Source organism: Zosterops lateralis, assembly GCF_965231275.1.
Source record: "Zosterops lateralis genome assembly, chromosome: 19".
NCBI lineage: Eukaryota > Metazoa > Chordata > Aves > Passeriformes > Zosteropidae > Zosterops > Zosterops lateralis.
Genome location: NC_139779.1, coordinates 2,971,931 through 3,253,719, shown reverse-complemented (window position 1 = coordinate 3,253,719; position 281,789 = coordinate 2,971,931). Strand labels below are relative to the sequence as shown.

The 281,789-nt window shown below is 46.3% G+C and overlaps 12 protein-coding genes across 17 annotated transcripts in view; 9 read left to right on the top strand and 3 right to left on the bottom strand.

The window, feature by feature from the left end:
- Positions 1-1,829, top strand: part of VPS53 (VPS53 subunit of GARP complex) — a 64,210-nt gene extending 62,381 nt beyond the window's left edge. Inside the window, exon 22 of the mRNA XM_083875065.1 lies at positions 1-1,829. This exon is cut by the window's left edge and continues 677 nt beyond it. The gene's annotated coding sequence lies outside the window, so the exon portion shown is untranslated.
- Positions 1,830-4,890: 3,061 nt separating this feature from the next.
- Positions 4,891-12,485, top strand: RFLNB (refilin B; the record flags this gene model as incomplete). Its single annotated transcript, XM_083875368.1, has 3 exons — positions 4,891-5,118; positions 6,432-6,541; positions 9,815-12,485. 3 exons carry the CDS (start codon positions 4,891-4,893, stop codon positions 10,146-10,148), a joined length of 672 nt encoding a protein of 223 aa, XP_083731494.1. The 3' UTR covers positions 10,149-12,485.
- Positions 12,486-20,667: 8,182 nt separating this feature from the next.
- RPH3AL (rabphilin 3A like (without C2 domains)) lies at positions 20,668-60,571 on the top strand. Of its 4 annotated transcripts, XM_083875258.1 has the most exons (10): positions 20,691-20,732; positions 26,553-26,958; positions 28,878-28,981; positions 31,260-31,403; positions 32,920-33,049; positions 37,340-37,426; positions 44,871-45,063; positions 51,358-51,471; positions 52,170-52,340; positions 58,295-60,571. In XM_083875258.1, exons 3-10 carry the CDS (start codon positions 28,905-28,907, stop codon positions 58,327-58,329), a joined length of 951 nt encoding a protein of 316 aa, XP_083731384.1. In that variant the 5' UTR covers positions 20,691-20,732; positions 26,553-26,958; positions 28,878-28,904; the 3' UTR covers positions 58,330-60,571. The 4 variants fall into 4 exon arrangements, with proteins under 4 accessions (XP_083731383.1, XP_083731386.1, XP_083731384.1 ...); XM_083875257.1 differs by lacking the exon at positions 26,553-26,958 and having other exon boundaries at positions 20,668-20,732; XM_083875259.1 differs by lacking the exons at positions 20,691-20,732; positions 26,553-26,958 and adding an exon at positions 24,163-24,256.
- Positions 60,572-77,901: 17,330 nt separating this feature from the next.
- Positions 77,902-108,412, top strand: DOC2B (double C2 domain beta). Of its 2 annotated transcripts, none has more exons than XR_014591428.1 (9): positions 77,902-78,311; positions 88,110-88,189; positions 94,248-94,322; positions 96,469-96,578; positions 102,592-102,718; positions 103,455-103,612; positions 106,419-106,504; positions 106,693-106,786; positions 107,432-107,461. XR_014591428.1 is itself a non-coding variant. In XM_083875427.1 (9 exons), exons 1-9 carry the CDS (start codon positions 77,978-77,980, stop codon positions 107,566-107,568), a joined length of 1,200 nt encoding a protein of 399 aa, XP_083731553.1. In that variant the 5' UTR covers positions 77,902-77,977; the 3' UTR covers positions 107,569-108,412. The 2 variants fall into 2 exon arrangements, 1 of the variants encoding a protein (XP_083731553.1); XM_083875427.1 differs by having other exon boundaries at positions 106,419-106,500; positions 106,690-106,786; positions 107,432-108,412.
- A 1,762-nt stretch (positions 108,413-110,174) lies between these two features.
- LOC310917159 (pinopsin) lies at positions 110,175-114,901 on the top strand (the record flags this gene model as incomplete). Its single annotated transcript, XM_083875194.1, has 5 exons — positions 110,175-110,514; positions 111,765-111,947; positions 112,378-112,523; positions 113,196-113,435; positions 113,884-114,901. The coding sequence occupies 5 exons, from the start codon at positions 110,175-110,177 to the stop codon at positions 114,019-114,021; spliced, it is 1,047 nt and encodes a 348-aa protein (XP_083731320.1). The 3' UTR covers positions 114,022-114,901.
- Positions 114,902-119,005: 4,104 nt separating this feature from the next.
- On the bottom strand, positions 119,006-150,167 carry TEX14 (testis expressed 14, intercellular bridge forming factor; the record flags this gene model as incomplete). Its single annotated transcript, XM_083875301.1, has 30 exons — positions 150,144-150,167; positions 149,630-149,773; positions 143,309-143,423; positions 142,886-143,051; positions 142,067-142,203; positions 140,871-140,952; positions 140,359-140,489; positions 139,165-139,278; positions 138,073-138,196; positions 136,963-137,141; positions 136,361-136,512; positions 135,514-135,704; positions 135,166-135,319; positions 134,449-134,722; positions 133,815-134,394; positions 133,052-133,155; positions 132,030-132,109; positions 131,235-131,492; positions 130,583-130,683; positions 130,110-130,278; positions 129,865-129,901; positions 127,159-127,221; positions 125,476-125,600; positions 124,577-124,767; positions 123,217-123,268; positions 122,652-122,723; positions 121,673-121,750; positions 119,991-120,108; positions 119,753-119,842; positions 119,006-119,132 (listed from the first exon to the last, which is right to left on the bottom strand). The coding sequence occupies exons 2-30, from the start codon at positions 149,763-149,765 to the stop codon at positions 119,006-119,008; spliced, it is 4,200 nt and encodes a 1,399-aa protein (XP_083731427.1). The 5' UTR covers positions 149,766-149,773; positions 150,144-150,167.
- A 717-nt stretch (positions 150,168-150,884) lies between these two features.
- RAD51C (RAD51 paralog C) lies at positions 150,885-167,402 on the top strand (the record flags this gene model as incomplete). 2 transcript variants are annotated; one of them, XM_083875351.1, is made up of 9 exons in its annotated part: positions 150,885-151,002; positions 151,680-151,938; positions 152,461-152,627; positions 153,626-153,759; positions 156,147-156,278; positions 158,376-158,442; positions 161,136-161,196; positions 163,620-163,680; positions 167,133-167,402. In XM_083875351.1, 9 exons carry the CDS (start codon positions 150,885-150,887, stop codon positions 167,238-167,240), a joined length of 1,107 nt encoding a protein of 368 aa, XP_083731477.1. In that variant the 3' UTR covers positions 167,241-167,402. The 2 variants fall into 2 exon arrangements, with proteins under 2 accessions (XP_083731477.1, XP_083731478.1); XM_083875352.1 differs by having other exon boundaries at positions 167,021-167,244.
- Positions 167,403-176,058: 8,656 nt separating this feature from the next.
- PPM1E (protein phosphatase, Mg2+/Mn2+ dependent 1E) lies at positions 176,059-238,575 on the top strand (the record flags this gene model as incomplete). Its single annotated transcript, XM_083874998.1, has 7 exons — positions 176,059-176,474; positions 226,107-226,225; positions 230,529-230,728; positions 232,116-232,304; positions 232,718-232,861; positions 233,108-233,201; positions 233,472-238,575. 7 exons carry the CDS (start codon positions 176,059-176,061, stop codon positions 234,524-234,526), a joined length of 2,217 nt encoding a protein of 738 aa, XP_083731124.1. The 3' UTR covers positions 234,527-238,575.
- Positions 238,576-239,347: 772 nt separating this feature from the next.
- On the bottom strand, positions 239,348-260,708 carry TRIM37 (tripartite motif containing 37). The gene is made up of 25 exons (XM_083875228.1): positions 260,307-260,708; positions 258,998-259,099; positions 257,673-257,713; positions 256,978-257,094; positions 256,605-256,692; positions 255,664-255,786; positions 254,479-254,602; positions 253,702-253,769; positions 253,099-253,223; positions 252,351-252,401; positions 252,014-252,095; positions 250,569-250,645; positions 250,006-250,185; positions 249,336-249,450; positions 249,001-249,213; positions 248,478-248,614; positions 247,685-247,782; positions 246,514-246,714; positions 244,528-244,839; positions 243,801-243,929; positions 243,173-243,356; positions 242,370-242,488; positions 240,778-240,930; positions 240,168-240,246; positions 239,348-239,903 (listed from the first exon to the last, which is right to left on the bottom strand). Exons 1-25 carry the CDS (start codon positions 260,517-260,519, stop codon positions 239,900-239,902), a joined length of 3,135 nt encoding a protein of 1,044 aa, XP_083731354.1. The 5' UTR covers positions 260,520-260,708; the 3' UTR covers positions 239,348-239,899.
- A 1,025-nt stretch (positions 260,709-261,733) lies between these two features.
- SKA2 (spindle and kinetochore associated complex subunit 2) lies at positions 261,734-270,972 on the bottom strand. The gene is made up of 7 exons (XM_083875191.1): positions 270,920-270,972; positions 266,539-266,628; positions 265,735-265,911; positions 264,496-264,582; positions 263,426-263,462; positions 262,667-262,799; positions 261,734-262,216 (listed from the first exon to the last, which is right to left on the bottom strand). Exons 1-7 carry the CDS (start codon positions 270,950-270,952, stop codon positions 262,090-262,092), a joined length of 684 nt encoding a protein of 227 aa, XP_083731317.1. The 5' UTR covers positions 270,953-270,972; the 3' UTR covers positions 261,734-262,089.
- Positions 270,973-271,607: 635 nt separating this feature from the next.
- Positions 271,608-276,083, top strand: PRR11 (proline rich 11). Its single transcript, XM_083875513.1, has 10 exons — positions 271,608-271,706; positions 272,342-272,453; positions 272,861-273,008; positions 273,232-273,354; positions 273,599-273,835; positions 273,977-274,075; positions 274,674-274,783; positions 274,903-274,962; positions 275,058-275,154; positions 275,499-276,083. Exons 2-10 carry the CDS (start codon positions 272,344-272,346, stop codon positions 275,562-275,564), a joined length of 1,050 nt encoding a protein of 349 aa, XP_083731639.1. The 5' UTR covers positions 271,608-271,706; positions 272,342-272,343; the 3' UTR covers positions 275,565-276,083.
- Positions 276,084-276,752: 669 nt separating this feature from the next.
- On the top strand, positions 276,753-281,501 carry SMG8 (SMG8 nonsense mediated mRNA decay factor; the record flags this gene model as incomplete). Its single annotated transcript, XM_083875494.1, has 4 exons — positions 276,753-278,397; positions 279,102-279,247; positions 279,628-280,503; positions 281,054-281,501. 4 exons carry the CDS (start codon positions 276,753-276,755, stop codon positions 281,249-281,251), a joined length of 2,865 nt encoding a protein of 954 aa, XP_083731620.1. The 3' UTR covers positions 281,252-281,501.
- Positions 281,502-281,789: the final 288 nt, after the last annotated feature.

Genomic DNA, 281,789 nt, shown 5'->3' with positions numbered 1-281,789 from the left:
ATGCCCAGGAGGGAACCCAAGGCAGACTTCTCCCCTGCTCCCAGGACAGGCATGCATAAAGCACCGTGAAACAGCAAGGCAAATCCTTTTCAGAACAGGAGGAAAAGGCTGAATTAATGCCTTCTGCACCTTGGCAAAGCTCCTGCCAACCAGCTGGCAGACTTGGCTGCTGTTAGAGCTTAAAGGCCAAGCAGGACATGTGTGGAGCCCTCTCCAGCTGCTTGGTATTTCCCTGGCGTGTGCTGGGCTCACCCGCTGTCCCCAGTGGGAGTTCCCATCCTTCCTGGCCAGCATCTCTCCCTCTCTCCACAAAGAGCCCTTCATGGAGCAAGTGTCAGACTGCTCCAGCCCCTCATTCTCACTCCAGCTGGCGTGTCCAGAGCAGGGATGTGTCACCTTGGCACCTCTGCTGCTCTGCAAGGAGAGGTGCTGGAAATGTTGGCTCTATCAGGGAGCCAAGGCCATTCAAGCTTTGAGGCCCTCCTCCTCCTCCTGCTGCTCCTCTGAGTTTCAGCTTTGCAGCAGTGCAGAGGGGAGGAGAACCAGCAGTGAAATATTTTGGATAACCCAGGCCCCTCTTCCCCATGGCCCAGCTCCTGGCTCCCAGACAGAGCAGAGTTGGGATCAGTGGATGCTTCCCCAAGGAGTCTCCATGCAGGGAGGCCTCACCTTGTCATTGGCACTGCTGGATTTCTTCCCAAACTCCTCTGTGCCCTTTTCTGGGAGGCTTTGAAGGCATCTGTCCAACCATGAGTGAACCCCACATGGGCTTAGGGCAGGTCAACCAGGTGCCTGTGTTATTTAACTCAAGCTTCACTTGCATGAACAGGAAAGAGAAGTTCTGTACCATGAGGCAGGTACAGTGAGGAAGAACCATTCTGTCAGATGCCTTCCTGGGAGGGTTGTGCTCCCCACCAGGGCAAGTTTGGGCCTTAGGACTGTATTTATTTAGGAGCTGTACTCACAGGGATTGTAAAAACCACTGCTGCACCTCAGGGAGGAGGAGATCAGACTCCAGGAACGTGAGCTCCATCCACCCAAACCCAGAGCTTCAGTGGGATGGGGAGTGAGGAGCAGCAGTAACAGCCCCTGTGGGGAGGGACAGCAGCTTCTCATCACTCCAGTTTTCCAAATCTGCTGTTGCCTCCTTTACTTCCTCTCCTGATTCCCTGTTAGGTGACAAGGGATGGTTGAAGGCACATTGGGATTCTGAGCAGCTGTTCCACAAGGACAGATCATGTCAAGGTGCATGTGCAGGATGCCTCAGGAGTTACCACACTGCAGAGCTGGAGAGGAGGGAAACACGGGTTTGCAGAGATTCATTATTCCCTTGAGGGGATGAATAATTTATTTTAGATGAATTTTTCTTTGCTTTGTCTAAGGCTAAAGTCTCTCACTAAATTATGAATAGCTGAAAACGATGTTGGAGTTATCATTGTGTGTCTTACCCAAAGGCTTCCCCCATTTCATTCTCTGCATTTCATTCCGTAGATAAGAGGAAATAAAGAGAGAAATGAATTTTTCCTTTCAGCCTTTGAAGAACGCTGCAGGGCTGGGTGTTTTTTTTTGGAGTTCCACTTTCGGAGAGCAAATCCACAGTTTTCTACTTCTGCTGTAAGAGTTTTGTGCCCCTGGCTCTTGGGTGTTTATTAGATTTGGCAGGTCTCTATTTGTGCATTAGCTCCTTGGAGTTTACAGCTTTGGGGAATAAAGGATGATTATGTGTTTTCTGTACAAAATTCCACTTTTTATGGTTTCAGGCCGGGGTGTAATTCTGGCTGTACGTGGGGTGTGACACTAAAATGAATTAAATGCTTCACTGATGCTCATTGCTGGGTGTTTTCTGTACGGCTGCAAATCCCAGTGGCTGGGATGGACCTCACCCAAAATGTGCTTGGACCCAGCACTCCCTGCTGTCCATCTGCTCCTGCAGCTCCTTTCCCACCTTCCCTGGCAGCATCTGAATTCACAGCAGCTCCTCTCACCTCGTGGGTGGCTCAGCACTCCCGACCTTGTGCCCCTAAATAATCACATCATTTCTGCTGTCTGCCACTGTGGGAGCGATGTCTGAGAGATCCTCATTTTTTCCTTAGAAATTAATTAAAGGGTAGTGCCTTTCTTTCCACGCTCTGCATGACGCCGGAGCAGCTCCTTTTTCGCTGGGGAGATTTTAATGACTCATTTGCTTTTTCTCCTGGCGGTCCTGCCCTCTCCACCCTTGGGCAGCGCCGGGCGCTGGGTGTTCCTTTCTTTCCCCGGATTTACAGCCAGGACTCTGAGCATCCAAGTGACGATGTCCAAACCTCCACGAGCCTTTGCTTGGCTCCACCAGGGCGGTGGCAGCAGGGCTGTAAAAGCTGATGAAACCTCAGCAGCTTCAGTCAATGCTCATCCCTTGCCATCAATCCCAGTGTTGGGTGAGCAGAGCTCCTCTGTGACACAGCCCTGGCATTCCCCAGCTCCCCTGGCATTCCCCATCCTCTGGAAATAACTTTCCATCGTTTTCAAATGACACAGGATCTTTTTGGTTTGCTTCTCCCAGTGAAAGTCTCTGCCTGTGGTTCAGTTGCTGATTAAGCTGTGTACACCCAGCCTGGTGGAAAGTCCTTTATTATGGAAGGAGGATCCTGATAAGAGACTTGTGTCTGCCCTGTCCTGCCTGTGTGTGGGCAGTTAAAGAGTAAATAACGTGGGCAAACAGGCCAGGGAAAAAAAAAAAAGATTTCCAATGCCATCAGGGATGGCACTGCTTGGTACAGTTTGAGGGACTTTAAAGCAGTCAGACTTTCCGAGAGGGCAGAGTACACGGCCTGGAAGGCAGAGCCCCTGTACACAGTGACTCAATGGTGTTGGAGTTATTGAGCAGTTAAAATTCTGCTTAAACAGTTCCTTTTCATCCTCGCAGGGAGATTGGTAGGTCTGGATGCAGGAGACCCTCGGGTGGGCTACAAAGCCCAGAAATGAAAACCTGGAAGGGCATAAAAAAACTACCCTTTGTGTCAAGCCATGCCAGAACAGGAATTGGGTTTTTTTGCTAGAAGATAAGGAGCAGAAAGATTTCCAGGAGCTCTGCTTATCCCAGGCACTGAGATCCATCTCCCTTGGACCCTGATCCCCATGGGAGTGGCTGTGGGAGCACCCCCAGCTCTCAGAGGTGACTGCTGGGACGTGCCATAAGTTCCCCCTCTTAAATTCCATTTTAGTGGGTTGTTGCAGTGTGGGTTTTCACCCAGGAGCTGCACAGCAGCTCTGAAATGATGATTGTGTTCATCTGGAAACTGCTCCAGTGCCTTCCAAGGCATCTGATTTCATAAAGGGCTTTTATGGGAGATTTTGGAGTGAGGAGTGATCAGTTTTCCTATTGCTTGCAGAGACCGGCATCCCTTTTCTTTTTTTTTGAGGGGGATACACTTAAACTAAAAGGAAGAAAACACCTGTCCAGCACATTTGCTCAGACCCCAAAGATTTCAGTCAAAATCCTTCATGTCCCTTTTCTTTCCATCTGCATTTTTCAGCGAAGACAAACAGCCTCATAGTATTTCTTCAAAGGAATGTAAATTCCTTGAGGAAGTCTCCGGAGTTCCCAGCACCGCATAGCTGCAAACCACAGACGCCTACGGCTGAAACTTCTGCTCTGCTTTTAATTTTGGGGCAAGGAAGGAATTTTTTTTTATTATTTTTATTTTTTTTATTTTTTTTTCAGAGGTTTGGGTTCACTTGTGCTGGGCCCAGACTGCTGCTCTCTGTGCAGGGAGTGTTGACTTTGGCCGCCTGCAGGGTTGCTCTCCCTCCACCACAGTATTCCCCCACCGAATCTGATGACATGGCGCAATTATTTCATTAGGATTTTCCAAAAAAAAAAAAAAAAAAAAAAAAGGTTCCCCTCGGTCTCCTGTAGTGCTAGAAAGACCTTTTTTCCTTCTGTTCTCTTGTTTCGGCTTGGGCAGCTTTGCCTGAAAAACGCAATTAGGGGAGGCTGTTTGAATGCTGGGGAGTGGGGAGGAGAGAGAGCGGGATGGGGACACCGGGGGGACGGGGATGGGGACACCGGGGGGACAGGGATGGGGACACCAGGGGGACGGGGATGGGGACACCAGGGGGACAGGGATGGGACACCGGGGGGACAGGGACACCGGGGGGACGGGGATGGGGACACCGGGGGGACAGGGATGGGGACACCGGGGGGACAGGGATGGGACACCAGGGGGACGGGGATGGGGACACCGGGGGGACAGGGATGGGGACACCGGGGGGACAGGGATGGGGACACCAGGGGGACAGGGATGGGACACTATGGGGACAGGGATGGGACACTGGGGGGACAGGGATGGGACACCGGGGGGACAGGGATGGGACACCAGGGGGACAGGGATGGGGGCACCGGGGGGACAGGGATGGGGACACCAGGGGGACGGGGACAGCGGGGAGGGCGAGGATGGGGAGAGCCCGGGACACGGGGACACCGCTGGGATACAGGGACAGAAATAGGACAGCGGTGGGATGGGGACACCGGTGGGATACAGGGACAGAGATGGGACTTGGGGACAGAGGTGGGACACAGAGACAGGGCTGGGACACGGGGACAGAAGTGGGACACGGGCGGGTTACAAGAACACCACCGGGACGCGGGCACGGGGGTGGGACAGCGGGGGACACGGGGGTGGGACAGCGGTGGGACGCGGGGGTGGGACAGCGGGGGACACGGGCACGGGGTGGGACAGCGGGGGACACGGGCCGGACCCGCCCCCCGCCCCGGTGGCCCCTCCCCGGCCCGGCCCCGCCCGCCCGTTGCCGCCGCCGCCGCCGGGGCTGAGCCGAGCCGGGAGCGCCGCGGGGCCGGGCAGGGCAGGGCAGGACAGGACAGCACAGCACAGCACCCCCGGCCCGGCCATGGTGGGGCGGCTCAGCCTGCGGGAGGTGCCCGACCTCCCGGACATGAGGAAACGGGGCGACTCCGGCCTGGACAGCCCCGACTCCGGGCTGCCCCCCAGCCCCGGGCCGGCCCCGCCGCCCTGGCTGCTCCCCTCGGGCAGCCCCGACCGCGCCTCCGCCGCCTCCTGCTGCTCCTGCTCCTCCGGCGGCCTCCCGGAGCCCGAACCGCCCTCTGCCTCTGCTGCGGTGAGTACCGGCCCCTCCGCGCCTGCCGGGCACTGCGGGCACCCCGGACACCCCGGACACTCCGGACACTCCTCCGGGCACCCCGGGCACTGCGGGCACCCCGGACACTCCTCCGGGCACTCCGGACACTCCTCCGGGCACTGCGGGCACCCCGGGCACTCCGGACACTCCGGACACTCCGGACACTCGAAAGCCGGGTCTGGCGCTCTGGGAATGGGATAGAAGAGTCTCCCCGCCGTTTCTCTCCGTTCTAACCGAGCTCTCTGTGCTGTCCCGGAGTGTCTGCCCCGCCGGGGACTGGGGTGTTCATAAAGCTCTGACTGCAAGGGAAACTCCTCTGCCCCCGCTCCGGGCTGGGAAAGGCTTTGGAAATCCCTGTGAGAAGTGAATTCCTGTTATTCCTGAGTGACCTGGAGCAGTAACTTTATTGTGAATAAACTATAATTTTAGTTAATTCGGTTTTTCACCAAATAGCTTTTGGATGTTGAGCTGCTGGTACAAATACTTTGGGGACTGCAGGTTTGGAGGGAAAACATGATTTTACTCCAGGGGTGCTGCTGTGAAATTGGGAAAGGCCACAGGGAGGGGAAGATGCTCCCACTCCCCGAACCCCTCATAGTAAACACACAGAGGTGTGTGCAAAAACAGAGGTGGCTGCAAAAACACACTGAAGGCTTGGGTTCCATCCCTCCAGGATGGGTTCCATCCCTTCCCTGCATCCCTCTGCTCTCCCCGGGCTGTGGGATTGGTGTCAGGAGAGGGGCACAGGCTCAGGCAATGAATCACCAGTCAAGGGGAAGGAGTTTCTCCTTCCTGGCACTCTGGGTGTGAATTAGGTTGGATTTAATGCCTTCAAACTGCAGCCAGGGTGTAGCTCATGTGGAGCTCACGGTGGGATAATTTTCTGGGATAATTTTCTGTCCCTGGGTGTGTGGGGTGGATTCAGCAAGGAGAGAACTCTCACACACCCCTATAAAATGTTGGTTACAACTTGAGCATGGGTCAATAGAGGGAACAGACTGCTCTGCATTCCTCTCTCATTTCCCAGAGTGGCTCCTCTGAATTAAGCTCCTGAAGTTAGAAATTTATCTTCAAAAAATGCTCCTGGTCATCTCTAGGATGCTTTAGAGGCCTAAAGGATGCACCTGCAGCATGTCTTGGTCTAGCAGATCCTCCTGTAAATGTGAACATCAACAAGGGATAAATAAATAAATCTGTTTTCCTGAGAACATATTGCATTGTAACATAAAAAGTTACAACAATAAGGTAAAGTGAAACATTTTGCAATTTTTTTGTTTGTTTGTTTTTTGCAGAGTTCCGTGTTCTCTCCCAGCCCCGTTCTCTCCAGCTGCCCGCCAAGGTTGTGTCCTTTATCCTTTGGAGAAGGAGTTGAGTTTGACCCTTTACCGCCAAAGGAAATAAGGTAAATATTGTGCTACAGTCATCTCCTTTGGAGGGAGTTAGAGCAGTTTGCCTGTGCAGGAGCAGTTAGGCCTTATCAGTGCCTGTGAGTCAGGTTAATTTATTTGCAGAGCCATTGTTCACTGCAACTCTACATTCCTGGACCTGGACATTTGTACAGGCCAAAGGAGTGTTCAGCCTCTTTGAATCCCACCCATGTGGTTGTTTTGTTGGTTATTTTTCCAGGAAGACTTTCTTATATTTTACTCTCCTGCTTTTCCTTCCTTGCACTGCTCCAGAATGTTCCCCTTCAACTGATTAACCAGGAGGTAATTGTGAGGGAAGAGCTTCAAAGATCTTTCTAGGATGGTTTCATTAAGGGAAAGAAATTTTGCTCTTGCAACCTCATGGTTTTATAATAAGCCCTTTCTCTCTTAACAGCTGTGTGAGCTAAAGGAAATGGTAACATTCAGAGGAGTGCATAATTCTTTTTTTTTTTTTTAATGCACTGCATCACTTCACAGCCTGTGAATTATTCCTTTGAACACCATGATTTGCAGTAATGAGAAAAGAAGGCTCCCGGGTGATGACTGTGCAATTAGAGGGAGGCTGATAAAATCAAATGGAACCTTAATGCAGGGGAGGATAGGGAGAAGTATGTCCTGGTGTGGGGAAAAAAGGCTGTGCTGTGGCTGGAATTGGAGGCTGTTAACTCCTTGCTTGGTGGAAAAGCCAACACAGAGTTGTCCCAGGGTGGAAAAGCCAACACAGAGTTGTCTCAGCACTGAGATGAAAACTTCCCTTTGCCTGTGCAATCCGGAGTGTTTTCCTGCCCAGCTGAATCTTCAGCAGTTTATCTTTGGAGGGTGCCCCGTGCCAGGGGTGATAGCAGAGCTCTCCTGTGTGATCCCTGGCAGGGAAAAGCTGAGGAGATAACGTGTGCTCGGAGGAGTTGGGATGTTTATGTGCCCAGCCTGAATGTGGATCAAGAGCCTCTGGGTTTAGGGGTTTGCAGGAGGTTTGTGCAGAGCTCAGGGCTGAGAAGAAGTTCTGGTGGTGCTGTCAGCTGGGCTAAGCAGTGATAATCCTGGGAATGCTGCTAACATAAGGCTCTTGTCTCATCCTGTGGATGTGTAAGACACCAGCAGGTGGTTCTGCGTGAGGTGGGATGAGGAACCCGACAGCTCCTCTTCCCCACGAGCAGAGCTCACAAATCCCCTGCAGCAACCCACCCTCAGCCCTGCTTCGTCCACCTCAGTGTCCCATGTTTTGCAGGGATGCCAGAATCCATCCATGCAAATATGAAACTTTGGCCTTTTATTGACTCAGGTTATTTACTAAACATAAAGAATCATCGGCCTGAGACTACACAGAGTTATTCCTGTGCACGAGGTCAACACAATGTTTTAAGAGTGTGTTTCCGTGACTTGTGGAGCTTGTCTGCACAGAAATGCTCTCCTGGCTACAAGGTACAATTGGCACTGCTGTAGTTAAACCTTGTGGCATATGGGTAAAACCTGACAAAAGAAATCATGTAAAATCATGGTTCAGGCCCTGGGTACAGCTAACAACACCCAGCCTGGTGAGTTCCCGTGAGAAAGGAATTGTGACAGTGAGAATCAGCTTGCAAATCAATCTATTCCTGTGGGAACCAGTTTGTACCTTGGGAGGAGAAAGATTCTTTCTACCTGTGTGAAACATCTTCTTCCCAGGAGAAGAGAACGTAAACACATCTAGAGAGGAAAGTTTTTGATGGACACGTACACCGGCCATTACTAAGCAATGAACTGAGTTGCAATAAGCTACTAACCAATTAGAACCATGTCTTCTGATAAATGTGAAGAATAAAGATTCTTCATAAAGAAAATGAGATAGATAAAGTTAAAGAAAATGTGAAGAATAAAGAAACAGGTGATCTTTTCTGTCTCTACTACAACAAAACCCCTGTAGTTACATCAGAATTCTCCAGGCAGCAACAGACAGAATGAGAGGACACAGTCTCAACCTGCACCAAGGGAAATATAGGTTGGATATTAGTAAAAATAATGGAAAAAGTGATAAAATACTGGAATGGTCTGCCTGGGGAGGTGGTGGAGTCAGATCCCTGGTTGTGTTTATAAAAAACCTGGATGTGGCACTCGGTGCTGTGGTTTAGTTGAGGTGTTCAGGCTGAGTTGGACTCGATGATCTTGAAGGTCTTTTCCAACCTGGTAATTCTGTGAATAATTCCCTGTAACACCTCTGATTCCACAATAAGGGTTGTTAGACAGACATGAAAAGAAGGACACTCACACAGTCAGGTTGTCAGAGCAAAAAAGAGGGATGTTTATTTTGGGACTTTGATTTCTATAGTTCTTGGAGTTTGATCAGGGATTGGACAATGGAGTTAACGCTACTGACCAAACCAGAAATCTATCAATTATCCTTCCTCTAGAGAGCAACGTACCATTTACAAACCATCACTTCTGTCGATGTGAAAACCTATGAGAAACTATTCCAAAAACCACAAAAAGCCAAAAAAAAGATCGGGGAGGCCAGACAAAATAAAACCCTGTGATTCCCTTTGCAGGTACACCTCCTCTAGAAACCAATGTCCGTATACAAACCATCACTTTTACCGACATGAAAACTTTCAAGAAACTATTCCAAAAAACCACAAAAAGCCGAAAAAGATCAGGGATTGGACAAAATAAACCCTGTGTTCCTGTTGCAGGTACACCTCCTCTAGAGAGCAATGTCTGTTTACAAACCATCACTTTCATTAATGCGAAAACCTACCAGAAACTATTCCAAAAAAAACACCAAAAGCCAAAAAAAGATCAGGAGGGGCCAGACAAAATAAACCCTGTGATTCCCTTTGCAGGTACACCTCCTCTAGAGAGCAATGTCCATATACAAACCATCACTTTATCGACATGAAAACCTATGAGAAACTATTTCAAAAAACCACAAAAAGCCAAAAAAAGATCAGGGATTGGACAAAATAAACCCTGTATTCCTGTTGCAGGTACACCTCCTCTAGAGAGCAATGTCCGTTTACAAACCATCACTTTTGCCGACATGAAAACTTACGAGAAACTATTCCAAAAAACATAAAAAGCCGAAAAAAATCAGGGATTGGACAAAATAAACCCTGTGATTCCTGTTGCAGGTACACCTCCTCTAGAGAGTAACGTCCGTATACAAACCATCACTTCCATCAACGTGAAAACCTATGAGAAGCTATTCCAAATAACACAAAAAGCCGGAAAAAAATCAGGGATTGGACAAAATAAACCCTGTTTTCCTGTTACAGGTACACCTCCTCGGTGAGATACGACTCGGAGAGGCACTTCATCGCCGACGTCTACCTGCCCGTGGGGCTGAGCGTGGCCTTGTGCAGCCAGACCGTGCTCTGCGTGCCCGACTGCTCGTGGCGCCGCTACAGGGCCGAGGTGCGCCTGGAGCCCCGGCACCGGCCCCGCCGCTTCACCAGCACCACCATCATCTACCCCAAGCACGCCAAGACTGTCTACACCACCACGCTGGACTACAACTGCCGCAAGGCCGCCCGCAGGTTCCTCTCCAGCGTGGAGCTGGAGGCTTCCGAGTGTCTCGGCGGCGGTGATGGCGGCCCCGATGGTTGTTGACCTCCGTGGTTGTTTTCGTCTGTCCCTCCACGCCCTGTGCTGACTCTGAGCTGGCACAGAGCCTTCTCTCTCAGCTCTTAGCTCCTTGCTTTTTCCCAGCGTCGCGACCGGTTTTTCCCCGCGGGGATGTGATTTTTTTGCAAAAAAAAAAGGGATTCGGCCTTTCTGCCTGCGAAAGTCGTGAGTTCTCTCCCCTTTCCCCGTGGTGATCAGGGGAGTGCTTTTCCAGGGGAAGAGTTGGTAGGTGAGGGGTAGTGGCTGGCAGGTGGAGATCCATTCGATGCTTTGTGCAAAAAAAAAATAAGTGGGGATGTGTAAAAAAATAAGGGCGGTTCGCTGTCTTGCAGGGAATCCACCAGGACTGTTTCAGTTTAGGTCATGTTTTCTCCAGAAGAACCATCCCCTGGAAATTGCTGGAAAAGGCTAACAGAGAAAAAAAAAAAACCAAAAAAACCCAGAATTCTGCATTTGATACGTACAAAAACGTTAGCATATTTGGCATTCATGTGAAGGTGTAAATTGGGAGGAAGAGGAGTTCTGAGCAGAGCTCCAGGCAGCAGAGACAGGATTGTGTGATTCCAGTTCTTTGGGTGTTCTGTGTGACACACGCAAGTGTTTCTCTGCCTGCAGCAAGGCTTGTAACAGAGAACACCAGGCCAGAAATTATCCCTGTGTTGTTGGATCTCAGTGATGTGGAGGTGGAAAACCACAAGTGCCTTGTTTTTGCCCACAAGTGGGTGTGTGCACTAAAGGAGCTGTAACCAAAGCAAGGCTCAGATAAAGTGCTGGGCAGAGGGACCCAGGATGGCAGAGGAGGTGCTGGGTTGGGTGTGAGACTGTTGTGGTGAACAGGAGCAGGGGACAGGCAGGTTTGTAGTGCAGAGCAAAACCCAGAGCTGTAGCTCTGCTTCCCCACTGAGCTTGTCATGGCACAAATCCTTGTCCTTGGGCTCGGGGATGTCACTGGGATGGGGCAGCCTCTGCCTGTCTGTCTGCAGGCTGCTGGAAAACCTCTCCTGAGGGTGTGGTGAGTTTGGGGACCAAAGGGAATAGCTTCAGATCCTATGGAAGTCTGTCTGTTCGTTTGTCGTGTGCCTTGATGAAAATAAGATGAAGAGGTTTCCTTCTTTTCCCAGATTATTATTTTTTTTCCCCTGTGTTGACAGGAGCACAGTGTGGAGAGCATCTCCTTTGGGGAGGGTGGGTTGTGCTGGGTTTTTAGTGTGGTGTAATCTCTCAGAAACACCTGATAGACCTGTCTTAGCCAGACACTGCTTTTCCATATATTCCAAAACTCCTCCGGGGTGTGGGTGTGCAGCACCAGTCCTGGAGCAGCTCTTCAAGAGGACTTGGCAGTGCACAGCCCCAGGGGTGAGTTTTGTCAGTGGCAGCCTCGGGAGCCTGTTCTTGAGCTGTGCTTTAACGTGTATTTGTGCAAGTGTGATGGATGGTGTGGAAGTGTATCCCAGGGAAATGAAAGGAGTTGGGAGACAAAGAGTGCAGCAGGAAGGAAACCTTGGGTTCTTACGGTTTGGGGTTTTTTACTGTTGTTAGGGGTTTTTTTTACTTATTTATTAGCTCAGAAAAGAACATCCTTCTCCCTTTGGTACTTGCCTCAGAAAGGCAGCTCCCAAAACAACCCCAGGATGAGAGAGGACACAGCCGGGCAGGCAGCGCTCCGGAGTTCAGAGCAGCAACAGCATCACCTCAAACATTCTCCTCTCAGGCTGCAAGGCTGGGGAGAAGTGTCTTAACCAGATGATGCAATTGTGCCCTAACTGCTGCCCCAGGATGTCCTTGTGGTGTAACAGAAGGCCCAGCTCACCCCACAGCCCCAGGGGTTTCATATTCTCCTCTGTGGGATGGGGTTGCTCCATCCCTCGCTCCCCACATCTCACTCCTGGAGCAGCTCCTGGTGCTGGTCGCTGCTGGACTCAGGATTCTGGGAGAACACAGACCCTGGATTGCTCCCACAAATGCTCTCCCAGTGAATCCACTTGGGACAGATCTAAGAGGAGGTTGTTTTAAGTCGTAGCCATTAGTTGTTCCCAGTTAGAAGCGAAATAACCCACAAAAATACCCCCCCACGCTCCGGTTTTAGGATAAAGCACCTGGTTTTTATAAAGCAAGCAAACTTAATATGTACCTCTTAAGAATATTTTAATTGGTAGAGATACCTTTTAAATTATTTATGTTCCAACATTTGCAAAGCTCTGATTAGCTCTGTGCAAGTGTTCTTGGTGTCTGTGATGTTTCCCACCCCCCTCCTTCTGATTTTCAATTTGTGTCTTTTACTTTATTGGTAATAAATGATCTGAAAACCATCCTGCAGAGGAAGTCTCTTTATTTCTCATTCAAAGCTTTTCAGTGTTTATTGTGGTAGTTACTTAGAAATAAATACATAATATTTCCTGCCAACCCCAGCTCCCCTCCTTTCTCTTCTATTTGTTGTTTACATATTCCAAGAGGGTGTTTCCTATATAAAACTGTCTATATTAAAAACCAAACCAACACCAAATGTTGTGGATTTGTCAATTTAGCAAGACATTGAAAAAGTGCTTTTTAAAGACAGCTGAAAATCCTCTCCTTAACTATGTTTGAGTCGTTCATCTGGTACAGTTTTACTTTTAAAGAGAGTTTCTGGTATGAATTTCAGCATATCCTACAAAGTGAAGAACTAATCCCTTTTATAATACAACATGCATTTAACCAGGCAGGAATTTATTTTTTTAAAATGTGGCTGCATTAGTAAACACAGCATAAACACAAGACTGGAGTGTGCTATGCATTCAACTTTATAAAACAAAAAAGAGACGATTGTGTCGAGAGAAATGCTGTGGAGTTTTGTTTTTTGTGGTGTTTTTTGGTGTTTTGTTTTTTTTTTTTTTTTTTTTTTTTTTTTTTTTTTTTTTTTTTTTTTTTTTTTTTCTGTGGATCCTTAATCTGTTCTTTTAACCTTCCCACATTTTGCAGGCGTGCTGATTTTGTTAGTGGCTCTGGCAGAGCAGGGCTGGATGTAATTGAGCATCAGTTAATTAATTCCTAATGGGATTTTTTTTTTTTTTTTTTTTTTTTTTTTTTTTTTTTGCTCACTTTTTATTGTTCATCTGGTTATGTGCTTGTGGAGGCTCTAGAGTTGCATGTAATGACATTATTGGGGTCTGGGGAGCCGTGGAGCTGCTTCCAGCAAAAGGCTCTGAGAGCTTTTGGGTATCCTGGAGTTTTGAAGTATTAAACAGGAGAAAAGCCACATATAAACATCAATTTTGTATAAAAGGCTCTATTTAAAAAGCCATTAAGAAAAGACTTTTTAAAAGTCAGCACAGTGTCTTTCAGAGAGACTTTCAGATGTCACCCAACTTTCAAATGTTTCCTGTAGTGAGGGCTGGGCTGTTGTCCTCTGTATGAAAACCATTATTTTACTATAAAAATTTGAAGTAGAGGAGGAGTACAGGGCTGTTCCATGTGATTTTTAATTCATATTGGCCCAATCAGCTTCTAATTAGCAGCCACCATTCCACAATGTCACGTCTGAGGGTCTGAGAGGATGAATTTTGGTAACAAAATAAAACACCCAACCTAAGAACTAGATGGAAAAGCAAGAGATGAGGGTTGGATTCCCATCCTGACTTTGTTCTCTGAGTTTCAAGGAAGGTAAATTCATGTGCCTGGAGAAAATAATTTCAGCCTCTAAATAAGGAGTTTGGTCCTTCATCTGCTCACAAATCTGCAGTGTGAATACCTGGAAAGTTTAAGAGTATTATTTGGAAATAAACCAACAGCAATAATTAGCCACACTCCAGGACAAACACACAGAGTGGAAAGGAGCATTTCTGATCATTAATGGATATTTTAAACAGGTTGTTTTTTGTTGTTTTTTTTTTTTAATACAATAATTAGCCACACTCCAGGACAAACACACAGAGTGGAAAAGGAGCATTTCTGATCATTGATGGATATTTGTTTTTTAAAATACAAATGTCCTTTACTCCACACAGACACAGACAGTGAGTAACCACTGCTAAGACACAGAAATTGTTGGAGTTTTGGGTGAGCTCAGAGGTTCCCTCAGCATTCAGTTCACACTTGATCTCCCAAAAAATTCCAAACAATTTCTGCAGGAATCTCCTTTACCCGCTGCTGCCCTGGAGGGGTGGGGAATTCCTGGCAGCAGGGACATGTTCCTGGATGTACAACTCATACCTTTTCCTCCTGTTCACCCTGTAAACACACAGCCTTTCCTGCTCTGCCTGGGGATCCTCCAGAACCCCATCCCAGCGGAGGCTTTCACTGAGCTGAGCACTGAGATTTTCCTCTGCTCTGCTCCCACCCAAAATGCTGCAAACTGCTGCTGCAGCCTCCTTTGTTTTTGCATTTTCCCGATTCCCTTTTGCAGCATTTTGGGCTGAGCCAGGGTTCCTCCCAGGAGTTGAGATTTGAAGTGCTGGAGGAGAGTTGGCCCCTTGTTTTCTGCTTTTCTGGTGCTGTTTTTCTGTTAAAATGATAAAATGCTGTGAGAAAAAAAAAAAAAAAAAAAAAAAAAAAAAAAAAAAAAAAGTTCTTGTCACACCTCTTCATAAAACAAAAATAAAATGAGGAAACCGCTTAATAAAACCCCAAGTCTAGAGGAAAAAATAGTAATGGCCCAAAAATCTTATTTTTAAGTAGGAAATGGATATTTTTTCCGATTGGCTGACATAGGGATTGTCACACCTGTAAAAATGTATTTATTGCAGCTGTTAATGCATTAATAGCACTTCTGCACTGGCATCAATTTCATTGGGTTTTTTCCTGACTCGATTTAAGCAGGAAATTGATTCTGAGTTGTTGGGGATTTTTTTTTTTTAAAGCTGTCACCCATTAATACAGTGAGCTATTTTATTTTATTTTTTTTAATAGTGTGATTTTTGGAAACTTTCAGGCACTTTACTAAGATAGTGGAAAATGAATGGAAATATCCCTTTACACACACAAAAAAAATAAATTGGAAATTACCCTCTTTTTTTCTGTAGTTTTACCAACCCCTCACCCCCAGTGACAGATCAGTGACGGGTGAATATTTAAATATCCACAAAATAGTAACAAACTGCCCAAATTCGGAGGAGATTGTGGAATTCTCCACTCCTGGCAGGTGCCTTCTGCCTCCTACCGCTTATTCTCTGTAGTTACAGGGGCTCCATCACTGGGATAAATCTGTAGCTGCAGAGGAAAATATGTGTATAAACAGGGCTCAGGGGAAGGTTTTAAAGTGCCATTGGTGGTTTCCTGGGAAAAGCTGTTTTTTTCTCACCTGCCCTGGTGGTGGCAGTGGTGACAGTGGTGACACTCCTGCCTGGTGGTTTCTTTCTCCCTGGAGCTGCAGGGGGGTCCTGCTGCCTCCTGCCCGGCTCCCTCTGCTGCCCAAGGGGGATGGCCCTGGAGTGGCCTGGCAGGGAGCAAGGAAAGGAAATTCATGGTGTCCTTCCTCTGTGACCCCTCTGCACCTTCCTGCCCTCCATCTTCCCCACCCTTTTCCCTCCTCCTCACCTTTTCCCTCCTCCTCACCTTTTCCCTTCTCCTTTCCTCCCTGCAGCCTCTTCCCCTCCATCCCGGCTCCTTCCCTCCTCCCCTCCCTCCCCAGGTCTCCAGGGCAGCGCTGGCACAGGGACAAGCCTGGGCTCGTCTCCTGGTCACCGGGAAAACTGCCCTGCCCTTGTCCCCTGAGTGTGCTGGGCTGTGCTTGTCCCTTGTCCCTTGTCCTTTCCCTTGTCCCTTCCCTTGTCCCTTATCCCTTGTCCCCGGCAGTGCAGCCCCGATGTGCTGCAGGATTTGCAGGGGAAGCACCAAGTCCCTTGTCCCTTGTCTTGTCCCTTGTCCATTCCCTTGTCCCTTATCCCTTGTCCTGTCCCTTGTCCATTCCCTTGTCCCTTGTCCATTCCCTTGTCCCTTCCCTTGTTCCTTGTCCCTTTTCCCTTCCCTTGTCCATTATCCCTTGTCCTTTCCCTTGTCCCTTGTGCCTTCTCTTGTCCCTTATCCCTTGTCCCTTATCCCTTATCCCTTGTCCTGTCCCTTGTCCCTTCCCTTGTCCTTTCCCTTATCCCTTGTCCTTTCCCTTGTCCCCTGTCCCCTGCAGTGCAGCCCCGAGGCACTGCAGGATTTGCAGGGGAAGCACCAAACCCCAAATCCTCCACGACCCCTCAGCCCTGGAAATCCAGGTGATGAGGGAAACTCATCTCTCCTTTCCTTCCCCCCTCCCATTTCCCTTCCTCTTGCCCATTTTGCCTTTTCCTTTCCCTCCCTCTCCACCTTTGCTCCCACCAGAGCAGGGAAAGCACAGTTTCTGGGGCAGTGACACCTCTCAGGGGTTTTTGGAGCTGCTGCAGCCCTGCCTTTGCTGCTGGGTGTTGGTGGGAAGAGCTGCAAGACCCTCACAGCAAGTGAGGTGAGCACAATTCCTCCAGAGATGAAAAATCATCCCTCAAAACTCCAGGAACAGCTGCTGAGCTCCTTTTACTCATCCTCTCCTTGGGAATAACATGATTTAATCCTTTCTGGGTGCTTTCTCCTCCTCCCTGCCTTTTTCTTTGCTCCTGGTATGTTCAGATGTTGCACTGGTGGTGGCACTGGGACAGTTGGTGGCACTGGGACATTGGTGGCATCAGGCTCCCATGGTCTCATTCCCAGGCAGCATCAGGGGCTGGCAGTGATGGTGATGCTGATGCAGGACAGCAGCCACAAGGTCCCCAAAGGCAGCCTGGGGATAAAATGGACAGTGACACAGGACAGGAGACAAGGAAAACAGCAGCAGCAGTGATGGGGTGTAAATAATTCATCCACACTGGGAAAGGGAGAGTGGGATTTTTGGAGAGCAGCTGAGGGAAGGGGATTTACTTGTTGCTAATGACAAGTGGTGGTTGGTGTTAATTTTATTATGATCAAACCTGACTCGCCAGGCAGAATTAGAGCCCAGTGGGAGCTGCTGGCCTGAGCTGCCTGTGAAGAAAATCATCTTCTGACAGCTTTTCCCAGGAATGCCAGCACAGGTAGGACCAGTGTTCTCCTGGTTAATCAACTGCTGCAGGGAGCTGGGGTGCCCCTGGTATCAAATTAGGTTATCCTGAAAGGGTGACCCATCCCCAGGCAAATCCTGGTGCATTTTTTGACTTTGAATACGACTACACCGAGCAATTTCTCTAATTTTCCGAGTTTATTCCCAAATCCTGGGCCACAGAGGCACAGAAGTTGTGTGTGGATCTACACCTGGGCTGCCAAAGAAGCCTTTTGAATTGATGTTGTGGGTGCTGCAGGCTCAATGTGAACAAGGAAAGGAGAATTAGACATGAGCTTTGCCCATCCAAGCAAAATGTGGATCAGAATTTGGAGTTTTTCTTTTAAAAATGTTTTAAAAGAGGCAAGTTTTGCTATGAAACATCAATATTCCTCCAGCGTTTGCTTTGTCTTGTGCACCCTTGAGCAGGTGTGCTCTGCAAACCAGGCTTTTTTGGCTCAGATTAGGGAGGGAACCATTGACATTTTATTAAGGAGAGGTAATTAGAGGGACGAACACAGATTGAATCAGAGGATTGCAATCAGAGCAACAGCCTGGAGAAAAGCCCTGGACTTGTTGCTGTGAATTGTGAAGCAGCTGAACTGAGCTGGGGCAGTGAGGAGGGTGGGGAAGCAGCCCCAGACAGCTCCTTGCCTGCTTTTCCTGTGAAATGGTCATTCAAAAATAAAGATCCAGCCAGTTTTATCTCCTGGTATTCACCAGCCCAGTGTCCAAACTGGGAATCACCTCCTGGGGCACTCAGGGATTGTTCCAGCTTGGATCATTCTGATGCTTTTGGGCACTTGTGGTTCCTCTGCAGGACAACACACCGGAGACTTTAACCTCCCCAAGGTCTTCTTCCTCCTCCTTTTTTTCCATTCCTTGAGGAATGGGATGACACAGGAGAGGTCCCCTGTGAGCAGAAGGGCACCCCCAGCCAGCAGCACTGCTCAGGCAGCAGGAGGAGGTTGTTATCCCTCATTGTCCTTGTCACAGAGATATTTAAAATCTGCGGCAGCTGCGATCTGGTGAATAATTCAGCAAAACCCATCATGGATAAAAGAGAGACTTTGAAGGGTTCTTTGGGTGGCAACTGGAGGTGCCTGGCTCCTGAGAAACGAGTCTATTAAAAATTGACTCGGTGCTATCAAAGATAAAACCTGTATTTAGCCTTTAAAATTTTTTTTTAATGTAAAATCATGTTTATTCCCTGTGGCCCCCCGTCTGTCCAGGCCCTGAAGCATCTGTGGGGATCCTGACAAGAAAATCCAACAGCAGGATGGATGCAGGCTCTGAGATGTGTGTCATTTCCCTGCCAGCACAGCTGGTTAAATTAGGCAATTTATCTTTCTCCTGAAGTTGGCTGAACCGTGTGTTTTAATTTATTTATATTATTGACTGTGTGGAAGAACTACCCTGGTGCGAAATGTCATCATCAAGTGTTTTTCCTCCACAGAACTGCAGGCTCTGTGTTCATGCAAAAATGCTCCCTCTGATGTATTTTTCAACAGTTGCCTGAACCAAAAAAAAAAAAAAAAAAAAAAAAAAAAAAAAAAAAAAAATGTGCTTAGACTTGAACTTGATTCAGGGGGAAAAAGGTGGCTGAGAGTCCCCCAGATTATCCTGAGGGCTGGTGGATGTGTGGAGGTGAAAGGGTTTGCAGAGATTCCAGATTCCTCAAGAGCCAGCTCTGGATGGGCAGTAGAAACACAATTTATTTTCTCTTCTTTTCTCTTTTTCCATCTCTTATTTTTTCCCTCCAATCCCTTTCTGTCACAGGGCAAATTTACTCACAGCATCCACTGGACATTTGGACAGCAATGAGCCTAAATCCATGTTCTAGTGCAAAGGAATAATTGTGTTCCTGTGACTCAGTGCAGCATCTCAGGCTGTGTCCCTTCACAAACCCAAATTTTGCTGCTGTTAGCAGCAAATGTCTGTTTTTGGGATTGCTCAGGTCCCTCAATTTTAAAAGGTCTGAGCTCCCATGGTTTTCCCAGGCCTGGCAGGTGGCCTTATTCTCTTCTTGGTGTGAACTTTATTTTTTTTTTTAACCCCTGCAAAGTTGTGGGTTTTTTTGTTTTTTTTTTTTTTGGGTTTTTTTGAGTCAGGTTTTTATTTGCTTCTTGTGTGGATTTTGGGTTGATTTGTGGTTTTTTTTTGTTGTTGTTTCTCTTTTTTTTTTGCTTTGGGGTTTTTTTTAGTTGTTGGAGGGGTTTTTTTTTCTTTTTTTTTTTTTTTTTTTGTGTGTGGGTTTGTGGTTTGTTTGGTTGGGTTGTTTTGTTTGTTTTGTTTCTGTTCTGGGTGGAGGTTTTTGTTGTTATTGTTTTGGGAATCTTTTTGTTTGGTCTTTTGGGGGTTTGTTTTGGTACCACCTTTCCTTGTTTATAGCTGGGTGTGTTTTTCCTGTGGGTTCTTACTCCAGTTTGGGATGCACATCTGGCCGTGTCCACAGCCCAGAAAAGGTCCTGGGACACATCTGGCTGTACCCACATCCCCTCCAGCTGATCCCTGTCACATCTGGCTGTACCCACATCCCCTCCAGCTGATCCCTGTCACATCTGGCTGTACCCACATCCCCTCCAGCCCTTCCTTATCCACATCTGGCTGTGCCCACATCGTGCCAGCAATTCCCAGCTCACATCTGGCTGTGCCCACACCCCTCCAGACACTCCCAGCACACATCTGGCTATACCCACATCCCCTCCAGCTGCTCCCAGTGCACATCTGGCAGTACCCAAATCCCTCCTGGCACTCTCAATGCACATCTGGCTATACCCACATCTCTCCCTGTCACATCTGGCAGTGCCCACATCTCCAGCCGTTCCCTGTCCACATCTGGCTGTACCCACACCCCTCCCAGTGCTCCCAGCTCACATCTGGCTGTGCCCACATCCTTCCCTGTCCACATCTGGCTGTACCCACATCCCTCCAGCTGCTCCTTGTCACATCTGGCTGTACCCACATCCCTCCCTGTCACATCTGGCTATATCCACATCCCCTCCAGCCATTCCCAGATCACATCTGGCTGTGCCCACATCTCTCCTGGCATTCTCAATGCACATCTGGCTATACCCACATCCCCTCCAATCGCTCCCTGTCCACATCTGGCTATACCCACATCCTCCCTGTCACACCTGGTTGTACCCACATCCCTCCAGCCACTCCCAGCGCACATCTGGCTGTACCCAAATCCCCTCCAGCCATTCTCAGATCACATCTGGCTACACCCACATCTCCTCCAGCTGCTCCCAGCTCACATCTGGCTGTACCTACATCTCTCCCTGTCACATCTGGTTGTGCCCACATCCCCCCCGGCGCTCCCTGTCACCCCTGTCTGTCCCCACATCCCCTCCAGCTGCTCCCAGCGCACACCTGGCTGTCCCCACACCCCCCCGGCGCTCCCTGTCACACCTGTGTGTCCCGGCGGCGCTGGGGCCGCTCGGGGCCGGGCTCAGGAGGGCGGGCGGGGGCGGGCGCAGGTGCGGCTCCGTTTCCGCCTCGTCCCGCCGGGGCAGCGGCTCCGCCGAGCGGCCACCACCGAGGCCGGAGCTCAGGTGGGTGCGGGGTCAGCTCGGCTCGGCTCAGCTCAGCCTGGCTCGGTTCATTTCGGGGCTCTCCGGGCGGAGTTTGAGCGCCCGGCGCGGCCCGGCTGTGGGGCGTTTGTAGGGAAAGATCTCCGGCCGGGGTTTGTGGGCTCTGCCAATGGGGAGGAGCCCGGAGGGGATCGGGGCACCCACAGCGGGGTCTGCACGGCTGGGGAGTTCCCTGACAGGCTCCGGGAGCGGCTGGGATGTGTTTTGTGAGCCTGTCCCCAGCCCTTCCGCGAATTTCGGTGCGTTCAGACTCCTGGAGGGAAATAACTTAAAGGGCAAAACAAGGCGGAGGCGGGAGGTGAAAAGTTCCCAACCCCGTCCTGCTTTTGGGGTGTGAGGGGGGAGAATCCACAGGTGCCTGTGGGAGGGAGGATTGTGCTGGTTTTTAGACATTCCGGGGTGATAGTGCTGGATGTGGAGCTCACAGTGACACACCGTGCCCACCCCTGGGGTTTTTGGGGTGATGGTGTTGGGTGTGCAGGTCACAGTGACACACTGTGCCCACCCTCAGGGTTTTTGGGGTGCTGGTATTGGATGTGCAGGCCACAATGACGTGCTGTGCCCACCCTGGGGTTTTTGGGGCACTCTGGGGTGATGGCGTTGGGTGTGGAGCTCACAATGACACACCGTGCCCACCCCCGGGGTTTTGGGGTGCTGGTGTTGGATGTGCAGCTCACAGTGACATGTTGTGACCACCCTGGGGGTTTTTGGGGTGATTGTGTTGGGTGTGCAGCTCACACTGACACACTGTGCCCACCCCCGGGGTTTTTGGGGTGCTGCAGGTTGCCTCAGACACTTTCCACCACCTGCTCAAAGTCCAGCCTTTCCTTCTTCTCGTAGCAACCACCAGGGTGATAAAACCCGCCTTTGTGGTGCTGTTTCAAAAGATGCCTAAAATCATAATTAAACCTTTAGGATGCTGCAAAAACAGCTGTTCCACCCTCCAGATGTGCTGACAGGCCTGCAGCTCAGGGCACAGGGAGGTTTTTTGGCCAGGCCTGGCTGCTCAGCAGAGTTTCAAAAGATGCCTAAAATCATAATTAAACCTTAGGATGCTGCAAAAACAGCTGTTCCACCCTCCAGATGTGCTGTCGGGCCTGTGGCTCAGGGCACAGGGAGGTTTTTTTGGCCAGGCCAAAGAGTTTCTCCACTGGCCCTGAGCTGTTCTTTTCCTGCTTCACTGGAGGTGACAAGGCAGGATTCCTGGACAAACCCTGCCCAGCTCTTCCCTCCTCTTCTCCAATTCTTTCTAAGAAACTTCATTCTTCTCCCGAGCCTGGGGAGGTGCCACACTCCAACCTCAGCCCCGCCGAGCTTTTTTAGCATTATCAGAGCAGCGAAATGAGTTTTCTCTAATTGGCCATTTAGATGCTAATTTGCTTTTCCCAGGCCTGTGCCAGATCAAGCTGCCCCCGGAACTGGAGTCACAGAGCGAAGCTGCCGCTTTTATGAATTATTCACTTTGCATAAGGCACCTGCCTGGCTGGGGATCAGCAGGAAATGGGTCCAAAGTCTGATAAATAAAGATACACCTTGGCAGGTGGAGCGGTGCTGGCTTTGCTCCCTGGTATTGAGTGAGGGCTGCTGGGGCACCTGGAGGCTGCTTTGCTTTGGCAAAACCTGGGGGTTTTTTGGGTGTGGTTTTTTTTATTTTATTTTTTTTTAATTTATTTTATTTTATTTTATTTTATTTTATTATTTCTTAAATTTTTTTAAAAATTTATTTTTTTGTGGGGGGGGTTGGGGGGTTTTTGTTTGTTATTTGTTTGTTTGGGGTTTTTTTTTGTTGGGGTTTTTTGCCTTTTTTTGTTTGATTTTTTTTGGGGGGTTTTTTTGGGTTTTTTGGGTTTTTTTGTTTCGATTTTTTTTTGTGGGTTTTTTTGTGGGTTTTTTGGGTTTTTTTGTTTCGATTTTTTTTGTGGGTTTTTTTGTGGGTTTTTTGGGTTTTTTGGGGTTTTTTTGGTTATTTGTTTGGGGTTTTTTGTTTGTTTGGGTTTTTTTGTTGGGGTTTTTTTTGCCTTTTTTGTTTGTTTGTTTTTTGGGTTTTTTTGGGTTTTTTGTTTCGATTTTTTTTGTGGTTTTTTTTTTGTGGTTTTGTTTTGTTTTGTTTTGGGGGTTTTTTTGTGGTTTTTTGTTGGTTTTTTTTTTTGTGGGTTGTTTTTTTTTTGGTTGTTTGTGTTTTTTATTATTATTTACAGCTCACCATATCTCAAGTAGCCACACTAACGAGCTCCTCTCATTAATAAAGGGGTTGTTGGTGCTGGATCTTGGCTTTCCTGCAAGAGCTGATTCAATCTCCCCACTCACAGCACTGCCAGGGACCTCCAGGGCATTTAAATGTATTTAATACCTCCATATATTAAAAAAAAAAAAACCCAAACTCTTTGTAAGTTCCATCCTAAAAACAGTTTGGCTTCTTGTGGCTGCTGCTGGGATTGGGCAGCAGCTCTGGTGGGGAGGAAATTCCTTGGTTTTCCCTCCCCAAACCTCATCCTCACCCCCTTCTTCACCAGCTTGGCCTTTCACAAGGACACCTCCCATGAGTGTTTGATTGGGCTGGGCCAACCAGAATGAGGATGTGGATGAGGTTGTGCCCATTTTGGTGGTGCTGGTGCTGCTCAGATTGAGCTTTCATGGCTGAGGAAAGTCAGATTGGGTTGTCAGTGGTTGTCCCCAAGCTTTGTGGGGTTTATTTGGATGCTGTATTCTGGCCCAGGCTGCAGAGCTCCCAGGTCAGGTCTGGTCACATTGAGCTCCCTGTGTCTCTTGGCTTCTCCATCAGCTGCTGGGGGTTTGTATGTGTTATAAGGAAATGGCAAAACGCTGTTTTCTGAAATTTTCTGTTCCAAACCCGCTGTTTTCAGAACAGAAAACTGAAATTTTCCGTCCCTCAGCCGTGCCCAGGTGTCTCACTGCCCGAGACATCTCCTGCCTCCGCTGGGCTTGTGCCTCCTGCCTGCTCAGCCCCTGTAAAATCAATTTACATCGTTTTATCCGTGCCCACAGCAGGCTGCTGCTGAAGGGGCTGATGAACTGCTGGATATGGCTGTGAACGAGGAAAAAACACTTCCCTAAAACCCTGATCCAGCCTTGCTGTGGCTCCAAGCCTTGGTCAAACCTTCTAACCCAACTGTGCATCCCCTACCATTGCTCCTACATCCCCCATAGCTCCTGTACCACCTCAAAACAGCTCTAAAATCCCACCTAGCAGGCTTTAAACCACCAGGAGAATAAAAAAGAACCATTTTTTCTGCAGCAAAGAGCCATCCTGGCGGGGCTGGGAGGGGAAGGCACTGGCTGGTGGGCCGGGTTAACCTTATCAATCCCTGTTGCTCATTTACCCTCTGTCATGGCAACACCAGCAAACACTCCCTCAGTTGCCAAGGTTTCCCGGGGATAATGGGGTCTGGCGTGAGGAGCAGGCAGTGATTACACCGATTTCTTTGAGGGAGAAACCACCAAGAAGGGAAAAAACGGGCCAGCAGGTACCTGGGAATCCTGGGGGAGGTGATGCCCTGGGAGCAGGTTGAGGTAATTACACCTTAAGGTGTAATTGCACAGCGAGGGTTGTGGATTGAGAGCTTGAGCTGGAGCCAAGCTGCTTTCATTTTGATTTTTTTTTTATTATTTTGATTTTTTTATTATTTTGATTTTTTTTAATTTTGATTTTTTAAATTTTGATTTTTTTAAATTTTGATTTTTTAATTTTGTTTTTTAATTTTTTTTTTAATTTTGATTTATTTTAATTTTGATTTTTTTAAATTTTGATTTTTTTAAATTTTGATTTTTTTTAATTTTGATTTTTTTATTAATTTTGATTTTTTTTAATTTTGATTTTTTAAATTTTGATTTATTTTAATTTTGATTTTTTAAATTTTGATTTTTTTGTAAAATGAGATTTTATTATTTTTTTAATGTAGTCTAATTAATTTCCTACGAAAACAAATTAATCTAGACACGAGCTGCTCAGCTGAAATAAGCAGGCAAAATGAGAGCTGACTGGAGGCCTCCTCTTGGGGCTGTGCAGGATTTTTTTTTTTGTCTTTGCAGGGCTCTGAGGAATTGATGCTCTGTGGTGGGCACCTGTGAGGAGCCCAGCTGCAGGCTGGAGGAGGTTTTTCTGCTGCCAGGAGTGCATCAGAGTCAGTGAAAACCCTTTAGTTTTAGTTCTGGGTTGAAGTCAAAATATCTGATGTGGAGGAGTGGGGAGGGGGCTCGGTGTGGTGAGATGATGCTGACAAAACAAGGTGGTAAATTCAGGGCAGGGAAGTGTTGAGGGTGTTAAACACAGAGCTGCAGGCTGGCTCAGGCAGGGATTTCTAGGGGCTGGGAGGGTGTTCTGGATAAGTGTTGCTGTGTTCTGCTTTGCTGTTTTATTCTCCTTCAAGCATCTGGGGAGGTGGCAGGTATGACCTGCAGTGTGTGCTCAGCTGTGGAGGTAAAATACACGATGCTGAGAAAACCTGGATTCTCTCTCAGAAATTCTTTGAAGGGCAGCCTGTCCAGGGGCTATGTCTGCCTGCCACTGTTCCCTTCACCCACTGGGAGGCTTCTCCCCCCCAGATTGGAGTCACAGATTGAAGTCAGTCCTGGTTTCCAGAGTACAACTCTTATCATCAGAGCTGCAGGCAGGGAGGGATGTGCAGGGTTCTGCATCCTCCAGGAGGCTCCTGGCCCCCCAGGGAGGGTCAGAGCTGCAGGCAGGCAGGGATGTGCAGGGTTCTGCATCCTCCAGGAGGCTCCTGGCCCCCCAGGGAGGGTCAGAGCTGCAGGCAGGCAGGGATGTGCAGGGTTCTGCATCCTCCAGGAGGCTCCTGGCCCCCCAGGGAGGGTCAGAGCTGCAGGCAGGGATGTGCAGGGTTCTGCATCCTCCAGGAGGCTCCTGGCCCCCCAGGGAGGGTCAGAGCTGCAGGCAGGCAGGGATGTGCAGGGTTCTGCATCCTCCAGGAGGCTCCTGGCCCCCCAGGGAGAGTCAGCCCTGCAGGGCAGTGCTGTGCTCCTCCTCTGAGCCCAGGGCAGCCAGGTGGACTCCGATTTAATGAGCTTTTGGTCTCACATGGCTTCCTCCATCACAGGAGAGGAATGAGCAGGTGGAGTGGCTTTAAAGCAGGTCATAGAATATCGATAAGAGCTCTCTTTTTAATTCAGAATTTGGGTAAAAAGCAGAAGCTTGGAGTGGGAGGTTTTTCTGTACATGAAGTGCTGGTGCTTTGCTGTCACCCTGTGTGCAGGGTGGGCCAGGGGCTGTGGGTGTCTCCTGCTCTCCCACTGGTGGAAACTGGATCATTCTACCCTCCATTAGTTAGGGAGGGTATGGCTTGGTGCTAACTGGAGTAATTTTTTGAGAGAAAATGCAAGACTTTGGGGGGGTGTTCCACCACAGCCCATGGAAACAACTCCCCAGGCTGGCGTGGTTTTGTTATCTGGATGTTTCTGATTTCCCTGCACTTCTTGTCCTGTACTGAGATAAGGGGGGAGATGCCTTCCACTCCTGTGGCATCATTCCCATGTCCATGAGAGGCAGTTCATTCCCTCCAGCCCTGCTTTTCCCCCATCAGACCATACCCTTCAGTCCCATTCCTGTTTCCTTCTCCAAGTTGTGTCCTCAGCAGGCTTTTTCCAGAGGTGCAAAGCCAGTAGAGGAGATGGAAACAGAGAGAAAAAAAAAAACAAAAAAAAACCACACTCCTGTAAATATTTCAAGGAATAATCTCTCTGAAGACTCTTTTGAGACCTGGTGGCTCTTCAGGCTTTTGTTTTGTTTGCCTTCTCTCTTTGCAGATGCTGCTCAGGGAACGGTGGAGGACAGAAAGCGTGTGCTGAGTAACAGGAGGCAAAGGACCATGACATTGCTTGTTTTTGTTCAGTCACGCTGAGCAGAGCTCCCTGTGCTGCGAGCCTGGAGAATGCCTTTAAGCCTCTCCTGAGAAAAATGCTCTGCTCTGACTCGCCCGCAGCTCTGGTAGAGCAGATAAAGCTCTGCTGAGGAGGGGGCAGATGCTTCCAGCACAGCTTTGGCAAAGCAAATTCCTCTGGTCTGGTTCTAGCTCCAGTTTTTTTATTCCAAAGACCTCCCCAGCCATCACAGGCTGCTTGCCTGGAGCCCTGCATGGCCACAGAGTGTGGGCTGTGCTGTTCTTCAGGTGTTCCTGAGTGGGAGGGAGGAATTCACCATGCAGCTGAAAGAGTAATTTAATATATGGGTTTGTGTGTGAGGGGGCTTCATGTGCACATAATCCTGTAACCACACATCACAGGCTTGGGAAAGCTCTGGAAAAATCCCAGCCTGGGCCATTCTGTGTCCAATTGTAGCTTTTCTCTGCTGGTAGCTCAGGCCTGAGGGTGGGAGCCTGTGTGTTCTTGAGCTGTTCATGCCTGATTGCTCCCCTGGGTGTGAGCTCTGTGGGATGTGTGTGGGGAAGGTGTTCTCTGTGTTCTCACCTGAGCTTGGGAGGAAGATTAAAGGAGCAGGAGGAGTTCTGGGGCTGAATGGAAATGCGAAGCCCAGTGTGAGGCACTGAGAGCAGAGTGGGGAGAGCAGGGTTCAAGGTTTTCTTTTAGTGGCAATCTCTTTCCAAAGCCATCACTTTGAAAGTGGTAAAAGGTTTAAAAAAAAAAAAAATAATGTGTGACACTTTTGTCTGTCCTTCCTGCCCCATTTCCTGCATCCCCTCCATGCCTCACTTTGCTGGAGTCAGACTGTGCTGAGCCTTTTTTACACACATTTCTCAAGAAACTCGTGTGGAATTTCCCCTCTCCCCTCCTGCCTGTCCTAAGCACTGCATTTCCAGGCTGGGATGGCCAGAGAGGAGGGAACTGGTTCATTGTCTGTAACTGGTTTGAGGTGGGGTTTGGCAGGGGGGAGCTGCCACAGCTCAGTGTTTTCTGTGCTGGGGGAGTTTGATGTGCACAAACTGTGTGTGAGAGGAGCCAAGGCCATCAGGGCCGTGCCTGGCACAGAGTGCACAGAGCTCAGTGTGGCAGCAGCAGATAGCAGGGCCAGCTACAGCACTCACTGCTGGGGAACTGAGGCTGGAAAAAAAGTGTTTTCTTGGGAACTCCAGCTCGCTTGGCAGGTGATACACCTTCCCTGCCACTGGAGCTGATTTCTGCTTGCCAACCAGCATTAAACACGTTATCTCTGCCCAGCAGGTATGGTTTTCAAAGCTGGCAAGTGTCTGTGCTGGGGACAGGCATTAATACCTGGGAATTTATGCATCAGGGCTTTGCGAGACACTCGCTCTGCTGGAGAGCAAATCCAGCTGGTTAAAAGCTCCCTGCATCAAGTCTGCTTTAGCATCCACTGAAATCTTTTTGGCTGTGCCTGTCCCTTGGTGCTTTCCATTCCCCTGAGCTGCTGATGGGGCTCAGAACTGCTCAGCTGCAGAGTCTCTTTGGGGGATGTTTCTCCCATCTGGAGGTTGGTTCTTGCTGCCTTTCCTGATCAGCCCAGTGGAATTTTCACAGAGCACAAGGAATCACTGGTGTGACCATGCCAGGGACAGCAGCCCCAGCAGGAGATCTGCTGCAAGAGGTGCTGTCTTAAAGCATCAGAGGATGCAAACAAGCTGCTGTTGTAGGCTGGAGTTATAAATATCAGGCTATTATGGAGGCAGTTTTAATGAAGGAAATGACTTGCCACTATTCATGCTGATTGTTGCGTGGGTTTTTGTTTGTTACCCCATTAAGAGGTTAAAAAAAAGGCAACTGTAGCTTCTTTGTGTCCTTTAGAGTGGTTTTCTCTGTCAGAACTGCAGCAATGGGGGCTCTGGAGGTGGGGAGGCAGAGATAATTCTCACAGACAACATTTTTCTCTAGTTTGAAATGAAAAATCAGGACTGACAAAGAGTGTCTGGCTTTTTTTCTTTTTTTCTTTTTTTTTCTTTTTTTTTTTTTTTTTTAAGAGTATACCATAAAATCTAAACTTCCAGCCTTGCCTTCAAGGCACCTGAAGGTATTTATTGCCTTGTATTTCATGAGGGTGATGGTGCGTTTTTATCACTGTCTGTGGGTGAGAGTCTGGCTGTTCCCACCGCTGTCGGTGACTCTGGTGGGTCACCTCTGTTTGCTTTGCTGCAAGTCGTGGCTGCTCTTTGCTTCTTCCAGGTGTGAGCCCTCCCCAGGCTTGGGGCCATGGCTGACATGATTTTTGGCAGCGGGACGGGCCCCTGGGTTTGCCCCAACGACCGACAGCTGGCCCTGAGAGCCAAGTGAGTCCTCCCCACCCTCCTCCTCCTCCTCCTTCCCCTTCCTCCCTCAGCTCTGCTCTGACACCTTTGGCCTCACTCTGCCCCCCTGGAAATCCATCCCACAGCTCTCCCCTGGGTGAGAGAAAAACTTGGAGGCAGCCTCAGATCTCTGCAGCATCCCCCAGCACCCTTTTTTGTTTTAGGGACTTGTCATCAGTCCTCACTTTCCCCTGAAGTTAAAATTACTGCACAACCTAAAGACTAAAGGGATGGGGATGAGTCAAGCACTAGGAGTGCATTTTTCTTGGATGTTCTCATTCCCTGGCAGCTGGGGCCGTGCCACCTCTGCTGCTGCTGCAGAGGGTTAGAAAATAGGGGGACAGCCCATGTTTTTGAGGGTGCAAGAAAATAGGAGAACTACCCCATGTTTTTGAGGGTGCAGGAGAATAGGGGAATTACCCCATGTTTTTGAGGGTGCAAGAAAATAGAGGGACATCCCATGTTTTGAGGGTGCAAGAAAATAGGGGGACATCCCATGTTTTTGAGGGTGCAAGAAAATAGGGGGACATCCCATGTTTTTGAGGGTGCAAGAAAATAGGGGAATTACCCCATGTTTTTGGGGGTGCAAGAAAATAGGGGAACTACCCCATGTTTTTGAGGGTGCAAGAAAGAGGGGAAGTACCCCATATTTTTGAGGATGCAAGAAAATAGGGGGGCATCCCATGCTTTTGAGGGTGCAAGAAAATAGGGGAACTAGCCCATGTTTTTGGGGGTGAAAGAAAATAGAGGGACATCCCATGTTTTTGAGGGTGCAAGAGAATAGGGGAACTACCCTGTAGTGGTGTGGAACAGTGATACTACTCCATATTTTTGAGGGTGCAAGAAAATAGGGGAACTACCCCATGTTTCTGAGGGTGCAAGAAAATAGGGGAATTACCCCATATTTTTGAGGGTGCAAGAAAATAGGGGAACCACCCCATGTTTTTGAGGGTGCAAAAAAGAGGGGAAGTACCCCATATTTTTGAGGATGCAAGAAAATAGGGGGGCATCCCATGCTTTTGAGGGTGCAGGAAAATAAGGGGACATCCCATGTTTTTGAGGGTTCAGGAAAATAGGGGGAACTACCCCATGTTTTTGGGGGTGCAAGAAAATAGGGGAACTACCCCATGTTTTTGAGGGTGCAAGAAAATAGGGAGACTACCCCATGTTTTTGAGGGTGCAAGAAAATAGGGGAATTACCCCATGTTTTTGAGGGTGCAGGAAAATAGGGGGAGATCCCATGTTTTGAGGGTGCAAGAAAATAGGGGGGAACTGCCCCATGTTTTGAGGGTGCAAAAAAGAGGGGAAGTACCCCATATTTTTGAGGATGCAAGAAAATAGGGGGGCATCCCATGTTTTTGAGGGTGCAAGAAAATAGGGGGGCATCCCATGTTTTTGAGGGTGCAAGAAAATAGGGGAATTACCCCATGTTTTTGAGGGCGCACTGCCTGGCTGGGAGCAGTGACCTCCACTGCCACTTCCCCAGGCTGCAGGAAGCCTCAGCAAGGCAGTGGTGCCCAAAAATGCATCCTCCTCTCAGCCATAAGTTTATGCAGTGACCTCCAAACCCCTCCTGAATGGTAATTAATTAATTGAGCTGTGAAAGCTCCTGCCTGCTGCCAAGTGAGCCAAGGAGAGGCATCAGCTGCTGAGTGTGAGGCACAGAGGGTTTGCTGGAGTCCTCGTGTGAACCTGGCCCGGACCAAGGGAGGATGTTGCCAAATTTGCATTTCTAGGCATTCGCCTGGATTCTGTGTGTGTGAACTGAGGGATGTGGGAGCTTGGAGGGAGGAGAGTGGAGGTCTTGGGTTTTTTTGGGGGGGTTTGCTCTTGGATTTTGTGGTGCTTGGCATCATCACCCATCCCTGTGAGGAGAGCAAACCCCAGGGGTGCTGCTTCTCTTGATGGACAAACAGGAATGGGGGATTGGAGAGGTGAAACACAAACAAAGAGTGGCAGGGAGAGAAAGCAGAGCACTGGGTGATGCTGTGGGGGTGATGTGAGGATGTGGACAGTGAGAGGAGACTCTGCTTTGCCCATGGAACAGATTTCCCTGATGGGAGACTGACGTGGGTCTGTGAGCCCTGGGCAGTCTCAGTATGGGGCAGGGCAAGGGTTTTGTGCTTTCCAAGGGGGTTTTGTGCTTTCCAAGGGGGTTTTGTGCTTTCCAAGGGTGTTTTGTGCTTTCCAAGGGGGTTTTGTGCTTTCCAAAGGGGTTTTGTGCTTTCCCAGCTGAGCCCTGCCCTCCACCCCTCCCCAGGCTGCAGACAGGCTGGTCAGTGCACACATTCCAGACTGAGAAGCAGAGGAAGATGCAGGCCCTGAGCCCCAAGGAGCTTGAGGTCATCCTGGGAGTGATCCATAAGGCAGAGAAGCTGGACGTGGTGGAGCAGCAGCGCATTGGGTACGTCCCTTGTCCCCTGCCCTCCCCAGGAAAGGCCAGCACAGGCAGGAGGGGCTCTCCCAGCTGCCTGAGCTCAGCCTCCAGCACTCAGAGCATCCCTGAGGTCAGTTATTTGCCCCTCCCACGCTGCTTGTTTGGGGATGATGACCATGGGGGAGGATGTCATGATTTCCTTCTCTCTGAAGGCTTTCTCTGAGCCTTGGGGATGGCTGAGGCTGCAGCCCTGACACAGTCCTTGGAACATGCAGGCTCTGGGGGAGGCTGGGGAGATGCTGGGCTGTGCCCAGGGCTGCTGCAGGGTGGCTCAGGATCACTGCTGGCAGTGCACTCGGGTTTTCCCTTGTCCACACCAGCCCCCTGGGATTTTGCCTGGAGCAGAGAATGAGTTTATGTTCTAGCTGGCTGAGCCCTCTGGATGGGCTTTGCTGGCTTGAATTATTTAATTTACAGGCCTCCCTTTGCTGCTGCAGGTTCCCATTTGCTGTCAGTCCTGCTGGAGGCCTGGCCTGAGCTCTGTCTGTGATCTGCTGCCTTTCAATCCGGGGAGCTGGGCAGCCCTGCAGCATTTCCCTGCAGTGTTTGTGTTGATGAGACAGGAAACCCCAGGGACTCCCATCCTCCTGCTCCTGTGCTCCCTGTGCAGAGCTCATTAGCCAGGGCTAACGAGGAGTGACAGAGATGTTGTTGTGATAAATGGGAGACCCCAGCAGCAGGCAGTGACCCTGAGGGCCCGGCTGCTCCTGTGTGGCTGCTGGTGGAGCTGCAGCAAGTGCTGCCCTTGCAGCTCCTGCGGTGGAGCATCCTCTGAAATGCCTTTTGTTAACTCCCAGGAGCTCTTTTGTGCCGGAGTCCGAGTGGATCATAAATCCACTAATGATGGCTGGATCTGGCTGTGCAGCCTGACCTCCCCACCACGGCAGGGCCTCCTTCAAACAGCCCTTGCCTTGCTCTTGGAAGGGGCCCTGGTGGATGGGACATTAGCACTAATGAGAGTGGGATTCATGGATTTATCAGCTCCCTCCTGGTGCTGATGAATGGCCTGGCTGCTGCTGTCCCCCTCCGCAGATGGAGGCCTGAAGGTTGCCAAGCAGTGATCTCATGGCAGAGCAGCCTTGCTCTGCATGCTCTCCACGCCCTGCATCCTAATTGCTCATCCCACCCCCCTCCCCTCTCTCCCTCCCAGCCCTGCTGTTGCAGACTTTGTGTGTGCAAATGTGCTCCCTGCCTTCCAAATGGGCTGTGGGATGGAGCAGGGAGCAGCCACTGGCATTGCTGTGCCACCACAGCCAGGCTCATTTAGCTCTGATGGGCTTCAGCCTGGCTCGTTTTCATCTTCCATCTTCAGTCTGCTCTCCCTGCTCCGAATGGGATGTGGGCAAGTCACTGCTGCTTTCAGGGAGGTGGGCAAATGGAGAAGGTTTAGCTCCTTTCTCCTTTCCCAGTGGGTTTTGCCCTGCTCTGAGCATTCAGAGCCCTCCCTGCAGTGCAGTGACTCTGCTGTGCCTCTTGCCCGCAGGCGCCTGGTGGAGAGGCTGGAGAACATGAGGAAGAACGCCATGGGGAACGGCCTCTCGCAGTGCCTGCTCTGTGGGGAGACCCTGGGGCTGCTGGGCAGCTCCTCTGTCTTCTGCCAGGACTGCAAAAAGGTGGGTTTGGTCACAGGTGCCTGTTCCTGCCAGCAGAACTCTCTAGGAAATGCCACCAGGCTCCTTAGAAGCTGGAGAGCTCTGCAGGGTTGTTTTGTTCTCCTTGGTGCTGTCAGACCATCGAGTTTTCTGTTGCAGCCTGGGGATAAAAAGAGGTTCCTCAGGATCCTAAAGTGCCTGAGCTGTGCTCAGTGCTGGGATGGGCTGTGCCAGCCCCCTCTGCATCTCCCAGCTGGGGTTTGCAGCGTGGGGCAAGGGGGAAATGTGCAGCCAGCAGAGACAACTCACAGCAGAGTCTGTGAGCTTTGAGCTACCCACAGCAAGGTCTGCCCTGTGACCTTCCAAGAGGACTCAAGTCCATCCTCAAGCTCCAAACCAGTGTGAGTTCCCCAGCCCTGAGCCTCAGGGGCTGCCTGTGCTGTGTGTGTCATTGACAGGGGGAGAGCCCTGCTCTGCCAGCCCCCCAGGGATGATTCCTGCTGCTCCTGGTTAATCTGTACTGCTGTGGAGATGATGATCTCCAAGGCAACCAACCTCATCCTGCCTCTGCTGGGAGGCTGCTCCTCCTGCACTTGAAGCCCACCTCCCCCTGGGGACTCACCTCTGGGGCTTCCTTTCATCTCAGCACGTCGAGGTGGGAGCACCTTGCTGAGAGCTGGAGTGTTCCTGACTGAGTAAAACCTCAGGGATGGTGGTTGGATTGTGGGGGGACAACTTTCTGTGGCCCTGGTGGCCTTTGTGGGACACAGATGTCGTGCAGAGCAGGCTGCTGTGAGCTCTGCTGCACAGCTGGTTCCTCCACTGCAGCCTGTCCTCAGGAATCACTGGAGTTTTGCAGGAGATTCCTTCTAAGGCAGTGCCTAGGAAAGGAAACGTGGATCTTGGAGAATCCTAAACCGTTGGGAAAGCAGATTTTTAGGGAAGGGGTGTGGAAGGAAGCAGCAGTGGGGAGTGGAAGGTCTGGTTTTGGAGCTCTGGGAGCAGCGTGGTCTCTGTGCACTGTGGGGAGCAAAGGGTTGGGTGGCAGGCAGGAGATCCCTGGCTGTTTCCTGTGTTTCAGGCATGTGGAATAACAGGATGTGCTCTATTCCTGCCTCCTTCCCGTGGCAGTTCTGCTCTCACCGTGTCAGGAGCCAGCTAAGTCACGTTGCCACGGGGCTTTGTCACCAACTTCCCCTGAACCCTGTACAAAAACCACTTCAGAGACTCCCCAGCCCTGTCCCTTTGCAGGAGTGACCCTCAGCTGGTGGGACAGTGTGAGCCTGAGCCTCTGGGAGGGCTGTGACCAGAAAACCCCAGTGAAAAGCTGTTTTTTTCCTTTTTTTTTCTTTTTTTTTTAACGTTTATTCCCTTTTTGTCTGAAGTCTGTTGGGCAGTTCAGCACCGTTCACATCCAGGTTTGATTTAAGTGAGATCCTACTTTTCCAAGCTGCATTTTGCAGCTGCTTTTTCACCCTGGCTGCACTTTTCAGCTCTTGTGCTAGCTCAAGGCAATTCTGCCTGCGTGCCCTGGGCTTCTCCCCTTCTCCTTTTTAATGTTGTGGAGTGAAGTGAGGGAGCAGCCAAGCCTTCAGCAGGAGCACAGAGTGAACTGCTTTGTTCCCTCTTGTTCCAGGGCTCTCCATCACTCACGGAGTGCTGCGTGCAACAAGCAATTTGTCAGGGAATTATGGATTTTTTTTTTTAAAGTTCATCTTTTTTTTTTTTTTTTCCTTAGCAGGCTCTGCTCCGTTACCATGTCATTGCAGCACATTTAATTCCACAACAGGAATTGTAAATGGTGCAGCTGAAAAAAAAAAGCAGCAGAGAATTTCCCTTCAACCTGCTGAGCAGAGGTTCTGCATTCCTGATGGATCTTCTAAGTGCCCCTTCCTGCTTTATAAGGAATACTTTTGAGTGTTATTTTTTTTTTTATTATCTCCGAAGGAAAGGAGTTTGTGGCAAGACAAAGGTGTGTGTTTGTGCAAAGGCAGGTGTGGTAACAAGAGCAGGAGTGAGACAAAGCCCGAGGTGCCCAGGGGATTGATGCCGTGTGTGTAAAAGGTGAAGGATGAGTGGGAGAGGAAAGTGCTTTGTCTTGTTTTAATGAGAAATGGGGTTGCATTTAATGCCCTTGATTTTTACCTCTTCTTCCCCAGGGGTTGTGAGAGGGATGCTCGATTTCCCAGATACTCTGCAGGGGAAGGAGAGGAGGAAAACACCGCTTTAATTTGGGTTTTTTTTTTTTTTTCTTTCATGGCTGGGAGTGTGAAATCGTTTGGGAACTCCCACTAGAGGGAGCGTTTGAATGTGCAATTGGGATCGTGGAGGGCATTCCAGGCTGAGCTGCTCCCTGAGTTTGGGGTCAGGGCAGGGAGAGTTTGGGGTCTTTTAGGTGGTGTCTGAAACTGAATCTGCCAACCCTCTTGCACAACCGTGTTAAGGGTTGATGCAGCAGAGTCAACAGGTTGTTCATTATTTCTCTGGGAGAATGAGGGCAGGAACAGTGGGGTGGAGAAGATGAGACCTTCACCGCTGGACACTCCCTTGGGTTTGGTTGGTGTTGGGGCAGGGAGAGTTTGGGGTTTTTTAGGTGGTGTCTGAAATTGAATCTGCAAACCCCCCTTGGCTTGAGGAGTACCATGTTGAGGGTTGATGCAGCAGAGTCAACAGGTTGTTCATTATTTCTTTCTGGGAGGATGAGGAGAGGAATAGTGGGGTGGAGAAGATGAGACCTTCACCCCTGGACACCCGTGGACACTCCCTCGGCTTTGGGGTCGGGGCAGGGAAGTTTTGGGGTCTTTTAGGTGGTGTCTGCCAACCCCCTTGCACAACTGTGTTGAGGGTTGATGCAGCAGAGTCAACAGGTTGTTCATTATTTCTCTGGGAGAATGAGGGCAGGAACAGTGGGGTGGAGAAGATGAGACCTTCACCGCTGGACACTCCCTTGGGTTTGGTTGGTGTTGGGGCAGGGAGAGTTTGGGGTTTTTTAGGTGGTGTCTGAAATTAAATCTGAGGATCCCCCTTGGCTTGAGGAGTACCATGTTGAGGGTTGATGCAGCAGAGTCAACAGGTTCATTATTTCTCTGGGAGGATGAGGGCAGGAGTAGTGGGGTGGAGAAGATGAGACCTTCACCCCTGGACACCCCTGGACACTCCCTCGGCTTTGGGGTCGGGGCAGGGAAGTTTTGGGGTCTTTTAGGTGGTGTCTGCCAACCCCCTTGCACAACTGTGTTGAGGGTTGATGCAGCAGAGTCAACAGGTTGTTCATTATTTCTCTCTGGGAGGATGAGGATGAGGCCAGGAATAGAGGAGTGGAGAAGATGAGACCTTCACCCCTGGACACTCCCTTGGGTTTGGGGTCAGGGCAGGGAGATTCTGGGGCCTTTTAGGTGGTGTCTGGAATTGAATCTTCCAACCTCCCTTGGCTTGAGGAGCACCATGTTGAGGGTTGATGCAGCAGAGTCAACAGGTTGTTCATTATTTTTCTAGGAGGATGAGGACAGGAACAGTGGGGTGGAGAGGATGAGACCTTCACCCCTGGACACAGGAGCAGCCTGGTCCTGTGGATATGTAACTCTGGGGACATCCAATCCTCATGTGGACCCCAGCAAGGTTTTGCTCTCCTCTTGTGAGTGGCTTTTCCTCTGTGGGGATCAAAGGATCCAATTTCTCACTCAGGCTGCACGCCAGGGCTGATGGGCATCGGCTTCATTATGGGATATTGTGTGATTCAGGTTGGGAATGGCTTGGGATGCCAGCAGAGACCTGAAAGTCCCCTGGTGCAGCAAAAAGGGCTGTGCAAAACCATCAGGAAATGTGTGTAACCTGTGGCCATGCCCACCTGCTAAACAGCCACAGATCAAGGAGATTGTGCTGGAATGAAGAGGAAAATGTGGGATTTGACACATGTGTGTGTGAAAGGAGGAAGGAGAACATTTCCAGTCTTGCACTTGTCCCTGGTTACTGCTGCTTTCCACACCACAGAGATTGAGAGGTTGGGATTTAGAGGAATAAAAAAGCCCCTCTGGAAATACCCCTGTGGGTGATGGGGTTTGGTTTGGCCTGTCCAGTTCTCTCCTCACCCTGCAGTCCAGGGCTGTGCTGTGGATTTGCCTTTGCCTCGTGTCCTTACACACCTGAAGCATCTTCTCCAGGAAAACACAGGAAAATTGTGCCATGGGTTAAGATTTTTTAAGAGCTGTTTCCTCTCAACCTCTTCTCTCTCCCCCCAGGGGCTGTGGGGACCTGCTAACACCACCTCTTCTTCTTTTTTTCCCTTTTTTTTTTTTCTCTCTCTCCTTGTTTCAGAAAGTTTGCACCAAGTGTGGGATAGAAACTGTCGGAGCCCAGAAACGTCCCCTGTGGTTGTGCAAGATCTGCAGTGAGCAGAGAGAGGTAAAACACAGCTCTGGGGGAGATGGGGCTCAGCAGCATCCACCTGCCCACCCCAGATCTGTGCAGGGCGTGTGTGGGCTCTTCCCTGTGCCTTGGAAGGCAGAAAATGGGATTTGGGAAGCTTGGCTGGAGGCCAGGCAGGCTCAAAACACACACACAGTGGTGACAATTTTGTTTTATGAGGAGGTGAAGGGGAAAAAAACACACCTGGAGCTTGCCTTTGTGGGATTTTTTTCCAGCTCTGGGCATAAAGAGATTGTTCCCTTACACCCTTTCCCTCCTCCTCACTCTGTGGCAAATAAATTTGCCTAACTGTTTGTTTTTTTGGTTTTTTTTTTTTTTTTAATACAGCTTGAGAGATGTAGAGCATAAATGAATATTTGTCCCACTAAAAATAACTGGGATTGCAGCCTTTAAATCTGTTTTCCTCCCTGCCTGCAAAATCCCATAACTTGCCAGTGTGTGAGACTTCTAATGCAGGTCTCTAAATTTTTATATCCTTCATCCTTGACTTTACACTACAAAAAAAAAACCCCAAAAAAACTAATGGCCTGCCTCAATTCTTGTCTGCCAGCCAGCATCAGGGCTCACTGCTCTGTGCTGAAATCTCTGAATTTGTTCTGTTGATTACAGATGGATTTTTCACTTGTTCCCATCAATTTCTTTTGGGGCTTTGGCTTGTGAGGTCCTTGAGCATCAATCCAGCCCAGCTATTTCTGACCAGTGCACCCAGCTGTGCCACCTGCTAAATCAATTTTTTTGGGTGTGGTGAGAGTGTTTGTGCAGGTGTTGGAGGTGCTGAACTTTTATTCTATTTATTTTAATTACTTGTGGAAACTTGGCATTGCTTTGGTTTTACATTGGAGGGATTTTTTTATTTTTTTTTGTGTGTGGGTGCACCCTCAAAGTCCATGTCCAGGTGAGATGAGGGTGGATGCTGCTGGTCTTTAAATTATCAGCAGCAGTGTGGGTAGGGCAGGAAGGAGAGCGTTGCAGCTCCCTGGATTTTTGATAACAATTTGATCCACTGAATCATCTGGATGTTTTGAATTCCAGCTAGAGATCCCAAAATAGAGAGCGAGGCAGGTGCAGGTGTTCTCTGTGCTCTGCAAGGAAACAACAGGGACTAAAATTTGCTTTATTTCTTTTATTCTCTTGTCTTTTTTTTTTAATCTCTCTGTGGGTATCACTGTGAGGTTTGTTTTTTTTTTTTTTTCCTAAAAAATAAGAAATAACCTGATCACTGGGCAGAGAATATTAATGTGTCCAGTGCTATGTGTGGCCAGAGTGTGAGGGTTTGATAACCTTCAGCACGCCCTCTGTGAGTCCTGAGATACCTGAGCCAAGGTGCATCCCTGATGAAAATGGATGGACCTTTCCTTCTTAGGCTAAATTATGGCCTCAACTTGCCCCTCAACCCTTAACTCCTGTTTTATTTTTCAATTCCCTGTAAGGTGGGTTCAAGTCTTTCTCCTTTCTTCTTTATACTGCTGCTGCTGGTGCCCTGAACAGAAGGATGGAAAGGTCAGTGTGGGCACACAGACACCAAATCCTGCATCCCCTCTGCCTTCCCACATGCCCTGCCTTTATTTTGGGGGGATTTGGGAACTGAGGATTGGCAGAAGCCTCGGGGCACCTGAGGAAGTTGAGGCAAATCAGAATAAACGTGGCCCAGCAGGATCCCAGGATGGTGAGGTTGGACATTCCCATTGCCCATAGCTGCTTCCATCCCTTATTCCCACATTATTATTTATCCTTGCAGGCTGGAATTAAGGCAGTATAAATTTAGTGACACATGGTGTCCATTTCCTCTTTTTGCTGCCTGGGACAACACCGGGTTTATTAAATAATTTAATTAAATAATCCCCCTGCCTGTGTCAAAACAAACACCAGAGCAACGAGCTGGGGCTTCCACTGGGATCTCCAGTCCTTGGTGCCCACAGATCCCTCTGGGAATCCCAGCCCCAGCCACTCTGCTGCTCTCTATTCCCTTGAAAACCCTCTCTGGGTTTTCTCTTTTTGCTGCACAGCGACGAGGAGCGAGTCTGACGCTCTTGTCTCATTTCTGGAGGGAGGAGGCGAGCAGTGAGCTCTGCTTGATGCATCCCTGGCATCCCAAATACAGCAGCAAGGCACTGCAGGGTGTTCCTGGGTGTTCCAAGGACCCACAGGCACTCCCAGTATTTTTATTTATCCTGAAATCAGAGCTCATCTAAAGAGCTCCAGAGGTTCTTGTCCCAGCTCTTCCCAGTAGGGAGCTGTGGAAAACCTCTCCTCCTGTTCTTCCAGGAGTCTGTGGGTGTTTTCCTTTGCAGTGGAGTTGGGGGTGATGCGGTTCAGTGTTCCTGCAGAGCAAAGGTAGAAGCAAATTCAGCCACACTCTCATGTTCACTCTTGATCTCCCTTCCTTCCTCCTCCCCTCCTCCTTGAGCCTTTCTTGGCTCTGCTCTGGCTTCACCTTTGTGCAGACAGAGTGTGGAGGGAGGGCTGATCCCCCCTGGGTCAGAACCCCTTGGGGAGCTCAGGGATGCTGATCCCTGACCCAAACTCCAGCCCTGGCCGTGGGTTTGCAGTGAAAACCCCCCCCTGGGAATGAGATTCCAGAGCAGAAAAGGGAGCAGCTCCTGCAGGCCTGCAAAGGGCTGGTGGCAGCAGCTGCCAGAGCAGCAGAACTCGCCTGGCAGCAGCGCTGGTGGGTGAATACACAGCTGGAACCATTCCCTGCTGCCAGGGCTCTGCCAGGCCTGAATGAGCTGTGCCCAAATCTGCCTGGCCTGAAGGGGAAAAGGGACCTGCTGGCTTTTGTCAAATCCCTGCCCAACCCTTTGACTCTCTGCACAGCCTTATTTTGGCTGATGGCACCAGATTCTGCAGAGCACCTTCCCGGATTGCCCCTTTATATATATATATATATATATTTTATATATATCTCCATAATTAGCGATGCTATCATTGTAATTAAAATCCTCTTGGAAGCATTCGTGCACATTTACATTTGAATTGACACATCCAGAATTGTAGGGATAATGAAAGCAGTTTCAGTTGGGGTGGGAGGAGAGAGCTTTTTATTTTTTTTTTTTTATTTTAATACTCCCTCAAACGTGAAAGAGAGTGTCAGCTACCAGGGACCTGTTAAAAGTTTTAATTTGCCCTCTCTGCTTCACTTTCCTTTTCATTCCTTCTCCTGCACTACGCAGCATTTTCAAGGCTGCATTTCTCAGTTTATCACCAATAAACCACGCAAAGATATTTCTTTTTTTGCATCAGAGGAACAGAGTCCTCTCCTCCCCTTTTACCCCCAGGGGCTTCCCTTTTCCCACATCCACTCCCACCACTTGGAAAGCAACACAACTCGGGGTTATTCCTGCCTGGCACGACGATTTCCTGGCAAAACACCCCATGGATGGAGAAGAGTGTTTATTTTGGGTGACTCTGGATGGAATCAGAGCCATGTGCACCTGTTTGCAATTCAAAGAGCTCATCAATACCCTCTGCCATATTATTTTTTTTTGGAGGGGTGGCAGCGAGTAGTTATGCTCAAAATAGTGTCCTCCAGAATAGAACCACGGGGTGGAAAGGGGGAAAAAAAAATAAAAAAGAGGCTTGATTGAAAAGGGGGATGATAAATAGTTGAAGGCTGGCAGGCTCTGGCAGCTTGAGAAACGTCGGGGTCAGGGGGGCGATGGATTTTTTTTTTTTTTGCTATTCCGGAAACAAAGCTCCCAATGGTAATTTCACTGCCTTTTAATTCCCTTCATCCTCGAGTGCCGAACGTGGGAGTCGACAACAGATTGCTGTAAATAATGTAATTGGAAATCTCTGTGTTATGGAGAGGCTGATGAATGCAAATAACGAGGCTGAGGAGCGCTGGCTCCTTTCCCCACTGCTCTGCCAGCGGTGCTGGGAGAGCTGGGACACAGTGTGGGAATGTGCTGCAGGCAGGGGATGCCAGCAAGGTCCTCTCCCAGGGTGGCTGCACCTGCAGGTGCCTTTTTATTGCTATAACCCACAGGAAGCTGCTTCCCCACCTTTTGGTGTCAACTAAAAGTGGTGTTTTTCCTCTCAGCAAGCTCAGGTTGCTGTGCAGGAAAGGGGCTGCAGGGTGGGAACAGCTCCTGCAGGGCACGAGAAGGAGGTGGTGGAGCAAAATGTGGCTTTTCAGCAAAGATTTTCCCCTAAGTTTCTCAGTTTAGGGGGATGTGGTTTGGTGAGGAGGCTGCAAGGGTTTGTTGTGATGGCCTCAGCTGTGATGCACCTCTTTTATCAGCGAGTCCTAGTGTTTTGGAGGTTGTTTTTAGCACTTTGTATGCTCAGGGAAGTTTGAGCAGCAGCATGGGTCTCACCAGGGCCCAGTGATTCCCTGTCAGGTCCCATTTCCAGGCTGCACTTGGAAATGCTCAATAAAATCCCCATCTGCTTCTGCATGTGTCACTCCATGGCTGCAATGATGGCTTGGTGCAGCTTTAATGGGAATATTATCAGGGTCATAAAAGGCATTTATCTGTCATGGCCACGGCTGTCCCTCTCCCTGGTGACATTCCAGCTCCACCCAAACTCACACTGCTGTGGGGAATGAACTTCACCTTAATGTGAACTGGTGGGAGCAGCATCCTCCTTTCCTTGGCGAGGGTAAACTCCTGCTAATAAACAGGAATTTTACTCTCAAGGCTCTTTTACAGATGTATTAATTTAAAAATCAAGCAAGGACTTTTTGCTGTCAGCAACATCAACCTGTTTTGATCCAAGGATGCTCAAACTGCCCCATGTGCAGAGCAGGATGTGATCTGTGTCCTTTGGGATGCAAACCCAGAGGGGCAGAGGAACTGAATCCATCCAGGGAAGAGCATCTTCCTGCAGCTATTTGAGAGCTGATTCCAAAACAATTTCGCTGCTGCCGTAATAGGACCAAACTCTATTAGAAGCACCAATTTAAAGGGAAATATGTATGCAGAGAATCGATTTTTATAGCGGTATCACCACATCAGAGCTGGGTGTGTTATGTCATTAACTCTTTGTGTAACGACCTGCTCTGGGGCAGTGAGGAACCTGGGGCTGACCAGCCTTTGCTCCAGCCATCCGTGCTGTGTCTGATTGGTTTTATGGTGTGTCTAAATTGGAGCTCGCCTGAAGATAATAGGTCTCTCCAGTGCTTCAAATTAAATTACAGATGTTGCAAGGTCTGTTCAGAGAGTGCCTGTACCACAGGGCTGTTTCCTCCCCAGCAGTTTAGACGGTTAAGTTGTGTGTGTGTGTCAGGGATGGGCAATTTCCAACCCTATCCCTTTTTCCCACTGTGCCCTGTGGGTGCAGCTGTTCCCAAAACTTCCAGGGCAACCTGAGCTTGTCCATCCTGCAGCTCCTGCAAGGTCCATATGTTGTAGTTACAGCTCAGTGCAGAGATTGTGTGTGCACCAAATTCCCAATATGTGTGTCAGGGATGGGCAATTTCCAGCCCTATCCCTGTTCTCCCACTGTGCCCTGTGGGTGCAGCTGCTCCCAAAACTTCCAGGGAGACCCAGAAAGGTCTGGGAGCTTTGGATGAAGGATTACCTGAAAAGGGAGACTTTGGTGCAGTGAGTAAAACACACTTATTGGCAGCAGAGGAAATGAGAGCAGACAGGGCTGGTCCTGTGGTGTGAGTGCCTTCCAGTCACTAATATTTCCTTTTTCTTGTGCTTGTCCATCCTGCAGCTCCTGCAAGGCCCATGTGTCCCTGAGCTGTAGTTACAGCTCATTGCAGAGATTGTGGTGCACCAGATTCCCAGTGTGTGTGTCAGAGATGGGCAATTTCCAGCCCTATCCCTGTTCTCCAGTTGCTCCCAAAACTTCCAGGGCAACCTGGGCTTGTCCATCCTGCAGCTCCTGCAGGCCCATGTGTCCCTGAGCTGTAGTTACAGCTCAGTGCAGAGATTGTGGTGCACCACATTCCCAGTGTGTGTGTCGGGGATGGGCAATTCCCAACCTTATCCCTGTTCTCCAGCTGCTCCCAAAACTTCCAGGGCAACCTGAGCTTGTCCATCCTGCAGCTCCTGCAGGGCCCATGTGTCCCTGAGCTGTAGTTACAGCTCAGTGCAGAGATATCTGTCCCACCCTTCAAAAACCTGCTGCATTTCCCGATTCTCAGCAAGCAGAGGCTGTTCCTGCAGGGCCCTGTGCTGCACTGCCATGTGCTGGTTCCCACTCTGCTGTGCACTCCCCACGTGGAGCAGGAGGGGCAGAAGGAGCTGTGTCAGCCTGTGCCTCGCCTGCCTGGGTCACTGTGGCTGTTGTGAAGGAGCTGGTGTCCCTCCCTGCCTGCCAAATCCCCTCTGCACAGGAACAACTTGCAGCCTTGGGAATTTACTTTCCCAGGTTTTTTTTGCTTGGATGGCAGGCTCACTCACTCTCCTGCTGGGTGGTTAAAAATATTGTTGGGGCTCTGTGGGATGCTCTCCCCTCCTGGTTTGCACATCCTGCTGCCTCCCCCTTGCACAGCAGTGCTCTGCTTTCTTCTGCTGGGTGCTCTTTAAAAAAAAACAACCCACATTACCAGGCCCCAACTCTGAATTCAATCACCTGCACTTGGCTTTCAAGACCCCAAACACAGAGATCTGAGCTCTCTGTGTTAGTGGCTCTGGATTGGGAACCAGGCAACCATCAGTGTGATGGTGCTGCTGGTGTCCTGCTTTTTGGGAGCAGCTCCTGAATTTCAGGTGTTGTCACTGCCCTCTGTTTTGATTAAGCTCTACATTCCAAATGTATTGCTGCAATTAGGGATATTTGCACTCTGCCATCATGATGCAACTGTGTGTAAAATGCTTTTGGGAACTTGGAGTGGAAACTGTGATGATCTCCTGCAATAAATAAAAAAAATATATATATTTTTACTATGTTAACTTATTTTTTGCCCTTGCTGTGTCATTAGCTCATTATCAGGCTGCTGGAAGGCACACAAGAATTAGGTTTGTCAGGGGCCATTTCTCCTTGTCTGAGCTGCCACCCTTCTCCCTTCCCCTGGCTTACAGCAGGCTCTATATTAAATATACTTAATAGAGTGCCTTCATCATAAGCTGCATTAAAGCCAAATTGGAGAGGAGAGGCTGTTCTTAGAGCAGATATTACAGTTTAGTGCTCGAGGTCCATTTCCTGCTGCGGGTTCAGGTTATTTGAGTGTTGTTCTTGTTCTGGGCTTTTCAAGCTCGTTACACGATCTGGGCTGGCCTGGATTGCTCTGTGAGATGAGCCTGTGCTGTGGGAACAGCACCAGGCAGCACTTCTGCCATCACCCTCTGCTCCTCCTTCAGTCTGCACCTGCTCCTTCTTCACAGCTGGGATTTATTTAGTTGTAGAAGGACAGAGATGAATCTGGGGAGGAATTTGGGATCAGAGGGAGCTCATTTTGCAGTGGCTTTGCTGTCTTGCTGTAAAAACCCAGCTTAAGGTGTCCTGTCTGTGTCTCTGGCAGGTCTGGAAGAGGTCTGGGGCGTGGTTCTACAAAGGGCTGCCCAAGTACATCAGGCCTTTGAAGAGCAGCAGCAGCAGCAGCAGCAGCAGCAAACCCCTGGAGCTGCAGCCCCAGCCCTGGCAGGGCGAGGCGGCCGAGCCGGAGCCCCAGAGCATCGGGAGCAGCTTCTCCTTCACCTGGGCCAGGGGAAAAGGTTGGTTGTCCCACCCAGGGAACAGGTGGGAGAAGGATCTGGCTTGTCCTGTTGCTGGCAGGGTCACAGCAGTCAGGGGGGGTTCTGTGTTGGAGGTGTTGTCCCACAAGGTGTGGGGTGTTTCTCATGTGGGTGTTGGTGGTTTTTTGTGCACATTGGTGGCCCAGATCAATCCCTGTCCTTCAGTCCACCCCAGCTTTCCTCCATTTCTGGGAGCCCTCACCCCGCTTCACCTGGTCCTGAGGGCTCCTTCAGGCAATCCCTGCCCAGTCCTGACAGCCAGACCCCTCTTCCCCCACCTCCTGAGCTTTTCCTCCTCTGGTATCTCTGTCGTGGTTTAAAAGCAAAATGAGTGAGAGGCTCCAAGTCAGAAATACAATTTAATAAAAAAGGTAAAAAGGTAAAATAAAATCAATGCAATAACACAAAGGAGCACTGACAGAGTCAGAACACAGCCTGAGCAGGGTGGTGGGAGCAGTCCAGGTGAGGGGCTCTTCCTGAAGCAGTGATCCCACAGAAAGGTCTGGGAGCTCTGCTCCTCTGGGAATCCAGTGGCTCAGGGCTGCTTGTCCTGTCCCAAATCCCAGATTCTCTCCAGGTGGGAATGCTTGGCTCCTCCCCCTGGGCATTGGGAGCATCTCCCAATGGGATGAGGAGTCGTGCAGTGGCTCCTTGATGGCCCATTAAACAGAGAGAGCTCCTGGAGGGAGTTCCCTGTGAGTCCTGGGCAAGGCATTGATGGGCCATGAGCAGAAGAGCCCAAAGGAGGGGCCTGGGAAAACACTGCCCCACCTGGTTCCAACAGCTCATGGGGATGGGGATGGAATAAATACTGTGTGCACATCCTACACCACAACCCAGGACACTCTCCAACGGCACAAGGAGCAGTGGAGCACCATGAGGAGCCTGGAGATCACTGAGCACACACAGCCTGGGCCTCTGGACACTGGGACTGTCTCAAACACACTCTGGGTCTCAGATCACCCCCCAGTTTTTCTGGGATGAGCCCTCGGACAGACCCCTGCCTGCAGTGACAGCCTGCAGAGCTGCTCCTGCTGAACTCCAGGGCTTGTGCCACTGGTGGAGATCACTGTGCTGAGCCAAGGCTGGGGTCATTCCCTCCCTCCTTGGGGCTACTTGCTCCTCACTTCTGCTGGGAGATTCCTCAAGTCACTGTGAGCTGAGTTAGAAATTGCTCTGCCAGCGTGTGAGGGCTGCAGCATCAGAGCTGCTGCCAGCCTGCTTTGATTTCCTTCCTCTCTGTGGGGATCAGCAGAACTGTCTGGCCTCTCCCCTTCTGGTTTTTTTTTTTGCTGTTAGATCCCCTCTGTTGGAGAAGACCTCTCAAATGAACCAGCTGCATGCATTTTTCTTTTCAGGAGTGCAGGGGGAAATAACCTTTTAATAAAGAAACCTCAGGAGACCTGGGTTTACAAACCTTCTTTTCAGGGCCCAGCTAGGAAAGCACTCCCAGCCCTACTGTAACTTTTGTAATTAAAGACAAATTAGATCAGCAACAGACAGTTGTGTTTCCCTCCAGGAGATGCTTGGAAGGAGTTGCCTTAGCAGAGGGACTGATTGATGAGGTTGGTTTTTTTTGTTTACATGTTAGAGAAAACATTGAGAGTTGAAGCTGTTGAGCCCAGACCTGGCCTGCTGCTTAGTTCAGCTTTTCAGCTGAGGTTTTGTTTGTTTGTTTGTTTGTTGTGGTGGTTTTTTTGTTTTGTTTTGGGGTTTTTTGGTTGGGTTTTTTTTTTTGTGGTTTTTTTTTTTTTTTTTTTTTTTTTTTTTTTTTTTTTTAGTTTTTTGTTTGTTTGTTTGTTTGTTTTTTGGTTTTGTTTTTTGGGTTTTTTTGAAATTTTTTTTTGAGGTTTTTTGTGGGGGTTTTTTTGTTTGTTTGTTTGTTTTTGTTTTTGGTTTTTTTTGGAGTTTTGTTTGGGTTTTTTTGAGAAGGTTTCCCCATAAATACAGGCAGGAACAGGGGGAGGACAGCAAAGTGACCTTTGATGAGCTGCTTTGTCCCTGCCCTCTGATGTTTGCCTGGCTGCTGTTTTATGGCTCAGGTAATATTAATTTACAGCTTTATTTCCCGGTGATTTCTTTCCCTATTACCCTTCTCTGTGAGGCTGCCTGTCCTCTGGGCAGCTTTCAGTGGGCACTGCAGGCTGTAATCCATCTCTGGAGCTGGGAGCTTGTGCATCTCCCCCCCACCTCCTTTTGGCTTCTTTTTGAAGCTGCCAGTGCTGGGACTCCTGCTGTTTGTCATCCCACAGCTCTGGCCTCCTTCCCCCCGTGGATCCACGATATTGCCACAGTGAATCTGCAGCTGGAGCTGGAGCTGAGCTCTCCAAGGCAGCCTGAGAGCTCCTGTCAGCTCACACCTTGTACAGCCTCACCCAGACACGTCCCTGCAGCTCCAGCAAAGCCCCAGTGCTTGTTTGGCAGGATGTTCCCTGGCGTTTAACACGCCTGTCTCTGACAGCCTGCTCTCCATGGGGGTTCCCATTATCTTGGCCAGCCCTGTCCAGCCCCTCTGATGTGCTAGAGGAGCCATTTCTGAGCTCCTCAGGGATTCCAGGGGGTGAGGCCAGCACAGTCCTGCTCTGGACATCCTCCATTCATCCTCCATTCATCCTCCATTCACAAACATCAAGTGTCCCTTTTTTTCCCCCTCAAAAACCAGGGATCAGTGTCAGAATTTGTGTATTTGCTCCAACTGCAGCAGAGTGGAAGGCAGCAGGACCAAGGGAGGGCAGGAATGCGCCTCAAGGTTGGAAAATTCAACCCCACCAGGCAGAAGTTTTATTTTTTGCACGCCCAATGTTTCTCCCGTGCTCACTGACACTGGGATTTGCTGGTGCCTTTATTTTTTCTCTTATAAACAAGCAGTTGCCATGGGAACCCTGCTATTAATTAAGGCACAAATGCATTGTCAGGAGGAGAATAGCAGCAATATTTCTTTTTTGCTGGGCAGCAGCTCTGCTCCATGTGCTGGAATGTGGGTGGGAATCCACACTGGGTCAGGGGCTGGGAGCAAGAGCAGCAGAGCTTTTCCTTCTCCCAGGCTCTGAGTTGTGCAGGGAAAACATGGAAAGCAGATGGGTGGAAAGCAGAAGTTGCTGCACTGTTTGGCAGGAGGGCTGCCTGGGTCTCTGGGGGATTTTCCTGCTTCATCCCTGTTGCCAAGAGATGGGATGTGTCAGAGGCTCAGGAGCAGCAGCTGGGCAGGGGGATGCAGTGGGTTCACCCTCTGAGCTGGAGGCCAAATCCCTGAGGGATGGAGCAGAGAGGGATGTGCTGGGGACTGTCAACAGCCCTGCAGGCCACCAAGGGGGACATCCAGCTCGCCAACATTGCAGTGACAAAGCTGCAACTTGTGCTGCTCCTGAAAGGGACAAGGATTAAATCCACTCACCTCTTCCTTCTTGGAGCAACACTGGATGTGATCTGGCACAGGAGCTGCCCTCAGAATGGAATAATCCTCATCTTCTCTCACTTTCTGTGGTGGTTTCACACTTTCCCACCTGCAGTGACCAAGAACTGCTGCTCTCCCTGCTTCCAAAATTGTGTGTGCTGCAGGGCAGCCCTGCTCAGGGTCTGTGCTGGTGCTGGGCTGGTGTTGGAGCTGTGATTCCCAACACAAATGTGTGTTTTTGGCAGCTGCAGGGCGTGCCAGGCTCTGTGTGTGTGTGCCAGGCTGAGCCCTGGCAGCACGAGGGAGCTGGGAGGGCTCATCCCGTGCCAAAAACACACATTTAATAACAGATCCAAGTGCTCCTTTCCCCTTGGCCTCAGCACAGCCTCCCCACGTCTTGATTTGCCTCTGGGGAGAAGTGCAGGCAGCAGTTGTCCTTCACTATGCTGATTTTCCAGTGAGTTTTATCTAGGCAGATTTTATTTTATTTTATGAGCTTTTTTTTTTCCTCCTCCCCAGTCAGCTGGAGATAGGGATAAATCTGTTCCAACGACTCTTATTGATATATCAGCAACTGCTGGAACACCAGATTTAACACTTCTGGGCTCTGGAAAGTGCCAGCAGAAAGGTCTGGGAGCTTTGGATGAAGGATTACCTGAAAAGAGGGAGACTTTGGTGCAGTGAGTAAAACACTCTCTTATTGGCAGCAGAGGAAATGAGAGCAGACAGGGCTGGTCCTGTGGTGTGAGTGCCTTCCAGTCATTAATATTTCCTTCCTCTTGTGCTGCTTCTCTCTGAGGTGTTGAATGGCAGGAGGACAGGCAGCTAAAGTCACCTCCACTGACTCACTGGGGCCTTCTCCAAATCAATCCTGGCTCCCAGCATTTCCAGAGGATTCAGGGAGGAAGGAGCTGTTCTAAAGAAATGGATTTTATGAATCCAGGAGCAAAACAAACAAAAAAAAATATTATGATCAAGTGGAACAGGACTTCATTTTCTGAGAGAGTTGAGCAATAAGAGGGTCAGGATGAGTCTTACAGCTGAGATTTGGGTTGTATAGGGAAAAAAAACCATTGGATTGTTTTTAAGAGTGTTTATATAGAACTCCCCACCTCTCCCAGGGAGTTCTGGGGTAGTGATGAAGATGTTTTTTAGACAAACCTTTCCTTTGAGGACTCTTAGCCAGCATTGCAGCCCCTCAGCTTGTAAAAAGGGGCCTTTTTCCCTCCCACAGCCCCTTTCCCTGCAGGGAAATGCTGTGCAGGGTGTGTGTGAGGAGCTGCCTGCCAGGGCAACTTCAATAATGCTCTGCAATAACACTGGCAGCCAACTTTAATATCCTCAGAGATGTTAGCATTTTACTTTAGGTATTCACTTCTCTCTCTTTTTCTTTTTTTTTTTTTTTTTTTTTTTTTTTTTTTTTTTTATTTTTTAATGAAATATTTTGTGTAGTACAGATCTGTGCCTTGAATGCAGGAGTGCCTGCTGAAATGCTTGGCAGGAATATCTGACAGAATATCCTGAATATCCTGCTCTGTGCAAAGGGAAGGATTCCCATCCTCCTGCCCTGGGGATGCTGAAGGCTTGGGGCTGACACAGAGGGGTGAAGTGACAGCTCTGTGATTGTCACCTTGTCCCTGTCTGGGTGTCACTGTCACTGTGGGTGACAGTGTAGGGACAGCCTGGTTTGCTCAGGCACAGAGAAAATCACTTCTCACAGCACTGTGAGCTTCTAGAGATGTCCTGATGGACCTAAAATAAATCCTTGGGGTTCCTCTTCCTGCAGGAGAGGCTGGAGGTCACAGTGTTACCTGTTTTACATCCCCATGGGAAGATTTTGTACTTCTTGCCAGGAGTTGTGACCTGCTGTTTGAAGTGGCTGCTGAGCTGCCAGGAGAGCTGGTATCTGCCTGGTCAGATGGGGAAGTGCTGTAGGTGCAATCCCTCAAACAAAAGACAGATTTTATTTTTTTTCCATTACCTTCCCCTTCAGCCCCACCATTTCTGTTCTGAGATTAAACCATCACAAAAAAAAACTCAGGAACTGGGGAAAAACACCTTTCTCGTTTTACCCAGAGCAGCTGGCAGTGGAGTTATCTTTTTACACCAGTGCAAGCAGCAGAGGTGTTTGCATAATTGCATGGAAAAGTGGAAAGAACCTGCCAGCTTGGGAAGCTGTGTCTGGCAAAACGAGGCTCCTTCAGCTCTTTTTGGAAAATATGGGGAGTGGAAAGCAGCAGGAAGAGAGCCAGGATTTAAGGGGAGGAAAGACACAGAGGGGGAAAAAAAAAAGCAGTTTTGAAACAGGAGAACAGTGTCCTTGAGGAAAAGGAGTGACCCTTGCCTTTGGAGCTTTGGGGGTGTAGGAGCATGTTTTGATGTGCTCTGAATTCACCTGGTGTTTTCCCTCTTAGATCCTGCCCCACTTGGAAAGGCAGCTTGGAGGGAAATAACCCCTCTCCCCACATTTCCCAGGGGTGGAGCAGGAGCAGCCAGGACCCCTCAGAGGGTCACTTTGTGACTTTGCTGTGGTGCTGGGATGGGTCACTGGGAGCAGAGCCCTGTGCCTGGAGCAGCACAGAGTGGCCCAGGAGCTCTGTTGTCCCAGCCAGCTTTGGGAGAGAAGCACTGGGAGTGTGTGCAGCAGAGTTATAAATCAAATAATGCAAAAAAGTGAATCCATGTGGTGCTGGGGGAGATGCAGGTATGGGGGAGCTGCAGGTATGGCCTCCTTTGGAGAGGGAGGACGTGAGCAGCGAGTCAGTGTTTGCTCCTGTTTTATTTGCATCCATCTGGCACCTCTTTGGGAAGTGTTATGAACATTGTGAATGACTGTCTCTCTCCTCTCCTCTCCTCCCCCTGATCTTCCCTCCCTGCAGCGGTTCCCAGCGACAGCGAGAGCGACTCGGAGCTCAGCTCCTCCAGCCTGGAGGACAAACCCGTCCCTGTGGCATCAAAAAGCTCTCCAGGGAGAAAGCTCCGAGCAGGAATGGGTGAGGAGCTGCAGATCCTTGTGGTTGGAGGGTGGGAAGTGTAAAGTGGTGAATGTTTGGGCTCTGGGATTTGTCCCTGGCTCGTTCCGTGGCCTGCAGCAATTTCTGCAGCTGGGGCTGCTCCTGGCAGCACATCCCTGCCCAGCTCCTCATCCTGGAGTCACTGGTGTTTTCTGGGAGCAGAGCACAAGAACTGGGGGTGACTCTGCTGTTGAGGGTTCCTGGCTGGAGCTGGGGATGTTCCTGCTCCTTTAGCTCAGTGTCTGCACTCCCCGTTCCCTCAGCACCATCTCTGTCCTGTCCTTCCAGCACCCACCAGGGGACCCAGCACCCTGGGGACTCCCCAGTGCCCCTGGCTATCAGGGAGCCACAGCAGCCTGGGCAGTGAGCAGGTGGGAAGTGTAAAGTGGTGAATGTTTGGGCTCTTGGATTTGTCCCTGGCTCGTTCCATGGCCTGCAGTAGTTCCAGGGTGTGCCCTTGCAGCTGGGGGCTGCTCCTGGCAGCACATCCCTGTCCAGCTCCTCACTCCTGCCTTTTCAGGGCTGGAGTCACTGATGTTTTCTGGGAGCAGAGCACAAGGACTGGGTGTGACTCTGCTCCTGAGGGCACCTGGCTGGAGCTGGGGATGTTCCTGCTCCTTTAGCTCAGTGTCTGCACTCCCCGTTCCCTCAGCACCATCTCTGTCCTGTCCTTCCAGCACCCACCAGGGGACCCAGCACCCTGGGGACCCCCCAGTGCCCCTGGCTGTCAGGGAGCCACAGCAGCCTGGGCAGTGAGCAGGGGGCCGAGCTCAGCCCCACGGAGAGTGGCCACAGTGACCAGCCCTGGGACAGGCGGGACAGCGACGCCACCACCACCAGCACCCCTGGTAAGCTGCACCCCCTCTCCTCATCCCTGCTTTTTGGGGCTGAATTCCCCGGAGGCACACAAAGCTGTGGCCTCAGGGTCACTTTTCCCTGCTTCTGTAGGTTTTTTTTTGTATTGGCAGATGTTGTCACGGTGTCACAGCTTCTCCTCTGAATGCAAAAGCTGTTCTGCAACATGAGTAATCATCCAGGGTGGTGGGATCTGCCTGCACCCACGGCCAGGAGCACTCAGAGCTGTGCCCCTGCAGAGCCCTGGAGCTCCTCTCTGTCCTGCAGAGCACCTCGAGCTTCTCCTGAAGCAAAGCAGTCCAGCAGCTTTACAAGACTAACACTTTTCCTGAATTAAAGTGGCTCTTAAAGCCAAGCGTGGCTCTTCCCAGAACTCTGCACTGCAGAACAAAGACACATTTCCCCCCTCAAAAAAAACCTCAGAACAATTAAGTGACTGGGAAAGCAGAGGCTGCTATCACACCTGAAGCAGCTGAAAGAGATGCAAATGTGTTCCCTCTGCAGCTCCCACTAATTTAGTCACTAACCCCTCAAGTTATCATCCAGCACTGCTCCCTCTGAGCATTCCTGCCCTCTGAACTGCCTCTCCTGTCCCTGAGCCTGCTCGGTGCTGCTTGGGCATATTGAGGTATAAATTGGATTAAAGTGAGCAGGTTCATCCTTCAGTGCAGCACAGAGTTGTGGTCCCTCTCCCTGTGCTTCCTGCCAGGAACAGGGAGCACAAAATTGTTTCTCTGCCCTTTCCTCTCTCCCTCCTTCCCTCCTTCCCCAGTTTCCAGGGACTTCCAGTTTGCTTTTATTTTTCCACCAGGCAAACCAAACAAGTGATTTCTTTTGCTCTGTCCTTCCTCCCCCTGGATTAGAGTCTGGACTGGACTGGGTGGTTTATTTTAAGCTCCTGTTGTGTGTGTGGAATTAGAGAGGGCAGGTTCCTGCTCTGCTGCCTGTGGAGAAGAGCTGCAGGTTGTCCTGTGGGGTTGGAATGGCTTTTGGTGACCCTTTGGGTGCTGCCTCTGATGGATGGATGGATGTGTTTGTACTCAGCATTTTGTACTTTCTCTGCCTGCTCTTTGAGCCAGCTGCTGCCTGGCCATGACAGTGCAAACACTATTTTAAAAGAAAAAAAAAAAAAAAAGAAAAAACCCAACATTTTTTTTTGCTAAAAACTCCATATGCAAAGCTTGGCATGAAGGGTCAGATCTTTCCAGTGGGGATCTCCCTGTGCAGAGTAAAAATGACAGGCAGCATGGGCAAATATTTAAAAAAGGAAAACTGCAGCAATCTCCTGAGCCCAGTTAAAGTTGGCCTTGAGATGTAGAGAGGATCCTGCTGAGGAAAAGGTTAAGGCAGGTTGGCTGCCTTGGGAGTTTCTGTAAAGATCTTTATTATGTCTGGAGTCATTTATTTCTGCAGAAGGGGCTGCTTTGTTCAGACAAGAGATCTGGTTCAGGGCCTCCCAAATTCAGGGGGAGGGAGGCAGGGAATGAGAATTCAGCACTTTGGGTGCCTCTCTTTGCCACCAAACAGAGGCTGCTCTTGCTGTTGATATATTTAAAGGGTGATGGGTTGGCAAAACTCTTTCCCATCATCTCCCTGCCTGTGGGACAGCCCCGAGCTCTGCCCTGCCCCAAAAGCAGAACAAGGGGGTAAAAACATTTAAACTCCTCATTTAAACTCCTGCAGAATGGGGCTGTCAAAAGATGATTTTTTTGTGGTTTCTCTGCACCTTCAGAACGCCACGTCAGGAGCGATTTTTACTTCACATTATCACCTCAGGTGTTGTTCCTTCCACCGGGGAATTTTCTTTTTTCTCACCTCTGCTCTAAACTCGAGTGCGACTTTGCTGAAGCACTCCCAGCATCTTGAAAATCCCAGGATTTCAGGGCAGGGAATTGGGGAATGGTGCTGCAGTTGATGAGATCTTCCAGCCTGCAGGCCAAGCCAGCAGCAGGGTGGTGGCCAAGGGGAAAAACAAGGAGCTCTTAAGGAGAGGTTGGAGCTGCTGCTGGGGTTTGCTGAGGCAGATAATGAAGCCTGGAGTTTGTCATAAAATGACTCATTGTCAGGGCTGCATTGGGATTTAGGCAACCTCAGCCCGTGAGCCAAAGTTTCAGGAGAGTGGTGAGTTGAGTGGCTGCCAATTTTATTATTTTTTTAATTTTTTTTTTTTTTTTTTTTTTTTACCACCTGCTCTCAAAGCCTTTCAAAAGCTCCGTTTTCTGTGGTGTTTCTTCTGCTCCTGGAGAAGTTCCTGGAGGTGCCTGCTCTGACACGATGGCTTTCAAGAGGAAAGTCATACACTCATTCTCCTGCAGACTGTTTTACCCTAAAGAAAATGAAATTTGCACATGTGGGAGAAGCACAAATCTCCCTTTTCTCTCTTGCCTGCTCCCAGCCAGGGCAGGCAACTCACCTTGTTCTGGCTGCAGAGGCCTTAAAAGAGAGCAAAATCCTCACCTGTGTTGATTATGACATTTTTATTAAGGAAGGGGAAAATTAAACAGAACGAAACAAAGAGATAATCAATATCTTACGGCGGTTTTCATCAACCCAAGGAGAGCTTTTAATGGAGATAACAAATCTGAGCTGGGCACTGCTGCAGGGAGTGAATTAAGCAACATCAGCAACGAGTTCTGCATTGGTGGGTGCCAACTGAGGGGGTTCTCAGCATCCTCTCAGGGCCCTGTCCCAGAAATTAGTGAATCCCTTTTGGCTTTTCCATGAGCAGCTGGCTGGTGGGGAATGGTGGAGGAGCCTGGCAGGGGCTGGAATTCAGATTCCTGCTGGAATCAGGGAGAAAAAAGCTAATGAGTGAGTGCAAATCACAGCCTCCCCATCTCTGCCTGCTCTGCCAGTGTGGTGTCTCAATCATTAATAGTTAAAGAGTGGTACAGCAGCTGGCACTTAAACACAGCCACGTTAAACAGGGAGATGAGAGGAGGGTGGCACTGCCTGGGGAAGGGCTGAGAAATATTCTGGTTTGCAATCCCAGGGTGAGACCTGCTGGAAAGGTTCCCCAGATGTCAAAACCTTCTCCTGCAGCTCCTCTCTGCTGGGAGAGGCTGAGCAGAGCTGAGGGAGATGGGCAGGGAATGCTGCTTGATTCCAGCTCTCTTTAATTCGGGGAGATTTATGCCCCTGTCTTTCAGGAATTGACTGGATTTGGGATTGAGGTGGTGTGTCTCTCTGTGCCTCCCTGGCTGGGGTAGGCATCCACTTCTGCTCATAAATATTCAAGCTGTTAATACGCGAGCCAGGCAGAGCCATTCAGCATTATTTTCGTGGCAGGAAATTCTCTGGGCATCTTTGAAGTTGCAGCATTAACTCCTATTTTTCCCTTCCATTCTGCTTCTCAGATCTCTGCTTTGCTCCCTCAGGGACCATGAGGAGGTGACATTTTGCTTCAGTGGGTCTGACAACTCCATTCTATGCAGGAAGAAGAAAAAAAAAAAAAAATTGTCCTAACAGTAATTAGGCTCCAAATGGGATAGTAATTTCTTTAATGACTTGCTTCGTGGCAGTCTTTGGGGAGCTGACTTCTGTTTTCCTGTGCTTGGTGAGAAAGTTGCTTAAATGTTTTCAGACTCATTCCTTGTTTGTGTGGATTTCCTGGGCTGGCTTTGCAGCAGGATGGAGGAGAAGGTGGGAAATCCCTTCTTTTCCTCCCTCTGCCTGGATTTAGGGCACAGATTGGGAAGGACATGAAGGAAAGACCCTCTCCCATCCAAGCTTTGCTTCCTTCACTGCCTGCCTCATCAAATTTTGGGCTCTGTTCTTTATCCCCTTTTTGCTGAGAGCTCGCTGGGATTGAGTTTTCCTGCTGCCAAAGGAGGAGAAGTTGTCTGTCTTCCCCAAAGTGCAAAAAAAAAAAAAAAAAAAAAAAAATTGAATTGTGCCTTCATGGCTGAGGAGCTTTGAGCTGTCTCTGCCTCCTCATATCCACAGAGCACCGAGTGGTCCTGCTGTACTTATAAATAAAACATGGTTTTGGGTAGAGGCAGCGTTAGGAAATGATGCAAGGTTTGCATTCCAGATACAATGCATTTGTAAATATGAACCTCGGGAGAAGCCTGTGCCCCCTTTCCCCTGTTTGAGGGAATTAAAATATTTTCATCCTCGAGTGGTGGAAGCAAAAACATTTCCAGCTCTTCCGAGCCCGCCTTGAAGTTAAGTGAATAAAGGCTCGAGTAACTAAAAAATAAATTACTTTCGCTATTCCTGTAATTCTTTATGGGGTTTTAAATTGAAGGCTTCTTCCTTCAAAATAGAGGGATGACAAAGATTCATTCTCTCGCCTCTTTCACTCAATACATCAGGAAACAAGTCTGCTGCCGAGGATGGAACTCCTATTTTTGTGCCTCCTTTGGCATTGCAGAGGTCTGTGCTTTGGGCTTTGATCAAACAGCCTGTCTGGCCTCTGTCCCCACCTCCCCAGACTCATTCTCTGCTCTCTGCAATACATTTACTCCTCAGCTCCCACCTTCTCATCCAGCCTTTTGCACAAAGCACCGAGGGCAGGAGTTGATGTCATCTCTGCCAACAAAGCAGGGAGGAAAGAGCTGGGGAAAGTCAGGCAGATAGAGGTGAAAAGCCTGGATTTGGGAGCTTTTGTGAACACAAGGAGAGGTTTTTATGGCTGGGGAGGTTATCTGCTAACTGGGATGTCAGGCAGGAGCTGCTGGGAGGGATTTGCCTCAGGACTTCTCCAACAATTCACACTCCAAAAAGAGAAGTGTGTCCCAGCACAGCCTGAGCTTGGCCAGGGGGTTTGGAATGATCAGCTCAGGTTTGTTCAGTCAGCAGGAGGCCAAATGTGGAGCAGGGCAGGGCTGTGCCCATCCCATCCCATCCCCACCCTGCTGGGGCTCCTGTGCAGGGCCCAGGCATGGGGAGAGGAGAGCAGGGAGGGTGTAGAAGCATCTGTGACTTACAGGGACAAGGGACTCTGCAGACCTGAGATATTCTAGAATATGTGGTTTTATTGCAAGGGTCGTGGGTAGAAAGGGCTTTACCTTCAGCCACCAGCCTCGGCTAGAGGGAAGCCCCAAAGAGAGAACGAGAGAGAGCAAGAGGGTTTGGGCTGAGGAGAGGGGAGAGAGAGAGCAAGGGGCAGGGTCAGAGTGCAGGGGGGAGAGAACAGAGGTAAGAGCCAAGAGAGAGAGAGGAGCGAGGGAAAGCCAAGAGAGCGAGGTCCTGGTTACATAAATCCATTCCATCTCCTTTTGTGATGAATATTCTAATTTACACTGACCAACCAATACAAGACACAAAATCCTATAGAATCTCCACACAACCTAGAAGAACTACTACATTACCATGTGTTATATTTTAAACTCTAAAAACTCCTCTTTAGACTTTTCTGTTTTGTTACTCTGACCTTTGGATCCCTCAGGCAGCAGAAGGGGATTGTTCAATCCAAAGGGATTCAATTAAAATGATAATTGTTCAATCCAAAGGGATTCTCCTCCAGCTGCCCAGGCTGTTGTCTGTAGGTTATAGAGTAACTAAGGCTCGGTATCCTACAACTCAAAGTGAGCTCCCATTTCTATTTCAATTCTAGGTTTCATATTTTCAGAATCTTTTGCTAAGCAATCATATTTATAAGGTTTCCCTGATTAATCTTTCCCAACAGGAGGTCTCATGGCAGGTCAGCTCTGTCCCCTCTCAGAGCTCAGGTTTGGCTGGAACTGAAAGCCCAGTCCCAGCAGCACAACTCCTCATTCCTCCTCCTTTCCACATTTCCCTCCCTGCTCTTTTCTCCCTTTAATCAAATCTAATGGGCCCTGACTGCTGGACTAATGATGCATGGATGTTCTCTTTATTATTTTTAGGAAGCTCTTAAAACAGCACCGAGCACAGAAAAACAACGTGAAATAAAATAACTCTGTGGAGCCTCTCCCCTTCACTGCTCTCCAAACAAAACTTTTATCCTTTCTTTATTTTGCAGGAAAACGACGACTCCACAGCAGGACACGGCCCTGATGGAGCTAGAGCTGATTTTCCCTGGATCCAGCACTCCTATTCCTTAGATTTCACTCCAGATAGGAACTGCTGCCAGCAGTGACTTTGGCTCCAGCTCCTCCACATGGGGTTGGTGACAAGATGACAACACCTGCAGAGCCTGGACTGTGGTTTGCACCTGGGGAAGGTGTTTTTGTGTTTCCTGTCCTTGTTCTGGCTGGAGTGGGTTTGGTGGGGCCAGCAAGAACCAGGCAGGTTGTGCTCCCATTCCCTCCCTCCCTCTCTCTGCTCAGGGTAAAGAAACACTCCTGGAGGAGTTTGCTGGGGTTTTTGTATTTTTTTTTTTCACCCCTGTTGGCTGTGCAGGGCTGGTGTGAGGCTGTGGGCTCAGGGGAGGTGTGTGTTTGCACACTCCCACCCCCCAGCCCAGCTGGCTGCCTGTCAGTGCCCAAATTGGATAAAAGCTTTCAAATGACTTTATCTCCTAAAGCTCTGCAGATTCCCCCTCCCACGTACACACCTTACATGAGCAGGGGCCTTTCTTTTTGCCTTTTTTTTTTCCTGGAAGTCTTGTTCATTTGGCTGACTGTGGTGCTGTCATCATGAGTCAGGCTGCTGAAAACTCCTGCTTATCCTCCAGGATGGACAATTTCCCTCTAAGGCCCGACAGATGAGAAAAAATCAGATTACCTCACATCTCCAGAGCAATTAGATCTTTGAAGGCCTGAACAAAACCCACACTGGGCTGGTAGGAGTCTGTGGATTTTATTAAATGCTCTGGAGCTGACCTGTCTATTATGAAGAAACAAAGGATTCCAAAAAAGTTCCCTCTGAAATCAGGGAGTTAAAGGCAATTTGTGCCCATTAACGTCAGCCTTTCCCCTCTGTTATTACTCTTTTGTTCTGTTTCCCTTTGCACCGGGCACTCTGTGTGCATGTAGTGTGTGTTCTTACAAATGGCTGCAGCATGAAGATAAATGAGATTGGGGTGCTGGAACACTCCAGCAGAGGATGGGAAATCAATCCCTGCCTTGCTCTTTAAATGAACACGGCCCAACAGAGGACCATTCCCTCACTGCTCTCCCAGTTAATGTGCTCTGGCAGGTTGCTGGTGAAATGTTTCCAGCCTTTCTTTCCTCTGTGATCTCTTCCTGCCCTTTTTACCAATGAAAACAAAACCTTTGGGCCCCTCCTGGGCTCCCTGAGATGGCAGAAAAAGAATTCACTGGATGTGAGGTCCACCCCATCAGTGCTGCAGAGAGCAAGGGATGAGGTTGTTGTGCACTGAGGGATATTTCATGGCATGGTCTGTGTTGTTAACCTGGACATTATGGAAGGGGTAATGCCAAAACCATCAGCTCTGTCTGAAAAAAAAAGTAACTCCAGCTGTCAAGCTTTTGTGGTTTCAGAGCTGTTTCTGCTGAGAGCTGTAGGGTCTTCAATTTCCAAAAAAGTGTTTAGGCACCAAAAAAAGAGTTCTGTTTTGCCTCGAAGCTTTTGACAGTCCAAGTGAGGCTTGTCTTTGCTCATTACTGCAGTGCCTCAGCCAGCCTGGCCTGCCAGCCAAAGCTAACCCTGCAGCAGAAAGAGGAGGAAAAAAGACTTTTAGGAATTGGCTCTATTCTCTTTAAACCTGTTACTTTCTCATCACCAGCTCTGCAGTGAGTTGGAGAGAGGTTTTTAAAACCGGGAGTGTCGTTTCTGACTCTCCTGGAGTGCCTTGTGCCTCACTCCTGGGCAGGTCAGTGGTGTCCCCGTCCCCAGCTCTGCACAGGAGCCTGGCAGTCCTTGCTGTGCCACTCTGAGGCATCAGCTTGATTTTTAACTTTTATAAAACTTTCTCAGACATAAATCTGACATTGCTCCAGTGAGACTGGCAGCTTTCTTACCTCTGTGTTTTAACTCCACCTCGTAGTGTAATTCCACCTGAATCCAAACCAGAATTGTTCAATCAGCTGTGGAAAGACTCCTCCAGGACTGAGGGAAGGATCTGGACAATGTGATCCAGGCACAGCTGGATGAGGAACACCTACAGCTCTGTGCACTGTTTGATTTTGAAGGCCACGTTTCCCTTTGTGGTGATTCTCTGGGTTGTGTTTTGCAGCTTTTGTTGGAATGTTGTCCCAAACCTGTCCCTGTCTTTTGAGCTCCGTGTGGGCAAGAAGGGCTCAGTGAATGTGCTCAGTCTGCTCTGGTCATTTGTGTTTATCATTTCCTTGTTCCCATCTCACAACTTTTATGTGGTGTTTTACTACTGGAAACAATAAAGCTTTTGCTCAGTAACAACTTCTCGCCGTTTGTGAAACAGTAAAAAGGTTTTTTTTTTCTTGTAGATACTCTCCAAAATCCTCCAGCAAGGCAAGACAATAGCCCAGCCAGTGAAATTGTGATTCACGCTGGAGTTTAATTGAATCCTGCACTTGAAAGTCACCTTTTGTCTTGTCCCCTCCTCTGTGCCTTGTGCTGGCAGTGGCAGGACACAGATTTGCTCCTCAGCCCCTCCATGAAGGTTTTCCACACTGCAACCACCACTCAAAGGGCAGCACAAATTATCCTTTGGCCAAGTGCTGTCCCCACAGCCTCCCCAGGCTCTGTGACAATCATTAAACTTGGCCCACAGAGAAGTGTCTCTGTGTCTCCTCATTGTGCACAGCCCTGGCTGCTTCTCTTCCCTCAGCATTCAGCTTCAAGGTTTCAAACAGCTTTTTAATCTGGTTTTATTTCATTATTTAATTTTTTTTTTTTTTTTTTGCTTTCTCCAGTTCTAAAAGAGCCTCAGTAATTGCTGTTGGGATTGTTCTGCTGGGGAGCTGCCATTAGTCCAAGGATGGAGCGTGTCAAGGACTGAGCAGCTCTTGTGTTGCTGCTTCCCCCTCTCCGCTTGCCATGACAACAGGCACCAGATGGGAGAGCCAGCTGTGGGATCTCTGGAGTCAGGAACGCTGCCTGGGGGCTGCCAAGTTCCCCTCTTTGGGTTTTTAGGGTTGGGTTTTTTTGGGAGGGGAAGGCAGTGCTGTCTGCACATCTGGCGAGCAGCTGGAGTTTGGGCAATGAGGTTGTGGCCATCACTGAGCCTGGAGAGCCAACAGGAGGAATTGGGTGTAGAAACATCTGTCACTTACAGGGACAAGGGACTCTGCAAACCTGAGATATTCTAGAATATGTGGTTTTATTGCAAGGGTTGTGGGTAGAAAGAGCCTTTGGCCTTCAGCCACCAGCCTGGGCTGGAGGGAAGTCCCAAAGAGGGAGAGAGCAAGAGGGTTTGGGCTAAGAAGAGGGGAGAGAGAGAGCAAGGGGCAGGGTCAGAGTGCAGGGGGGAGAGCAGGGAAAAGAGAGAGGGAAAAGAGCTGGGAAAGAGCAAGGAAAAGAGAGCAGGGACCAGAGAGAGAGAGGTCCTGGTTCCAATCCATTCTATCTCCTTTTGTGATGAATATTCTAATTTACAGTGACCAACCACTACAAGACACAAAATCCTATAGAATCTACACACAGCCTGTAAGAACTACTACATTACCACACTGTGTTGTATTTTAAACTCTAAAAACGACTCTTTAGACTTTTCTGTTTTGCTACATTGACCTTTGGATCCCTCAGGCAGCAGAAGGGGATTGTTCAATCCAAAGGGATTCAATTAAAATGATAATTGTTCAATCCAAAGGGATTCTCCTTCAGCTGCCCAGGCTGTTGTCTGTAGGTTCTATAGTAACTAAGACTTGGTATCCTACAACTCAAAGTGAGCTCCAATTTCTATTTCGATTACAGGTTTCATGTTTTCAGAATCTTTTGCTAAGCAATCATATTGATAAGGTTTCCCTGATTCATCTTCCCCAACAACTGGGGAGTGACACAAACTGGCAAATCACTCCTGGAGGTCATTTGTGAAATGAAACGTGGCAGCAGTTCCTCCCCTCAAAAGGAAGTTGTTTCCTTCAAGGGGAGAGGCCCAGAGTCAGCAGTGTCTCCCCAGCTCCCCTCTCCCTTTTCTGCCTCCATCACTTTGTTCCTCTCCACCTTGGGCACTGCTCTCCCAGCCTGTTCTGTGTGATGGGCACAGCTCAGGGATGGTTTTTGGGAGGGCTGATGCTGTACTCATACAATGAGACTTTCACCAGGTGGGAAACTTTTCCTTGGGAGAAACTTTCCCCCTGAGCTGCTCATTCTCAGCCCTCCCTGACCGTTTCCTCTGTCAGCAGCACGTTCAGGAATTGCACAAGATGAGGATCTTGCCTTTCCTCCACAGACAGGAACACGGTGCCAGATGTCACCTCCTCCCATTTATTATTATCAAATTGGTGACTTGCTGCTCATCAGAGCCTGATCAGGAGAGGGGTCCAGGCTGAGCCACCTCCCCCCTGGGTGGGACTTCTGACTTCAGAGCTGGCAAACCACCACAGGACTGTGGCTGCTTTTAGTTATTTGCAATTATACAAACTTCTGTTCCTTGGGAGCAGCCCCTGGTGTGTTTTTGGGACTGGATTTGGGAGCTGATGGTGGAGAGATCCCACCTCTGAGACTGGTCCTAACAACCCAGCACTGCTGCTGAGTATTTCAGAGCCTCAAAAGGATCCTCAGATTGATCCATTCCCAGCCCCTGGCGCCCAGAGCAGCTGAGCCCCAACATTCTTTTTTTTTTTTTTTTTTTTTTTTTTTTTTTTTTTTTTTTTTCTTTATTTCTCAGCTTGTTTACTGGATTTGGGAGCTGATGGTGGAGAGATCTCACCTCTGAGACTGGTCCTAACAACCCTGCACTGCTGCTGGGTATTTCAGAGACTCACCCTAAAAAGGATCCCCAGATTGATCCATCCCCAGCCCCTGGCGCCCAGAGCAGCTGAGCCCAACATTCTTTATTTCTTTATATTTCTTTATTCCTTTATTTCTTTATTTCTTTATTTCTTTATTTCTTTATTTCTATATTTCTATATTTCTTTATTTTTTTATTTCTTTATTTCTTCATTCCTTTATTTCTATATTTCTTTATTTTTTCATTTCTTTATTTTTTTTATTTCTCAGCTGCTGAAGCCAAGCCCCAAAGAGGAAAAACCAAGAAATTCTCAGAGAACAGCTAAACCCCACTGTGGCAGAGCAGGGGCAGCCTTGGAGCTGCTGATGGGACAAAACCTTCATCTTCAAATGGCTCTCGTGTAAAATTAAACCCCTCCAAGCAATCACACCGTGGCCGTGTCCAAATGGTGCCTCGGAGGAAAGAAAAAAAAAAAAAACAAAACCAAAACAAACCGAGGAATGCAAATTAGGGATGTAAATTTTCCAAGACTGTGTCTGGGAGGTACCTGTTTAATTAGCACCGCTGAGCAGCCTTGATGTGGTGAGTGCTAAGGAGGAGAGTTGCCAAATTCCCCCCAGTTTTGCTACAAGTGACTTGTCTGTTCTGCTCGAATTTTTCCACCTTGGGATTGTTTTCCTGCACTTGCCAGAGTCGCTGCCTGGAGCATGGATTGGGCATCTCACATTGAATTTATTCCTGTGATAAATAGGAATATGGGAATCCTTGAGCTTTTATTCCTCCCTCACCCCCTGCCTGTCCCAGGTGCTGATTGGGACCACAGGAATATTTTCAACAGTGATCAATGTCTGTGAGTTGTTGGATGGGAATTGCAGGGGAGACATCCCTGAGGTGCTGCTGTGCCAGGTTTGCATCCCTCTGGCTCATCCTCTCCCAGATCCCTGTTCCTGCTTTGCCAGGTTTGCATCCCTCTGCCTCATCCTCTCCCCAATAACTGTTCCTGCTTTGCCAGGTTTGCATCCCTCTGCCTCATCCTCTCCCAGATCCCTGTTCCTGCTTTGCCAGGTTTGCATCCCTCTGCCTCATCCTCTCACTGTTCCTGACCTGTCACCCCTGGAGATGGTGGGATCAGGATGATGAAATGCTCAGAGAGGACAAACAATAATGATGCTACACCCAAACAATGCCTTTCACTCCCCTCCTTCCTTTTTTTTTTTTTATTTTTCCAGCCGCTTTCCCCATTCAAGCTTAACAAGATCAGTGCAGATAATTTGTGTTACACGTGCAAAAAAACATCATTTTTCCCTCTCCTGTGCTTTGCCAGCTGCACTGCAGTGGGGGAAGGCAAATTCAAGCTTTCTTCTGCCTGGTTCTGAATGGGTGCATCTGTTCCTGGAAGATAGGGAAAGGAGGGTGAAAGGGCTGGAGAGGGAGAGGAGAAATCAGATGCAGCCTGGTACATCAGCTCTGTGCAGAGGGAGGAGTGCAGGAGGCAGGTTTTTTTGCAGCACAGGCTCAGTCCTGATGGATTTTGGAGGTGTGGGAGAAGCAGAAAAGGGGTTTGTTTAATGGGGCACCCCAGAGTGGGGCAGGGATGCCCCAGGGAGCTCAGCCCCATTGTCATCAAGGGCTGTGTCTGGGGCTAGTCCTGTTTCTCCTGGGCTGGAAATCACACCTGCCTTCTCCTGGGCTCTGTCCTGACCTGTGCCCATTGTGATCAGGGGCTGTGTCTGGGGCTGGTCCTGTTTCTCCCGGGCTGGAGATCACACCTGCCTTCTCCCTGGGCTCTGTCCTGACCTGTGCCTGCCTGTGCTGCACCTCCACATCCCCCAGGACCTGCTGGGTCCGGCCTGGGGCAGGTGCTGGAGCTGAACAGCAGCAGAACTCATTGACTCACTTCCCTCCCTCCTTCCTGAGACAGCCCCACCAGAGAGGGAAAGGAAGGGGTTTAATTTTCTCCTCTTTTCTGGTGAGCGACCCATCAAACACTCCAGTGGCCTCCATCCACCTCTCATCCATATTTTCAGTGCCCTGCCCCAGCCCAGTGATGCTCCAGCACGTTCCCTCCTCCTGCTGTCACTGTTTTGGGGCTCTTGCCTCATTGCCTGTGACAAGGAATCACCAGGAATTAACAGCTGCCTTTGGCATCTAATGGCACTGGAGTTTTCCAGCCAGAAATTCTGAATTCAGGTGTCCCTCCTATCGAGGTGAGGGTCCCCCCCACCCCTCAGCTGGGTTTGCTTTGTGAGTCCAGAAGTTTCCAGATTCAGGACCAGCTTTGGAGCGAAATACAAAGCACTCCACTTAAAATAAGGGTAAAAGTCTCCCCAGAGGGTCCTGACATGGCTTTTAAGAGAGAAGACGTGCCCAATTTACCAGCCCGAGTGGCTGGAGCAGAGATGTGCTAAATGCCAGGCTTTGAAGCTGTGCAGGGAGTGGAAAAGGGGCCAGGCTGCCTCCCTCACCTTCCTCAGAGCAGAGCTGGGCTCTGAATCCAATCCCTCAAGCTCAGATTCACCCAAGTGAGCAGTTTCTTCAGGAGAGGAAGGGGTGGGTGTGGTTTGGGCGAGCAGACCCTGAAAACACCATCTGAGCTTTTGGCAGCATCGTTGTGTGCACCAGGAAAGGGGAGAGGGGGCTCCCAGCACCCCAGCAAAAACTTCCCTGCAGGATGTGCTGCTCTGCTCACTGCTGATGGGTTCAGGTAGGTTTAATCCCAAGGGCACTTTGGGGTTTTTTAGCTCTGAGAGATAATTTGCAGAGTTTTTAGTGGTAGTGAGGTTTGTGGGTACCCTGAGCCTGCACAGAAATTGTCTGGACACCCCTGGGCTGCTCCTGCTGTCTGTTCTCACTCCAGCCTTTGAAAGGAGCCTGAAGCAATTTTTGGGGGCTGGAGATGCCTGGTCAGCTCCTGATCCCTCCCAGACAGTAATTCCAGGGGTTGGGAAGGGATTTAGTGACTCCCTGAGCAGCTCTGCCTTAGGGGAGCACTCAGGAGCTGCCACCTCCCACCCTGTGGTTTTGCTGGGTGAGCTGCAGGACTTTGTGCTCAGAGATTTCTGCTCTCCTTCAATGCTGGAGCAGGTTTTGCTGTGGAGCCCAGGAAGGGGAAGCTGCTGATTTCTTTCTCACAGCCCAATAAAAACCTGATGTTGGCACTGAGTTGTTGTGATGCTGCTCGGGAGGGATTTGTGCCTTTCCTCTCTCTGTGTTTCTGTGCTGAGAAATCAAGAATCAAGTAATTGAATCTCCCTCCCCTTTCCCTATAAAAATCCAGTAATTGAATCAAAGAGCAGGTAATTTGAAAAGACAGGGAGAGGAGTTCATTTTGGGCTCCTTTTATTGGCCTCTTAAATCCTGAGCTTTGCAGCCTGCTGGGAGTGTTTTATTGATCCCTTTTCACAGCTGTGAGTGGGATGGACTCAACCAGCCCTTATCCTGGGACCTGGGAGGCACCAAAAAGTTTATGGGGTCTGGGAAAGGGGCAGCTTATTAAAAAATATTATTAAAAATATAATAAAAATTATAAATATTATAAATAAATAAATATAAAATGTTAATAAAAATATTTTTATATATATATTAAAATATTATATAACATATAACATATATTATATATTATATATTATATATTATCCTGCTCTGTTTGGTGTCCCAGGGACATTTAGGACTCCCCACAGGAAATTCTGTGTTCTAAGGCAGCAAGAGAGCAAGAGACTATATATATAATATATAATATAATATATAATATAATATATAATATATAATATATAATATATAATATATAATATATAATATATAATATATAATATATAATATATAATATATAATATATAATATATAATATATAATATATAATATATAATATATAATATATGATCCTGCTCTGTTTGGTGTCCCAGGGATATTTAGGACTCCTCACTGGAAATTCTGTGTTCCAAGGCAGCAAGAGAGCAAGAGAGAATATAATATAATATAACATAATATAATATAATATAATATAATATAATATAATATAATATAATATATATTATATATTATATATATTATATATTATATATTATATATTATATATTATATATTATATATTATATATTATATATTATCCTGCTCTGTTTGGTGTCCCAGGAATATTTAGGGATCCCCCTAGGAAATTCTGTGCCCTGGGTGTTCCTGCTGCCTCTGAGAACAGGTTGGATGTTCTGGGGTTTACCTGAGTTTCTCTATCTGCTAAAGGCAGAATCAGGGATTGTTTCTGCATCAGCAGAAGGCAAATGATGCAGGCAAGTCCTGTGTGTGTGCTGGTGGCCAAACTGGATAGAATATTTAGCTTCCTGAATTCTCCTTAGACTTCTCACCAGTCATCAGATAAACAAAAAACAAAAACAAACAAACAAACAAAAAACCCCAAACCCCCCCCCCCAAAAAAACCAAAAACAAAACCAAAAAAAAATCCACAGAAATTGATTGGTTTGGGCATTTTTTCTTTTTGTTGTGTTTTTTTTTTCCATGGATATATATATATATATATATATATAATTTTTAATTTTTTTATTATTTTAAAAATTATTATTATTTTGGTAGAGTTTTTTTCCTCCCTCCTGAAGGAGCTTTTCTGCCCCGTGTGTCTCACTGGTGTCACTTTTATGACTGTTACGACTCCCTCCCCTTACCCTGGGAGGCACCAAGACTTTGTGGGAACTGGGAAAGGGTCAACTTCAACCTGAGTGACCCCAAATGCTGACACTGGGGCTGTTCAAAGGGCTACAATGAGGCACAACCTGCACGAGGAACACTCGAGAAGGTGAAAATTTTGCTTTTTTTGTCAGCACCTGAGCGGTTTGGGATTATTCCTGAGGTCAGGGAATGGGGTGGAGCTGCCAATGGCCCTGCCTGGTCAGCCAGGAGAGAGAACCAGGAGGACGCGGCTTCATCAGGATGCAAATGGATGTAAATTCATGTAAACATCTGTCCCTGGTGCAGGTAACAGCTCGTGCCCAAATGATGCAAATGTTCTAATCCAATAACGCTAATGTCATCATTATCCAGCAACACGAGGTTCATTAACATGGTTCCCTGGCTCTTTACACCCATCACTGTCAGCATCATCACACTGAGGCTTCCAGCATCCCTGGCCAGGTGGGACAGGATTTCCAGCATCCCTGCACAGGTAGGAGAGGATTTCCAGCATCCCTGGGCAGGTGGGAGAGATTTTCCAGCACCCCTGGGCAGGTGGGACAGGATTTCCAGCATCCCTGGGCAGGTGGGACAGGATTTCCAGCATCCCTGGCCAGGTGGGACAGGATTTCCAGCATCCTTGGCCAGGTGGGAGAGGATTTCCAGCATCCCTGGGCAGGTGGGAGAGGATTTCCAGCATCCCTGGGCAGGTGGGACAGGATTTCCAGCATCCCTGGCCAGTGGGACAGGATTTCCAGCATCCCTGGCCAGGTGGGACAGGATTTCCAGCATCCCTGGCCAGGTGGGACAGGATTTCCAGCATCCCTGGGCAGGTGGGACAGGATTTCCAGCATCCCTGGCCAGGTGGGACAGGATTTCCAGCATCCTTGGCCAGGTGGGAGAGGATTTCCAGCATCCTTGGCCAGGTGGGACAGGATTTCCAGCATCCCTGGGCAGGTGGGAGAGGATTTCCAGCATCCTTGGCCAGGTGGGAGAGGATTTCCAGCATCCCTGGGCAGGTGGGAGAGGATTTCCAGCATCCCTGGGCAGGTGGGACAGGATTTCCAGCATCCCTGGCCAGGTGGGACAGGATTTCCAGCATCCCTGGGCAGGTGGGAGAGGATTTCCAGCATCCCTGGGCAGGTGGGAGAGATTTTCCAGCATCCCTGCACAGGTGGGACAGGATTTCCAGCATCCTTGGCCAGGTGGGACAGGATTTCCAGCATCCCTGGGCAGGTGGGAGAGGATTTCCAGCATCCTTGGCCAGGTGGGAGAGGATTTCCAGCATCCCTGGGCAGGTGGGAGAGGATTTCCAGCATCCCTGGGCAGGTGGGAGAGGATTTCCAGCATCCCTGGGCAGGTGGGACAGGATTTCCAGCATCCCTGGCCAGGTGGGACAGGATTTCCAGCATCCCTGGGCAGGTGGGAGAGGATTTCCAGCATCCCTGGGCAGGTGGGAGAGATTTTCCAGCATCCCTGCACAGGTGGGACAGGATTTCCAGCATCCCTGGCCAGGTGGGAGAGGATTTCCAGCATCCCTGGGCAGGTGGGAGAGATTTTCCAGCATCCCTGCACAGGTGGGACAGGATTTCCAGCATCCCTGGCCAGGTGGGAGAGGATTTCCAGCATCCCTGGGCAGGTGGGACAGGATTTCCAGCATCCCTGGGCAGTGGGAGAGGATTTCCAGCATCCCTGGCCAGGTGGGAGAGGATTTCCAGCATCCTTGGCCAGGTGGGACAGGATTTCCAGCATCCCTGGCCAGTGGGAGAGGATTTCCAGCATCCCTGGGCAGGTGGGAGAGGATTTCCAGCATCCTTGGCCAGGTGGGAGAGGATTTCCAGCATCCCTGGGCAGGTGGGACAGGATTTCCAGCATCCCTGGCCAGGTGGGAGAGGATTTCCAGCATCCCTGGGCAGGTGGGACAGGATTTCCAGCATCCCTGGGCAGGTGGGACGGGACATCCAGGGCGTGGTGGCACCAGGGAGGAGCCTTCACCTGCCTGGGGAGGTGCCACCAGTCCTGGCCAAGGTGGACACTCTCTCCTGGCAGGAGGAGACCTGGAGCAGGTTCCCCAGTTTGTGCAGAGCAGCCAAAGCAGCGTTTCTGGCTGGATACCCGTGCTGAGATCAGATGAACAGGACTAGCAGGGCCATCTAGTGACTCCTCTGGCTGTTAAATGACCTGGGAGGTGCCCTCCTCCCCCCCACCTCCACAGTGATCATTTTAATATTTGGATTTTGAGGAAATGCCACCTCTCCCTCTGTCCCTCTGCCTCCCATTTATTTTATTTTTTTTTTCCAGCTGCTGGGTGTTCTTTGCTCCAAAGTTTTGTTGTCCCTGGATCACCAGAGAGGTGGAAAACACTCAGGCTTCCCTACAATGGAGAGAAACTTTGTCCTGAGCTGGGTGACATGAGGTCAGGCAGCTGAATAGCCCGTGGATGCAGGAGCATCCTGCCAGGAATGCTGCTCTGCAGGCAGGAATCAGCCTGTCTGGGCTGTGGCCTCAATTTCTGACCTGCTGACCCACAGGTGCTGCCCTGGGCTTTGTCTGTGTGGTGAACGTGCTGAGCAGCCCTGTCTGGTTCAGGAATTTGGGGTTGTTTGGCTCTCCAGCAGCCTGGTCCCACTGGGAATTTGTGGGGACTTTTCCTCTTCTTGCTCCTATTCTTGCTCCTCTTCTTGCTTTTCCAATTTTGTTGCTTATTTTTAACGTTGGCACAGTGCTGGGATTTGTGGATGGGGCCAGGAAAACGCCCTGGATCATTCCCCCAGCTCCTGGCTGAGCCTCATCTTCCAGGGGATGGACAGGAACATCTCCCAGCCCTGGGAGGAGCAGCAGGAGCCAGGCCAGAGCTGCCCCAGAGCTGTGACAGGCACAGGGATGGCACTGGGGGCTCAGGGTGGATTGATTTTGGCAGGATGTCTTTAGCCTGATGCAGGTGTGGGAGAGGAGCAGCTCTGGAGCTTTTAATACTGCAAACCCAGGATGTTATTTCGTGAATCCCTGGAGCTCACTCTGATCCCAATGGGAATCTGTGAGACCTTTTCCTCTTCTTGCTCCTCTTCTTGCTTTTCCACTTTTGTTGCTTCTTTTAACGTTGGCACAGTGCTGGGATTTGTGGATGGGGCCAGGAAAAACTCCCTGGCACCCACCATGGATCATCCTCTCCCAGCTCAGGTACAGGGATGGCACAGGGGAGTTGGGGTGGATTGATTTTAACCTGACGTGGGTGTGGGAGAGGAGCAGCTCTGGAGTTCCTTTAATGCAGCCAAATTGCTCTTTAATACTGCAAACCCAGGATGTTATTCTGTGAATCCCTGGAGCTCACTCTGCTGCTGGTTATTGGTGGCATTTCCCCCTCAGCTCTGAATTCCTGGAGCATGGGGTGGGAGCATCTTTTCCCCCTCGATGCCTCTGTGAAGCTCAGCTGCTTTCTGCCCTCACTTGGCTCCTCCTGTGTCTACTCTGGGAGCTGGTGCGACTCCTGAAATGCCTCTTCCCACCAAAAAATGTGAGCAGAAAGTCTCTCCATTTCCATGGCAACGGGGCCTGGCCCTAAATGCTGATGGGAACTCCGTTTCTGGACATTTATGGAGTGGGAAGAGCTGAGGGGTGCAGGAGGCAGCAGTGCCCAGCCCCAGCACAGCTCTCCAGGCCAGAATTCCTGTCCCAGCCACCACAGGACCAGGTGCTGCTGCAAAATTAACACCAGGCTTTGCTCCTGGCTGCCTGGAAAGTCTCGAGCAGGAATGTTGTCATCCTCCTGCAGCTGGGAGACAGTCGGGGAGAGGTAAAAGCAGAGTAAAAACTCCCAAGACAAGTCAGCTGGATAATCTCAGAGGACGTTGACTCCAGCTTGGAAAGGCACCGAGAGCAGATAAAATTAGTGTAATAGGAGTTGATGCTGCACAGGAGTCTCCCCCTCCCTTGATTGCAAGGGAGTGGGTCTGTATTTATCTCACAAAAATCAGATCCAGGGGTGGATGGCAAACCCCTGCCAAGGCTCTGGAGTTCAGAGGAACCCACAGATCAGGAGAAGAAATCTGAGAGGGGAAAAAAACCCTCCAAAAAAGGCTCATCCCTGAGGAAATCCCCCTGAGAACTGAGCCCATGGCAGTGCTGTGCCCCAAGATTGGATGTCACTCTCCTCCTGGGCATTGTTTGGGTGGATTTGGTCTGTGCACAGACCCAGCCTGGTGAACCCCTGGGTGGATTTACACTGTGCACAGACCCACCTTGGTGAACCCCTGGATGATTTTACACTGTGCACAGACCCACCTTGGTGAACCCCTGGGTGGATTTGGTCTGTGCACAGACCCACTCTGTGAATCCTGGGTGGATTTACACTGTGCACAGACCACTCTGGTGAATCCCTGGGGGGATTTGGTCTGTGCACAGACCCACCCTGGTGAACCCCTGAGTGATTTTACCCTGTGCACAGACCCAGCCTGGTGAACCCCTGGGGGGATTTACACTGTGCACAGACCCACCTTGGTGAACCCCTGGGTGGATTTGGTCTGTGCACAGACCCACTCTGTGAATCCTGGGTGGGTTTACACTGTGCACAGACCCACCCTGGTGAACCCCTGGGGGGATTTACACTGTGCACAGACCCACCCTGGTGAACCCCTGTGTGGATTTACACTGTGCTCCACAGATCTGAGATTTCCAGCAGCTGATTATCCCCCGTGCTGGATCTGGAGTGTTGGCAGTGGGGTGTCAGGGAGCACAGCAGAGCAGGTCCCCTCCCCAGCAGGAGGACCAGCCCTTCCACAGGACTCCAAAAAATCCGAGTGCAGTCAAATCACAAAAGAAAACACCAACTATTTTGGGCTTCACATGGAAATGGCAACATATGCTGAACGTTAAACATCAGCCCTTACCAAAAGTAGAGCTATTTCTGGGCCCATCCTGAAGATGCAGGCAGAGCTGATGCCTCCCTCCCTCCCTCCCTCCTCCTGAAAACTCCTCGCCAGGAAGATTTCCATCCACCTTTGCCACTGCTTGGGTGTTTCATAAACCTCAAGCAATATTTGGAGGGGTGAGGGCTCTTCCCTGCTGGCACTTGGCCCTTGCTTGGCTTTCTGCAAGGGTTTGTTTGTGTCTGCCTCGTAATAGGATGTGGGTTGTGTTCCACCAGGGGGATTTTGTTCACAGCTAGTAATTGCTGGTTAAATCTGGTCAAAATGATGGTTGTTAGCAGGGCCTGTTGGAGCACAGATAACTTGGGATATTATCCAAGCAGAGGAGCAGTGGGGGCCGGGGTGCACTGGGATATCAGCCCTGCTGGGGAGCTGTAATTCCACAGCCTGGAATAAGCTCCTTAGGATTATTTTTTTTGCCAAGTTCCCCCAGTTATCATCATCATTATTGTGGCTTTGCTTAGCAAATGCAAAGGCTGTTTGACCAGGTAAGTTGTGCAATGCACAGGATGGGCTCAGCCAAGCCTTCCCAGCAAAGGAGGGCAGGGATCTTTGAGGGGAAGGTGCCAGGAGCTGTGTGTCAGCCAGGAGACAGTGCCCCAAGCCAGCCAAGGAGACAGGCACAGGTGGCTTTTCAATTAACCCCCTTCCCATGCACACAGCCCTGCTGGAGCTGAGCTCATTGGAGGAAATAAATAAATATGTTTCATCCCTCCCAGCCAGCAGAGCTGAAGGCAGGGTCAGTCCTGAGTCACCCCAGAGGGATGGAGGGGTCTCTTCCAGCAGTGCTGGCATCCCCTGGCACTGCTGCTGCCCCCCAGTCCTGCCCCTGATACCTGCTGCTGTCTGCTGGCAGCCTCTCCTGCCTACAGCTCTGAGTATTTTCAGGCTTAAAAAATGGTTGGGAAAAGCCAAATTCCAGCAGGCTGGTGCTGTCTGGTGTCACCTCCCTGGGGACAGTGACAAACCTCCCTGTCCCACCTCCCCCAGTTCAAAGATGAGATCCAGAGGTAGTGAAGGCTTTAATTTGGCACCATCTCTTTGTGCTCTTTTCTCCAGCAGAGCAGGGAGGGGTTCAGAGAGATTTTGAATTGTCAAAAAAATAAATACAGAACCAGTGGGTCAATCACAGAACCCCTGGCAAACAATGGGATGTGCCAATCCTGCTGCTGTGCTTTCCTTTTGGAAAGGAACTGATCAAACTGGAACCAGCCCCTGCTGTCGTTGGTTTAAGCCTGGAACAGCAGAACTTGATGCTCAGCTTTAGTAAGAAAATTGGTTGAGGTGTGTTCCTGAGGCCAGCCTGTGGTTTTAGGTGCAGGTTTGATCCCTGTGCTGCAGTTTTGGGGGCTGTAGGAATATTCCTTCTGTTTGCCCATTTGCAGGGCAGTTCCAGAGGAGGAATCTGGGCTGTGGCACAGGGAGAGTGAGAGCCACAGGCTTTTTCTGTATGTACTTAAGCCTTGTGCTTGTGCCCCTGCTCAGGACAACATTTGAAGTCAAACCTTGATGTTTTCAGAGCCTGGGCTGGAGTCAGAGCGGCAGTTCCTGCATCCCACACCCCAGGTACAATGTCACAGCTGCTGAGCTCAGGATCTTGTTTTCTTGGGAGAAAACATGGATTATGACAGGGACAATTGCTCTTCCCCCTGACCCCATCCCTGCTTTGCTGCTGGCTCTGTGATGGCCACCTCCCCTGTCCCTGAAGGCTGTCCCCTGATTCCCACAGCCACCCTGACAGAGTGGCTTTGCCTCCTGCCAGGCAGAGCTGTGGGTTCAAACTGACATTTTAACATTTCAACTCTCTCCTCTCCCTCCTGGGGGGCTGCTGGGGAAGCCAAACTCCCCCTTGCAGGGCAGCAGAGGCCACGTGCGTGGGCAGAGCCAGGGATCAAACCAAGGCACATTCCAGGGCATTAGACAGACGGTGGGAATTAAGAGCTTTACCTGGAAACTGGCTTTGTATCTGCAAGCCCTGCTTTTGTCTTCCAGCCCAAATGTCTATTTTTGTCCCTTTCACCTTCTGTGTTGCCGTGTGTGGCACGTTTTGGGGAGCCCTGGGTAAATATGGGGCTGTGCAGAAACACTCAGGGAGTTTGGGAGGGCAGGAAAAGTGTGGTTTATCAAAACCAAGCTGCTTTGGGACTCATTAAAAGCGAAGAAAAGGCTCCAGCTGCTCTCTGTAGGCTTGGGATCAGGCAGAGTCCCACGTGGGCTATCAGCACTGAGTCTTGGTTTTGGTTTCTCTCAGTCTGTGAGGCTGGTGATGGGGTGTCCCTTGGGGGCTCTGCTTCAGGGAGTTTGTCTGCTTCAGCTCTGCCTTTTTTTGTCCCCTTGCTGCTCTGCTGAACCCCTGGGTGAGCTGAGCATCTCTCAGTTGGTGCTGCTGGGCCCTGATCCCAGCTGTGGGTGCAGGAGGAGGAAGAGCTCAGAGGTTCATCTTAATTCCCAGAGCCTTAATTTTCTGTCCTATCAAACAATCTTTGCCTTGTGCTCTTTGAGGAAACATTTGAAATGACGACACTTTTCTAATGGCAGGAACAGCATTGGGCCCTCACATGTAACTTGATTTTATTTATTTATTCATTTGCCCTTTCTTAGAGGAAATTGCTGCTATTTTCTGGGCATCAGGCCCAATTTCTGTTTCGTTCTGTCTGAGTCCACACCACATCCTGGATGCTGCAGGCAGAGATGGAGCCTGTGTGGATGAACACACACCCAGATCTGGAGGTGCTTCCTTGTGATGTTTCCACCCAGCTTCATCCCACCTGTGAGATTTTCAGCCTCCACGTGCAGAGCAGGTGGCATTTCCATCTGAATTAATGTCCTGGGAGGGGACATTAATATCCTTAATATCCATTAATATCCTTCCCATATTCCTTTAGATATGGGAAAGGGGTTAAACTGTCTGAGGCTGGATCTGCAACATGCAGTGAAAATTTCACCCTGGAGTGAAAATACAGCAGGGACACAAAGGAGCAGTGAGCTGTCTCCTGTTCCCCCAGGTCATTAGATCATCCTTAGATGTGTTTCATGTCTAGGAACAGAGCAGTGACAAGTTTGGATGCTTCAGGAGAGAAACATTCCCTTCCCCGTGAGGAGTAAATGAGGTTGGTTTGCCCTGGTGTCAGTGTGTTATGACTCAAAGACGTGCATTAACATTTACCAAAATCTGAATGAGAACTGAGCTCTGCTGGAGGCACAAAGGTTGGGTGTCAATTTGTTGGGAGTTGGGGGAAATCCTGTGAAGAACAGAGGGTTTTTAGCAGTCACCAGTGGTGCCAGGCTGCAGGAGGCTGCAGCACTGTGTGCATGGCTAAGGGATGTGCCAGGTTTATCTGGTGGGGCTGGTGTGAGCAGCTGGACATTGTGGTGAGTGACCAGAGTGTGCCAAGTGTCCCAGCCTCACCCCAGACCCCCCCAGAGCTGAGCCAGCAGAGGCTGTGTCGTGGTTTGAAAGCAAAACGAGTGAGAGGCTCCAAGTCAGAAATACAATTTAATAAGAAAAAAAAAAGGTAAAAAGGTAAAAATAAAATAAATGCAATAACACAAAGGAGCACTGACAGAGTCAGAACACACCCTGAGCAGGGTGGTGGGAGCAGTCCAGGTGAGGGGCTCTTCCTGAAGCAGTGATCCCACAGAAAGGTCTGGGAGCTCTGCTCCTCTGGGAATCCAGTGGCTCAGGGCTGCTTGTCCTGTCCCAAATCCCAGATTCTCTCCAGGTGGGAATGCTTGGCTCCTCCCCCTGGGCATTGGGAGCATCTCCCAATGGGATGAGGAGTCGTGCAGTGGCTCCTTGATGGCCCATTAAACAGAGAGAGCTCCTGGAGGGAGTTCCCTGTGAGTCCTGGGCAAGGCATTGATGGGCCATGAGCAGAAGAGCCCAAAGGAGGGGCCTGGGAAAACACTGCCCCACCTGGTTTCAACAATTCATGAAGAAGGTGATGGAATAAATACTTTGTGCACATCCTACACTACAACCCAGGACAGGCTGCACTGAAATTTCCCTCTGAAATACTTCAGACACATTTTCCTTGGGCAGGATTTTGCATCATTTTCTCACGGCGTTTCTCTCCTTGCTGAAAAAGTCCACTCCCAGCAGCTTGTGAAGCCACAGACGGATTGATTTTGAACATGGGGGGAAATGAGTAAAACCCAGCAGTTTGAGACCAACACTCTGAGCAAAGCAGAGCTCAGCATTGCCCAGAGAGGCTGTGGCAGGATCCTGCCCCTGTCCTGGCTGGTGCTGTGCCCAGGGAGGAGCAGGAGGGGTGCTGAGCATGGCCACAGTGACACTGAGCCTTGTGCCTCTGTGATGCTGCACCATCCCCATGGCTGAGAGTGGGGACAGGGGTTGCTTCACTCCCTGCTGTGTTCCCAGTTCCAGCAGCTCTTGCAGCTGGTGCTGAGCTCTGGCAGGGACACTGCTGTGGGTTGGAGCAATGGGGATTTGGGTCAGGGCTGTCCCTGTCCCTGTGAGTGGTGAGAGGTGCCACCCATGCCCTGGGCTGGGGATGTGACACTGCCAGGAGGGCACAGGGGCTGTCACTGTCCCTGGAGGGCTGTCAGTGTCTCTTGAGGGCTGTCACTGTCCTTTGGGGGCTGTCACCCTCCCTGGGGGGCTGTCACTGTCCTTTGGGGGCTGTCACTGTCCCTGGGGGGCTGTCACCCTCCCTGGGGGGCTGTCACTGTCCTTTGGGGGCTGTCACCGTCCCTGGGGGTCTGTCACTGTCCCTGGGGTCTGTCACCCTCCCTGGGGGTCTGTCACTGTCCCTGGGCACTGCCCCAGCCCAGGGTCCCTCTCCACACCCCACCGGGACCCCACACACCCGGACAGCGGCTCCTGACCCTCCCAGTGACCTCAACCCCTCCTGGAGGGCTCTGACAGGGACCAGCCGTGCTCTGGCAGGGAGATGACCCAAACCCAATTCCCCACAGCCCAATCCCTGCCCGGGGGCTCCGGGGCCGCCCTGCCCGGCCGGGGCGGTGTGCCCGGGGCGGGGGGGGTGGACAGACCGGCCACATCCCTCATCCCTCCGCCGCCGCCGGGCACCGCTTTGCTGCTCGCCGGTGACATCACCCGAGAGCCCACCCCCTGCCTTTCCCCGTCTCTCCGTCTCGCTCATTTATTCCCCGGCAGCGCCGGCAGGATCCGGGGGCTGTGCGAGCTCCGGGGCCGGCAGGAGCGGCAGCAGCATGAGCCCGGCCACGTAAAGCCTGCACTCCTCCTCACCCGCCTCCTCCTCCTCCTCCTCCTCCTCCCCGGGCACAAACTTCGGCTCCGCCGCCCCTGCCCTGTTCCCCCGGCGGGGCCCAAGCCGCATGCATGACCCTCCGCAAAGGAGACAAAACCACCATAAGTATCCAGGAGCACATGGCCATTGACGTCTGCCCCGGGCCCATCAAACCCATCAAGCAGATCTCCGACTATTTCCCCCGCTTTCCCCGCGGGCTCCCCGCCGCCGTCGGCCGCAGCAGCTCCAGCTCCCCTCGCCCCTCGCCCAGCCAGCCCTCGGTGAGCCCCGCCGAGGAACCCCCCGAGGATGAGGAGGATGTGGAGAGACTCCTGGGAGGAGCCCACGGCAGCACCGAGCAGCCGGCCAAGAGCCAAGCCCCCGAGGAGGTGCTGGACCCCGAGGGCTACGAGTCGGATGATTGCAGTGAGTTGTTTTTTATTATTATTATTATTATTTTAAGTTTTAAGGGGGAGTTTTGCTGGGTGATGAGGGTGAGGGTGGGTGGCTGTGTGTTGGGTGTCTCTGGGGGGTCAGTGCAGCCCTGAGGAGCCCCCCAGGTGTTGTGAACCCAAAGTAGAGGAGTCTCCCAAGAGCCACCAGTTGCTGTCGTGGTCTGTGCACTTCTCTGCAAGGTTCCTGTGCCTCCTGGAGCCTTTTAATCCTCCTCGGTGGTGCAGCCAGCTCCAGCCCTGCCGTGAGGCTCCGGCATCGCCTGCCTGGCTCCACACTGAGGGGAGACCTGTGGGGAATGAAATCCTCCACACTGAGGGGAGACCTGTGGGGAATGAAATCCTCCACACTGAGGGGAGACCTGTGGGGAATGAAATCCTCCACACTGAGGGAGATCTGTGGGGAATGAAATCCTCCACACTGAGGGGAGATCTGTGGGGAATGAAATCCTCCACACTGAGGGGAGATCTGTGGGGAATGAAATCCTCCACACTGAGGGGAGATCTGTGGGGAATGAAATCCTCCACACTGAGGGGAGATCTGTGGGGAATGAAATCCTCCTCCTCTCTGTGTCTCCCGGCACAACTCTGGCGTGTCATCCCCCCCATCCCTCACCCTCCGCCTGCGGGGAGACCAGGGGGGCCCTTTGGAGCTTTCCTTTCCTTTGTGGTGCTGGATGCAGGTGTTTGCAGCAAGGGTTAACCCCTCCCCACCCAAAGCGCCCTTCCCCACCCGCCTCTGCCGCGGGATAAACCGATTTTCCCTCAGAGTTGGAGAAAAACCCCAAAGGCTCCGCTCAGCCCGGCCTGGGGGTTGGATCCTGAGGGGGCTGAGCACAAACTTTGGAGCCGGGAGATGCCGAGGAGGGAGGAGGGAAAAGGCTGAGCTGTTGGAGGCCCAGCGTTGGGCAGGCGGTGCCTTTTCCTTTTTTCCCTTTGCGGAATGTCACAGCCCGGCCTCGCCATCCCACAGTGTCACCCCCAGGAGGGCTGTGCTCTGCAGGGTGGCACCGCTGTCCCCTGTGTCCCCTCTGGGCCAGGGTCACTGTCCCTGTGGGGAGGCGACATCTCTGGCACTGCCAGGGGAAATCTCTGCTAAGCCCTGTTTGTCCCAGCCGGGCAGTTAACGGGGACTTTAACCAGCTTTGGCTCATTCTCTGCTCTAATTATCCCTTTTAAACCGGGCTGCAGGGCCAGGGGGGTGTGTGGGAGCCAGAGCCCCCAGAGTGCAGCGTTTTCTCTGGGTGACTCCCATGGAAAACCGCCCAGGGCGCTGCATTCTGCATTTATCCCTGGCAGTGGGTGCTGGAAGGGCTTGGCGGGTGTTTCTCTCACCCAAGGCTGGTGTTAGGAAGTGTTTCTTTGCGGCGTAACAGGTGTCAGGAAAACTGCTGAGGCTGTTTTGCCAGAGGGGTGTTGTGGTTTTTGGGCTGGCCAAAGGCACAGCGGTGCAGGGAGGTGACAGCAGCCGTGTCACATCCCTGGGGACAGCACGGGGTGGCCCAGACACCCTGAGGACACTGTCTGGTATGAGCGTGCAGGATGTGAGGCTGACACTCCCCCAGGATCAGCAGCCAAGTTGTAAATCCAGGCAGGAGCCGCCTGTCCCCATTCCCCAGGCTGGGAGCAGGGAGAGGATCCGTGCAGCCTGCCTGGAGCCAGCGGCAGCGCTGGGGAGTGTCTCTGAGCTCCCCCACACCTCTGGAGGGTGATTCAGGGCTGCTGCATTAGTCACCTGCACTGAATTCCCCCTGGAGAACCTGCCTGTGCCTGCACGTCAGGACAGCGCTGGGGGTGCGCTGCTGGCAGTGCCCTGGAGTGGCACTCGGGGTTCAGGGGATGCTGCAGGATGCAGCACCCACAAATAGAGGTTTTAGCCAGGCACAAATCGAGGTTTTTGCCGGGCACAAATAGAGGTTTAGCCAGGCACAAATCGAGGTTTTTGCCGGGCACAAATCGAGGTTTTGCCAGGCACAAATCGAGGTTTTGACTCACTCAGAGATGCTCCCAGCCCAGCCCAGCCCCGGAGAGGTCCAGGGGGAGGGATTTTGTCGTGGCAGGATTTATGGGGAGAAGGATTGAACCCTCCTGTTTGTCCCCACCTGCCTGTGGGTTTCCCTCCTCCCATTCCAAGAAGATGCTGCTGCTGGGCTGGGCTGGGTGGGAGGAGGAGGAGGAGGAGGGGGAGAGCTGCCCCTGCCTGGAGAAATGCAGCAATTCTCTGGGTTTCCCCAAGCTCCTTCCTGCCTGGAGTTACTGCTCCAGCCCTGGGGGCTCTGGGGTTTTTCCAGCAGGATCTGAGCTGCCATCGCAGCCTGAATTGCAGAACCTCAGCAGGGCTGTGGGGAGTGGGCAGGGTGTGTCCTGGGCTGCCTGGCTGCAATCTGACCCTTAAAGCTTTGCTGAGTCGTGCTCCAGACCCCAGCAGCAGAGCTTGTGGTGTCTGTGGAGCCACTGGGCACTGCAGAGTCTGCTCCCATCCATCAGGGGGGCCTGAGCCAGGTTTGGCATCTCCAGGGAGCAGGGATGTGAGTGCATGCATGGAATTGGTGCTTTGGAAGACTGAGAACCCCCAGGAATCCTTCCAGAGATGGGCAGGGACCTGGCTGAGGTGGGGCCATGGGAGGCTCAGGTTTGTGGCTCTGGACACCCCCCCCAGCCTGTTGAATGCAGGGAGCAGGCAGGGCCAGGGAACCAACACAGCAGAGAATATGTGGAGATATCTGGGCTGGCTCTGGGATCACTGGGAATTGCATGGAGCCAGCTCTTCCCATCAGATGTGCTAGCAATGCTGCTGGGAGGATGTACAGGGCTGTGCTGGGCACCCTCTGCCATTCCTTGGGACACCCTGGCAGAGGGACCATCCCTGCCCTGTGCTGGACTCCTCCTGCAGAGGGTTTGTGCCCAGCAGAACTGCTGAGGAGGTGGAAGGAATGAGGCAGGAGAAGTGGGAAATGTGTATTTGCTGCAGGAGGATGGTTTGGTGCTGTTGGACCAGCATCTGCTGTGAGCTGAGAGGAGCAGGCAGGAGGCTGGGGAGGGGGAATTCGCTCCTGGTGCTTTGAGACACCTGGCTGTCACCTCACCTTTGGCTCCCCTGCCCAGTGCCCTGTGACAGCAGCAGGTCCCCCAGACACCAGGGATGCTTCCCACCCAGCTGGGCAGCACAGTGCCAGGGAAACTTGGTTTGCAAAGGAAGATAAGCAAATGCCAGCTAGATGGCAATGTGCCACCTGTGAGGAGCTCTCGCCTCCCATCTCCACCGATTTCACCCAAACGCTGCTGCCCCTCCACTGCCTGCACCTTCCCCTCCACAGCACCAGCAGGAATTGGTACCTGAGGCATTTTTAAAGGTCTCTGAAGCCTCTGCACGAGCAGAGGTACAAACAGTCCCTGTGAGGGAGCACTCCAGGGATTCTCACTCCTCTAACAGGCAATCAACTTTCCAGCCCTTGGAGAAATGCCCCGAGTTGTTGTTTGGCTTTGGAAAGAGGCTCTGGTCACTCTGGGATTCCTTCCCTCCTCCAAATGTGTTTGGCTGTGGGTTTTCAGGTGAGGAGAGAGCCTGGGAGCCCCTGGCTGCAGTGAGATCCAATATCCCTGGAAATGCTGCCCCATCCTGCTCCTGCCAGCACTCTGAGACCATTCCTACATGCTCAAACCCATCCAATTCCACCTCATGGCCAGTTTTATCGATGGAAGAGCATCCTCCTGAGCTCTGGAGCTGCAGCAGCACGAAAAAAACCACTTCTCCAAAGTGCAGCTGAGAGGCCAGTCCTGGTGCGTGGCAGCTCGTGACGCCTGCAGCGCCACACAAGTTATTTAGGAAGACTCTTATTTTGAGCAAAGAAGATAATTAGGCAGGCAAAGCCATCATGGGGATATTAATTACTGGCTGCTTGAAGACGTAAAGAAGAAAAAGGAGGAAGGTCTGAAGGGGTGCAGGGGGTTTGCAAGTCACCTGGCAGAGCTTTTGGCCAGACAGGGGGAGGCAGAGGAGACGGCGAGGAACGAGCAGGGTATTTACTTCTGCAGCTCCTTAGCATATGCTGCAACTGCTATTTATAAGCTTTGAATCGTCTTTTCAATCCAGATAAGGCCAAAAGAAGTCTTTTTCTCGCTCAGGAAACTAAACAAGCCACGGCTGATTTCAGCAGAGCACAGCCTTGAGCTGCCTGTGCTGAAGGAATGTGTGCAGTGTCACAGCCAGGAGAGTTTTGGGGTTTCCCGTGGGGTGACTCTGGATTATCCTGTGGGATAGATGGATATTTGGGATGTGCTGATGTGGCTGAGCTCTCACACTGAGCTCTCAGTGATCCAGGTGCAGGATCTTCCTCTTCCCAGGCATTGCCCACAGCCAGGAACACTCTGAAGTGCTGGAGGTGAGCACAGGGCACCAGGAGAGGAAAGCACAGGAGGGTGAGCAGGGTCTGCCTGGGCATCCCTCCTGCAACATCCATGGAAGCAGCATATGTTCCCTGGCCTCTGGCACCTCTGCTAATGAAGGAGCCACACAGCTGCTGGAAAATGAGCTTCCCTCCTCCCACAGCCTGCCCAGCCCTTCACCTTTCTCAGCTGCAGGAGGAGAGACAGAACTGACACCCCTTGTTTTCCACCAAGGGGTTCCCAGACCTCCCCTCTTTGTATTTAACACTGAAGGCAGTTGGGGGGGGGGCAGTTGTTAATTGCAATACTGTATTTCATTAAAGGAGGAGAAGCGGGAGAGATTTGAAGGCCATCTCTAAATTGAAACTGCTGAAAGTCTAATTGCTGCTGACATCAGGGACCATTTAGTGCTGTAAAACATAATTGCATCTCTGAACTGTTCTGAGCAGATAAGTGTTCCTCTGAACACTCCTCCTGGAGAAGACAGAAGAAGCTGATGAGCATCCATCAACCAACCTCATGAAGGAGCAGCTCCCTGCTCCAGACCTTACCCAGGGCTGGCTCCGTGTCTCTAAAATGAAGAAATATGAATTGCTGCAGATTTTAAGTGAAAAACCCACAGCCAGGCAGGGAGCAGCTGCAAGAGAGAAAAGTTGTGTTTGTCCTTTGCTCCTGATCCTCCTGAGCTCAGCCACAGCCATGGATCTGCTGAGGAGGGAAGGTCTCCTGCCTGTGTGCTGGATCTGCTCCCTGCTGGGGGTTTTTGTAGGATTGGGAATGTCCTGCCCTGCTGGCAGCAACAGAGCAGAGTCTGTGATGCTGATGGGAAAGGTGATGCCTCAACATGATGCTGTGCTGCCCCTGGGGCACATCCCAAAACCTCCCAGAGGATCTGATTTCATGGAATAGCTGATGGTAATGCCCACTTTTAGAACTTATCCCATTTCCTCTTCCACTTCCCCAGCGAATCCCGTGGTGATGTCGTGGCTGGAGCTTCATGCCAGAGGTCAGTGCTGCCATCAGGGGCTTTACAGCCCTCAGGGCCTGCAGCTCCTCAGCTCAGCACCTTTGGGATCCATCCCTGACTGCACAGCAGCATCCTGAGTGCATCCAGGCTGGGGGTGCTGGGTGAACTGCAGGAATTGATGGTGCTCTTTTCCAGGATGGTGCTCTTTTCCTGAGGGTTTCCCAGTCCTCAAGCTCTGCCCCACTGTGTGACACTGGTCAGGATGCCAGGGGGGCAGGAGCACACACACAGAGCCACCCCCCAAAATGTTCTCCAGCTTGGAAATGGCAGGAGATAATTTCTGTTCCTCCCGAGGAGTCATTTACCAACATTTTACATGGGGCTGTAAGTGCACAGAATTACCTGCTGCCTTTTCAGGACCTTTAAAATTATCTCCATTGCAAGGGGAAAAATTAAAGCGACGGAAGAATAGGGACCTATCTTTAATAGTGCATTAAAAAATACCCAGCCTGAAGGTTACTGAACCTGTGCTTTCTGTAAGGGAGAGCTAATCCAGACAATCCCCAGCAGTTCTTTTTACTGCTCCTCTCTGATCTCCCTGGCACAAAATCCGTGAGCAGATTATCTTGGGAGCGGCAATGCTGATAAGCAGAGGGACTTAAGGCTTTTGGACTTCTTTTTAATTAGTTCTACAGCGGGGTTTTTGTGTGCACACCTCAACTTTTTCCTGGTCTAGAGCTTTGCTGGGCTTTCTGATGGCAGCCACACCTGCCTTGGGGAAGTGAGGAGTGTGCTCCATCATCACTTCCAGGCTTTGCTGAAGCTTTTTCTCTGAGTCTCAGTGGCTCTTCCATGCCTTGGGATGAGGAATTCTTTTCCTTGGAGCATCCCAGGCTGTGGAGAGGGCGGCTCTGCCAACCTGCAAGGACGGGGGCTGGGGCAGGCAGCAGAGCACAGATTCATCACCACATTTTACCTCTCATCCCACAGGTATAAATAGAAGCTCCTTCAGCCTCGCCTCACCCTGGGCACAGCCGGGAAATGTCAGCAATAAACAATAAATTCCTGCAGGCCTGGCTGAGCCTATGGACACATCTCCTCCTTCTGCTGCCCTCCAATCATCCCCTGCCCCACTGAATTAATCAAAACGCCCAAAGGGGTCAGTGGGAGAAGGGGCCACCTTCCCGTGCAGGTTGTATTTATTTTTTTTGCTTTTAGAGGCTGTGTGAAAAGCCAAGCCCTTCCCATCAATCTGCCCCAGCTCGTGGGGAGGGAGGAGGGTCAGAACCTGCTAATGAGTTCACTTTTCCTAATGGTTATTTTATCATTGGAGCAGAATAATTGTAATAATAATGATACATCCTGCCTGCTGTCTGGAGAGCGCCAAGCTGCCTTTGTGTAAAGCCTGACAAAGGCGTTTATTTATATTTTTTATTTGCAGCCTCTGTGATTAGAGGGCAGTGTTCAGAATAGCCCAGTCGAGTTAAATAATCCTGCTAACATCGCTCTGAGTCTAATTGCTGCCCTTTGCTTTTTTAGGTACTTGCTCCCCTAATTAAGATCACAATCGAGCTGCACCTCCAGTGGGAGGGGGGAAAGCAATTAAAGCAGGGGGGATTGGGTTGCTCTGCAGAGGTTTTGGGCCCGATGCTGCCGGCTGGGGATGCAGAATTCCCACAGCCAGGGCTGGATGTGCTGCTGGGCTTTGCAGGGGTGGGAGCACTGAGGTTATGCTTTGCCCAGCCCTTGGCTCTCTGTGCTGACCACGGGGCTGGGGTGGGGCTCCTGGGGGGTCACAAGGTGCTGTTTTGGGGTGCAGGGGTGGCTCCCACTCCTGGTGTAGCTGGAGGTCTGCTGCCACCTCCTCAGCCCTGAGCTGGAGCTCCAGCCTTGTCTGTGCTGGCTGTGCTTTCCCAGGATGTCCCAGAGGCTGAGGGAACTGTGACCATGTCCTTAATGTGTCCCAGGAGTCCTGGGCATCTGCTGCCTCCTGGCTCTGATGGCAGGAGCTCACTTGCAGCTCCACCTTGTCTGCCAAACCCCAACTTTTCCTCATCCCATTTATCAAACAGCCACATTCTAAAGCAATTAGCACACCTTGTGCTGATGTTTCCACATCAGACGCTTCCTTGGGAATTGAGCCTCACCATCCACAAAAAAAAAACCCAAAAAAAACCAAAAAAAAAAACCCTCTGTGCTTAGAGGAAAACCCCTCCAGGGCTGGAGCAGAGCCAGGGCTGGAGCCCTGCACCCCTGTCTGTGCCCTCCCACCCCTGGCAGCTCCAACAGGAATGGGAAGTGATGGATGTTTGCTCATGGACTGCCAGAGCTGGGAGCAGGACCTGAGTCCCCACCTGCAGGACCTGAGTCCGAGTCCCCACCTGCAGGACAAGCTCCTGCTGCTGTGTGAAGGTGATTTTAGGGTTTTTTCCTGTCTTTCTGGAGCTGGGCTCCCCACTGCCCTCACGCCTGGGGCTCTGTCAGTGTCTCCTGGCCAAACTCAGCCTGCTTTCCAAAGCTTTTTAATTTCTTTTCTAAATTGCCCAAACCCAGGCGGCTGAACCACGGGACCCCCTCCTGTGATAAATATAAAATAACAGCTTGAACTCTGGAGGGCCGAGCCGTGGGGCTGGCAGGAAACGCTGATTAAAGGGCAGGTGGGGAATGATGAGGCTCCCAAACCGAACCGGAGGTTTCGTCTTCCGCTCTTGAGCGAAAAAAGAAAAATAAAAATGCAGATCTGGGAAGTTTTGCTGACTTGGTTTGTTGGAGCCTCACGCTGCCAATCCTTGAGCTGCCTGGGGGTTTACACAGAATCACAGAATCACAGAATGTGTAGGTTGGAAGAGACCTTCAAGATCATCGAGTCCAACCCAGCCCTAACACCTCAACTGGGTCATGGTATCAAGTGCCACAAGTTTAGCTGGGAATTGCCCTGGAAATTTGAGCCAGAGATGAGGCACAAGGTCCAGCAGGTTTGGCCTCACCCCTCATCCTCCCCTGGCAGGTAAAACCCCTCTGATCTGTGACTTACTCAGAGCAGGAGCTAACGTGCCATGAAATTGCTGCACAACCAGGGGGGTACATTATTCTGGCAGAACTCTCCCCGGGTGTTTACTCTGCTTTGAACTCGATATATTTGCTTGGGAGAAATGATGATTGTTTGGGGTTTTTTTCCAGCAGGCAAACCTGTAGCTCCTTTGCCTTTGGGCTGGGAGATCGCTGTGAAATTGCAGCAGGAAGGTTTTGGTCCCCTGAATATCCTTAAACTCCGTGGGTGCCTTGCTGCTATCAATACTAGAGGGGGAAAAAAAATTTAAAAAGCACTTTATTTTCTGCCATAAAGTTTGTCCAACTCCTCCCCAGGCAGCAAACCCTGCTTTGATATTAAGCAAAACGGTTCTGGTTTTTATTTTGGATTTTATTTTTTTAACACGGCAGGAAGGTGCAGTTACCTTGGAAACAGAGTTGGGATGCTTTTTTGGTGGCAGGGCAGCACCCAGGCAAAACTCTTTTGGGAAGGTGGGCATGGAAAAAGTGGGGTTTGCTGTGTCCAGGTAAAGCTGAGCCAGGAGAGAGGATGCTCCATGTCCAGACTTTGGTGTGCAAATCAGGCCTGGGAGCCTTGGAGAAGGTTAAGCCATGTTTTTGGGAAAGCCTGTCTTTTCAAGGCTTTTCCCTCTGCTTTGGATTAGTGAGACGTGCTCAGATCATCCAAAGGGAAAGCATTTCTCAAATCAAAAGGACTTCTGCTGCTGAGGCTCTTGTGGTTTTGTTCTGGTGTCCCATCCCAGGAGACTCTGCCGTTCCTGGACCCTGAGGATGCCATAAAGCAACGCTGCGCTGATTAAAAGCTGTTGGTGTTTTTCATTTTTAACCAGAAAAAGTCTTTCCATCCTCCCTGGGTTTAATTTACAGTTTGCAGCCAGATTGGAGCTGGGAAGGGATCCCACTGGTGGCTCATTTGTTTGAAGGTGTCACTATACAAATACACGTTCTGGGAATTGCCAGCGGCGCCCGAGGGGAGGATGTGCCAACAGCAGCTCTCAGCTGTGTCCCTGCCATTCCCAAACCTTCCCTGGGGACACTCCTCATCTCCCTGGGGACAGCAAGCTGCTGGCTGCAGTGAGGGATGGGGATAACCGAGGTGAAAGCTCAGGGAAGCAAAGGCTGTGGTTTTGAGTGAGCTGCATCCACTCATCCCTCTCACTCCTCTCTCCCAGGGCTGTGCTGGCCAAGCTGGGAACGGCCACCAGGCTCCCAGCACGAAGCCACGTTTCATAACAGGGCTCCCAGCAGGATGCTTTGTGTTTTATAATGTCTGCAGCCTGTTCTTTAGCATCTCCACACTCCTTTTGTGCTCCGAGGGGGAGCAGCCCGTGCCTGCTGCGGGTTAATCATGTCTCTCCTCCCTTGCAGCCACGCTGGGGACGCTGGATTTCAGCCTGCTCTACGACCAGGAGAACAACGCTCTCCACTGCACCATCAACAAAGCCAAGGTACGGCTCAGCCCCCGGGGCTGTGAGGGCTGAGGACTGGCTGTGCCATGGGGGAAACCCAACTCATGGCTGTGCTGAGCATCCCTGAGCTCCACCGGGCTCCGGCTTCCTTCCATCCATCCATCCATCCATCCATCCATCCATCCATCCATCCATCCCTCCATCCATCCATCCATCCATCCCTCTATCCATCCATCCATCTGTCCATCCGTCCATCCATCCATCCATCCATCCATCCATCCATCCATCCATCCCTCCATCCATCCATCCATCCATCCATCCATCCATCCATCCATCCCTCTATCCATCCATCCATCTGTCCATCCGTCCATCCATCCATCCATCCATCCATCCATCCATCCATCCCTCCATCCATCCATCCATCCATCCATCCATCCGTCCATCCATCCATCCATCCATCCATCCATCCATCCATCCCTCCATCCATCCATCCATCCCTCCATCCATCCATCCATCCATCCATCCATCCATCCATCCCTCCATCCATCCATCCATCCATCCATCCATCCGTCCATCCATCCATCCATCCATCCATCCATCCATCCCTCCATCCATCCATCCATCCCTCCATCCATCCATCCATCCATCCAGTGCCATGGGGGAAACCCAACTCACGGCTGTGCTGAGCATCCCTGAGCTTCACCAGGCTCCAGCTTCCTTCCATCCATCCATCCATCCAGGCTGTGCCATGGGAGAAACCCAAACTGCAGGTGTGCCAAGCATCCCTGAGCTCCACCTGGCTGCAGCATCCATCCATCCATCCATCCATCCATCCATCCATCCATCCATCCCTCCATCCATCCATCCATCCATCCATCCCTCCATCCATCAATCCATCCCTCCATCCATCCCTCCATCCCTCCATCCATCCATCCATCCCTCCATCCATCCCTCCATCCATCCATCCATCCATCCATCCATCCATCCCTCCATCCCATCACCTCCACCCTCTCCTTCCCCTCCACCCCTCCTGCCTCTCAGGGCCTTCCCAGCTAGTGGAGAACCGGCTGCTGATCCTCTGTGAGGAGCTGGGATTGATGCCTTTCCGCGCAGCCCGTCCCGATGTTGTTATTTACTGTGACCGGCTGCCGGTTTATAAATGGCTCTTTTAAATGCCGCTAATCACGGCCCCCGAAGTGCTGCGCCTCAGCGCCTTTGCCGCCTGCGTGATTCAGGCAATTAGGGGACTTTTTTTTTTCCTCATTTGGGAGCAAAAACGGGGAACTGAGGTCCTGGTTCTGCCTCGGGGCCTGTGGAAGGTGCTGCTGGGTCCCTCTCTGCATCACCCAGTGATGACCAGAGAAATGAGAGCTCCAGATGGGTTAAGAGGAAAGGACCTCAATCCCTGCAGAGTTTGGGAAGGAATGGACAATTTTTACAGAAGGCAGGAGGAAGTGGTTGTGAACTGAGCCCCAGAGGGTCAGACCAGGCTGTTTGCCCTCACAGGATGCTCCTCTCTCCCCTCCATGGCTTGTCTGCAGCCCCCATTCACAGCCTTCTCCACGTCTGGAATACAAGCACCAAAAGCTGGATTTTGGGGATGAGATGTGGCCCAGCACTCCTGGAGCTGCTCCAGGGCCAGGGCAGCACCTCCAGCTCCCAGGCAGGGCAGGGCTGAGGCAGACAGGGGGCTCTGCTCCCCTCCCTGTCCCCTGTGGCTCCACCGGCAGCCGCTGGGTCAGGCTTCCCTGGGCGCAGGCGGGAGCGGTGCCAGGGAGGAGGTTTCTAATTGCCTTTGGAGTGGGTGGAAGACAAGGGGAGGAAGGAGAGCTCTGGGCAGCCACTGATGAATCTCAAATCAGCAAGAGCACAGGCAGGGCTGGCAGAGGAGAGGCCTGGGCCCTGCTGTGCCCACCCAGGGGGTGTGGGGGTACCCCAGCATCGCCCCTGCCCACGGGCAGGGCACAGCCCCCCTGGCCACGCTGACATTCAAGCTCTCGAGTTCCTGTTCATTTCCATTCTGCTCTCATTCTCCCATTTTTTTTTTTTCTCTTTTATTTACATTGCCATCTGCTCGCTCTCATTTCATCCCTCGCCTGCGGAAAGCTGCCAAAACTTGACTACAGAAAGGTAAGGAAGGGCCAGGGCCCCGCTGCTGGCAGCGCCGGCCCCGGGGCTGTGACCAGCAGAGGAGGAGATGGGGGAAAGCCCCAGCAGTGCTGGGATGTTGTTTACCCCTTGGAGCAGGTCTGTGTCACCCTCCAGGGACAACGCCCTCAGGATGAGCCCAAACTCCAGCAGCTCCTGGAGCCTGGGTTGCTGCCAGCAGCCAAACCTGGGCTATTTCAGCTGCGTGAGACACGTTTTCCTTTCTCTCTGATAACCCCAGACAACCTCCCTCTCTCCCTTTATTCTCTCTATTTATTGTTTTTTTAATCCCCAACACTTTTTATATCTGCTGCTGCTCCTCCCGAGTCCCGTTATCAGCTCCTGGGGAGCAGGCACCAGCAGCAGCTTCAATCCAACCTGTTGTTCTCCACCAACAATTCCCTCCTCTGCAGCCTTCAGCTGCTGGAGGCTGGGACACTCACTCCACGTGGGAATTCACCCTCGTGCTGTGCCTGGGAAGAGCTGAGAAGGTGTTTCTGAAGCTTTTCTGAGGGGTGTAAACTCACAGCAGGATTTTTGACATTCTGGGTGTCACTAGACAGGTGGGAGCAGGCAGGAAGAGGGAAAAGCAGACAGGAACAAGGAGGAAAAGGCAGGAGAAGCCAGGAAAAGGCAGGAAAAGGCAGGAGAAGCCAGGAAAAGGCAGGAGCAGCCAGGGAAAGGCAGGAGAAGCCAGGAAAAGGCAGAAGCAGCCAGGAAGAGCCAGGAAAAGGCAGGAGAAGCCAGGAAGAGCAAGGAAAAGGCAGGAGAAGCCAGGAAGAGGCAGGAGCAGCCAGGAAGAGCCAGGAACAGGCAGGAGCAGCCAGGCTGGCAGCATCACCTCGCTCTGATGGCTCTCGGTGCTGGCAGCAGCCCCGCCCGTCACACTTCAGGCACGGCTGAGCTCAGACACGTTGTAGCTCAGCTCGGATCAATAAGAGAATAAATCAGGGCATTGTGGAAGCTCATTCCTGGACTGCAGGAGCAGCCAGGCTGGCAGGAGGGCTCTCCCTCTGCCCTGCTGCCCTTGCACAAACCCTGGGACTGTGTGGATCTCTGCTGGACTGGGTGGGACAGAGCTGGGATGGGCTGGGCATCTCCCCCTCCTAGAAATGTGCTGGGCATCTCCTCCTCCTCCTGGAAAATAGGATGGAAAAGGATTTGATGAATGTGCAGGCACCTGGTTTTGTGCCCTGCCTGTGAGGGGTCTCACTTTGTGCTCAGTCCTACAGTGCCCAATCTGCTATGGGGGATTTACAGGGGCTTGCAGCAGCAAGACACACCAGGCTGTGCTTTTGGGAAAAAGGTGCCTGGGAGAAGCCTCAGGGGGCTGTAGGGCAATGGTGAAGGAGCTGCTGGCCCCTCAACAGCTGCTGCCTGTTGGAGCATCCTTGGGCAGCTCTCCCTGCACCTCTGGCCAGAAAACACCCAGGAGTTTCCACCCCAGTGAGCATTTGGCTGCTCCCTCCCTCCCTTCCAGCCCAGGTCTGCACTGAGCATTACTTATGTATCGACTCATAAATATTTATCACTGCAGGGAAATTCCTCCAGCTGTCTGGCTCCTCTGGGCTCTCAGGGTGGAAATGCAGTTTGCCCCCTTTCAGGATGGGATGCCTCAGCCTGGGAACCATCCAGGCTGGTGGTTTTTTTGGGGTTTTTTTTTGGGCAGGCAGCTGGTTGTGGGGTGAGGAAGGATGGAATGAATCCATCTTCTGTGATTTCTGGACGCCTCTGGCGTGGCATTAATCGGCAGCCCGATTAGCCCAAGTTGTAATTAAATCCTATTGATTAGCTAAATGTCACTGGCACGGGGAGCAGCTGGCAGAGCCTGGGATGCAGGGAGCTGGAGATCTCCCTAGGATTGCAGCAGAGATTTTGGGGTTGGGTAAAAGAGGAGGAGAAAAAAAAGATGAAACTTTAATGTCAGGTCCATAAATCAGGAATAGTTGGAGTCAGGGAGATGCCCCAGGTGGATCTGAGGGGGGACTCTGTGCCTTGTCTCTCTCATCCCTCTTGGAGAAGCTCCAGGCTGGTGGTCCCTCCACTCAGGGGCAGCAGTGTGGGAGCTCCCTGTGGCAGGGATCACCTCCCCCAGGAGCAGCCTTGCAGAGCAGAGCCCTGTTAAATTCAGCTGTTTGTGCCAAACACGTATCAAGTGACACGGGAGGGAGGTAGACGTGACATTAGGAGCCATTTTCCAGGCTCCTGTCACTCCATCTTCCATAGCACATCTATTAAAAAAGCCTTTAATAGCCTCCTCAGAAGGTAATTTAATTGAGCTGAATTGATGGGTGAATTACAGAGCTGCCTGTCATTCTCCATCCATTTTCCTGGGAATCTGCCTGCTTGGATCTGATTTCATTTGCTGTGCAGCCCGGGCAGGTTGGGCACCTCTGACCAGGGAGGTTGGGGACAGCACCAGTGGATTGTGCAGGCAATTCCCTGCGGAGTCTGGGGACAGCCCAGCTCCTTCCTGCCCTGTCTGCCCCATCCCCATCATCTCCTGGACCACAAACACCACCCCAGAGGCTGCACTTAAAGCTGAGCTGGTTCACCTCCATCCACTGCTGATATTTTTATCCTTTTGGCTCTGCTGTAGAAGCAAAATCCTCTTTGCTGGGCACCATTTGGCCTCCCTTGCCCCAGGGCAGCAGGTTTCTCTCTGTAACAGAACCTTTGCTCCAAATCAGAGACACTCCCAAGGTCAAGGAGCATCCTGGACCAAACTGTGCAGCTCAGAGAGGCTGCTGTGGGTCAGGCTGGGTGAGTTATTCCCTCCCAGTGAGGCATGGCAGCGATTCCCCCAGCATTTCCCAAACCCTGGGTGATTACATCCCTCCTGCACACAATTCCACCAGCACTCCACACAAATGCTTCCCTGCCGCTGCATCCCTGGCAGCTGCAAACACTCATTATCCAGGCACTCTGCTCCTCACAAAAACAAGGGTGTGAGGACTCTTCAGCATCCCCCAGCCTTGTCTCCCTGCCCGGGCTGGAGCCAGGATTGGATGGTACCTCTGCAGAGCAGCCCAGCTCTGATCCAGGCACAGGATTGCCTTCAGCCAGCCCAGCAATAATTCCTGCAGGGATCCCACAGCCAGGCTGGAAATAATCCAAGGGCTTCCACGATGGAGCCGTTCTCATTTCTACTTAGGGCTGGTGAAAATTAGGTTCCATTTTTCACTCTCCTCACTCACTTCTCTTCCCTGTGGAGTTTTTTTTTTTTTTTTTCCATGTAGTCTGTGCAGGTGTGGCTTTGAGCTGGGTTTGTGCATCACCCCTGGATAATTTTCAGGGGGTTTAGAGGAGGAACAGAGGCACAGTTTATGCCTTACCTGTGCAGGGCATCACTATCACAAACCTAATCCATGTCATCCTTGGAGAGCTCTGAGGGTCTTGTAGAAAACCCATCAAGAATGGCCCCAGAGAGTGTTTCCTTGGACTGGTGCTTCTGCAACCCCAGATTTCTCTGTGAGCACCACAGCATTTGGCTGGCACCAGCCTCCCGCTGTCCTGGAGCTGTTCTTCCTTAATAACCAGGAGTAGGTAGGTGCTATCACACCCTCTGGGAGCGCTTGGAAGTGGCACCACAACAGCAGAGGTGTGTGTTTGCTCAGCAGCAATTATTAAATGACAGAACCCTGTAATTTCAGACCTGGCAAATCACTGTGCTGATTCTCTTCACCCCCAAATTAATCGTGATGAGGGTGACAGAGTCAGGGAGGGAGAATGGTGCACCATCAGTTCCCACAGCTCCTCCTGGAATTCTGGAATGCTGAGCCTGGATCCTGCAGAATCCCCTCCTCCTCCAGGCCTGGGGAAACCACAGCTGCTCCATGGACCAGTGAGATCCCACAGGATAAAAGCAGGCTGGGCTCAGTGAGGCCACCCTGCCTGCCCAACATCCCACTGTCATTCTGATCCCTGATTTTTGCTCTTCCCTCTGCAGGGCCTGAAGCCAATGGACCACAATGGTTTGGCTGATCCTTATGTCAAGTTGCACTTGCTCCCTGGAGCCAGCAAGGTGAGAAAACCTTTTCCTTCCTTTTCATTGGGAATGAGGCCTGGGAGAAACTCCTCACCCAGGGGCCATGGGCTGCTGCACCCAGACCTTGAATCTTCTGAGTAAAAGATGCTCAGAGAGAGCAGAAGGTGAGAATTAGGGTTGAATCCATCCTTACAGAGATGGAAAATGCCTTTCTGGGAATCCACTGGCTGTCAGCCAGGTGCCAGCCCTGATTCCTTCCCAGGCCGGGAAGCACCGAGTGAAAAAATCTCAGCTATAAACAAATCAGACCCTTTTAATTTCCTTTTCATTTTTTTTTTCTTTTTGCCCGTATTCTTTTTGCATTTAAAACCCCTCAGATCATAATAAAGCAGAGTATAAATCATAAGGGAAATATTTCCATCTCCTTAGGTTCAGGGCTTGCTGGAGAGAAGAGTAATTAAAGATATTGATGTGTGGTGAGAGCTCGGCGTAAGTGACGGGGATGTGGAATTTAAATGCTCGGTGTGTGTGTGTTAGGAATATTAATTACACTCTTATTCCACACGAAAGGAAAGACCTTTTTTTTTGGGGGGGGGGGGAGGAGGGAGGTGTATTTACCTGTTACGGTTCAGTTGGATTAATTCCTGATGCTCAGGGCGGCAGAGGGAGTTTTTCACCACATCCCGAGTTTTGCGCTGCAAACAGAGCCGGGAGCGCTTTCATCAGCGATATTATCACTCATTTCCATGTCTTGCAAATCCATTGATCAGCCTTGCTGCTGGAGCTGGTGGAGCCTGGAGAGGCAAGAGGGGAGGGGACACAGGAGCTGCAGATCCACAAGCCATGGGGGAACCTCTCCTTGTCCCCTCTGCCCCTGGGCTGCTCCATCTCTGTGCTTTGCTCCAAACAGCACTGCCCGGATCTGCCCTGGGAGGATTCTGGATTTGTCCTGGGTTGGATGTTCCTGCACAGTTGTTCCAGCAGCAGGACAATCCCTGAGCCCCTCAGGGGGTGTTTCCATCCCAAATTTGGGCTCTCAGGCACCTGTGGGTGTGGGAAGCAGAGCTGGATTCATTCCCCATGCAGAGCTGGTTGCTGACTCCTGAGTCATTCCAGATGGGAGAAAAAAGGCACTCCCGGAGCTCTGCTCCTCTGATCTCACCCGTGTCCCTTCCCAGGGCAGTTTGAGCAGCTGGGTGATGTTCATCATCTCACCCCGTTGGCTAAACCCACTTTCCTTCCCCATCCCTGGAGCCCCAAGGATCAGGATCTGGTCCCTGCAGGTCTGAGCAGGCTGTGGGTGCCACTGGGGCCCTTTCCTTGCTGTCCTTGTCACTCAGAGCTCACAAATCCAAGGTGGGGGGTGCAGCAGCTTCCCAGAAAGATCCACGAGACAACCTGGAGATATTGATGTGCTGAGAGCTTCTTATGCCCAGCAGCAGCTGAGGCAGGGATTGAGTTGTCTGACACCTAATTAGAGGGAAAATTGCTGCTCTGCCAGGCTGTGCCAGGCTGGGAGCCTGGTGGAGCAGCCCGGTCTGCAGCCTCAGCCTCTTTTTTCTGCTCTCCCCAGAAGTGAGCTGGGCTCAGGGACTAAGGAGATCTGTGTCCCCTGAGGTGGGGAGTGGCTGTGTGCCAGGATGTCCCATCCATGCAGGGGACACAAGCCCTGCTGTCCCCATCCTCCTGCTCAGCAGAGCTGCTGGAAGGAGCTGCTGGTGCTGACAAAACGCCTGTCAAGGAAGTTGTTTGGAGTCAGGCAGGATCAAGAGCTGTGCTGGGAGCAGGAGTGCAAACAAACAGCCAGAACAGCGAATCAGCATTTTCTGTTGAATCCAAAAAGGATTTTTTTTTCCCCTCCCTTGCTCTCTCCTACTGCGTAAATGAAATCCCAGTCCGTGCTCTGCCAAGGTTCCCATTTTGCTGGCTCTTCCCAGGATGCAGGACGTGGGGTTGGGTTGGTTTGGAAATGAATGAGTTGCTGGTTTTTGCTGGATTTGGGGTGGATTTCTGCCCCACAGCACTGGGGCAGAAGAGTGACAGCACCTATTGCCCCTTCACCTCCAAGCTGGGCTTCCTCCCCTGCCCAAACAACCTCTTGAGGCTGATCCCACCGAGCTCAGTGGGATCAGGGGGATCAGTGGGATCAGGGGGATCAGCCCCACCTCCTTCTCTTTTCCAGGCCAACAAGCTGAGAACCAAAACCCTGCGCAACACCCTGAACCCCACGTGGAACGAGACCCTCACCTACTACGGCATCACCGACGAGGACATGATCCGCAAGACGCTGCGGTAGGGCCCCATCCCGGGGGGGGCATGGAGCCCTTCCCCTCCCTCAGCACCATCCCAGCTGTCCCTCCCCACCCCAGTGACCATTTCACACCGGGACCCCTTTTCTCAGCCCCACCAAAGCTGCTCAGAGCAGAGCAAGGCAGAGTCATCCCCCAGCAAAGAGGTTTGTGTGCTGTGCATCCATCACCTGCAGAGCCACTGACACCTGGTTTACAGGCAGGGGTGGCCAGTGAGGAGCCTGTTCCTGCTGCATCATTAACTTCAGGACTCTCTACCTGGCTCCTGCCTGCAGAGCTGGTGTGGTTTGGGTTTAACCTCTTTGTGCCCAGCTCTCACTGGTGCATGTTGAAGCTTTGAGGTTGTGTCTTGCTGAGGAAATCTATCCAGGGAAGTTCTGGGCTCCTTTCAAAGCTGAGGGTTTTTGTGAGAAAGCTGGAGGCATCTGTGAATTGTTGCCCAGCTAAACAAAGAGTGTAAGTCTTGCTTTTATTATTTGATTTTGTTGGTTCGGTCTGTGCATTGAACATCTCCCAGGGGCTGGGAGTGGCTGTGTGAGGATGGAGGTGGGCAGGGGCAGAGCTTGGAACGATGCTCTGCAGGGAGCAGACACCTGTGAATGCCAAGATATTTGATGTTTTGGCCTCTGTCCCACCTGGATGAGGGCAGGAATGGTGGGCAGCCTCGGCTGCTCCATCCCCACACTGATCCGGGGCCGTGCTGCAGGATTTGCTGTAAGATCCACTGTCAAAGAAAGGATTTTTGCATCCTCCTCCAAAGACTCAGGGCTTTGCCAGCTCCGTGGCTGGAATCCCACCCTCCTCATTTGCAGGTTGCCCTGGGAGTTGGTGATTTTCCTCGTGCCAAGAGCACAAATCTGCCTTGGGAAAGGTCCTGCTTGGAGGTGCAGCAGGGCAGAGCCCACCTGTTGTGTGCAGGGAGAGGGGAAATTCAGCACCGTGGGTTCATTATTTCCCTTGGTAAACATTAGTCATGCTGCAAGTGCTGCAGGCTGGTGGGGCTGGGAAGCCTCCAGTTTGTTGTTGTTATTGGTGGGTATTTTTTTCACTGCAGGCTTTGAAGTTTGCAGCCTCCTCGAGCGTGGAAATGGGTTTGTGAGGAGGTGCTGGCTCAGTTGTTTGCTGGGAGGGGACAGGGAGCAGGAGGGCTGGACCTCCCACTCTCTCAGGGCTCTGGGAGCTGCTGCTCCCTTGTTTATCCTGCAGGCAGCAGGGAGCTGTGGGATGGGGGATGCACCAAAAAAATGTGCAGGGCTGGATTTGCCTTTCTCCCCACAGGAATCCTGTGCTGCCCCATCCCATTCCTGCCTGCCAGCCTGGGTGCTGTGGAGCTCCTTGTGCCCTCCCCAAAGCTCAGAACTGTGCAGGGACCCATAGCCCACCTGGGACCCTCAGTCTGCAGGAGAATGTGTCTGGATGGACTTTAAAGATAATCTCATTTGGGCAAGGACATCTCCCACTGTCCCAGGCTGCTCCAAGCCTCATCCAGCCTGTCCTTGGACACTTCCAGGGATCCAGGGGCAGCCACAGCTTCTCTGGGCACCCCCTGAGGGCCTCCCCACCCTCGCAGGGAAGGATTTCTTCCCAATATCCCATCTGAACTGACCATCTGTCCGTGTTCTGGTGTGGCTGGAGCTGTTTGCTCTGAGCTGGCCTTTCACTCTCCCAGTGCCACTTCCCACAGGAAACACCTCCATGCACTGTCCTGCCTGGGGTGCTCTGCTTCACCCATCCATCTCCTCCTCCAAATATCTCCTTTTCCACCAGGAAAACCCAACTTCAAAGCCAGGAGGACTCTGCTTTTCCCTGTGCTGATCAGGAGGGGCTGGTGCTGCTTGAAAGAGCATCAGTGATGCTCCCCCTGGGTCCGGGCAGTGACCATTCCCTGGGAGCATCCCCCGTGCTGAGCTGGGCAGGGAATGCAATTCCAGAGTCTCTTTAATGTGGAAATAAAGGTGGAGATCAAAGCTGCCAGGGAAAGCTTGAAAAGCACCCAGGAATCTTCCCTGCCCACCTGGTGCTGGGGACGTGTCCAGCATGGATTGGAGGGGCAGTGCTGGCGTGGGGCACTCTGCAGCATTTTTTGGAGGGGATAAATGGGATTTATCAGAGCAGCTGAGAGTAGGGACATCCTGCAGAGCTGGGTGTAGGATCCCCCCCTGCCCAAGCCCCCCAAAACCCTGCATGGCCTTGTACAAAGTGACTTTGCTGTCACAGACCCCAAGAGCCATCAAGGTTCACCTCCCCAGGGTGAAGGAGAGGTGAAGGCAGCCCAGCTAATGGCACTGGCAAAGCAGGATTTTGTTAATGAACCAGCCCCCTCAAAACCCAGTAGATATTTGGGATTTCAGCGAGCGCGGCAGGTGGGAGGATCTCAAAAGGTCTCATCCATTCATTGAATTAAATATCCCTGAGTGTAGCCCAAGGCTTAGCAGGGATGAAACCACCCACCAGCCTGGGAAAAGGCAGGTTCAGAGCCATGTAAAACACACTGGAGAGCACAGATGGATGGGATTGGGGACAGATTCCCTTCCACCACCACGGGGGGGAAATCCCACCCTGGAGCCCCCATTCCCACCTGGACTCTGACCACAGTGTCAGGGGCAGGCAGAGAAATACTGCAGGCCCAACTGCAACAGGCAGAACACAATCACCTCCATTTAAATAATGCATGTAAAATCAAATAAATAAATTGCATTCATAATAAATACCCGAGCTGGCCAGATATTGGATACAATTATTCATATCCAGATCTATTGGCGAGGTGATGCATTATTCATGGGGCGCTCAGCTAGCCCACGGATGCCAGGAATTCTTTGTTTAATCATGTGTTTGACAAACATCATGACTCATTAAATGTATTATCCAGAAAATAGTATTTGATCAGGACTAATGGGCAGAGTGCAGCCACTTCAAGGTTTTGGGGGTCCCAAATTGCTTTGCTCTGGGTGAATGAGGCGGGTTTGGAACTGCAGGTGCACTTGTTATTACAGCTCACCTCTGCTGTGGTTTCTGTGCTCAGGCTTGGAGGCATTTTGTGATGGAGCCCATGATGGGATTCTCATTTTGTTTTCTGGAGAAAACTGGGCCTTCCCAAGATGTTATTTTGTCTCCTCGCCTGGCCTCAAACCGAGCCAGCATTGCCTGCTCCCCATGGAGACCCTCCTGTGTTGCCATAAGGGATCTTAGACAGAGGGGACGCCTCTCAGGCTCTGCCCTGTGTGTTTTGGTGGGAAAGGCTCCTTGCTGACCCCCATTCCTCCTTTCCACACTGGGCGAGAGGCCGAGGAACTCGTGTGAGGGAGCAGAAGCCGTGAGTCAGCTGCTGGAGCTGTGCAGTGAGTCAGGACTGTAACCCAGGAGCCCGGGCTGAGTAGGAGGGAGGAGAAGTTTAATGAGCAGTGATTGTTCATTTGCTGCTCAGTTTCCTTCCAAGGTGGTTTTCCCAGCCCTTAATGTAAAGATCAGGACCCCACAGGGAGGATATCAGATGAAACACGGGGCTGGAGGGATTGGGATTAATAAGGGGAGATGAGAAAGGGGTGAAGCTCCAGTTACAGGGATGGAAGGTGAACGAGGCTGCCAGAGGCATCTCGTGCTGTTTGGGGCTGATTTTGTAACCCAAGGCATAAAAATTCCATCCCGTCGATGTCTCGTAATAAAATCCAGGCTGGTGTGATTGCATTGTGCCTTTTTCCAAAGGGAGGGCCAGGGCTGGAGCTTCCTGCTCATCCCACTCAGTGACTGCCTTCACTGATGGGCCAGGGCACTGCAGGGCTGGAAATCCCATCCCAGGGGGATGTGGCCAGAGGTGCCACAGGGAAAACAGGGCTGGGAGAGACCTGGAGGTGTTTCCAGCACAGTTCCTGTGCTGCTCAGGGCAGTGGCAGGGCCCAGGCCCTGCAGATGTGCCAAAAACTCCTCCCCAAGGGATTTCCCATGTCCCTGAGGGCTCTGAAGCAGGGCCCAGTGGGGTCTCTTCCAGTGTGACACTGGAGATGCTCTCCCTGCCACCACCACTGGAGTTTTCCACGTTTCCTTCCTGGGCTTTTACCCGTCCTGAGGCTCCTGAGTCCTCACAGCAAAGCAGGATGTCGTGTTTGGGATCCTGCTGTGCCTCTGGGGTGTACCTGGATGTTGTCAGGAGAATTGTTATCACATTTTTAAGAGGTAAACCATCCCAAATCCTGAATGCCCAGGAGCTGGGACCACTCCACAATTGCTGGGTTCACACAGATCCTGGGAGTGAGTCCATGTCCCCTCCTGTCCCCTCCTGTCCCCCCAGCTCTGCCCAGAAGGGACAAGGTTCCACAGGCCTGGCAAGTGCAATGTTGGCTCTGGAGCTGCTGCTGCTGCTCCTTTGTTGTTTTTTTTTCCTTTCAAGAAAGAGGAGAGGAATTGGGGACTATTGTGCCTGCGTTTGAGATTCTCTTTGAGGATTTTATCATTGTGGTGGGGTGGTTTTTCCCCGTGGGTATCTATAGTAACGCTGCATCCAGCCTCAGGTTTCTGGAGAGCAGCACTCCCTGTTTTCCTGCTCGTTTCTTTTTTCTCCCAAACCCCTTTTCTCTGCTGCTCCCCAGCCCTGATGATCCTTGTGCTGTGGCACTGAGACACCCCCATGGCTTCTTTGCTTCATTTGTGAGTGTGAGGGTGGTCAAACCATCCTTGGATAAGGCACTGAAGCATCCACAGATAAACCATCCATAGATAAATCATCCATGGATAAACCCATCCATGGATAAACCATCCAGATGCTGAGCAGGCCCGAGGTGTGGTGTGCAATTAGTTACTCTTTAATAAGGGCATTATTTAATTACTTTTTCCCCTTCCCCTGTGGTCCCTGGGGACAGAAGTGTCACCTGTGGGGTGATGGACACCAAAGGGAGCGGGTGAAAAATAAAATAATCAGGTACTCAAAAGATGAGAAAACACTCTAAGGACCTTTTTTTTAAAAAAAAAAAAAGGAGAAAGGATGGAAAAGAAGGGAAAAGAAATGCCTTTCCTTCATGGGCAGGGAGCCCAGCCAGTCCCTGCCTGGCTCCAGTGAGGATGCAGGATGCTCCCTTTGGGATGGATTTCCCCATTACCAGCACAGCTGGAGAACAGCTGGTCCCCCAAGGCACCCTCCTGGCCCTCTGGGATTTCAGCAGAGACTCCCTGCGAGCCCAACTTTGCTCCTGTGTCGTCTCTCCTGACGCCCAGAGGGGCTGGGAAGCAGCACAGGAATGACTCATTAGCTGCCAGCTCAGGGAAAGGCATTTAGAGCTTTTCCATGGAAAACAGCCCAGGCTCAGCACCACGTCACTGCCTCGTCACTGCGATGGATCCCAGGATCCCAGCAGGGCTGGGAGAGCTTTCACCTGCCCAAGGTGTGATGTTTGCCATGGTCTGGGGGTGGAAATCACTCCAGGCTTTGTCTGTGTGGTGGGACAGGAGGTGGCAGAGCTGTTCTGTGTCCAGGGTCACCCAGGGAGCTGCCACACTCCCAGCAGTGCCTGAGCTCCTCGGGAAGGAGGGAAGGAGCTGTGTGGGAAGCCTCTCCCAGGCTCACAGTCCAAGGGAGGGATGGGGAAGAGCCTCCATGGCTGGGCAAAATGCAGCTCCAGCAACTCCGAATAATTTTCCTTTAGTCACTGACGACTCTGATGTTTTAATGGAAGAGTCATTAGGATGGTTGAGGCTTCAGCTTGCTTTTCCAGCATTGCTGGGATGTGGATTTAGACACAGAGACACACCATGAGCTGCCCTGGCTGGGCTGTGCCTGGGCTGGGATGTGCATTTAGACACAGAGACTCACCATGAGCTGCCCTGGCCGGGCTGTGGCAGCTGGGTGTATTCCAGCTGTTTTCCAGCTGTTTTCCCGCTGCCTGCAGAGGAGGTGCCCTGTCCATGGTCTGGGGGAGGGTGACCCCAGCTGGTCCCTCACCTCGGGGAGCTGCAATGCAGGGGGCAGGTCCTCCCCAGTGTCCCCACTCAGCCCGTGGCCCTTGCAGGATCTCGGTGTGTGACGAGGACAAGTTCCGCCACAACGAGTTCATCGGCGAGACGCGCATCCCGCTGAAGAAACTCAAGCCCAACCAGACCAAAAACTTCAACATCTGCCTGGAGAAGCAGCTGCCGGTGAGTGGAGGGGGTTCAGGGCCTTGGAATCACAGGCACAGCAGTTTCTCCCTGGGGTGTGTGGGATCATGGAAATGTTTGGCCCCTTGTCGTGGTGTGAAAGCAAAACGAGTGAGAGGCTCCAAGTCAGAAATACAATTTAATAAGAAGAAAGGTAAAAATAAAATAAAATCAATGCAATAACACAAAGGAGCAGTGACAGAGTCAGAACACACCCTGAGCAGGGTGGGGGGAGCAGTCCAGGGGAGGGGCTCTTCCTGAAGCAGTGATCCCACAGAAAGGTCTGGGAGCTCTGCTCCTCTGGGAATCCAGTGGCTCAGGGCTGCTTGTCCTGTCCCAAATCCCAGATTCTCTCCAGGTGGGAATGCTTGGCTCCTCCCCCTGGGCATTGGGAGCATCTCCCAATGGGATGAGGAGTCGTGCAGTGGCTCCTTGATGGCCCATTAAACAGAGAGAGCTCCTGGAGGGAGTTCCCTGTGAGTCCTGGGCAAGGCATTGATGGGCCATGAGCAGAAGAGCCCAAAGGAGGGGCCTGGGAAAACACTGCCCCACCTGGTTCCAACAGCTCATGGGGATGGGGATGGAATAAATACTGTGTGCACATCCTACACTGCAACCCAGGACACTCCCCAAACACAATCAGGGACGCGGGGAGGAACATCCCTCCCTTGGGGACGTGCCTGGCCGTGGCTGTATCCCAGCACAGCCCTCCAGACTGGGTGTATTCCCTCCCCAGATAGATAAAACAGAGGACAAGTCGCTGGAGGAGCGCGGCAGGATCCTCATCTCGCTCAAGTACATCTCGCAGAAGCAGGGGCTGCAGGTGGGCATCCTGCGCTGCGCACACCTGGCCGCCATGGACGCCAACGGCTACTCCGACCCCTACGTCAAAATGTGAGTGTCCCCCTCTGATGTGTTCACTCTCCTGCCCTCCTCCTGGGGGCTTTTAACCAGCTCAGTTATTAGGAGGGTTTGGAGAGGATTATACCAAGGATGAGGTGAGATATCTCAGAAGGGGCCCTTTCCCCAGGCGTTTATTCTTTGAGTTTCCAGGGGGGAAAGAGAAAGAGCAAAGGAAGGGGAGACAATTTACAGCCCCCCAGCTCAGAGGAGAGTCAGTGGGGTCAAAGAAGGAAGTAAGGGTCACTCTAAGTGGTGAGGAAATCTAGGGGGTCAGAAGGGAGAAACCATTTCTCTAGAGAATTAAAACACCCCTCGGCCCCGCTGTCCCCTCCTGTAGGGACATCCGTGGATGGAAGGGAGAGGGAACTCTGCAGACCTGAGATATTCTAGAAATACAAGGTTTTATTGCAAGGGTGGTGGGTAAAAAGGGCTTTGCCTTCAGCCACCAGCCTGGGCTGGAGGGAACCCCAAAGAGAGAGGGAGAGAGAGGGTATATGAGGTGAGGGAGGTAAAAAAGCCAACAGGGGTAGGGGAGAGGTAAGAGCAAGAGCTGTAAGAGAGTAAGGGAGCAGGGATAAGAGAGGTAAGAAGAGTGCAGAGGTCAGAGAGGTAAAAAGCAAGAGAGAGGGAGGAAGAAGAGGAGCCAAGAGAGCGAGAGGACCTTGTTCCAATCCATTCTATCTCTTGTGTTGAATATTCTAATTTACAGTGACCAACTGGCGCAAGATACAAAACCTACAAACTTTGCATGCAGCCCATGAGAACTGCTATATCACCATGTCATCCTATATTCTAAACTCTAAAGACAACTTTTCTTATCTGCTTTCCGAGTCCTTTTATCTTCTGTCCTAACTCCAGCTAATCACCATCTTCCTGCCTGCCATGATCACATCTCAAAGCTCAGCCTTCATTTCTATTTCACTCACAGGTTTTACACCTCCAGTATTTCTTAGCAGACAATCATATCCATAAGCCCTTCCTGTCCCATCCTTCCCAACACCCTCCCGCCTCTCCCCGCAGCGGGAATTAATTGCTCTCATTAGGAGATACAAATGAGGCCGTCAGACAGCAGCTGCCTCTGCCCCGGAGTGTTATTATATCCCTGGCAATTGTTTGGCAGAGTTTGCAGGTGAGGTGGGCACAGGGGTTGGTGCTGTGGGGTTGTCACCCTTGCCTGAGCACAGCTCCTGGTGGTTTTAGGGGGTGGAATTGTTCAAATTGACTCTCTGCAAAAAAAAAAAAAAAAAAAAAAAAAAAGGGGTGGCCATGGTGAGGGAGGACTCAGTGCCTGTTTTCCCTCCTTGTCCTTGCTGTGCTGACTCAGATTTGGGCACTTTCAGGGATAGTGTTTGCTAAGGCAAAGCTACTGGAGAAACCACACCTGGGAGAGCCAGTAATGGAGTTTGTCAGCAGCACATTTTCACCTTCTTATCTAATTGTCTTTTAGGGGTGGAGGTGTCTGTATAAAAATCCCCTCTTGGTTTTTTAGATGCCCATGGGAGGCTCAGTCCCTGAACAACTCAATTCCCTTTGCACCCAGCCAGTTTTGGGTGTCCCCTGTGCCGTCCACAGGAGATTGCATCTGCAGGGCTGGGATCAGAGCAGAGAGAAAAGTGATGCTTCTCGGTACAAGCCCTAATTTTTTAATTATGAGCAAGATCTGGAGCGTGTAGCAAGGAAGCAGAGCTGATGTTTAAAGGCACAGCAGCACAAAACCACGATGGATTGACTTTGGCCTGGCCCACATTTCAGGTCCCTTCTCTGCCTGGTGACACTTTAGTCTTGTTTTCTGTCCAGCTCTGGTGCTGTGCTGCAGGATGACTGCAGGGAACAGCTCAAAGCTGCTCGCTCCTGCTCCCTTTTCCACACTGCCTGTGGTTCCTGCCTCCTGGAGAGGCTCTGCATGGGCAGAGCAGTCACTCAATCCCGAGTCTGGACTGGTCCTGGGCTGGCAGGGCTGGGTTTGCAGAGCTGTGTGCAGTGCCAGTGTCCCCTAGGGACTGGAGGTGGGATAGTCGGTTGGCTCTGAGGTGGGGAAATGTGTCTGGCCAAGGTGTTCACAGCAGCTCGGACATGATGTGACTCCCCTCATGATGGGAGGTTGCTCTGCTTTTATTCAGATAACTATATATTTATTATTTACAATTCTGTGCCAATGCCTAACACCTATACAAGAAGGGTCATCTCTACTTTGACCCAATCCACTCAAACTACTTTGTGCCCATGTCACTGCAGACAATGGATGCCAAGGGAGAAGAAGAAGGACTCAGGGTTCCACCCTAATTCCTCCATCTTGTCCCTTTGCACCTACATTCTAAAAACCCCAAAACTACAAAACTTTCTACACAGTGATTAGTTACACTATTATCTTTTACGCATTTGTGACTTGCAATTCTTCTCTGTGTTAGAAGTTTTTCTTATGCACTAAAATCAAAGATTGTGTCCTCCTGGGCTCTGTGCCAGGCAAACCCCCCTGGACAGACCCCAGACCCTCCTGGACAGACCCCAGACCCTCTTTCTCGGGTCCCAGGCCTCTCTGCTGCGGTCTGTGACCATCCAGGGTGCCCAGAGGGATGTCCTGAACTCCAACAGGGAAATGCTGCCTCCTCCCAGCCATCTCCAGCATTTTGGCAGCAGAGGAGGATCTGGAGGATCTGGAGGTCCAGGGGGGCTCAGCCACCCACCCACCTCACTCCTGGCTCTGCTCAGGGGCTGGTCCTGCAGCCACAGATGTCCCCACCCCTGGCCTCCTGCCCTCCTCACTGTGACCCACTGGGCTGCTTTGGTCTCGTTGCAGTTACTTGAAACCAGACGAGGACAAGAAATCCAAGCACAAGACAGCGGTGAAGAAGAAAACGCTGAACCCCGAGTTCAATGAGGTGGGTTTGGGGTGGGTGTGGGTCTCACTCAGGGGCTTTTCTCAACCTCAGACTTAAAAGGTAAAAAAACCACCAAGTTAGTCACTGTATAAGGGGTTGGGCTCTCTGTGGGCAGCAAAGCCTGAGGAGGAGGAGGATGGGCAGCCCCAGCCCCTGTTTCATCCTGACTCTGCCTCTGCTCCTCCACAGGAGTTTTTCTATGAGATAAAGCACGGTGACCTGGCAAAGAAAACCTTAGAAGTCACTGTGTGGGACTATGATATCGGGAAATCCAACGATTTCATAGGTGAGTAGCACACTCCAGAAGCTCTCCTTGCCCTCTTTTTTATTTATCCTCACTGTCTGTGCCTCTTATTCCCCCTGCACTCCTCCAGCCTCCCAGTTTGTTCTCCATGCCCACATTCATCCTCACTTCTGCTTTTATCCTGCACCTGAGCCTCTCAAGGAGCATCCAAGCAGGGACAAAATGCATCTGCCTCTCCCCTTCTGTTTTCAGATGTTTTCCTCTGAGTGAAAAAAAAAAAAAAAAACAGGTTTATCAGGGAGGTTTCATTTATCTCTGTTGGATGTCTGGCCTTGTTGTGATGTTGTTGCTGGTCACTGTGATTTATCACTGCCGAGTGCCCGGTACCCTCCGACAGCTGCTGTGATTGCAGTGAGCCTTTGGCACGAGGGACAGGGGCACTGCCTGGGACAGGGGCACTGCCTGGGACAGGGGCACTGCCTGGGACAGGGGCACTGCCTGGGACAGGGACACTGCCTGGGACATGTCCCAGATCACAGCCATGAGCGGGTGGGGAATTTGGGCTGGATTTCACATCATGTTGGATGCCGTGAGGATGCTGAATCACCCCCACGGAGTCCCTGGGCATCTCTCAGCAGAGCTGAAGCTCCCCCCACACCTCTCTCTCTCTCTTGTCTCCCTCCCAAGGAGGAGTCGTGTTAGGAATTAATGCCAAAGGGGAGCGGCTGAAGCACTGGTTCGACTGCCTGAAAAACAAGGACAAGAAAATCGAGCGCTGGCACACGCTGACCAACGAGCTGCCCGGCGCCGTCCTCAGCGACTGAGCCCCACGCACGGGGCCACAGCTCCACAGCCTCTGGATCCAGGGGTGGGATCCCAGCCCAGCCAGGCCAGCAGGACACCCCAGAGCAAAGCCTGGCTGCAGGGGGAAGCCCTTCCCAAGGTGGGGAGAAGGCAAACAGGTGGTTTGCTCTTGGCAAGGCTTTTTCCGAAACGCCTTTTCCGCGCTCGCAGCCCCACTCTCTCTCTCTCTCTCTCTCTCGAGCATGCATGTGCACACTCAGTGCTCACACCCACGCAAGGTGTGCACCCCTGCATGCAACTGCAGCCCGGCATCCTCTTCCCAAATCCTGGCTGTGTACTCTGTTAACACCTCCTCGCCGCCTTGCAAAAGTTCAGTTCAAGTGGCAGCAAGTTGAAATGCGTCCGTCCGCGTTCCGTGTGTCCGGCGTCGGCAAAAGGCGTCCCTAAAAAAAAAAAAAAAAATATACACACAAAACTTGGGACTGTCTCCTCCTCGAGGCAGCTTGTGCCATATCTCTGGTGGTTTGTCAGTCTCTGTGGTGGTTCGGGCCTAAACAGTCTGTTTTTTTGCATTTTAAAGCTCCTCCGTTGGAATGATTGTGTAAACATTGGGAAGAGTGTGTTTGATTTTCTGACAGGAGTGTTGTGCTCGTCCTCTCCAGTAACTCCCGTGAAGGCAGCAGAGCTCGTGCAGAGCACAGTTTTCCTCCTGGGATCAGGCAGCTTCACGTTTGGGAGGCAAAATGAAAAAAAGCTCCCCTGGAACAGCTTTGGCTGTTCCTGCTTCCCAGGACCAGCAGCAGCCTCTCTCCTAATGAAACCACGACATGCAGCAGCACGGCTGCTCTTCCAGCAAAGCCACCTTCCAGGCTGATTTTTTCTGTCTTTTTTTATTTATTTTTTCATTCCTTTCCAATCCATCCATTAAATCATGGAGATGCTAAGCCTCGGAGCTGAGCTGGAATTGTGTTTGTAGTTCGGCGTGGCCGTGAGGTTTGATTCATTTTCTGCCTCAAACAGCGTCCAAACCAAATAAATTTCTGTGTGTGTGGCACGGTAACGTTAATACGGCACAGTAATGATGTATTATAATAATCCCAGCTATCATCCTCTGTGATTCACCTTGGCTGGTCTCTTCATCCTCATCCCACCCCTGGGATGAGCTACAACTTTCTAGGAAATGCTGCACCATTCCCAAAATGTTTTGAAGCCTTTAAATAATGATTTCTTAGGAAGAGCTGCTCTTTCCCCAAAGGTCTCAGTTACCCTCAGCTCCCAAGCCCTGTGTTTTGCCAGCTTTTTTTGTTTGTTTTTTTCCTTGGGAAGTAATGGAATCTCTGGAAACCTCAGTTTACTTTTCCAAGTGATGATTGTGTTACACCTTGTTTGATATTGGGGGAGAGGGGAGGGAGATAAAAGGAAAAAAAAAAAAAAAAAAAAAAAACACACAAACAACAAAACCAACATTCACAGGGTTTTTTTTTAATAACTTAATATTTGTAATGCATCCTGCAGATATGCATGGGGTTTTATTTGAATGCTGGCAGCCTGTCAAGTCGGATGTTCCCACTAATCCTTTCTGCTCCAGCACCTTAAAGCCTGGTTGGGGTGTGGAGCTCCAGGATGGCTGTGCCTCGCTTTTCTGCCAAACTTCCTTTCAACCCACCCTGTTTTTTCCCAGCCTATGAAACTGGTTGATGCCTGAGGTGGAGTAGGACGTGTGTGTGTGTGTGGGTTCCTTCACTTTGTACCTTTGTTCCTTCACTTCTTTTCTAAGTGGACACTCTGTCCCCTGTCCCAGCTGCATGCAGAGTTGGTGGTTGTCATGCCAGGCCTCGTGAAATGTTTGATACCAATGTTTTGCTACCATGTGAAGGCTGCAGAAAACCGTCCTTTACCTGCATCCTTGAGAGACTTTTTGTATTTCAGTATTACCTTCTCTGTGTACTTTTGGTCAGATTTGTTAATATTTATAATGAGAACACCGAAAATAAAAAGGTTAAAAAATAAAAAATTTAAAAAAAGAAGAAAAAAATATTGATGCTGGTGGTGCAGCTTTTGAATTTAGGGGGGATGGCAAGGATTTTTTGGGGAGAAATGGTTTTAAACCACAGCATTGAGGGCTGCTTGATCCAATATAGCATAAATACTATATATGTATTATAAGTATTCATAAAATATATATATATGGGGATATATATATATATGGAGAGAGAAAATACATATATATGGCCCGATTAAATATATATACTACATGTATATTTATATTTATTTATGTTTAATATGTATTTAATGGCCTTGAAATGCAGCAAACCCAGGGCACAGGGAATATTGTTCAGCCCCAGGTGCCAAGACTGGGCTTACAGGAAAATCCACCTGGAGAGCACAAAGGGAAAAAAAAAAAATTACTCAATTAAATGATGCTCTGTTCAGCCATCAGATTTTTTGTTTAAGTCACTCTTTATCCCCTTGGGAATAAAGAGCTGATTACAAAAAAGCAAGAGGACAAACCCTTTCAGATTAAAATAAAGCTTAAAGGTATTTGAAAGCCAAGCTGCTCTGGGGCACATCAACCCCTCCTGCCCTATAAAGAGGGAAGCTCACCTGGCTCAGGTGCTGCTGCTCCATGGACACCACCCAGGAGCCCCCAAACAGCAGCACCCCGGGGCCTTTTGATGGCCCCCAGTGGCCCCACCAAGCCCCCAGGGCCATGTACGTGGCAGTGGCCGTGCTGATGGGGCTGGTGGTGGCCTCAGCCTCGGTGCTCAACGGGCTGGTCATCGTGGTGTCCATCCGGCACAAGAAGCTGCGCTCGCCCCTGAATTACATCCTGGTGAACCTGGCCGTGGCCAACCTGCTGGTGACGCTCTGCGGCAGCTCCGTCAGCCTCTCCAACAACATCAGCGGCTTCTTCATCTTCGGGGAGCGGCTCTGCCAGCTCGAGGGCTTCATGGTGTCCCTGACAGGTAAAGGAGGATGAATTACACACCTGACTCGGTGATTTTTGGGTTTAGCAGAGGGGCTTTGGGAGGTGTTTCACCACCTGGAGTCGACGCTTGTGAAATTCATGTCTTTTGGATGTTTGTTAGAGCAGGGGAGGGTTGGGGACATGGTTGGCTGTGCCAGGTCACTGTGGTCCCCTCTCTCAGAGGGGTCACAAGTTGTGATGTGGGTGCAGACCCACACAGAGGACAAGCAGGCAGCAGCAGGTCAGACATGGAAATCTTCTTTATTTTTCTGACTCCATTAATTGTTGCCTCTAACTTTCCTGCTTTCAAGTGTTTGAACCTTTGCAGCACCGTTCTCACCCTGCTTCATGTAAACAATGTGTATTCTTAAAATTTATCTGTATGTTTTGCATAGTTGTTCTCTCTGAGAGAAAACTTAATTAAAAGTAAGAGTGACCAATGGAGTCAGGAGGTCGTAACCTCCTTGGGCCAATCTTGGCTCTCTGTACAAAGTGTATATAAGTTATTGGAATCAGATAATAAAGAGCCTTCCATGTTTGACCCTGCTGCTGCTGCTGTCCCCTGTGAGGGTCCACACCCACAACGTGTTACCCCTTGAAGTAAAGAGGTAAGAATTAACTTATATACACTTTTTACACAAAGCCAGGATTGGCCCAAGAAGGTCACAACCTCCTGACTCCATTGGTCACTCTGTCCATCAGTCAAGTTCTCTCAAAGAAGAACTCTGCAAAACAGAAGATAATTTCTAAAAAACCATAGAATTTACATGAAATAGTGTGAGAATCAGGCTGCGAAGGTTCAAACACTTGAAAGCAAGAAAATTCAGGGCAACAAGGTCAGCACAAGTCCAGTGCTGATCTTGACAGAGTGGGAAATGTCACTTGAGGGCGTGGAGAATGCTTGCTTGGGATGCATTGCATGGGTGCTGGCTGTGCACCAGGGACAGGAAATTGCACAGAGCCTCCTCTCCTTGAGGACACTCTGTTGTTGTAACCACGAGGCGTCACAGCCACCCATTGCCAGCTTCATTCATTTCTAAGGGCCAGATATGCCAGTTGTCCCCACTGTGGGAGAACCCATGCCAAAATCAGTTTTTAACAGCCAAATATCCTGTAAAGGCTGTAAGTAAAAAAAACCCCATCTGACTGCTTGTTCAAACATTTACTTGAACTAAATCATCATCTACCATGTCCCAGCAGAGGCAGCAGAACCTGTCCCTGAGACAGACCCCCTTGCTGTCCCCACAGGCATCGTGGGGCTGTGGTCCCTGGCCATCCTGGCCCTGGAGAGGTACCTGGTGGTCTGCAGACCCCTGGGAGATTTTAGGTTCCAGCACCAGCACGCTGCCAGTGGCTGTGCCTTCACCTGGGGCTGGTCCCTGCTCTGGACAACCCCACCACTCCTGGGCTGGAGCAGCTACGTGCCTGAAGGTAGGAGAGATGTGCATCACCCTCCACTGGTGGTGTCTTCTTGCATCTTGTTTTCATGCCTGGGGTAGCTGGGAGAGGGTCTGTGCTGGGGTTTAAAGGGTTAATCTCTCCTGTTAATGTCTCCTGCTTGCTCAGCCAATAATCTTCTCCTGGAGGCTGTTGTTTGGAAGTTCCCCACCACAGGACACTGTGCAGCCGTTTTTATTGGAGCCAGGAGCAGCACCCAGCACACACCTGCCCTTGTAGGGGCCTGGCACAACCCCACAACAAATCACAGAGACATCTGGCCAGCCCCAAACCCCTCAGTGGCTGATCTCCAGGCCCCTGGGGATGGAAATATGAGAGGTGTTTGGCTGGCACGGCTGTTTTGGAGCCCATCCCTGATCCAAGCCCTAACCTGTTGAGGCTCATCCCCAACCTTTTATTGCAGGCCTGAGAACCTCCTGCGGGCCCAACTGGTACACGGGCGGCACCAACAACAGCAGCTACATCCTGGCCTTGTTTGTCACCTGCTTTGTGATGCCCCTGAGCCTGATCCTCTTCTCCTACACCAACCTGCTGCTGACCCTGCGGGCGGTGAGTGCACCTGGCTCAGGTGACCCCGCGCCGTCCCGCTCCCAAAGTGTCTCCATTGGGATGGAGCATCTCCATAGACATGGAGCATCTCCATTGGGATGGAGCATCTCCATAGACATGGAGCATCTCCATTGGGATGGAGCATCTCCATAGAGATGGAGTATCTCCATAGACATGGAGTATCTCCATTGGGATGGATTGTCTCCACTGAGAAGGAGCATCTCCATTGGGATGGGGCATCTCCATTGGGATGGAGCGTCTCCATCGGGATGGAGCATCTCCATAGACATGGAGTATCTCCATTGGGATGGAGTGTCTCCATTGGGATGGAGTGTCTCCATCGGGATGGAGTATCTCCATTGACATGGAGCGTCTCCATTGGGATGGAGTGTCTCCATTGGGATGGAGTGTCTCCATCGGGATGGAGTATCTCCATTGACATGGAGCGTCTCCATTGGGATGGAGTGTCTCCATTGGGATGGAGTGTCTCCATCGGGATGGAGCGTCTCCATAGACATGGAGCGTCTCCATTGGGATGGAGCATCTCCATCCTCCTCAGGGCAGGTTTTGGGGACAAAAGCACCTCCTGGCAGTGCCATCAGGGCTCCCAAGGGATGGGAGGGCTGTTCTGAGCTGCTGACAGGTGTCCCCCTCTCTCCCAAACCCCCCCAGGCGGCAGCTCAGCAGCAGGAGTCGGACACCACGCAGCAGGCGGAGCGGGAGGTGACACGCATGGTGGTGGCCATGGTGGTGGCCTTCCTCACCTGCTGGCTGCCCTACACCACCTTTGCCCTGGTGGTGGCCACCACCAAGGACATTGTCATCCAGCCAGCCCTGGCCTCCCTGCCCTCCTACTTCTCCAAGACGGCCACGGTGTACAACCCCATCATCTACGTCTTCATGAACAAACAGGTGAGAACTCCAAACTGACCAACCACAGCTTCACTGGGGCTGCTGGAGGGCATCCTGACAGGCCCCAAAATCCTGGAAGAACCTTCTCTCCTATCTGGAAGTGTGGTCACAGGTTGGATGCCAGGGTTGCTGTGTAAGCAGCGAGGATTTGGGGAATAAAATGGAAAAGGGAGGGAGCAGCCTGCGAGCCCAAACAAGAGTTCATTTTCTGCTTCCCTGGTTTTATGGGGTCAGGCAACTCGATGTTGGATCACAGGCTGCTCGTTGAAGGCACAAAGCAAACAGAATGAAACTTTTATTGTCCATAAACCGCCAAGAGTTGGGCTGGGAATAAACAGAGATCTTTCCCAAAATATAACCAGCGTCCAACCTGCCCAGTCTAGAGGTTGATGCCGGATTTTTGCTGCCACAAATAACCTGTTCCTTCCTTCCCTCCTCCCCTGCCCAGTTCCAGAGCTGCCTGCTGGGGATGCTGTGCTGTGGTTACCACCCCCGGGCCATGGGGAAAACCTCTCCAGTTGTCCCCAGTCCCCAGGTGGCTGCAGAGGGGCTGAGGAACAAGGTGACACCGTCCCACGCCGTGTGACAGATGCCACATCCTGCACCAGCTCCAGGATCTGCCTGTGCCACCCACAGCAGCACTGAGGGGCTCGGGGTGGGGCTGAGGAGGGGCTCTAAAGGTTGGAGAGGTCCCCCAAAAAAAGGAAAAAAAACCAAAACCAAACCAAACCAAAACCAAAACCAAAACCAAAACCAAACCAAAACAAACCAAACAAAAACAAAAACAAAAACAAAAACAAAAACAAAAAAAACCAACTCAAAAAAACCCCCCCAAAAAATCCCAAAAACCCCCAAACAAACAACAACAACAACAACAACAAAAATACATGACTGTGTCTTCTTGCAGCTGAGGAGCCACCCCATCATGAGATGAGAAAAAAACAGATTTTCACTATTTCACTCTCCTAAGGAACTCCTTCCCCTCCAGACCCTCACCTTGGAGCCTTTCAAGAACACAAAATAATAATAAAAAATGAACAGTTAATTTTTCCTCAGTGCACAACATCCCAGGTTGCTGTTTGGAGCCTTTCAAGAACACAAAATAATAAAAATGAACAGTTAATTTTTCCTCAGTGCACACAGAACATGGTCTGTCCCCATCCCCACACAGACCCAGCCCTGCCTGCAGTGCCTGGAACTGTTGGGAAGTTCAGGGAGATGCTGGAAATGTGGAATAAACCCAGCAGGAATGTTGAAGAGCCAACTGTGTTAATAAACACTAATAAAACACTGAGCGGTTCATCTGTTTTATTGGCTGATAGAGGGTTTGACACACAAAAAAAAAATCCCCTCCTGCCATCAGAGCTGGCACATCCCTTGTGGCAAGTGCCACAAACATCACTACAGAAAGCCAGAAATAAAAATAAATAAATAATTAAAAAAAAAAAAAAAAAACCAGACACAAAGTTAATTTATTTTTTTAAGAGTTAATGCAATAAGGAAAGGTCTGAACCCACTGATTTCCCAGCAAAGGGTGAAAACACAAGTAATAACAAGCCCTGAGGCACAGCAGAGCCCACCAGCAGCAAACAAAAGATGCCAAAGCCTGCGAGGATAAAATAAATGATTAAAAAAAAAAAACTTCCACGAGGCTCAGCAGCTTCACACCTCATCTCAAATCTCAAATCTCAAATCACAGTGTTTATCTACCCCAGCTGCAATCACAGTTCTGTTTTTGGAGGCAGATTCTGTCATTCAGGAAAGGCTTCTAAAGGAGATATTGAAGTCGCTGAAACTGGGTTTTCACCCAATTCCTCTATCTGTAAAAAAGCCTGCCTTGCCTTCAGAGTTGTCTGTCACAGATTTTTGGATCCTGAAGCCTTGAATTGCTTTCAGAATGAGGTGATCCACATCAAAATGAGGTGATGCACAGGCAGGCACCCCAGCAATTTGCACTGCCAGGGAGGAGGATGAGATTTGGGACACTGAGAGTTTTGGGTTGGTTTTTGGGTTTTTTTTTTTCACCATCTGAGATTCTCTGCTTCAAACCAAAAATAAAACAAAAAAATAAAACAAAAATATAACAACAAAAAAATATAACAACAAAATAAAGTCCCCAAACCAGTCCAATACAAAGGAATGAAACACTGGAGCAACCTGGTCTAGTGGGAGGTGGCAGAGGGGTGGAATTAAATCATATTTCTGCTACTTTTCCAAACCATTCCATGATTCCATGACCTGGTGTTGGGGGACAGGACAGAACCCATCCCCATCCCTGAGCCTCAGCCTCCCTTCTCTCCTCCTGCTGTGCACAACAGCTCAGAGAGGAATTAGAGCAGCTCAGTAACACTGTTTTAATTTAATTAATTGGGCTTTCATTTCTCTGGGAAGCTGAAAAAGCAGCATTAGATGGGCCCCTCTGATCTCCTCTGCTGCCTTGCACTGCTCCTGGTTTAATTGTTCCTGTTAATTACAGCTTTTTGTGGCCCAGCTTTGTGTTATCAGGATGATGCTAAAGTTAAAGCTGGGAAGGCACAGGCAGCAGAGAAAGCGAAATCTCTGTTGTGTTCTGGCTCTGATAAGCAGCTCAGACAGGATGTGGGGCTACTTGAAAGGCCCTTCCCCAACAGAAAATAAAAAATTCTCCACGTGAAGATTAAAAAAAAAAAAAGAATAAAAAAAGATAGGGAAACAGTCTGCTCACCATTTGGTCCCACAGATAAAATAGAACAGGGATTCTAGTCCTAAAGAGATGCAGGAAGCTGAGATTTCACATGTTGCAGCACCAAAAGTGATGGATAATTCTGTGAGTGTGGAAAAGGGCTCCAGTTCCTTTTTATTTCATTGGACAAGACTGAAAACACAACAAAAACACTGCTTAAAGTGAAGGGGGAATGACCCTCAGTTATGAATCACAAGCTCAAACAATAAAAAATTTGCAATTTAACTTTTTGCACTCGGAATCCCCTGCAGGTGACACAGCCCTGGGGAGCAGCAGCTCCTACCAGGAATAAAAAAACCTTTTTTCCTGCAGCACAGAAATTCCCACACAGAGAATCCAGGTTGGTACAAGGCTGGGTTAGAAAATATTAAAGGTTTTTTTTTTTTGGACAGAATTGTGTCACAGCCTGGGGCAAGGCCTGGCTGTTACCCTGAGGTGTTTTTGTGGTTCTGTCCCTGCCACAAACAGGACAAATACATGAAAGATCTTTTTTATTTTCTCTTGATCTTTCCTCAGAAAGCTCCCTGACCTCTGCAGCAATCCTCTCTATCAGTACCTGGTTGTATCATGGTCTGATGATGGTTAAAAACAGGTGAAAAACCCAACAAAACAACCCCAAAAATGAACCTCCAGGCCAGAAAAAGAACCACAATAATCTTAGAAACTTTTATTAACCAAATTAAACTTTTATAAACCAAATTAAGAGGTACAAAATTGCAGCATTTCCTTGCAAAAACAGGAATGAAGATGCAAAACTTGACACATTCAGACGTGCAAAACCAGCTCAAACTCCTGTGTCTGTCAGGGAATCTTCACTCCTGCCCCTTGAACAGCATTTATCATAATAAAGTGTTAAATATGAAATTGTTGTGCCCATCAAAATTCCAATCCAAACTCAAAATTATATCCAGTTTGGTTTTTTTTTTTTTTTTTTTTAATCCTCCCTGGAGCAGCTCCATCAGTACCTGGTTATATCATGGTCTGATGATGGTTAAAAACAGGTGAAAAACAAAACAAAACAACCCCAAAAATGAACCTCCAGGCCAGAAAAAGAACCACAATAACCTTAAAAACTTTTATTAATGTTATTAAACCAAATTAACAGGTACAAAATTGGAGCATTTCCTTGCAAAAACAGGAATGAAGATGCAAAACTTGACACATTGAAACGTGCAAAACCAGCTCAAACTCCTGTGTCAGGGAATCTTCACTCCTGCACCTTTGAACACCATTTATTAAAAAAAAAAAAAAAAAAAAAAAAAAAAAAAACCACCCCTAAATATGAAATTGTTGTGCCCATCAAAATTCTAATCCAAACTCAAATTATATCCCGGGATTTTTATTTTTTTTTTTCTACCAAAAATGTGGTTGAATTAAACATCAGGTATCTTCACAACAACCTCCTATTTTTATTTTTTTTTTTTCACATCCTTCTCTGATGCTGGCAGGGAACATATTGCTGCACTTGCAATCTCTGGAGAACACTGCCTTTTCCTCATTAGCTTTTTGCACAGCAATTAATCCCTTTAATCAGTCAAATCAGTTCAACACTAGATCACAAAAGCACTAAGTAAAGAGAAAACAAGAAATTACCTTGTTAAATTTAATGAGCAAGGAAAACAGACACTACACGGGCTGCGAGGCTCCAGCATGGAAACATTTCAGTGCCTGAGCAGCACCACCAGCCCCCAGAACTACAATCATTTTGCCTTTAATGGGAAAACTGCATAATGCAACAGAGCAAGAAATTCTTCAGCTTGTGAAAACGTGCACGTGCAGAATAAAAATCAGTTTTAAAAGGATGTGACAGTAAAAAACACTTAACTTCTGCACCATTGACACTGCAACAATGGCATCAAACCAGTGCAAACCATATCAGAACACGCAAAATCTGATTTTTTTTCTCTATTTGCTGTTGCTGTTGAAGGGAGTCTGAGCTTTACAGGTGTTTCTGTGGCCAGAAAGGGCTGTAATTCACAGACTAAACACTGTGCAAGCAGCAGAGAGCAGGTGATGTGTAGAACTTATATATTCTGTGTTTTAATCGTGGAGAGAGCTCTCATCCAAAACAATTATCCTGCAGAAAAAAAAAAAAAAAAAAAAAAAAAAAAAAAAAAAAAAAAAAAAAAAAAAAGAGGAAAAAATATGGTTATGCAGTTGGGTTTTTTAATCTAAACTACAAGATGAAGGGTTTGGGATTTTCTAGTGCTTCTTTTTCATGGAAAACAGGAAATGCAGTTTGTGCCACACATAAATTTCTGCTCACAGAGATTCTCACCTGAAGGGTGGAGCTGGAGCCAGCTGGGGATGGGATTTCTGATCCTTGGGGGGCTCCTCTGAAAAAACAGGGAAATTCAGCTCAGGACATGAAAGCCACACAAAACTCCAGAGACAGCAAGTGAACCAAGTGCTGCAGCTTTCTCTGCTTGATCCACTCAGCCACAAAGGGAACCAGAACCCATTCCCAGCTCTGCTGCTCCTGGTGCAGCCCCCAGGAGCCTCGTGGGGAGCAGAAATCAACTCTGATTTCAATCCCTGAAGCCCAATCCCAGCTCCAGGAGCTCTGGGGCTGGGAAGGGCATCCCATGGGGAATTTTCTGATCTGGAAACTCATGGTGATGGGCTTAAACTGAGGTTTTAGGCTAATGGGGAATATTTCAGCCCCTTCTGCTGGGCTGTGATAAGCAGAAAACAGGGGCACAGCTTTGCTGATAATAACAAGCATAGTGATGTCACCTCCAGGCTTCTACATTTAAAACTTAAATATTTAAATATTTACATTTAAACATTTCCAAAAGTAAGCAGAGATTTTTGGGGACATTTCAGACTTTGGGTGCATCCAGCAGCTCTACAGACCAAGAGCACCTGCTGAAGTCCCTGCACAGTTTCCTGCTGCTCTGTCTCCAGCCCAGGCTCTGCTCTCCTCTATTTCATTCTTCATTCCTGCATCTTCTGGCTCCTGCAGGCTGGCAGCCCTTCAATGAGAGAGTTTTGTGTATCATCCTCCTTTTTTTTTGTTTGTTTTTCTTAACAGGATGAAACAGAAAATTCTGGAGAATGCCTCAAGTTCCTTAGTGAGACACAAGTTAGGGATGACTTATGAGCACTCACTGTGGGGCTGTTCAGAGTTACTGGGCTCTGACCTTTAGTTCTGAGAGGAAAAATAGTCATTTGGGATATGAATCTTTTCCTTAAAATGATGTTTAAATGACTTCTGCCACGTTCTTCAAATTTCCTAACCGTTTTCACAAACTCTTCTTTATAAAAAGCTTTTCATGACTCTTCTTCTCTTAATGCACATTTTCTCTGTCTCCAAAAAATTCCCCCCATTCTGTCAAATTATCTCTGATTTCTGTGAAGCCCAAAGCACTGCTTTCCAAGCTTGTTGAAGTATTTGCTTTTCCACCTACAGGAAGTTGTATTAACAAAACATTCTTTTCCCCTCTCAATTTAGGAGGAGTGTGTTCACAGTGATTCCTCCAGGCAAATTCCCTGACACTCCACTCCCCAAGGAGTCACAGCCCATCTGCTGAAAAGTTTTGTGCACACCACACAAAATAAACCCTTGAGCACAAAATATGAATTATCAGCTCACCCAAGAGTGTGTCCCCAAGGTTGTTCTTGGATCTCCTCATCTCCTGCACGGAGCATCCTTTCCAAAATATCATCCAGACTGGAGTGAGCCCTGTTAAATAAAAGATTTCAAAGGTTCAACCTGCAAATTTTCAAATAAAAGAGTCATAAGAGTATTTAAAGTTATTTTATAAGCATTAAATCTTGCTAAAATTCTGTTTTTGTTTAGCTCAAACATGCCTTCCCACCCTTTTTCATACCTTTCTGTCTCCTCTGCCAGATTAAATGACTCCTTAGTCCATAAACTCTCATTTGCCTCCTCATTTCTCTCAGATTCTTTTTCTGCCTCTCTGTTTTCCATTTTAACTTGACCAGCAGCTATTCACACAAACAGCAAGATTTTAGTATCAAAGGAAGATAATAAACACATTAAAATGTTGTTTTCTTTGCCACACTTGAGAAATTTCCACTTTGCCCACTTCTCAATGGCTCTTTCCTGAGTGGCCTGATTTTCTTCCAGATAAACAAAATCCCATTATCTGCACTCAAAGGTGGCCAGCAGCAAAGCCCAGATAAATATTTCACTCCAGATTCAGGGGACTCAACGTTTTGTTCCCCACTGAAATGCAAAATGAATCTTTAATCTTCCCCCTCGCAATCTCAGAGATGGGAGAGGAACCCAAGAGAAACCTGAGGATGGTTCAGCTTGATTTGCCTGTTGATCAAAATCCAGTGATTTCCCCTCAAAGATTTATCAGCAAACTCTGTTCCCCGCAAAAATCAGGGTCAGGGTTGAGAGAGTGAGAGACCCAAGAGCTCCAGGAGCTCTGGGGCTGGGAAGGGCATCCCATGGGGAATTTCCTCATCTGGAAATTCATGGTGATGGGCTTAAACTGAGCTTTTAGGCTAATGGGGAATATTTCAGCCCCTTCTGCTGGGCTGTGATAAGCAGGAAGCACGAGGCTGCCACAAAAAAAAAAAATAAAATAAAATAAAAAATGGGAGTCTGAAATAGCTGTGCTTGATGCAAATACAAGAAAAGCAGAGTGAGTGAGTGAGCAGCCAGCAGGAGCCTGCTGCAGTCCTCTCCCCCTGAAAACCAGCAGCTCCAACCAACTCCCATCCCTGAGGAAAAGATTTGACAAAGCTGTAGGATAACCAAACGTGTGCCAGCATCATTTCTCAAGTGACTGTGCTATTTAGCTTTTTACAGACTTAACTCATCTTCTGTCTTTTTTTTTTTTCTGTCTTTTTTTGTCTGCCTTTTTTTTTTTTTTTTTTAACTGCTGCTCACTTTGTGACTCACAGGAGGAAAAGAAAAAAAGCACAGCCTATAAACATTTAGGCTTTTCTGCTCCTCTGACACGACTTGTTGTACATCTAAAAATGATTCCCCACTTAGCACCATTTGCATTTGCAGCAGCACAAAGATTCACCACTCTGCTGTCTTTGTAACAGAGCAGGAAATACAATATTCATTACCCCAGTGGAAGCTATTTTTTTTTTTCTCACTCTGTGAAATCAGAAGGAATTATTTCATGCTGGAGAATTTAGGAACATTTAACAGGTAGGGGTGTGCACTGGCCACTTTCTGAACTGAATCACCCTCCCAAGAATGGAAACTTCAATGGGATTTTTGACATCAAATCCACCACCTCTCCCTCCTGTGGGTGTTTTCACCTGTGTTTGAACACAGCACAAGCTCCAGTGGCAGGATAAAAGCAGGAAATTAATTCTCATGGTGAGACCTGCAAACCTCCCCCGTGGGCTGTGGAGGGAACACACAGGGAAAGGCAGCAAACACTGCTGGGGGCACCGAGCTGAAAGTGCAGTTAATTGTCAGAGCTGAACACACAGTGAGGAGGACTCTGAGGCACTGTGCAGCCCAGGCAAATGGAATTTGCTATTTTTAATCCCTACATTGGGATTGTTAGCAACCAACCATTCACTTGCACTCTGGAGTCTTGCAGTCCCAGCCCTTCCAATCCTGGAGTGAAGGAATCTTGCTGCTTTAAGTGTTCTGTTAAAAAGAGCATTATTTCCATGTTGATTTAGGTTGACCATACACTAAAGTACCATGTAACTTCATCCATCCAACCACAGAGGAAAAGCTGTACATGATTTATCATTATTTTATATATTAACTTTAGAAACTGCCCCTGGCCATCATTAATGGCACCACTGATGGTGCCAATCTCCACAGGTTCTTGTTTTGGTGAATGAGGAAATAAGGTTGACCATACACTAAAGTACCACATAACTTCATCCACCCAACCCTAGAGAAAAAGCTGTAATTTATTTATAATTATTTTATATATCAACCTTACAAACTGCCCCTGACCATCATTAATCGCACCAGTGATGGTGCCAATCTCCACAGGTTCTTGTTTTGGTGAATGAGGAAATAAGATCAGGATGGACATTTTAATTACCCCAAGGCCTGGTGTTAATTTAGGAAGAGCTTAATGATGGGTGAGCAAAGCAAACTCTTCTCCAACACCCTCCCAGTGAAAACCACGCAGAGCTTTTACCCTTTCTGACAGGAGACGTGTGTGAACACAAAAAGAAATGTAAATCACTGAGCTCTGCACAGACACCTGGGGGAGGCTGCAGCTGCCTCCTCTAATGGGGAACACGAATTGCTCCAGGACACCTTTGAAAAATTCAGTGTACACCAAATCCCTCTCCGTGTTCAACTCCACCTGCACTCAGTGTGCTGTCAGCAGCAGCAAGGAGCCACTCAGAGAAATGCAGAGCCCTTCAAGGACTTGCCAGTTATTTAATCTGTTGATGCCCAAGCTTCCTAATCGTGGACTGCAGCTCATTTGGAAGCTCTGGTGTGTTTTGGCAGTGGTTTGGGGGAAATCCTGACTGAGCACAGCTGGAAAGCCTCCCAGTGTTTGGGGTGAAGTGCCTCTTACCAATTTCATCCAGCAGCTCTTGGGCTGGTGGAGGCAGCTCATCAATGGAAGGGAGAGTTGCCTCTGAGAGCGCTGAGACAGAGGGGAAAAAAAAAATAATTTCTAGTTAATTAGCAGTGATTAATCCTTAATAACTGTGACATAGGCTTACACTCTGATAGCATCTTGCTTACATATTTCATTTAACACCCTGCACGAGCCCGGCTCATTCACATTTTATCAAAACTTCCCTGAATAATTCCATAATGGAAAAATCATTTTGAGCACATTCAGCTCCCAGTGCTGTATCAGGAATTTGAGGGCAGCAATATTTACACTTCAAACAGAGGTTGATTTAGAGGTCAGAGTTCTCAGTCTGCAGGTGCAAACACAAAATCCATAACCTAATTAGCACCAGCAGTACATGGCTGAGTGCAAAGCTATTTATCCCCCTAAAAATGAGACATCCGGGAACAAAAAAAGAAAAGGAAAAAATAATTAACAGACTGTTACATTTCCTTTCAAATCCATTTCTCTGTTTATTGAACAATTTTTTTTTTGGCTGGGACAGGGATGAAAGACTTACCAGGTGCCTGCCTGGTGTTTCTCAGGGATGAAGCAACTGGTGGCAACCCAACCTGTGTGAGATCAAACAGAATGGAAAACAAGAAGGTAAAATTGAAAAACTGCTGAACCCTCCTCTTCAACATCCTAAATCCAAAATGAGGCAGAACTTCAATTAAAGCCTGAGCTGATCATTAAATTTTAAACTGAGCTTTTTCCATCAGTTCAGAATATGAAAATAGAGTGAGACTGATGTGTCAAACATTTTGCTTGGGGTGAATTCATATTTTAGCTGTGAGATACCATCAGCTACAAAATCTTTATTTCAACACTCTGAATGGACAATTGGATGGGAATTTTCTGACTGGACAGTTCCAAGATTTCTTCAGTTCCCATTCCCTGCATGGAATCTTTCATTATTAAAGCCAGGCACGTCTGTTAATCAGAAGAGCCCCCCCAAAAAATTAAGAATTTGTAACCAGAGGCAAAATCCCCACTGCCCTCCAAATGGAAATGTGCTCTTAACTCTAGAATAAGATTTTGGACAAGAAGGCACAGCATCAGCAGAGCCACTCAGGGCAGCTCTGCCCTGTGAATGAATTTAATGAATTTAATGAATTCCAAGTGCTCTGGCCCAGGTCAGGCACACAATGAGCCCTGTCTGAGCAAACTCTGATCCCATCTTTAAACCACAACCCATGAGAAAGGTGAAAAGAGGATTATTTTATACAAAAAACTGTCTGCAAAGACAATTTGGAGATAATTCCTTGGGCTTGGGGGCACCTTCAGTGCCAAAAAAGATCCTGGAAATCTCTGCAGTGACCTGGGAGACTCTGCACTCCAAAGGGAGGGGCTGTGACAGGACAAAGGTGATGAGATTGGGCACATTTTATGTGCAGAAAAAACACAAAGCCCTGATCAAAAGTCTCATCCAACCCCAGCTTTTGGCAGGTTTTTATCACCCCAGTGGTCCAAGATTCCAAAGGCTGGGAAATGGGAATTCCACAGAGACAGAGAAGGGATGGAGGGCAGGGAGAGCAAAGATTTACAAGCAAGAGGAACCCAAATCTTTGTGTAAGAGGAACCCAAATCTTTGTATAAAGGGAACCCAAATCTTTGTATAAGAGGAACCCAAATCTTTGCATAAAAGGAACCCAAATCTTTGCATAAAAGGAACCCAAATCTTTCTATAATCTGCCTTGAAACCAAATCAGGACTTTCCCCACTTTACCAACAATTCCACGATTCCAAAATACTCACCAAGACCTGCAAGAATTCTCCTGCTTGCATTTATTTTTAGGAAAAAAATATTGTCCAAAATATTTTTAAGGAACACGAAATATTTAAAGAAACTCCTGGTTTAAAGTTATTTTCTGACTTACAGGTTCTTTCAGTCCAAATGGGCAAATTCTTGGAGCTGCCACTGGAATTTCCAGGCTCCTCTCCTCCTCACAGGCTGTGGTGAAAGTCTTGAACGCTGTGGAGGAGGAGTCTTGAGAGCCACAAAAGGAAGAATCTGCAGAAAACTCACGGCAGTGTTTGTATTTCTCAAAGGCCAATGGAATTTTTTCCTCTAGAATTAAAAAAGAAAAAAAAAATAAAAAGGACAGCAAAGCTGGGGAATTATTTTTGGAAATTTTTGGAATTTTGGAAATTTTGACAGAAGCAGAAAAATAAGTTTAAAGGGAAAAGGCACCAAAGAAACTTTTGGTCACCCATAAAAGACCCAAGTGATAACCCAGGAGTTCCACCTTTGCCAGCTGAGAATTTCCAGCCACTGTGTCACCAAATAATGAAGCACAAAGCAAAATGTTAATTCACTGCTCTTGAGCCCTCCAGTTCAACAAACATTTATCACATTATTTAATTTACCAACACTCAAACCACACTGAGTGTTGATTCAATTGCCTTCAAAATGCTGAAAAATCCACATGGATCAGCTCAAATTGAAATTATTCCATTTCTGATTTATGATGGATGCCAATATCTTCCAGGTATTCCTTTCAGGCAGTGACTTTTTCAGTTGTGCCCCTTTAAATTCCCCTTTAATTCTCTATCTTTGGACACAATGAGGTTTCAAACAACACAATTTCTTGTGTTGTGCAAGCCTGACATTGATTTCTGCCATGATTCACCTGGATGATTTTTACACCAAAAAAAAAAAAAAAAAAAAAAAAAAAAAATCCAAAAAAATGGCAGAAAGGTCTGGCTTGCACAGAGAAGAGAAATAATTGAAATAATTCCCTGTGAATATTATTTTTTTCCCCTTTCCCTGCATTACCTGAGCCCAGGGGGGTGCTGACACTGGTGGGAGCGTGGCTGAGCCGAGGGGTTTTACACTCCACACCCCTCTGGAAATGCAGCTCACAGGGGATGCTGGACAAATCCTGAATATCTGCCACGGATCTGAATTATTGAGAGATGTTCTGACAAGTTAGAATAGCCCCAACTCTTCCCTGCACCTGTGAATCACCACATCCTGCTGCCTATTTTCAGCCTCTTGAAATTTTAATCTCGTGCAAGTTTTATCTGGTTCAATGGAAAGGAGGGAGATGTTCCCTTTGAAAATTCCCACAGGGATCTTTGGGAGGCTCCAAAATCAGGAATGTTACAGGCAGAAAAGGTTAATTATTTGCTATTCCCCTTCCTTTATTTGCTATTTATTTATTTATTTGCTATTCCCCTTCCTTTTCCAGGATTTCTTAAAGAATCCTCCTATAAAAACCAGCTCAGGAAGGGCAGGAACAAAAAGGTAAAAAAAAATTCCCCCAAAGTCAAGGGAAAACCACAAAGGTTAACAATAAAATAATTAATGAGCCATTAATTAAGACTAAATGTAGGTCCTGGGAGCATTTAGAAGAATGACTCTGATAAACTGAGATCACACAATCCCAAGTGAAAATATGAAAATATTAAATCCAAATGGATCAAATTTTGGGGAGATAAACTCTGGATTAAACCCTCCTCAAAAGGCCATGGAAAAGAACAGACACCTCCTGTAAATCAGTGATTTCATGCAAATCTCCATTAGCTGTAAAAAGAAATTAACTTCATTAGTTGAGTCGCAAACACATCCTGCTAATTTTGAGGGTTTTTTCCCCCCACCCTGAAAATCACAGGGTTATTTCTGTAATAAAATTTATTTGAGCTACAAACACATCCTGCTAATTTTTCGGGGTTTTTTTCCCCTCTTGAAAATCACAGGGCTATTTCTGTAATAAAGTTTATTTGGCTCCACAGGAAGGATTTGCTCTTTAAAGTGATTCCATTCCATATGGAGAGAGGAGAAAACGAGGAATTCTCACACTTTAATGGGGAAAGAAGCACACCCAGATTAATTAACACCAAGTTAATTAATGAAATGAGAATTAATATGAAAATATTTCCAACTCAGGACAACTCTTTTACAACTTTTTTTCCAGGAAAACACTCTCTCACTACTCTGGGGAGTTTTCTCTTGCTCTGTCTCATCCCCCTGCCTTGCACCAACACTGAATTTTGTGGTTAATGATTAATTTCCTCAATTTTTGCTATAAAATGTGGCTCTTACACATCTTTTTCTGGGCTTTCCTCCTGTGGCTCCCACAGTGTCACTCCTGGTGCTGCCTCCTGCTAATTTTGGGGTTTTTTTCCCCACCCTGAAAATCACAGGGCTATTTCTGTAATAAAATTTATTTGGCTCCCCAGGAAGGATTTGCTCTTTAAAGTGATTCCATTCCATATGGAGAGGGGAAAAGGAGGAATCCTCACCCAGATTAATTAACACCAAGTTAATTACTTATGAATATGAAAATATTTCCAACTCAGGACAACTCTTTTACAACTTTTTTTCCAGGAAAACACTCTCTCACTAATCTGGGGAGTTTTCTCTTGCTCTGTCTCATCCCCCTGCCTTGCACCAACACTGAATTTTGTGGTTAATGACTAATTTGCTCCAATTTTTGATATAAAATGTGGCTCTTACACATCTTTTTCTGGGCTTTCCTCCTGTGGCTCCCACAGTGTCACTCCTGGTGCTGCCTCCACCCTGAAATGAGGGAGGAAAGGTCACATTCACCATCAGAAAATTACAGAAATTAAAGGATTTGGTTTCCTTTCTCTCAGGAAGTTTCAGCACTGCCTCCTCTCTCAGGTGGACTTGCAGCTCATTAACACTTTTTGATTAAAACCTCAGCAAGCAGGAGGAGAAAAAAATGTCATTTTTAACAGATTAAGGTGTTGTTAAAACTTCTAATTGCCATTTGCAGCCTCAGAACAAAACTGAAATGAAATAAATCCAATTTTAGGAATACACACTATTATTTCATCACTCTTTGATCTGTCTCAGGTTGTGACAAACCCACTGAAGGTCAAAGAGGATTTTTAGGCAGATGCTCAGAGAGCAACATCCCCTCTTGTCCTGCTGCCAGGAGTTCCTAAGCCAAGGGAGCAACCAAAATAATTCTTTTTTTATCCTAAATCAAAGTGATTTCCACCCCTTTGGCCCAGGGAACTCAGTGTGGGGAGGAGGGAGCCCAGTCCTGGCAGTCACAGGGCTGTGATCAAATATGAAATTGGTAAAATATAAATTACTATAAAATATAAAATGCCATAAAATACAGAATAATGTAAAATATAAAATTTATAAAATACTATATAAAATATAAAATACGATAAATATAAAATATTTAATATAAATACTATAAAATACAAAATAATATCAAATATAAACCCATACAAAATACTATAAAATGTAAAATACCATAAAATACAAAATAATATAAAATACTACAAAATACAAAATAATATCATATATACAACAATATAAAACACTATAAAATATAAAATACTATCAAATATAAACCAATACAAAATAAAATATAAAATACTATAAAATACAAAATATATAATACTATAAAATGTAAAATACTATAAAATACAAAATAATATAAAATATAAAACAATACAAATTACTATAAAATGTAAAATAATATCAAATACAAAATAACATAAAACAATACAAAATACTATAAAATATAAAATAATATCAAATACAAAATACTATAAAATATAAAACAATATAAAATACTATAAAATATATAATACTATAAACTGTAAAATACTATAAAATATAACATTTACAGGACAAAAATCCCCTGTTTTTTCAGAGGAAAAAGCCAAATCTCCAGGATTTCACAGTTTGCCAGATAATAGATTATCTTTATTATTTATCTATTATTATGTTTTCCCCCCCAGGCAGGAGCCAGTGAACATTCCTGCCCTGGGCTGGTCCCCTGGGACTGGAAAAGGCAGGAGGATCCTCACTGAGCACTTGAGCTCCACAACCAAAGCACAACAAAAATTAAAGCAGATGACTGAAGCCTTAATTTGAATTATCTTTGCTCTGTTTCAGGCTGTGGTTTATCAGTGGAAAAGAAATTGTGATACACACACGACTTTTTTTTCTTTTTTTTTTCCTTATTTTAGCACCCTCATTAAGGCAAAAAAAACCCCACCAAACTCTTCAAAAGACAAAAATCCCCCTTGAGACCTGTGAAAAACCCCTTTTTGTATTTTTCCTAGCAAGGAGCTGAGTTATGCAGATAATCATTAAAAACCACCACTGGCATCTCATTTAAATATTAGATATATATAAGCAGAATTAATGAAGAGAGCTCACTTTAAAAACTAATTTCTGCCTGGAGGAAGAGGGGAAAAATGAGTTTTTCTACCTGGCTCCAGGCACTTGGCTCAGCTGCTTCACTCCCGGCCTGTTCCTGCCACAGCTCTGTGCTCTTTTGCTGCACAATTGTATTTTTCCTCCTGAATACAAATAACAAATGTTCCCCCTGTTATTGGCTTTTTGCAAGTACAAAAAAGAAAACAAACCCCGACTCGTTGAACAGGAAATTGTGACTTTATTACTTTTTTTTTTATATATATATATAATTTTTTTTTGTTGTCTGAGTTCTTGTGACCTTTGTTGTTATCCAGAGACAAATGTGTTTTAAAAGATGCATTTTTATAAAACGTGGCACAGCTGCCAGACAGGCACTGAAGCACTGGGGGAATATCACAACATTTACAAATTTGAGCTAAAAAGAGACAACAGAGTAAGGAAACAATAATTCTTCCATTATTCTGCACACGCTCTCTGTCAGCTCGGGGTTTTTTTTTAAGATTCTCCCAGCAATGAGAATATTAATGTGTAAATACAACTCTAATTCAGTTTCCAGCACCACAGCAAGTTGCATAAAAAGATTAAGCTCAGCCCCAGGGTAAAAAATAAAAAGGTTTCAAACAAGTTTTTTTTGTTTTGGCTTTTTAACACAGCAAAGCACATAAACACTGCATCTGAAATTCTTTCAGGCACTGAAAAATCTGAAAATACTGAGTTCTCTCAGAAATAATGAGGAATAAGAGATAAATTGGGGCTGAAGGATGAAGGTCCAGCCTTGGGACAGGAGGAGCTGCTGTTGGTAAAAAACATCAATGCAACAACTCCATGTCCCTGGCTCAGAAGTGCTTCAAGAAAAAGGATTTTACCTGGAGCCTGAATTCCTGATGCTGCATCAGGAGGTGATTTCTGTAAAAATCCTGCACAAATTTCTTCTGCTTTGCTCTCAGCATTTGAGGTCTGAGAAAAGGGGGGAAAAAAAAGGGAATTAATTCAATTTTTGACAACACTCACAGGGTGATGTTTCCAATGATGAGAGTGGAGGGAGAAACTTTGCAGGAGCTCATCAGCAAAGAGCCCAGACTGGATTTAACAGTAAAATAGGGAAAGTTTTGTATCCTCCAAGAATTAATGATGATCAATTTGCTTACTCTTGGCCAAGTCTTTATTTGCAAGTACTATTTCAAAAGAAATGAATAATAATGAAAAAACCAAAATCTTCCATTTTCCAAAGCTCTCTCCAAATCAAATGGGAGCACAATTAAACCACATGTTGTGTAACTTATGTCCAAAAAAAAAAAAAGTTATTTTTACCTCTGGTTCTGAGCTTCCCTCAAGAGCAGGAGGAAGGAAATAATCATGAGTGAAGAATTCTTCATTCTCATCAGGAGGTGAATTAAGGGAACAATGTAATTCCCTTGAACGTCCCTGTGAAAGACATCATCACCTGAGATGATCCCACTCTCCATTAATTAAAAAAAAAAAAAAATACAGATTTCAGCCAATAAAAAACACTAAAATTCTGAAATTCTATTTAATTTTCTCACTGGCTTTCAACCCATATCTTAATCCTTGCATTACTTTGGTGGTTTATACAACAAAATTAACAAAAAAAAAATTAAAAAAAATAATAAAAGGGGGGTAAGGAGGAGGGGAATTGTTACTCAGCTCAGGATGCAACAACACCAGGCTAAAGCAGCTGCCTCTAAACTCCCTGGATTTCTGTACATACTCTAGAGAGACTCTCAGCTTGCTGAGGAAGGACTGAACTCTTAGGAATGGCTATTCCAGACTCGGCTTCCTCATCTGGTGCTGGGGACTGGCAGCTCCTCCCTAGGATGTCAGAATGGAACAAAATTATTAAGCAAAAATATAAAATAAATTTAAAATAAGATGTGAAGTGAATGATCTGAGGCACTGCTGGAATATCAATGAGAGCAGCCAGTGACACTGAATTGTCTGTCAGGAACAGGAGGAATAATGACATTTAAATGTTCACTTCATTAATTAATCTAAGCAGGGGAACCTTGCCCTGTTCCATTGTCCAGAACTTTTTTCAAAAGCTTTACCCACTGAGCTGCTCTAGAAAAAAAAAGCAGCTTTGGTGCTGAGTGTGGTGAGAGTGGAAGAAATGAAAAGTGTGAAAGCTTTGGGGTTTCTCATGCTGGTAACAATAATCAGTGATGATAAAAGGCTCCAAACTCATTCTCTCCACCTATTAACACCTAATACTCATCTCTATTTGTGCCCATCAAGGAGTTGCTGTGAGGGCAAAAACTCTGCAAGACAAAACGCACAATTCTTGTAAAAAAAAATCACTGAAGCTGAGATCTGATTGGGAATGGAAAGAGACAAAAAAAAAGAGGAGAGAGGATTTTATTCCTCACCTGTGGGGCTGGTGAGTGCAGGCTCCAGATCACTGTCCCCAGAGTCAGTTCTGTCCTCAGTGCCCAGCTCCCAGGGCTCAGCATCCTCACCTGGCTGCCAGCCACAGCTCTGCTGCTCCTGCCTCTTTGGGCCCTGCTGGGGGGTCTCCTTGACACTTTCTGCTTCACTCTCAGAGGTGCATTCACCTGCAGGGTATGGGCAGCTGAGCCCCAGCCGTCCTGAGGCTGCTCTTCTGGCCATTTGCTTCACTTCAGCTACACAAAAAGGACAAAATTACCATTTCACACCACGGAATCTGGACCTTCCAAGCATCCCCTGTGTTTCACTGTGCCTGCAAGGCTTGGGAATGCTCAGGTTAGGACCAAGAGCTGAACACTTCCTTCCATTTTAAACAAACCTTCAAACCTGCACAAATTGCCATGGACAAGTCTCTCTGCAAGAACAGGTTTTGTCAGTTTGGTTCTCTATTATATCCAGGCCTGTGCTGCCATCCACTGGGCACTGCCCTCCCTGAACCCACAAACTCTCCAAAACCAGGCTGGAAACCCCTTCAGCTCCACAAACCAAACCACCTCAACGTGCCTGGGATTATTTTATGCCCAGAATGTGCAAGACTCACTTGGATCCCACCCCAGAACAATCTCACAGAGCTGCAGCAATTAAAGCACAGAGACCTTTTCTGGTGTGCTGAGTTTAATGCACTGCACACTGCAGCAAGATTTCTGATATTAATGCTGAGTTAACACTGATTTAACACTGATTTAACACTGATTTAATTCTGATTTACTCACTTCTCCACCCCGACTGCATCACCCTCCTCTTCTCGCTGCTTTTTCTGCTGCAGAACTCAGCCCTTGGTTTTGAATGGCACCTGCAATGGATGATTGTGAAATGCACAAACTCCTTTTAAGAGCACCAGCATGTTGTGTCAAAGTATTCCCCAGCCAGGAAAAGGCTCCAAGTTGTTTTAACATTAATTAGAGAACGTGTGCTCTCAGCCTTTTAACAACCCAGCAGAACCAGCAGATTGAGCTGCCAGAAACTTGGAAAAGCACAGACAATTATTTAGGTCTATTCTGGATCAACCAGACGAGCTGTACATTCAATTCTGCAGCTCCAAAAACACACCGTGGATGGTGTGGGGGTTGTTTGATTGAAGGGATCACAATTTTAGATCTGGATAATGATGATTCTCCCACCAGAGTTCACTCCCTGACCTTCACTGACCATGTCAGCAGCACCTGGAATATTCCTGTTTTAACCTTCACCAAGAGGTTCTCTCTGATCCAAACGGATCATGGATTAATTTTAAAACTCCAACAGTTTTCCTGATTTGACCAAACACTGAAAGAAGTGCCTGTCCCCTCTTCCCAACCTGAATCTACACAACTTTTGCCAGATAATTTCAACGTGTGCTTCCCATTCATGCTTTAAACCCACAAAGAGATGTCATTAAAACTATTTCTACTGGGAACTGAAGGAGGCTGTGCCCAGAGAGGAGAACCACCTTTATCATTATCTTCCCAGATTGCTCTCCTTGTACAGTTTTGGATCACTGACCTCCATCCCAGAGGGCACGTGGGATCTTTTTTTGCCACTTTTTCACACAAAGTGCCCCCTGTCACAGCAGCTCTGCAGCTGACAGTGACTCACAGCAGGCTCCTCTCTCTACAGATGGCTTTTTGCCTTCCTGAAAAACATTTAATGCCAGCCCTGATCCTGATGTGCCTCCTTCTGGCAGAGCCTCTCTCTCTCTCTCTCTCCAGATGAATCTGTCAGAATTAACTCTTGTGTAAATAAGATCAGAACTCACCACTTCTCCTCTCCCCCTCTCGCTGCAGGATGTGAATCAGCTCCTCCCTGACACTGCAAGTTGAACTTTTTTTGGCGTCTCGCAGACACGTGTGGGAGGAAATGCTGAAATGAGTCCAAGGAGCCGTGATTCAGCACACACTGGGCACTCTGCTCATCACTGCCTGACAACAGGACAGCTCTCACAAACTTGATCCCCTCAGTTATATTTTAGTTGCTCTGCTCGGGAGAAAGGATGACAAGTCCAGGGCTCAGTCTGGCAAAAACTCTGCCCTGGATCTATAGCAGGTTTAAGGTGCAGGCAGGCAATGAAAACATGCAGCTTCCAGGGGGATGAGTGGACCTGAATGACTCAAGATTATCCCCACAGGAGATGTGCTTGAATTTCTCTCTTTCTCTTTGCTCCATGTGTTTAATGATGACAGTGATCCAGAAGCCCTTCCAATAACAGCTTAAGCCTCAACACAAACAAAAATATTTTCTCCACTGGCCTTTTCCCTGAGACTCCCAAATCTATTTTAGTGCAAAATTTGGATTTTAACTCCACCCTGAGCCACTGGATCAGTACTGTGCTGGGAGGAGTGGGGAGAAAAAGGAAACAACACAACAGCACTGCTGAGCTGTTTTCATTCCTGTCCATAATACACATGGATGCATTTTAAAGGACAGATTCATCCCTCCCCTTGGCCACCAGCCATCCCTGCATCTCTCTGCCTGCTAAGGAACACAGAAATGATAACCAGCCCCCCTGCTCAACACTTTACCTCCTGGTTTAGGCTCATTTCATCATCCAGGCCTGGATCATGATGGTTGGTTGTAATTTTGCTCTTCCATTTCTCACTCTGAATTGCCTCTCTTTGCTTGGCTGTCCTGGGAACAGCCTGGGAGTTGTCTCTGCCTGGTGCCTGACACGTTATTGTGGGTGGAATGTAGTCCCTGGATGGTGGACCTACAGCCTTGTATAAAAAAATCTCATCTCCAGAAAAATCCTCATCAGTATCCTGGGAAACAGCATCAGATCCATCCCAGTGTCCTCCCTGAGAACTTTCCTCAGGATGGAGATTCATCCTGATCTCCTGGAGCAGCTTCTTCTGCTTCCCCACAGCCTTCATCCTGTCCAGCTTCTCCTCTGTCCTGCTCAGGGAGTCTCCTGCCTGCTGCAGCATGCTCTGCATGATCTTCAGGTTCAGGGCGCATTTGCTGATGAGCAGCTCGCCCTGGGAAGGGCTGCTCAGCCTCCTGCCAGCATCTCCTCTCACCTGGAGCAGGGCAGGGGCTTCTCTCACCCTTTCTTCTTCTTCCTCCTCCTCTTCCTCCTCCTCTCCAGTGAAGCCCGTGGTGGACCTGGAGGATGCCTCCTCATCCTCCCACTGGCTCTGCTCTCCCTCCTTTTCCTGCCTTTCTGCCTCCGTCAGAGCTTGGCCTAACCCAGATCCTCCTTCCAGGAACTCTTGGGGACCTTCTGGGTAACTGGCCAGGATTTCATTCCTCTCAAAGCTGCACAGGCTCCCATCCACATCACTCTCACTGGAGTGGGAAACTCCTGTCTGCACTTCAGAGGAGACATCTGGACTTCTGTCCTGTGCAGGCTCTGCACTGCCTGATGCCTCCTGCACCACCAAAGAGCTGCTCTCCTTGGGGGAAACACAGTCGTTTGGGGCAGAAAAACTACCTGAAAAAATTCAATTTGAAATATTAAATCATTTCTCCAGAAATGCCACAGCCAGGCTGCTATTGCACGTTGAGGAGTTAATTTTGGAAATTTAGATATTCCCTCAGCAGTGTTTGACATCTCTGCTGAAAGCTGTGCCTGAACAAAGCAGATTTAGAGTCTCGAGTCTACATTAATTTATTACAGTTTATTACATTTATTACATTTATTTATTATATTTATTACATTTAATGTAATTTTTAAATTTGATTTTAATAATAATAGCTAAATGTGGTAGCTAAAATCCAAAGCCAACTGCTTCCTATCTTCAATCTACATCATAAAACCTGTGAGTGCTCCCATTTTACTGATTTACTGATTTACACTTGAGTGGTTTATGTCAGACTGTTGTGGGCTGAGGAACACATGAAGGACACAGAGACATCCAGCTCCAAGAAACTCACCAGCCTTGCTTATCTCTTTTTCCTGGAATTCCACTCTTGTTCTCTTCTGGAAGCTAAAAGCTGATGCCCAGCAGATATTCACATCTGCAAGAACAGCAGATCTCTGTGCTTTGAGCATCCCGCCAGCGTGGCCACCTTCAGACTTAACCAAATCCTGTGAAACAAAACAAAACAAGGAATAAAATACAATTATATTTGAGAGTTTTGTGTCTCTGTCTGCTCTCCTGAGAGGGCTCAGCCCCATGAGCACAACACTGAGTGTTGGATCACTCCTCTAGATTAGAGCAGAACTCAGATCTGACTGGACACAGCACATCCAGCAAAGATGAGGATGCTGGAAATCATCACCTTTAAGTCATTTTTCAGGATATATTGAATATCCTGGAGTTTCATGGAGCGGTTCCTCTGCTTGGGTTCCAGCCCTGCCTTGACAAGATCATAATAGAGCAGGGGGAGCCTGACATCTGCCTCCAGCTGCCCCCCTGAGAGGACGAGCTGCTGCACAGCCGAGTCTTCCACACCTTTCCAGGGAGGGCTCTCTGCAAGACACAAGCACAGAACTTCATGTCACTAGTTGTGTATTAATGTTAATGGAATTTTTTTTAAAAAATTACATTATTCCACATCTATTCCCTAATTTGCAACTAAAACCAAGCACTGGCATCTCCTCCCTGTCTGATTCCAACACTGGATGCTTTTAAGGGAGATGAGACAGAAATATTTAGAGAGTGACACTGCAAACAACCCTGATCTGGATTCTTCATTTGGATTAATTTTTGGAATAATTGTTTATCCCATTTCACTGCCAGAATAGTCAAAAAGTGAACACAGAACACACATCAGCTGTAATAACAGCAATAATACATTATAATAATAGAATAATAATAATTTATCGCTAAGTTATCACTGAGATCAAAAACATAAAAGCTGCACAAGCTTGTTTTTAGCAGTGAAAAGATTTAACTGAATGTTTTGCTGTGCTGGGAGGAAGAAGAAAAATAATCAGGAGAAAACCACTGTATTTCTCCAATATCACCATTAATTTCATCCTTTAGCCACCCAATTTTAAATTTCCTGGTCACATTTTTACAGGAATTCTCAATAATCTTTGTTATTGTTATTAATATTTGGGTGGGTTTTTTTGCCTGGTTTAATTTTTAAGTTCAACCAGCTCAGCTCAAAGCTGTGATTTCACCTGTCAAGGCCTCCTGCAGCACTGCACAAAAGCTGTAAACATCTGATTTCACTGTGCCAGGTTTCTCCAGGATTATTTCAGGGGAACACCAGCGGAACAGCTGGACTGGGACAGGAATTCGGGTCAGGTCGCTGTGCTCTCCACTGTCCCTGCTGCAAAAAAAGGGGAAAAAATTGTAAATTAGGACATACAACACGTTCAACTACGAGGTTTATATTTAGGAATTAAACACCTGAGTGTGCTACAGCTTTTTGTTTAATATGTAAAAGTTTCAGGTAGTTTAATATGTAAAAGGTTCAGGGCGTGTTTGCAAATAGAAACGTGCAGTAAAATGTCTTTTTGGCAAAGATTTTCTGGAGAAAGCAACACCTCCTTTAACAGCTTTACAATAAAAAAGAACTAAATTTAAAAAGCTGAACTTTTCCCAAGAGGAGCTTTACAAACAACCCAACAAAGAACACAGGAAAAAAATAATATTCTACAATCTAGGGGGATAATTTCAGTAACAATTTACTGAGATGAGAAAAAATATTGATTGTTGGCATTTAATTGCCACCAGACTAACAAAGTGTTGGGTGTTGAATTCAGAGGGAGTTTCTCACCTCTCTATCATGTACTCCAGGTTGCAGAGCTTGGCCTCCCCAGAGGACACGATTTGGATGGAGTGGGAGGAGAGGGAGCGGTGGATAAAGCCCCGGGAGTGCAGGAAACGCAGAGCGTCCACCACCTGCAGCAGGACGTGCAGGAGGGTCTCTGTCTGCAGCACTGGGAACTCTGCACGCTGGGGAAAAAAAAAACAAAATAAAATAAAATAAAAATAAAATAAAAATAAAATAAAATAAAATAAATTTTTTTAAAAAATTAAAAAAATAAATAAATTTTTAAAAATAAAATAAAAAATAAAAATAAAAAAAAATATATTTTAAAAATGGCATCAAATTTGCATGGCAGGTTTTTTAAATTTGACACGAGAGAAAGTTATTCTTATTTATTGCGGTTATTTTTCGCTGCGGAAGGCAAATTTGATGTAAGTTATTCTTATTTATTGGGGTTATTTTTTTGTTGCAGAAGGTGGCAAATGTGGAATTTATTGGAGGAAAAAAGAGGAAATTAATTTTTTGTCTTTTTTTTGGGTTTTTTTTGTTGTTGTTCATTTGTTTGGTTTTTTGTTGGGTTTTTTTGGGGGGTTTTTATGGGATTTTTTTGTTTGGTTGATTTTTTTGGGGGTTTTTTTTGTTGGTTTTTTTTTGTTTTGGTTTGGGTTTTTTTGGGTTTTTTTTTTGTTTGGTTGGTTGGGGTTTTTTTGGGGTGTTTTTTTTTTTTTTTTGTTCATTTGTTTGGTTTTTTGTTGGGTTTTTTTGGGGGGTTTTTTTTGGGATTTTTTGTTTGGTTGATTTTTTTGGGGGTTTTTTTTGTTGTTGTTTTTTTGTTTTGGTTTGGGTTTTTTTGGGTTTTTTTTGTTTGGTTGGTTGGGGTTTTTTTGGGGGTTTTTTTTGTTTGTTTTTTTTGTTCTTAATAGAGAAAAAAAATCTGGTCCTCCAAACCAACAGCACCTTAAAAAGCTCAAATGACAACAATAAAACACGGATAAATTGAGTTAAAAAATAAGCAAAAGAAGCAGAAACTCAGATACAGACTGAGGATTTTTTGCTCTCGAGGGAGTCACTAAATTTTTGATTATTTATTATTTAAAACTCAAGCCTTGCAGTTACCCTTTCGTGGAGGATGCTGTAGAGAGAACCAAAGTGAACCCTCTCATAGACCAAACGAGTTTTCTCCAGGTCGCTGGACAGACAGACAGACATCAGCTGCAGCAGGTGAGGGTGCCGGAGTTTGCTGCAAAGGAAGATGGAAAAAAAGAAAAAAAAAGTAATTTTGCAAAGCAAATCTGAGATGAAGGAACCACACTCACCCAGTCAGGTTGTGAGAACAAAAATAAAAGGAAGTTTATTTGGGATTTTGACTTTACATAGTCTTTGGAGTTTGATCAAGGATTGGAGGATGAGGTTGACCCCACTAGAAAAATCTATCAATTTTTCCTTCCCCCAGGAAGGAATAGACAGTTTTTCAAAATCATCACTTTGTGTTGATGTTACAACAGGTGGAAACTCCAGTAAAAAAATATAAAACATCAAGAGGCTGAAAAAATCAGGGTAAGGTAAATTCCCACTGCTCCTGGGATAAATCCCATTGCCCCTGGGGCAAATCCCATTCCTCCCCAGGTAAATCCCATTGCTCCCAAGGTAAATCCCATTGCTCTGGGGTAAATCCCATTGCTCCTGGGGCAAATCCCATTGCTCTGGGGTAAATCCCATTGCTCCCGGGGTAAATCCCATTGCTCCTAAGGCAAATCCCATTGCTCCCGGGATAAATCCCATTGCTCCTGGGGCAAATCCCATTGCTCTAGGGTAAATTCCATTGCTCCCGGGGTAAATCCCATTGCTCTCCAGGTAAATCCCATTGCTCTGGGGTAAATCCCATTGCTCTCCAGGTAAATCCCATTGCTCCCCAGGTAAATCCCATTCCTCCCCAGGTAAATCCCATCGCTCTCCAGGTAAATCCCATTGCTCCCGGGGTAAATCCCATTGCTCTCCAGGTAAATCCCATTGCTCCCAGGGTAAATCCCATTGCTCCCGGGGTAAATCCCATTGCTCTGGGGTAAATCCCATTCCTCCCCAGGTAAATCCTATTGCTCCAGGGGTAAATCCCATTGCTCCTGGGGTAAATCCCATTGCTCCCGGGATAAATCCCATTGCTCCCAAGGCAAATCCCACTCCTGCCACCCCTGCAGACCCCTGTCCCACCTGCAGTGCTCCTGCTCTGCCAGGAGAAGATCAGCCAGGTGCAGTTTCCAGCTGCTCTGCTGGGGCTGCAGGCTCAGCTCCTTCACTGTCACTCTGCTGCCTCCCCACATCAAGCTGCAAAAAAAAAAAACAAGAGGAATTTGGACCAGATGATGTTTCCAGCAGTGTTTTACCTTTTTTTAAAATTTATTTATTTATAATTTATTTATTTAATTTTGTTTATTTTTTAAATTTTGTTTTCCCTGCTTTTCTTTGCTTATTTATTTATTTATTTATTATTTTATTTTATTAATAAATAATAGATATTTATTTATTATTGGTTATTTGGTTATTCAGCAAGAATTTTGGGGTGTTCTGGTGTTTGTTGCCTTCTTCCCGCTGGCAGGGATTGAAATTTGAGGGTTCTGCTCTTTTAAACTCATCCTGATGAAGGCTGATGGAGCAGGAAAGGCTCACTGCCCAAAATCTTGCCCCTTCCACAAGGAATTCCCTTCACCAAAGGCCAGCAGTGACAGAAATCAGAGTTTTGGGGATGTTAAATCACCAATTTCTTAATTCTCTGGCTGCCTCTGAGACACAACCACTCGCTGAACACACAATAATTAGACAATACCAACAATTTAGGCTTTCAGAAGAATAAAAACCATTTCAAAATCATAAATCAGGGGCTGTTGGAAAAATAACTGGCTACTTGCAATATCAAATTATTACCAACAATTACAACAATTACACGACATCAAAGATTTCAAACAAATAAATGCTCAGCCTGCCCTTGCAACTCTCATTTATTTCACCATATTTTATTTCCTGCACTCCTGGATATCCAGAGGATACCCTGGATTAAGATGTACAGGAATTAAAAGCTGAACAAACACAATCTGTGCCACCCCACACGTTATTTCCTAGCACAGAGGGATCAATATTGAAACCCTGCCAGCAGTGATTAGCCATAATTGGGTAAATATTGCTTGTGGGGTTTGTTCTGACATCAGTCTGACTCAGATATTAATCAATGAACAGCAGAAAACAAGGTGCAAGCAGGAAATAGGGAATAAATACAGAACAGACACAAAAAATCACCCTGGTACAGCAATTTGCTATGGGAGTGTAAGAAAAAAAAAAGGGCTAAAAATCTAATTTACTCCTTATTATTTACTTATTTTGAATTTTAATTGATTTTAAATCCCCACTTACTTGGTCATGGTCATGTAGGGCCCCACGTGGTAAGAAAATGCTGGTTCATCATCAGCCTGAACCACATCTTTGTCCCCAATGATGGGGAGAGAGGCCAGGTAGCCCAGGTGGCCACTGCCTGTGAGACAGAACTGAAACAGGGGAAATCATCAGCAAAAAGGAAAATCCAGCAGCTCCCAAAATCCAGCAGCAGCATCATGGACAGCCTGAGTGTGATCACTGCCAGGGAAAACATCACTGGGAAATGTGAAAAATCAGGGGGAAATCAAAATTTTGAACAGCCCTGGGATGTTCCACAAGTGACATTTAACAGGAATTTCTGCTGTTCTACAGTTCAACCATCAAAGGGTATCAATATTTGTGCTCTTTGGGGTTTTTTCCCATTTTTCAGCAGAAATAAGAATGCACTGGAAGTTAAAAGTAGCATAGGTGGGATAATTACTGTGAGGAATATTCTAATATCTATTTCTAATATAATAAATATCAGAAAATTCCCACCCACAGCATCTTACCTTCCCAAACCCGAAGCTGTAAATGTTCTTGGCCACGCTGGGTTGTCCTTTCAGTAATTTGCCCAGAGGGTTCTCAGCGTTTCTAAACTCCAAAAAACAAAAGTAATAAAAGGAAGTTATTGATTCCAAGGCTTGGATACAGAGAGAGGGGAAAAAAAAGCAGAATTTTTGCCAGAATCCTGCATTTAACTGGTCCCACACACATAATGTGGATGTTAAAATTCCAAATTATTGTGCTGCTCATAATTTGTTAGATGCACTTTTATGGTATTTATTTATTTAAAGCGAGATAACCAATAAATAAATATATATATACACAAATTGTATATCCTGCACTGCTTTTTCATATCACAAATCTGTGTTTTTTCCCAATATGTATCTGACACAAAAACTCCTGAAACAGTTGGGAACATCTCCCCGAAAAAGATCTGCAAAGACCTTAAAAAAGGTCAAAAAAAACTTAAAAAGTCCTTAAAAAGTCAAAAACCCAAACTACTTTATGCTACCACTTTAATGCTACTAAAATCCAGTGCTTTTGATGCTGAATTCAAGAGTTTAATTAATAAAACTTCTTAAACAATTAAGTTTATTAATTAAACTCTTTATTATTTTTAAAATAAAATATTTAGAAAAAAAATAGAAATTTAGAACTATCAAATTTTTATTTAGAACTGCCACAACAGAAATAAAATTAATCACAGTGGATGTAAATCTGCTATTGACAAAAAGATACAAGAACCTGCTAATTTTAAAATAGCCTTTTTATTTTAAAATAAAAGTAATAGGAGTTTAAATAATAAAGCAGAGATATTTACAACTATCAAATTTTTATTTAGAACTGTCACAACAGAAATAAGATTAATCACACAGGACTTAAATCTGCTCTTGGCAAAAAGATACCAGAACCTGCTAATTTTAATACAGCCTTTTTATTTTAAAATAGGCTTTTTATTTTAAAATAAAATTAATAAGGAGTTTAAATAATAAGACACAGAAATTTAGAACTATCAAATTTTCATTTAGAACTGTCACAACAGAAATAAAATTAATCACAGCGGACTTAAATCTGCTCTTGGCAAAAAGAACCTGCTATTTTTAAAATAGGCTTTTAAAATAAGTAAATAATTTAAAATAATTATTTAAAAATTTAAAATAAGGTTAAAATGACATAAAATGGAAGTAAAAAACCTCTTTACCCTTGGACAAGGCCACCAAACCTGGAGGGGCTGCAGATCAAGGCCTTTGAGGAGGAGACTTTCCTGAGCAGGTCAGAGGGAAGGTTCCAAATGGCAGCCTGCATGTGCAGGGTGCACTGCTGGATAAACTCCAGCATCTGGGCAGCAGCAGGAGGGAAAAAAACACAATAATTTAAGGCTTTAGAAGAAGAAGAAGAAGAAAAAAATCTCAAAATAAAAAACATCTGAAAAACATATCAAAATAAGAAAAAAATGTATGAATCAGGGGATGATGGAAAAATAAGCGGTTGCTTGTAATAATATGGAAATGGGTGTTTTGAGAAATGCATGAACAGAAAAAAACCAAAAAAAACCAACAAAACAAACAAACAAACAAAAAAAAAACACAACAAAAAAAACCAAACAAAATAAAACAAAACAAAACACAAAAAAAAACACACAAAAAAAACCCAAACAAACCACAAACAAATAAAAAAACCAAAACCTTAAAGAAAATCAATGACATGAAAATGGGAAGAAAAGCTGACTTCAAACACGAGACAAAATTCAAAACTTCACCCAGCAGAAAAATTGTTAATTTTGGGTTTTCTTTTTTTTTGAGAGGAGCGTTGTGATAACGGGAAATTTTTAAATCAATGACATGAAAATAGAAGAAAAGCTGACTTCAAACACGAGACAAAATTCGAAACTTCACCCAGCAGAAAAATTGTTAATTTCGCGTTTTCTTTTTTTTTGAGAGGAGCGTTGTGATAACGGGGGAAGAAGAATTTTAAATCAATATTGCTGTCAATAAATCAGCCTTTCCACACACACAAATACCTGAGCACTGCTGTCCTTGCTGGCTGACAAAGCCCACACCTGGGGAGTTTTCCCCTCCTTGTCGTGGACTCTGAGGTCTCCCCCTTCATCCAGTAACTTGCTGAGGATCCACTGGTTCCCTGAGAAAGCAGCGGCGTGCACCGGGGTGCTCCCATCATAGCAGCGACTGGGGAACAGCAAAAAATAAATAAATGTTCAGCAGGGGGAAAAAGCAGCGTTGTTGAAATGTTTTATTCTTAAATAATGGTATAAAGCATGAAAAAAATGGGGAAATTATTTATTTGTTTAGCGCTGAGGAGCTTTGGATGAAATATCAAAGTGCATCTTGAGCGTTTCTTAATTTATGAATGTTGTGTTTCACATTGATTAAACACAGTCAAAGATTAATTTTTTATTAAAAAAAATAAATGTTTGATACTTAACTGATTGGCATCCGAGCCATATTCCAGCAGCACGTCCACGATTTTACCCAGCCCCAGCAGTGCAGCAATGAAGAGACAGGTCTGGCCCATGGAATTCACAGCATCAACAAAAATTCCTGTGAGGAAACCGAAGATTTTAATAAAAATAATAAAATAAAAATAATAAAATAAAAATAATAAAATAAAAATAATACAATAAAAATAATAAAATAATAAAATAAAAATAATAAAATAAAAATAATTAAGAAATAATAATTTGTTGCTTCATCACAGGTACGAAAATTCAGCAGCAGAAATTGAAGGGAAAAAAGAAGAAAAAAAAAGGAGCAAATTATTATTTTTTTGTGACTTTCTCAAAGGATGGAAAGCACTGCTTGTCCACGAGGATTTTAAATAAAGGATGTGTAAGTAACAAATGGTGCTTTTAGGTGTTGTGTAAGGAATTAGTAAGGACTTATATGTAGTTATGGGTATTTATATCTATGTACTTACACGTTTAAATTAGAGACATGGATGTATAAGTGTGTATATTTTATATGTGGAAATATATCTATTTATATATATATATATATGGATATCTATGTATCCATCATCTGTATAAGTACAAATGATGGATATACAAGTAGAGAATGGATGAGCACACATAACACAGGAGGACAGAATTAATAATTAAGTAAATTATTCTTTATTAATTGCTCAGAGCACGGTGCTAAAGAGGCCAAGGTCGCGGGTTCGATCCCTGCATGGGGCATTCGCTTAAGAGATGAACTCGATGATGCTTGTGGGGCCTTTTCCAGTCAGAAACCTTTGTGATTACCAATATTCGGTTGCTTTGATTTTGTGCTAAATTATTAAATCCGATCTGGAATGAATTATCAGCTGGGAAGATAAAGAGCATAATCTAGGAGAATAGCGGGTTAATTACCAGAAACTAATCTGTTTTTTAACCATGATAAAAAAAGGAGGGTCACAAACCACTCAGCCCGTGTTCTCTCCCTCCCACGCCCCAACAAGGAGGCCGGGAACGGTCATCAATGGCGAGCGGCCCCTGCACAAGCAGCACCGCCCGCCCGCTTCGCGCTCAGGAGAGAACACCCCGCTCCTCCTCGTGGCTTGTGACGCCGGTCAGGAGCGATCACTCTCCTCTAGTGACCAACTACAGAAATGATCCCTGAAAGTATAGTCTTAACCCAGCCCCGCCGACAGCGCCCGCCCCACGCCCCGACACCCGCACTCAGCACACGGCGAGCCCCCGACCCCCGCCCCGGGAGCCCCGGGAACGGCCGGCGCGGCCCCGCCGAGCCCCCGCGGCCGCGGGAGCGCGCCCCGAGCCCGGCGGGAGCGCCCGCGCCCCGCGGAACGGCCGCGCGTGGCGGTGTGTGGGACACGCCCCCTTGATTAGCATATTCCGCCTCTATTGGCCAATCAGGGGCGCGCAAAGCTAAGCCCCGCCCGACGCGCCGAGCCCGCGCTGTGGTGACAGCGAGAAGCTCCGCCCCCATCCCCTCACGGCGGCTCTACGGACACTGGGCCGCTCCACAGACACCCGGCCCCGGCGGCTTCACGGACACCCCGGAGGCTCCACGGACACCAGGCCCCGGCTGCCCCACGGACACCCGGTCGCTCCACGAACACCGGGCCCCGGCGGCTTCACGGACACTCGGCCTCAGCTGCTCCACGGATACCCAGCCCCGGCAGCTCCACGGACCCTCGGCCCCGGCCTCTCCACAGACACCCGGCCGCTCCACGGACACCGGGCGGCTGCACAGACAACGGCCCCCAGAAGCTCCACAGACACTCGGCCCCGGCAGCTCCACGGACACGCGGCGGCTCCACAGACACCCGGCACTCCACGGATACCCAGCCCCGGCAGTTCCACGGACACCCGGCGGCTCCACGGACACCCGGCCCCGGCGGTTCGCTGGCCACAACCCGCTCGCCCTCTCCCCCACCCCGCTTTGGCAGCTCATCCCGAGCGCCGGCTGGTTCCCTATTTTGCAGAGCTCATTCACGCACCGAGGCGAGGGATTTTTGTTGCTTTAATTCCAGTTTGTTGGTTTATCCTAGTTTGGGTGGGTCACACAAAAAGCCAGCTCCTCGATTGTCAAGACTTTATGTAGACATTTTTAGGAATGCGTTAGCATTCATTGCTTACAAATTGCATCGCTTTATTAATTAGCACTCAACCCCTTATTTACTAGTTGTATCTCTCGTTTCCCTGATCAGTCCCTTGTGCTGTTTCCCCTCCACTTGGGCCGGGGGGTTGTTATGCACAGTGCTCAGTGGGTCAATGCTTGTGATGTCCCAGGGCTGGAATGACCTTCCCTCAGTTACCGCCCAGTCCCGCGGACCTGTCCAGCTCCTCTGGGGATCGCCGTCCTTTTTCCTTTAAACAAACTGTCAGCAAAGCCCCCGAAATTCACAATACACCTGTTTAATCTTCGCTGCCTGACTGTAGCTGCCGATTAGCGATTAAAAAATGGATAATTTGGTTGTGATGCGGAGAGGCTCGGTGATTGTCGGCAGCACCCGCAGCACAGTGTGAGCTCTGCTGTACCAAACAGTCCGAGCCCCCCACAGAGGGAATGAGCCACATAAAAGGCCTTGAGCCAGCTGCTGAGGGTTTAAGGGTGAGATCTGTTTTTTTAACCATGATAAAAAGAGGGTCACAAACCACTCAGCCCGTGTTCTCTCCCTCCCAAGCCCCAACAAGGAGGCCGGGAACGGTCATCAATGGCGAGCGGCCCCTGCACAAGCAGCACCGCCCGCCCGCTTCGCGCTCAGGAGAGAACACCCCGCTCCTCCTCGTGGCTTGTGACGCCGGTCAGGAGCGATCACTCTCCTCTAGTGACCAACTACAGAAATGATCCCTGAAAGTATAGTCTTAACCCAGCCCCGCCGACAGCGCCCGCCCCACGCCCCGACACCCGCACTCAGCACACGGCGAGCCCCCGACCCCCGCCCCGGGAGCCCCGGGAACGGCCGGCGCGGCCCCGCCGAGCCCCCGCGGCCGCGGGAGCGCGCCCCGAGCCCGCCGGGAGCGCCCGCGCCCCGCGGAACGGCCGCGCGTGGCGGCGGGTGGGACACGCCTCCTTGATTAGCATATTCCGGGCCTGCCGGCCAATCAGATGAGCGCCCGCCAGGCTCCGCCCCTACCCCGCCTTTCCGGCCGGGGACGCCGCCGCCGCGCCCGGCGCTGGGCCCGGGGCCCGTCACGGGAGGCCGAATCGCCACCGGGTTCTCCTTTGTCCCCTGTCCCTCGCTGATTAGGTCACAAGAACACCCCGCAACGCTACAGGCTTTGGGAAGAGTCGCTCGAAGGCTGCACGGAGGAAAAGGATCTGGGAATGCCGCTCGATAGTGGGGGCACAGGAGCGGGCAGTGTGCCCCGGTGGCCCAGAAGGCCAATGGAACGTGGCTTGTACCGGCAATAGTGTGACCAGCACGACCAGGGCAGTGACTGTCCCTGTATTTGGCACTGGTGAGGCGCACCTCGAATCCTGTGTCCAGTTTTGGCACAAACAGAAGGACATTGAGGGGCTGCAGTGTGTGCAGAGAAGGGAGCAGATTTCGGCAATGGTCACAGATCTGATGAAGAGCGAAATCCCGCTGAGTTGAGGGAGCTGGGGGGGCTCAGCCTGGAGAAAAGGAGCCTCAGGGTGGATTTTCACCTTCCCTGCAACTGCCTGAAATGAGGACTTGGGCAGGTGGGGCTGTGTCTCCTCCAGGGAACAAGTGACAGGATGGGAGGAAACGGCCTCAGGCTGCACCAGGGGAGGTTTCGGTTTGATACTGGGGGAAATTTATTCTCTGGAAGGGTTTATCAAGGGCAAGCACAGCTGGCCAGGGCAGTGGGTCAGTCCCCATCCCTGGAGAGATTTCTAAATCGTGATTATGGGAATTGGGGGGTCAGGATACTGGAGGCAACCAAATCTGAGCTGACAGACCTCTAATGCTAATGATTAACTGTTTTTTAACCATGATAAAAAAGAGGGTCACAAACCACTCAGCCCGTGTTCTCTCCCTCCCAAGCCCCAACAAGGAGGCCGGGAACGGTCATCAATGGCGAGCGGCCCCTGCACAAGCAGCACCGCCCGCCCGCTTCGCGCTCAGGAGAGAACACCCCGCTCCTCCTCGTGGCTTGTGACGCCGGTCAGGAGCGATCACTCTCCTCTAGTGACCAACTACAGAAATGATCCCTGAAAGTATAGTCTTAACTCAGCCCCGCCGACAGCGCCCGCCCCACGCCCCGACACCCGCACTCAGCACACGGCGAGCCCCCGACCCCCGCCCCGGGAGCCCCGGGAACGGCCGGCGCGGCCCCGCCGAGCCCCCGCGGCCGCGGGAGCGCGCCCCGAGCCCGCCGGGAGCGCCCGCGCCCCGCGGAACGGCCGCGCGTGGCGGCGTGCGGGACACGCCCCCTTGATTAGCATATTCCGGCCCTGCTGGCCAATCAGATGAGCGCCCGCCAGGCTCCGCCCCTATCCCGCCTTTCCGGCCGGGGACGCCGCCGCCGCGCCCGGCGCTGGGCCCGGGGCCCGTCACGGGCGGCAGAATCGCCACCGGGTTCTCCTTTGTCCCCTGTCCCTCGCTGATTAGGTCACAAGAACACCCCGCAACGCTACATTCTTTGGGAAGGGTCGCTCGAAAGCTGCACGGAGGAAAAGGATCTGGGAATGCCGCTCGATAGTGGGTGCACAAGAGCCGGCAGTGTGCCCCGGTGGCCCAGAAGGCCAATGGAACGTGGCTTGTACCGGCAATAGTGTGACCAGCACGACCAGGGCAGTGACTGTCCCCTGCATTTGGCACTGGTGAGGCCGCATCTCGAATCCTGTGTCCAGTTTTGGCACAAACAGAAGGACATTGAGGGGCTGCAGTGTGTGCAGAGAAGGGAGTAGATTTCGGGAAGGGGCACAGATCTGATGAAGAGCGAAATCCCGCTGAGTTGAGGGAGCTGGGGGGGCTCAGCCTGGAGAAAAGGAGCCTCAGGGGAGACTTTCACCCTCCCTGCAACTGCCTGAAAGGAGGACTTGGGCAGGTGGGGGCTGTGTCTCCTCCAGGGAACAAGTGACAGGATGGGAGGAAACGGCCTCAGGCTGCACCAGGGGAGGTTTCGGTTTGATACTGGGGGAAATTTATTCTCTGGAAGGGTTATCGAGCACAACCACAGCTGGCCAGAGCAGTGGCTCAGTCCCTAATCCCTGGAGAGATTTCTAAATCGTGATTATGGGACTTGGGCAATCAGGATACTGGAGAAAGTTAAATCAGAGCGGGCAGAAAACTGCCGCTAATACTGCTTAATAACTGTCTTTTAACCATGAAAAAAAAAGAGGATCACAAACCACTCAGCCCGTGTTCTCTCCCTCCCACGCCCCAACAAGGAGGCCGGGAACGGTCATCAATGGCGAGCGGCCCCTGCACAAGCAGCACCGCCCGCCCGCTTCGCGCTCAGGAGAGAACACCCCGCTCCTCCTCGTGGCTTGTGACGCCGGTCAGGAGCGATCACTCTCCTCTAGTGACCAACTACAGAAATGATCCCTGAAAGTATAGTCTTAACTCAGCCCCGCCGACAGCGCCCGCCCCACGCCCCGACACCCGCACTCAGCACACGGCGAGCCCCCGACACCCGCCCCGGGAGCCCCGGGAACGGCCGGCGCGGCCCCGCCGAGCCCCCGCGGCCGCGGGAGCGCGCCCCGAGCCCGGCGGGAGCGCCCGCGCCCCGCGGAACGGCCGCGCGTGGCGGCGTGCGGGACACGCCTCCTTGATTAGCATATTCCGGCCCTGCTGGCCAATCAGGGGCGCGCTCGCAGCTAAGCCCCGCCCCGCCCTGGGAAGGCGCAGTTCTGGACCAGCACAACCCACTGAGATCCAGGATCCTAAAACAGAAACAAAACTGCACCCCGTATTTGGTTTCGTGTACAAAATCCCCTGTTCCTATGTGGCTACAAATCTAGTTGTCAAAATGTTTAAGGTCTAAACTGTATCTTAATAATTTGGCAATCCGAACTAAAATCTTATTTAAAGAGAATTTTCCTACAGCTGACCCGCAGAATTTTAGTTTTACAATGCCTCAATCACGTCCTTATGAGCCCTTTACTAATAAAATATGAGTTCTCTTTACAATTAACTTATTTTAATACATTTTTTTGATTCGAGAACTATTTCCACTTAACGGAAATCGGCAGCTATAAATTATTTTGCTAATATATTTCACTAAGAACGATGGATTTTACAAGCAGTATACCATTTCTTACCAGAAATAAAACAATACAGGGAAAACTATTTTTTTTTCTGCCAGGCCTTGTCTAAACTTAGCTTTTACCTTTTTTCAGAAGCTTCTTGACTTTCACACAGTTCCCTTCCCTGACATACTCATGCAGATCAGCTTCCAGGGAGTCTCCTTTTATATATCCAAGCTTGACTGGGCATGGGAATGGGGGAGGGATGGGATGAGCCATCTTCTTTCCTGAACAGAATTGGGAAAAGGTGGGAAATATCACGAAGATGCAAAGCACCTCAGAGTAAAATACTTATTTCTGGCTTCAGAACCTGCAGTAGCTTAAAGTTCTGTCTGCTTCCTGCAGAAATATCCAGAGATGGAAGGGAAAAGCCTCCTGCCCTCCCTAACAGCGGCCTTTCGGACCGGCAGGTGCGGCCACACAGCGAGAACAGGCGAGGCCACAACCGGGAGGTGACAGAAGCTGCCAGGAGCAGCGGCCTCTCCGCGGGCACACCGGCGGGGCACACCCAGCAGCATTCCCGGCCGGGGAATTCCCGCTCCAGGCCTTTCCCGGAGCCCTTTCCCGGACACCCGCGGCCCTCACGGCTCCGCTCACCCGCCGCCCGAACGGCCCCTACACGCGGGAACCGCTCCGCGCATGCGCCGCGCCGCCGCCCGCCCGCTTCGCGCCAGGGTGGGGCGGGGGCGGGGCCAGACCCTGAGGGGCGGGGCCTGCGGGCGGGGCCAGACCCTGAGGGGCGGGCCAGACCATGGGGCAGGGTCTGTGGGCGGGGCCAATAAACTACTTAGGGCAACCAAAGTTACATTTCAGCACAGGCAGGACAGAAATATCTTTAAAGACCAGAAAATTAATAAGCTGAAAGTAGCTGAGGATGCTGAAAACAGCATTCTCCTCTAACTTTAGGCTTTGCGCCAGGGTGGGGCGGGGGCTGGGCCAGACTGTGAGAGATGGGGTCTGTGGGCGGGGCCAATAAATTATTTTGGGTAACCAAAGTTACATTTCAGCATAGGCAGGACATAAATATCTTTAAAGACCAGAAAATTAATAAGCTGAAAGTAAATTAAGATGCTGAAAGCAGCATTCTCCTCTAACTTTAGGCTTCACGCCAGGGTGGGGCGGGGCCAGACAGTGAGGGGCGGGACACATGGGCGGGGCCAGACTGTGAGGGGTGGGCTCTGTGGGCGGGGCCAGACCGTGAGGGGCAAGGCCTGGGGCAGGGCCGCCAGCGATCTCCGCTCGCTGGATGTGGCCGGAGCGTGTCCGGAGAGTGTCCGGAGCGTGTCCGAGGCGTGTCCGGAGCGATCCGGGCCGTGCCCGGTGCCGGTGCGCCCCGCCATGCAGCGGGAGGTGGGCACGCTGCCGCTGGCCCCGGCCCTGCGCGCCCGCCTCGCCGCCGCCGGCTTCCAGACGGCGCAGGAGCTGCTGGACACCGGGCCCTGCGGCCTGAGCAAAGGTACCGGCGGCGTTCGGCCCCCCGGGGCCTCCCCCGGAGCTTCCGGGCCTTCCCCCGTCCCCGTCCCGGCCTCCTCGGTGAGGCCTCCGGGAAATGGGCACAGTGAATTATTTAAAAAAGAAAGCGATTCTGGTAAAAGATTGGCTGACGCTGATGGATGTAAATGAGATGCAGGAAAACGAAAGGATTCTGTTAGGCTCATCCCTCCTCTTCCCACAGCTTCCTTCTTGTTTTTACTGTGTGGTTTAAGCAAAACAAGCCTATTTGAAGTTAGAAAATGGCCTTTTTCAAGGAGTTGGTTGTGATTCCGCCCTGTGAGGGTGGGCAGGCCCTGGCACAGGTGCCCAGAGAAGCTGTGGCTGCTCCTGGATCCCTGGAAGTGTCCAAGGCCAGGCTGGATGAGGCTTTGGGCAGCCTGGGACAGTGGAAGGTGTCCCTGCCCATAGCAGGGGGTGGAACTGGGTAGTCTTTACAGCCCCTTCCCACCCAAACCAGTCTGGGATTATCAATAGTTTTATTACCTATGACAATAAAAGTCTAAAAATCACATCATTAGTGCCAGGGCTGTGTGTGCATGTTGTCCTGAGAGGGTGAATATAGATTATTTTGTCTCATACTGCAGAATCAGTCACTGCTTATAAAACAAAGATGATGTTTTGTGGTTTTGGCTTCTCTAGAAATTGGGATCTCCAGGGAGGAGGCGCTGGAAGCCCTGCAGGTGGTGAGGCAGGAATGCCACGGGGATGCAGCAAGGACGGCCGGGGGACCGGGCCCCACCAGGAACTGCACAGCCCTGGAGCTCCTGGAAGAAGAGCAAACCCAGGGCTTCATCATCACCTTCTGCTCAGCACTGGACAACATCCTGGGAGGTGGAGTGCAGCTGACAAAGATCACCGAGATCTGTGGAGCCCCCGGTGTTGGCAAAACTCAGCTCTGGTATTTCACTGTCCCCTTACTTGTGTGCAACAAAGAATTCACTTTTTGTTTAACTCAGCTTTTTTTCTCCTTTGTTGGGAAAGATGGGACAGGAAGGGCTTGCAGATATGATTGCCTGGTAAAGAAATACTGGAGATGTAAAACCTGTGAGTGAAATAGAAATGAAGGCTGGGCTTTGGGATGTGATCATGGCAGGCAGGAAGACGGGGATTAGCTGGAGTGAGGTTGAAGGACAGAAAACAAAAGGACTCAAGAATGTAGCCCCTCTCTACTCTGCTAAAATATCAGAGAAAAGGTAGATAAGAAAAGTGGTTTTTAGAGTTTTGAATATAAATACAGTAGTTCTCATAGGCTGCACACTCCTCGTCGTGACTGCAATCCCTGTTTCTTCTCCAGCATTAGAAATATAATAATGGTTGTATTATTGTCCCATGTATTCCTCGGCAGGAATATCACTCCAGGAGTGAGCTGGGCCAGCTCTGGGATGCAAATACTGATCTGTATTTCTGTTTCCTGTGGCAGCATGCAGCTGGCAGTGGATGTCCAGATCCCGGAGTGCTTCGGGGGCGTTGCTGGAGAAGCTGTTTTCATTGACACTGAGGGAAGTTTTATGGTGGACAGAGTGGTGGACATTGCAGCTGCCTGTGTGCAGCACTGCCACCTTATTGCTGAGGCTCAGCAGGAAGAGGGTACGTTGCTAAGTTATTTCTCTCTGGAGGAGGCAAGGGTGGAGTGAAGCAAGTGTCTCATAGGCTGCAGTGTTACTTTTGGAGTGTTTGCTGACACTCCAAAAGCTTTTTATTTCCACCTGTGTGTATCAAACCCTGAACTACATCTGTGTCTGGAGCAGGCTGAGCTGGGCTACTTCAAAAAATAATTATTTTTCTACGTGGTGATTTTGTGAACATTTTGATTTTGGGGGTTTTAGGTGGCATGTGAGGTTTTAGTGTCTGTCCTTCCTTCCTTTCCTCTTTTCTTTCCTTTCTTCCAATTTTTTGGCACCTTAATGATCATATTTGCTCCTGTGGAGTAAAACTCAGTGTTTTATTTCAAAACACAGGAACAGGTGGGGGAAGAAAAGAGGAACAGCAGAATTTTATGAGGCAATGTTGCTGCTGAAGGCCCATAGAATAAAGCTATATTCAGCTTTATGGAATTCAGCTCCTCCATAAAGTCAATATAGCCAGGCTGCTTTTACTAAGAGTTTTATTCTCTAAGTCATCAGTCTCTTGGGGATAAGGACACAACTTTTGTGTTACTCACGGAGAATTTATGCACCAAACTTCTGTTTGAACCGAGGTAAAAAGACACTGTATTAAATGAGTTACTGCCTGTATATTAAACCAGGGATGATTAATATTCCCTGATGTCTTCTGGTGGTGTTCTGGCTTGAAAATGATTTACTGGAGAAGTTCTTGCTTCAGAAATAAATTTTTCATTGTTGGAGGCCTCCCTTGGAGGCTCCGGTGTGTCTGTGTGCAAATGCTGGGATAGCATCTGCTCACCACCTTCCTGACTTTCAAACCAGATGGAAAATATGTTTCCACACTCCTTACCTTGTCTGTTCTGTTTCCGGGGGCTTTGCTGTTGCTATGAGTGGAGGGCAGGCTTTGGTGGGATGATGAAAGTAACAATATGCTCGTACAGACTTCTGACTCATTTACTCATCTGTTTGTTTTGTTCTCAGATCTCAGGAAAGCTTTGGAGACTTTCTCTCTGGAAAATATCCTCTCTCACATCTATTACTTCCGTTGTCGTGACTACACAGAGCTGCTGGCCCAGGTCTACCTCCTGCCAGAATTCCTGTCAGAGCATTCCAAGGTAAAGGCTTGTTGCAGGCTTGTCAGGAGGTGTCACTCATCCTCACACTGAAGATTTTCTGTCTGCTGTAGTAACAGGAGTAAACACCTTGGTACCTCGTCAGCCTGGCACTAAAATATTGGCTGATAGCAGAGTACAAATGTAAAGCCTTCTGCTTGTTTGCCTTTTCCTTCCCATCCCAATTACTCTCAGGAGTGATTTGCTTTTGCCATCCATCCTGAATTTCCACTCTGAGCTGAGGACGCTGGATCTGTGCTGCCACATGTTCCATTTCTGTGAGCACTGAGCTGTGAATCAGCACAGAAATGCTCCACACAAGAGCCTCAGAGCCAGGGGGTGTGTGGTGACCATCAGAAAGGCTTGGTGACACTTTTTTTTTGCCCTAAAAGATCACTGAGGACCAGAAATATCCTGCACCATCCAAGTGACTCTTCTTCTTTTCAGTGCATCTTCTGTTGCTACAAGCAACCAGAGCCTGCAGCTTGACTCTTGGGTGGACTGCAGCCAGAAAGTTTCTTAGTACCTAATGTCTTAGAGAAATGCTATTGTAAGGCAGATTTTCACCACCTCCCCTCCAGATTTCTGGGTTCTGCACTGCAGATCACTCCCTGTCAGGATCTGGGAAAATATGACTGTGCCTCATTCTATCAGAGCACAAATCAGTGTTGGATTAGAGTGTCTTTTTGCATATATTCCAAATTTTTTCATTTATGGGAGTTAGTGTGTTCTTGAAAGCACAGATGGGAGCCTCACTTTTGCTGGGTGTACTCTGGTATTCCCCTTTCCCTGCCAGGTACTAACGGTGCCCTGTTGTGTTTGCTCGTGTGGAAAGTACATGGCTTCATTAGCACAGTTCCACTGGGCTGCAGCTCCCTGGAACCATCTGTGCTGATTATCTGGGCTTGGCCTGCAGCCTGGAGTGCTGAAGGTTGCAGGAGAACCACAAGACCTTCTGCTGATTCCTTGGACAAGGCTAGAAGTGACTTGACAGATTGCTCGTTGCAGTCCAGCTCTCATTAAAATTAGTCTGATCCCTCTGGAGCCGAGTCTGGGACCACAGGGAGCCTCCAGATTGTAGAGTTTTTAGGAGAGAGGAAAAGCTGTAGAGGTTTAGGCATAAGAAAGATGTAGAGATCCAAATGTGCCATTTAAAACATGAATTAGTTTGAGATCTTGTTAATAAAATGAGAAAGACTGTTAGAAAATATTCTTCTTGTAAAAATCCCAATTATTTAAGGTCTGCCAGACCCAAGCTGACAGGGACAAGGCAGGTGTTGCTAAGCTTTCTTTACACTTTAAATACTTTAAGTTTTCCTGTCTGCTAATTTAACTAAATTGCATCCTATCTGGACATATTTCTGATAGCCAAGTTATATAAGCATGTATACATCCCTGTCTAGCATGAGTCATGTTTATGCTGTTAAACTGATTGTTCTTAAAGAAATGATACATGAGGAGGATGTACCAGACTGGTGGAAAAGAATTTGTAGGGAGGAGAGAAAATGAGAATACGATGAATGTCTTCTTTTAATCCCAACTATTTAATCTTCTTTTGCAAATGAGGATTGGTTTTTTTTTGTTTTTTTTTTTTTTCAGTTGGAGGCCCAGGACCATTTCACAGTGAGGCCTGTGCAGGCTTCTCTGTTCCACTCATAAAGAGGCTTCCCAGTAATGAGTTAAATCAGTAATGCCAAAAATCAGGATTTTTGTGTTGTTTCCACTTTGTTACCTTGTGCAGTAATGCAAGAACTTGTAGACACCAAGGATTTGAGTAACATCTAAACATGCAGGCACTGTAAGACCATCCATCTCCCTCCTGAATTTCAGACTTGGGTCATCAAAACAGCCACAACAAATGAAGTTAGAATAAATCAAAATCCCAGACTAATGTTTATACAGTGTCTTGAGGGTGATGAGCCAGCAGCTGCAGCGTGCTCTGACTTCAGCTAATGATTGCTACAAAAGAAATAATTCAGCAAAGCAAACATCTTGAGGCAAGATAGATCCTCAGCTCCAGTGCAGTGTGCCTGGAATATCTTTAGGCATCTGTTAAACTCAATGTTTCCAAGTCACATCACTGATAACAGCTGAGTTATCTCAGCAGTGGCTCCAGAGAGCTGAATTCTGATTTCGATTTGGATTTAATTGTTGAGGGAGAAGGTGAATTAATTGCTGTTTGCAGAGAGTTGACTGAAGTTCAGTTCTGCTGTTTAATGATTATTTTCTCCAGCTTCTCCTCTGCAAGGCTTTCAGTCCAGCTTTGCCGGTCGCGTTCACCTAAGGACGAAATAAAACATTCCAGTGCACTTAAAACCAGCTCTTGCTGCTTTTTGTCATTTCTTTATAGGCTGGTAATGGCAGCTTTTTATCTCTTCTCCTGCCTTTAGGTCCGACTGGTGGTGATTGATGGAATTGCCTTTCCCTTCCGCCACGACTTCGAGGACCTGTCCCTGCGCACGCGGCTGCTGAACGGGCTGGCACAGCAGCTCATCATCATAGCCAACGACCACAAAGCAGCTGTGAGTCCAGGCCAGCCTCAAATCCCAAAAGATGATGCTTTTTTAACATTTATTTTTACAAAGAATTAAGGAAATTTGATTTGCTATTATCTCTAAAATAAAACTGCGGTAACATGCTCTGCATTCGCCCCTTGCTAGTTGGTAAATACAGGCGGATGACAAAGGCAAAACACCTAAAGAGAAATTCCTAGACTTGCTAAAATAAGTAAAATTTGCATCAACAGAATCCTATAGGTCTTAATTAAGTGGTAGCATGGCATTTCTGATGTTGTTTGCCAGCATCTCCAGTGATTTGGTTGGACAAGGAATGCTCCTCTGGTGACTTTACCTACAAAAACACCTCGGAGCTTTCAGCAGTTCCAACACAACTTTCCACTCTCTGTTTAAAAATAAACGATTGTTTTAGCATTCCTAGGGAGGAAAAGCACTTTATCTGCTGGATTGGCCTTCTCTTCTGGCATCCATGGAAACCCAGAGCCTCCTTCTTGGCCATTGTTTCCACATCACTGGCGGTCTGGAGGCAGCAGACCCGCAGCCAGCAGATGGCACTGGGAAGCTGCAGCTGTTCCAGCAGTTGTTTTGGAAGTCTCTGGCAGCTCAGAGAAGCATTGTTCAGGAATTGGAGCTTCCCCAGCCCTCAAAATGGTGCTGGTGGCTCTAAGAGTGTCCAGGTGACTTGTGACCTTGTCACCCACAGCTCCCTTGGTGCAGTTGGCTTTTGTTCCGAGCTGCTAAAAATAAAACTCCTCTTGTGCTTCCTGTGGGAAGGGAAGAGCCCAGCATTCCCAAAGTGTCCTGACATGAGCTGTGGAGCTCCTTCCTGCTGCTCTGGGCACCAGGGAGATGATGTTCCAGGCTCTGCACAGCCTCAGGTTTCCTGAGTGCTTTCCCCCACAACTTGGTACCTGGTGACCTTGAACAGCAGCTGCTCTCATTGGACAGTGTTTTCCTTTGGCCAAGGATAAAATATACAAATCATTTCTTCTGAACCAGGGAGCAGGTTAGTACAAAGTTGCTGAATAAACTCTTGCTAAAGGAGTCAGAGCTTCAGGAACAGTTTTGCTTGGATTTGCCTTGTTGTTAGTGGTGTCTGAGTTAGTTCCATGGGCTGTGAGCAGGCTAAATCCAGCCTGCATGCCAGGGATTGCTTGTCAGGCAGCTCTGGATGCTCTAATATGGTAGGAAGTCAGATCCTAAAGCTGGACTGGGCATGAGGGTGCCCAGCCCTTCTCCAGCAGGGAGGTGAGGAGGCTATTTGGGGCTGTTACCATGCACTTGTGATGAGTTACTTCTCTAAAATGTGCAATATCTGTGCTGGGCTCTCAGCTGTGTGAATGACTCAGTGGAACTGTTTGCTCTCACACACTTTTCTGAGCTGCTCCAGCAAGAATCCTCTAAGCACGTCAAACAATGGAACTCTCTAGGGTCTTAGATGGGTACAATTTTTCATTTTTAATGAACTTTGTCATTAATATTCCTGGCTCTTTTCTGTCTCACCCACTCCCACTTCTACCAGGGATCTAACCTAGACTGTCTGTGAGCCTCCCACGAGTGGTTGGGGCTGCGAAAACACTCCCCCACTCTGTCTGTTCACTTCCATTCTGCTTTGTCTTGTACCCACTCGTGCAGTTTTAGGCTACGAGGCACAGAAATTCAGTTAATCACCAGGCTAATGCACGTTGTGAGCACCAACACCAAGTTTATTGACCCCAGGGACTGAGAGCTGCCTCCTCATGAAGGGCCAGTGCAAGTCACCTGCAGTGAAACACAGATTCAAACAACATTTGGGACAGATGTTGTGGGATAAATAAGTTGTGTGGGGCTTGCCTCCCTTGGGGAGGGAGAAATTGAGATTTCTTTAAAATTTTGAATGAAAGAAATCTCCCATTCAAACCAAAAATACATTTTGCAGGGTTCTCTTAATTTGTTTTGAAAAGATGAGGCACCTTTACAGGTTTTCCCCAGTTGCCAAGAGTTTTGCCTGAGTACCTGTTTCTTCAGTAAAAGGTTTTTTTGAAAATTTCCTCTCTTCCCTCCCACCAGTAACCTGATTTCCAGGAGATTTTCTTATTTCTTTGCTTCTGTTTCCTCTTTCAGGTAGTTCTGACAAACCAAATGACAACAAGGCTTGGCCAAAGCCAGTCCACGTTGGTACCTGCTTTAGGTAAGTGTTTAACTTTGAGCTAAAAATTGATACATGAGTTCCTTTCCTTTGGCTTTATGTACAAAGAAAAATAATCCAAAAATATACCTGGGAGCAGTAAATCTCTACAAAGGATGTGGTGAGGAGAAGGTTAAATCACTCAAAAAATAACCCAGTTAATGGTTGCATCCCCCAAACTGAGCTGCAATTTCCTAAATTCCCTGAGACCCATTCACTGCCTCTCCCAAACAGTTTAAATTGTTTATTTTCCCATTACCCTTGAACACGTCCCATTAATTATTTGCAAAGGCATTTCATATTTGCTGTATCATTGGAATTCTCTGCAGTTATGATGTAGAGGGATGTTCTGTGTGGGATCCTCAGGCACAGCCTGCCCTGAGCCAGGTTAAAGAGGTTGTTTTTTTTTCCCAGGCTGCTCAATTTTGCCCTGTAATGAGCAGATACCTCATCCATGCCTTTCTGCTGCAGTCACAGGGGAAAATGAAACTGTTCTGAAGTGGAGATTTCTACAAATTAAGGGAAAGTTCAGCATTTAAATCTTATTTCAGGCTGTAGCTTTGCATTATTTTATGATTCACTTAAAGGGCACGAATTCTTCAGTTTCTGTGAGCTAAGTAATGATTCCTTTGCTCTGGAGAGGAGAGAGGAGGGGACAGTACAAAGGCAAAGATGTTTCCAGAGTCTGTACAGGCACCAAACCATTTGGCAGAGATTTGGAGTAAAATGAACAAACACAGCCCATCTCCTGCAGGAATGTGAAGAACGTGGAATTTGGAGCTGTGCAGGCAGTCCCAGCTCCCAGGATCTGACCCTTCTTGTCAGTTTTGCCTCTTGCTCTCTGATGGATTATTTTTGGCAGCCTTTCTGGCTACAAACTCAATTAAAGCTAATAGAGTCTGTCTTTTTTCACTGGCCAGCATTGTTTGGGAGCTGTTGTGTTTATTGAGTCATGGGGACAGTAAAGAATGTGAAGACATTCAGGGGAGGTTATAATTCCCAGATATCCTGCCTTGCCTTGTGCATATTTTCTTTCACAAACAATTAATTTGACATGACCTCCTGTGGAGCTGACTGTGACTCTCCCCAGTGTGTGTGACTACAGTATTGTTAAACTGAGCACTGTGAACTCATCCAAAAATGCAACTCGGTACCAGTGGGGGAAATATTTAACCGAATGGTTTTGATGCCCTGCTCTGAAGAGATGGTGTTTTCAAAAGTCTCATCATAAAGGCTAAAGAACCTCCCACTCCTCCTTGGTTTGGGGAAGCCAAAGGAGCTGTTTGAGGGAGGGGTCAGCAGCAAACCCCCAAGTAAAAATCACTAAAATCACTAAATTGGGTTTTTTCCCCCCATTGATTGGTAAGCCTGAGAAACAGCTTTTTCATGAAAGCATTAATCTCTAAACTCTTATTCAGCTCCTGAGCAAAAGGGAAGATCTTAACTATGAAGAAAGGGAAAAAAAAAAATGAAAGGAAGGAAAAAAGCACAGATGCTGCAAGGTATTAAATCAGGAGCTTTATGAAGGGGACAGCTTTCTTTCCCACTAGTGATAACTAAGCTGGGTGTTCCTAGACATTTCTGCTAAATATATTTAGAAAGGAGGTCAAATTTTAATCTACAGACAGTTCAACTCAGAAATATCTCATTTTACAGTAGCATTTTTCGCTCATATTCAATGCAGTTGGAAATGTGCTGGTGTGGAATTTGTAGCCATTGTAAAATATGTTTTGATCTCTGCCTCAGAGCCATTTCTGAGAGCCAAAATCTTTAATCCCAACTCAGATATAGTGAAGCAGGGTCTGGCAGGATGCCCAGGGGGTCTAGGTCTTCATTACAGTGGGATCTTTTTTTTTTCTTTTTTTTTTAATTTTTTTTTTCCTTTTCTGTGCTCTAATAAATACCAGAGCATGGGGGGCACAAGGGGCTGGGGATGTGGGGGAGACCAGAGAGAGGTGGACAGGGAAGAGCAGGTGGACAGGGGAGACTTGACTGGTTTAAAATGCAATCCATCTTTGCACTGCTGACAGAGATAAACAGAGGAAAAAACACCCAATAAAGATGTCTGTGCATTGACTTGTGGTCAGGTGTGAGCTCAGACAGTGGGACTGAGTCCTTGGAGCAGGATAAAAATCCAAACTTCCTTCTCTCTCGCCACCACACTCCTTGCTTTTGGTTGTGTTATTTTGCATTTTGCTGTCAGAAGCAGAAAACTGCTTCAGGGGTCCTTAATACTTTAATAATCATTGACTTTCTCCCAAAGCTGGTGTCCCAAAGGGACTGATGTTTGCTCATAATTATGCCTGAGAGACAGAATATCGCAGTTCTGAAGTAGGATTTAGACCTCCTCACCAGACTTCTTCAGTAGTAATTAGACAAATCTCCTCTTCAAACTGCCTCTATTTTCAATACTTGTCTAGTACCTGTCCTTTATTAAGCATCCATTATTTTTTTTCTGCAAATATGGAAGTGTTGCATCAAGATTTCCATAAAACACAGGAAACTACAGAGGTTATTCCTTGTCTTGATGTATTTGTTGTGAAATCTTTGCAAGTATGAAAAAGGTGTGATGCATCACTGCAAGAAAAGCATATTTTGTTTTTTTAATCATGGGGTTTTTTTGAAGATTAATTTCATTTCAGCTTGCTGATGGTGGTGGTGTAAGAGATAATGATCTGTCATTTTCTGTTCCTCAGGAGAAAGCTGGGGACACGCTGCCACCATCCGCTTAATCTTCCACTGGGACAACAGTCAGAGGTGAGGGAAAATGGGGGGAAAATCCATAGAAATACAACTGTGGCACTGGAGAACCTTTCAAACTGGCCATGGGGGCCAGGCAGGGGTTTGGGTTTAGCTCCTGGCCTTGCTCTGCCACATCCCAGGCTCAGGAATTTTCTCCTCCAGGGTGGGCTGAGCTGTCAGGCTCCTCCTCCCCACCCTGGTGGGTTCTTCCTGACAAGATGCCATGGCTTATAAAAGTGTAACACCCTAATGGCAGCTCTGCACACACAAGGATTTAAGATGTGGTGGCTGAGTAGAAAATTTCTTTTACTATCTGCATTTTTCAAGATAGGGTTGGGGTTTATTTTTTTGAAGTACTGAGCTGGTGGGTTACAAGGTGATTTTTATGTCTGAAGAGGTGCAATTTCAACAGTCTCATTATAAAGAACCTCCCACTCCTCCAGGGTTGGTTGTAGCCACTATAATTTCTTTGAGAAGAATTTTTTTGCTTCAATGTTTTCATCCCCAGTCAGTCCAAAGCCAGAGATGCCAAAGAAGGGTTTAAAGTCACCTAACCAGTGACCCTCAGGACAGGCTGCTGACCCTGAGCTTCAGGGGCTGAACCTTCTAAAAACAGTGTGAAATTACATTTGTTGCAATGAGATCTCCTCTGCTTCCTGGTTCTTTCTTTCCCCTTTTTATATTCCAAGGTCACTTCTCTTTCCTGGTCAGTTAAATTTGTCCTCTATATATAATATCACCATGCAGCAGTTTGAGATTAAAGAGCCGTGCTGCAATTCCCTAATCTTGTGCAAACAGTGAGCAAAAATGCTGCTGGAATGTTGTTGTGCAGAGTTTTGCTTGTTGAATTTGAAAGAAAAATGCAGTGACACTTTCTTGGGGAGTTTTGTTTTTAAATCCTATATTTGAAGGCAATGCAGGATGATTACAGCAGGCTGTTTAATTTGGAATTAAATTAACATCACTGATTAGTTAACAGTCTTTTTAGGACAAGTTGCATCAACATAATGATTGCAGAGTGAACAAAAGTTAATTTTATATATGAAAAGAACTTTTTTTTTTTCTTCTGCAACAGAGCTAGGAAGGCTACAGATAGAAGCTGCAGAAAACAAGCCAAGGAGAGACAAACCTGGCTTATTTACTGATGTAAATCTGCAGCTGATGTGGAGTGGGGCCTGCAGAAACAGCCATTCTGGACACCACTGTAAAGGCAGAAATAGCTCAATGCTGTCTTATTTTTGCACAGGCTGCTTATAGCTGATGATCCATTGTGGTTTTGTTGGTTTTGTGTCAGGTTATTGAGGCACAAAGATCGTTTGAGGATCCATTTGCCTTTTTTAAACTATTTTTCAAATGCGCTTTGGCCAACTCTGATACCTGTCTCCTCTTTTCTCTCTACTACTGAAAATGTCAGAGCTTAATTCTAAGGGTTCTCTTTGCTGGGAGGAAAGACTCTGTTGAGTCAGAGGCTCCAGCTGAGCTCTTGTGAAAGCCTGGCTTCTGCAGCTCCACATTTGGGCAATTTTGTCAAGTATAAGCCAGCACTGGAGCGTTCTGAGGAATTCCCTGTGTAGCTAACATGGAGTGGCAGCGTTCCTCGGGCTGTAATTACGTGCTCTCTAATAGAATGGCACCTCAGGGAGGAAAAAACCCCCCGAAAATAATTAACAGGATTTTTGGCAGGGTGTCCTGCTAGAGAGAGCAGAGCACTTTTTAGATTGGCTTATGTAAGTGTGAGTTTTGGGGAGGTGGGCACGGTGCAGCCCTGACAAGGCTTGAAAACCCCTTTCTTTATGAGCTGCTTTGCAATTTTCTCTCTGCATTATGCAAACGTTTACTGTAGAACACAAATCCAGGTGTATTGCTTAGAGTCTAAATGCAGCAAATCAGGGAAGTGTCAGAGGAGAAATTAAAGGGAAACTATTTTCTCAAGGTTGTGCTGTGTGTCAGTGGCAAGGGCAGGCTTAGAAATAGAACATCTCCAGCCTCTGGGTTATATTGACAGGCTTGTGAAATCTCTGGAAAAAGCCTCCCTAGAAGTCCTGAAATTCTTGAAGGTCTCTCCCAGCTTTGAGAGGTCAAAGAACAAGTGATTAATGGAGTAGGGAAGAGTTGTGCTCAAAACCCTTTTTGTTTGCGTTTTAAAAAAGTGACATTCGGAATTAATTCATGATGAATATTGTTCCAAAAATGTCATCAGATACTGTGATGAAACAAGGCTAATTAATCATTCACTCTTTTTAGTAGGTCTAGATTGTGTTTGAGCCGACAGGTCATGTAAGGATGGGAATCCACAGTTTGAATGACCTATATGAAAATACATCCCTAAGAATTCCACTGGTGCTGCAGGAAAACTTGGGTCTGGTCACTGGGCTATTTGGAATTTTTATTACTGTCTTAATTAATTAATCATAATTACCTGGGGTTTGTTTCCCCAGGCTGGCCACGTTGTACAAATCACCGAGTCAGAAGGAGTCCACCATAGCCTATCACATCACAGTGAGTATTCCTTTGGGGATGGACATTCACAGCACACTGTCAGCTGGAAAGGGATTTTCAGACAAATCTGAGAATGCTCTTTGCTTTCTTAGTGTTTCTTTCAGCTCCTTTCTGAAGGGAAGCAAAAATACTGGGATATATTCAGATTTAGGGGTAATTTGCTCTTTTTCTCTTTAGAAAAATGACCCAGCATTTTGTCTACTCAAAGCTAAACTACTTTTGAGTTCCAGATCAAACTTTCAGGCAGCCTGTCCCCATCTGCTCTGCTGCTGGTGCTGCTTATTTTGTCTGCTCCTGATGTTATCTTTTGCCCCAAGTATAGTTATCTGAGCTTTCATTTTGGGAGACCTGAACCATTTTCTCCCTGGTCAGGAAGGGTGTGATTCCTCAGGTTTGCATCTGTTCCAGCTGAGTTCATCTTTTTAGGATGAGGATGACCAAAATTAAATCTGCTATTCCAGAGGCTTCACCAGTGTTTTTTTCCACAGGTATTTCCCCATCCCTGTTTTATGTGTGGTATATCCTACACTGACCCTGCACCCAGCCAATATACAGAGATTTTTCTCTTCTGTCCCTATCATAGAAGGAGCTTCCAGCTTATGGCTGGAGTCCTTATTCATCCCTAGTTAAATCCTGTGATTATTTCCTATTGTGGAGTGCTTAGATACATATTAATGAGAAGAGATGCTGCCTAAGCTGTATTTAGGTTTAAAAAGACAGCACCACTCAACCCTTAGATCCTCAAGTGTCACATCCATAGGTACAATTCCATAACTGTTGGCTACGTGTCCTCATGGAAACACGTTGCCATAGCATTTTCTGCACATTTTAATGCTGCCATCAGATGAGATCCTCAAACTTTCAAGCAGAAATCAGATTTTTTTTTTATTTTTTCCCTCCACTCCTGATTGTATTCACCTGGACAGAAGAAATACTGCAAATTTATACTTTTATAAGGACTAGAAGTGGCACTACATCCCAAGGTTGTTTGGATCGTGTGATGTGAGTCCTTTTTTCCTCCAGCTGACAAACAGATGGATTTTATCTCAGATAGTTTAATTGCCTTTTTCTTTCAGTTTTATAAGCACCATAAAACAGCTATGCTCTCTTCTGTGTGAATGCACACTATCTTGAAATAGAGTTGAGAGTGAATCTAAGATTAGTTAAAATTTAAGATTATCCCTGTGTTTTTTCCCCTTAATCCTGATGAATTGCTTCAGCAGATTTCTTTTAGTAAAACATGTATTATCCCCATTTCTTTCATGAAATTCAGGTCTTGCTGTTATCATTTCTCATTCCATAGTTAAACTGAAAGATGTCAATACACGTCCAGTGTTTCCAAGTCAGATTTGTGTATAACCAGCATACAAAAAAAAAAAAAAAAAAAAAAAGATATTTAAAAAGTAAATAAATTCCTTAGGACTCAGAAATGTGCAGATGAGGTGCATTGGTACCATTGGCAACGTGGCTCCTCAGTACCCACGAGCTGATGAAAAATGTGTAAATTCATGAGTGAGCTCTGGGATTTTTTTATCCCCGTCCTTTCCAGCACACTGGAGTCAGTCACCACTCTGAGGGGGCTGTGGAACTCCTCTCCCATGAAATCCTTTCTTCCAAAGGCTGATAAGGATTCATTCTTAAATGCAGAGTACAGAAATGGAAATTGATTTATGCACAAGGGAGTAAAGTAGCTGGGCTGATTCACCTGAATTTCCCAGGAATGTGACCTGATTATTTCATAGTGAAAGACAGAGACTCAGGATCTGAATTCCGGGCAGGAATTGTGTTTCCCTGAGCTGTGGAGGGTCTGCCAGGCCAGCAATGGGATCATTGCTCAGGTAATAAACACATCTACCCTTGCCAGTCTTGCTGCAGAGGGTGTAAATCCAGGGGACATTAAGGAACAATTCAAAATGACAGAAGACTGAGCTTTGTCCTTGGTTCCATCACCCACATCTTCACCATCTGAAACCCACTACCAAAACCTCACAAATCTGCATAAAATTCTTATATTTTCAAGGTGCCTGCCTGTAACCAAGTGCAAGACATCCATCCTGGGCAGCCTGCTTTATGTTCTGGCCCTTTCTAACCCTTGGAATGCTTTCACTGGGAGTCAGCATTCTGGATTAAGTGGATACTTGGCTACAGCTCCACCTTTGTGCCTCAGGGAAATGGCAGAGATTAGATGCAGTGAAACATTAAACTTGAAGATTCTCCATTATGCTCTTTAGAATAACACTTGAGTTGCTTATGAATAGCAGAGGGGCTGCACAGATCCTGCCCTTGTAGCACCTCGTGCTGTTTGTTCCTTTAAAAAGCCCGGGTTGGGTGAGGTGAGGCATTCAGAAATAGAAATACAGGGATGGGAGACTTAAACAAGACATTTTGCTGGGGTTTGGGATTGATCTTGGTGTGGGACACACTGGCATTTGGGAAGAGTCACGTCTGATGGTAATTCTGCCTGCTTTCCTCACACTGCACCAACCCAGAATGTCAGCGTTCCTGAAATGCCTCTTGTCCCCGCATTGTCTCTACCTGAGCATTTGGGATCAGCAAAGCAATTTGGGGTTCTGATTAATGCCTTTTCCTCACTAAGGCTGCACTGAGAGTCTTCACTGAGCTGTCAGCAGTGCTCTCTGCACAGCGTTTGTCTGGAGATGGGAATTCAGAGAGTTGCAGGCTTCACACAACATCCCATCATCTCCATCTGCATCCATGGCATGTTTAACTAACTGACTTCGAGATCTTTCATATTTTAAATTGGTTAAAAATTAAATCGTGAGCTGCAGCAACAGAAAATATGAGTGGTACTAGGCCAGATAGATCACTTCAAGCACTCTCCTGAGTAGCAGCATGTAGTTTTCACTTCTACATTTAGTTTTTGGCAGTCAAAGGTTTTCATCCCGTTGTGTCCCATAAATTACTATGCTGGAACAGTCTTTGCAGTCTAGAGACAGATTCAGCTCTGCTGTTCTCTTACAATGTCTCATTGATGTTTTCAGTTCATTAAGTAGGTACATGGAACAAAAATATCCTAGGTTGTAGAAAATTCACAGTTTTGTTTCTGAAAATGACTGAGGCAATTAATCCAGTCATCTCCTTGCTTCTGTGGGAGCTGATGGATTTATCTTTTGATTTATTTAAATAGGCAACATAAGTTAATTTACAGAGAAGCAGTTTTTCATAGCCATAGGGGCGATAAACAGTAAAATGCAAGTGATAGCCTGGCTGGTGAAAATAAAATATCTTTAGAAAACAAAATGAGCAGACATTAGTTGGCACATGTGTTGTAAAGTTTGCAGCGCTGAGCTTAACCCGGTCTATAAACATTCTGTGGCAGCTCATCCCGAATAAATGGCAGCATGATCCCTCATTCTGATCTTCTGGGAACTGGTTACTCATGCTTTCTATCCCTGCAAGCCTCAGCAGATGATTTTCCTTCCATCTTGCAGTCCCATGGCTTCAGAGATGTGCAGCCTCCAGCTGCCACTCCCAGCTCAGGGGGGACTGAGCTGAACCCTCGGAAACGGCCACGGACAGAGGAGGAGAAGCAGCACTGACTCCAAAGGGGGATGTTAAAAACCTCCAGGAGAGCAGTGGCAGAGTGAGCCTGCAGCCAAAGGCAGCCTGAGACACTCTCAACTTCAGTTCCTGCTCGGGACTTTATTTTATACCTGCAACGTGCAAATTTCTCTGGCACAAAATTCCTTTGTATGTATGGAATAATTATACTTTTTATAATAAAAATCTATGTTTTCTATAACAAGTAGCTTTAGCTTTGGGGTTGGGGCTTTTTTTATTTGGGTTTGGTTTTTTGGGGTTTTTTTTGAGGAGGTGTGGGGGTTACAACTCCATCTTTTCACACTGGGTAAAAAGACAACGAAATGAGAGCCTCTAGCAGGGCACATTTAATGACAGGCATGTGGATCAGTCGTCTGGCTTTGTGTGTACCTGAATTTTAAGGAGGTTGGATGCAGCACTGTGCTCTCCACAGGCTCAGAGCAGGACACGGGCAGTGGATGCTGGAAGAGAAATGCAGCTCTCAGTGCTCCACACCAGAGTGGGGCTTTAGCCCTCACCTGCCGCAAAGTCCTTGGTCAAGGACAGCCAAAGCTCTGCTCTGAACTCCTCATTTATCCTGTGGTGGCAACAACAGAGAGGAAAGGCTGGATCTGAAGGACAAAGGATTTAATCCACCACGATAATTTTATGTTCCTATCTCAGTGAGTGAGAATATTTTACCGTGGCTCAGGCTTGAACCAAACTGCTGCTCAGCCCTGACATCCACGTTCTTCATTTCATTTCTTGCTGTAATCAGGATCTCTTTTGTTCGTGGCTGTAAGAGAGAGGAAAGCCAGACTTAGGCACCAGCAATATCAGCAGCTAAACCCAGAGAATGAATGTACACTGAAAGCACAGCAGCTGCTGTGTCCTCTTTTTATTAAGAGAAAACAAATCAAGGAGATTATTAGAGGAGAAGAAAGGTGCTGCACTGCAAAATAGTAATTACTTCAATTATGAGAAGTGTTTGTACACATGCACAGAGATGACCCCTTTTGGCAGAGCACTCGGTAACGTTAAAGCTGAGGAAACTCAGCCAGCAGCTAAATGGAGAATTCAAGTTGTGGGAGTCACTATCCTAAATTTTTTATTTAGTATACACTAAGCTGGCTCTGCCTTGAAACGAAATTCGGTGCTGAATCTGAGTCATAAAACCTCTCTATTCAAAAAAAAAAAAAAAAAAGGCTGAAAAAAAAAAAAGGAAAAGGGAAAAAAAGGCAGTGGCTTTTGCATCATTATAGGGTTTAGCTAAAAATTACATAATAAAATATTAAAGGGAAAACTATCGAGTTGCCATGCAGCAAAGCCGGGCTTGTGTCAAAATTTTAAAAAACTGTGAGTCAGGGAGAAGCTCTGAAGCAAGCAGCATGACATAGGGGAAGGGAGGCAGCGGGATCGGTGACTCAGACAAACATTTCAATGCAGGAGACACAGGCAAACAAAAGGATCCTGCCGCCTGTGATGTCAGCAAGCAAACGCTCCCGTTTGGGAATAAAGGCTTCCTACGTATTGCAGTGCAGGAGGAGGGAAGGGGGGGCAGCTGGCACCACCGAGATCTTGCCTACGTAGCCACGAGGAAAACCATCCATTAGGAATGTTGGAGCAATATTTTCAGGAGCTCTCCTGGTTCCTGGTGATAGCTGCTATCTGAGGGGTTTGGTAATTATGGAAAAATCCATTTCTCTCGGTGCATTGTGCTGGGATTTAACACCCTCCACACGTCCTTCCGTGTGTGTGAGCAGAGGAACAGTGTGGCTCCCTTATACTATTAATTTCAGCTGACTGGTGGTTTTAATTTTGTTTGTAGTAGAGTAGCATCCAGAAGCCCCAGCTGAGATGCTGATCTTGTTATAACAAGATAAATGGTCTTGGCTGAGTAAATGTTCGAGCCTCCAGTGTTATGGGCATCATTATTCAAAATAAAAAAGATGCACAGTTACTGGTTAACAGTGGGAGTTACAGAATGTCCAGAGGAAACATTGGAGGCTCTCTATGCTGAGATCTTAAAATTTTTTTCTCTCTTTTTTTCCCCTATTGAAGCTATTATAAAAATCAGCTCTGCAGACCAGAACTGAGAGAAGGATCTGTTGGCGGAGACAAAATTAGATTAAATGAGCCAGATTTCGTTCTCATCTGCTGGAGACAAGGAAGCTGTTCCAGGCTCAGAATTGCAGAGAAAGAAAAAAAAAAATTGACCGTTGCCTCACCAGTAAATCTTCCATGGCAAGTTGATTTTTCCCCATATGTGCCTGGAATTCTCATGCGTGTCACAGCGTCGGTGCCCAACAGCGAGGGGCAGAAGAGGATTTTATTATTGCACAAAAAGTGAGATTCTAAGTAGCCAATCTCATGGCTGTGCATCAAAAAGAAAATGGGTTGTTTGATTTGCTGCTTAAGTCCCAGTTTGCTGAAAGCCAAGGGCTTTAACTGTCATGCTGAGTTTGAAATTATTCCATTTCGTGGGGACGGCATTTGCTTGTGGTGGAGGAACTTATTTTGTCACCACAACAAGAATCCAGATCCCACCACAGGCCTTGGCAACAGGCAAACACTGCGGTCACAGGAGAATTCTCAAGCCCTGAGTCCTGCTTTGAAACTCTTGAGTTTAGACAAGGAAAATAACAATTTATTTGTTCCCGATTTGATGTGTTCTGCACCTTTTCCATTATGAAATGCTTAGGAACCAGAGAGCCTCTAAGTAGAGTAAATTTAAGAAAAACATGGAGAAGAAATTGCTTAACTGGAGGTACAAAGGTGTACCAGGGTTCAAGGTAGGAAATCAATCTCCTATTGGAGTCAGACACAAAGTGATTGATTTGTGTGGAAAGGAGATTTGGCCACTAAACCTGAGTGCTGAATACAGAGCTGAGAAAAGTACATTTCAAATAGAACAACCATATCCCTGTTCAATTTGATTTACCGTTCCTTTAGTTATTTTACAGGCAGATTAAATTTAGGATCAGATTTATTCTCAGGTACTTGATGGATTAACAACAAAGGTGAAATCCTCACTGCCTGCTTTTTGAACTCCACCCTTGTCCTGAAGGAAAGACGGGAAAGTTGGAATGGCAAGTCATTGTGCTCCAGCTTCTCCAAAGAGACTGTCTTTGCCATGTTTAGGATAATAATTCTTTAGAAAGGCACATTCAGATGTGTTTTACTGTTTTAATACATGTTATATATATATGTTATAAATATATGAAATATCCATGGTGAGTTTAGAAGTATGGTTTGATGCTTTATCCTTGAGAGAAATGGAATAAACAGAGCACTGACATGGCAGCACCACAAACATTAGAGAGGGGAAATAACAGTTATTTTCAAAGGACGGGAAGCAGGGGGTCAGCCCGCGTTCCCAAAGCAGCAGGGCTGTGCTAAGAGCCCCGCAGGGAGCCTGGCTGCAGGGGAATGTGGCTCTGGCAGAGGCCGGGAGCAGCCTGGCCAAGCTCTCCTCCTCCTCCTCCTCCTCCGCAGCCCCTGGGCTCCAGGAACCGCTGCCAGCTGCTCCCTGCTCCGGGCTTCCCTCTGCTGCTTCCCCAGGCCGGGCACTGGGTGTCTGGTGGCTGCTGGCCATGCACTCATTTGGGATGATTGGGGTCAGGGGAGCTGCCTTCCCTTGGCTGCAGCAGGAGGCCTGCATTAATGTTCTCTCCTGAAGAATGAAATCACCGGGAACTGGCCCCTTTCCCAGTACTGAATTTCACCCACAAATGCACCCACTGTTAAACTGTCAGCTCCTGTCTTGCTTCCCACAAGCAAGAAATATTCCTACAATATCCACTATCTATCTATTAGAGAGCCCAAGCTCCTCTGCACTCTATCTATTGAACTAATAAATGGCATTAAAACCAATAGTTCCATCATTACACAAAGCAGTAAAAATGTTAGATTATGTGCCAAAAGAATGCATAGAAAAGTCTGTATTTTACTAAGTCACCCTTCAAGAATTATAGCTAATGCTGCTGGTTTTATTACAAGAATTACTTGCCATTGATTTAAACGGAGCCAAAGAAGCATTGGGATATTAAAAATAAATAAATAAAAATAAAAAATCACCTTTCAGTTTCAAACAATGAGAACGGGGAATGTTTAAAATATTTTATTACATATATAGGAAAGTAAAAAAGAAACTCTACAGACCTCAAGGAATGGTTGTAATTGGGTCTGGATGTTTTCCTCAAAGGCCATGAATATGCTGTTTGAATACTCGCTCAGTTTCCATTATTTTGGAGGTTTAAATTTCTGACACATATCCCTCTAATACTCTTAATTTATTTAGTGTGAACTGTTGGCAATTTTAGCAACACAGTTACAACTACACTCACTTAGTAATTCTTTTTTGTATCATATATGTTACTAAATTAAAATGTTTTGGGCTAAAGAACAAGTTGTCTCCTTAGCAAGAAAATAATGTCTATGAAGTGCAGCGTGTCAATAAGAGATTGTAACACCTCTTTTTTTTTCTTTTTTTTTTTTTTTACTGGATAAACTTACAGCTTACTACACTTTTGATAGTAAATGTGTTACATCACATAAATCTATGTATTTAAAAGCCATTCATTCATTAATTTGTGAAATGAACACGAGTTTTTGTGGCTCAATCGTAGGGTTTGAGACTGTTGAAAGAAGTTGGAAGGAGCTGCATCAATGGGATTGGAAGGGGACACTAATTCAAAGCCCAGCCTTTCCTAAACAGGGGTCTGAATGGAAGGATGAAAATGGAATTTTCCTTTGGGATGGGACTGGAAATTTCCATGACAGCTGGAAGTGGGATTCAGGCCTGAAATCCCGTGTTTTGCAATGGATGGGGATATTTCAGAATAATCTTTGACTATTAATCTGGAAAAGCTGACTTGACCTCAAAAACTTTAAAAAAAAAAAAAAAAAAAAAAAAAAAATAGCAAGAGAAAGAAAAAGAGAGAATGACTTTGGTGTTTAAGAAGATCCTCCAAAAAAAAAAAAAAAAATCCTTATTATGGTCAAGGAGCCAGTAAAACTGTGGTGACAGAAGTTACTCAGCTTTTTAAAGCTGCACTTGACCAGCCTGAACCTGAGAAAATGAACTGCAGTCTGATGGATGTTGACTCTGTCAACAAGATTCCTCGTGCTGTATTCCTTGCAAATTCTTGCAGTCTTTACTCTTAAGCAAGTGGAATTATTAAAACTGGATATAGCTGCTAAAAATTAATTCAGGTTTACTGCGACAGCCCTACTTTTTAAAGAAAGAAGCCCTACTTTGAGGAGGCATTTACCATTGGATTTTTGCCACTAAACTCATTTGTATGGCTTCAGATCATGTATCACAGGTATGTTAAACACTGTCAAAGCATTCTGCATGACCCTACCTGTCTTCTGTTTGTCAGCCCACAGGAGTCACTCCCAAAGGTTACAAAGGATTAAAAAAGCACTTTTTTTTTGCCCTCCATACAATTCAGGTCACCTCCCCAAGGCCTGTTCAAACCCTGCTTATTTCTCAACAGCAAATGAGAAAGGGGAAGGCATCATTTCAAGGCTAAAATAAAACAGGTTTCTGTTTTATTATTATCCAAAACAATGCTGCAAAATGTTCTCTTTTAAAACAAAAAGCAACATGATTAAACTGAAAAGGACACAAACACCTGTGTTTCCTTCTAACACCAAGTACAAACCTTATCCTCCACATGATTTCCAATGTCCTAAGGCTCAGAACGTTGTGAATTTTGAGTTTATTCCATCCACAGGAACCATCCACCCAACCATCTCCAGGGCTCAGCCCAGACACTCTAAATTTAGCTCCTGGAGAGTTCCTGAACACTCCAAACATTTGGAGCACAGGCTCTGAGGGATCAGTGGGTGCTCAGAGCTTCCTTTTCTGGGCAGCCCCCAGGGTGGCTCCTCCTGGGGGGAATTGGCCACCCCACAGAGAGAGGGGCCAGAAGTTTATCCTGACCTGGCTCAGCCCCACCACCCACAGCCACAATATGCTCCCTGTTCCATCTTTGTGAGAATGGAGATCCAAAAAAAAATGGTTTTTCCCACCTTTCCCTCTCAGAAAACCAACGTCAGCGTGGCTCGGAGCCAATCTCAGCTCTCTGTTTAATGTCAGGGCAAAACAATCCCTGGCTTGACCGTAGTGCCAAAGAGTTGACAAAAAAAAAAAAAAAAAAAAAGTGTCCTGAGCGTGGAGTTCTTACTCTATTTCATTTTAATTAGTGTCTTCTGCCACGAGACAAATGATGAAAAGCACATGGGGACTGCCAAGATGAATCAAGGACATCTGGTAACTTTAACATTTCAATACGAGACAGAGTAGGTATTACTCTGTGCTGTTTGAAACAACTAAATATATATAAAAAATCAACAAAAAATTTTAAGGAAAGGCTGTTTAAATGCTTTTGATTCTCTTCTAAGATAGTTTTAATTGCTGTTTGTCGTAAAACATGAAGCTGATCTTGCATCTTGTTGAATTAGCTGTGACTTCCCTAAGACGTTGTAATAATAGGAGTTTTTATAATTCAGATCATATTATATGAAGATTATCTGGATTATGGTTTCTCAGAAACTCCAACTGCCTCTGGATTCTGAGTGAAAAACAACTGATCATGAAGTTAAAACTGCTTTGTGATACTTGCACTGATATACATCATCCTCCCGGGGCCTGTGACTCACTGATGATGCAGAACACACAAACATAAAAAAAAAAATAAAAACCAAAATCCAGCAATGGCATCGTCAGCTGCAACTTGGAGCTCTCTGCTCAAAAAGAACTGCAACATTTCTTACCCTTCAATGTTTCTTACCCCTCAATTTTTCTTACCCTTCAATGTTTCTTACCTTCAAACCCACCTGGCCCTTCCCTAAATAAATGAGCGCTAAATTGAAAATAAAGAAATGGCATTTTAAAAAAATATATTGCTTAGAGATAACCTTCCAGGACAAGAGATACGGTTTTCTGTTGGCTGTGAAAGACTAAAGACTAACTGTGACGATCACATTTTTAACTCTCAGGGCTTTTACATATTCACAAGATTGCAACACGATCAGTCAACGCAGTTGCCGGAAATATTCTAAAATTAGTTTGGCTCTAAATAATTCACCAAACAGAAGACAGATTTACAGGAGCACCTGACATGCAGAGGTAATTGCTACAACGCAGGGAACAACAGGTTTCAGCAAGATACTGTCCCTTCTTACAATGCAGAAAAATTTGAGGATCTTTTTTTTTTGCATATGAGGTTTGTGATTTGGCCATTTCTCAAGGTATATCTGACATTAAGGATATGTGTACAAGCTATTTTAAATGCGTGGCAATTATACCTGTTCATTATTGGTATTTGTGGACCTGACAGCTCTGGAAATAGCTTTTCCAGCAGCAATGAATACAACAAGCCAAAATGCCTTTCACAAATGAAAGACATTTATTATAGACGGCAAGAGGATATTCCCTACAGTTTATCTCCCACTGAGAGGTTATCTGTTAAAGTTTTGGTTGGGGTAGCATCTTCAGCTTCTCATGAATTCTGCTTTGCCAGACACGTGGAGGGAGCGGGTATTGTGTAATGTGGAATTTATCATAGGGGGTCATCACAGAATTGAGGAATCAGGGAATCAGAGAGTCAGAGAATCACAGAACCACAGAATCACAGAATGTGGAGGTTGGAAGATGTCGTCCCTGCATTTCTTGATTTCCAGTGTTTGAGTCTTTGCAGCAGCTTTCTCACGCTGCTTCATGTAAACAATATCGTATTCTTAAAATTTATCTGTGTGTTTTGCATAGTTGTTCTCTGAGAGAGAATTTAACTGATGGTCACAGTGACCAATGGAGTCAGGAGGTTGTCACCCCCTTGGGCCAATCTTGGCCCTCTGTACAAAGTGTATATAAGTAGAATTGGAGTCAGATAATAAAGAGCTTTCCATGTCTGACCCTGCTGCCCCTGCTGTCCTCTGGGAGGGTCCGCACCACATCACAAGGTGTTGCCCCTCTAAGGGCAGGGGTAACAGGCAGAGACCTTCAAGATCATCGAGTCCAGCCCAGCCCTGACACCTCAATGGAACGGTTTGGGTTGGAAAGGAGCTCAAAGATCATCTCTTCCAACCCCTGCCATGGGAAGGGACATTCTCCTCTGGGCATTCCCAGCTCCATCCAGCCTGCCCGTGGACACCTCCAGGGACGGGACAGCCACACCTTCTCTGCCGGGGCCTCACCACCTTCACAGCGAGGAATCCCTCCCCAACCCCTAAACTAAACCCCCTCCCGGCCATCAAACCCCCTCCGGTGCCAAACCCGAGCCCCCCGAGGCGGGGTGGGGTGGGGTGAGCCCGGCCCCGCGCACCCTCCGCCAGCAGCAGCAGCAGCAGCTCCAGGGAAGCCCCGAAGGAGGAGGCAGGGAATTAGGTAACAGCCGATGTTGCGCTCAGGTTTCCTGCGGGTTCCTGCGAGGGGAACCTACGCGTCTGGCTGCCTTGGCGTGACTCATCACCATCATCTCCACCACCAGCACAGCACAGCACAGCACAGCGGCTGCCGCGCCGCTCCCGTTCTCTCCCCTCCCCGTTCCCCTCGGGCTGCCCGAGCCCGGACCCCGCCGTGTCCCCTCCCCAAAATAAAATAAAATCAGTGCTGAGCGCGCTCCCGACGCCCAGGCGCCCCCCCCCCCCCCCCCCCCCCGCGGCGTGCGCGGCCCCGCGGGGCCCGGCTCGGGAGCGCGCGCGCAGGCGGCGGGCGGGAGGGAGGACAGAGGGAGGAGGAGGAGGAGGAGGAGGCGGCGGCGGAGGCGCCGGGAGCTCTCTGCGGGCGCAGTGCTGATCCGCCGGCGGGGCGGCCGGGAATGCGAAGCGATGGCCGCGGGCGGCTCGGGCAGCGGCGGCAGCGGCGGCGGCGGCGGCAGCGCGGAGGAGAAGACCTACCGCCGCTTCCTCGAGCTGTTCCTGGGCGAGTTCCGCGGGCCCTTCGGGGCAGAGCCCGAGCCCCAGCCCGAGCCCGAGCCCGAGCCCGAGCCGGCCGCCCCCCCGCCCGCTGCCGAGCCCGCGGGAGACGCTGAGGAGGAGCCCGGGGCAGGGGGCGAGGCGGGAGCGGCCGCCGAGGCCGAGGAGGGAGAGGGGGGCGAGGGCGATGCCGGAGACCCCCAGCCGCCCGCCCCGCCGCCGCCGCCCCCGCCGCTGCCCTCGCTGCCCCGGCCGCTCTCGGAGCACATCACCGAGGAGGAGGTGGAGGGCGAGTGCCTGGACCTCTGCCTGCAGCAGCTCTACAAGTAGTGAGTGCCGGGCCGGGGCAGCGGGGCGGGCGCGGGGCCGGGGGACCCCCGGGTGAGGCTGAGGGACCCTCCTGTGTGGGGCTGAGGGACCCTCCTGTGTGGGGCTGAGGGACCCTCCTGTGTGGGGCTGAGGGACTTTCCCATGTGGGGCTGAGACACTTCCCCATGTGGGGCTGAGAGACTCCCCAATGTGGGAAGGACTTCCCATATGAGACTGAGGGACTCCCCAGTGTAGGGCTAATAGGAGCCCCCAATGTGGGGCTAAAAGGAGCCCCAGTGTGAGGCTGAGGGACTTCCACATGTGGGGCTGAGACACTTCCCCAATGTGGGGCTGAAGGACCCCCCAATGTGGGGCTGAGGGAAGGAAGCCAGGCCAGGAGGGGTCACCGAGCCCGAAGAGTTCAGGGCTCGGTTGGCGCTGGGCATTCCCGGGTCACAGCGCCCTGCCCTGCCCTGCCCCAGGAACCCGCTGTCCGTGCTCGCCTCCGGCCGGGACGGGAGAAGGGAAGGGACAGGGGAGAGCCACGAGCGTCCGTCTGGAGAGCAGCTTGGGGGGGAGAGAGAGCGGTGGGGGAATGTCTCACGCTCCGGTGCCAAAGCAAGGAAAAGGGGGTTTGATTGTGCTGGGGTTTGATATTGAAATGTTCCCCCTTGTGAGGGCTGCTGAATGGGGAAACCTCTGCCGGGAAGGGGAGAGAAAAAGGGGCAAGGAAAGAGAGGCGGTGCATCCCCTTCACCCCTCCAAAAAAACCCCACCGCACATGGAGAAAAACCACACTGTGCATTCACAGAGCGGGGAGAAAAGAGGAGTAGAAAACCCTGGGAGAAAGCTGCCCATAATGATGGGGATTTTTCTGCCGTCAGCCGGGGAAAGCCGGCTATACTGGGCTCTGTACGGAGGCAGTTTCCAGATCTGTGCTCTTCTAAAGGCTGCTGCATAAAGAGGAAACAGATGGGATCTATTCCCAGTGTGGAAAGTCTGTGGACTGAAACCTAAAGATCAGTTACCAGCGCCTTGTATTGTGCTCAGCCTCGGCTTTGAAGGCTGGAAATAGAAGCGGTGGTTTAGTGGCAATTCTTTAGGAACCTTTTTTAAAAAAACTGATGCCACAGTTGGAGGAGACAAATGAAGCTGTGAAAAAAATCTGCACAGCACACACCGGGGAGCTTTTTCTGCCATTGAGCCGGTAATTGTAATGAGAGGTGTTACTCAGTGGCAGAAATAAATAAATAAATATATAAATAAATAAATAAATAAATAAATGTATAAATGTATAAATATATAAATGTATAAATATATAAATATATAAATATATAAATATATAAATATATAAATAAAGAGAGGGGAAAAAAAAAACCCCAAACAAAAAAAAATAATAATAATAAATTAAAAAAAAAAAAAAAACAAAACAAAACAAAACAAAAAAAAAACAACAAAACAAAACAAAACAAAACAAAACAAAACAAAACAAAAAAAAAAAAAAAAAAAAACAGAAAAACCACCGGGTTTTTTTACAACTGCACTGTGTGTTTCTATCCAGTTCTCCTCTCGGCGTTTTTGGACGGTAGGGACAGCACAATGATATCTGCAGAGGACAAAAGCTCTCCCTATTCGCCCCGCCACCTTTGGAAAGTCTCTGGAATACAGCAGCACATTCATAGGATGTGGTAGAGAGGCAGAGAGGCAAGTCCCTTCTACCCTATTTAGGACGTGTTTTGTCGGGTTATTTTTAAACAGGCTTGTGAAATCCCAAAGTCGCGTTAGAGGGAATAAAGTTTTAGACGTTTAGAGCAGATGATTTGAAAAGATTATTTGAAGTATAGCTGTGAGATTATTTCAAACTGGAATTCTTCTCCCATCCCTTATCTCTCTGCCTGTCCCCATACCCCAGATTCCCCAATTTCTGAAGCTCATATCCATGGCTGAAATTAATAAGAAAAAAAAAAAATAGACCTTTTAAGATGAATCTTTTTATAGAGACAGCTCTTGCCATGTTGTGGCTCTTTGGGTTTGTATCAGCCTTCAGTATAAATCTTTGGACGGGCACTGAATGAGGCATCCCCTGGCTTTGTTTGTGGTGAAATCAATGCAGGCTTCCTTCTCTGGGCAAAAAAAAAAAAACAAACAAGGTCCACCTCAAAAATCAAGGCAGCAGGGGATTATGTTGTAAGAAAATAGTTTCCTAAAAGGCTTAAATAAAATATTTTAGAATATTGTAAGTCGAATCTAACAACTCCTAAGACAGAGCTAAACTGAAATAGGTTTTTCTTGAATGATGGTGGAATCTGAGGTAAGTGCAAATATTCAGAAGTATCCTTCAGGTAAGGTAACTGTGTTTTTAGTTCACTCCCCGGTCACCAGAGAAACTTCAAATGTGACCAGACTATAAAAAACAGGCAAAAAAGCAGATTTTTTTCACCCTTTACAGCCAAGGGTTCAGTTGGTCAGATGGTTCCAGAGGTGGGAAACTTGATGTGTATGAGTAAAGCTGCTCTTGTGCCGAACAGTTACAAAAACGTTAAAATAAATTAAAAAACTAATTTAAAAAGCACATGAAAACTCCTGTAAAAGGAAATATTTCCTTGGTTTGTCATTAGCAGGGGAGACTCTATTCTGAAGGCATGTTTTCTGCAACTATATATTAGTGAAATGACTGGTTTGCATTCTGTGTAGCATGAAGATAAAACCCATTGCTGTGAAAAATCCAACAGCTGTTTTTCAGCTATTTTAAGCACAGAGCTTTGGATCTTTTTTTTTTTTGAGGAAAGTAAGACCGTTTCAGAAATGAGAACATATTGCTAATCATGACAAAATATAACGTTTTCCTGCCACTGTGTAGATCAGTATCAAAGAGTTCTTATTTATGAGATTTTTTTTTTCCTGCTCTTTTCCAAAAGACTTATATTCCCTTTTGAAGTTTCCTGTTCCTTTTTTTGGGTTTTGTTTTGTTGTTTTTTTTTTTTTTTTCATAGAGGCAACATATGCTTGGAAAATTAGATTAATGTAATCTTCATATCTGTCTAAATGCCACAAAACTGGTACTGTGTGTTTTCTTAGTGACCCTCCACAGGATGAAACCCATCAATAGGAGAGAGGGATTAGATGGAGAAAAATAGTCAAAAGGGAATTGCCTTGGAACATTGGCTGATAATCACAAAATGAACTTTCAGCCTGCAGCTAGACCATATTCAAGAGAAAAAATATATAATTTACATCATTTCTATGTAGAAACAATCATTCTAAGGCTTTAAAACATCAAATATGAGACCCCATCACTTGCTCCTGCTGAATCAGACCTGATCCCTGACTCATTTTAAAGGAAGAAGTTACTAACTCGGTATAACAAAGTTATATATCGTGCTCTGGGTCTCTTCCTCTTCCTACTGATACTTTTATTAAACCTGACGCATTCCAAAAGCTGGTTCTTGACAAGACTTCCAAAAAAAACCAAAAATCAGCAAAGTTGTGCTTGCCAAGAGAGGACACAAGTTGTGTCACCAGGAAGAACAAATTTGTCTTGCTGCTACATGTTTTTTTTTTTTTTTGTTGTTGTTGTTGTTGTTGTTGTGGTTTTTTTTTTTTTTTTTTTTTTTTTTTTTTTTTTCCCAAGCTTTGATGGGAATAGATGTAGTTGGTATCATTTCTAAGTTCAGGTTTATTTTCAGTGATTTTGGAGGTAGAACGTTTTTGCTTTCAAATGTTCATTTAGGAATTCAAATTTCATTTGAAAGTTGCCCTGCTTCTCCAGTGTTGGGTTTGCAGAAGGTGGTAAGTAAGATAAAACTAAAATTTATTGTTATGTCATCTTAAGTGCTTAACTAAGTCCCTGATGACAACATGAGTATTTTAAGGATTGCAACAGCCTTATTTTGAACTTGGAACATGAAAAGAAAAACTTCCAAGCACTGTCTTTTTACATTTCTCACGGAATACTGTGCAACATTCACGGAACACTCAGATTCCTATAAAATGCAGTATTTGGAGTGAGTTCTTTTAATTGATCCTTTCTTTCTCGTAAAGAGAGGAAATATATTTTGCTTATGGATTTCCATAAGCTTACAATAAAAAGGCAATGTAGGGTCACCCTTTTAACACTGGAGTTCTGTAAAATGTGGGCAGTAAATGAGAATGGAGGTTTTGTGTAAAATCATATTCATAAGTCCTTCCTGTCCCTTCTTTCCCAACAATTTTGCCCCTCAACTTGCAATGTTAAGCTAAAGAAGAACTTCTCGTGGTCATTTTCCATGAGCAGAAATCCTTTTTTAAAATAAAATAAACTCTTGAAAACTGTTCTTTCTGCCATCTCCATCTCTGTTGAGTGGAGAGATGGAATTTGCTCCCTTTAAATAGCAGATATACATGTTTTTAACTTGCTCTCTAAACCCCTGTCACATGAAAGCTGGTACTTTTGTCACTTTAAGGTGAAATTTATAGATGATGCTGGATGAGCTTTCTTAGCATCACATTAAATGGGCTGTGATGTTTTACTCCTTCATAATTCGTCTTTTATAATCAATTCTATTGATTGCAATCTCAAAGCCCTTTTAAGAAATATAATTAACTACTTGCCACGTCTAATATTAATCACAAGGACCAACAACAACAACAAAAAAAGTCATCGCATCCTTTTTAACACGGAGCCTTTTTTTCATCATCTTTTGTGAGGTTTTACAATAGGAATGATAATGTTGGCCTGTGCCCACAATGAATGACAGGAGGAGATATTGGCTGCACCTGGCTGGGGCATTTTCTCTGATTAATGAGATTGGATAGAGAACATTCAGTTTAGAACTCCACATTAGGAATATTTAGTGTAATCTAGGTTTGGATTAGATGTCAGGAAGGAATTGTTCCCTGTGAGGGTGCCCAGAGAAGCTGTGGCTGCTCCTGAATCCTTGGAAATGTCCAAGGCCAGGTTGGATGGAGCTTTGAGCACCTGGGATAGTGGAAATTGTCCCTGCTCATGGCAGAGGTGACACTGGATGATCTTTAAGTTCCCTCTCAACCCAAACCAGTCTCAGATTTCCCACCCCCAGGCTGTGGCTGTGTTAATTGTAGCCCCGGTTCGTGACTGAGATGTTTTGGTTTTCTGAAATTCCTTTCCCAGGGAGTTTTCTGTAAACAAGAGACAGGTTTACATTCTTTCCTTAGGAGGGGCTTCTCTTGATGCCCCTCTGGTCTGGGCAGTGTGATTAAAGAGGTTTGTCCTCTTGTCACAATCCAATTGGTCTGTGTAGAATGGTATAAAAGGGAAGAGACTTCCCGAGAATAGAAAAAGTGACTTTTTCAGCCTTCTGAAGTCAGTCTTTGTGTCATTGTGGTGTAAATAGCAACATCTCCCAGGGCCCCTCCCAGCTGAGGAATCCCCTCCAGGGGTGGATGCTGAGCTGTCTGGGCGAGGCAGAGGATGCTGACATCACACCCAGGGGATTGTGGTGTTGGAAATCCTGGTGTTCCCCTGTGGAGGATCCTAAACCACCCCACAGGAAAGTCAAGAGCCTCTGTAGGTAGTGCCTTGTCACTCTTGACAAGAGCCCATATTCTGGTGATGTCATGGTGTAGAAGCATCCGTGACTTACAGGGACAAGGTACTCTGCAAACCTGAGATATTCTAGAATATGTGGGTTTATTGCAAGGGTCGTGGGTAGAAAGGGCTTTCCCTTCAGCCACCAGCCTGGGCTGGAGGGGAGTGCCAAAGAGAGAACGAGAGAGAGCAAGAGGGTAAGCTGGCAAGAAGAGGGGAGAGAGCTAGAGAAATGTGGCAGGGGTCAGAGTGCAGGGGGAAGAGAGAAGAGAAGAGCAGAGAGGGGGAAAACCAAGGACTAGAGCATGAAGAGAGAGAGAGCGAGGTCCAGGTTTCAATCCATTCTATCTCCTTTTGTGATGAATATTTTAATTTACAGTGACCAACCAATACAAGACACAAAACCCTATAGAATCTACATACAGCCTGTAAGAACTACTACATTACCATGTGTTATATTTTAAACTCTAAAAACGACTCTTTAGACTTTTCTGTTTTGCTACATTGACCTTTGGATCCCTCAGGCAGCAGAAAGGTCTTGTTCAATCCAAAGGGATTCTCCTTCAGCTGGCCAGGCTGTTGTCTTCAGTTTATACAGCAACTAAGACTTGGTATCCTACAACTCAAAGTACACTTTCATTTCAATTACAAGTTTCATATTTTCAGAATCTTTTGCTAAGCAATCATATTTATAAGGTTTCCCTGATTCATCTTTCCCAACATCATGGCACACACATTTCACCCCCTTTAGCCTGGAAATCACAATAACCTACAAATAGGTGTTGTTTAGAAATAAACATTTCCCAAACACAACTGACTCTCTACACACTGAGGGATTCTTCTTGTTGTCTCTAAGGCACACTCAGCTCATCCTCCCACGCTTTTAAAAATACTGAAGGAAATCAAATATTTTGATGCTCATTTTGAAAAAAAAAAAGAAAAAAAAAAGGAATATCAGCTCAAATGAGCCATCTAAATAGCAGATTTACATTTTGTAATGGTTGATATATAAGGTGACATTTCAAAACTTCCTACTTTATGATTTAAAAGGATGCTGAGTTTTTCAAGCACTATGCTTGGAAGTCGCTTTACATAGCGTTAAAAAAATCATTCTTAGTGAATAGATTATGGAAATATATTCATTCCAGTGCTTTTATTTCAATGAACGTTGCTGGTAGTACAACACATTAGAGGGAATTAATGTTGTTAGGAGCTTTTCACACCAAGATTTTTTTTTTTTTTGACCCAAGAGCAATTTGCACAGAATCTGTTCCTCCTAAATGAAGCTGTTTGCTTTTGAATAAAACTGACTGAAGAATTAGATCTGTTCTAACACCTTTTTTTATTTTTGGGGCCTTATACAAGCACTCTTGAAACTAAAATCTTATTGGCCATCAAGTGGAACTTCTTTTGACTCTTAACTTTTGGATGTGATGAGCTTCATTCCTCTGCAGAGTTTGTTTGGTAATTCTTGCATAGAACATTCTTATCCTAAAAATCCCTCATTGTAATTGCCTTTCAACAGTGGCAGAGTTATTTTTCCACCTGTTCTTTGAAGAACTCAGTTGTGGCTCTTTTCACAGAAGTTTAAACTTTTCTTTTGCTTTGCATTCTGTGAGCAGAAGCTCCAGTGCCTTGGCTGCTGTGTCAGAGATGTTCGCTCTCATTCATTTCTGTTGTCGGGCTAAATTGCTTACATGATCACATTAAAAGCAAAAGCAACAGGGCATGCAGAACACAGATAATGAGAAAACTATTTATTCCTATATTTGGTGCTCTGAAATATTCTCTGGCTGTTCCCACACCATTTTCTTTCTTCCCGTTGTTTGGCTCCTGCTCTTTTGTTGTTTTTTTTTTTTTTTTTTGGTTTGTTTTCTCCTCGCTGTCTAGGAAAGACATGTGAGAACTGGGATGAAATGGAGTTAGTTAGCAGTTTAAAAACATTAGATGTTCTTTGAAGCATGCTGCAAGAGAGACTCTTACGCAATGCAATCACAATTATGTAATGCAAATGATTATAAAAACAAATGTAGCCTGGACAATATGTGTGTGTTTGACATGTTAAGAACCCACGACACTGTTTTTAATGGCCTTTACTACAAGTTGTACTTCAGGGCCTTCTGTTTGGATTGGCTGAAATCTCAATTGCTAACCAAATATTCCAGATTCTTGTTGTTATAACACACTGGTGATTAGATAAAAATGATTGCAGACCGTGGACTTGTTTCACAGAAACATTTCTGCCGTGCCTTTGTACTTCATTAGGAAGAAACAACATTAACCCGCCTTTAATAAGACATTTTATAAAGAAGTAATCATCAGAGCCATAAATTAGGAGTGCGTGGGAAATAGCTGCCCTTGGGTACTTCTATAATTAATACAGAAGTTAAACAAGTTAACCAGATTGCAGGATTACCTCAGTTTATGTTTGTATTGGATGGAAAACAGCTGAGGGCAAGAAATGATTGAGTAACCGGAGCAGCATTTGGAGCTGTGGTGCTGCTCCCAGCCCTGAACTCTCTGTGCACTCTGGGGCTGGATTACAACTTTGATCATGGGGAAAATGGGCTTGGGTGCACACAAACCTGGAGTGGGGAACTGTAATCACAAGAATATTTGATTATTTGGGTAAAATTGTGGACAGCTCCTTGATTTTCTCATTTTGGAGCTATTTTTGCTGGCCTTTGATGATCCAGTAAAGCCTGTTAAATCACACCTAAGAGTTTTTCCATTTTAGTTTCTTTCTGCTCTTCATTTACAGCAAAGAATTTGTGTACTTTCTCTGGTTTGAGAATGTGACTTTTTCCTAATCTCTTTACTTCCACACGGTGCAACTAATAATAGAAACAGCATGTAAAAATAGCCCCTTGGCATTTTAACTTCTTGGCACTGTCTCCAGGGCTGTTCCTTTCACCTCGGGCTATGACCTTCTTACTGAGGTTCAGAGAATTGAAATGAAGGTGGTGAGTTGTTCCTCGTTAGTGTTACACACACACTGCTCTGTATCTTAAATTAATTATCTACCACAGTGATTCTGTTCCTCTCAGTCCTAAAGTTCTGCAAGGATGAAAGCCCCATGCTCTAGCTGAGGATTCAATAAATTTTTTTTTGTTATTTTGTTTTTCTCAATGAAATAAATATTAAAAAAATGAGATGTTTTGGGTTGTTAGTGTGTAATAGATCACCTGAAAATTCAGGGAAATGTTCAGTTCTATTGTAAACTCTGGACCCAACTGTGATAAATTATCTGAAATTCCAACCTGGATAAAAAGTAGGAATTTAGAAAGTTATAAACTAAAGGTACACAGCATTACATATATTTTAAACTAAAGCTTTTCCAAGTTTTTCCTATAAGTAGTGTCATTCTGTCATCTCATTGCTGTGTACGAGGAAATATTATTTAATTCATTCATTTATTTATTTATAAAGGTCCCTGTCTAAAATGAGTTTATCCTCTCAGCTCTCTTATTATTACCACTTTCTTCTGAAAAGCTGGCTAAAAACCCTAAATATTTGTTAATAAGTCAAAAGCTCAATATTTCTGGGGATTAGAGGAACAGAGGCACTTGGTGCTTGCAGAGCACGGGGGTGTTGGGTTGTTCTTAGTTCTGCTTTCTCACTGAGTTTGCTCCTCAGAGAGAGAGAGGGATCTACCTGGTGTGACATGAAATTAACCTTTCCTCTTCTTGGCACTCCAAAAAGTTCAAATTTTAAAATATCCAAAGCATCAGATTCCATAAGAAAATTAATTGGTCCTAACCTGAAATGAATTGTTGGTGAAAGTGCCCCCAGTAGAAATGAACATTGATAAAACAGAAGTGTGAGCTTTTAACCTTTTACCTCAGTGGCACAAACTGTGTAAATCAATGGAAATAATTGTCTTCTGTACAAACAGAGAGTGAGAGTCACCGGTGTGTAAAAGTGGTGCAATTCCCTCTGGGATGAGAGGGAGAAGCAGCTGCAAGTTCTGGGATGTGTGTCCAGGCTGGGGAGGAGCTGAGCCTGCATTAAGTGACTCCTGCCCTTATATTTGAAATACTTTCCTCCTTGCTGTCAACATCTCTGAGTTTGGCTGGTTAGGAATGACCCAAAATGATCATACAGAATGCTTCAAATCTCACTAATTACATTGTATGCTGATTTTAGAGAAATTTTTTTTGTTTTGTTTTGTTTTTTTTGGCTTTTGGATACTTTTGGTTTAGCACCCCACAATTCACGTTCACTTTGTTTTCCTAAGTGTTGGTGCTGTCCGTGACATGCAATAAAGTCATCTCCAAAAACAAGAGCCAAGCCACAAAGTTCTAAATCTGGCTCTGGGGATTAGAGAAAAAAAATATAGTTTATTCTACAAAACTATTAAATATCCTAAAAATATTTCTCTCCTCACCCAGATTTTACAAACTCTTCCTGTGTCTTGGGAGATGCAAGTGGAAAGGTTTGTCAACAGGGAATAAATAGAGTAGAATACAATAAATCTGAGAAATACTTCTAAATTCATCCTAGTTGGTTAAAAATTTAATGCAGAAAGTGATGAGCTCTAAATATTTAGATTATCATTCTTTAAAACAACTCTTCTTTCATTTCTGTTAATGTAATTCTATATTAAATAGCTTTAAGAAACCAATTACAAGATATATATATATTATACATTACGAAATATGTGACTTAATAAAAAGCTAGTTTTGCATTAACATACTGAAAACTCTTCAATTTAATTTAGTGTTCTCTGAAAACTGATGGATTTGTGCAACTCCTGGTTCCATGCTCTGTCTGTGCATCTTAACAGGAAAAAAAACAAAGGTTGTAACCTAAAATATTAAATCTGAAATTTACACCTTGTGGGGAAGCCATTTTTTTTTATTTATTATTTTTCTGAAACAGAGATAACAAAGAACATCTGTTGAGGAAATACAGAAAGAAGAAGAAGGAAAGCCCTTTGAGGAAGTTCTGCTTTATATTTGTAAAGACATGAAACCCAGCTCATTAAAGGTACAGAACAGAAAGAGGAAGAAAGAGTTAAATAAATAACACCACAAACCCAAGTGACCCACCCATTCATTCCTGAGAGAATCATTGTCAGCCTGTGAAAGGAGTTTGCAAAATAGAGAAACTCCTCAATTTTTATTTTTTTTTTTTTTTCCTCCTGAGCTGAAGTTGGTTATTACACAGAGCTGGGTTTGTACCTTGACATCCCTGCAGGTATCAGGATTGTGTTTTTACTTTAATTTAGAGACAGCCCTGGTGCTTTCTCATGCTCCTGCTTTCATGGGGGGTTTGCTATTAATATCCAGCTCCAGATGCTTTTCAGGGAGCTGTTTCAGGCTGCAGTGGAAGGTTTTTTTGGAAAAGACTGATAAAATAATTCAGCAGTCTCCTTTCAGTGGCGTTCGAGGTGTGACAGGGCTCGTTTTGCCTGTGGCTGTCTGGCAGCCAGAACAGAAAACATTCAGAGCTGTTAAACCCTGGGAGTAACAATAAACCTGGAGAGTTCCAGGGAAATGCCACAGAGTGTCTGTGGAGGTTAATCCGCATTTTTTTTTGCATGTCAGGGACTTCCAACTTCTGTCAAAGGAAGTTTGGGCTAAATAAAAAGGCACAGGATGTGACCCTCAAAAATTGCTGCTTTTAAATCCAAGAATAAACTAACACATCCTCCAGTTTCATAAACCCTTATGTCTCAGAGCTGAGTTAATTAATTTACTCTATATTTATCCTTTATTTTTAAGGAAGATGATTTGTTTTACTTCTCTAGGAAAAGGGAAGGATAAATACATAAAGCAGGGCAGGAGGTTGGAAAAATTTATAGGGGAAAAAAAGAGAAAAGACTGAGTCACTTTTGGTTTAAAAGTTAACATTCAAAAACTCTTCTCCACTGAAAAAAAAATCCTTTTCATTCTTAATCTTTTCTCCCCACCCTCTGCTCGTTCCATGACAAAGTTTTCATTTCTGTAGTTATAAATAAAATTATAATTATATTGTGCTGCTGCTACAAATACAAATCCAGTTGGGAGTTTTGTTTGACAAGTGCTTTCCTTGTGCCTCCAGAAAAGTCCCATATAAAAATGGCATTTTAAAATGCCATAAAAATTCCTAAACCAGGAATATGCAAAAGAAAAGGTGAAATAGAAAGTGGTGCCAAACTGAGTAATCACTTGTATCACAACTTAGCTCAAAATGATACAACTGATGTAAATTTAAAATAATTGAGAGGAAACTCTGGTGTTGGGTTTGCTTCTGAAAAATGTATTTGGAAACATTTTAGAGTTTTACTCTGCAATCGAGGAGCTTGGAAAGTTTCCTTAGAAAAAGAACAATCTGAAATTTCAGTGGGATTGTTTTCCAGCAGACATAGAAGTCACAAATTAACACTTTGGGAATAAAGGGGCAGAATGAGAAAATGTAATAGACACAGTATGAATTTAAAATAATTTAAAAAATAAAATTGTGAGAGTAATTAGACCTGAAGCATTGGATCAGCTCAAACAATTAAAAGGAACTGTCAGGATGTTCACTTCAGTCACCTTCTCTAAACAGGCTGTGTTTAAACCTCCCAGCAAAACACTGATTGCACCTAATCACCCAATCCCTTCCAGTTAGAGGCTGGACAGCTGAAATCGATACAAATACAGCACTCCCTCCTCCCTCTGCACGGTGAGAAATTGGATTTTCTGTTTGATTCCTTGAGGAAAACTGCACCTTTTCCCCAGCCACGCTCCCTTATTTATTCAATGATTTAGCTGTAGGGCAACAGCTGAAATATCATAACTATGGATTTATGGAATTGTCATCTTTCTCAAGTTTCACCCTTCTCTTTTGCCTGTTACTTCCATTACAAAGGAAGTTTAACAAGGTAAACAGATCCTCCAAATTGTCTTGTTCATTCAGTGTTTCTGTGGTCTAACCAACTATAGAAGCTTTTATGTTTCCAGGAGTAGCTTGGAAAGATAAATCTATTTAGATTTAGAAAAGATAAATGGTTCTCTACCAGTCCCTATTCTTGTTTTATACATGGGAAATAAGAATTCCTCATATTTTAGAAATCTCATAACAAACAGAAGGACACTTTCATGGCAAGTTACCCCTGAATGTGGTGCTGATGAATTTACACCAATTTGGATGGGATTGGCAGAAATGAGTAGATTTGTTCTTTCTGACATCTAAGAGAAATTGGTAATTATTAAATTTCTTCCTTCTCTCCTGTAAGGGAAATGGCTTTCTGCTGGTTGCTGGCAGAGCTGAGGTGTGGAGTGATGTGTTGACCTAATGTCAAAATCAGGATTTTGCAGTAGTAGGTATATTTATACAGTATATGGAGTATATTTGTAACTCCCCCAATTCCATGCTCCAGCCCACGTGCCGGGATATCCTGTAGAAGAAAACATCCCACAAGTATTATTCTGCTCCACAGAATCATCTGTTCTTTTCCACCTCCTGGATCCAAAGATAGTTTACACATCTCTGTTGTGTGAACGCACTCAATTGTATGAGGATGATGCCTCTCTCTGCATTCACTTAAAAAGGATCATTATTCATTTATTGTAACCACAGTCTGAGAAAAAACCAAAATATCTGCATGATAAGGCAGGATTTTTTAACAGAGCTACAAGGCTGATTAATTTTACTGACATTTTTTACTGCTGCTCCCTGTGTGGAGTTATAAAACCATTGTAGTACTATCTGTGGAAAGAGGACAGAACTACTACAGAGCACGAGTAGCAAATCCAAGCTGCCAGTCTCACTTAGAGCAAGGGGAAGTGACATGATAAGGAAATTTTAACACTCAAGTGTCTAAAATTGTTGCCCTCATCATAACACTGGGTGGGAACAACAAACTGGGGAAGTTCCTGAAAAAATGGCAGCGTGAACAAAAGCACTTTGGGGAGTGTTGCCCTTGATATCAGGCTTGAAAATATCGTTCTGTTTATTTTGTCTCTGCAAAATATTGGCCATGGTGTCAATAATAGGAAAAAAAAAAAAAAAAAAAGCACAAAAATGCACAGACCTGTTTAGAACAGCTTTTGTCTGTAGCCAACAACTTGCCTGTGAGCCATCAGTCAAATCAAATGAGTTTTCTGAGTTGAAAATGACCTGAATGGGAGCTTGTTAAAAATACAGAACTGGTTAAATGATGTGTTAGTGTGTGTCTGTGCAAGGTCTTGGGGTGGGTCTTTGTTCTGAATTAAGAATGCAGGAGAATTGTGATGTTTCCCTCTTCATTGTGTCTCAGGGAAAGCTGCAGGAACTGGAATAAGCTGTCCATGCTCTGAGGTGATTTAGAGTAAAAGTGAGGGAGAGATGATGGTTCAGTCAGGATTTAGGCCTCCCCACCTGCAGGGAACAGAGCCCTCCCAGTAAAGAGTGTGAGGCACCTGATGGAATGTCCATTTATGCAAAAACCAGTGACAATCTGTGTGACTCTAAACCCATTTACTCTTTAACTTCACTGGATTTGCTCCTGTGATAACCCTGAGCTGTCATCTCCCTGCTTCTGAAAAAAACACCCAAACCTGAAGGATCCAGTCTGGCTGGTACACAATCCTAAATGCCCACATTGGATATGGATTCTGCCTATCAGTTCCTCTCCCTGTTTGTCTGGATAAGTTTCATTCAAGCCCTATTGATCACAATTAAGGGTTGAAATTAGAAATTGACTTCCATTAGCTCAAGGCAAATTAATCTGAAGGCACTGGAGGAGGTTGTACTCACTTTCTGTCAGTGAAGTTGACAGTCAGGTTCAGCTGGAATCCAAAAGTGCAGTGGGAAGGCTGTATCCCAATATCTTAATGTGACAGATACCAAGGGAATTACTTTGAGAAGCAGAAGAAGGGAAACTGGAAACACTGAGGGGGTGGATGCAGACAGATATGACAGGATTCTAAGAACCTGGGATTCCTGACAGCGTAGGCCTCCAGAGCCCACCCACTGAGCTTTGGCAGGTAATAATCTAGGAAATTATAATACGCTTATTTTAAGAGAATCCGTCGAGATGTTTGATCCTGGATCTTCATTACACGTACAGCAAGGCTCCTGCTGCTGGAGCTCTGCTATTTTTCCCAGTTATCTGGAAGGCAAGAAGAGATTTCAGAATGGATTTGGTGATGGTGTAGCATCCAGTGAAGTGAGCACGAGCCTGACCACATTCTGCAGAGCCTATCATCGTGATATTCCTGTAGGAAAAAAAAAAAAAAATAAAAATGTTCAGTCAACTTAGATGTGAATGGAGCTGGCTGAGATCCCCGTGCTCTGTGTGTGGGTAATGATGTTGCAAAAACCTGGCACGGGGAGGAATCACTGCAACTAAAGAGCTGAGATTTTACCCAGGTTTCTCCAGAAAACTCCTCGTTTCAACAGAGCAACCCAGTGCAAAGGATGGGGATGAAATGTTTGCAAACAGTGGAATTTTTGTTGTGGTGCTCAGCTCATCCCTCTGACACAAAGCCCCCGGACAGCTTTGTCTGACAGCTCACCAGATTAAGCACAGGGGCTGGATCTCTGTGCTCCTGCAAAAGCCTTCCTTCTTCCCCCTTCACTCCCTCTCAGCCCCCTGAACGTATTCTAAATCTGGAATATCAAGCAGTGTGTATGTAATTGGGGGGAGGAAATAATGGAATATATTTCCTGGTGACAGGGGAGTTCAGGCTCTGCTGGGACAAATGGCAGCGCCTTTAATGAGCTTCACGGTGCAAGATTTAGTGGCATCGTGGAGGAATTCCTGTCAGAATGAGGCTCTGATAGCACTTATCAAAGAGTACATGCTACTTATCTATCTGAGGCAGGGAACTCTAGCTCCCTTTAACTGTCAGCACATCTATAATCCCTCCAAGTCTGGAATTGTTGATAGAGTGCCAAATATCTTGGGTTATGGATTGCCAGAAAGAGGGAGAAGATCTGTGTTTGTAATCCCGAACAAAGCAAATGTAGCTGTTTAATGAAATTCTGCTGAGCTTTTAATATGGCATAATATAAGCATGGTTGGTCGCGGGGTTTTTCAGTATTGTTTTGGAGATAAGACAGAGGGATTGGGATATAGAGAGATTTGGGGATTATAGCTATCTACCTACAGATAGATGGCACAGGCAAACCCAGCTATTTATGTTGCTATTTTTGCATGGTGGAAGCCTTGATATACACACTGGAATGTTCTGGTCAATTAGTACCTTTGTGGCATTATGAACATGGTGTTAAAGGACCTTGGAGATGAGACGGCGTCGTAGCATTCAGCAATGAAAAAATAACATCAAATAGGACAAAGCAGCCTCTGCTGAATGGTGTAATCAGCAAGGAGGCTATTTTAATTCTAACTCTCCATGAATCAACATCTGTCTGCTTGCTGGTTTATCTTTAAAGGCATACACACACAGGCATGTGCATGTACAGGCTCTGGAAATAAATATATTTTAATCTTAGAGCTGATCGAGGCTGTGGTTTCTCTGCTGAAACCCAAGTCCTGTGCTAAATCTCAGCACAATTTCTGCCAGCTGCAGCACCAGGGTTTAGCTCAGGGTTCCTGCTCCCCTTCCCCAGTCAGTGCTCATCTAAAATTTCACACCACTGGCACTTCTGCTGGTGATTTACGTGGCACTGACAGTGGCACACGAAGAACAACAACGTCACCGATTCCTGTCACCTCAGCTCTTGCCAAGTGAGTAGAAGCTCATCACTTCCAGCTCTCTTGGTGGAGATCTGAAACTCACAGCACCTTCTGCCCTTACCCTGCTGGAAGGTGTAGCTGTTAACAAGAATAATTACAGCAGATGAGTAATTCTTGTTCCCTGATCAAAACAGAGAAACAAAACAAAAGGGTTATCAGGCATTGGCACAGGCTGCCCAGGAAGTGGCTGAGTCACTGTCCCTGGAGGGATTTAAAAAGCCATGTGGATGTGACACTTGGGGACATGGGTTAGTGGTGGCCTTGGCAGTGCTGGGGAACACTTGGACTCAATATTTAAAGTCCTAAATGATTCTATTCCTTTTTTTTTTCCCCCTTCACCCTTAACAAAGCCCTTGGGCGAGCAGCTCCTACAAGCCTCCAGTTTTTTCTTCATTTCCTTTTCAACTCAAGGGTAATAGCAGTTAAATCTAGTAAAATAAATGTTGATTGATGGGGCTTATTCATCATGCCAGGCTAATGAGGCATCATAAATATATTTGTGAATGTGTAAAATCCACTGGGGGCAATGGCTTCAGTTGGATAAAAGGTACAAAGTCTTCTTGTCTTGGAGGGAGGAACCAGCTGAGCGTGTCACTGTTGATTCCCATTTTTTCAACCTTCACTGGTGCAAATAGGTTCTCTTGCAAAATTCTCCAGAGGAGAAACATGACAAAGCAAGCCTGTCTGCTTTTTGAGTTCATCCCCAGAGATGCAATCAAACAGCAGAACCAGATCCTGAATTTCAAGAAGGAAAATACACGAACATTTCCATTTTCCTTCTGCTGACATGTTTTGTTTGTGGAGTTGTGGCTGACAGGACTTTTGTGGGTCATCAGTGTCCTTGTTCCATTACCCCATGTTTGCTACAGACCTGGTTTCTGTTCTATAGGAAAAGAGAAGGGTTCATATATATATATATATTTATATATATATATTTATCTATCTCATATATATATTTATATATCTCATATATATTTATATATCTCTTTTCTATAGGAAAAGATAAGGGTTCCTATATATATATTTTTATATATATATATATTTATATATCTCATAGTGTATATTGATAGTAAACTAGGGATCTATACCTAAAAATATCTGAAAGTCTGCAGTTAATGGTTTGAAAATGTCTGCCTGTGTTTAGAAATGTTTGTCATAATACAGGAAATTACAAAGGCAATTGGAAGGCTGGAATTCCTTTCACATGGGCTGCTCCTTTGCATCTTAATGAGATATATTCTCATTAGTCCAAGAAATGCAGGTCAAAGAAACCCAGGCAAAAATCTGATAATTTTGCATCTCCGTACCCCTGCTCATCTCAGGAAATTTGGTCTGAGTCAGTGAATATGGACTCTCTGTTAACTATCAATATTATTTGTGCAGAGAAGAGCAAATTAACTTTTCCTTGCAAAAAAATACCTCACCGCAGTATCTGTGCCTTAAATCAGTGAAAGGTTTGTTATTTGTGTTGATATCTCCCTGTCGTTTTGCAAAGTTCAAGAGAATAATATTTCAATATCACATTCCTGTGGGGATGATGATCGCGCTAGTTAAAATTTCCTGTAAATTGAAATGTTACTTTTAAGGTCATTATTCTTCGTGCATAAGAATGGAAAAGAACATGATGCATTTGTAGTGGAACAGAGTATTGCTGCGGAAAATGTCAATTGTAAATTGTTCCTCTCGTGTATACAGAGGTTCTGATGTCAAAGGTAAATGTTCTGCTATTAAATGGAATTTCTTTAGCTATAGAAAATGTTCTCAGGCTCAGCCATTGTCTTCTGAGGATCAGCTTGTCTGATTTGGGACTCAGCTCTGAGAGCCTGACACTCACATTTATCATGAGCAGCAAAGCCAGAACAAGTGGCAACATCCTGACTTGGCAGAGGGGATTTTCTTCCTGTCCTCCTCCTTATTCCATTCATGTTTTTAATGGCCCCTCTGTCCTGGGAGAAGGCTGCAGGTGCCCTCCTGGCCCAGGCACAGAACAAACAACTCCATGCAATGAACAGGTGAGGGCTTTTCTCCTGGATTTTAATGTAGTTCAGGTGATCATTTTCCATTAGCAACAAGTGGGAACTATATCTGAGTGTTTTGACCCTAATTTTCCTGGGATGTGACCATGGAACTGAGGCATTTACACTGAGCTGTGCTGAGCTCTGTGCTGACTGCCCTAGTTTGGGCAATATTTGCATTCCATAAAATTCCTGACTGGAAAAGGCCCATGGCATTCCCACTCCAATTCCTGAAAGAAGGAGCCTGAACATGAATTATTGCACTGGGTAAAACACAGATTAAACCAGCAATTCACGTGGTGGGCTGAGCACAGAGGAGGGGAAACTGCATTTTTAAGCTCTGAAAGTGTCCTCAAGACTTAGGTAAAATCTTTGTCAGGTTTAAACATTAGCTCCTCAATCCCTAAACTTGCTTCTGCCAAATCCCAATTAGCATTTTTTGAGGGGAAAGGTTGAAATTTGGCTCTGCCATGCAAAGGCGTGCAAGAGCACACAGCATATCCACTATATTTACTTTCCAAACAATATAAACTCTTAGCTCTTCCTCCAAGAGCAGATGTTCTATTCCTTTTATGGGTTTTTTTATTGCCTTCTGTGTACTTTTTTCTTGTTTGTCTGTGCTGGGAGGGGAAGTCGTAAGGAGAGAAGCTGGACTGAGATCCCAATCAGAGAAAATATTCACGCAGGGTTTATAAAGCAGGATAACAACATCCCTGTTTCCAGTAACTACCACCACTCTATCGGCTTTATTTTCCTTTAGTGAAGAGTAAACTGCCTTTTTAATAGACCTATTCATTATAACTTGGAAGAATGCTTCTCCCAAGAGGCAATAGTCTGTTCAGAGCTCACTATTTTCTGTGTGAATTTAGGATGGAGGTTTTTTCCCCCCTCGTGCATCCCTTTACATTAATCCACAGCCTGATTTTTTCCTGCCACTTTGTCACCCTCACCCAACAGGCTGACATTGTTGCCACTAGAGTTTATTCCATCCTGAGTAAATATTACATTAAGATATGTCACTTAAGAGAAGGTGTTTAACTTTTTAAACGCTTAACAGATCAAAATAATGAAAATAAATTGCTGCCGGGTAAAGTATAGGAGGAGGCCCATGAATTTTAAACAACTGGCCTCAATTATCCTTCCTCCTGTGGTGCTTCCATTGAGATAAGCCTGCAGCAAAGCACTTGGCCTAGAGATGTTCATACGCTCTGGTCTCTCCATGGAAACAGTTTTAAACCAGAAGAAAACAATTCCATTTTTAAAAAGGCTGAATCTCCTTTCCAGTTGGCTCCCAAAATAACTTTGAGCTCAGGCTCACACGTGCTCACTGCATGTTAACTCAGCAAGGGCTGGGGGATGCTGTTGGAGCCATTTTAAGGAGAAAGTTGGGGACACTGCTGTGACAATCACTTCAGCTGCCAGTGTGGCCCTAAAGAATGGTCTGTCCCTTCACCACTGCATTTTAACAGAAAGCTGAGGATTATGAGCTTCCCTAAACTCATGTTGTGGAATCCTGGCACCACTTAACCATTTGCGTTCTTTTCCAGAGGCAGAAATTTCAGCTCAGGTTATTTCTTTGAGCTCTTTCAGCAGCTCAAATTCAGTGAATGACCTTGTCTGGACTTCTCTGTTCTCTCCAGAGAAACATAAATTTTCTCAAACACACAGAAAAGGGAAAGAATCACCATTTTGGTTTAGTCATAATTAGCCCGAATGTTAAGCCCAACAGAGAGTTCCAGTATCTATTAAAATTAAATATGTATTATAATCTCCCTTGGAACTGAATACTGATTCCTTTTGCATCATTTCCCCCTCCATAGCCCTTGCACAGTAAATCTGCCTTAAGAGAAGGTTGTACTTAAGAAAATAACTCAAATTATTCTGCCCATATGTCAGGGATACCCAGCATGTCTGTATTTTACAAACATGACAGCTTGATCCAAAAGGCATAAAAAAGCCATTTCATTTTGGTGATTTTGGGGAGGGAGAGCTCTTGTGAACCACCTGGCTGTTTCAGCAATACCCTGGTGGCACACAAAGCCCCCACTGTTCACAGGGTTGGGAACTGGGACAAAAAGATAAGTCAAGACTTTCCTGACTGGATGCCAACCCCTTTGTGAGCTGTCTGAAATGCCCAGATTACGTTGATTCCTTATCACCAGGAGAAACAGCAAAATGCTGCAACAATTGCCTCACTCACGTTGCCAGGACGTGACATCCTTTGGGTAAATTATGGCTCCTTTTTGGAACCCAAATTATTTTTTTATCCTAATTTTCAAGGTTCTATCTTATTTTAGTCAATTTTTTTTTCCTCTTTGTTGATGGCCTGTGCTGTGCCAGCTTCCTGCAGGCTGCTGTTCCCTTGTGCAGCCATCAGTCTGTTCACCTTTCAGACCCTCTGTGCCCATTATATCCTCTCTGATCTTGGATGATTCTGTTTTCCTCTCTCATCCTTTAGCTTTTCTTCAAGATTAATGTTTCCATCAGCCTTCCACTGCTGACTCATTCCTGATCTCCTCCCTGACCTGCTCCCACAGACTGGAATATGTCAACCTATGAAAATCATTTACTTGAGACAGAGAATGACCAGGAAAATATATGGATAATTAGATAATCTTATCATTTCTCTTGCTGTTCAGTGCCTGTCCCCATAAAGCTCAAAGCTATACCCTATTTTGACCTGTATTATTGCACATATCCAGCCATGGGCCTACAGAAATGAGGCTTCATTTGCTCTTTTTTTATTATTATTATTTTTGGAGATTATTATCCTTTGCTCAGAAGCTGCACAGCTCCTTTCCTTTCTGACAATTCTGGACATTTTTCAAGTGTTTCTCATCATTCACGAGTTTTCAAACTCATCATTCATCTCCTTGACTATCCCATCTCACATGGATTAAATTTTGCCTTGAGTTATTTCTTTAGCATGGGGGAAAAATGGGATTCTGGAATTGATTGGTTTACCAAAGAAAACCAGCTGAGCATAAGCCTGAGTTTTCTTAACTTCCTATCCTGGCTGCTATAATTTCTCCCTATGCCAAGCTAAGACACAAGCAAATAAAATTCCAAAGAGTTTCTTGGGCTCGGTTACACCAATTTTAGCATCATTTTTGTCCTGGGGGGAATATTGTCTCTCTAGTTACTCCGAGACACTTGGAATCTCTCAGGAAAATTAAACCATGTTGCTTCCTGTTTTTCTTCCTTGACTCCTTTTGTGTTTCTATAACCTGAGGGGGGGGCTGGATAAATCTGGAAAGGACTTGTTGGAGCTGAAATCAGAGGGTTTGTGGTGAAGAGTGAGCACTTCATGCTCTGGTTCTGTTTTCCTGGGGACCAAACTGGGGTGCAGTGATGCCACCCTGCCCTCAGGGGTTGGATGGTGGCAAAGGGACAGCAGGAAATGAGGAAAATCATTTATCTTCACTGAGTTTTTTTTTTTTTTTTCAGTGGCCGAGCAAGTGAAAACTTCCTCTGTAATGATGGGAGATGGAAGGGAGTGTGTTCAGTTCTGGAGAGTTACTGGAGCTGCTGCTGCTGCAGCCAAATGGAAAGAGAGATTTCCTGCACAGAGTGGGAAATGAGGCCCCAAAATGTCCTGCAGCATCTCCACTCCTGAACACCCTGGCCTGTGAGCAGGGGAGGAGGGAAGGGGAAACCTGCACAGCTGGAGATGCCTTTTGAATTGATATTTCACTTCCCAGACCACTGCTTCCCACATACCCTAAAATTTAAAACAAATTGGAAATATTTCAGAGCTGTGAGTATACACAGCCTAATCTGTTTAATTGCTGTCTGACAATATGAAATCAGTTCTGAATGTATACCATTCAGTAAAATAATAATTACCATAGCAACACACGCTACATCTGAAACACAGCTCTTCCCTACAAAAAAAAAAAAACAACCCAAAAACAGAAAGCCTGAACTCTTCACACAGCTCTGAGAGCAATTAGTGAGGTTTCTTCTCCCCTTTCAAATCACTGTGTTTGAAAGAGGCCGGCAGATGTCGAAAGGTAAATAACAATCAAACGTTGTTTCTCCACTCCATCCTTAATTAGGGATAAATCAGTGCATTGTGTCTTTGATGGCAGAGATTGTGACTAATTCTGTGCCCCAGAGCAGGGACAGGATGGCAGCAGGGACACCACCCTGGGCATTCTCCAGTCCTGCCCCCACTTGACCCAAAGGAAAATACATTTTCTGGGACCATTTCTCCAAGTTCTTTGCTGCAATTATTCTGCTCCTGCCTCAGAACTGGCAGTGTAGGTGAACACCAGGATGTTCAATGGGAATGTTCACTGCACATTTGAATTCAAAACTGTATTTCTGGCACAAATAGAGAAGTGACAGTATTTTATTTGGGCACTTCCATGTTCTGAAATGTATAAAGCCTTGGCTTTGTGTGTGTTGCTGAAGAATATTGGAAACCAGGGTGGCTTTCTGTGAGTATCCTCACAAAATGGGGTAAAAAGCTTCAGTTTGAAGAATCACATTAAATTTCCTTCACCTGTTTTGTTTCTCCCACAAGAAAGCCCTACACTAGATCCTGCCAAGATCCGTGTTTCTATTTCTGAGTTTTACTAAAAGAACATTGAGGAGTTTGACTGGAATTTGGAGGCAAAGAGCATGAAATCAACAAAGCAAAGTCAATCCCAGAAATTCAGTGCAGTTCAGTCTTTTTCTAGAACCACAATGATAACATTTCTGTGAATATTGCTTTATTTTTCTTTATTTATGTACAAAAGTATGCACATGAAGAGTTCAGTGATTTTCCTTGCCTGGTACCATTACTATCAGCACAGTTCAGGTCCCTGAGTTCAGAGCTCCCAGCCACAAAACGACTTAAAAATTTGGTGTAAGAAAGAATAAACCCCCAGTCTGAGGTGTGCGATTTGTCCCTTTCTGTGGTTTAAAATGACAGAAGTGAGGATGAAGAGACTTTGCCCTGCAGGGAGTAAAAAGCTCCTGAGCTGGGTGAGTGATGGATGGCTGCAGTAAAAATGGTTTTCTTTCCAGAATGAATTTAGAAGTCACTGGGTCCATAATGTGAACTCTGTGGTCTGCTGCCCTTGGGGGATTTTTTATTTTTTTGTGTGTGTGTGTGTTTTGTTTTGGTGAGGAAGAGAAACTGTTTTATTTACAGAAGTGCTTATTGGATGTGTGCAGTTGATTTCCTGCCCATTATTCCATCAGCAGCAGCAGTTGTTCAGTAGGTGCAGGGAGGATTTTTGGTGCCAAAACCACTGAGGATTCACTGACCACCCACCCCTTGAATATTTAGAATTTATGACAAACTCTTGTCTTGCTGTTGATTCACATAAGCAGGTGATCATTGCTATAAGTCAAAAAATCCTTTTTTTTTTTTTTTTTTTTTTTTTTTTTTTTTTTTTCTTTATCAAGCAGTGAGAGGAAAAAAAAGGTGTTTTTAGTTTCTGTCCTTCTGTAGGAAAAGAGCCACTTTTGGGAGCTCTTCCCTAAAAGATCCACCCTGATCCTGAGCTGACAGGCTGCAGGATACCTGAGCAGGGCAGATTATCCAGGTGCATAAGAGCATTATGCCATTAGCAGGGCTGATTTGTGCCATTTCATTAAGAATTACCTCATGGCAGAATGAGAATTTTAAAGCTTGGTTATATCTGTGCACTTAATTACCATTATTTTTGGATGCAACTTAGGGGCTGTGTCAGGAAATACATTTAAATTAACTTTTCATGTGCAAAGCGCTATAGACTAACAGATAATGGATATTTTTGCATTTTATTCTGCTTCATATAAAACATTTTTTTCCTAAGTAATTTTTGTTCAGAGGACAGAATAATTTCTTTGGCTACCTGCTCAAAATGTATGAAATGCAAACACAAATGTGGGAGAGGAGGAGAGAACTATTTTTCTCCAGATAAATACAGAATCCTGTCTTTTTCCCCCACTCCACTGATTACTTAAAACAGAATGTCTGAAGTTTTCTGCATTTTCAGCAAACTGCTTCTTCGTGGGTGTGAAAACAACACTTTGATAACTCCATCTGGGTTTTTTTATCCCTTGTCCTGTTTATTATTTTGTTGCAGTGGATTTCAAATTTTTTATCTGCGTTTCTCTGGGGTAGAATTTGTAGTTTTCAGTTGCTTGGATGCACAGCATCAACAAATCCTTGGGAAGGGCTTTTTCCAGGAAGGAAGGACATGTTTGTATTTGCTGTTGAAATTGCTTCTTTATTCCCTTTTCTTTTTCCTAGCTTGTGCTTTCTGGGTTTCCATAACAACAATAAAAAAACCTCTTTCTATAGTGCCTTAATATATTTTTTTCAACAAAATTCTTATTTTGTTTCCCTTCTTTTCTCCCTTTTTTAAATTTTTTTTAATTTTTTTAAAATTTTTTGTTGTTGTTGTTGTTGGATTCATCTCAAAATGAGCATTAATTGGAACCAACAATGGGAAGAACTTCTTTTAGTAAGGAATTCACAGGTCAGGATTGCTTCCTGTGATCAAATATGGTGTTTTTTTTTTCCAGGGAAAATGCTTGCAATCTTCACATTTTCCATATTTTTTTCCCTATTATTCCATAGAAATATATCACAGCAACCCAATCTCAGCCAGGAGATTTCCAGCCCCTCTGGGAGCTCTGACAGGCTCAGGACAGACCCAGGAGCTTCAGGAACACTCTGAGCTCATTCCCAAGCCTTGGGATCAGTGCTGCCCTTCACTGGATGCACCTTTTGGCAAAACCTTCTGATTAAAAATGCTTAATTTTATTATTTTTTAACCGCTCCTGTCAGTTTGAAAGCATTAATTGAATTTTGCCCGTGTGTTTGTATCTCCAGAGAGATTATTTGTGACGTGGAGGATGGAGCACTGAGAAATTTCATGGCTTTCCACTGGTTTCTTTTTTCTCCCCTCCAAGCTATCCTTTATTGTTATTTCTGCTTTAAATTTCTTTAAACCCTAGATTTCTTAAATAGCATTAAATTTATGGAGCAACTTTTGATTTTCAGCTTGAGGTTCACACAGTCATTGTGGATTGGGAACAGAGGGCAATGTCATCTTGAAGTCACTGGGTTAGAATTTTTTTTTTCCTTTGGTTTGATATTAAATAATTAATCTGGAAAAAATGGTAGTAAAGAGATTTAGCAATGCTTTGGTGTTACTTTGATGCTGTTGTTTAAAGTTAAGATTTCAGAATTTCAGCACATGGGGGATCAGTGTCACTCCTGTGTTTTGGATGCTGATGGTCTGGAAATGAGGTAAATTCAAGTGGTTTTCTAAAGTGTTGAGGGCTCATTCAAGGTCAGTCACTGCTGGCAAAAATCCTCTTTGCAATTCCAACTCTCACAGGAAACAATTCCTTCCCAATATCCGTAATAAACCTCTCTCCTCCTTTCCTAACATATATATATTTTTTTTTCTAATGCTTGTGCATAAGGTTTGGACTTTTAAAACATTCACAAATATTTTTTTCTAATGCTTGCGCATAAAGTTTGGACTTTTAAAACATTCACAAAACCACCAAAATACGAAACCAAAGTTATTTATAGTACCTGAAAGAGTTTTGTATTTGTGGGCACAAATTCCAATACCTGAGCAGATGGCAGCACCTGCAGGGTTACAGATGTTTGTATCCCTCGGTGCAAAACCCAAGACCCTGTTGTGTTTCTAAAGATTGATTGCTGAGAGTTTATTCCAAAACCCATCACAACAGCCACGGTAAATATAAATAGCAGACAGAAAAAGCCACATTTTTGGAAGGTTATCCAAGATGTGCGTGGAAGTTGCTTCAAACAAAGACCAGTTCATTTTTTCTCTTTTTCGTTCTCATTTTGTGTGTTAAAGCTGCAAACCACACTGTTAAAGTGTGAGTGCATTGAAGTAATTTACTTTACAAGATGTGTTAAAAGGTTTTGCTGCATTTAGATATTTTTTTCACGTGGCGTTAAAATGTTTTTTTTTTCCAGTTCCTCAAAATTCCCTGTGGTTGTTATTGAACACTCCTCCACCAGGCATTGGCTCTGATCACCATCCCTTACTCCATTTTATTTCCCACTTTCACTAGCTCCATTAAGTATCTCCAGATGAGGATTTAAAAGATGGGTTGGAGGTCACATCATCCTCACCAATTTGTAATTATGTCCCTATTATCTCTAAAATCAAGACTGATCTTATTAAGTAAAGAGATTTCCCTCCCACTCCCTTGGGCATGCTAACCTGATTAACACAAGGTCATTCTCCAATTCTTTAAGTTGCTTGAACTACTGGGTTTTTTTGCCATATTCTAATAAATAAATTGCTTTCCACTCCATGCCCATCCTGAACTTTGCTGGGTCTGTTGGCCTCATATCAGAGTAATCAATTAATGAGTGGAATTTCAGATGAGCCTTCACACGGATCATGAATCCTGGGACAGAATTTCTCTTGTTTTATTCTCTGTGTTATTTTCTTTATTCCCTTTTACTAACAAACAGCAAAGCACCCAGGTGCTCCTCAGCCTGGCAGAGTTCAGATATTGAATGTCAATTGTTTCATATCCCTGCTCTTCATCTTGTTTTTGGGAGGGGGGAGTTTGGTTTGTTCTTTTAGAGAATTGTTGAAAAAAAAAAAAAACAAACTACTGCCTTGAGTCTTTTAGTCTCATTGTGGATAAACCTGCACCACTCCTGAGCTCAGCACTGTGTCCAATTCTCCAGCACAAAATTTAAACACAGACTCCAGCAGGCCCGGACAAAAGGTCACACTTCAAAGCCTGGAATTCCTGTCCAAGGGAAAGAACAGCAGCATCAGGCGTGTTCTTTGATATTTACTGGGTAATTGAATACTTCTCCTCTCTTCAGGAAGCTCTCCAATAAATTCAGCTTAGAAAGTATCAACAAAACTATTGTCTGCCACTGGGCTGTAAATCTCCTTGACATCCCAGTCACACTCAGGACTTCAGCAGCAACTTGTACATCTTAATGTGGTGAGCAATCAGCTGGAAGCAAATTATTAACAAAAAAAAAAAAGAATTCAGACTGGTTTTGCCTTTAAACTGTGGGCGTCTGTCTGAACACGAAGTGTCCTGGGGTGAGTCACTGGCAATTTACCTGTCTCTGCATGAAATTGGTAATTATTGATCAGCACATGCGATAGGAACACTCCTGAGCTGCTTTAGAAGTTGTGTAGGTGTCAAATGTATTTACAGTAATTATGTATTTACAGCTAAAATCAGAGGAAAAAAAAAAAAAAAAAAAAAAAAAAAAAAGATACATGGGACCCTGCTGACAAAATGTCATACCCTCCCCTCTTTTGTTTGAAAAATAAAGGAAATATTCTCCAAATCCCCGTGCCCCAGGCATAGGTGCAGCTTCTGTCACTGTGTAATGCATATATTTTGTATTTCCAATACCCCAGGGGGGTCTCGGTGCTATTTCTGTTCGTGATTTCACTTCATCACTAACAGGTCTTTTTGGGAGCAGCAGGAGGGGATTTGTTCAGGAATTGTGAAAAAATTGTGGCTCCTTGTGCTCTGAAAGGCTCTGCCCCACCGGGGGTGCTGAGCCTGGGGGTGCAGGGATGCAGCTTCCAGCAGCTTCTCCCCACTCATGGGGGCAGAGCTTTGTGATCAGCATCAGGATATCCTTCATTCTCCCCTAATCCTCAAACAATTCACTCCAGGGATTCTTGCTAATGATCCTGTAGTCTAAATTATGAGCAATAATAATAATAGTAATAAATACATCCTGCACAACATAAAGTGGAGTTTTAAACCTAAAATGGCCTTCTCTCAATGCCAGTTTGGGCGTTCCCTGGTTGAGCTCCAAATTTCTCTTTCCCAGTCTTGCAGATATCAATAATTACACAAAGCCTGATCCTGCAAGGTGCTGAGAGAGCTCAGTTATTTATGGAGAAATCTCCACGTTCATCAATGACTTGATTAGTTGGGGTTTTTTTGGATGAGAAAGTTTTCTAGGGAAGGATGAGGAAGGTTTGTTGTTACATTTTCAGAGGGTTTGGGCATCTCAGAATGCTGGACACACCTCCTTCTGCAGGAAACTGCAAGTCAGGCTCTTGCTCTTCTGTATTGGCAAAATTTAGACAAATTTAAAGCACAAAGGTGGCACCTCCTGCCATCAAAGATCTCATTTCTAAACACTTGTTGTGCCCTTGCTGTTCCAGTGCTAAACCTGGGAGGAGGAGCTGTCTGTGCATGGGGGGGAACTGTGAAACTCTCTCTACTTTTAATCAAATTGTTGCTTAATTTACACTTTTGCCATGTACTACATGTTTTACACCGGATTATTCAGCCACTGAGCCTGCTGGGCTCTGACATTTGTCATGATGTTAAAAGCTTGTTCAAAGGCAGCAAATAAAACACTTTTTTTTGTTCTTATAAGTGAAATTCAGACAGACAAATCCAGCTGTTGCCTGTAAAAATAGCTACAGATGTCCTCAACAGGAAAAAAAAAAAAAAAAGGTTTTCATGCGTTGTTATAGCAACTGAAATTCAGGAGAACTTTAAGATTAGATATTGGCTCTATTTTTTTTTTCAGAACTCCCATTAAAAATACCCATCACAAATAATTTGCTTTTTTAAAAGAACCACTCAGATTTAATAGGGAGAAATTATGCAGTATAAAACAAATTCCATCTTGCAGGTTATAGCCACCACTTTTGCATGATATGAAACATGATCTGGTTTTAATGTTAGCTTGAAATATTCTTCATTTTACCTGTGTGGCATTTTTTACATCTCTTGATGTGGGACACCTCTTAATTCTACTCTCACTAATTGCTAACACATACATAAAATTGTATAATCACTTTTTTTTTTTTTTTTCACAGAAATAGTTGTGTTGTGGCTGGAAGTCTGGAAATACAATGAGGAATTTATGCAGATATTTGGTTTTTCAAGTCTGGTATTCTGACTTGAAAGCATAAATATTTCTCCTCTGATTAATGGACCTTTTTTTAGCAAGTGTCAAATCAGCTCATTCTTTGCTTTGCAGCTGCTTTTGCCTCGAGTCCAATTTATATTCAGGGTGTTCCTTTCCCTAAGTTTAGGGATTGACATATGTGGCAGCAGGACTAATATTTCATTTGAAACCTTATCATTCTGAGTGCTGCTTATTTGTAGCACAATTTGGTTCTGGTCCAGACCTCTGTGTTTGGAAGTTGCTCTTGTTACCTGCCCTAATTTCATCATAATAATCTAAACAATATTGGAACAGAAATCTCCCTCCCAAACAGTGGAACTAAACCTGGGTGACAAATCATCATTCTTTTTCATGCCATTAATGCTTCCCTTCTCTTGCCCTTCTTTCTTCCCTTTTTGACTGACAATTTCAATATTGAAATTGTAAATTCTTTGGGTCAGGGAGAATAATCTAAACAATATTGGAATAGAAATCTCCTTCCCAAACAGTGGAACTAAACCTGGGTGGCAAATCATTATTCTTTTTGTGCCATTAATGCTTCCCTTCTCTTGCCCTTCTTTCTTCCCTTTTTGACTGACCATTTCAATATTGAAATTGTAAATTCTTTGGGTCAGGGAGCATTTTATCAGATTTTACAGTGAAGTTCCAGTGGAATGCCAGAAAAGACAGCCCAGATCCCAAAACTTCCAACACACATCCGTGTATTCCTGGATTTTTGGGGGGATCTGGGGCTTTCCACCACCACCACCATCCTTTGCTCCTTTGCTTTGCCTTTGCTGCTCCTTTACCTCGTCCAGAATGTGGGAAGTGCTGGTGTGGAGGTGGCAGGGATGGTGTCCTGGGTGACAGAGGTGACATCACTGGGATTTTTGTCACTGCCACTCCCCAAACTCACGGACAGAGCAGCAGAAGGGCTGCAAGGGCCACGTGCAGAGGTGAAGAGGGTGAGGAGGCAGCACAAGAACCAAGCCCTGCTCTCTTCTCCTCATACACAGCCCAATTTCTTTGGGGTGACCTTATTTACAGAGCTGCCTCAGTAAGAATGGTAACAAAAAACATGGCAAATCCTCACAGAGAATTCCAATTAAATATTGTCTTTGCTTTTGTGTCCAAACACTGATCAACTATCTAATACCTAAAAAAACAAATGTAAGCAGTGTGAGACCTCACTGGAGATTATTTTAGTATCACACTGCAGCAGTAAGTTTGTGTATTTCTACTATTTGATTCTTTTTTTTTTTTTTTTCATTCAGATCTGTTTCCGTAAGAAACTTTATCTTGGAATTTTTTTTTTATGGCTAATAGAAGTGATGTTACTCCTTAGGTCATCACCTGAGAGAGCTTAGGTCAGCCTTGTACACTGCAGGAACGTTAAATTGAATCATCTGAGCAAAAATAGATCATCATGAATCCATTACTGGGAAATCTGCTGCTCTTTCCAGTCTGGACAGGAGAGGAACAATCTCAGCTGAGGGGATGTTACAAATCTGGGAGAGGAAAGACATGAGGCCATGGGAGAGAAAGGAACACCAGAAATGATGTGAGAAGAACTGAATAAATCCCTGTTTTAATAAAATTATGTGTTTAGAGGAAGAGAATACATCTGTTCTCCTGATAAAACCAAACACCCCTGAACCTCTGTCTGCCATTTATGGGAAATAAAATCCATGTAGTCCCTGGTTTTCTGACAGTTCTGTGGTGCTGTAGCATGTTTGATTTTATGTAGAAAAAGAAGTAAAAAAATGAAAAATGAGAATCCAGGGTGGTGGTAATGCCACGTTGTGTTTGTGGACTGTGAGACACTGCTCTGGTGTCTGGCTGCCTCCAGGAACCAGCAAAACACAACTTCCTTCCAAGAACAGCAATTGCTCCTGGTTCTCCCATTTGAGATATCTGTGTGTTTGTGGTTATCTATGGCCAGGGTCATAAAGTAATCCTGGGGGAATTAGGAAAGTGTTCCAAGGCCTCCAAGTCCAGAGAGGAGCTGCCTTTGCAATCAGGCTCCTTTCAGGTAACAGCTTTTTATCTCTGCAGTTTGATTCCCTTTCTGTGTCACCAGGACATAAAGATGAAGGTAAAAACCTTTTGGAAATCAGCAAAAAAATTGAATTTATTTCTTGCATTGCGTCCTTGTGCCACTGCCTTTTGAAGCCTTTAGCTTAAAATAATGGAATTAATTCCTTTTTATACGTTCAGCAAGTGGTTAAAAATAACAGCCAGTTTTCAAATTAGTATTGATCATACAGTTAAATAAATAAATGAATTCTGGCCCTGTTGAACTATGAGAAAACAAAGAGTTAATGAAAATGGGGAGCAAAAAGGAAGGGGATATATAAAACACAGTTACTTGACTACTTAGCCTTATAAATAGCACAGAAATCACATTACTCGGAGTTGCATACGAAATAGAGCAAAAATATGCAAATGATTGCCATGAAAAGACCCAGGCATGGAAATAGCTTTGCTTTTCTCCTCTTCCCTCCTATCCAGAATGCTTTTCCTCCACAATGTTTACTCTCTTCTACGTTGCACATCAAGGCTCCCATGAACAGCATGGATTTTTCTATTTAGATCTGGTTCACACGAGGATAGTCCATCAGAGACATCCTCCCTGGCATGTAATTAAAACACTGTCCTACCTGAGCAAGGATCCAATCAGTCCTAGCTGAGGGATGGGCCTGATCCCTGCAATCACTCTGCACCTTGGGAAGGCTTTTACCACACTCACTTCACTCTCATATTCTCTTTTCTCATCCCCTGCCTCTGTTAGAAATTAATAGCCCAGTTTATAAATATTGGTAAATATTCACATTAAAAAATATATAAATCTATAAATAAGCATTACAACCTACTTCCAATTAAATATTGAATTCAGTTTCAGTTAATGCTGTCACGTTCAACCAGTGGGACCTTGCCCAGTGCTTGGTAAACAAATCTAAACAAATCTTCTTTCAGAGAGAAACTCTCCTGGATTGCCTGCCAGGCTTTCCATTATTCATAATCGAGTTTTTTTTTTTTTTAATAAGTTGACCTGTTTAATGATAAAAATGCCTTTGAGTATAATTAAATTGAATTCTGTGCTTAAAGTGACCCTCTGATTCATGGGCATTTGCAGCAGAAAGAACAGAAATAAAATGAAATCCTCACTGAAAGGTGCAGTAATTAAGTCTCTCCATTCTGGTTCTCAGCAGATGGAATAAAACAGAGGATCAGCAAAGGGTGTTGTCACTAATGCACCCAAAATGCCTGTGAGGGAGATGCTACCCTAAAAAAAGTAATTTAAATCTTTATTTTAATAGGGCAGAGAATTCTTAGAAGAATTTTAATCATTACAGAATATTCCTTACAGACAGAAGAGCTGCTTCTTCAGCCATAAATGAGCAGCCCTGACTGAGAACCCCAAAATGTTACATCCCATGTAGATGCCTCATGGATTTTGGTTTGGCTGAGCGTTGCCTCCTCTTTCCTTGGAAGTTCAGTGGAAATGTCACACTCTGGGTCTTTTCAAAAACCAAAAGATGCCTTTTCCCAGGCAGCCAACACATTATTGGGCGCCTGTTTTGAATTATTGAGCAGCTAATCGGATTCCAAAGGCGCGTCTTTCTGTTGCCTCGGATTAAGGGCCTGATTACAATTCCTAATTAGCCACCTCCATTCCCACAGATTTCCCAGAGAGTGAGGGAGGCCACCCCACTCTCTCTTTGTGCTCCAGCTCCACATTCCAGAGGCAGAAGACACGGGAATGTAGGGCAGGAGCTGGAGGGGCACACACACAGCACACTGCACAATGTGACTGCAGGTTACCTTATCAGGTTAATTAATTAAGGACTATGCTCTGGAGATCCCGTGTCTCTTGCATTACCCTCCTTCCTTTAAGGAAAAGAGCTAAGGGAAATTTGGCATGTTTTTAATAGAATAGAAAAACCACAGAAAATAGGGCTGGAAAGCAGCTCAGGAGGTCACGGAGTCCATGTTTCTACTCAAGGTAGAACTCACTGAGTCTAAACCTCATCCTGGGAGCTCCTTTCCTGACCTCACCTCAAATCCTGGCAGTGGAGATCCCACAGGCTCTTTCTGCAAGGCTATTCCTGTTCTTGCTGATGGGAGCTACAGGTGGAAACCTTTCCCACTGCCCAGTCTGAATCCCTCCTGGTAATTTTTCACTCATGTTTATCCCTCCCTCATTAGCACAGGAAACAATCCCAAGTCTTTTTTTGTTCTCTGTGTGAATTCTGGTGTTCCCTCTGTCATCATTTATTCATAGGAAACATTTTCTAAACTTCCAATCCTTCTCGCTGCTTTCTGATTTGCATTTAAAAAAAAAAAAACTTTAGAACAATATATCAGAAAATAGTCATTATCCTTGGCATTACAGGATGTATGGGATGGCTGCAAAATATTGAGGAGCCTTTTGGTGAGTGACCCCAGCCTCTCCTGCCTGGGAGAGGGAAAATCTGTGATCCTGGGGCTGGAATTCACTGGGGGGGTTCTCTGCTGGCATCACCAGAACAGAACCAGGGGCCCAGGAGTGAACTGGGGCGTGCAGTCACTCCTCAGCCATCTGCTGCTTTCTACTGCAGCCTCCAAAGCCTTCAGACATTCATCTTTACACGTTTCTTTTCAAATCTCAATGTGGGTTGTAGGTTGGTGTTTTTTTTTTTTTTTTTAAATTTGTTTTTGTTCCCCTAAAAGGGAAATTAAATTGTAAGAAAAAAAAAAAAAAAAAAAAAAATTAAAAAAAAAAAATAAAAAAAAAATAAAAAAGAGAGGAGTGGCTGGAAGAACTCGCCCAACTCGCCCAAGAGTTTGAGAATTGTGGTGAACCTTTGGGTTTGGTTCTGCCCCTTTCTCCCTGTCCTCTTGGTAAACTCTCCCCCAGGCGTTGCTGGGTGTGCTCCTTGCTCTTTCCATCTCTCAGAAATTGCTCATGGGATGCTGGGATTTTTTTTTTGTGCCAAAAAAAAGCAAATGGATGATTCTTTAAATCTCTTCTGCAATTTGCCAGGCTGAGAACCTCAGTGTCTTCTGGTGAGTGGCTTATGCTTCACCTGGGTCTTTAGCAGAGGAATTTCTTACAGAAGAATTATTAGAATTTGAATTTACTGGCCATTATGAAGAAAAAATCCTAAGCTATTACCTATTCCACCGTGTGATGATGCAATACATCAAGTTGAGCCTAGCAGAACTCTTAAATAAATCCCACTATCCATTTTGAAAATTGTGTGTAGTTTTGCATTAAATTATATTAACTGCTGAGTGTTGCTGTGATATGTGTACTGCTCCTTTCGAAAAGGTAAAAATCAAATTATCAGGAATGGCATGGAGTCATATTTAAAATTTGTGTGGCAGTGATAAAATGGACTTAAAAGCAAGGTAAAATAAGAACTTAGAGTTGGCATATTGTGCATGAATAACCTGTAAATACTGTGCTAATGTTGCAAAGGGGAGGGCAATGATTGAATTTAAGGACATACTCTGAATTTAATTATGAATTTTGCCCGAGACTCAGCACTGTGCCTGTCTGCAGAGTAATTTCTGCTGGAGGAATCAATCCCAACCGTGCAGTGCCATGGACTTACTCTAACAGTATTTTTTTTTTTCTGTCTCAAATTTATGTAAATCCCAGTGTCTCCCTTAGTACTCCCACTTACTAAGGGTTTCATCAGGAAACAACCTCGTATTAAATACATGGAGTGAGAAATCTGGGGGATTACTTTCTTTATATATATATATTTTTTTTTTTTAATTGGTTGCTGCTTTAGACTTTAAAAAATATGATATTTCAACAGGCATTTTATTCCAATAGGGAAACTTTGAAGGAAATAGATATAGAGTGATTATTGGAACAACCTGGGATAAACTCAGGGGTTTTATTCTTTTAATTTCTCCTATTTCCTGACCAATTCAGGTTCCTTGTCTTTTTCTGCACTTTCATTTTACAACAATCCCTTTTGGAGTAAAGAGTTCTACCTGGAAGGACGTGCAAGGAAAATGTTGGGAGATGTTCCCTGTTCATTGTCATCCTTGGAACCAGAGGAGTTTGTTTGAATTGTGTGGGCAAAGTTGGGATGTGGGAGGGGTGAAAAATCCCTGGAAAAGACAGAGAGGAGAAATGTCCAACTCCTGCTGCTCTTTCTCCAAGGTGGATTCAGGATGCAGAATTCTTTGCAGTCCTGACTAAACGTTATTCACTGTTTCTTGCTCTTATCAGTCTTCTGCACTATTTTCCTTCAATACATTCCTGCAATGGAAGAGAAATCCATTTTAACTTGGAAATAAAATATATCAGTGTGTCAATCTCCCTCATGAATTGGATGCCCGAGACATTCACATGATAAGAAAGAAGTCTTTAATTATTGCAGCAGCAAGTACTCAAATTAATCTCAATCATTCCATTAATTTTTTTTTTTTTTTCCTTTCTTCCTTTCTTTTTCTTTCTCTCTCTCTTGATCAGGTTGTGCAGATATCAGAACCTGAGCAGTCCCTCAGACGTTGTCTTATTGTACTTTATTGTTCTTTTCCCTGCAAATTTTTCATGGCCTCTGTTCTTTTCCCTGCTAATTTTTCTTGTTCCCTGCGTCAGAGAAGAGCTTTGATCACTGAGGTGTTAAAATCAGTAATATTCCCTTTTGTTTTCAACTGACATCACATTAAGCTGAACATATGTACTAAAAGGGCCACATCTATTCCTTTTTCAGCCCTAAATAAAACTTGCTATCAAAATGGACATTTTCTTTCTGGCAAGATGAGACCTGGATTTAGGAAAATGGCTATAAATGCTAATATTTCCTTCCAGTTTTTCCAGTTTCTTTGGAAATGTTATATTTAAATGCTACATAAATGCTTATATTTCTTCCCAGTTTTCCAGGTAGATTGGCGCAATACATTTGGAAGAATACTAAAGGAATATCCCTTTATTCCTTTAAACCATTCCTGCAGGAGAGGGAGAGTACCAGAGATTCTCCATCAAACATAGAAACCTCTTTCCCTCATGCCCAGGAATATGATTGATCCCTGTGAATATTAATGACATTTTCATAATTCTTTTAAAAAACAGAAAATGTGAGAAATGCAACAATAAACAAAAAAATAACTAAATAAAGTGGTCCCTTAAGGGCTACTTGAGACCGTTAAAAAACCCAGATAATTTCCCTTTCTGTGGTGTCTAAATGAATCTCACCTTTCCTGATGTGATGATGATCAAGAGCTGAAGGCTCAGGAGAAACTCTGCAATTGTTCTTGGCAAGTTCTCCTAAATCTCAAGAATTATTATCCAGCTGGAAACAGGGAGCCTGGGAAGTTTCCCTGACTGGATTTCTCAGCCCTGTCCCTGTGGGTGACAGAGCTTGGTGTGCCTGGGCTCTCAGTGGCACAGCCAGGTCAGTCCCACTCTCATGGGCATCAGGTTTTATTTTTTTTTTTTTTGGTGCTTTCTTATGTCTCTATTGTGTTGTTGTCTCTGTTTTCCTTTGCTGCCATCTCAGCTGGGTGGAAGTAAATCAGAGCTCAGGCTCCAGCCTTGCTGAGCTCTATTTGGGAATTAAGTGGGTTTTCTCCCTGTCTTTGGTACTGCTAAAAATCTACAAATCAAATGGATGGTCAGCAGAAATGTGGGATGGCTGATGATGGCATAAGAAACCCTGATCACAGAAACAACATTAAATATCATAAAACACCTAGTTTTAATAAAAATGAGCATTTTGCCACTGGTCTATTATTGTTTTTTAACATCTATAAGTCAAGATGTGCTGTAGAATCATGAGCTGAAACAGATGAGGATTCACTGAAAAAAAACCACAAAAATATTTTATGAGATAGTGGTAACTTTGTAAATACCTTGTCCTTCCCCAGCACCTTCTACCTGAGGATTAAACCATAGTTTTCAGGTATTAATAAATTAAATTCCATGGTGCTGTCCCAAAGTTTTCAGGCAATGAAGCTCTTTGACTCCAGGATGGATGGGTGTGCAGGGATTAAATGATTTGCTGGCAGAGGTGTCATTTGTCAGCCCAGAACCAGGAGCAGTGTCAGCCTCCTATCACCTCCCATCTTCCAATTTACCCCTGCTGCCTTATTAGAACTGAAATCCTGCTTTAACACCAACTTCTGCTGCGTTATCTCAGAGCTCAGCTGCTGTTCCTAATCTTTATTTTATTTTTTTTTTACCTTGCTATATTATTTTTCATCTAACCCGGCGTCTCTGGTGTCGCCTCCACGGCTCATTAAAGGGCTCAGTGGGGTGGGTGAACCCACCTGGGTTTGGATTTGAAAACTCTTTTGGCCCTTGAGGAATCTTGGTGCTGCCTGGCTGTGCTTCTGATAGATCCAGTTAGCAGTGTTTTGTGGATAAACCCAGGAAAAAAAAAAAATAGTAATAATCACTGTGTTATAAATGTGTATTATAAAGTTGGCTTTTCTCAAATATTAAAATGAATATTATAATTGTACTGTATTACGTTTTATTAATAGAGTTTAAAAAAGTAAGAAATTTATTTTCTGCTTGTGACATAGTGTTAATAGTAAAAAAAAAAGGTTTTTTTCTCTTTGTAACATCTAAACTGACCAAACCAGAAATTATTGTGAGGAGGTCAACCTTTAACCCTCCATAAAGGCTGCTGACTTTCTGTTTCCTTATCCAAATGAAAATAACCAGAAACTTCAGAAAAAAAAAAATGAGATCCATGTTAACAGACAGAGTAGAGCCACCCACAAATAAATCTACCAGATAAAATAATTAAGAAAATTTAAAACAAATAAAACCCCCCAAAAAAGTTTGACTTATGCATTAAAGTATTATTAATTATTATTAAATATGTAACACAGTGATCCTTAAAAATACAAATCTAAAAGAGTGGAAATGTGCTGCTGGCTGACTTTATGCCAAGCACTCTTGGCCAAAAAACTTTTGCTTTTCTGTCTCCCAGTTGTCTATTTTTACTTTCATTAAACTTAAAATTTTTCTAAAAGAGTAAAACTCATTTTTCACAGTTGCAATTTCCAGTGTGGATTTTGAATACTGATTTTTTTTTTTTTTTTTTTTTTTTACATTTGGTGCTTTGTTGACAGTTAAAAATTCTTGCACTTTCACTGCTCTTCTCTAAACGCTTTCACAGAAATCTCTTTTCCAACTAAGAAAACCTACTTGTATTTGATCTTTCCTTGATTGCCTCCTCCTGGATTTGTTCTTTTGTGCTTCTATAATTATTATTCTAATTGACTGCTGCCTTTAGTCCAGAACTGTGCCTTGCAGAGGCCCATTCAGTTCTTTATTTTTTTAACCATTATTCGATGATTTTATCTACCAATATCATTACCAGTGTCTGTTTTGGGGACAGAATTGATTAAATTTATTTTCCAAACATGACTTGGCGCAGGGTTTAGTGATTTCTGTGTTAGTTATGTGCTTTTGTGTGACCTTTGATCTTCTGTCAGTTCAAGGAATCTTTCCTCTTTCTTTTCCCAAGGAATTTGTGGTGATTGTTAATATTTAAACACATATATGTGTGTATATAAATATATATATATAAATATATTTCAGCTGCAGATGTTGAGTATTTTCCTTCAAGGCAGTGTCTCAGTGTGGAGCTAAAGAATGCTGAGAGCAGGATGATGGAGTTTGAGGATGAGATATCAAGGCAGACAGTTCTCATTTTTATCCCATCAAAGGTGCAGAAAATCAAGGTGATATTCCCATTATTCTGGCTACATTTTACCCTCAATTTCTGTGCAGAGTCTTGCTGTTCTTTCCAGCACGGTCCATTTCTTGCTGTTTGTTCAAAACAGTTGTGTAATGTTGCTATCCACGGTGAGCAATTTGCTGCTTTTTTATCCAAGGTAGCTTGGATGTCACTGCTGGTAGAAGTAATCATTTATTTTTAGATCCTAAATCCTTTGGGAACGCACAAAGCACTGTAGACACAGAAGATAATAATTTGTCTCCAAAGGTTCCTTATTTTTTATTAATGTTTTGATTTGGTATTCTCTCTGTCTGCCATCCCTGCCTCCCTGAATATGTATTAGCAGGGTAATTGATAGTGTGGCTCCTGAGGAACTCTCTTAAGTGCTGATTAGAGCTGTGACACTGCTCCACTGGCAGGGCTGAGCCACTCCCCACCAGTGCATTATTTACAATCCAGGTTCAGGCAGCTTCAAACGAGTCCTCCTGGTGTTTGGGGCAGATTTTCTTCTGATCTGAGGAAATTTCTGCCAGATCAACTTCCAGACAACATCACCTGTTTGCATTTGTTTATATTCCATAGAGATAAACACTTAAATTGTGCATGTTATTCCATATTCTCTGTGGTTTGGCTCTGCACAGGACAGACCCAACACAGGCACTGGGCAGAGAAAAAATTTTCCTCCCTTTTCCACCCTGGATGGACTCAGGCTCATGTTGTGTGCTCCCTCCTTGCTCAGGGCATTATGTAACAGATTCTTCCTTATATTTAGAGCTTGTGCCTCTCCTGAAGAGATCACAGGTTTGATAATAAGCTTAGGGGAAAAGTTGACAATCTTCTTTGTGGAGGAGGAGAGGGGAAGCAGAGCTGTTGGGTAATTCTTACATGAGCAGCGTTGTCACCTCTGAAATGGGTGATTTTTCATCTCACAGAAAAATCAAATGGAACAAATAACACTTAAAGGCTGATTATGCTGCATAAACAAAGGCTCGGATTTTGGTGATCAGGCAGAGTTTGTGTGGGAGAATTTGTGCAGCATTGAGGAGTCCAAGGTAGAGAAGCAATGTCCATCATCTGGTGAGATTTGTAATGTCACAGATATAAAATATCACAGCTATTTTATTTTATTTTATTTTTCAGTTGACCTTAGGGATTAGAATATGTGCACAGATTTGTTTTTAAATGAGACTGAGAATAATTTTAAGACATAGCTCCCAAGTTTTAAATACTTCTCTGTACTTTCTAGAACAGGAGAGAGGCCACAGCACTGCAGAGTTGTTTGAAACATCCCCAGCTTGTTGGGAATCAATTCCTACAGCCTTTGTGAGCAAGAAGAGCTAAATTTAGCTGTGGTGCTGCAAGCAGGCTCTGTTCCACTGGCTCAGGACCTGCCTGGCCCCGTGGAAATCCACATTCCTCAGCTTTGGACCTCAGAGAATCTTCCCCACCTCGGTAACCTCAGAGTGCAGATCCTCACTGAACCTCAGAGCAGGGAGAGGAGGGAGCTGAGCCAAGGGAGGGGAGCAGGGAAGCTCCTGTCACTTGAACCTGTCCCTCCCTGGGATGCTGGGGCTCATTCCTACAGGCAGAAATGTCATGGAGCCACTTCCAGAGGCCTCCATAGCCTCCAAGTGTTATCCCTCCTCTATTTCAGTGTTATTTCTCCTCTATTCTGTGTTATCCCTCCTCTATTCTGTGTTATCCCTCCTCTGTTTAATTACTATTTGACAAAACGAACTTTGCTTCAGTTTTTACCTCTCCAGATTTTCTTCCTCCTCTTTTTTTTTTTTTTTTTTGTTCTTTTAAAATTCTTTTTTTACTCCTTAGCGATGCTACGATTTGCAGCATTTCCTGCTGTAAACAGATCCATATAGGAAGTGGAAGGTGAGCTATAAAAGGAAAAACTGTTTGGTTGAAGCTTATGTTGCTACAACTACTCCCCCAGCTCTTCTCCCTTGCAGCATCTGAGTGTAAATCTCTCCTTGGCATTTGTGGGCACAATTCTCCCTGTGTATTGATTGCACAGTGAATTTCCCACTGGTGCAGCCCCGTGTGATGGCAGCACAAGGTGGGAAAGGCAGATATTCCCATCAATTTCCACCCAGGCACATCATCCCATCAGGGCAGATATTGGAATTGCATCTCTGAAGCCACAAAGAGCATTAAATTCAACATCTGTGTGTAACGGAATTTGTCAAGTTAACGTCAAGATAATTCCTGTCCCCGCTGGTTTTGGTGTGTTCAGTGTTTCATGATGTGGCCTCTTAAAAAGGGAGTGACAGGGGCTGGGATTTCCATGCTCCAGCCTGGAATGTGAAGTTGGGTTTGCCATTATAAAAAGATAGGTGATATCTTTGCATTTTTCCAGCTGAATGGAGGGTGGATTATAGGCAATGGGAGAGTTCAACACTGTGAGGTGCTTTTAAATAATTTATTGGAAGGTTCAGAGCCACGCTGGATAATATGTAAATAGATAAATTCTGCTTATCTGTAATAATTTAGAATTAACCCTAAGTAGCCGTTTAACCTGTCCAATAAAATCAAACTTTGTGCCAGTGCTGTGTTTGGGAGAGACTCTCACCTGCTGTTCATGACTGTGATTATTGAAGATGGATGGCTGGAGGTTTGGCTGCTGCCTCTTTAGGAAATCTTTTAAACCAGGATTGGAAGCAGAATTTTTTTTACAGCCTAGTGAAAAAAAACATCTAAAGGCTGCCATTGTGTCGTTCAGGCCAGAACAACCCAAAGCCCTAATGTATTTTATCTGCTGTTCTGTTCCTCAACACCATAAATAATTCAGATCTGTTGGCTTAACTACTACTGGCAACTGTTATTTATTAAGAATGACTGAAATAACTATGTGGCTCAGTAGAACAGAATGCATTAGGGACTTTAATGTGAAACAGAATAACTAAAACATTTTGATTATCCTTTAAAGAAAAAGCCTAAACCCCCTAAACCTGCCATTATCCTTTGCAATTCTGCAAAGGACAAGTGACAGTGGGAATTAGGATGGGATCTTTCTGAGTAACTAAAGGGGTTTTCTCCTTTAAAAGAGCACTCACCCCAATCACAGAGCCCCTTTTATCCCTCCAGCATCTTGTTCCGTGGGCATCAATGTCAGTAATTGTCAACTTGAGGTTCCAATAAAATCTTTAACGTGCCCCACTGTGCAATCTTTGAATCTGCCTGTAGTTACACGTCTGCCTGTAAAATTCTTTTTAAAGGTACATTGTGCATTGTTTTTTTTTGATTTGTGGACAAGAGCAGCAGGATTTTCTGGGAATCGGTGCAAGGGAATTGCTGTTCTCTTGCTCCATTGCCCACTTTAGGCTTAATTAATAATATCTGGCACTTCATCATTGGCTTTGCAATTGCTTTCCAGAGGTCAATAGCATCGTCCCTATTTTGCAGGCACAGAAATTCCTGCCATCAGGCAGAGCATTGGTACAGCACAAACACAGGGAATTACAGCCCGAGATGTATCACTGCACAACCCCAGAACGCTTCTGCCAGTCAACTCATTATAAATGGGGCATTTGGAATAAATTTTTTATCTCCAAAAAGAGTTTGACACGCAGGACTTGGATGAGTAATTATCTAATCTTACATCTGGCATAAACACCCCAGCCATTTGTGTGATGGAGTGCAAGGCACAGGAGTGAGGAGGCAGCCAGGGAACATTCGCTGCTGACTCAGTGCCCGTAAATCTTCCGGGGTGTGTTTTGCCTTATATTTGATATTTGTTCAATGGGATGAAAGAAGTTAAGTGATCAAATGTCATTTGGAAATCCTGGCCTGCAGCTCTGATTTTTTTTTTTTTTTTTTTCTCAGTTATATGAAGGCAAATGTTCCAACAGGAGGATGGTTTGGGGCTGGGGTCTGTAGGGTGTTACTGGAGCTGAGCATCTGAACAGGCACAAGTTTCACCCCTTTTTACAAAAGTCATTTAACATTTGTTTGCCTTCATGATGATCTGCAGGAGAGAGCAGGGTATGTGTTGCTGTGGAGCGTTTTATTTCATTTATTTGAAATTCAGTCATTAGCTAGAACAGCAAAATGCATTTTTCTTTCTGACAGAGGACTTGGGTGTGTTAATCTGATCTCTGATAAAACAGAGGCTCTGCATTGGGGGATTCTTATTTAACTTGTATTTCTGGACACATCAGATCTGTATAGAATATCCTTTCCACTTAGGGGAAGTATCAGTGGAAGTTTATTTATAACAGAGAGAAAAAATTAGGGCATGAATCAGTGGTAAGCAAATGATGTGCCTGAACTCTTCTGCAAGTTTCCTGCAACATGAACTTTTCTAGAGAATGTCTCATTAATATTTTATAGCAAGGAGAGAAATCATCAAAAACTCCACCTAGGACATAAAATATCTGAAATAATAAGAATATATATAAGTACCTTCAGAGTGAGCTTGGACACTCTCATTGATTTTAGACAGCATCTCATCCTGGCCTGACGAAATGCAGAATTCATAAATTAAATCTGATGTATACAGTGTATGCTTTTATGCTGATGTTGGCACACTTTCAGATGTAAAATTAAATTACTTTTTTCCAATAAGGCAGCATAGATTGAAGCATGGATTCCTTTCTTTGCTAATGGAACCAGGAGAAAGATATTGAATTATGCTGACTTTCGAAGTGACTGAGCGCCAAAGAGAGAAAAATCAATGACAATTTTAATGTCCTGTGGAGCTTTTAAACAGCCCTTGCTCTGGCAGGAAAACTCAGTGTGAGGTAACTGCTGTTGACATTGGGTTTCCAGTGAAGAAATTTTCTTCCCCAGGGAATCAGCACCTGGCACTGCTGTGGTTTGTCCCCATTCCATCCCCAGCGGTGCCAAGTGGGCCCTGAGTGGATTTTGGAGGACTCTGGACACTCTCACACCCTGAGCACAGAATGTGCTGTGAGAACATGCAGGATAATCCTTGGAAAACAACAGCAAAATCCAGAAGGATCTTTCCTCTCAGTATAAACCCCTGAAAAATCACATGAGTGGGTAATGCCAATGAATTACCTTTATTTTGATGAATTAATGATAGGGGTAAACACAGATTTATTTTCCCTGTGTGTTTGCATTTGCAAAGCTGAATACTAAAGATCTAAGCTGCACAATCGATGCCCATCAAATCAATGGCTTGTTGGGTTTTTTTAATTCTATAATTTTGTAAAATGCATTTCACAGCAGCAATTAAGATTTTATTATAAAACTATCCAGTCCCTCAGCATCTTACTCTGAAAATATTCTGATTTAAATGGGGAAGAGTCTATATAGATACATCCTCAACATCTTGGTGTTATACCAGAAGTTCATGGCTTGTGGTCCATTTTTCTCTGCATCCCTTCCAAGTCCAGGTTCCCCTTTGTTTTAATAACAGATGGATATAATCTGGCTGTGAAGTGCTGGGATGTGATTTCCAACAGCAAGCTTTGTATCTTCAGCTCTTTGCTTGTAATGAAGAAAACCATCCCCACAGTCACTTCTGGGAATTCAATTTCTTGCAGTCATTTGGGCTTCCAGCTCCTGGCAGATCCACGCTGGGTTTTTAGGGGTTGTTTGGTTACAGGAGGTGATTTCTGTCATTTTAAAAGCAGCCACATCATCAGCCCCAGAGATTGGAATATGAGTAACCTCAGAACTGCCACGCTGCGAGGATGAGCGAGAGAAATAATGGAATTTGGTTTCAAAGATAATACCCAGGCAATTTATCCAGCCAGGAGCTCGGGAGAAGCTGCTCTGCGTGGTTTGGATTCTCCACAGTTCACCCCTGTGGTGTCACTGCTATTTTATTGACAGTCATTAAATCACAAATGCTTATGAGTGGCTTGTGGGCAGCAGGCATTTATATTTTAGATGCACACTGCCCTTCATGACACTGTACCTCATCAAAGAGACAAAGGTGACCTTTTTATTTTGTCTTGCTCACATTTTGGTGGCTTTATGTACTGCCATGTGCACTTCACCCTCTGGAGAAGGGAACACTGACTTGCCACGCAGCAGAAAATCCATCAGAGCTCTGAGCCCAATTCCTGTGTTGAGAACAGTTTGTGAAAAGCCAAAGGTTTCCCCTGGTGAAGCATCTTAATCCAGAGGTTTTCTGATGAGCTGAGGCACCTCTGCTTTGGTCATTTTTTAACACCCAGCTCAGACAGACTTAACTACAGGAACATTTCTATCCAAAATCGGTCTAGAAAACATCAGTGAGCAGAACACAAAAGGTTAAATATTGGGTAAACGCAGTGTCTGCACAGACAGGGGCATGATAAATGTATCTGAAGCAGTGTCTTTTTGCAATGCTTGTGTATTATATTTCTGTTGCTTACAACTGTCAGCACAAGGACAGGCTGGCTGGGGATGTGAGCAGGCAGCTGTCTCTGGGAGCCTATAGATAGCAGCTTCCTTGGGTAGCACGTTTGCAGCTCCTTCAAACAGATTTATCAAGCATCTTTACTGTCTCACCACTGCCAGCTCAAATGACTTCTCAAGGAGCTTTGGTTATGCAAGCTTTTAAAAGGTGCATTTTTTTTTTTTTTTTTTTTTTTTTTTTTTTTTTCCTATTTGTTTCTTTTTCTATGTGTGAGTGTGTGTGTGTGTTTGCCAGGGTTTTTTTTTTTTAGTAACTCACTGCAGCAGATAAATCTAGTGCAGGGTTTCACCATGTGTTAAGGGGGGAAAAAAAAATAAAATAATACTCCATTTGTCCACCGTGACCAGGCTTTAAATAAGCATCAGAACTTGCAGCAGCTGTGCAGAGCAGTGGAACAGCACAGGTCAGAGAGATGCTCTGGGAGGGAGGAGAGGAGAACCTGCAGAGACAGGAGCTGGAAATAGCATCTGCTTGGCACATCCGGGGGATACATCCATAACCATTGGAGGGTCTTGGAATTGCTCCACGGAATATTCCCCTCTGAGTCCTGGGTGTCCTGGAGACAAACAGGAGCCCCTCAGCTGCCTCCCAGTCCCTCTGGATGGCCACAGGAACAGGAGGGCTGGGCAGAAGGAGCAGAATTTCTCTGCTCATTACTGCTGCCCTGCACAGCATGGGAACTTTCAATAATAAAGACTTTAAAGGCTTCTTCAAAGAGCTTCCAGCCTGTATCCAAAGCTCCATCTGGAAGAAGTCTCATGAGATTTCGGAATGTTTTGTAAATACAGGCAGGGGACAAATGAGGTTTTTCTTAAATCGAATCTGGCAAAAGTTGCTTTCTAACGAGGGCTTGCAACAGACCACATGAGCAGGAGTGTTTCCCAAAGTACATCCCTAATGGAATGTCTTTTGGAAAGGGTGCAGTTAATTTGTCATCCCTACAAAGTCTTTTACTACCACAGTAAATTATAGGCCTTTTGGGAATGTGCTGTACTTGGTTCTTTTCAGGCCACGTTCTTGGGCTTGGGATTGCTGGGGGAAACCAAATCTGCTGCTTTATCCTGTTTGCCCGTGGATTTGTTTTGTGTTTCAGCAGATTGAATAGCATTTCTATTTAAATCATCCCTCATTCTAACTAAAACAATTGCTGTTCTGCGGTGTCAGGGGATTCCTGAGGTAACAGGAACACTGTACAGTTTGTGATTTACTGCCCAGTTTGCCTCTTGAAAGCCCCAGTTCGTTTCAGTCCATTTTCCCTGCTTTGTTTGGGTTAGAGATGCCTCATCAGCTCCCCCAGACCATGACAGGGATGGGGATTTTCAGCACTGGTGGCCCTCATTGAGGATTTCAGGTTCTGAAAGCATCATTTTCCCATCAGCAGTGCTAATGCTCCAGAACTATGAGTTTTAAGAACTTGAGGTCTCTCTTTGCTGGTTTTCTCCTTTCCTGCAGCTGTTGGTGACACTGTGAGTTACCCAGAGCTGTTGTTTGCCTGTGTTTTCCACTTACCACTTCTGGCATGAGAAAAGAGTGATAAAAAAAAAACCTAGGAAAGCTATCAAAAGTCTAAAAGTATAAATCTTCTATAGATTGAAAATATCTCCCACTCTCATCTTGGTATTTTTCCCTTCGGTTGGGCTCTTAGCAAGAAATTCCAGAATATTTCACCAAAAAGATTTAGGCCTTCTGCAGCCTTCCTCCTCCTCCTCCTCCTCCTCTCCCCGAGGAAATGACATTCTCATCCCTTGTTTGCAGATGAGGAATGAAGGTCTGGGTGGTGAAATGACTCGTCCAAGGTCAGCTGCCGAGTTAGTGGCACAGCTATGAATAGACAAAGGCATTTCAGCTCCCAGCTCTCTGCTAAACAAGACAGTGCCCTCCCAGTTCCAATTTGTCAAACTTCACGACTAATAACATCTAGAAGGTGGCAGAAGAGTTTCTTTCCAGCAGGCAGCAGGTAATCCCTGCTTACACCAGCAGCAGGGTGGAAGCTCCTCCCTTGTCCCCAAGGGATTCTGGTGACACTTTTTGGCTTTTGTCAAGAGAAGAGAAGGGTTGGTGTTTGTGGGATGCTGCAGCTGCTCACCTGAGCTTTCACTTTGGTGCTGAAAACAGAGATCCCAGAGCTGACTCTTCATTTGTCTCGGTGCAGCAGTAATGAAGTGTCCTCAGAGCAGTTTGCCTTCCACAGCTATTTTAAACCTCCAGTGCAATCCTGCTGCTCCTCGGAGGGGAAAAAGTAATTCAACTAAAAGTGCTCTGAGGAGCCAAGTGAGAGAAGCAAAGGTTGAGTGGTGCTAATCAGGAAGAGGAAGTCATCTGTCTGCATGTGGGCACTTCCCTGCTCACATGGCACAGCCCTCAAACAGCCACATAAGAAGCTTTGTGATCAACAAATGTCAAGGGCAATTAATTCTTCGGCCAGCAGCTGTTATTATTAGGACAAGGAGTGGCCAGGCACAGAAGGAAAGCCTTCAGCTGATTTATTTATTTATTCTCTACCTTTCCCCTCGAAATTGATCAATTGCTCAAAACCCCAGCGGTGAACTCCCATGCAATAAGAATTTTAAATTTGCCATTTCTTTTTTCTTTTTTTTTTTTTTTATTTTTTTTTTTTTATTTTTTTTTTTTTTTTTTTTTTTTTTTTTTTTTTTCAGTAGGAGAGTTTGTATTAGATTTAAAGCACAGAGAAACAGCTCAGGCATTCAGAAATTCCTCCCCACTTTAATGCTATCAGGAGGGAGAGGAGTTGTGTGTTAAGCTGGTAACATAATAATATGTGGGCTGAATTAAACCCTCCTCAGGCTGGTTTTTTTTTTTCAAACTTAATTGATGGAAGCAGAGCACTTTTAGGCTTGATTTAATACCTTCCCAGAGTTATTCCAGGACTGCTGCAATGCAACCGTGGGTGTTCTAAACACACCTACGCTGCCAGAGAATCAGGAAGGATGTACTTAAAATCCTCTAATTTATCTAATAACATCTTTAGCAGCTTTTTGTGTAGGTTTAGCATTGTAATGGAAATGCACTGTTTGGCTGGATAAAGAGCTGCTGTGTGGAGCTGCTGCCTCTGGCTGTGAGGACACATGAACAGCACTTGGGGCTGGGGAGGGAAATACTCTGTCCTGCTACACCCCCTGGAAATGCACCTTTCACTTGTGTCATCTGTCACTGCAGCTAAAATAATACATAAAATTTTAAATACTGGGTATGCACAGACATTGCTGTCCCCACTCCCAGGCAGAGCAAAAATTCCTCCTCTCTGGGATATTTTTAATTTGCTGTTTAGGTCCTGAGTCTATTTTTGCCCCAGTTTTTTAACCAGGTTCCCCTCTTTGCCCCCCAGTGGATGTTCCTGAGAGGTTCTTTATAAATGACAACAAACCAAGTTTGGTTTTTCTAAAGAGTTTCAGCCCTGAGCTGGTCAGGGGAAGCCTTGGGCTGGAAACAAGCTCAGATTCCTGTGGGTGCCCTGCTGGGAACTGCTGGGATAATTATTCTATCCCGGGCATTGCAACCTCTCCCTTTTTTGGGGGGAATCTCATGAGCAGAACCAGCATTACTGCATGAAAAACCTGCTTTTTGTGAGCTAAATAAAGACATAAAAGATGAGACAGAAAATCAGCTCGTTTATAGATATGTTGAACAGGAGAAATAGGTTAAGGAAGTGTTTGTGTTTGTTGCCTGTTTCCCTGGATTTCTGACTGGGAATTCTGTGGTTGAGGGATTGTTTCTGGGCTGAGCTTGGCTCTGTGTCTCTCAGTGACCCTGTGACAGTGGAATGTCTTGGGGAAAACACCATCACTCCAATAATACCTGTGGAAATTGGAAGTTTCAGGCTGTGTCAGCAGGAGACACCTGGAGAAGTTGAGGCTGACCAGTGGGAAATGTAAAGTCATACATAAATTAAGAGGTATTAAATTCCTCTTGAATGAGAGAATGTACATTAAAGTGGCCTTGGCTTCCTATAGATTAATTAACCTTTTGGGGATATCGGGTTTAATTAAACTACAGTGAGTTAAAACCACCTCACTCTGGGTAGAAATCATTCCTGATTCTGATTTCATCATTTACTTTATGCACATCAGTTCCCTGTGGCTCAACCTTAACTCCCATTGCCCCTTAGAGAGGCTTTGGACACTTTGAATTCTGAGGAATTCTGGAACCCTGACTCCAAATCTTTGGAGAAACTGGACTTGAATTAAAATTGTCCCAGACATACGTTAAAAATGTACAGTTGTGTGACAGACTCTGGAGGGTTCAAGTCTAGATGAAAAAGAATTTAAATAGAGGTTATGAACTGAAACATTAAAACTTAAGAACACAGGGAACACAGGAGTGAAAGAGGGCAACTAAAACCCATCAGTGAGTCTGAGGTCTTGCTGCAGGCTTGTGCTGCTGTCTGGGAGAGAAAAACACACTCCTGATACCTTGCTGAATCCCACTAAAACACCTTCATGTGGCTTTCTCTTTTTTTTTTTCCAGTAATTGCCCTTCATTCCTGGCCTCTGCTTTAGCCAGAGCAACGTCAGATGAAGTCCTGCAGAGCGACCTCTCGGCGCATTTCCTGCCCAAGCGCGTGGACAACGCCGATGGCATCATCCGTAAGTGCCACCCCAAGGAACCCGGGCTGCAATTCTGGGACAGGAACATCCCACATGGGTGTAAAAACTTCATGGGGAGCTCACCACCCCTCCTGACAGAGCTGGAGGTCTGATGTCTCACTCAAAGCTTTCTCACCTTTGGAATCGCTCGTTGAAGTGGATTTTCGTGGTTGTGTCTGATGGTCCTGAATTTCTCTCTCTCTCTCTCTCTCAGCACTTTATACAATGTGGTTCTGCTGGCAAGTGCCAGTTGTCCTCCCTCATCCTTGGAGCAAAGTCAAATATATGTGGGAAGAGATAATTTTAATTCTGAATTATTTCAGTCAGTGTGGTTTTTTTACTATGGCTTGTAAGGTTTTGTTTTTTTTATAATGGTTTTAGCAAAAGGTAGTATAAAGAGATTTCGTGATTAAAAGGAAGAAAATTCCTTTTCCTCATTTATCTGTGTTGGCTGACAAGATTTTTGCAGCCTCCAGCTCAAGGTCATGCACCCATCTCATTTCAGGACTCTGCTGACCTAAAAAAACTTGAAAATTGGCTGGGTTGTTCATTACAACAAAGACCAATGTTTCTCACATGTACTGACAGGAATTCTGCCATTTGATCTTGAAAATACAGTCCCCAAAACACTTTGTCCATTCTCTCCTTTTTTGATTAAAAAAATCCTTTAAGTAATTCTGGAGGTAAAGAGGATCTATAAATCTGGCTCTTCAAAAAGGAAGATTTTTGCTGTATTCCCCAGAGCCCCTTGGAAACCTGAGAGACAGAAAAACATGCTCTGGGTTCCCTTTCTGTAGGTACTGCTGCCTCCTCCTGCTGAGCAGGTAAATGGAATAGATTTGTCATTGTTCTGGCTGAGCAGCCTTCATTAATTTCAAATTGAGATCTCTGAAACTTGCATAAATATTTGACAGTCTCCAAGGAAATGTTGACTAAGCCTCCACACAGAATATCTACAGAATTCAACAAAAAAAAAGGAAGAAAGAAAAGGAAAAAAAAAACCCACCACAAAACCCTCACACCTACAGAAACTGCCATTTAAATTTATCTAAGGCTGTAAGACACAGATGCAAACATAGATTGGGATGGCTGGAGCAGGCACTAAGAATAGGCCTCCAGATGCAGTTTGTTGAGGTGAATTGTCATGATGAGGGTACTTGGAAATAAAATATCCCTTTGCTGATGCAGTGTGAAGTGTTAAATTGTGAGGGTTTAGGGGGAGAGGGAGAGAGAAAACATCCTCTGGCCTGTAGTAAAGCAACAGCTTCACACAAACCCTGCAATTTCAAATAATCTAAGTGATAATTTTCCAAAACAGAACATCAACTCGAGTGCCACAGAATGACAGAATCACAGAATGGTTTGGGACTTTAAAGATCAAATCCCACCCTCTGCCACGGGCAGGGACACCTTCCACTATCCCAGATTGCTCCAAGGTCCATCCAGCCTGGCCTTGGACACTTCCAGGGATCCAGGGGCAGCCACAGCTTCTCTGGGCACCCTGTGCTCCATCAGTGCTTCTTCAGCCACAAGTGCAAGCTTTGGCCTAGAAAACCCCACAAAAAAACTGGTGGCAGCAGCAGCTCCATCCCAGAGACCCTCCAGGGAGTCCCTTGAGGAGCCTGGGGTGGATTCTGAGAGATCTGCCCTCAGTGCTGCCACACAGGGAGACTTCAATGCTTTGGAGAAAAGCAGAGGGAAGTGTGGCAGGTGGTAAAAATGAGATTTCTACATCTTGGAGTCTGATGCTCAGAGTTCACTGTGCCCTGATGGTGTTTGAGCTGCTGCAGAATGTGAAACCAAGCTGAATTTCACTGCCTGGCTTTAATATCCAGTTCTATGTCAGGGTTTTTTTTATGAACCCAGAAAGATTTTTATTCTGTGTAATACAAGGAGACATTTACCTGATTTGCCTCGAGTTTGAATTTGCTGGAAGAGAGGAAAAAAAAAAAATCTATTTCAAATTTCCTTAGTGGCACATTTCACTCTGAGAATTGCAACGTGACAAATCACGTCCTGCACTTAAGGAGTGGTGAAAGCAGCCCTTGGTGTGCTGGTGGAAAGAAATTAAACTCCAGGACAGAAGAATGCAAAGCTTAAAAGAAGGAAAACTGGTTGAAGCCCACAAATGTAGGATTGCAAGAACAGGGGTCTGTTGTGTTTGGGGTGACCCTGTGTTTTGGGATATCTGAGACAACAGGCCATGACTCTTCTCTTCCAGCTGCACTGGAGAGGAGCAAGAGATTTTCCATGAGAGCTGATTGATGTTGGATTTGTTTTTGAAAGGTCAGGTTAAGGACATTCAGGTTTGGGGTTTGTTTGTGGAGGAAGAGAACTGCTGGGAAGTTTGGCTTTGTTCAAGAGCCACCAAAGGAGGCTGGATAGCAGGACTGTGTGACCTGGAACTATATATCAAATTTCCAGGAAATGTCACAAAGCAAATCCTAATGTCCCATTACCCAGTTGTTCCAGGTTCTAGGAGATGGATCCTAGAGATCTCCAAAGAGATCTAGAGTTCCTAGATTAAGGAAAACTTTGGTCTTGGTTCTGACCCCTGTTGTCACACTGTCCATGTTTTCAACACAGCTCATAAAACCTGGCACTAAAAAGCAGGATCTGATTCCTGTTATTCTTCCTGCCATCTTTGGGAGCAGCAGTGCCTGAGCTGGATTTCCCACTCTCCATGGTGCAGCTCAGCATTACTTCCAACCTTGGGGATTTGGGAGCAGCGGGAGGGAAATGAAATTCTCCGTGACACAACTGCAGTGACAGCTGAGTCAGCTCTGGCTCAGCGTGGCAACATTAACAATTGATGAGTAATTTCCAGCTGTGGGGGGGTGGTTTTTATTGTGGTGTTTTATTATTCTCCTGTTTTAACCTCCCAAGCAGTTGGTGATGATGCTGACAGCACACAGGGAAGGGTGGTGAGGATCTCAGCAGGGTCACTGGGCTCTCTGCCATCCTCCTGCACAGGGGCCACAGCCACAGGGCTCTGCCAGGTGCCCACTTCCCTTCACCCTGCACGGTGGGGAGAAATGGGAGAGCCAACTTGGACACCTCAGGTTGGGTATGATCCCTCTTTAAATAAATTACCCAAAGAGATTTCTGGTGGCCCCAGGAAGGGCAGGACAGGTGGGGTGAGGAGCCCCCACACTCACACTGTGGCAGTGGTGGGATGGCACAGCTGTTTGATTTTCACCCCTTGGTTTTACAGCTGTGTGATCAAGGAGCCAAGGTTCCTTTTGGTGATTTATCCAGTGTATTTTCAGCATAATGCCTCTTGATCAAAACAGCTCATAATCAACAGAGCTGGGACAGTATCTTGTTCCTGAGGGCCTTGGCCCCCTGGTCACTGTAGACCTAGGGCAGAAATATGTAAATGCTGCTTTTAGGCTCTTCACAGAATTCCTGAGAACAAGAGATGCTGCAAGTCTTCCTCTCCTCCCTGCCTGTGAGCCCCTCCTCCTCCAGGAGTGATTGGCACTCCTGGCTTGCTGCTGTTTAGCTTTGAAGATCCCTGGCTTTGGTGAGCCATCGTGAACAAAGAGATTGGGATGTGTTCAGCTCTGATGCTGACTTCCTGTTTTCCTCTCCTGAATTTCAGAACAAATGTCAAGTGCCTGAGTTTTTCACGTTTAAAAATGACAATTTCTCAGGAGTGACAGTTCAGCATTTTCTGAAATTTGAGGCCTTTATGGTTTTCTCATTTGCTCACACAGATTTCTCTGACACACAGTTGTCAGGAATATGGGAATAATAGGAAATCTGGAATTAGCTGAAAAGGCACCTGTGCGCTGCTGAAAGTGCACAAAACATCTTAAAACGACTCTACTAATTTCTGCAGATTGTTTCCACTGTCTTGCCTCAGCTCTGCAATGAAATGGTGTTTAGAATAGAGAACAGGGTCCAAAGCCAGTGTGTCATTGTCACAGGGGGTGGGTTTTGTAGGTGACATGACAAACTCCCTCTCAGAGCTGCTCCACCCTGGGCAGGCCCACGCCAGGGATCCAACACTTTTCGTGCCTTTTGTTTTCTCTGCTGCTGCAAATGAGTTCCCCAAAGGCACAGGGAAATGTTTAAGTTAAAAAGACAAACAAACAATGAGCTGCTTACTGATGAATGCTGATTATGGTGAGTTTGGCTTCCTCTTTTCATGCATCAGAGCCCAGAACTTCCCTGCTGACATCAACCGCTTGGCTAAAACAGTTTTGTTTCATCTTTATAACGCATGCAAGGGAGAAAACCCTGACTTAATAATAACAACACTCTCAAGGTTTTTATTTGTGGTCTGTGCCTCCCCCAGAGATCGAGACGGTGAAGTTGGCCCGTTTGGTTTACAGCAAACTGCACGAGATCTGCAGCAACTGGGTGAAGGATTTCCCCCTGCAGCCCAAGCCCCACCGCTACTACGAGACCTCCATCCACGCCATCAAGAACATGCGCAGGAAGATGGAGGACAAGCACGTCTGCATCCCTGACTTCAACATGCTCTTCAACCTCGAGGTGAGCACACAGCACGTGGCAGGGCACAGACACAGCTCCTGGGGGCAGATTCAGCAGCAGGTTTTCCACTGAGGGAGTGAAAGGTGGTGGACCTGAGGAGGGTTGGCAGCTGGTGTTGACCAGGTCACTTCATGGTTCATCTCTGGAGCCACTTGGCGGCTGCTCTGCTTTCCAACCTTTCCTCTTGGCAGGAAGAAACCAAAAGCAAAAGTAAGGAAATTAAGTTTAAAAAACTAAAACAAACACAAAACTGACAGGGCTATGTGGTGCAGCTCATACACAGTTCTAGAAATGTGAGTAGTTTGGTGGAACTGGGGCTCGTCTTCCCTTCCATTAATTTCTTGGTGTGGCCATTGGTCAGACACTCATTCTTGCTCTCCCTTGAGACATAAAACTGGACACTGAGGAATGGAAAGTAAAAGAAAATGGCAAGAATTTTACCTTAAGGATCAAATTGCTGCATAATTGCTTTACAATTACACCCTGTCACTTTAATAACCATCTTCTGCCCCATCCACATTCTTACCTTTAAATTATATTAATGCAAACAGAGGCAGATGTTTCCTTTGCCTGTCAATTGCCAGCTTTCTCATTCCAATTTGTGTTGGAGCCCATTACCTAAAAATTACAATGTGCAAATATTCCAGTCACTGAGCTGGCTGTCAAGGTTGAATTGGCTCTGTCAGTGGGTTGGTGTTGTGTGTGTGAATAGGCACAGGAGTTGCTGTCTCCTGGTACCACGTTGTTTCTCTGAACAGAGGAGGGGAAGCTGAGAAAACTGCCTTCAAGATGAGTGATTTTTGCTGTAGTTGATTTGTGAATGTAACCACAATTTTCTGATGAGAGAGAACATGCAGTTTTTTTTAAGACAGAGGCATCTAAGATGTTACGTTTTGGGTTTAAGGAAAAAGAAGAGTGAAAGCAGAGGCTGGCTGGCTTCACATTTTAACTGTCCTGGCATTTTATCCCTGGTGGGTTCCAATCATGATGTAGACTTCATGCAAACTGTATTGGATGCTCTTCTCTCTCTGTGGTTTTTGCAGTCACAAAATCTCCTGCACAATTTGATGAGAATGGCACTTCCTATTTGAGTTCTGTGACTGAGCTGTAACAAATGGGGCCTAAGGAGCACTGAGAGCACTACACAGGAGATTCTGGCAGGGCATCTCTTGCACTTTGCCTAGTAGAATTCAACAACAGGTTGGAAACTTCCCATTGATGCAAGTGCAGGTGGTCAGGGTAGTTTGCTTTTCCAGTGGAGACTCTGTCTTTAATTGCAATTTAATGAGGACAGCACAAATCCCACGTTCAAAGCTTTAAGACAATCCAACAAGCCGTTTGTGTTGCTTTCACCTGAGTTTTCTCCTCCCCGTGTTTCTCCTGGCAGGACCAAGAAGAACAAGCTTATTTTGCAGTGTTTGATGGCCATGGAGGAGTGGATGCTGCCATCTATGCCTCCATCCACCTGCACGTGAACATGGTGCACCAGGAGATGTTCCAGCACGACCCGGCTGAGGCTCTGTGCCGCGCCTTCCGCGTCACCGACGAGCGCTTTGTGCAGAAGGCAGCCAGGGAGGTGAGGGACCCTGAGAGCATTCCCCTGGAACTCCTGCCTCTTCACAGGGGGCTCCAGGCACAGCAGAGTCAGCACAGAGCTGTCCATGCACTGATGGCTTTCTGCCCATAGCTTCACATCCCATAGAAACATCAGCTCCTGCTTCTCTCACAGCTTGCAGCTCCTCTAAAGGATGCTGCTGCCATTCCCAGTGCCAGCTCCTGGCAAAGGGGGTCCCATGCCAGGGATGTCACAAGGCACATTCGAGTTCAGCCAGGTTGGCTCTGAGGGGCTGCTAGTGAGCAGTTGTAGCTGTAGGCAAAGCACTGCCTGTTCCTCCCTGAGAACAGGCTCTGTGCCGCAGTTTCACCGTGTTCTGTCCCTGAGTTAAGTAAGAAAATGCTTTGAAATGGAAATGTATTTTTTTTTTCCAGAGTCTGCGCTGTGGAACCACCGGGGTGGTGACTTTCATCCGAGGGAATATGCTGCATGTGGCTTGGCTGGGGGACTCCCAGGTCATGCTTGTGAGGAGAGGCCAAGCTGTGGAACTGATGAAACCCCACAAACCAGACCGAGAGGTGAGAAGGGCCTCACCCCAGGGTAGTGACCAGCACAGGTACCAGCTGTGGGGCAGCACTGCCATGCCAGGATCTCTTTGAGCAGCAGTGCATATCCCACTTTTCCTGCTTTGTCTGGATCTGTGTGCAAATCCTCTGTCTCATGGGGCCTGCCGTGTTTGTGAAAATCCAAATATTGATGGGAGTGTTGAGTGTGTGCTGCAGCTCTGACTGCTCTGTCCAAACCTCTCTTGTGTTGCTGTTCAGGATGAGAAGAAGAGAATTGAGGCCCTGGGTGGCTGCGTGGTCTGGTTTGGAGCCTGGAGGGTCAATGGGAGCCTCTCTGTCTCCAGAGCTATTGGTAAGAGAGAGCCTGCATTCCTTTTTGAGACTTTCTTTGCTTTTTAACTATAAAATTTTAATTTTCTAGTCATCAAAATCTGACATACAGCTCAAGACAGACCTATGAGCAATAACCTCTATTTTTTCCCCCTACGGTCCGAGGGAATAATTTCCAAATAATTGCTTTAACTTGGTGTAAGAGTCATTGGCCGCACACTGAGTTAATAAAGGGCTGCTGGAAGCCTGGGCTGCAAACCCACAGGCCTATTCCTCTGCTGTTCTTCCACAGGGGACGCCGAGCACAAGCCATACATCTGTGGGGACGCGGACTCGGCCTCCACGGTGCTGGACGGCTCTGAAGACTACCTCATCCTGGCCTGCGACGGCTTCTATGACACGGTGAACCCCGATGAGGCAGTCAAGGTGGTGGCCGACCATCTGAAGGAGAACAACGGCGACAGCAGCATGGTGGCACACAAGCTGGTGGCGTCCGCCCGCGATGCCGGCTCCAGCGACAACATCACGGTGATCGTGGTGTTCCTCAGGGACATGAACGCGGCGGTGGCGGCCAGCGAGGAGTCGGACTGGACGGAGAACTCTTTCCAAGGAGGGCAGGAAGACAACGGGGAAGACAAGGAGAACCACGGAGACTGCAAACGGCCGTGGCCCCAGCACCAGTGCTCAGCCCCGGCGGATTTAGGCTATGAAGGACGAGTGGACTCCTTCACCGACAGAACTAGCTTAAGCATAGGGTCCAGCGTTAACCCCTTGGATGATCAAGGCTATTTAGACCTGACAAAAACAGGAACTAGTACACCTCAGAGTGCCAAATGTCTGCCACCAGTCCAAGCGTTTAGTCCTGGCAAACCAAAGAGCGCGGGGTCCATCAGCAGCAGCAGCAGCAGCAGCTCCCCGGTGAAGAGCGACTTCCCGGAGCTCGGCGCATCCTCGGGCTGCGGACGGAGCGATCGCGGGGAGGACGGCGCTGCAGGGCAGGGCATCTACAGGGTTAGGGGGGTATCCCCCGTCTTTTCCGGGCTGGAAGATGAACTGTTCAAATCTTTGGGAAAACGAGCTGCGTTCCCTCATTTCCGGCTCTGCAGCGGGAAGAGGCGGCGAGGAGCCAGGCTCAAACCAAAGTTTCACACGCCGCTCTGGGAGCCTTCCCAGGGAGAAGGATCTGGCCTGGCTTTCCCTGCCCGGGGCCGCAGGAGCAGGAGGGCCTTGGCCCGACCCTCCCCGTGGCGGAGGCTGCCCAGCCACGGCTCTTACAGCGAGTGTTTGATGCGAAGACAAAGTCATTGTATACCAGACCTGCACCTCCATCAATGCTGTAAAATGTAATCACTCCCCCCTCCTCGTGTTTCCCTGTCAGACTCCCAAAAGTAGACATTCCCAAAATGAAACTGGCATCATCAGAAAGTGAAAAAAAAAAGAAAAAAAAAGAAAAAAACGAAAAAAAAAAAAAAAAAAAAAGAGGTGGGCATTTCCGAACTGTACTCCAGTCCCCCTGCCAAGCTCAACCCCTGTTGTAAATAGATCTAGGAATTAACCAATGTAGTTGCTCGGATCTCTAATAAAGTTTGGTGGTGGTGCCACCCCCAGCAATGCCGCAGCCGCCCGACCACCCGCACACACACACGAGTGTCCAGCCACATCCAGCAGGGACAGCCCTGCGGCCGCCGCGCCCGCAGGCAGCGCCAGGGCACGGCCCTTACACACGCAGAAGGTTGAGCCTGCCTGAGAAAAGTCTGTGGAGCAATACTCAAAGAGCGATCTGGGTTAGAACTGCCAAATTTTCTTAGAGCGGGGGGAAGTTTCCATAGAGTCGAGGTGTGTGGGGGTTTTTTTGTTGGTTTTTTTGTTTTTCTTTCCGTGTTCTGCTTTCTGTTTATTCCAGGTGAGCGTTAAGATGAATTAGAAAATTACATCCACTTTTGCAGGTAGACGACTAAAAGCCATACAGGGTTTACCAGGTACCTTAGGAATGGACACACTAAGCTCCTGCTGCTCTGGTCTCAGACTCCCATCGAGGTACAGACTCATCATTTACTTTTTATTTTCTTTTCTTTTCTCATGTAATATAAAATGCGGAGTATGAAGAAAACTTTTCTTGTAGTTTCAGAAAAATATATATATTTCCTATGGCTGGAGGTGCAGTGTAGGGAATTTCGTATCTTTCTGGTGCTTTCATTGGCATTTTTCTCATTTCTCAGTTTAGGAAATTGTTCTCAATGAGTTGAACATGATTGTGCTTAACGCTTTGAGCCAACCTCTTCCCACCTTAACTTCATCTCAGGTCTTAAAAGAACCCAACCCGTGGAGGTGTCCAGTCCCAGCCCTGTCCCTGCACCCCGAGATCAGGAGCTGTGGGATGAGCTGTGTGGCTCTGGTGAGGATTCCCAGGTGGCAAAGGCAGCATTTCACACAGTGGCAGTGGCAGCAGGAGGATGCAGCACCACGGGCTGCTCAGGGTGTGTAGGGACGGAAAGAGGAGTGATCCCAGAAGGAGATGGAAATGCTGAGGGTGCAGCAGAGCAGGGGCTGCGGGGGGAATTCAGTGCCCCAGCAGGGCTCTGCTCCAGCTCCCCTGGGCCCAGGAGGGCCAGGAGGGAACTCAGCTGCCCCTCTTTGCACAAGCAGTGGCCACCAGCCCCTCCTCACTCCCGAGGTGAGGTCGCACCCTTCGGGGAGCCGCTAATTGGGACGGAAATAAGCGGCCGATTCCCATCAGCTCCACTAAGTCCAGATCCCGTTCCTACCCTTCGTTACAGGGATGCGTTGGGAGGGGTATGGATACAGCAAGTCTCCATAGGCACTTAGTGAACAGTTCATATCATTTTAGCAGTAACAATAGCAGTATTAGTGTTTAGCTAGAATTTGCGAAGTATTTTAATATTAAGTAGTCAAGAAAATTATTTCAACACGACGAGATGGCGAGGCTTGAATTCTGCCAATTTCTGCTGCTTCTCTCTTTGATGCACTATTTTAAAAGCAATCTGATGAACAGCAAAAGGCTTTGTGAGCAACCAGGAGTTGGAGTGTGGCTTTAGATTCCTTTGATCTTTTTCAGACTTTGTTTTAATCTTCCGGGATCATTGGCTCTTATCTGCCATCTTATTCTGCCTTAGCTGTTGTCAATGTTCTCTTTAGCTGCAGCTTCTGTTCCAAGTCAGATTTACCGAGGAAATTTGAGAAACCATGAAATGGTAAAAAAAATATGCAACTCTGGGGCATCTCTGTGGTGCCTTTGTTTAAAATTATTCACAGTAATAATGACTCACTGAAAGTCCATCTTTAGCTGACTGTGGTGTTCCGGAGAGCAAGGTGGTGTAAGTGCAATTCTTGATGTGAGTAAATTAGAATGCAAACCCGTCACGGATGATAAAACTTCTTCCCAGTCTGCAGGAGCAGTTGAAGAGCACTGGAACTGCATGTGTGCTGTTTTTGGGAAGGATCTAGCATTTTTAGGTGTGGATTCATAAATGGTAATTCTGCGACTCATCCCATTTATCTTGCTAGGAGAAAAAAAAAAATAAAATAAAAATCCACCATCATAGTTGCAGTGTGGTCAGGTAAAACCATTGTATAGATAGAGCAAGTGTTCATTTCTTCACTAACTGCATATTTATAGAGTAGATAGGAACCATTTGTAAGGTAAGTCCTTTAAAGTTCTATAATATTAAAAGTAGTGGTTATTGGTCTGATTATGCTGCTCTTGATTCTACACACTAGACAAAAAAAGCAGTGCTTGTGAAATGCAGTGTTTTCTCTTAATGCCACTGGTGATAGGAAGTAGTTCCTTCAGTTCAAACTCCTGTGCCCTTATCTGCTGCTTGCTGACGTAAGCAATAATCCCTCTCTAACGGTATCTAAGTGTTCTGTATCTCGTACCTTGATCGTCTATCTGGTGACAGTGTAAAATATTAGGCTAATAGAGAAGTATCTCATTGTATTTATTAACTGTTGATACTGAGATTCAGTCTGTGACCTGTGTTTTTGTATTTTTATCGTGTATCTTAGTGGTGGTGAAAAAATTTGTACAAGCAATCTTTCCAATAAAGAGCTGAAGTATCCCTTTGCCGCGTTCACACAACCCCGCATCCCTCTCGGTCGACGCGGTGGCCGTGGTTGCAGAACCAGGAGGTAGCAGTGACAACGTGACTTGAGTTTTTGTTCTCTTTTCAGTTTGTGCTGGTTTTGAGGAAGGGGCTCGGGGCTGCTTGGCCCTTGGAGCTGCTCAAAACTGGCTCGTTTAAAGCTCTTCACTGTGAGCGCCGTGGGGCTCCCGCGCCGCTTTCCCGACCCCGAGTGACGTGTGCGGTGCAGGGAGCAGGACAGCACCAGGGCAGGGAGCTCTTCCCCCGTTCCATTTTTGCACTAGAGGTGGGTGGAAAGGCACGTGTGGAACTTTTCTTTACCCAGAAGTGCCATCCATTGTCCTCGTGAGTGGGAACCGTTCCGTAGCTGAGCTGTTGGGCGCGGTGGCGCTGGAGGACAATGTCCAAGCAAGACTTTTAACTTACACCACGTTTCTGGTGGTGCATCATCCTAGAAACTCCGCCTGTTTTTGGAGCACTGTGTGTCAGTTGTCCCGTGGGCAGATGAGGCACAAGGAGTTGTGTGCAGAGACATGGCTGCTGTAGTTCAGGTCCACTCTCTCCTCACCAAATCCTCCCCGAGATTCTGCGAGAATGAAGCAGAATGAGAAAGATTGGTCTAAATTAGGGGCTGCTCTAGCACAATTTCTTCACTCGGCACTTAGTCACATAAACAAAGCCATCCAAGGGGATACTGCAGCTTTGTTCATGTCTGTAATTTAGGGCAATCTTTCTTTAATTCACATCCTCTTTGCGACAGGAACAAAACTTTCTACCCTCGTATCATGTGCAATAAAAAGGAAGCATTAACACGACCTCGGGCTGCGATGTCCGTGCCCCCTCCAGCCCTGGCAGCCCGGCCATGGCACGGCCCCTGTCAGCATTAAAGCTAAAGACAAACAAGCCCCACCTTGTCAGGGTCTCGTACAACCCTTGTCGTGTCCAGTTTTTCCTCTCCTTCCCTCTGAAGACACCTCGGGACGAGAACAGGGGAGGTGGCTGAGCTCACCCCGAGTGCTGCTGCTCGTGGCCAGCCAGGGGCAGGCTCAGCTCCTGGCTGCTCCTGCTGACCTTTCTGTAGTACCTTGTTCATGAAACATGTTCTTTATGAAGTGAATAAATTCAAGCTAAATCATGTACAAAGTGTTGGGACTTTTTCCATTTGCAATCTTGTTCTACAGTTCACCCGCGAGTTTAGTTCTAACCATGTATTAGTCATCCATATTTTATTTATGAAAGCTGTTTATACAGGAAAAACTGTTGAAGTTTTACCAATATCTTAATAAAACAGTAATTTAAACCACACTCCAGCTAGTCTGGTTATTGAAGAGCTAACAAAGGCAGCGAGCAGCTGTGCCTTTAGTGTGGTGAAAGGGGGTTTCCTTTGTGGGATGTGGAACTGGAGTGACTCTGCTGAGCTCTGGCTTCCCCATGTCTGCTCAGGGCCCATCGTGGCCAAAATGGATGGAGCTGTTCTGGCACAACTCAAGACCATCAATGTCTTCCAAGCCCCTTTCCCCTCCCTGCTCTTTCCAAAGCAGCTCTGACCAAGCTGTCCCTACAAGGTGAGCAAAGCAAGAGCTGGACACGAGCTCCAGAGCAGCCCCTGTGCCTCAGCAGTCACTTCCTTCAGCCCGGGCCTCTCACTGTGAGTGCTGGAGAGGCAGCAGAGCTCCTGACTGCAGTAACTGAGCTGTGCAGGGATCAGCACAGCCACAAACACTCACAAGACACCTCCAGGGTCTGGGCCTGGCCCAGGATCTGCTCCCTCTGCAGCTGAGTAACGAAGCAACGTTGAGGGAAAACTGTGTCCTTCTCAATTCCTGTTTGATTCAAGGAGATTTAAGTATTTGGTCTGGCTTCTACAAATAGAATCCCAGAGGGGTTTAAGTGCTTTTCACTGAATAATTAAGGGAAAAAGTGACAGGTGGATGGCAGGAAAAAGTCCCTCCATGTGCAGCCAGGCATTGCAGCAAGAGGAGCTGACCCTGACAGCCTCCACCCTTTTACTTATCCACACACAAAACACCTAAAAAAATTCAGATTTCAACATTCATTTTATTAACAAAGTGCAAACAGTTTTAAACTAGGAGTTGTAGAGCACATTCACACGGACACAGGGCACAGGCAGCCACACGAGGACAACACCAGGCAGGTTCTGACAGGGCTCATGCTTTGTCACTAACCAGGCATCGGCTCCCAGAGGAGCTTCACAAGGACTTCAGCAGCTCAAAATGCAACGAACAAAGAGTTTGGCAATGGGTGTGGCTGGTCCACGTCACCAACTGGAGAAAACAATTGGAGTGGTGGCTGTTTTCCCCCAGCATTCCAAAGGACAGTCAGTCAGTCACACATTCCAGTGGCACAGCAGGACACTCATCCCCCGGGATGGGGCTCAGCACCTTCCCCACAACTCCCCAGAGCAGCTGAGGCTGGTGGAGCAGCAGTGCCAAGCCCTCAGTGCCTGCAAAAGTCCCCGTGCCCCGGGGCCAGGGTTAAGACAACTGCAGAAGAACCTCAGAGTGCAGAGGGCACACAGCCTCGGGCTCAGCTCCAGGGAATGCACACACCTCTCCCAGGGATGCAGCTGTGGGTCTTCAGGCCTCCAGCCCGTGCTCTACCTGCTCCAAATAAATCAGTTTGTTTGCACTGAAAACTCTCCTGCTGGAGCAGTTTTAAGGCTTTAAACAAACCCCATCTTACGAGTTAAAATTTTATGCCAGCTACTTCAATTCTACCCAGTCAGTTTGGGAAGCATTTAGAGCACAGCCCTCCCTCCCTCACTGCCTCAGAGCCAGAGGGAGCTCAGGATCCTGGCACAGGATGAGCAGTGGCTCTGTGGCTGCAGCTCCTGGAGCAGCCCCGAGGAGAACCTTCCCAGTTACCTGGTGCTGTCATCTCCAGGGACAAAGCTGAGATCGTCAGAACTGGCCTGATCCCCATCTGGTACCACCGAGGAGTGTTCTGAGGGGGAAAACAACACCAGCAAAGCCCAGTCACCCTCAGCAGTGAGCACTGGAGCAGCCAGGGAATGCTCTTTCCTCTCCCTTCACTCAGGCCAAAACTTCACCTCCTTGGCCACACAGCTTTGATCCATTGGGCTGGAAGTGAAAGCTTAACCAGGGGACTTTCTGAAGCTCCACTGACTGCTGGAAGCACATTCCTGCCAATTAAGATGCAAATCCATGTCTAAGGCAGTGGTTACCTCCCTGGAATTAGCCTACTTACAGTGCCAGTCCTGGCACACAGGGAGTTCCAATTGGGAACTGGAGCTCTGGCTTTTCCAGCCCTTCTCAGGAGACTCACCTAAACTGACTTCTCAAGGCTAGCAAGAGTTTCCCTCTCCTGTTTTGAGCTGTTTTAATTGGGATCCCTAGGGGAGAGTTCCAAATCTTACTGGCACTTGGAGCCTGAACACCTCCACAGCTCCTCCCAAGGGATCTGCATCCAAGGAGCTCTGGGAATGTTTGGGAAGACAGGTTTTATCAGCTCTACCTTCACTGGAGGGCTGGACAGAGAAGGCCTGGTTGAACACCTCTGAGGGAGAGGTGGCATCTTCCTGCTCCTCGTTCTCTGTGTCACATTCGATGTCACTGTCACTGCTCATCCCTGGAGGGAGGTGGAGGACGTGCTTCTGACACAGCCCAGCTGCAAGAGAAACCACAGACAGCCAGGGCAAAATGATGGCAGTGGGATCTGCACAGCTCAAAGCTCTGACTTTGTCCCATGCAAGAGTTCCTGCCAGCTCTTGGGGTTTGATAGCAGGAGAACAGAGGGAAGGAGCACTTTCCAAGCACTCAGGGGTCTGACAGAGCACTGGGAACCAGCCCTCAGCACAGCTGGATTTGTCCTGTGTGTCACCAGCTGAGCTGCTCAGCCTACTCTGCAACTGGGACAGAAAATAGAAGTCGCTTTTCTGGGAGCCAAAAGGCAGCACAACCCGGGGGGCAGCTGGAGCTACCAGAGCCTTCAAGCAGCAATAGTGTATTTGAGTCTCACATAATAAATTTCCCCTCCAAAGCAGAACCAGAGCTGTTGGTGACTCCAGGGGGTGACCTTGGGTGTGCACTGGGCAGCCAGAACTCACCATGGACAGCACAGGGTCTGCTTGGCTCTGCTTCTTAATGGCTGATACTCATTGCTAGGAGAAAACAAGGTGAGGGGCCAATTCTACTGTAGTTTTTCCTCTGGAGGGAAAGAAATTGTAACATTTGCTTCCTGGGGTTTTTAACAATGAAGTATTTCAGTTTCTAAAGCGTTTTCCTATTGGGCCCCCTGCTCTGAGAGCAGAGCTGCAGGAGCACATCACGATCACGCTGCAGTGACTAAGAGCAGAAATTCAGTTTTGTCACTGAGAGACCTTCTGTAAATGCCAACTCCCACACAATATTGCACACTGCAGGCTCGAGATGGATGCTGGCACCTTAATATAGGCTTTGCGCTACAATCCAGTCATTGAAATTCAAATTAGTGCAGGGGTGGAAGGCAGGAGAGTTTTAGCAAGATAAGAAAAACTCTGTGTGGACTTTCGGAAGGGGAAAAAAAAAAAAAAAAACACAGCAGTGTTATTTTTTTCCAGCATGGAAAGGATGCAGGAAGGGAGGGGGAGAACTTTCCTTCAAGTCTCTAAGGAAACTGGATTATGCACCACAACACCCAGCAGGAATGAAGTGCTGGAGAGGCTCTTGTGTGGCTGTGGAGAAAGTTACCACAGGGGGCTGTCCCTGAAGGCAGCAGAATCACCAGCCAAGGCCACTGGCTACTGTTGGGATTAGATATGAAATTCTTCTCAAGGCCACTCCACTGAAGAGCAGAGCAAAGAGCTGGAGCTGTCTCAAGGTACAAAAAAGCAGCTGCTTGTCCAGAGAGTGATGCCAGCCCCGCTCCTGCCCCTGGACAGCAGCCACACAGAGATCTTCTGTCCTCACTCAGCTTTATTCTCCAGCTGCCACCTTACAGCAAAGCCCCACAGCCACGGAAGCAGCTTTTGGGGCTGGTTTTCTCTGGTCCTTCCCTGCCCCAGAGGCGGAGCAGCAGCGCCCAGAGCGTGGCCACGCTGCACCTGCCCCCCACAAAATGCAATTTACCTTCCTCTGGTCCTGCAGAGGCACCTTCAGAGCTCATCCCCTGCAGCTCCTCGGGCTCAGAGCTGCTCTCCAGCCCTCCAGACTGGGCTCCTTCTGTCCGACAGCCCTTGGAGCTTGAGCTTGGGAAAGAATTTAGGAGAAATACAAAACCCCACATTAGAAATTCAGCTTTAACTCAGTTGTGAAAACAAAGCCTTTTTTAGTGCCACATTGAGTTTTTACTCCTTATTTAAGTTTCCTGCACACCCCCACTTAAACTTCCAGCTGTAACATTTTAATATTTCTAAATCAGTCAAAAAACCTTGAAAAGTTTGAGTATTTTCCAAAAAAAGGTGACTCTACTTATTGAAAAAAAATAACCTGAAAACTCCATTGCCCTTTGCTTAGGTGGCCAAGAGAGAATTATCATGAAACAGCTGAAAAATTGAGTTAGAGTGAAAAACATCTTAAATGAGGAAATCAAAAGTGATTAAATTTCAGTTAGAGGCTATTTTGCATGGAACAGTGGGAAAGCAGACCTGAGCTGCCTTTCAATGCCAAGTGTCAGACTCCAGCCAGAGCTGATCAAAATAAGAGAAAAATGAAAAAAAAAAAAAAAAAAAGAAAAAAAAAAAAAAAGAGACAACTTGTAACCTAGTTATAAACCCAAAAATTGCTGTCCAGAGGGAACAGCAGCAACCAAGTAAACTTCAAAGTAATTTCTCTTTCATGCTACAAGCACCTGGTTTTAGGAGATTGTGGGATTTTTGTAGATCAAGGGAAGGTGGGGGAGGAGATAAGAGGAAAAACGAAGAAACCCTTACCCCAGAGCACCAACTTTTCTGTTCTTCTCTACAGCAGCCAAGCCATTCAAGGCAGAAGCTCCCAGCTCAGAGTCTGATCCCTCACAGGGTCTCTCCTCCTGCTTGGGCAGGGCCTCAGCAGCCCCGGGGCCAGCCAGGGCCCGAGCGTGGGGCCGAGCACTCAGCTTGGAGCTCCCCAGGCCTCCTGAGCAGGGAGAGCACAAATGAGACCCCTGTGATCCTCCCCTCCCTCTCTGAATGCTGCAGAAGAGCAAAATCCCCATTTCTGTGTCAGGGTTTTCCTTGTGCTTGCACTAAAGGAAGGGCATTGTGCAACTCAGGGGCAGCGCTACCAGAAAATTCTTACTGGAGTTTCCTTGAGTTCCCTCTAAGCCAAATCACAATTTAAACCTGGATTTTCACTATCAAGTTCACTCCTAAAGTATTTTCTGAGAGCCCAGAACATAACAAATAAATAAATGTTGTGCTCAGTGAGTGTGAGGTGCTGCCTCCCAGTTCAGCCATCAGAGGCACACTAACACCCATCGGGTGGGAGAAAGAGCCAGGTGAATTTAAGGCCAAATGAGAGCCTCACTGCAAAGCTTTTGCCCAGGAGATGCCAGTTCCAGCCCCCCCAGTGCCCCAGTACCCTCAGCAGAGTGGCTGTCCCCCTTGAGGCGCAGGTTCCCCTCCCCACTGTCCATGGCTCTCCTCAGGGACAGGCTCCCAGCTGCTCCTGACCGCAGCGGCTTGGCTGAGGCACTTTTCTTACTGCCAGCTGCAAAAAAAAAGTGTAAAAGTGAAGAGTGTTCAGTCCAAGCACTGCTGTACCCAGGCATTGTGCTTGTTGTGAGTGAAGCTGCACGTTATTCTTGTTGTTTATTAAGTCCCAGTGCTGCACAAAATCCTTCCACACTTCCCTGTCAGAGGCCTGGGCTGCACAAGGCACATTCACTTCCTTACACTGAAATGTCCTTCAGAAAGCTTCACCCACATTCCTTCATAAATGATAGACAAACCCAAATCCTGGCTTGCATTTTAGATTTCAGCAAGTCTGAACTGTTTTTAATTTGTTCCCTGCAACAGCCCCGAGCTCCCAGATGGGCCTGGTGCAGAGCAGTCAGGGGAGTGCCCAGCTCAGACCAGTCTGACACTGGGTTCAACCTCACAACGTTGTCACTGCACAGGTTTGGCAGTGCCTGTGGGGTAAAGCTTTTGTGTTTTACAGAGAAGGGCTGAAATAAACCTCAGCAACTCCAGGGCAGGGCACGTTTACATTTCTGACCTTCCAACTGAACCAGAATATGAGGAACTGCCTGGGGACATGAACCACCTGTATAAAAGGGTGATGAAATCCCCCTTCTCTGTGCACTTACAGTTCCTTATGTAACAACTGGTGACTGAGGACTTGGTCAGCAGCTCCATCCCAATCTCCTGCAGTTTGCTGCAGCTGTCAGTGCCACAAGCAGCCAGGGCCCCCTGCTCGATGGAGAAGAAGCTGGGCTGTCCCTCCCCTGAGGCAGCATTGCTGCTCCTCACTTCAGACAGCTGGTTCTTCACATCAGACATCTTGCTCCGAACCTCTGCCATCTGGGTCTTGAGTCTTTTCAGCATCTTCAGGTCTGGGGGCACCCTCCACATGGCCTGGTGCCTCCTCTGCTCTCGGTCCTTCAGGGAATACGATGAGGCTGTGCCAAAGGAAAAGGCAGAGAGCACGGCAGGTAAGGAAAACCACTCTCAAATAAACATTGATGCCCAAGAATTGTACCTTTTGTCCCGCTGTAGAAGTGAGGGACACACATTCTGTCCTGGCACAGCAGCACACTGAGGGTGCAGGCACAGCCAAGCTGCTGGGACAGCAGGGTTTTGTTCCCAGTCATGGCAGAAGGTGCCCAGTGCTGCTCTCTGGGAGAAAACAGGCTCCCAGTGCTGCTGCAGGAATTCTGGTGGCACCTGAGCTACCACCCTGCCAGCCAGGCTGCCAGTTCACATCAAATTTGTTTTTATAAAACTTGGTGACTGTGTGTAGAAGATTCTCAGACCACCAGTATCTCTTAACACAGAGAACTCAAAGAAATCTGCAGCTAGGGAAGGAATTCCCTATAGTATCTCAAAGCAGAAGATCAGGTTGAGCAGCCAATACCTGAAAAAAAAAATCTCTGTGTTGCTCAGCTGGAATTAGATCAACTTGGGTCTATCTGAAGTATCATAAATTCTGTGGTTCTCTGCAAATTCAGCTGTTCCAAACTATAAAATCAAGTGGCTCTTACAAACCTTCCCCTCAGGAGGTGAGGTCTGCCAAACTCCAAATGGAACAGCAGCTTTTTCTTTACTGACCAAGTTCAATTTGACTGGGAACAGTCAAAGCCTGAGGGAAGCTCCACAGAACAGGTGATTTGGGCAGTGTGTGCTCAGCAGCTAAAGATCCACACAGCTCAGCACAACAGGAGAGCTTCACCCCGCTTGAGTGGCACAAAGTGCAGTGCCCTCTCCTGAGCTCCTTTTGTCCAGGGCTTTTTCCAAAAGCAAAACAGAACTGGGACTCACAGTTCGTGTCCTGTTCCTGTTCTCTTTTTTTTTTTTTTTTTTTTTGTACTTCTGGAATTGACTTCCATTTCTGGAAATATGGATTACATTCATTGAAAATTCATGGCTGTTTATGTAACTCTATTTACAAAGCTAATGACAAAGGAACAAAGAGTTTGAGTCAGCTTTTAAATTCAGTGCCACCAATGGCATTGTGGCAGCAAACCCAAACATCACTTGCAGCAAAGGGACATTTATTTCCCTTTCTGTTCTAGAAAAGTCACCAAATGGTTGTGGGCCAGCAGCTCAAGTAAGTGTCAATCATGAAAAAATTCAATCAAACCTCAAAAATAAATTTAATTCCTCACTACCAGAGGAACAAGCAACCTCCAGGAAGAGCCAGGGGTGCCAGCTCTGCTGCTGCTGCTGCACATGGAGTTAATTGGTATTTTCGGGTCAAGGGTCCCAACTGAACCACAAATACTCCTCAATTATTTAAATACCATCACTATTTTTGGCTCCTGACATTTTGGTCCATTTTTCTTTTTTTCTTTTCCAGCCCTTACAACCACTTACATTTTTTTACCTCTGATGGCCTCTAAATTCCAGGATTTATTTTTCTAATGGCCTCTAAATTCTAGGATTTTTTTTTTTTTTGGTTTGTTTTGTGCTCCAAGTACTCCCAGCCACTGCAGCTGTGTGCAGGGAGAGGTGGAGCTGCTGTCCCAGCACAGAATTGTGTGTTGTATTGGCTTCCAGTGCAGAAAAAGGAGCTTTTCAGTCATCTCCCTGCACTTCCAGGTGGAATGAAACCATCAGACACATGGTGCAGTTACCTCTGTTCTGCAGGAGAGAGGCAGGAGGACGTGGCTGAAGGCCCCAGAGGTTTTCCATGCCATTTCTGTCTTTCAGGTCCAACAGGTGGATCAAGATGAGGGGATCTATGTCCAGCAGGCTGCTGCTGGCTGTGGAGCCCAGGGCACTGGCTCCTCGCCGTGAGGGTCTCCCACTGGCACTGCTGTAGCTGTGGCTGGTACCTGAGCAGGAGAGACACAAAAGTGGGAGGTGTGGGACACAGGAGATGCTTTATGCCCTGGGAAAAATCAAAAAAGAGTTACAAGAGTAGATTAGGAATGAACTCATCCCATGAAATTTAAGGAGATGTTGGTATTTTGGGGATTTCTGGATGATGAAACAATCAGATGTGTTTCTAATTAAAGAGGAAGATAAAAACAACTGGAAAGGGGGAAGTGCTTCACTTCATCCCTTTTATAAAAATCTCTTAATGAACAGGTTTGTTAACAAATCAATACAAAGGTTAGAGTTACTCTAAAGGAGTAGGAGACAAACATGTCCCTCCCTGAACTCCAGAACTTTGAAACAGGGAATTCTGTCTTTCCAGCACCAACAGACTTGTACAGCAGCACAAATACCACTTCTGGAATCCTTGTCCTAAATAAATAGCCTTAGATCCCAAAATATCTCTCTATATTCCATACAGATATACATTTATTTCAGAATCTTGTGGCTAATTTGGGCTGTGATCATCTCCAGGCTGTAAAAAATCCCAGAACACCTTCTCATGTTGCATTTAAAATGTATTGTGAGTGTTCTTCACTTCATTCCCTCCACATTCTTTGGGTTTTGCAGTGCACTAAACCCCAAGTGAACGTGTCACCCACTCAGAGGTCACACTGACATCAGTAAAAATTCCTTGTCAGTCTCTCTATTGATTGGAACACAAGGAATTTCAAAGCCCTCCAAAACTTTGACATCATTTTTAAACCAGCACATTCAGATAATTCCCCCCCTGCTTTTTTTTTTTTTATTGAACCAATGAAGTGTTTCTGCTACACTGCAATAATCAGTACAAACCACATGATGCAGCAGTTCCCAAAATAGAACTGCCTGCAGAACACACAGCTTGGCTTTGCTTCCAAGAGGAGCAGGGGGAAGGAATCCAGCAGTGTTTTGCTTTTATGGGAATTCTAGAGTCGTTTTTCATACCTGATGCTCCAGGAGTGGCAGCAGCTGCTGCATCCTCCATGAGATCTCCATCTTCCAGCTCCATGGTGCTGCTGTATTCCACATCATTCTCTCCAGACCTTCAGGGATGATCAGGGTGGGAAAAGGAGAACACAACTGTTAGCTTTCCTCAGCTCTTGTTAAACATTGTGGCACAAACCTCAAAAAACAGCATAAAGTGCTGTAAATTGTATTTCCTGCATTCCAAGCTACCCAAACAGAACAAAGGAAGTGCAGTAATTAAATGACTGTCTCGTTAACCAAGAGGCCAGAAGTGCCATGTGTACCTAGACTGCAAAATGTGATGCTGCAGACTGCTGTGTTTGTAAGTGTAGCAACACCTTCTCACGTTTTAATTAAGATTCCAGGATGTGACATCAGCTCTGCTCAGTCTTGAATTTCCTAATTTAAGTACCTGTCCTCATCACCACTCTCCTACTACTACAACACTTCCCAGTAGCAGACCTCTACTCTGTCACAGTGCTGAGACAGATTCCTTAATAGTGTTTTGGGAAAGAACCTTCACAGATTATCACTTGTCAAAGACAGAAAGCAGCACCAACGTAAATAAAGAGATCAGAAAGACACTAATTAGCTGACCAAAAATTCAATGTTTAGCACTAGCTCTGTGAGTTCATGCTGTTCCCAGTATAGGAACCACCTCTCAAAATCACACTGGAATCCCACACACCCCAGCAAATTACTCAGTTTCCACTGGAATTAGGATGATTACCCCGGGTACAGGATGATCTGAAAGGCATTTTTAGTTACTTACATAGTTTCTTCATCAATATCGTTTTCTTCAGTGTTACTGGTTGCTGTTGAACTTGCTGAAGAGCTGCTGCCATCGAGGTGGTTCACCTCATCTTCTCCAGCAAGATCTATATCCAGGTCACCATCTGAGAGCTCGTGCTGCAGGAAAAACAGGAGTTTTTTGATATGGAAACATTCAGTAGCACCTGGATGCATCCCCAAAAGATATGAACAGACACTCTCTGTCCCCAGTGTCTCTATCACACAGCACATTAAAGGCTGGGAACAAACACAAGTCAGATTTTTCAGCTGCAACTTGGAGACTTTTTTTGTGGTGGGATCTTTTAGCTCAGTTCTGGAACATCTCTCTAGAGTCACCTCTCACTCAGCTCTCAAGTGTGTCATCCCCTATTTCCATAGCAAGGATAATAAACCTCATTTACAATTCACAAGTTTCTACAGGGATTTACAATTCCCTGTTTCTATTGCTGCCTTATCAAAGAAAGCTACACATATAAACAGAGGCAGAAACAGAGAACTCCTACATTAAAGTCTTCCTGCTGAGTCTTCTCTTCCTCCTCTTCCTTGTTCTCCCTTGCTAATCCTGGAGCAGCGAAATTCTCAAGCAGTGCTTCAATGCTTTGTCCAGGTTTCTTTGCTCTTGTCTCTGAGCCCTCATCATTCTGGGGACTGAGGTGAGTGTCAGGAGGGGAAACCCCTCGGGATTTCTGAGTCCGGGACAGTTCGATCGCGAGCCTCTGAAAGATCACAAAAACAACAGAGAAAACAACAATGGAGCAGCAGCACCAAATCAAACACTTCTGTTGGCTTGCAGATACTCTCTAACAGGTGATTTTATATTCACAAACAGCCCACTTACTTCTTTCAGGTTATTTATTTGCTGGATGTAACTTGTCTGAGCTGCTTCCAGCTGAGCAATGTACCAGTGCTGATCCCGGCACTTCTGGAAGAAGGTTGGTGAGCGCACTTGGAACCTTCAAAGGAATGTTTGAGAAAAGGTTTTTTTGGTTTTTTTTTTGGTTTTTTTTTTGAGGGAATTTGTTTGGTTTGAGGTTTGTTTTTAAACGTCCCTCCCTCCATCCAAAAAGCCCTGCAGAAAAAAACTTAAAACCTGAAATCTAGTGGTGAAAATAAACTTAACAGACAACAGGTTCTTTGTGGAGTTGGTGCCCTGAACACCCTGACTGGCCACAGCGAGTTCTGTAGGAGGGACTCACAGACTTTTATTCCCAAAATTCTCCCATGCTCACTACAAACATTTCTAAAAAGGGGGAGGAAGCACCTTTTTCCTTTAATTCTGATAGCTACACCTCTCTAACCTTATTAATGCCAGGAGCAGCCACTCCTCAAAGAAAGATACACTTCAAATATCCCACAGCTCCCTTTGGCACTTTTCCTCCTTTAAATCTGCTGAGAGCGAAACCCCTTTATAACAAACCACTTCACCAATATTTTGAAATCCAGCTGGTTAATTGCTCCCAATTTCAGCAGCAGGTTTGTGATGGAGAGAGGAGAGCAGGGAGCCCCACCTGAGGATGACAGTGTCGTTCTGCCTGTTCAGGTAGCCCTCGTTGGCCAGCAGGTCCAGGCGGAAGAATCGGTTGTAGCCCCAACATTCCCCAACCTCGAAATCGGAGGCGAATTCCCGGATGATGTTTTTGGTGGGATCATTGGTGGACTGGTGAACCATCTCTACACGGTATTCATACCTGGCCAGGGGGAAAAGGACAGGGATTAGAGGCAAAAGATGTCAGGATTGCTCAGTAGTTTAAGAGCTGCACTTCCCTGCCCAGTTGAACAGGTGAGTCAGGCTGAAAATTTTACTGAACACTTAAATAAACAGTGAAAAATAAAAGAGAGCAGGAATAGGGAGTAGAGTCAACTCCAGGGCTGAACTATCACATGAATACTCTACTCAGTTGTTTTACCAGCTTTTCTATCTCAAGAAAGTCACTGAGCTACAACTTTAAAATGTCTCTGTGCCTGATTCAAAGCTCAATGGACAACAGAAATCTCACCAATCTTTTTCAAAGAGTTTTGCATTTTCTGACAGAAAAACCCCAACACCTGTTCTTACTGCAGCTTTGCTTACTTGGATGTCTCTGGCAATCCAGCAGACAGCTCCAGGAACACTGACAGGTAGTAGCCCCGAACGACTCCATTTCCATCCTTGAAAGGAAATTGAGAAATTGATTAAAAATAGAAAGAAATAATCAGAAAAAAAAATTAAAAAACAAAACAGTTTGATACAGAAGACTTAGAAAAGTTTAGAAAACAGCTTCAATCAACACTGGATTTGCAGCAGGAATCTACTTTGGATGTTATAGTTGTGATTTTTAGTCTTCAGTGACTCCTACTGAAACATGAATCAACAAGAAGCACATTCACAGTGTAGTATTGGTATCTCAGATATACATCTCAAGACAAATCTTTATTTATTATTACTTTAGGTATTTGATTAAGTGGAAGTCTGAATAGACAAACACTTAATGCATCAGAAAAACATTATTTTAGGTTAAACATTAGTTCTGAAATATTTTACATACAGTCACATTTCAAAGCTACTGAATTTTTTGAGAAAAGAGCAATTTGTTCAGGAAAAAAAATCCCATGCAACATGAAAAGTTAGGGTAGTTAACTGAGAAACAATATTAGAGTCACCAGAAATCAAGAAAAAAATACAGCAAAACCTCCACGACACTCACCTGAATCAATGATGAAGAATGGCTCAACTTGAATCCTCCAGCTTGAAGAAACATTTCAACTTACCATTGAAAAAATAAATTTTAATGCCTTCTGACAGCACAGCTCAGGTAGCTAACTCTGAATTTACAATACTCTGGAAACTTCCACACAGTTCCACCTCTGCATTGCAATAATACAATTCTGGGCATCCATGGGCTTAATTTATGGAGCCAGTTCTCCAAAGATGCCACAAAAATCACTAAGACAGAGCTGGTGCTCCCCCACCAAACTCCTCCTGCTCCACAAAAGCTGCAGGAGCAGCAGTGACCAGAGCAGGGAATGTGAAAGATCCCACCTTGGGGGTCAACATTCCAATATGGACAAAGCTTCAGAAACTGGAATATTCAGCCCAGTGAAGGGATGTAGCAAAATACAAATTTTAATGTCCAGTTTGAGAGCTGGATGCAAAGTCAACAACAAATGCTTGGTCCTCCTCCCACCTTCCCCAGTAAGAATTACTTAAACATAGAATAAATTACTCTATGCCTCAGTTCTGTAAAAAACACCTGCAAAAATCCCCGAGACATTAAAATATCCATCAAAGTTCCTCTGCCATATTAGCAGGACCCATCTTTAATTGTTTTTAAATTAACCAAACTCTACTGAGCATGTCCTCACAGAAGATCTGGAGGCAGAGAGGGAATTCTCCAATGGTTGGTGATCAACTCTCATTATAATGTTCTTTATCTACAGCTTTTCATGTACAGCATGAGCCAAACTGATGATTCCTTACTGGAAAGGCTGGGAATGAGTTGGGATGGGATCACAACTCCAGCTGAAGGCACAACTCACCGGGTAAACCTTCAATCTCCAGCACAGTCCTGACACCTGCAGGGGAGGGCTGTACACAGGATCTGCTCGCTGCCTCAAGGTACTGGTGAGAGAGGAGGAAAAATATTTGGGACTGGGACAAAGCAAAACCCTCATGAGCTGCACAGAGAATTGTCTTTATCATGGAAAAGAATTGTTTGCCTGGTAAACAAGAGATTTTTAATGGAATTCCCATGGTTTAGTCCACATCTCACAGTTTTCTGTGGAGATTGTTGTGTGTTTTAAATGACACTTCTCATGTACAGAAGGAACTGAAGGATGTTGCCAGTATTTACAGTAATTCAAGATACATTCTTACCTGAAGTTTTCCAAGACAAATGTAGTTGAGTCATAGGCTGGAACCAATTCACTGTGGGGGAAAAGAATAAATATATTACACTTGAATAACATGGCATTAAAAATCCCAACTTTTGCAATCTGTAGAAGAATTTAAGATGATTTAGGTTACCAGAGACACTGAAATTCACCAAGACTACACTGGGTTATTGAAGTGTAATTCTATTCATAAGCCTCTTTGGGAGGCAATACTTTGGTGCCATTGGAAAACAAATATTCAGATTTAAACCAAGACACAGCCAAACCAATTTTTGCTGAGGAATCCTTGAGAATTCTCTGACTTTCCATTTTTTGGAGATTTTTTTTTTCAGCACAGGCTCCCTCAGAACCCAGCACCAGCAGCATTATCCTGATGAAGAACTGTGCTATGAAGTGATTTTGGCTGTGTATTCTGAATTAAGGTGACCTGCAGAGGCATCTCATGAGAGCCTGGCAATTATATACTGAATGACCCAATAGTAAGAGGAAAAAAAAGGACAAATCAGTAAACTGTGTGTAAAAGTGAAAAAAAAAAAGAAAATTGTGAGCTGGAACCTACTGTCCTGACTCCCCAGCAGGGACTACAGACACAAAATAAACTCTGCTGGGACAGAAAAGCCTAATTGCAGCACAACTTACTACAAGGAGTAAGTTAAGAAGAAATTCTCCTCTCAGGTACTTTAAACATGTTTTAAAACACTGAATAAAGAGAACAGAGAAGCAACACTCACCTTGTGAAGTCTGGGGGGACAGGAGTGGTGACAAATGAGGCCATGGGCTTCCGATGGACCTGCTGGAACATCATCAGGATCTCTGAACTTTTGGATATCAGCTCGCTCTTGCTGCAGGACCGTAACTGTGTGGGGTAAAAAGAAGGGAAAAAAATCTTTAGCTCAGTAAAAATCAGAGTTTTCATTCACTTTTATTTTTAAACAGCTGAATTGCATGTTTGCCACAGCTTCAGAAAGATTATCCACAACACAATGTCAAAATGGAGGATTTGGGTTGTTTTGTTTTCTGGAATTCCACAATGGAAGTTACAACAGCCACTAAGTATTTCCCTTAGATTAAACTAACTTAAATACAACTGGGTAATTTTATGTGATATTGCCATTAATCCCTGTAGTAATTTTTCAAGCAACACAACACCTTTGAGTGTTTCTAGAAGACACACTTATTTTTAAGAAGAAATTGTGCAACCTAAGGCCACCTCAATGAAAATATATCCTCCAGAAATATCCATCAATTAATATTTTTAAAATAAAAAGGGAAGTAAGAAAGATCCCTCCTCAGCTGGCCTATCTACACAACACTTAATCTCTTTTCATAATTACCTGATGTTCTACTTCTTGCAGCAGGGTTTCCAGAAGTTCAGTTTCTTGAGTGAGTGATGTCTTTTGACCTGTTTAAAAGAAAAGATGTTAAAAAAACCCCAAAAACACAAACTCACTGTTTCTTAAGAAAGTGTACTTTCCTTTCTTTTGGTTTCCATTTGGAAGCTGCCCCAGAACATACCAAGGTAAAGGATTTCTAAACGTACCAAGGTTGATTGAAAAAGCGTTTGAAAAGCAAGTCTACATTTTTAATTAGAGCTGTACTGAAGAACTTATCTGAGGTTAAGTAACCAAACACTCTGTGTCCCAGAAATGGCAGGTTTGTTGGTTTGGGGTGATTTTTTGGACAAAAAGAAAAGCAGGTTTGACTCTTTTCCAGACAAGCCCTCCTCTCACATTAAAATTACACTAAAAGGAGTATCTAGTACAGAGATGTATTTTCAAACTTTTCAAATTAGAAAGATGCACCTCCTGAACAATATAAATCATGAAGTAAAAGCATTTTAGTTGAAAGGTACTAAATGACTTTCAGATAGATTGGAATGTTTTCTAAGTCATTATACAGGAGTTTTTCACAGAATATAGTCAGGTTATGTCCAGTTTAGAACCTAAAACAGTAACTACACCATCGGCTGCAGCTGGAAGTTTTCTACCAGCAGTGAACTTGCTCAACACCACAGCCTGGAAGGAGTCAGGCTCCCAAGGAAACAACATTTCTCAGTGGATTTACACACTGTTAATAAATTTCTCCTCCTCCTCCCAGAGGCCAACACCCACCCATGAGAGTGATGAGCTTGTTCTTGAGCTGGGTGTCCAGGCGGGCGATCATCATCTCCACGGCGTTGCGGATCTCCCGCACGCGCTCGTCCTTGGCGCTGCGCACGGCCTCCACGTTCCTCTCCTGAAAAACAGGGGCAGAAACCTTCACACTGCTGCACCTCCCACTCAGACACGCCTTGGCCTCACTCTCTCAGATCCTATAAATGTTTAAGTGTCCCTAAAGACCCTAAGAGGGAAAGCAGGAGGGTTGGTTTTGATGAGGCGTGTTGCTGGAGCAGCTGGGATTTCACCGGATCCCTCAGGAGTGCTCAAAGCTGGGGAGCTGAGCAATAGTGATCACACAGGGATTTGTTCTGTGGGGATTCTTTAGTATCAGACCTGCAAATGCAGCTGCCAGTTTTTCTTCTGCAACTTGAGCAGCACAGAAAAGTTGTATTTGTGGTAATTAGAAACAGAAAAGTTTCATGGTAACAATAAAGGATAAAACCAGTGTCCTTCTCCCTGGCAAGGGGAGGTCACAAACTCTCAGCATTTTATCACCACATTTGTGTTCATGAAGTCACAGCTGAGCTGGAGAAGAGCAAAACTATCAGTGCGTGTGGCAAACAAGCACCTGAACACCAGGCAAAACTCACAGAGAAACTTCCAAAACTTCCTGATTTTATCTGCACAAAGACTACATATCATAAATGTAACAGAAAACAAAAGTAATCCTTCCTCTGATACAAGAAACTGCATCAAATTGCTGGAATTCCCACTGAAACTGCTTAAGCTAAACGTGCCAATACTTGGATTTTTGACATGTTTACCCCCCAGGGAAGAACAAGGAGGTGCACAAACAAATCTTTAACTGGTGAGCTGCTCATCCTGCAGGCTCAAATGCATTTACAGTTTATTATCCTAGAAAAAGGAAAATAAGCTGCTAGAATGAAGCATTTTTGTACTTATTTAGCATGACAGAAAGCACTTTAAGTTACCTAAAGCACTTTCTGCTACCTAACTCTAAACCAGAGCTGAGAATATTTTGATCTTTCCACACTGTGTAAAGAGAATCAAATTTAAAAAAAAAAAGGTCTCTCTATGGGATAATCTCACTACCTTCTAACAGGTAGTGAGATTCCTTCCACTTCCCATTTTACAGTTATCCTTTGCCACTGGAATACTACAGGAAAACTTTCTTACCACTTCCTGCACCAAACTGATCAATTCCATGAGTCTCCTCCTCAGCTTTGCCACTTCTTCATTTACTTTTGTGACGTGCTGCTCGTAGATTTCTGCCAGTGGTTTAAAAGTGTGCCCTCCATGCTGTTCAGAGAGAAAAAGGGGGAGGAGGAGTAGGAGGTGTTGGTGAATAATAGAGAGTATCTTTTCCACTTTATTCCACTCCTATTAAATTCCTGACAGAGAAAGGAAGAAAGCCTACGAGTGTATCACTCATGCTGGAAAAGTTCCAAAGCAGATTGTATGTAGGAAGTCAGTCTTTCACTTCCCTTTGTAAGAAGTCATGAATTTGGCTCTCATTCCATCAAAGCTTCCTGTCAGGAGTTATTTGGAGTCTCAAGAGTTCTCCAAAAATAAACTGCTTCATTTCATTCACTGTGTGATCCTTTACCAAACCAAATATTGATAGGAGGTTTATTTTTATGATTATTATTAAAACACCCCTCCCAAACAAAGGCAGCACTGTTAACCACTTACATTCCAAACAGCAACAGCTGTTTTTCCTTGAAATATCCAACTGGATGGATAAACACTGATGAATTTAATAGCTTTGGAGATTAGAGGCCAGAATAATTAAATAACAAGTGTTATCTGTATTTTTTGAGTAAGACTTCTTCCTTTGCCTACAAAACTCTCCCCCACCACACAGAATTTGTCCAAAACATCATGAAGGCTATAACAAGGAAGGTAATTCTGACCTGCTTTTGACAAAAATTCAATTTCCTTCTCTAATTATGAACAGGAAGCATCATGTTTCACAAGCAGTGCTATTAAATAACGAATACACCTAAAGCTACAGTATTTGCATGGCAATCCAACAGCCACAACAGCAGCTCCACAGCATTTCTAGTTCTTCAAAACCACAAAGTTTGAAGCCCCTCACACAGCAAGTCTCCCCTTACCATTCCTCCCCAAAGTGCACACTGGTGGCAGATACACTTCTTGCAGGTCCAGCAGAAAACACTGAGTTTCTCATGATGATTTTCACACCTTAAGCACAAAAATACACACATCACCCACAGAAAATAACTATGAATTTTCTACAAGCTCAGTTTAACACTTTCACTTGTTTTGTTACACAATTCTGGCAAGCAAAGCATTAAACACCTTTTGCAGGAAGAAGAGCTGTAGTCAATAAAAAACACCTTTTCCCAGATAAACATTGCTTTTAGCATTCTCTCCAGAAACATTTCACAGATACAGAGAGTACACTACTAAAATTAGCTCCCACAATCCAAACCACAACACACTGGATGCAAAGAACACTCCATTTACTTGTCCTTTTCATTCTCCTCGTGCTTTGTGAGGCTGCAGAGCTGAAGTGTGTCCAGCTGCTGTGTGACCTCCTCTGCCCAGCGACAGTTGACGAGCTCCCGGAGCTGCAGGGGGGCTCTGTGGGAAGGAGGGAAACAGTCAGAGCAGGAATTTGGCTAAAGGAGTGAAATTCAGTTCAATTCTACTTTGCCAGAAGAGTTACGGGTAAAAAAAAAAAAAAGAAAAGGGTAGAAATTGGATTAGTTATTCCAAGAGGAAAAAAAAAAATTAAGTAATTTTGATTGTTTGGGGAGAGGTGGGAACTGGACTCTGTAATGATGCACAGAATGGCTGCACATTACAAAAAATACAGGCATAAAAAATGGACATTTTCACCCTGAAAACTGAAGCTCCTGGGCTCTGGCTTTTGAAAGAATATAAAGAGGAATTCCTTCTAGCTAAACCTATTACACCAGCTATGTTCACAGCAGTGTTATGTGGGAAGAACAAAGATCCTGCTTAGCTTGTCACAAAACTAGAACACATTTTAGAAGGTGTATTATACCAGGGCCAATTTTTATAGAAACAGCAGGGAGGTCTCAAAAAAAAAAAAAAATTTAAAAGTCAAGCTTATAAATTTAGTGCAACCTGCACTGAAAAAGAGATTGATCATAACAGGGCAATCCACAAAATTCCTGATATTAAAAATACCTTACCTACAATGAGGGCACTGAGCTCTTTGTTCAGTCAGCCAACGCTGTGATGGAAAAAGGAAAAACCTTTTTAAACAGACTGGAATGAAAGAACTGTTCTGTCATTAATTAGGAGTTATTTTCTTTTATTACAGCTTTCCTATACTTTTCCCTTTTTTAACAAATTTTCAATTTAACTGTTCAAGGACTTAGTCACAGAAGAAGCTGCTATTTGTGTCTTAGTAACAAACAACCATTTGTCAGAGATGCCTCAGTTAAACAGTTAAAATTAAACAAAGAATTTTGAGGTACCAAATATTGCAGTAGAAACCACCCACCTGGCAGATTCCCAGAGCTTTGGACTAAAGACCATGTTTCAACAGAGGAAAGAAAAAGACACCACAAGCATCTTTTTCAGAGCCTAATTAGCCTTCAAGGTAATTTATTTCTTCCTCTTGGGTTATTTATAGACAAATTAAATACCTGAAGTTCAGTGATCAAATCCACAAGGAGCCTGTGAATGTTTCTCTTCCAGAAAGCTCCAGGGACAAACAGCTGAGCAAAGAACTTCACCTGCCCACTACAACTCACAAGTGTAAAAAGCTCAGCAGTTGATGGGTTTATATTTGTCAGCTCTCTACTACATTTAAAGAGTCTCATGAATAATCTCTCACCACCCAGCAACAATATGTCATGTAAAATCCTTAATATGCAGCACGAATCCTTCACCTACAGCTCTTGTCAGAGCTTCCAGAGGGAAGGATGAATGTCTGTTCCAATTTCTGGAAATACTACTGGAGGTCTGGAAACCTCAGCTGAACCTTTTGCTGCTACAGCAACACAAAGCAGCATCTGGATTTGGAACTGGAGTGGGATATGGTGGGAACCACGGCCTTAAATAAAGGAATGAGGACTCAGGTGCTGCCTCAGACTCTCCTGAGAAAGGTTTAGCCCCACCTGATCACACCAGATTATAAAAGACCTCCAGGACACAGGAGGTGATGCTGTGACCTTCCCATGTGCAAAGTCAGCATCTGATTTGTGTCCTAACTTTTTGTCTTCCACACAGGCATCACCAGCTCTCAGGAGGCACTAAAGAAGGGATCATTATGTGTCTCTTCCTTAAAGCAATTATTCCAGATGGTGCCTATAATTAGCACCACTGAAGGCAATGCACAGCCTGCCTACTTCTTCCTCAGGGGTGTTATAAAAGGTTTTGAAAAGGAAACTAAAGGAGAGAAGGAGGGGAAAAGAAAAGGAATCCTTGGAACTCCAGGAAAAGAATGTTTTCATAAGCTCAGCTTTTAGTTGAAACCTTTGAAAGAATGGACTGAACCGAGCAAACTCACCCGGATACAGCTGAAACAGCAGAGCTTGGAGCAGTGAGGGCACAGGCGGGCATCCCGCAGCTTCTCCATACAAATAAAACATCGGAACACCTCGGCAATGCTCTGCAAAAGGGGGATTAGCACCATTGTTAAACACGCCTCAGACACACCAGGGCTGCTTTTGTTTCCCGGGCACGGCGCCAGGTTTCAGTCCCGTTGCAAACAGCACAACTCTGCAGGAGAGACAACCTGGACACCACAACTGTGCCCCTCAGCTTCTCCCACACCCGTGTTAGAACACTGTTCTCTGTCTTGGAGGAAGAGTTTCTGTTTGTCTTATCTCCTTTGCAGCAGGCCTGTCTGTAGCCAAGATATTCCTGCAGGGGATTGAGCAGCTGCCAGAAGAAATGGTGTTGTACCTGCAGACAGTGGACTGGCACTAAACTATTTCTAAATCATGGTGAGTGCGTGTATGTGTAACACACAAGAGGTGTTGAATTGAATTGGGTACTTCTCTGACTTTTGTAAGATTTACATTCTATTAGTACTAGTTCCACAATTTCTACACTCCTCCCCAACCCCAGTTTAATCAATTTTTGCATTCCCCAAAAGAGAAAAGTATTTTAAAAGCAATGTTTGCTTTCCATATTGATAAATTTTAACCGATAAGGCAGTTTTACACTCTGTAGCATACAGGAGTTATAATACTTCTGATCATAATTATGGGACTTCACAAGGTCCTTCAGGTGGGCTAATATTTTTTTTCCCCACACCCCACTGAGATTGTGAATCAGCACAAAAGCGAGACATCTCCAATTTACGGATACAGCATCTCCCACACATTAACGTCTTCTTTAACAGCTGCAAGGCACTGAAACGCACCATATGCGCTTACAGGAGGATATCGCAGGCGGTCCTCTCCATCCTCCCCCAGCCTGGCTGTGATGTGACACAGCCCCCAGCAGGTGTTCGAGCTGCCGGGTCACAGCCACTTCTGCACCTTCACAGTGCCAAGGCGGGTTCTGTGTGCTCCAGGTCTCCATCCATCCTTGGATCCATCCACCTCCGGAACTGGCGCTCCGCCAGCTCATTTCCTACCCCCGTCCCCACCTGCTGCCAGCCTGCCCACCCCAGCCAAGCCCCGCAGCGCCGCAGGCTGTTCGCAGAGCCCGGCCCGCCACCGTTAGGCCTTTTTTTCCCCTCCTTACAAAAGGTACAAGGACCTTCCGAGGGTCTCCGGTGAAGCGGGCGCGGAGGGGAACCCGCATCCGCCGCCCCCCTCACGCCGCCCCTGAGGGAGCGCGCGCCGCCCGCCCGCCCCGCCGCTCACCTCCACGCTCTGCTCGTCCATGGCTGCGGCTCCGCCAGCGGCGGGACGGCTGTCCCCGGCCTCCCTGTGTGTGTGCCCGCGGGTGAGGAGCGGAGGCTCCGGGAGCAGCAGGAGGAGGGTTTTGAGGAGCGGAGTCCTCTCGCTCCGGCCCCGCGCACCCGCCGGGCCGTGACCGCGGCAGCGCGGCCGCTCCGCCCCGCCCCAGCTGCGCATGCGCGGGGCCGCCCGCAGGGGGCGTGGCCTCGCGAGGCGCGGCGGCTCCTGAGGGGAGCCGGCGGGGAGGGGGATTCGCGCTTGGATCTTTCTCTATTTCCCTTCATTTTTCTCGGCTTTTCGCTATTTTTTTGTTATTGTTTTTGATTATTTTTCCTTCCCGGCGAGGTTTCAAGAGCGGGGATGGGTTTCCGCACGCCTTCAGTTGTTATAGCCAGCTGAATTAAATATTTTATGCTGATGGTGGCGGCGCAGCAAGGATTGAGTCCTCTGTGAGAAGGTCAATGTGATTAAAAACTACCAAATCAGTTTGTGAAACTGACTAATTGCTTGGGACTGGTTGTTTACTCCTAGGTAAAAGGGCACATTTGGCAACAGACGTGATAAAAATCAAGTTTTCCCTGTTCTCTTCAATACCCAGCCTGTTTCTTCTCCCACCAAACCCTAAAGCAGTTCATGGATGAGTTTAAAAATCGGCCTTTCCCTCCCTAAGAGCACTAATTTAAATTTCCCTCCTTTGACAGACGTAATTTTTCACAAAAACCACATAGGAACTTAATAAAAATTAAGTTAAGGTACCTTACTCTCTCAAATTAGGCTGAAATATAACAATCTAAATATTTAAAAGGATATAATAGATATAGAATGCATAATAATAATAGATATAGATCACAAAAAAACCCCCTAGGAACTTAATAAAAATTCAGGTACCTTAGTGTCTAAAACTAGACTGAAATAAAACAATATAAATATTTTAAAGGATATAATATATATAATAATGCATAATAATGATAGATATAGATCACAAAAAAACCATAGGAACTTAATAAAAATTCAGGTACCTTACTCTCTCAAACTAGGCTGAAATATAACAATAGAAATATTGTTATTTTATATATCTATATTTAATATATAAGGATATAATATAAATAGAATGCATATTAATAATAATAGATATAAAATATATTATAGAAATATAATATAAAGAAAAAAATCCTATGTTTTTCACTGGTAGGGTGGTCAAACAGGGTAACAGAAATTGTAAATTCTCCATCCTTGGGGATTTTGAGGACCCTGCCCTGAGCTGCAGTGCCCAGAAATCCCTTCTGATCCAGGCTGGACTTTAAAAAACCCCAAGAGAATTCACATCAAAGGAAGATTAATCAGGTCAGGGAGCAGGTTCAGGGGGTCGGGGCAGGGAGCAGGGTCAGGAGTCACGTAACAAAAGTATAATAAATCTTTATTCAGGAATGCAAGTACAATTAAGAGAGGCTTGGATTATTTGCCTTGAAAACGCCTTCAGGAATGCAGCAAGGAAATGGAAAGCTTCACAGGGCTCACAACATTCCTTAAAAATGCATCAACCATTAATCCTTTAAACAGCCAAGGTAAAGTGCCAACCTCAGTGTTCTTGAACTCTCCAATTTCAAGTATTACCAACAGAATGTCTGCACAGAAACATCAACAACTCCCCTACACTGCACTTGGAATTCTTGTTCCAGGGAAATTCTTGCTCCTTAATAATCCAGGAGCTGTGACCGAGATGTTTCTGTGTCAGATGAGGTTTCATTCACACAGCTAATTTAACATTTCCTTGTTTGTCGAGTTCCACGATCCCCAGTTCTTTCAGGATTTGAATTCTTAAGTCAGTGGCTTTCATCTTCATCTTGTTCATCTGGGAAAGGCTCAGGGCTGCCCTGTAAGACAGAAACAATTTAAGAAAAACAGGGATCAAACAGCAGAAAAAGACAGAAAAAGGCTTAAAAAAGCACATGCTGTTTAATCAATGATTATTGTGAATGCTCTGCAAATCTCAAATTTAATTCACACTACCATCAACGTTTCTATGCTACTCCAAATCACAGCAGTCATTTGCTAAGATCAGGGTTAAAAAGACAAAATTCCTGAGTTTAAAACTTCCTTTTTTTTTTTTTTTTTTTTTTTTCTTTTTGTAACATCAGCCTGTAAGAAATCCCCAGCACTTACCCCAGGGAAGGGTCAGGAGGGGTTGGTGAGGAGAGAGCAGAGTTTGGGGGTCATGGTTTAATGTCAGGGCTTTTTTAAGTTAAAATATGGCAGTGAATGCTTAACTAGCTGGTTTTATTTAATTTGAAAAAGCTGAAATCCTTTACAGTTGATAAAATTACCTGTTGTTCTGTACAATGAAGTGGTTATGTAACTCCTTGTACAAATAGTTCAAGTCTGCTAATTTGACAGTGCTCCTGATGCTCCTGGGCACACTCACAAATGTTTCCTCAGTCAGTGGTGTGAACTGGGCTTCTGAAAAATTGGAAACAGAAGATATTTGTTTAAAAAAAAAAAAAAAAAAAGGAAATGGAAAATATCTGGTTTTTTTTCAGAAATTGGGTCAATTGGGTTTCATTAGTGTTTAACAACAGCTCTGAGTGGACAAAAGGACGATTTTCCAGCAAGAAAAAGGAGAGGAAAAAACAGACTCAGTAAAATTTTTTTTTTTTTTTTTTGAGATCTGATGAGGATTGACATTTTTTTCTGTCAATGACCAGCTGGTTTTGTTTGGTGTTTGTTTTTCTTTTTAATTTTTTTTTTCTTTTTAAGCCAGAACCAACTGTGAAAATTCCTTTCTATAAGCAGGGATAAATGAATTTTAAAAGAGCTATTTCTATGATAAGTTTAGTGCACCATTTCTTTCAGACCATAAACACAAGTTTTCCACATCAATCCCATTGAAAGCAAGGAAAAAAAATCCCAGAAACATGGCAACTATTCCTGGAATGTAACTAAGGGCTCAGGTCCTTCTAATAAAGTCTAAATTCTTCATATAAAAACAGAGATACTGGTGCTTCAGAGTGAAAATAATGAAATTAGTGCCTATCACAGCTTTTATGAGAAGAAAACAGTGGGAAATTTTTTTTTTCAGCACTTACCTTCAGATGAGCCAGGGCAGGATCCTGGGCAGGATGGCTAAAAATAAACAATAATTGTCAGTATTTATTAGTGTTTTGCCTAGAAATCATTTTTTACACTTTGATTTCTGCATGAAATTTACATTAATTCCATTTTACCATTGGATAACCAAGGATCTTGCAGCCACTGAAGTCGACAGCAAAATCTCAGGGATTAAACACAGCTTAAAATAAAATTAAGTTTAAAATGGATACAGAACGATTTACAAGTGGGATTTATGAGCCTCTCCAGCTTTCCAGCATGGATGTGAAAGCACTGCAAATGATTTAGAATTAGTACTGGGCATAAATTGAGAGCATTTCTCAAGGGAGGAGCAGATATTTATAACAAAAAGGGTGAGTGAAGCTGCAGGAACTGGACAGGGTCCATGCAAACCAACTGTGGAAATAAAGGGTGACAGTGGGAACTGAGAAGCAGAAAAAGAAAAGGTCAATCAGAGAAACACCCTCTGTTAACCTGCTTTAATATTTTTAATATGAGACCCAGAGCAAATATTTGCAGATAATTAAATCGGATAATTACATATTGAGCTATGGGAGAATATCTGATTTTTTAACAAATATTAATTTAGATCTAAGTTCTACTGCATTGCAGTTGGAACAGATTGTTACTCATAACCCAAAATTTGTTTAATATTTTACAGGAAATTAAATTTCTCCCCACATTGGTTTGAACCAATGACATCCCTCCCTCCCACCCAAATGTTTCTTTATCAAGAAGATCAACAAGAGCAACCAACAGCATCCCCGACAAGAACCATAAACATATCCCAATTAAAAAAAATAACAGGAACAAAGTCTTCCACCAGAGCTATTTTCTCCTTTGTGGATCATCTAATTGGAGCAATTAAAATAGTTTAATCTGTACAGAATAAAAAATGAAAAGGTTTGTTAAGCAGCTTAATCCAATTTCTGAAAAATTCCACTGATTTGAGAGGTATCAAATCTCCAAATCAGCCCCTCCTGCATTCAGCTGAGCTGCACAAGGGATTAAAAGTTTCTGGAATACTGACATTCCATCCCCTAATTACCTCTTCCACTGAAAATTCCATTTCGTTCCCAGTTTGCAACTTTAACTGCTGGGCTGCAGTCTGTTCTTCTGCTGACAGAGGTAAGCTCTGGGAAAATAATAAAAAAAAGGAAACACAGAGAAGTCTGATCCTTCAGTTCCTGATCTTTACAGAAGGACTCAATGTTTGTGCAGCCCTTTGCTCATGGAACCTGACAGTAAACTCCTGATTTCCTTCCACTGAAAGCACATTTACAAGCAAAGCATTTCTGAAAAATCAACCATAATCTTCCTCTAGCACCAATGCTATAAATTAATCAAATAATATATTTTTTTCAATTGAAAAAAAAAGTATTTAATTTAAAGACTTCTATTTCTCCAGCTTAATCCATCTTTGGTTTAGGAAATATAAAAAGTACAAGAAAAATCTTTACTTAAAGCTCTACATATAACTCCAGAAATGGAGTTTCTTCCACTTCGAGAAAATCCAAATACAAAATTATTCTGGGCAGAATATCCTCGAAACACAGCAAGATATGATCTATTTTCCTTTCTGTGGCATACAACCACTGTCTTTTAAATCATGACACAGCCCATTTTGTCTATCAAAAATTACCAGTAACTTGCCCAAGAGCTGTTGACAGATTAAACCCAATTTCCAGGCACCATCATTACAACATTGATCTAAATAATCTAAATTTGTAAAAGGTTAAAATGAATGCTTTCACCTGTTCAATAATGAAGCAGTGAAGACCACTTAAGAAAATGTTGTTTGTTGCTGAGTTTTTAACAATTTAAACATTATCTTTGGAAAAACAGCTTTGGAATAACAGCAGTCCCAGGATGTTTGTGACAATGGTTTTAACTTTCTCCCTTTAGACACTGAAAATACATTTGTCATTTTAAAGCTTTTTAGCCTTTTAAAGCTGGTTTCACTTTCTATTTTCTTTAAGGTGTCTACTTGTAAAAACTGTCAGTTTGGACAGTTGGACACAGCCGTGCACAGAAGTGTCAATTCCTATGAAATGACCCAAACTGTGTCACTCAATTTAAACTCCAAACTAGATTGAATTGCTGGGGATTGGGATTTACAAAAAGAGCTCCAATCCTGCCAGCATTTCCTCTGGGAACCTGTCTCCTTATCTCCTAAAAGTCTGCACAAAAAACAGTTTCCAGTGGAACCTCTGGTGGGATGTAAAGGTTACAAAGTTCAGGTTCATCCACAGGAGAGGAAACAAAGTGATTAAAATGAAAACACCACCTCCTGCCCGGTTTGCTGCTGCAGTGCCTGAACGATCTTCATGGTTTTCTCCAGGGCAGCCCGGATGCTCTGCATGGATTCCTTCTGCTCCAGGGAAATCTCCTCCATCTGCGCGCACAGCGATTTGTACCGGGATTTCAGCGCCGGCAGCTCCTTCAGGAGAGCAGCTGGATTCTCCTGGGTGGGCACAACAACATTTAAACTGCCTGAAATTATAACATTAATGTGGCCACACAGCAGTTAGAAGTGTTGGTGTTGGATATCTAATAGGAAATGACACTTTACAGTGAAAACGTACAGGAGAAAAAAAAAGGATTTATAAAATCCGTTACGTGATGTCATTTATTGTTTTTCCTCTCACCTCTCCCCCTAAAAATCTGAATTTAGTCACTTGCTTGTTGGCAAGTTTATCTTTGTTCTCAGAGCAAAAGTGAGTTTTAGCTCAGACTGGAATCTGTAACCTGAATTTAGGTGTTGACACCACTGATTTCTCAGAGCAGAACATGGGAGAATTTCACTATAACAACAAACCAAAGGAGTTTGGTTTGAATTCATATTAGGCCACTTATCTTGATATAGGATGCAGGAAATAATAATAGTAGTAGTAGTAGTAATATTATTAATAATAATTTTAAAGCCTGACAATAATAATAATAATAATAATAATAATAATAATAATAATAATAATTTTTAAAGCCTGACAACTAGATGAACAAACAGCCACAGATATTTCAGGTTGAAAGTAAAATACTCATTTATTACCAACTTCATGCAATAAAACTGAATTTGATCAGAAAATACTACCTCTGCTGCTGCATCATCAGGAAGACTTTTCATTATTTCAAACTCCACTCTGCGCTGAATATAATCCAGATCAGATTCTGCTTTCTGGAACTAAAATATTTAAGGTCAGGCACAGTAAATTAAAACTCAAAAAACAGCAGACAAACCCCAACCTGTGTTTCAGGAAAGCAGGAGGCAGCTGCCTCACTTTGAAAAGCTCAGGGACCATAAAAGTTTTCAAATTTAATTATTTCAGACATATAAAGAGTTCTGTTAGCAAAACTACAACACTCAGTCATTTGCACAGAGGAGATTAGGAGTAAATTCAGGATCCAAGAGTATCATCAGAGCTTTTATTAATAATCATATCAGGGATGTGTTCTTTCAGATGGTTTTAATGCCCACAATACATTTCATTATTCCCCAATAAACCAGACTGACTAACAGCTCATAAAATCGATGACATCACTCTTCTTTCCTTGGGATAAATAAGCCACCAGAGAATTGTCTAATTGCCTTGTAAAGCAGTCTGCTGATAGCATTACTACTTAATTAATTTTAGTCTGCAATTTTAATATCTATTAAAGACTTCCATTTTCAAGAAAGGCAGTTTTTCCCAGCTCCCAAGCAAGTCATTAATTCTTTGACATAATAATTCAGTGATTTTTACAGTCACAGAAGACAATGAGGAAAGCAAGTTTAAACTGGTTGTGACTTCCTTAACTCGCTTTTCACAGTTTATATTGAGATTAACCCCAAAATAACCATTCCAATTTTTTATTTAAGGATCAAAGTAAGGCTGTATTTGTTTTAAATGAACAAATATCCACAGCCTGTGGTCAGGCTGGGATTCCAAAGGGATGTTTTTATGTTTTAAACATCAGCCATGGGATCCACCTTAAGGAATAGCCATTAATGGCTTTGGGGATCTGGAAATTCAGCCTGAAGGATCAGGATTTGGTCCAGGACACTCTCCAATAAAAGCCTCTCTCTGAGGCAGTGAAGATGGATGATGTTTCACACACCTCCAGTACATTTTCAAATAATAGCTTAAGAAAAGGAAAATAAATCCAGTGAAGAGCTCGAGCATCTATAAATCAAGGGGAAAGCTTTCACCCAGAGCTGCCATAACTCACCATCTGCCCAGCAAAGCTCCTTCCCACACCTGCCCCAGAAACCAGCCAGGACAAAATCCAAGAATAAAATAGGTTTTTTTTTTTTTCAGTACACTCTGCATTTTTAATGAGTTCACCAGGGATTTCTCCCCTGACTGCTCAATGGTTTCTGTTCTCCCACACTAAGAAATATTTGTAGGTTTTCATTTCCAAGGCAGGTACCCCAAAAGGATTAATTTTTTTTTTTTTTTTTTGCTTTTCTCCAGCTCCTCCTTGTGATCAATTTTTGGGAAAGCAGGCAACAAATATGAGCTGCTTTCAAAATGACCCATTAAATATTCAATCCTGATAATTTGAGGTTTCCATAAGGAGCTAACTAACATCATGCTGCTACTGTAATTCAGGACATTAAAAACTGCACGTGAAGCTAAATGTGGCCAGAATTTTAATATTTGTGAAGAGATTGACACAGCTCATTATGACTGCTTTTAGTTTTATAAATATTCATTTCTTGCTGCATTTCAGGAAACATCCACCTGTAAAAATCCCCCCCTCCCTTAATATTCTAGGTCAGAAGCATTTGTAGAATGATTATTTTACAATAAATAACACAAAAAATGCAGGGTTTGATGTGTAAATTTGTAATTTACTCACAGGTTTAGAAGAAAATGTTAGAAACTGAGGCAAGAGTGAGGCCAGTGCTGAGGGCTCTGCTCTCAGATGCTTTGACAATACTATTGCACTGCTCTCTGTATAGTACAGTAGTGCAATAAAGTCAGAGCACTCGTTAGCAGCAACAATTCTGGGCAACAATCAATCATACACTCACCAAAAAAAAGATAAAAGGGGAAAAAAACCACATCAACTCAGCCAGAGGTTTCTGTGGATTGTGAAGAGTTGGGTAAGATTAAAGCTCACCAAGTTCTGACATGCACACACACACAAAAACTCACATTATTATTATTAATATTCATAATCTGCCATTCCACTGGTCATGAAGGGGAAAAAAACCCAACCACCCAACAAAAACGCTCAACAGATCTGTCAGAAATTCAATTTCAAGCCATGTGGTGCTTTTTAAACTGGAAATTCCATTTCCAAGTGTATTTATTGCTAGGATTTGCCAGCTAAGGTTCCATACTGCCACCAGCCAGATGTTCTTAAACTGCATTACAGGGAATATCTTCTGGACAGTAAAGTTAATTCTTTATAATTTGCAGGTGCTGAATCACAGTAAAATGGACTTAAACCCTCCTTTCCCAATTCTGGGGGTGTCCAACACCATCACAGGGAGGGTGAATCCCACAAATCTCAGTGAAGCTGGGTTTTTTTTTTTAACACAACAATAATTTCATACTGAGAGCTGGAGAACTCTCAGGGTTTGAAGGCACCTGAGATCCTTAACAAAACACAAAGAAACTTGGGAATGGAGTGGAGAAAGGGAAATCTGTGCTGATGAACCCACAGCTGAGTCACCTGGGTCATTTCTGACACAGAGATGATGCCATTTGTCACTAAATGTCCCTCCTTGGCAAGGAAGTAGAAGACAAGGAGTAAAAAAAAATAAACCAGTGGCAATCTCAGTCTCAGACAGTGATTTTGGACTTGTGTATTATTTAAAGAAGGACACAGAATAATGCAGATTGTATTGCTGGCCAATGCCCTTTTAACATTGCACTGCTTTTTGTGCATCATCACCAGTAGTACAACATAAAAAGGGCACTGGACAGACACCACTCGGGGACAGAGGAGGAGAAATATCCCAAATAACAGTGACAGAAAAGAACTGAACTGCTCTGAACGAAGCACTGACAGCTTTATGATCTTTCCCATAATTAATCTAAAACTTGTAGTGCTCCTGTTACAAATAACCATTGATTACCTGATTGATTTTATTATTTTCAAGCCCATTGTGCTCTTTAAGCTCCCACTAATTACTTTATCCCTGGTTCCACGAGACCAAAAGGAAGATTTCCACGAAATTCATGTCAAAACCTCCAGGGAAACAAGAAGTGTTGTTTTATCACACTTCTGTGGAGAGAGCTGACTTCACAGGAAATCCAGGACGGGGAAACAACAAAGCAGAAGGAAAGGCAAGAGACACAAAGCTGTGAGATGTGAGATTATTCTGAATTCCAGAATAAAAGCTCCTGTTATCTTAAAGGGGCAAAAAAACCACCTCTCTATTCAAAAGTCCTAAAATGAGAATCACTTGAAAGCATGACTTTCAATAAAACATAGAAATAAACCGTGACAATAAATAAATAAACCAATAAAAGCTCTAACCCAAGTAGCTTTAAACACATTTCTAAATTAAACTAGGCTAAGAAAAAATACAGAATACTAGATATAGAGAGATCAAAGTCACACTATGGGCAAAAATGGAAAAAAATATTATATAGAAGTAAGATGAAGATTTGAGGGATGGCACAAGGAACTTGGTTGGTTGGACACAGCTCCCAGCGCCTCTCCAACGTGAAAAAACACAGCACAGCTCTTTTTGGAGAGGTTAATTTTTGCCTTTTCCTCACTTTTCCAGGAGTGGGGCTGGCAGAGAGGCGTTCATTACGTGAGGGACAGCCCCGTCGCGCTCCAGGGGCTTCCTCAGAGCACCGGGACGGAGAGAAAAGCTGGAAAAACTCCGGGAATTCTGGGCTGGGGAAGAGAGGGGACCATCGCCCCGCTCCCCCCGCGCGCCTGCGCCAATGGACCAGCCCAGCCCACCTCTCCCCCCCCCTCCCACAGCGAAAATGGTCCAGCCCAGGTGAGCGCTCCACCCTCTGGCAAAAAAATAAAATGGACTAGTCCGGGAGCTCCTCTCTGCCCCGCTCCCCCCTCCCGCCGCGGGGACATGGAGCGGCCCGGCCCGGCCGCGTCCCCCCGCCAGGCGGGCAATGAGCGCGCCCACCCCACCGCCCCCCCCAGGTGCGCGGGAAATGGCCGCGCCCTGCCCCGCGCCGAGGGGTGAATGGAGCGGCGCAAGCCCCGCCCCTCGAGGGGGAAGGGGGGGTGGAATGGAATGGACCGGCCCGGCCGAACCCGCCTGACCCGGACGCGGCCGGCGGGCGCCCCGTCGAGGGCGGCGCGGGCCGCGCTCAGGGCCCGGATGGGGGAACGCGGGGCGCGGCTGAGCGGCCGCTCTTCCGTCGCGCCGCGCCCGCGCGCCCGCTTCTCCCTCCCTTCCTTCCCCTCCCTCCCTTCCGCGGCGGTTCCGCGCCTTCCGAGGCGTCGCCGCCGCCGGCCCCGCGGCGCGGCCGCCCCTCAGCGCGGCCGCCGCCCGCCCTCACCAGGGTCTCGAGCCTGGTAACCGCCGTCTCCATGTTGAATAGTTGACATTCCTCAGGCGGCGGCGGGGAGATCCCCACCCCCCGCGCCGCGGCACGGGAGAGTCGGCGGCGCCCATTGGCCAGCTGTCACTCGCTGCGCGCCTCCCATTGGCCCGCGCCTCGCGGGGCGCGCTCGCCATTGGCCCGCGGAGAATGTAAACCCGCTCCGAGGTACGGCCGAGCCCATTGGCCCGGAGTGGGCTCCGGCCGTGATTGGCCGGGGCGGGGCGCGCGGCGCTGGCGGGAAGCGGTGAGGGCCCGTCCGCTGCGGCCCTGAGGGGGCGAGGGCGCCACTCTCCCTCCCCGGTTCTCTCCCGGTGGCGCCGGTAGCCCCGGTGGGGCCGCTCCTCGCCCCGTTCACCCCGCCGGCCTTCCCTCAGCCGAGCGCCGCCCGCAGCCGATTGGCGGCACCGAACCCTCTCGTCCAATGGCGGCGCCGCTCGCCTCAGCGCGGCCGGGACGGGGCGGGGCAGCGCCGGCCCCTCTCCCGTGGAGCGCGGGCGCGCCTCAGCGCAGAGACCAATCAGAGCGCGGCTTACATTCTCCGCGTGGGAGGGCCGGCAGAGAGCGGCGCTGCCATTGGCTGGGCGCGGCGCGGGGAGCGGTTTGAATCGGCGGCGGCGGCGGGCGCGGAGCGCGGCCCGGGGGACGGGGCGGCCCCGGGACAGCCCCGGGACACCCCACAGGTGTGTGCAGGTGTCTGTGGGGCTGGGAGAGAGGAGTCCCCGCTCTCGGTGCGGGGTCCCGGGTGAGCGGAGCTGGGGTGTCACCCATCACTGGTCAGGGGCCGGGCCGGGCCGCTCCCGGCATCCTTCTGTGGCTTCTTCGTGTCTTTTGTCACAGTTTTCTCCAAATTCAATACTTGTCATGTCAGGATAACGAAAAACTGAACATCAGTTTGTATTTTTGTGCTTGCATATTAATAGTTGTAATGTTTCTACTTAGTTTATAATATTTCTAGTTACTTTCCTGTTTATTTACATTTTTATAATGTAAATAAGTTTATATAATATAATATAATGTATTTTTATATATTATGTTTTTATATATTATATTTATATATAATAGAATTTATACTGTATTTTTCATGTGTATTTAATTATTTTTTATTATGTTTATAATAGCTATTTATTAATGCTATCTATCTATGATATAAATAGAAAAAAGGGGGGGAAAGCCCATATAAAATTGTGCTTTCTGTGCCGAAACATACGAAATTAAGGATATATTTTCTATCCCTGGTCCATGATAATTCCACCAAGGCAGCTGTGAGTAACCTCTGACTGGATTTTTGAGGTGTTACTCTCTTTGGTGGCAGCTCTGTCCTGATGTATAATTTCCTTTATCTCTCTACATCCGTTTTAAATGTGTCTTTTCCACCAGTAATGGCCAGGTATAAGAAATGCAAACGAAAACGAAGAGCCCGAGCAAAATTTCGAGTGGAAAAAAAGAGCAAAGCTGCAACCCCCCAGAGATCAGTTTGTTCCCCTCCACGGTAAGAGGCTCAGCTTGAATTTTGCCTTCTCATCCCATCCCTGGCTTTGCTGTTTGCTCCCTCATGGGAAAGAGGGAAAGATTTATGTCAAGTAGATGTGGCACTTCTTGTTATCTTTTGTTGTTATTCACTGGAAGGTTGGACGTGATGACCTTGGAGATCTTTTCCAACCTTGATGTTTCTCTGTGATTAATAACCAGGAAAAGCCATTTGAATAAAAAAGTATTTCCAATAGAATTTGCCCCCACTCTTTATTGAAATGTATCTTGGCCCTTCCAGCTTTCTGTGATCACGTTTGCTCTGTGGTTACCTGCTTGTAATTTCCACAGGACTGGTCACAGTTAACTTTTTCAAAGGCTGGGATGATAAATAAAATCCTGTCCTCATTCTGAAATGTCGTGTTGCAGGTCACCAGCTCATCTCCCTCTGAACACATCACCAGTCCCAAGGTGCTCCCACTGGCCTTTAGCCTTGCCCAGCCTAAAAAATGTGGTCAAACCCCTGACAAGAGCAGCATCATTCCTGTATTGGTGGTGCCAGAGCAGACTTGCGCAGGTATATATATATTTTTTTATATTAGATTTTTCTTGTTTTAAACAGGGATTAATGCTGTTTACTGAGTGGGAAATATTTCATTGGACCAATTTCTTCTGTTCTGTTAGTTTGTTCTTTTGTTTTGTTTTGTCAGTACCACTCCTAAAAATCAGATTGATCTTTGGAAATACCTGAAGAAAATCAACACACAAATACGGATAATCTGCTTTATTTTTATGCTTAGAGCTTTCAGGTGCTTAAAGACACCATATTTCCATCACAAGTCTACTTAAGGGAACTAAATACGTTCAGGGAGAAGCTGGAGAAGTTGGAAAGTGAATTTTCCAAGCTACAAGGAGCACTCCAGGTCAGTCTCAGTCCGGCTGGGGCAGGGTAACATTTTCCTCTGTGAGAATAAGGAATTGAGCTCTGAACAGCTCCTCAGGGGCATTCTCTGCGCTCAGAGTTGCAGAACTGCTGCTGCCTCCCAGCAGGAGGGGCCTGTTTGTATCTTTATGGCTCAGCCTTAGCCAGCACCTTTGTTCTCTAAAATCCCACCTCCTTTTGCTGGTGGATTTAATGTTCTCTTTATTTTTTTATGTCTCTTTCAGACAAACAGCATGGCAGCCTTGCCTTCAGAAAGTTCTCTCTGCCAAAGGTGTCACAAGCCAGTCCTGGGAGCTCCTCTGGGGACACAGATGGATTCTCCACCATCAGCATCTGTGCCTGTGTCCATCCCTCCTCCTCCCCCTCTTCCTCCTCCTCCTCCTCCACCACCACCACCTCTGCCTCCACCAAAACTGCCTCCAGCACCTCTCCTCCTCCAACGGGGCACAGCCTCTAAACTGGTAGGGAATCAGAAAGATCCTCTATTTTTAATTTCATGCCTGAGCTCTTTTTGGACCTGGATTCATCAGCACATCACTCTCTGTGAGTGCTCAGAGTCACTTTCCCTTCCTAATTTCTCTCCTAAACCCCTTTGCTTTCAGGCACCACCAGTGAAAAAGGATGGCCCCATGCACATCACCCTCAAAGACCTCCTGAATGTCAAACTGAAGAAGACAAACAGCAACTTGAGAGTGGACAAGGTAAAGTGGAGGATTAATAGGTGATAGTGAATTAAGAGAAGATCTACCCTGGGAACTGCTGTATTTCCTGCCTTTTTCTTTTTTTTTTTTTTTTTTTTTTTTTTTTTTTTTTTTTTTTTTTTTTTTTTTTTTTTTTTTTTTTTTCCCAGTAAATTGAGTCTCATCCAAACACCCAGTGATCAGTTTCAAGTGACCATTCTAATTCTGCACCTGGGCTTTGGAAGGGAAGAAATAAACTTCCCTTGAAATCAACTCCAATCTCACCTGGCACCCAGGACAGCTCTAATTTTACATTAAGGCCATGGAGCTTTCTTATAGCTTTGTGTGTTATCAGTAGATTTTTGGACTTCCTTTTGCCCAGCTGGAACTTTGTTTGCAGAAAAAAAAAACACCTTTTTAGGTTTTCTTTTGTTGTTGTTGTTTTTTTAATAAATAAATCTATTTTTATCCAAGGCACATTCAAATCTTAATAATTAAAAAAAAATAGCCATAAACCACAAATATCTTTCAGAGTACAAATATTAAATGGATTTCAGGGTAGTGAGATCTTCTGAAGTTTTATTTGGGGTAACATTTCTTTTTTCTTTCCCTGCTGTAGGAACAATCACCAGTGAAGCCACGCAGGGCATTAATTACAGTCACAGATCTACAGAGTGTTAATCTGAGACCTAAATCCAAGCCATCAGCTCATGCTACAAAATCTTTAATGTAAGATACTTTCTTCCTTGTTTAGATATTAGATTTTTCTGTTTTAAACACTGATTAACAGTTTTTACCAAGTGGGAAACATTTCAATGTACCAATTTCTTTTTTTTTTTTTCTCTTAGTACCTCTCCTAAAAATCAGATTGATCTTCGGAAACATCTGAAGAAAGTCGATATACAAAGGTCTGTTCCTTTCTATTCTCTTGAATTCTGGGAAGTTTTTTAATCTAGAAAAAAAAAAAGAGAACCAATCAAACTAATCATAATTGCCCTTTCAGAAGTCCTGGTGGCACTCCTCTCAACAGCAAAGAGAACACTGACTGTGGCTCTGGGTTGACACCAATAATGACACGGGCACTGCGGCGCAAATTCCAGGCAAGTCACTCTGTCCCTCTTCTTGGAACCATAAGGTGGCCTTGAAATCTACAGAATTCCCTACTGATTTAAGGGCACTGCAGAGTGGACATGCCTTGGCAGGTTATTTGATAATCCCAAGAGGAAAAATTGCTTTTTTTGGTGGCCAATCATGTGCCCTCAATGCAGCTTTGAAAGTCATAGTTCCTCTTTGCAGAAGAACAAAATGTGAGGGTGAACAGCATCTTTTATTTCACTGATGGGTTGTGACTGATTTAAGGTGTCAGCTAAGAATTGCAGTGTTTTATCTCAGTGATAATGAGTTCAGAGATCCAAATTTTCTGACCCTTCCCTTCTTTTGACAGATGGCTCACCCCAAGAGTCCCTCGCCTGCAAGGCTGAGTGCTGCAAACAGCTTTGATGAAAAGTAAAAAGGAAAAGTAGTTTTATGGAACAAAAGTATTTTGCCATTTGTGGTCAGGAAGCCACTTGAATCCCATTTTTGTCACACTCAGGCACATCATGTATTTGTAAGTAAATGTAGTGCACAGGAAAATGGGGCATTGTGAGACCCTGTAAAGAAGATTGTGCTTTTTATCTCTGTCTAATGTCCCTCAATTTGGTTGCATCTTCATTCATAATGGAAAAAAATGTAGGAAATTTCCCAAGTCTTTTGACACCTGGGTGCTGCTGAAGCAGGGACTATTGTATTCCCAGCACTGGTGCTGCTTGTCATACAAATATGTGTGTGTTTGCTGAAATTCAGTATTTTTATATCTTTTTTAACATAAAAAATCTTGACGGTATTTGTACAGTTTCAAAGAAAAGCAACAGTTTAATGCACTAATGTTATTAAAGTGGAAAAAGCTGCAAGCTTCAACAAACAGTTCCAGTCTGTGGCTACAACTGTATGAGGCTCTTGCACTGTGTGTCACTGCTGGCTGGTGTCTGATCACTATTAAAAAGCTGCTCTGCTTAAAGACAACGAACTCAAAGCCTCCTCCTTCTAAGCCCATTTTAGAGGACGGGCAGAACTTGTGCTGTAGCGCGGCTCAGGACAAGAGCAGAGCGTGAGTCGCGGTGGCACGGCCCTGTCCTGGCATCCTGGTACTGTCCGTGGGAGGCGCTCCCGGAGCTCAGGGCCGTGCGGACCTGACCCTGGAGGATGATGCTCACTAGAGCTGCCCGTGGTGCTCGCTGTACTATTACACCCGCGGTGCCCGTTGTGCTGTCCCAGCCCCGGCGCGGTCCGTGGGAGCCCCTCCCGGGGCTCAGGGCAGTGCAGACCCGACCCTTGGGGGGCGATGGTGACTAGAGCTACCCGCGGTGCCCGCTGTGCTGTGACAGCCCCGGTCCGTGGGAGCCCCTCCCGCTGTCCCCGGGGCTCAGGGGCCATGCGGACCCGACCCTTGGGTGGCGATGGTGACTAGAGGCGCCCGCAGCGCTGTCCCAGCCCCGGCGCGCTCCCGCCCCGCCCGTGCCCGCGCCGTGTCCGCGCCCTCCGGGGCGGGGCCGCTCATGCGCGGGGCCGGGCCCGGGGCTCCGCCGCTTCCGGCCGGGAGCGGGGCCGGGAGCGGGGCCGGGCGATGCCGCCGCCCGGGGCAGGGCCGCCCGGGGCCATGGGCACGGCCGTGGGGCCCATGAGCCTGCGGGAGCTGCTGCTGGCGGCCGAGGCGGGCGGCGCGGCGGGCGGCGAGGAGGAGGTGTGCGTGGTGGGCATCTTCGGCAAGACCGCTCTGCAGCTCTGCTCCGAGAAGGAGGCCCTGGTGAGCACCGTGTGCGACCGGCAGGTGTTCCCGCTGTTCCCGGAGGAGGATCCCGAGCCGGCGGACGGCGCCGCGGGGCAGGAGGGGGACCCGGCCACCAAGGATTACAACCACCTGCAGGCCTATTACAGCCAGGAGAGCCGCGTGCTGTACCTGGTGCTCACCTCCATCTGCGACACGCCGCAGCTGCTGCGCGCCTGCGGGGACCTGGCGGCGGCCGAGAACAGGGAGGCCGGGCCCGGACACCCCTCCGGAGGCCCGGCCCCGCTGCCCCACGCCGAGGCGCACGAGTTCTGGAAGCACCAGGAGAAGCTGCACTGCCTGAGCCTGCTCTACCTCTTCTCCGTGTGCCACATCCTGCTGCTGGTGCATCCCACCTGCTCCTTCGACATCACCTACGACCGCGTGTTCAGGGCGCTGGACGGGCTGCGGCAGAAGGTGCTGCCCTCTCTGAAAGCTGCCATCAAGGACTGCCCGGTGGGCAAGGAGTGGAAGCTCAACTGCAGGCCGTGCCCTCCGCGCCTCCTCTTCCTCTTCCAGCTCAACGGGGCTCTGAAGGTGGATCCGCTGCCAAGCAGGGGCCAGGACCCCTGCGGTCACCTGGAAAAGCCGCCCCCCAAGAAGCATTCCCCCAAGAGGAGGCTGCAGCACGCTCTGGAGGATCAGATCTACCGCATCTTCCGCAAGAGCCGGGTGCTGACCAACCAGAGCATCAACTGCCTGTTCACCGTGCCCGCCAACCAGGCTTTCGTGTACATCGTGGCCGGCGGGCCCCAGGAGGGAGATGATCCCGTGGCCATGCTTCTGGACCAGCTCAGGAGCAACTGCACCATGAGAGAGACTGACTCGCTGCTGGCTCCCACCCTGTCGGGCCCCAGGAGGTATCAGATGATGAGGCACGACCGGCAGCAGCTCTCCTTCCATGCGGAGAGCAGCAGCTCCAGCTCCTCCGGGCAGCTCGTGGACTGCACCCTCAAGGAGTTCCTGTGGCAGCACGTGGAGCTGGTGCTCAGCAAGAAGGGCTTTGAAGACAGCGTGGGGAGGAACCCGCAGCCCTCCCACTTCGAGCTGCCCACCTACCAGAAGTGGGTGGCTGCAGCTCTGAAACTCTACGAGGTGACCATCGAAGGCAAGGACGATGACCCGACCTGTGGCGAGCTGAGCTCGAAAATCATGAGCAGCATCAAAGTTTTGGAAGGCTACTTAGACATAGACACCAAGTTCTCCGAAAACCGTTGCCAGAAGGCTCTGCCCATGGCCCACAGCGCCTACCAGTCCAACCTGCCCCACAATTACACCATGACAGTGCACAAGAACCAGCTGGCCCAGGCCCTGCGTGTGTACAGCCAGCACGCCCGGGGCCCGGCCTTCCATAAATACGCCATGCAGCTCAACGAGGACTGCTACAAGTTCTGGAGCAACGGGCACCAGCTCTGCGAGGAGAGGAGCTTGACCGACCAGCACTGTGTGCACAAGTTCCATCTGCTCCCCAAAGCAGGTAAGGGTGTGCTCACTGGTGCTTTGGTTGTGTGGTTTAGTTTGGTGTCTGCTTTAAAATGTCCTGGGTTGAAATGTTGTGGGAGATGAAAGTTTGCGGCTTTAAAGCATCGTGTTCAAGGGCTGGGTGTGGCACAAAAGGTTGGACTCGATGATCTCAGAGTGCACCCCAAATGATGCTGTGATCATGTCTACAGTGGGATCATAGCAGAGCTGCTGTGCAAGTTTCCTTTATGTTGAGTAATGTTTAGGAGCCAGTCCGTTGTTAGTACCAACCCTGATTTTTGTAGTTACTCTGATTTTCTGATTTGAGTAGTTACTCTGATTCTGTCTTAATAATTAAAAGTAATTATACCGGAGTCCTCTAACAAGAGGAGTGTAAGAAGGAAGTTCCCTAAAAACCATAAGTATCTCCCTATGTTTGAAATAACCTGGTTGATCAGGGAGTCAAAACTGACTTCTGAACGTTTATTGCAGGCAGAAGAACTTTGAGCCTTCAGGAAGAGGTTGTTAAACCAAATAATATTTGTTTCCGTGGTATAACCTCCCCTGGAAGTTTGTATTATTAAAAGTGAGAAAGGGAGGAGTTGCGTGACAAACTGGTGGCAAATTATTTTATAAATGTGTATAAGCAGGGATGGAGGGAATAAAGAAAGTTTTGAATGGTGAGCAATTTGTCCAAGGTTTGATTGATTTTGCTTTTAGGGGAAAAGCCAGAAGCAGACAGAAATCCTCCAATTCTGTACCACAACAGCCGGGCTCGTTCCACTGGTGCCTGTAACTGTGGAAGGAAACAAGCTCCTCGGGAGGACCCCTTTGATATCAAAGCAGCTAATTATGACTTTTACCAGGTAACTGTTGGTGCTTCGAGCAGTGCTTTTGTTTCAGCTGCAGAGTCTGTATTCTGAAGTGAAGACAAGTTTCTTCTTAACCTTATCAGCTTGTTGCTTGAGGGAGACATTTCTGGGAGCAGAAATTGGCTGACCAGGATGGGCAGTTCCAGTCTTTGCCTGTGTACACACACAGAAGCACCTGTTAAGGCATCTGTTTACGCTTTGAATGTGTTGGTTCATGTGAATTTTACATAATCAGATCTGTGGGCTGTGTTCCCATCGCTGCCTTGGTTTTCACATGGTGCAAACCTCTTGAATCTTAATTGTAGCTCTGAATGTTGTGGCTCTGAGCTCCCTCATCTCGGGGTGGATACTAAGCCATGTTTTCTTTCACACAGATGCTGGAAGAGAAGTGCTGTGGAAAACTGGAGCACATCAACTTCCCCATATTTCAGCCGAGCACACCTGACCCGGCGCCCGCTCGGGACGAGTCATCGCCCGCCCCTCCGGAAGGCGAGATCGAGAAACTCAAAGAGAAAGAGCCTCAGACTCAGGGAGAGAGCACAGGCCTGAGCTTAGCCCTGAGCCTGGGCCAGTCCACGGGCAGCCTGGGCACTTACCCACCCGACGCCCAGGGTGGAGGGGACAATGCAGACAGCCACGGGCAGAGCGGGGACTCCAAGAGCGAGAAGAGGCCGAGCCTGGTCGATCGCCAGGCGTCCACTGTTGAGTACCTCCCTGGGATGCTCCATTCCAATTGCCCCAAAGGCCTCCTGCCCAAATTCTCCAGCTGGTCACTGGTCAAGCTGGGACCTGCTAAGGCTTACAACTTCCACACGGGCTTAGATCAACAGGGCTTTATCCCGGGAACAAACTATTTAATGCCTTGGGACATCGTCATCAGGACGAGAACTGAAGATGAAGGAGACTTAGACACCAACTCCTGGCCTGCCCCCAACAAGGCTGTTCCTGGGAAAAGAAGCGCGGTGGTGATGGGCAGAGGCCGGCGGAGGGACGACATCGCTCGGGCTTTTGTGGGGTTTGAGTATGAAGATGCTCGTGGGAGGAGGTTCATGTGCTCAGGGCCCGATAAGGTGATGAAGGTGATGGGAGGGGGGCCAAAGGAATCTGCCCTCAAAGCTCTCAACTCCGACATGCCCCTGTACATCCTGTCCTCGACGCAGGGACGGGGCCTCAAGCCCCACTACGCCCAGTTCATGAGGCTCTTCGTGGTGGTTCCTGATGCTCCTCTGCAGATCACCTTGACGCCCCAGGTAGGGAGTGCAGGAGGGAATCTGGGAACAGCAGTGGCAGGGGTGGTTGTAAAAATATTAACTAATAAGGGTAACAGCAGGAGGGTGTCACTCAAACCAGCTTCAGCCAAGACATTCCTTTCCAAAACTATCTGTTACATAAGCACCTGGGATTTCTTAAACTTCAAGGTGCCAAATTTATACTTTGTATAAAGTAAGTTTACAAAAAACATTTTATAAAGGATGAGTTATTGGCATTCCCTGCTGTGATAATGGCTTTTATTAAAAAAAAAAAAAAAAAAAAAAAAGTGACTAACAATGACTCTTTAAGAATGACTTTGTTATTTTAAATGTCCTGGAGAAAAGCAATGACTCATTGCTTAATTATTATTGTTAGTTACCATTTGAATATAGGAAGTAAAAAAATGTTGGTTTTCTTAATTGGAGAATTCTTCACCATTTCTTCCATTTTTCATTTAACACACATTTGAAAAAACTCCATTTGCATCTTATTAGTTTTTAAGGTAGTAATAATTATTGATTACGTACTTATGTTTTCTTTTGGTTTTAGGTTCAACCAGGACCACCACCCTGCCCTATATTTTACCCCGAGAAGCAGGAGATCACCCTCCCCTCTGATGGACTCTGGGTGCTGAGGTTTCCCTACGCCTACGTGACAGAACGGGGGCCCTGCTTCCCTCCCAAAGAAAGCCAACAGTTAATGAGCTACAAAGTCCTCCGAGGAATACTGAAAGCAGTTACACAATAAGAATGGTTTGGGGTGGATCTGTTTTAGTTGAAGAAGTCATCAATTCAATTCCTGGGTTTTGGTTAACCCAGCAGTTGTCACTGCAATTGTGTGAAGCCCCCACTGTGTTTCACCGGAACGCAGTTGGAATTGGAAATAAAAGTTGATATCAAAGCTGGAAAAGGGATCTGAGACATTTTCCATTTATTAAGTTTGCATATTTATATGTTTTCGTATGTAAAAAAAAAATAAAATAAAAGCTGGTTTTCGTAAAGTGCTGATCTTGTATGACTAGGTGTTTTGGTGACAGTGCTTTTTCCCGTCCTTTTCACATACCTATTTAGGAATATTCAAAAATTAGCACTGCCTGAAATCAAGTTTACTTTGTCATATTGAGGCAATGAATGATGAGCAAAATCTTTTCTTTTTCTGTATTTCTTGTATGTAAATGATGCTTTTAATGTGATGATGGGAGAAATCATTTTGTCTTTGGAAAAAAAAAGGAAAGATTCTGCAGTTCTGATGTGTATGAACAGCAAAGCCAGAAACTGCTCACCTG

Excerpts from the sequence above, each read along its gene's own strand:
- RPH3AL (XM_083875257.1), top strand. The coding sequence starts at position 28,905 with ATGGCTGACATGATTTTTGGCAGCGGGACGGGCCCCTGGGTTTGCCCC. Across the intron at positions 37,427-44,870 it reads TCTGCAGTGAGCAGAGAGAG|GTCTGGAAGAGGTCTGGGGC; the intron begins GTAAAACACAGC and ends TGTCTCTGGCAG. Across the intron at positions 51,472-52,169 it reads AAAGCTCCGAGCAGGAATGG|CACCCACCAGGGGACCCAGC; the intron begins GTGAGGAGCTGC and ends CTGTCCTTCCAG.
- DOC2B (XM_083875427.1), top strand. The coding sequence starts at position 77,978 with ATGACCCTCCGCAAAGGAGACAAAACCACCATAAGTATCCAGGAGCAC. Across the intron at positions 94,323-96,468 it reads TGCTCCCTGGAGCCAGCAAG|GCCAACAAGCTGAGAACCAA; the intron begins GTGAGAAAACCT and ends TCTCTTTTCCAG. Across the intron at positions 103,613-106,418 it reads TCCGACCCCTACGTCAAAAT|TTACTTGAAACCAGACGAGG; the intron begins GTGAGTGTCCCC and ends GTCTCGTTGCAG.
- TRIM37 (XM_083875228.1), bottom strand. The coding sequence starts at position 260,519 with ATGCGCAGCTGGGGCGGGGCGGAGCGGCCGCGCTGCCGCGGTCACGGC. Across the intron at positions 259,100-260,306 it reads TGGACGAGCAGAGCGTGGAG|AGCATTGCCGAGGTGTTCCG; the intron begins GTGAGCGGCGGG and ends CCCCTTTTGCAG. Across the intron at positions 249,451-250,005 it reads AACGACACTGTCATCCTCAG|GTTCCAAGTGCGCTCACCAA; the intron begins GTGGGGCTCCCT and ends ATTCCTTTGAAG.
- SKA2 (XM_083875191.1), bottom strand. The coding sequence starts at position 270,952 with ATGGAGACGGCGGTTACCAGGCTCGAGACCCTG. Across the intron at positions 266,629-270,919 it reads TTACCAGGCTCGAGACCCTG|TTCCAGAAAGCAGAATCTGA; the intron begins GTGAGGGCGGGC and ends TAAATATTTTAG. Across the intron at positions 262,217-262,666 it reads TTCATTGTACAGAACAACAG|GGCAGCCCTGAGCCTTTCCC; the intron begins GTAATTTTATCA and ends TCTGTCTTACAG.
- PRR11 (XM_083875513.1), top strand. The coding sequence starts at position 272,344 with ATGGCCAGGTATAAGAAATGCAAACGAAAACGAAGAGCCCGAGCAAAA. Across the intron at positions 273,836-273,976 it reads GGGGCACAGCCTCTAAACTG|GCACCACCAGTGAAAAAGGA; the intron begins GTAGGGAATCAG and ends CTTTGCTTTCAG. Across the intron at positions 274,076-274,673 it reads GCAACTTGAGAGTGGACAAG|GAACAATCACCAGTGAAGCC; the intron begins GTAAAGTGGAGG and ends TCCCTGCTGTAG.